This window comes from Gambusia affinis, linkage group LG01 (assembly GCF_019740435.1).
Source record: "Gambusia affinis linkage group LG01, SWU_Gaff_1.0, whole genome shotgun sequence".
NCBI classification, from domain to species: Eukaryota; Metazoa; Chordata; class Actinopteri; order Cyprinodontiformes; family Poeciliidae; genus Gambusia; species Gambusia affinis.
In genome coordinates this window covers 38,449,182-38,718,817 of record NC_057868.1, presented here as the reverse complement: position 1 = coordinate 38,718,817, position 269,636 = coordinate 38,449,182, and the positions used below count along the sequence as shown (strand labels likewise).

General features: G+C 36.3%; 22 protein-coding genes and 1 long non-coding RNA gene across 34 annotated transcripts; 18 read left to right on the top strand and 5 right to left on the bottom strand.

The window, feature by feature from the left end:
* The first annotated feature begins 3,710 nt into the window (after window positions 1–3,710).
* Window positions 3,711–25,558, top strand: LOC122835342 (monocarboxylate transporter 1-like). Of its 3 annotated transcripts, none has more exons than XM_044124341.1 (5): window positions 3,711–3,949; window positions 12,462–12,768; window positions 22,148–22,291; window positions 22,843–23,637; window positions 23,982–25,558. In XM_044124341.1, the coding sequence occupies exons 2-5, from the start codon at window positions 12,552–12,554 to the stop codon at window positions 24,248–24,250; spliced, it is 1,425 nt and encodes a 474-aa protein (XP_043980276.1). In that variant the 5' UTR covers window positions 3,711–3,949; window positions 12,462–12,551; the 3' UTR covers window positions 24,251–25,558. The 3 variants fall into 3 exon arrangements, with proteins under 3 accessions (XP_043980276.1, XP_043980285.1, XP_043980294.1); XM_044124350.1 differs by lacking the exon at window positions 3,711–3,949 and adding an exon at window positions 6,376–6,519; XM_044124359.1 differs by lacking the exon at window positions 3,711–3,949 and adding an exon at window positions 6,540–6,559.
* Window positions 25,559–25,702: 144 nt separating this feature from the next.
* LOC122835353 (vasopressin V2 receptor-like) lies at window positions 25,703–33,537 on the bottom strand. The gene is made up of 7 exons (XM_044124374.1): window positions 33,407–33,537; window positions 30,762–31,044; window positions 30,037–30,282; window positions 29,196–29,342; window positions 28,866–29,130; window positions 28,345–28,530; window positions 25,703–26,817 (listed from the first exon to the last, which is right to left on the bottom strand). Exons 2-7 carry the CDS (start codon window positions 31,029–31,031, stop codon window positions 26,633–26,635), a joined length of 1,299 nt encoding a protein of 432 aa, XP_043980309.1. The 5' UTR covers window positions 31,032–31,044; window positions 33,407–33,537; the 3' UTR covers window positions 25,703–26,632.
* LOC122835356 lies at window positions 30,964–32,851 on the top strand. The gene is made up of 3 exons (XR_006371299.1): window positions 30,964–31,053; window positions 31,292–31,574; window positions 32,505–32,851. It is a non-coding gene; the product is annotated as an uncharacterized LOC122835356 (long non-coding RNA).
* A 3,155-nt stretch (window positions 33,538–36,692) lies between the features above and the next one.
* Window positions 36,693–60,632, top strand: fam120c (family with sequence similarity 120C). Its single transcript, XM_044124329.1, has 17 exons — window positions 36,693–38,233; window positions 41,282–41,528; window positions 41,607–41,689; window positions 43,166–43,294; window positions 44,981–45,083; window positions 45,197–45,270; window positions 45,354–45,628; window positions 46,396–46,558; window positions 47,398–47,481; window positions 48,312–48,483; window positions 49,514–49,763; window positions 50,690–50,804; window positions 51,126–51,335; window positions 52,451–52,685; window positions 53,666–53,801; window positions 53,974–54,037; window positions 54,765–60,632. Exons 1-17 carry the CDS (start codon window positions 37,718–37,720, stop codon window positions 55,002–55,004), a joined length of 3,096 nt encoding a protein of 1,031 aa, XP_043980264.1. The 5' UTR covers window positions 36,693–37,717; the 3' UTR covers window positions 55,005–60,632.
* A 4,194-nt stretch (window positions 60,633–64,826) lies between these two features.
* hsd17b10 (hydroxysteroid (17-beta) dehydrogenase 10) lies at window positions 64,827–69,528 on the top strand. The gene is made up of 6 exons (XM_044124317.1): window positions 64,827–64,945; window positions 66,010–66,174; window positions 67,392–67,556; window positions 67,632–67,760; window positions 67,844–67,952; window positions 69,160–69,528. Exons 1-6 carry the CDS (start codon window positions 64,922–64,924, stop codon window positions 69,348–69,350), a joined length of 783 nt encoding a protein of 260 aa, XP_043980252.1. The 5' UTR covers window positions 64,827–64,921; the 3' UTR covers window positions 69,351–69,528.
* A 4,330-nt stretch (window positions 69,529–73,858) lies between these two features.
* On the bottom strand, window positions 73,859–78,574 carry LOC122835326 (CMRF35-like molecule 1). Its single transcript, XM_044124300.1, has 7 exons — window positions 78,487–78,574; window positions 77,949–78,003; window positions 77,023–77,346; window positions 76,172–76,222; window positions 75,279–75,371; window positions 75,122–75,186; window positions 73,859–75,033 (listed from the first exon to the last, which is right to left on the bottom strand). The coding sequence occupies exons 2-7, from the start codon at window positions 77,980–77,982 to the stop codon at window positions 74,962–74,964; spliced, it is 639 nt and encodes a 212-aa protein (XP_043980235.1). The 5' UTR covers window positions 77,983–78,003; window positions 78,487–78,574; the 3' UTR covers window positions 73,859–74,961.
* Window positions 78,575–81,187: 2,613 nt separating this feature from the next.
* Window positions 81,188–86,332, top strand: LOC122835311. Of its 3 annotated transcripts, none has more exons than XM_044124277.1 (7): window positions 81,188–81,355; window positions 81,910–82,236; window positions 83,739–83,840; window positions 83,913–84,014; window positions 84,787–84,836; window positions 84,922–84,960; window positions 85,647–86,332. In XM_044124277.1, the coding sequence occupies exons 1-7, from the start codon at window positions 81,322–81,324 to the stop codon at window positions 85,827–85,829; spliced, it is 837 nt and encodes a 278-aa protein (XP_043980212.1). In that variant the 5' UTR covers window positions 81,188–81,321; the 3' UTR covers window positions 85,830–86,332. The 3 variants fall into 3 exon arrangements, with proteins under 3 accessions (XP_043980212.1, XP_043980220.1, XP_043980203.1); XM_044124285.1 differs by having other exon boundaries at window positions 81,907–82,236; window positions 84,790–84,836; XM_044124268.1 differs by having other exon boundaries at window positions 81,907–82,236.
* Window positions 86,333–86,989: 657 nt separating this feature from the next.
* On the top strand, window positions 86,990–90,946 carry LOC122835301 (natural cytotoxicity triggering receptor 2-like). Of its 2 annotated transcripts, none has more exons than XM_044124255.1 (5): window positions 86,990–87,035; window positions 87,876–88,202; window positions 88,562–88,633; window positions 90,155–90,256; window positions 90,560–90,946. In XM_044124255.1, exons 1-5 carry the CDS (start codon window positions 86,996–86,998, stop codon window positions 90,637–90,639), a joined length of 621 nt encoding a protein of 206 aa, XP_043980190.1. In that variant the 5' UTR covers window positions 86,990–86,995; the 3' UTR covers window positions 90,640–90,946. The 2 variants fall into 2 exon arrangements, with proteins under 2 accessions (XP_043980190.1, XP_043980184.1); XM_044124249.1 differs by having other exon boundaries at window positions 86,992–87,035; window positions 87,873–88,202.
* Window positions 90,947–94,134: 3,188 nt separating this feature from the next.
* LOC122845211 (CMRF35-like molecule 5) lies at window positions 94,135–96,729 on the top strand. The gene is made up of 5 exons (XM_044141415.1): window positions 94,135–94,282; window positions 95,401–95,721; window positions 95,927–96,022; window positions 96,102–96,203; window positions 96,274–96,729. Exons 1-5 carry the CDS (start codon window positions 94,135–94,137, stop codon window positions 96,324–96,326), a joined length of 720 nt encoding a protein of 239 aa, XP_043997350.1. The 3' UTR covers window positions 96,327–96,729.
* Window positions 96,730–98,466: 1,737 nt separating this feature from the next.
* Window positions 98,467–102,292, top strand: LOC122835291 (the record flags this gene model as incomplete). Its single annotated transcript, XM_044124221.1, has 5 exons — window positions 98,467–98,809; window positions 99,028–99,123; window positions 99,356–99,457; window positions 101,033–101,070; window positions 101,535–102,292. Coding segments are annotated over 5 exons (756 nt in total), but the record flags the coding sequence as incomplete, so codon positions are not given.
* Window positions 102,293–106,398: 4,106 nt separating this feature from the next.
* On the top strand, window positions 106,399–115,319 carry LOC122835274. Its single transcript, XM_044124197.1, has 6 exons — window positions 106,399–106,462; window positions 108,267–108,596; window positions 108,754–108,876; window positions 112,402–112,503; window positions 114,082–114,119; window positions 114,562–115,319. Exons 1-6 carry the CDS (start codon window positions 106,417–106,419, stop codon window positions 114,736–114,738), a joined length of 816 nt encoding a protein of 271 aa, XP_043980132.1. The 5' UTR covers window positions 106,399–106,416; the 3' UTR covers window positions 114,739–115,319.
* A 1,047-nt stretch (window positions 115,320–116,366) lies between these two features.
* LOC122835283 lies at window positions 116,367–122,997 on the top strand. The gene is made up of 5 exons (XM_044124208.1): window positions 116,367–119,495; window positions 121,292–121,621; window positions 121,779–121,901; window positions 122,172–122,273; window positions 122,344–122,997. Exons 1-5 carry the CDS (start codon window positions 119,450–119,452, stop codon window positions 122,457–122,459), a joined length of 717 nt encoding a protein of 238 aa, XP_043980143.1. The 5' UTR covers window positions 116,367–119,449; the 3' UTR covers window positions 122,460–122,997.
* Window positions 122,998–123,836: 839 nt separating this feature from the next.
* Window positions 123,837–126,098, top strand: LOC122835295. Its single transcript, XM_044124235.1, has 5 exons — window positions 123,837–123,876; window positions 124,431–124,763; window positions 124,906–125,052; window positions 125,657–125,758; window positions 125,829–126,098. Exons 1-5 carry the CDS (start codon window positions 123,837–123,839, stop codon window positions 125,879–125,881), a joined length of 675 nt encoding a protein of 224 aa, XP_043980170.1. The 3' UTR covers window positions 125,882–126,098.
* A 2,008-nt stretch (window positions 126,099–128,106) lies between these two features.
* On the top strand, window positions 128,107–130,685 carry LOC122835269. 2 transcript variants are annotated; one of them, XM_044124183.1, is made up of 5 exons: window positions 128,107–128,151; window positions 128,831–129,160; window positions 129,318–129,440; window positions 130,058–130,159; window positions 130,230–130,685. In XM_044124183.1, the coding sequence occupies exons 1-5, from the start codon at window positions 128,112–128,114 to the stop codon at window positions 130,280–130,282; spliced, it is 648 nt and encodes a 215-aa protein (XP_043980118.1). In that variant the 5' UTR covers window positions 128,107–128,111; the 3' UTR covers window positions 130,283–130,685. The 2 variants fall into 2 exon arrangements, with proteins under 2 accessions (XP_043980118.1, XP_043980106.1); XM_044124171.1 differs by having other exon boundaries at window positions 128,108–128,151; window positions 128,828–129,160.
* Window positions 130,686–131,722: 1,037 nt separating this feature from the next.
* LOC122835261 (natural cytotoxicity triggering receptor 2-like) lies at window positions 131,723–134,197 on the top strand. Its single transcript, XM_044124159.1, has 5 exons — window positions 131,723–131,762; window positions 132,317–132,649; window positions 132,792–132,938; window positions 133,549–133,650; window positions 133,721–134,197. Exons 1-5 carry the CDS (start codon window positions 131,723–131,725, stop codon window positions 133,771–133,773), a joined length of 675 nt encoding a protein of 224 aa, XP_043980094.1. The 3' UTR covers window positions 133,774–134,197.
* A 2,194-nt stretch (window positions 134,198–136,391) lies between these two features.
* LOC122835256 lies at window positions 136,392–141,401 on the top strand. The gene is made up of 6 exons (XM_044124145.1): window positions 136,392–136,457; window positions 137,598–137,930; window positions 138,095–138,262; window positions 138,466–138,567; window positions 139,833–139,870; window positions 140,796–141,401. Exons 1-6 carry the CDS (start codon window positions 136,418–136,420, stop codon window positions 140,970–140,972), a joined length of 858 nt encoding a protein of 285 aa, XP_043980080.1. The 5' UTR covers window positions 136,392–136,417; the 3' UTR covers window positions 140,973–141,401.
* Window positions 141,402–142,734: 1,333 nt separating this feature from the next.
* On the top strand, window positions 142,735–147,373 carry LOC122835239. Of its 3 annotated transcripts, none has more exons than XM_044124117.1 (7): window positions 142,735–142,798; window positions 143,607–143,927; window positions 144,508–144,579; window positions 144,796–144,906; window positions 145,510–145,544; window positions 145,643–145,795; window positions 146,182–147,373. In XM_044124117.1, the coding sequence occupies exons 1-7, from the start codon at window positions 142,759–142,761 to the stop codon at window positions 146,371–146,373; spliced, it is 924 nt and encodes a 307-aa protein (XP_043980052.1). In that variant the 5' UTR covers window positions 142,735–142,758; the 3' UTR covers window positions 146,374–147,373. The 3 variants fall into 3 exon arrangements, with proteins under 3 accessions (XP_043980052.1, XP_043980067.1, XP_043980058.1); XM_044124123.1 differs by having other exon boundaries at window positions 142,744–142,798; window positions 143,610–143,927; XM_044124132.1 differs by lacking the exon at window positions 144,508–144,579.
* A 2,787-nt stretch (window positions 147,374–150,160) lies between these two features.
* Window positions 150,161–154,893, top strand: LOC122835231. Its single transcript, XM_044124105.1, has 9 exons — window positions 150,161–150,200; window positions 150,939–151,259; window positions 151,465–151,536; window positions 151,892–151,963; window positions 152,180–152,290; window positions 152,871–152,972; window positions 153,358–153,462; window positions 154,203–154,240; window positions 154,327–154,893. Exons 1-9 carry the CDS (start codon window positions 150,161–150,163, stop codon window positions 154,405–154,407), a joined length of 942 nt encoding a protein of 313 aa, XP_043980040.1. The 3' UTR covers window positions 154,408–154,893.
* A 458-nt stretch (window positions 154,894–155,351) lies between these two features.
* Window positions 155,352–169,203, top strand: LOC122835225. The gene is made up of 7 exons (XM_044124093.1): window positions 155,352–155,508; window positions 164,194–164,526; window positions 164,684–164,869; window positions 165,446–165,547; window positions 167,080–167,117; window positions 167,217–167,372; window positions 168,788–169,203. The coding sequence occupies exons 1-7, from the start codon at window positions 155,469–155,471 to the stop codon at window positions 168,944–168,946; spliced, it is 1,014 nt and encodes a 337-aa protein (XP_043980028.1). The 5' UTR covers window positions 155,352–155,468; the 3' UTR covers window positions 168,947–169,203.
* A 2,063-nt stretch (window positions 169,204–171,266) lies between these two features.
* On the bottom strand, window positions 171,267–210,782 carry cables2b (Cdk5 and Abl enzyme substrate 2b). The gene is made up of 10 exons (XM_044124036.1): window positions 210,148–210,782; window positions 193,597–193,692; window positions 188,362–188,439; window positions 186,432–186,540; window positions 186,185–186,353; window positions 181,499–181,596; window positions 178,712–178,818; window positions 178,511–178,630; window positions 176,652–176,736; window positions 171,267–174,889 (listed from the first exon to the last, which is right to left on the bottom strand). Exons 1-10 carry the CDS (start codon window positions 210,717–210,719, stop codon window positions 174,743–174,745), a joined length of 1,581 nt encoding a protein of 526 aa, XP_043979971.1. The 5' UTR covers window positions 210,720–210,782; the 3' UTR covers window positions 171,267–174,742.
* gdap1l1 (ganglioside induced differentiation associated protein 1-like 1) lies at window positions 210,556–261,462 on the top strand. 3 transcript variants are annotated; one of them, XM_044124057.1, is made up of 7 exons: window positions 210,556–210,644; window positions 214,170–214,284; window positions 251,991–252,183; window positions 257,277–257,450; window positions 258,854–258,948; window positions 259,653–259,767; window positions 259,849–261,321. In XM_044124057.1, exons 3-7 carry the CDS (start codon window positions 252,078–252,080, stop codon window positions 260,190–260,192), a joined length of 834 nt encoding a protein of 277 aa, XP_043979992.1. In that variant the 5' UTR covers window positions 210,556–210,644; window positions 214,170–214,284; window positions 251,991–252,077; the 3' UTR covers window positions 260,193–261,321. The 3 variants fall into 3 exon arrangements, 2 of the variants coding, with proteins under 2 accessions (XP_043979992.1, XP_043979983.1); XM_044124048.1 differs by lacking the exons at window positions 210,556–210,644; window positions 214,170–214,284 and adding an exon at window positions 243,439–243,965 and having other exon boundaries at window positions 259,849–261,462; XR_006371285.1 differs by lacking the exons at window positions 251,991–252,183; window positions 257,277–257,450; window positions 258,854–258,948; window positions 259,653–259,767; window positions 259,849–261,321 and adding an exon at window positions 218,369–218,457.
* Window positions 217,311–241,516, bottom strand: jph2 (junctophilin 2). Its single transcript, XM_044124025.1, has 6 exons — window positions 240,806–241,516; window positions 235,086–235,899; window positions 224,027–224,145; window positions 220,829–221,835; window positions 219,822–219,922; window positions 217,311–218,514 (listed from the first exon to the last, which is right to left on the bottom strand). Exons 1-5 carry the CDS (start codon window positions 241,182–241,184, stop codon window positions 219,842–219,844), a joined length of 2,400 nt encoding a protein of 799 aa, XP_043979960.1. The 5' UTR covers window positions 241,185–241,516; the 3' UTR covers window positions 217,311–218,514; window positions 219,822–219,841.
* Window positions 261,463–266,168: 4,706 nt separating the features above from the next.
* Window positions 266,169–268,473, bottom strand: fitm2 (fat storage inducing transmembrane protein 2). Of its 2 annotated transcripts, none has more exons than XM_044124074.1 (2): window positions 268,253–268,473; window positions 266,169–266,814 (listed from the first exon to the last, which is right to left on the bottom strand). In XM_044124074.1, exons 1-2 carry the CDS (start codon window positions 268,423–268,425, stop codon window positions 266,217–266,219), a joined length of 771 nt encoding a protein of 256 aa, XP_043980009.1. In that variant the 5' UTR covers window positions 268,426–268,473; the 3' UTR covers window positions 266,169–266,216. The 2 variants fall into 2 exon arrangements, with proteins under 2 accessions (XP_043980009.1, XP_043980017.1); XM_044124082.1 differs by lacking the exon at window positions 268,253–268,473 and adding an exon at window positions 268,059–268,150.
* Between the last annotated feature and the right edge of the window lie 1,163 nt (window positions 268,474–269,636).

Below are 269,636 nucleotides of genomic sequence, written 5' to 3'. Positions count from 1 at the left end.
AAATTTTCTGCATAAATTGTCGAAAATATTGAGTTTATGTAATGTAACTACCACCTATAGGTGGCACTGTTTTGCACTTTTTCTGGACTGCTGAGTCAGCCATACGTAAGGTGAAATTAGCAAGGGAAAAAAGGTCAAATTTAGTTCATTCATAGGCGCAAATATTGCAAAATTTCTTGCAAATATTTCTAAATTAGCACAACAAAATTTATGATGTTTTTATTGGAAAAATTACAAAAAAATTGCAAAATTCTAGAGGATTTGATAAATGATAAAATATGTTCATCATTAATCAATTTTAAGAAATATTAAGTACAAAGACTAGCTATATATCAATATTTTAGCAGATTGCTAATTGTTTTTATCAATGGATTTTGCTACAAACCACAACCCAAAAACAGAAGAATATTTATTCTAACTTAAGACTTAAAATAAGGCATACAACGTCAATGTGAGTGTTTAAATATTTTGTTTCCTATTTTTGGATCCTTTCCTTTAAGGAAAAACTAAATTTAATTTGCTGATTCTGCTTTTGCCACCTCTCATGTCTAATTTATCATACATGGAAGTTAAAGATGTGCCAGGTTGTAATTCTCGTCCAAAGTCCAGCAGTTTATCTGTAGAATGCAAATCAGTGACAGTTAGCAAAGAAAGTCTTCCTCTCTTTTAGTCTACAACAATGCAAGAGACGGTACAATTTGCCTAAGCAACTTCCGAGGTAAAAGATGGTTTGGACAATCCATGTTGGGGAACTTTGGATCAGTTGAGGACTAAAGATCCAGCAACCTGTATCCAAAAAATAGAGCAAAAAGGACATCATATAGATACAAAGCTTGACACATTATGAAACACTACAAACCCTCTCCTGTCTTTAGACTCTGGTCTCCTTTCCATGTTATTCCCTCCCTGTATGTTAGGTTGCATTCACACCAGCCTCTAACTGCAGTTCATTTGCCTAGAAGGTTTGGGGAGGTGTGAATGCGTAATCAAACTGTAAAGCAGACCAAAAATACTAACTCTGGTTCGTCTATGAACCTGATTTTGCTGAAGTGAACTCTGGTGCCGACCGAATACGGATGTAAACACCAAGCAGACCAGAGACCGCTCCAAAAACAGGAAGTGGACTAAAACACAGGGCATTCTGGGTAAATACAACCCAAACATATCTAGTGTTAGTGGGAGAAATAGCTCCCACTATTTTAGCAAAAACAAAAGAGAAATCCTACATCTGCTAAAATCAGACACTATTCCATTTTTGTTTACATGTAAGAAAAAAGTTTTATGCAATATCTTCTTAAGCATTTCCTTCAGTGGTTCTTGGTGCAGCGCCACCACAAGGAAGGAAGTGAAGAGGTTGTTGAAGGGTTTGGTTTGGCAATCACAGCAGACCAGCTGAAAATTTCATAAATATTTAGATTTTACTAATTTTGCTTCTAAAAAGCTCAAATAATACTTGACTTACCCCAAAATCCCAGAAGAGTCAGAAAAGAGGCATCACGGATGAAGAGAAAACCAAAGAGTAGACAGAGAAGGAGGAAGTTCAAACCATCTCTATCTAACCAGATGGCCAGACAGAGTGACAAAAGCAAATGATGTGGATTAGCAGTGGTTGGGGTGTTACTGTGGAATATCATCTCTGCTGCCTGGAAATTGAGCTGCTTGCATGTCATTACAGTCATACATCACGTCTTCAGTCAGAGGCTGCTTTAAATTCATTGTAAGACAGACTGCTACTGGAAATCCTTCCTGCCTACCACATTACCATCTACAACGACTTTTTGATGATACTTGAATGATGTGAGTTACAACAACATTTATTTTCCATTTGGGACAAATAAATCAGTTTTGAACTGAACTAAATTGAATTGAACTGACTTGAACTGAGGATTGGATAATGTATGTTTGACTACAAAACAAACCAAAACTCATTGATAAAATATCCACTTTTACTTTTTGTTAAAAAGAAATGTAATAATATATTTGGAAAAAAAAACAGAATTTAAATACAGAGGAACTTTATGCTAACTCGAAGAAAGGTTACTCAAAAATGAAGCTTTCTATCATAATATTAGGCTACAAAATGCAAAATATGCAATAATGAACTGCTGAGTCAGGTATCTGTCCATAAATAGATATGTGAGGATTGCAATCTAAAGAAAGCAGTAAAAAAAGACTTTCATCTCTGAGCTCAGCTCTTTTTTCATCATAATCGATCCATTTCTTGCTGCATCTGGCTGTCAATAGTAAACAAGACACCAGGATACTTGAACTCTTCAGGTTGAAACTGAATCTCATCTCCCACCTAAAAGGGAGTAGTCCATTTTTTCCGGTTAAACAGCATGACTTGAGACTTTCTTAGGAGATACACAGCTAAATGTTGTCTCCTCCTGCCAGAGCACCAGGCATGCAAATCACCCACATTCTGGCTAGTAAAAGGATTTATGATGCAAAGAAAAAAGCCCTGAAGTCATTGTAGAACTCAAAGGTCGCTCACAGGGCCTGCAAAGCTAGTATGGCTGCATGTATATGCATTGTGTTGTTGATTTGCTTTGGATGTGAAGTGTTTTATAATATTACCAAGAATTTTTTATCTAGTTTCTGGTGAAAATATTTTAGTAAACCTGAAATAAGGCAAAACTAATTTATAAGTAACTTTTCAACAAGATACAGGAGCTTGTTCTAAGTCAGTAATTCTTTAATATTAATGAAAAAGTACTAGTTCCACTGGCAGATTATGGTGAAATATATTTGCTAATGTAATTAGTACTTTTTTATCACTAGGAATTATTTACTTAAACCAAACTCCTGTGTGTTGCTAAAAAGTTACTTGTAAGTTAACTTTGTTTTATTTTAGCTGTACTAAGATACAGTGCAAGGAAAGCCTAATGACTATTGATTATTTAATTAAAGCAAGTTAAAACAGAGAAACACTTCAAAGCACTGTAGTAGGGAAATACAAAAACATTTCCATGTAAATAAAAGCCTTCACTATCAGTGTAGGTCTAACCTGAAGGGGGGCAGAGTACACAAAGAAGAGCATCACAAAATATATTTTTACTGTGTTTGTGTGTCAATATGGAGGATAAATAAAAAAATCATGTTTGTATCGGGAGTTGCAAAACAACGCTTAGATTTAAAAATGTGTTTTGAAATATTACTCATGCAAAGTGTGTGTTTTTAATCCTCTTCTCAGTCAGTACTAACAGAACTAATCTGTGTATGGCTGAGGTTGGGCTTTATGGTGTCACCTATATAAAACCCAGAAGTCTAAAGTGGGTATTACAAAAATCTGTTCAGATTAAGCAACACATCTAGGAATTTATGTGGGCCCCACGTTTAGCTATTGTGGTCCATATCAAGCTTATAAAAGCAAATAACAAGAGGTAAATATGTAAGCCACAGACAATCCTATCTCGACCCATTTATGTAAACACTGTCGATATAGAATAGAGATGAGAAATACTCTCCATTGTTCCAAAGTGGGGAAATTCATGTGTACCAGCAGCAAGTTAAAGATGAACTGGATTTTTTTTCTTTACCTCTTAAGAGCATAGGATATATTTTCTACTAGCTGAATCTAACATTAAAGTGTTTATTTTACCTCCAGAGAACAAGCTGTCCATCTTTGACTCTAAAGAACATTGTTATGCACAAATAAGAGGTGAGTGTAATCCAATTAAATGTTAAAACCTCTTGCCATCAGCTACGTGCCGCTCAGGCAGTGCTCCGCCCTCAACGTGCACGTGTGTTCAGTCACCGCGGCTGGCACAGCTTCTTGTACGCATGCGCTAGAGGTAGTTTGTAATGCCATCATCCTCCTCATCCTCTACTGCTGGACTGTTACAGTCTGAGGTCAGTGGTACCCGAAGCTACTATCGGACCGCGGAGAGCAAGGACTCACTGGGAGACGGTGAGCTTCAGCCGGACACCGAGCCGAGGAAACCCTGCGGTAAGTAAACGACTCCCGTTACAGCGTGCTGCCGTGTGGCGCCACACTGAAGCTATTTCTGAATTTTAAAAAATGGTGGATGTTTTCTCTTTATGTTACGAATACATCTTGTTTGTATAAGCGACCGTTAATTAGCCAGGTAGGTTGTGTAGTGATTAGCTTCGCGCGCGGGCACCGCTCCAGTCCACGTTAGCCCCTCCACTGCGGCAGCAGATCACGTCTACCGGCTTCAGAGCGGCGCTCCGTCTCGACGTAACTTCGTTCCCGGTGGCGTGATGCTGCCCGCATGGCGCTATTTTTACATCCACATGTAGATAGAGAGGGTAAGGGGGTCCACTTCACAGCTGAGCATTCGGTCCGGCGCGGTCCTCTTTGAAACCGGCCTGAAGATCCGGCAGGAGGGATTTATGATGCGTTTGAAGGACACGTAGCCTAAAACACAGAAAATGTTAACTCTATAATCTCGCTTTTAGGTTAAAATTAATCTTATTAAAGTTTGTATAAACAATATTTCCCTTGATCGTTTTAAAGAAAACTAAAAATGACAATTTTAAGTATCTGCTTGTGTTTTCAGCAATGAAATTAGAATTTCACGAATGTAGTTTTTAATTTTTAACCTATATAGATGAACAGATTCCCATCAAAAAGCAGTTGAACTATAAGAAAATAAAAATTAGATTTCCCTCTTGGATCATTTTGGAACTCCATTGTGTGGCCCTCCAGCCTCTGTGTGACTAACTTGCATGTGTTTGGTTGATTGCATCTTTTGTTGTCATTGTTTTCCAACCTTTTCATTCACTTCCTAAATTGTGCTTTAAACTCAATGGTACCTTGAAGACCCACCAGTGTAGCTTTTTAGAAGTCCTGCTAACTCTGAGGGGTGTTCCCAAAGTAACAAAATCTCTCTTGGTTCAGATTAAAACCAAATTACTACAGATTTATTATTGCAATTTGAAATGGTTATCAATTTAGGAGCTGTAATGTAAATGTAAATGGACTGAACTTGTATAGCACTTTTCCAGTCATTTTGACCACTCAAAGCGCTTTACGCTAGAGTCACATTCACCCAGTCGCACTCACGAACACACCAATACGCAGAGTATCAGTGTATAAGTTTAGTGCCTTGCCCAGAGGCAAGAGGAAGCTGGAATCGAACCTACAACCTTCTGATCGCAAGACGACTACTCTACCAAAGAGCCACAGTCGCCCAGTTTAACATAATTTAATTTTATATTAAGATTTTCATTCCATTTCTTTTTTTCTTCCCTCCAGGGAGTCTTTTGTGGGCTCTAGTGTCCCTTATATGACAGTAGGCTGACAGGAGAGGAGAGGGGGTAAGACATGAGGCGAATGTCGGCCGGGTCTGGGAATCGAACCCGCGACGGCCGCGTTGAGGACTCAAGGCCTCCAAATGTGGGTTGCGCTATCCCCTACGCCACCACAGCACACCCCTTTCATTCCATTTCTCTACCTTTTCATCAAATTCCTGGTCAAGAAGTGGCAGTTTTAGACCAACTTTACTAGAGGAACCCAGAGTGGGATCTATGTGGGTTTTAAAAAAGCCCCATGTAGAACAGGGCAATGAATGAGTGAGACAAAAAAGATTTTTAATATATTTAGAGAGCCACAGAGCCCTGATCTAGCACATGGAAACCAATTCTATCTCAATATGACTGAACTTAAAAGTCCAACCTCTTAATTTAAAAACTTAATTTTGCCTTTATTTTACCATGAAAATCTAATTGAGATTAAAAATCTCTTTCACAAGAGAATCCTGGCAGCAGCAATTCATCGTAAAATAATTTTTTTAACCATGAGTTGCACCTTAATTTTTCCTAGATGAGTTATGAGAAATTGCTTTTTGTATTATTGCCAGTTCTACAGGGGAGACCGTTTTAGCCCCCATCTAGAGTCACCCATGACTACATGTTCTTACAGTAGGTAACAGGAAATGATTTTAAATCATCAGCTGTTGAAATGCGTTCATGTAAACCAGTCCTTAGGGGCCGTTGTCCTGCAGGGTTTAGATGTGCCACAGGTACAAACACTGGAATGAAATGGCTTAATTACCTCCTCCTTGTGTATATCAGTTCTCCAGAGCTTTGCTAATGACTTAATTATTCTATTAGAGGTGTGGTGCAGCAGAGGCACATCTGAAAGTTTCCTCCAGGACTGGAGTTTGACACCTGTGATGTAAATTGACGCTTGTTTCTAAAAAATGTTAATTCAGGAAAGTTGCAAGAAACACCTCAACTACTGTAATTCAAAGAAAATTTACTAAGTCTAAGCCAAGCTGCATCCATCAACTCCAATCTGATTCAACGTAAAGCCAGTTGCATGTAGTAATCTGTAACGATTTGAGCCTTGGCTTTGATTTCCTCCCTGGCTGCAGCAGTTCTTGTGGTCGTTCCCTAACCGCTTATCTTTCTGCTGCACAGCAGCGCATGAGTTCAACTCGCCAGCTCTGGGAGGTCAGACCTCGGTGGAAAGATCGCATGACGGCCACACGCGCTGAACTCGCAGGGAATCCATTGTCCCAGAACCGGACCAAACCGCTTGTTTATTAATAGGTGTGTAACCAGGACATATTGTCTAATTGTGGAACAGAAAGCGAGTGACTGCTGTGTCATTTTCAGCACCCTTTGGTTTCTGCATGGCTTAAATGTTCCTGAGTGTGTTGGATCCTGAACCTTAACCTTTTGTGAATGTCACGGTGTAAGTTTAAAAAAACCACGCATCCCAATATATAGCCACAGATTTGAATTATTTAAAGCGGGAATACCACTTTGACCTTCATGTGACATTCTGTTGCCCCAAAGCTGTTGCTTCTCCTGGTAATGTGAGTTTTTAAATCTTGAAATTAAAGCAATAGACCTCTTGTATGAAACAGGAAGTACCAAGTATATGAAATCTAGGTTTCTTTTGTGTTGCATCAGTCATATTTTTGCAATCTTAAACTGGATTGACTGCACCCTTCATCTAAAATAATATGCTTTAGGGTACTTTGTGCAATCTTTATTGTTGGATCTAATCTTTATTGTTGTTGCAGTTTGAAAAGATGCATGTTGCCATGCATGATGCAGCCAGTGTCTTAAGTGATAAAATTCATGTTGAAATTGAAATTTCTTGGAAAATCTGCCTTTTGTCTTGCATGTTTGCATCACATGTTCTTCACATGACTGGTTAAATTGATGCATCTGACTTGGTTTCTTGATGTATTTAAATGAGTTCAGCTACACTAATTGAGGTTTGCATGGTTTTAAAACATTAAAATCCAACAGAAGCAGCAGCAGAACAAGTGTATTTTCTTGTGACATTTGAATCTGGTTTAAAACTTGTGCTCACTCATTCCTTGAAGCAATAAAGCTAATTCTACTAGTGGCTTTCTTCCTCGTTTCGTTTGACTGAATGGCTTTGTTCTGTGCTTGAAAAGCTGCAAATAATTTGGAAACTACTTTGAGCTAAATAATTTTAGCAGTATTTTTATGCACAATGGCAAAATTTCTTCTGAAGTCTGGCTGCAGTTTTCATATAAAGAATTTGAGGTAACTTTTGCCTCCCACTCTGGCCTGAATGAAGCATCTGTGACGTCTGAATGAATGCCCTCATTGAGAACTCCTCCAGGATTTGCCCCACTTTTACTGGCACCCACACGCTATCCCGATGCCTATCTGCACTTCACCATGGAGCCGCGGGACCCCCTGGGGGGAACGGCAGCTCAGCTCGAATCCCACTGCGCCAAGGCTGCTTTATGTTAACAGTTGACCAAATTCAGTCTGAACACAGACACTGGAAGATTTACTGTGATTATTGTTATAAAACTAAAGCTGCATTAATTTATAGCTAGTAAATGGCTAAATATGAATGCAAAATAATAATAATTTTTCCTCTAATTCCAGATATTTTCCAAATCGGTCACTAAATATAACTCGTACTTTACATTTGCTGGTGCTGACATTACTAGTTGAAAGCTTTCATACACTGGGACAGGTTATAAACTTTGCTTTTACTTTTCTGGCTGATCGCCGATTATCAATCTTTAAAACACCTGACCTGCTGATTTTGGTCGATACCATTCTTTTTCTTTTCCAAAATGTTGCTAAATATAGCAAGAAAGACGCTGAGTTGGAAACGGTAGTTTGACTATTAACTGCAAATGTGCAGACATGACCTGGTGGGTCAGTCTGTCAGTCAAACCTTTCTTGTTGCAGAGCTGACGAGGAAAGTGGCTGATTTTTAGACCTTTGCTGAGGTAGCTAAGATTGGCTTCACATGTAAGTATCAACAGATCTTGCAAAATTAAGAATATTGGCCGACAGATAAATCGGTGCGCCGCCATTTTGGTTTGTTTAAATGGACCTCTAGCAATTTAAGCCTCAATCACATGCTTTTGTTGTTTATTGCGAAGTTTGCCTGTTTTACACACATTTTACAGATGAAGAAACATGGGTCCATATTCACAAAACCTTTCAGTACACTCCCATAAAAAATTCTGCCAAGCTTTGTTTGGTGATGGACTCAGATCTCATACTTCAGTTACATAAAGACAGCTAAAGTCGGCCTTCCATCACCTGAAGAACATTTCTGGGATTAAAAGACTAATGTCCCAGTTAGATATAGAGGCAGACCTGTGAAGACACTGTTGAAGTCATCAATGTGAGTAAAGATAAATACATGGATGAGTTTCTCTAGGTTTTGCCTTCAGGTCATGGAAGACTGACTTTGTAACTGTCTTTATGTGGCTTTGAAGGTTAATTTCTGAGTCGGTTACAACCCTCAGATTTCGGACCTGATCGCTAGTTTCTTGCTGTAATAACTGACGCTAGATTGTTTTTCTTTAGGTCCAAAGATGATCACTTTAATTTTGTTGTTGAGATGGAAAGTTTCTGCTTCATAAGCCAAATAAACGGTTGCAGCCTTGGTAGAACAGCAGGTCTTTAATTTATTCATTCAGTGATGTATTCCACCTTCATTCGGTTCAAATGGGCGCATGCAAACTTCTGACCAGCACTATAGGTAGGGAAGGGAATGTTCTTAGTGTATTTTGTACAGCAGCAGTCGCCACATTCCTGTCCAATACAGGAAGCCTGAGCTGGGCCTGAGGTTGAGGTCCTTTGCTGGAACACACTCCTGCTTAAGTTAACAGTGAAGTGCAGGAAACCGTTAGAGGGTGGTTGTTTTTGTCAGATGTTGAACTTGGAACAGATGTGTGATCTGCAGAAACCGAACTTGTGTTTTCCCTCTGTAGTTGTAGCCGGACTCTGACCGGGCGGCGTTTACTCGGGTCAACTGGAGCGTTTGCTTTAAGCTCCTCTCTGTGACACAAGCAGACCAACAAGTGAGTTCCAGGTTTACTCGGAAGCCCCTGGATGACGTATTTGCTTCGTTACTTGCACTTCTCAGAGGTCAAAGTGGATCAGAAACCAGCTCTGTTATTTAATTGCACTCAGCATTTTAGAGGGGATCAGTTGCTCTGTTGGACGGGGTCTAGCTTTTGTAACGAGTTATTGACTTACCCTCAAGTGCTCTTAGCAGAGTAAACACACAAACTGATACTCGTAGCTATTATCTGAGGTAATTCTGGGGTTTTATTCAGCTGGTACTGTTGTTTTATGGCTGCCCGAGTAATGCAAACATTTATTTTATTTTTTTTTAGTATTTATGAGGAAGTGGGGTTTCCTTCATGTTTGTGTTTATATCTTGCACTTTTTTTCAGGTTAAATGTGACTTCAGGAGAGTCGGGTGCTCCTTTGTGTTCCTGTACATGATATCGGGTCGGATTATTTTCATGCTTGTCAAACTGAACAGAGGTAGTTTGAATGTGACGTTTCCATTTTGGAAGTTATGACTCGTGTGTCCTTGGTGTCCTGTTTCACTGCATGTGTGTTGTAATGCAAGCCTGCCGCAGAGCTCTTCAGGTGAAATGTAGCACGTGTTTGCGTCCTGCAAACTTCAAGCAGAATGAGGTCAAGTACATGCTTCATCTGTACGTATTTCTACACTTAGTTACCACATTACTTGAAAGTAATATGATGTAATGGATGAGGATGAGTTTGCACCACATCCTGACCAGAACCAAATTGTCAGAATCCCCTCCCCACAATTTATTATTATTATTATTTTTGTTTTTTTGTATTATGCATGCTGCACATAAACTGAACAGGCGTATTATAACTGCGTATTATGAAAAAGTTGCGAATGTCTGAGAAGCTGTTAAACATAGAAATAGTTGCTAAGTTGGTGACGGTGCTTTAATTTCTATTGAACATTTAACACTGTGGCTAGAAAACATTTTAAAAATCCTAAATAAATAAATAAACAAAACAATAGATGAAATGAATGATAAAGCCTCTCTAAGCAAAATTTTCCTTCAAATAAATAGCTAGTTGGGACCAAAGCACCAGACTAAAGACTTTTGTCATCCATTTTTTGGATGAGAGGGAAAAAGACAAACAATAAATCATGCAAATGGAAATTGAGTTTGTTTATAAAATGTCAAGTATAGTATTTCAACTTTCCAAGCTGCATTTTGTTGGGAATATTTTCAATAACCTCCATGGGAAAAAATTATAATTTCGAACAATCTGATAATGGATGCTCTTACTTCCATATTGGCATAAAGATGTGACTGGGTCACTGGGTCCTACTGGTCACATATTTGTGATTCGTTTCTGTCCAGACTGGGAGTAAAACTCCTCCAGGTCTGCAGCCTGGTGTGTCATGATGACACCAGGTCTGTGAATGCCTCACCATCATGGCTGAAACTCTGAGGAAGGAAGGGACTGAAAGCTCAACTGTGTTATGAAACAGAACATGTCCTCTCTGAGGTTACAGCTAATGCTAATGTTTGTTTCTGTGCCTTTTAGACTTCCAGTTCTGTGAAAATGGTTGTTTTCAAGCAGAAATTAGCACATTTGTCATTTTTAAAAAATCTAGGTTCTCTTTGTGGTGAAGATGTAGGAAGCTAAATGGTTGGCTGATGTAAGTGGCGTGTCGTCACACTGAGCTGTCAGCCGGTTGCTCTGCGTAATGATTATCAGAGATCGCTTGTTTACCGCCTGATCTGAGCTAAAAGCCTTGTAGGGAGCTTGACTCCTGGTTGTTAATTAGCTCTCCTTTCAACAGTTTATTCTCCACTGCTGGTTGTAATATATCCAAGTTTAATCTACAGGGAGAGGTTATTTTGGAATATAGAATGCCATGTAAGGTAAATGAGCCAAACAGAAGCAGGGCTGCTGTTCATAAATAGCAGTTGCATGTGACCTAAATAAGGGGGAAAAGGGATATTTTGATGGCAGATGCTCTGGTATTGTGTGTGTGTTCACCCACTGTTACTGTGTGAAGGTTTATTAGGTTAACAAAACTGGCTTTTTTTTTCCTTCTACAACAGAAATGGCTAAAATAAAGCAAACACATTCATATTGTAGACAATAGAATATCAGTGCTAAAATTGGCCTCAGGGTAAATTTTTAGTAATGAATACATGTGTTTTGAGGTGATTTTTCACTTATTCACAAGAAAGAAACATCTAAGTCGTAAATTTAAAGGCATACATTTACAATTTGTAAACTAGGACATTCTCTGCCATGAAGTCAGAAATTAGCTTCTTAAATTTATTTTTTTTAAAACAACCTTAAAGCCTTGTCCAGCTGGATGTTTGGAATATATATATATATGTGTGTGTGTGTGTGTATATATACATGTAAAATATTTTTAAACGACATGGCAGAATAGACACAGTTTCTCCAGAAGAATGAAAAAGGTTCTTTTGATTGGGAGTAATTTGTAGTTTGACATTCTGCTTCATTCTTTGATACAATTGTGCAACAACAGAGTATTTCTAAATCATCCTGCTGAAAATAGTTTTACACTGTTCAAATTTGAAGAATAATCTTATTTGTAAAACTCATACTAAACTACAACTTCACAAGATGCTCAACTTTTCTAATTTGTTTTTGTGAATTTTGTCATTCTCCTAACATTATGGGTTTATTCTGATAATAATCAACCCATCAAGTGTATTTGTATAAAACATTTCAGCAACAAGGCTGTTAAAGTGCTTTACATTGTAAAAACACCAAAATATAAAGTCATATAAACAACCTACCAATTGAGAAACCAATAGCAAACATTACATTTTGTACCATAATCAAAATCATGAATACACATCAGATATGTCAATGTTCCATTTATGGTTCAAAAGCAGCTCTGAACAGGTTGGATTTTGAAAGCCTTGGTTTGAAGGAAGGCTGTTTTTCAGCTGTTTTGCAGTTTTCTGTAAGTTTGTTCCAGATTCTTGGCTTTATTCTCGCATTATTTCAACTTTACTTTCATGTGACTTCATCGAATTGCGATTCTAGTCTTCTCTCATTATGTCTGCAGAAACAAACTTTGTTCAGAGGGATGAGAAAATGTAATAAAACTCATCTTGTTTTACAGCTGACTTGGATAACATATTAAATCAGAATTAAGGAAACATATTAAACCTATGCTTCATTGTTTTTCCACACAGGTGCTGTTTTGAAGCTTGATCCAAGCTCTTCCCCCACCAAGTCGAGTCCATACGCCGTTTAAGTCGTCTGCTTCGTCTCTCTGAGCCATCATGCCTCCAGCAATGGGTGGACCTGTGGGATACACCCCACCTGAAGGGGGTTGGGGCTGGGCCGTGGTAATGGGCGCCTTCATCTGCATCGGCTTCTCCTACGCCTTCCCAAAGTCCATCACAGTCTTCTTCAAGGAGATCGAGGTCATCTTCGACGCCACGCCCAGCCAGGTCTCCTGGATTTCCTCCATCATGCTGGCCGTCATGTACGGCGGAGGTAAGACGTCCAGTTACTCCAACACCAAGAACCCACAGCTTTTCAGTTAATCAGGTTTATCTGTGGAACACATTTCATCAGTATGCCAGTTCAAAGTGCTTTATATCATGAAAACAAACACATCATTTAGTCAACAGCAGTGGAAACCAATAACAGAGACATTGCATGTTATCAAGGGCTATCATCAAAATCATTAATACTCACTAAATGTGTTTGTCAACGTTTCATTGGCTCAAAGGCAACTCCAAACAGGTAGGTTTTTAAAGGCACTCAGTGTTTCGGCTGTTTTGTAGTTTTCTGGGAGTTTGTGCCAGTTTTGTGGTGCATAGCAGCTGAATGCTTCTTCGTGTTTGGTTCTGGGGATGCAGCTCAGAACCAGAAGACCAGAGAGTTCTGGAAGGTTGATACAACAGCAGCAGATCTTCAATGATGCTGAGCTGTTTATAAACTAATAATATTTTAAAGTCAATGGAGCTTACCATTGGCTTTAAAGGGGCCGCGTTTCATTGGCTGATGTCCATTCTACATGGTAGCGCGGCTACCACGTGCGTGGCCGTCTCACAAACACGCTTTCCGTTAGCTAAGCACAGCATAATGGCAGTACTGATACAACTTCTACACCTTGAAGCCTGTTTTCTACACAGTCTTAGCTAAACAGATCAATATGCAATGTGTACTGTATCTGACATACACTAAAGATTTTATTTTAGCAGAAAAAGCTTTGGACTAAACTGTTACTCGTGCCACTCTAGCACAAAGTATGGTGTATCAGGCCTAGACACACTCAAACATTTGCCAACTAACCACAGGAATCACCCACTGATTTCAAAAGTAACCTACAAAACAATGAATGCCCGACTTACCCAGCCTTGCAAGAACAAGAGGCATCAGTAATCTTGTACACAGCTGTATCAATGTAGAGGGTGTGTGGATCTGCCGTTTTCCTCATCGAGCGAAAGCATTTTGATGTGACGTGCACAATGTTGGAGGCATTGCTTGGGTCAAACATCTTGGATCTCATCCAAAAAAGATGACATGAACTTCTTAGTTCCTCTGTCCATTGATATATTGTAAAAATCCGGTAGAAATTATGCACTAATCGAGTCAGAAATACACTGCAGAGAATCAGTCAAAGTGGAAGACTCCAAGTTTACATAGAAACAACGCGCCGCCAGGCTTTGTTTGTGAGACCTGCGGCCACGTGGGATTTTCTAGATTGATTGTGGGTAGAGCTTGGTAGGGTCTGTTCTCTGAGCTACAAGGAGCCAGTGTAGAGTCTTTAGAATTGGGGTGATGTACTCTATCTTCCTGGTTTTAGTCAGAACAGCAGCTGCAGGTTTTTTATTTTTTGTTTTTAGGCGGACCCGTGAAGACTCTTGTTGCAGTAATCACTACGACTACAGATAAACGCATAGACGAGTTTCTCTAGATCTCACTGAAACATTAGTCCTCTAAACCTGGAAGTGATAGAAGGCTGATTTTGTAACTGTCTTTATGTGACTCTGAATGTTCAGGTCTCAGTCCATCACTTTGGACACCCTGTCCCTTAGAAAATGTAGTGGAGGTGGGAGTATTTAAAATTTGTTAGCTACACTGCCTAAAGCACAACATTTTCAAGAAATTCTGGTCTAGTTTCTACACATTTTAAATAAGACAAAAAATAACTTTTTTTAAAACATAGGAGCCTCTTTTTAAGTCAATATTTTTTATATTGATGAAAATATAAAAGGTTATTTCACTTACAAGACATTTTTCCAATGTTATAAGTGAAATAAAAAGAAATGATACTTCTTCAATATTAAGGATTTTTTTTATCCTAAAGCTCCTATTTCTTGCTGATAAGTGACTTAAGTTTTGTCTTCTTTCGAGTGTACAAAGATATTCACACTAGAAACTACAGCAGAGATGCTTTAAGATTCTGTTTTTGTAGTGTATTGGCTAAAATGTGGAATTTCTCACAAGCTGGTTCTAGTATTTTATTTTGATCTGCCAGTAAAACTTGTGGGATATCTCTTAGTACAAGCTTCCCACTGTAGCTGGAATATTTTCATGAAATAACAGTAATATCTTGTCAATCATTCACCTCATTTGGTGAGTGATTAATTGATGAAAGCGACATTAAATATTCAGTCGGTAGGTCTGAGGAATTCCTTTCCTTTAGAAAAAACCCCAACAAAAGACACGTCTTCTGTCTCCTGAACAGTCTCTGGAGTTTCAACAGGAAATTTAATGTTGAATTCATTTCTGGAAGAGAAGTATGGATTTTATGGGGGGAGTAGTAGCAAATAGTTTGTGGTTTTTCAGGAGTAAGACACCAGAATCTGAGCGATCCAATTCCCCACTGTTGGAGCTCAGATGAGATTATCCTAAGGTAGACTCTGAGAAGCCTTATTCGGCAGTAAAATAGGATTACCAGAGTACATCAATTTCTTTTACTGATTTCATAAAACGGCTCTTTTTGTAAAGTATCAGGCGTGACATCTCTGCTTTTTAACCTCCTTATCTTTCTCTCTCCAGTTAAGCGAGACGAAACCATGCTTTATCTCTTCCTTTTTGTTTTCATTCTCGTGGTTGGGTAAGCAGAGGTGTGATCCATGACGATGTAGAAACGTGCGCTCAGGTCTGTTTGCAGGTGGAGTTGCAACACGAAGGCTTGTTTGTTCTGATGTAATCCAGCTAAAGCTTCTGGAGAACGAACACACGGCGAACTAATGACTGACTTATCTCAGGATTTAGTCTGCTTTAACACTGGGAATAAAAAAAACAACAAGGCAATGTAGAGATGTTGGGTTTGTGCAACATTAAACTGAACTGTGTGATCAAACTCTTACAAAATTCAGGTTTTGTACAGGTGCTTGAAATCCTTAAAACCACTGAACTTCATTTAGGTGTTTTCAATGTTTGGAAAGTACTCGATGTCCAAGCTGCACAGTTTTGCTTGATTTAAAAACCTAAATTTGTAAAATGTTTGCAGTTGAATTCGCCTGTAAACATTCATTGTTGCCTAAAACCAAAAAAAAGTTTTCACCACTTCTACTTAGTAGTTTTATTGTAGCCAACTACATGTTACTGCAGTCAAACTTAAAAAAATGAGCTTCTTCAGGACACAGCAACATTTAAACTGATACTCATCACCAACCTGTGCAAAATAACTGCATTTAGTCAAATATTTTCAAAATTATCTAAATTGATTTTATTATGGAAAAAGCAGAAGAGAAAATGATTTAAAAATATAAACTATTTTAAGTGTCCAGGGGTTTCAAACGTCATTAATTGGAATTTATAGTTGTGATTAATCAAACTTTTTACTGATGTAATAAATTCCTGTCTCTTATGGATTCTGTAGGAAATATTTTGTAGCTAATTTTTTTTTTTTTTCCATGGAATAATTGTATTGAATTTCCACTAAAATTAACTGTAATTGTAACTGTTACTCTGCCACCTCATTTATACCTCAAAGTTGAAGATGAGTAATTTTCTCAAACTCAAAGCAGAAATAAATTATTCAATTATTTACCCTGTCAGCTTTCCATACCTTTTGCCTTTTTGTCAATTTTTACTGAAAGGCATAACATTCTGGACTTCATGAGAATCAGGAAATTGATTTCTTTACTGGAGAATTGCTCGTCTGTCCAATAATTTACTTTGATGTAAACATATTTTATAAAAATAAGCTTCTCATGCAGCTGATGTAATCAAAACAGCAGGTTGGATTTCTCTTGTATGTATTTTAGCTACTTATTTTCTGCACATTTGCAATGACGGTTCAATCATGCAGAAGAAAGCCTGATCTAACAAGAAGGGTCTGAATATAATTTTTATCTCCATTTCAGCTGCATTTTATCTCTATTTTGTTCCTTGGCTTTTTTTCCCCTCTCTGAACAGAGTGATCCAGTTCCGGGAGGAATTAGGTTTCCCTTCTCGTCTCCAACACAAAGCGTGTGCTTTCATTATCCACCAGGACTTTCTGGCTCTTTGTGTTTCTTCCTTACTCATCCTGACTCTGCAGAACGCGCAGCCGCCCCGCCTGCAGCACTTTTCATCAAGTTTGAAATTACAAGGCAGAAGAAACGGGGGAGGAGTAAAAGTTGCAAAACAGGATCCAGATGTTGAAGTGTTTAATTTTGAACCTTTTCTTTCCTTGTTACCTAATTGACAGTGACTCCCTGTTACGATCATTAGGATTGCGGAAGGTACATCTGAACAGTACCTAAACTGAATGCGTGTTCTCGCTGTTTGAGTCACACCGCGGTTCATGTGAGGTGCCGCACGTAGACACTCTGACTTCCACAAAGCTTTTAGAAACAGCTTCTCATTCAGGTCGACGTCACAGGCAGCTGAGTCACACTGCGAACAGGATGCTCAACATGTTGGCACACATTTAAGTTCTGCTCTGAATATAAATGGGGATTTTTTTAATGTATGTATATATAGATATATATATTTCTCTCCCGCCCTTTAGCAAAGCATTAACATCTATTATTGTTGTGGGATGGCTATTTAAAACCCCACATTAGGGATTAATAATTCACTGATGGATAAAGTGAAACTCTTCTCTGGAACCTCCAGCAATTTATTTGCTTATGGGAAGTGAAGTCAGCAAGATTGCTGGAGAGGAAAGTGATTGTTACGGTAGCTGTTTTTCGGACTGTGGTATGTTAACCACAGCTATGATGAAGCTCAGTTTGATTTTAAAGGGCAAGTGGATGTGAGATGCATCATAAATTAGAAGTTCAGGCCAAATAATTCATGGTTTAAACACATAAAATGCCTTGGATTTTTGTTCATCTGATTTATGATCTGTGGCTGTGGAAAGTTTATCGTGATGAATTTCTTAGTATAATAGTTCTGATTTATTGTCACAATAAATTCCAAATGTTTAAAACCACAAACTGTCCATACTATTTGGATTGTTCTGACTATCAATACATTTTTAAGTGTGATTAAATGTAATTACTGTGAACAGTTAACAGTATAGCGCATTTCAAAGTGCTATTGTTAAACTCGTAATTGATCACAACAGTATTTTAAAGTCTAATCTTTGAGCAACAGGCAGCTAAGCTAACCTAATATTGGTAATGTAATGAACGTTTTATGCACAAACCTTTTCTTTATTTAATAAATATAAACGGACCGTTTGTCCTTCACATCATCTATTGTTGTACTACTGGACCGCCTCTTCAGACTGCTGTAGTACAGAAATGATGCACATATTCAGGTAAACTGGAGAAAACTGTATTGAACGAGCAGTTTCAATTATCGCTTTTATGTTGATAGAATCACTGCCTTCGGGCTGGTAGCCTTGGCCTGCAGTTAAACTGTTTAATTTTCTTCACTTTCGGTAGCGCTGAAGTCAAAGCTCATTTAATCCGTCCAGTAAAAGAGACTAAGGTGATTAGTCGTTAAGAGCGTTAGTTGGTTCAGGTTTTCCTAAGCTTCCTGGACGTGTTTACAAACAAGCAGGATCTGGAACTATTCCTGTAACTGAAAGATGTTTTGTTTGTGGCTCTGATCAGCAGCAACAGCTCTATTTTTATTTTTGCTTTTCCACCTGAGTGGGAAGCTGACATGAAGGTTAATGATGTCTCATGCGGTCTGCGGCAGGAAATGATTCTGGATGGACAGAGTTTCTGCAGAAGTGCTCAGGATGCAGTAGTTAAATTAAAGGAATATTTCTAATCATAAAGCACACATGCTGTAATAATTTCATTGAATTTGACACCATAAGTGTAAAATCTGTGAAGGGGAAATGCATCATGAAGAAAACCTGATATTTGCTGCCTTTATATTGTTGCTTAAGAAGAGCTCAGTTTCCATTTACATGACTTAGTTTTTCTCTACTCTTTCTTTGTACCAAAATTTTTATAAATCTTCAGTCTGGTGCTTTGGTCTCAACCAGTCCTTTTATTATTATTTTTTTCTTTTTGAGGGACAATTTAAATTTTGTTTCTGTGTTTGGATATTTAAAAAGTCTTCCAGTGTTAAATGTACACTAGAATCTAAAGTTTATTGATCTTTGATAATGTGTTCTTGCACAATGTCGTTACGACTATACTGCTTAAATATTGTCTCAAAACGGCAATATTATCATTTATTGCAATAACTACTGTGACAATTTATTGTTCAGCAGAATTTGTTTACTCATCGGACCAATGCCAAGTAGGATCCCAATTATAAAGTTTGAAATGAACCAAACCGTTTGAAAAATCTGTTCCCCTCCTTGCCTGTGGTGGTGCTGTACCAACGACTGACGGAAACGACTCAAGAAGACATTTGAGTGCATCTTCCTCCTTCATGTAAACAAATGAAGTGCTGTTATATTTTAGGGGTTGTAGTATTTCTTTTTTTGGCAGAAGATCACGAGCCAGTTCTCAGACACTGGTTTGTTTTGGTTGCGTTTACCCAGAATGCTCTACGCTCTTGTCCAGAAGTGAACCAAGACATAGGGTTTTAGGCAGACCAGACTTCACTCTTGTTCTGGTCACGCTTCCCCTAACAAACCAGACCTTTTATACAAACAAACCGAATTTTGATTAAAGCAGACTAAACAAGGCCAGTGTTTAGTTTGGTTTAGTCACCCAAAGTGTTCATCTGTTCTCTTAAAGGCTGAGTGCAGACGCAGTGAGGCCGGTTTACAAGTCATGCAGCTGGTGCAGCTCTTTCATTGGCTCTGCTCCAATCAGCTGCTTCTTTTCTCCTCTTGTATCTCTAGTTTGTAGCTTGTGGGACTGACTCATCACCAGCTGCTGCAGCTCTACCTTCAATGCTTCAGATCAGTTTAAACACTCAACGGAGAAGAGTCTCCTCTCTGTCAGATTGTGGTTTAATAAATAAACCGATGCTACTGCAGCTTGAGAAGCATTGCTGCTATAATTAGAAGCAGAAAGCTAAACATGGTTCGTCTTAATCTATATGTTGACTGGCTTGTTGATTCCTGTGAATGTCGGGTCTTTACTGCGCTCTGCTCCATCTTCCTTTAGAGTGAAGATTAGTTTATGTAACCTCAGGGAAACGTCCCGATTCGAACAAAGAGTGATCCAGATTCTGCTGCGTCCTCTGTAAAGCAGCCATGTGTGCATTCCTGTGACCTCTCCAGTGCGAGTGCAATGCAGAACCAATTCACCCCGACTGTGGCAGCTCTCCAGCACACTCAACCCCGGTGACAGACACAACAGAGGTGAAGCGTTTCTCGGTGGTGGGATATGCACGTATCCTTCCTGCCCCCACTCTGACCTTTCCAGCCTCCTGCCATGTTTCAAGGGCAGAGCCGCCATGTTTTATGAGGGCCAGGGTCCTGCTGGAGCGTATCTGGAACAGCGTCGCTTCTGAGATCATCTCTCATTTTATACTTCCAGCCTTCTCGCTCTGTAAATGGATGTGCAATCCTATTTTTGATAAGTGGGGGAAGGATGTTTGGTAGTGAGCAGCTGCAACACTTGATGCATTAAGTCTGAGCTGATCGAAGAGTGCTGCAGCTCTGGGTTATTTCTATTAACTCATGTTGAAAACCTGAGATAATTGGCTGTGTCCACCTTGAGAGAGGAAAAGGCTCTGATTTCCTGTTGGAAGTTGTACACCTGGTATTTACAGCCACCTGTGAAGTCTTGAAAGCTTCTCAAACATTTAACGCGTATTTTAATAGTTTAGACATCAAATAAACCTCAACATTAATACATGCATACAACAGAAACAGTCTTGGCACCAACCTTTTCAGTCTTGCTCAGTGATTCTGAAAACAACTGAGTAGTCTTCACTCTGTAAGAACTTCCACACAGAAGAGGGTTGCCTGGACTTCTGTTTCCCAACCAGATATCCTTCAGTCAGAAAACGCTGATTCGGGTACCTGCTGATTTCTCTCCATCTCTAAAGTCCAACTTCACAAAGTTTAGACTTGGGGCTGAGAAACTTATCACGATTTAAGTGTTTTGTATCAGTTGATGTCAATAATTGTCAAAATTTATAATTATTGATTTAGTTTTTTGTTTTTAAATATATCCAATACTGTCAAACTGGTGGCTTGACCTTTTCTGTTAATTTTTAAGTAGTTATGAGAACTTTAGAATTGTTGCTAGGTAACCAAAGTGAGTGAGTTAGTGGATTTAACCAGCAGTGATATTGAGCAGCTAAAGCTTTTCTTTTGCCTACATCTCCCATAATGTGGAAGTTCAGTGAATATTCTATATATTGCACATTGATTTTTTTATATTTTTTTTTATTAGATGTATTATATATTGATATTGTTCACGTGTTTTTCACGATATGTTATTGATTGATTTAGCCCTATTAGACTTTTTAGATGCTTCTTTACAACTCGCTCCAAAATCTTAAAGTTTTTTTTAGTTCAGTTTGTCTTGTGCTTTCCTGGTGTTTCTATTTATTTACTTATTTATTTTTGCAGTTTTAAAGAATGGCAGTTTTTATTAAAAAACTAGTAAATGTTGGAGAGAGGCAAATGAAGCTTGGAGCAATCCTCTGGCTGCTTTCCTCTCTCCCAGCATGGCTTTACACAGAGCCACTGATCAGGAACTGAACTTTATTTTACACCCAGCAGAGAATCTCAGCATGGCTCCATCTGGATTCATTGAGATTCCATCACAAAGCTCCAGATGAGAAGATATTTTTCTTTTCTCTGCCAGCTTCACTCTTCCACCCTCCCATGGCCTACCTTCTGTCTCAGTTACGCAGTAATTGTGTTGTTTTTTGCCAACATGGCGCCCTCTGGTGGTGGATTGAGTGATGCACACATTTTCCTCTGTCCTGAGACTGTTGTATAGCAGCCAGATGTTTTTTAGTCATGAAAACTAAATTGTTTTGCATTCCAGGGAATCTGAAATACAAAAAAAGAAATCCTGGGGCTTCATGTATAAAGTGTACACAAAAAATGTGCGGCACCATATTTCATGCCCAAGTCTGCATGTATAAAAATTTAAGTTTGCATAAATATACGTACACGTTTTCCCTGGCGTGAAAATGTGCGGCAGCCACACAAACTTTTTCTGTCACAATATCAAACTACAAAGCATCAAAACTTTCCTAAACCCACTGAAACCTGACGACATTCAGTTATTTAGACCAAGAAGCCTCAAACCCGATGTTTTTGTCATGGTTTTAATATTTTACTGTTTAAACATAAACAATGAAACTGAACCGCATTTATTTTCATACACGCACACAAAATAAAGAAAACAAAAATAAAAAGAGTGCGAAAACCTGACTAGAATGTAAAAATTTCCTCAGTTTTTGTCTTATAAAGATGTAACACAGTGTTCTGTGTGCCGAAATGAATCTATGGGGTAATTTAATTACTTAGTAGTTTATGTAATAACAAGGATGAAGCTGGTTTTCTTTTTGTAATCTCCATTCCTCTTGTCCCACTCAGGTCCAATCAGCAGTATCCTGGTGAACAAATTTGGCAGTCGACCAATCATCATCGTGGGTGGCTGTCTGGCCAGTTCGGGGTTGGTCGCTGCGTCCTTCTGCAACACCGTGGAGCAACTTTACTTCTTCATTGGCATAATAGGAGGTAAGAGTTAAGCTTCATCTCTCATTCCTCTAAACGGCTGCGTTTCCATTAAATAAGAAGTGAAATTAAATCCCATGAACAAGTGTGTTCAAATGATAAGTTAAGATTTGTGGCAGCGACTGATATTAACAATTCATCCATAAGAGGAGATCGGCGTTTTTCTTTGGATCATTGGAGCTACAAGCTTTTACTTTGGAGCAGCTACATATGCAGCGTTTTGCGGAAATTGAAATTTGACGATTTTACAGAAGATTAAACGCGTTTAAATGACAACTTTTTATGAACTGAACGACGCTTTGGTTGAGCTAGCTTGTCCGAAGGAAAAAAACAAACCATGAAGAAGACCGCTCTCTGTCGTCTTCTTTGTTGTTTCCACCAAAAACTTTTTGCTACTTCATCGTAGCCCAAAATCTTCACCAAAAAACTGGATTTTTTTTTTTTTAATTCAGCAAATTTATTTCCATGATTTCGGTTTCTGTAATTCTCTGGTTAACAGAAATGCAGCTACATTTTGCCCCTCGGTTAACCTCCCCTGCATGTCCTCTGCCCAGGGTTGGGACTAGCGTTCAACCTGAATCCTGCTCTCACCATGATCGGGAAGTACTTCTACATCCGCCGGCCCATCGCCAATGGCATCGCCATGGCAGGCAGCCCGGTGTTCCTGTCCACCTTGGCGCCCCTCAACACGTGGCTGTACGACGAGTTCGGATGGAGAGGCAGCTTCCTGATCCTCGGCGGGCTGCTGTTGAACTGCTGCGTGGCCGGATCGCTGATGAGGCCCATCGGACCCAAACCGCAGCCGGCCAAACCGGACGCCGACGCCGGAGTGCCGGCTCAGCCCAAGAAGACGGTCCTGCAGACCATCAACACCTTCATCGACCTGACACTCTTCAAGCACCGCGGCTTCCTGCTCTACCTGATGGGCAACGTTATCATGTTCTTCGGCCTCTTCTCGCCACTCGTCTTCCTCTCCAATTACGCCAAGAGTAAGGAAATCAGCAAGGAGAAGGCCGCCTTGCTGTTGTCCATCATGGCGTTCGTCGACATGTTTGCCCGGCCCTCCATGGGGATGCTGGCCAACACCAAGTGGGTCCGGCCCAAGGTGCAGTATTACTTTGCTGCGTCGGTTCTCTACAACGGCGTGTGTCACGTGTTCGCACCGCTGACGAAAGACTTCTCCGGATTTGTGGTGTACGCCATCTTCTTCGGCTTCGCCTTCGGCTGGCTGAGCGCGGTACTGTTCGAGACGCTGATGGATCTGGTGGGAGCCCAGAGGTTTTCTTCAGCCGTGGGTCTGGTCACCATCGTGGAGTGTGCACCAGTGCTGCTGGGACCGCCGCTAACAAGTAAGTCTTCCACATGCAGCGTGAGCAGCCATACAACCGTTTTATCAGTTACTACTAACGGATTTTAAGTACTAGTACTTCCTAATACTAGTAGATGTTTTCACACCTGAAAGTCCAGTAGACTCAGTTTTGTTGGTCAAAAACGGCAGCATTTGTTACATTTTCAGCTGCTGTGGTTCGCTCTGTTTTTTTTTTTCCTTTTCTTTTCTGTGTATGTTTGAATTTCTGCAAAAACTGGAGAGATCCACACTTTTTAGATTTTCTTTAGATTTTTCTTTCTAAAATGTGAACTTTGTGGTAAGGCCCAGTGAATCAAAAATTAACCTCCCATTTTCTTCCTCCAGGTACTTTCTACAACTACTACCACCATTACGACTACACCTACCTGACCTGCGGCATCATCCTCATCATCTCCAGCATCTTCCTGTTTGTCGGGATGGGCATCAACTACCGCATGCTGGACAAGGAGAAGAAAGAGGAGGAGAGGAAGGAGCGGGAGGAGCCTAAGGAGGAGTGCACCGCCATGTTGGAATCGCCCACGCAACCTAAACCGTGCGACTCGGGCGCCGTCATGATGGCAGACGTTGCCAAGATGGACGAGGACACGGTGTAAAGCTGGCGGGGCAGATGGACTCGACACGTACACACACAGGAGAGCAGCAGTCACAGCCACGCACCACAACCCTGACACCATAGCAACGATTTTTTGCTCGGGTCGTCGTATTTTCTGTGCCTTTTGGAAAAGCTTTTTGAGCACATGTATTTTTATTCTTTTGAAAACACCAGTAGACGGTTAAGAAACAATGATTTACTCTCAGGGTCTGGAGCTGCTGCAAACATCCAGAACGTCACATTTCTCCTTCTAAACCACCCAAACGGAGAACAGACTGACTTGACCCATTTATTTTTACTAACAGTTTGCCTCACCGCCTTCTGCACTTCACTGTACGTGAACAAAAAGCTGGCTTTGTGTGATCGTAAGTACGTTTATTTGATAGCTGCAGTACGGCAGTTTAAAAAGTAGGAGCGATGATGTAGATTACTAACACACGGGGAAATGTGAATTTTAGGTAGGCAGGGTGTTTTTAACCTTTTTAATTCTGACTCTACAGACAAAAGGACAGGACTGCAACCAGCTGACTGTGCTTGTTTATCTTTTTTATGAACTAGAGGGGCTCATCATGCAACATAAGGATGAGGATGAACAATTTCACTGTGGTCCACCTGCAGTATTAACACACGAGTCTGGAGCTGATTGTGGCGCACTGACACTCAAGTCCAGCTTCATCTCGTGCATTATGGCACCTTTTTAGTGATTAGAACACAAAATTCCCTATAAAATTAGATATTTAGCCTTTATTTTTAACAATAATCATGTCTGGAAGTTAGTTTTTAATGTATTTAGTTTGTTTTTTATTGTAACCAGTTTTTATCATCTGGAAACTGAACAAAGTGTCATATCACGTAAATATAGAGGTGAAACTTTGAGGTTGTCTGTTCTGGATGGTTTGAACCCAGAATGAAGGGATTTTTCAATTGGACACGACCAAATGTGGGATGTTGAGCTGTTTCAGCCGTTTCCGGTACTAATGGGAAGGTTTCTTCTTCATCTGCTGTTTAAGTGTGTACACATTCCTCTGCTCTCAACCCACGTTGTTCCTTCAATCACAGCAGACAGAGAAATTATTTTTATAGAAAACGAGACACGGTGAAACCACAGGAATAATGTAACTTCTTTTTCTTTTTTGTTAAACGGTACTGTATTTGGCCACAGCACCTTTTTTTGTGTGTACGTTTCAAGAAGGCGAACAAATACTTGTTACTTTTCTCGACAGTTTATTCTCTTAGTTGCAGTGGGAGTTTCATTGTTTTGTGTGTTTCTGGTTGATCATGAATAAATGGCTTTTATGACTTAAACACACCTGGGTTCTTTTATTTACAAAATGAACAGTTATTAAAATGAGTATCTGTTCCCATTGGGTCTACATATAAACTCAAAGAACAGGTCTGAGTGGATGTTTACATTTGTGCATGTTTTTAAACTGTTTTTTATTTTTAACAATCATACTTGGTCAAATGTTTGACTTTATGCATTTTCATATAGGGTCAAAAGACCCATTCTTTTATCCACTGATTAGCTGAATCTTCTTTTTTACACAAGTTGCAGAGAAATCATTGGGCTACCTAATCTAATCCCTGTTTCTGTGAAAATATTGTGACATTCCACTGTGGGAATCTCACATAAATCAACTTCAAAAATAGAATAGAAACTAGGTTTCATCTTTCCAACAGCTTTGACTTTTCTCTAGGTGGATTTTCAACATTCCACACCTTGTAACATGTCACAAAAACAACTTTGATAAATTCACATAGCAGGGAAAGGCAACCAAAATCTGCTTTTTCTCCCCTTTATGAAAACGCCTCGTTCTGAACGGCCCAATTCCAATCTTTTCATCCACAAAAAAACCCCACATCTTAACTGATTCAGATACTGTCACATTGTTTTCAAAGCATCTGTTATCTGGTCATGTCGCTTATCTGACTTATCTTACTGATATGAGACGGGGATAATTCTGTACCAGAAGGAACCAGATGCGATAAATTATATCTACTGCATCTGGCAAATGTGATTTACCAGATGTAAACAAGGCCTAAAGACTATGAACTTATGAAAGAAGTCTCTGTCAGTAGCTACGTTTCCATTACAAATGTATGCAAGTCTATTTTGCTATTCTGCTAATGTTGAAAAAAACGATTTCTGTGTTTCCATTAGCTTGTTCAGCCAATAATCACGGCAGCAACTGAGTAAACCTACCACTTCCTGTTATCTTCATCGTTTTCGCCAGTAGTAACGTCTAGCAGTTGATCACGTGACAACGGTCTTCATGTGCGCATGCGGGGCGCCGTTGGGGACGTCAACGGTTCTCACACAGAAGACTGATTTAATTCTGTGAGAGGTGATTAACTCGGCCGCTGACTGAGGTGTGTTGGACCGTCAGGAGTTGGAGGTGTGAGTGGCCGTGGAGTCGTTGGGGAAAGAGCCTCGTCGATGCGGATCCTTCCGGCAGAACAGCAGCAGCCGCAGTTCCGGAGAGACGCTGCTGGAAAAGGCGGAGTAGATCCAGGGATTGGTGCAGGAGTTCAGGCTGGCCAGCAGCATCAGCAGCGTGAACGCTGTGTCTGTAAATATAGAACACTCTCGGTACAGTCAAGGATAGTATAGTAAACGGAAAATGAGAAAACATTTTCTTAAATGAAATAAAAAAAAGACAGCAATCCATATAACTGGAACTATATGGTGTGTTTATAAATCTATTAGCGTTTCCTACAGATCAGAAATAGATTTTTCTTTTAGCCGGAACACAAGCAGTTTACGTCAGCTGTAGACAAATTACGGTACTCTTGGTGGCCCTTACGCTGGTCCGCAAAATGGCGATAGTAAAAATTGGGCGAAAACGAGTTAGTTGTTGTTCAACAATAATTGAATACGTTTTTTAAAAATGGTATCTTCTGTTGAATATTCAATACACTACAGGTTCCTAAAGTGTGGCCAGGGGCCCCTTTGTAGCCCCTAAAATTATTTTGTTCGGCTTCCTAACCACAAGTTTAGAATAGTAAAAATTTGGTTAACAAAAATAAAAACTATTGATGACCCAAAACATTTGGTGAAATACCTTTTTCTTTTAATATGTCAACAGTCCCAAGCCCTTTGAACTCTAATGATTTGATGATTTCATTTAATGTTTTTTTGTAGAGCAAGAAAATAAAATAAAAAAACAACTCATGTTTGTATTTTTGATTAAATAATTTTTGTGGCCCACCAGTAGTTTAAATTTGGACATCACTGCATTACCCAATTGATACATGTGTTATCACAATACAATACTTTGACCGTTTTGAGTTTTGCACCTAAAATTAGCCAAAGTATGAAAAACTATTACTATAACTAATAAAACTAAACTAAACAAAACATTTAACCAATAAAAGCTAGCCAACACAAAAATACTACCGTAATTTCCGGACTATAAGCCGCGACTTTTATCTCAGGCTTTCGCTGGAGCAGAAAAGGTAAGCGTGAGACAGCTGGAATATATCTGTAGAGGAAGACTAATGTAACATCGTGCTTTGTGCATGAATAAAATTAGCTTGAACAGACCCTCATCATGGAGAATGCAAGAAGAATTGCATATGATGCAGCTTTCAAGTTAAAAGCAATCGAGCTGGCCGATAAAGAAGGAAACAGAGCTGCTGCACGTAAACTGAAGACTTCCATGGTTTCAGTGCACAGGAAGAAGAGGATGACGGCTCTCCGTGACTTTTAACCGTATAATATTTAAACCAGTCCTGTTAGTGTTGTTTTGCTATATTGCTGCTGTTCAGAAAGAAAAGCTACGGCATATTATTAAAACTTTAAAAACACCTTTTGTGTACCGTCTTTCTTTGTAAATATCTCATGTTTCAATGTAGGCACATGCGGCTTATACACCAGTGTGGCTTATGTATGTACAAAATGTGTTTCTTTTAAAAATGTAGGGGGGTACGGCTTATAATCAGGTGTGCTCTATAGTCCGGAAATTACGGTAATTAAAACTGAATTAGACAAAGTCTCAACAAAACAAAATTAAATGATTGGAGGAAATGATAGCTTTGGAGAAAATCCAAACCAACTTTAATTTGACAGAATTGGGTTGTTTGGGTCTTCCGTACCTCTCTGAGGCGGGTTGGGGTCCCAGGCGGCCCACAGCTGCACGCTGAAAAACGGGGCCCAGCAGATGGAGTAGACCAGAACAATGACCAGGGTCATCTTCACTGTTTTTGACATGGCAGCGGTCACCTCTCCACCCCTGGCCACTGGGGCTTTGTGGGTGGGTGTGGAGCTAACAGCAGGGGGCGCTGTGGGGTCAGACTGCAGAATATCAACACGTCTAACTTCAAGTTGGAATAATATTCCCTTTTGATGATCAAGTATAAAATAAAGACGGAGGATTTTCTCTAATGCAGACAGGGTAAAACTGTATATCAACAAACTTCTGGCTGAAAATTTGATAAACTAGAATTATTATAAATTTGTATCTGTTGATTTAAGATGAAGTAAAAACAAATAAAATTAGTCTTAATTATTCCATTCATTACCACTATACCTGATAGTTGGTACAGAGTTCTTCTCAATCTTTGTCTCATAAACTTCTGACCAAAAATCAATTATAACTGAACTGAAAGTGTCTCACCAGCACGGCAGGTGTTTGTTTGTGAAGACGCGCTGCCGGACCGGACCGGACTCATCTGGAGGGCCGATCCACCATCAGTGGTGTTGGGACTCCCAGGGTCGTAGAAGGTGAGAGGTGAGACGTAAACCGGCAGGTCAGACCTTCCTCCTTCTCCTCTTCCTCCTCTGCTCTGGCTGTCTTGTCTGGACAGAGGAAGAGGAGTGGGGGACAGGCGGCGCTCTGATCTCCTGTACAAACTCTGATGAATCTCCTTGAAGATGCGCACCTGATGGAGGCGACAGAAGAAAAGTCCAGCGGCGATCATTTTTAAACTTCTCATCTCATCTGTACCTGACAAAAAGTGATGACGAGGACGGGGATGATGAAGATGGCCAGGGTCATCCATGTTACGTAGGCCTTGAGGCCCCAGGATTGGGCAAAGTGTCCCCAACATTCATAAACACCTGGCGCCACTTCAGAACGGGAGAAGATGAAAATCTGCAGGGTGAACAGGTGAGTGGACGTTAATGCGGGTTTATTATGCAAAATTCACATTTTGAACATTTTAAAAACACTCTGACGCTTTTGGGCAAGAAGTTAATGTTTTTTGGTGTCTTGTTTCAAAATCCTCCCAACTGTTAAGTCAGAATCAACTGATTCTGCGCCGTTACCGAGCAACCAAAAGAATCTCAGTCCTGTTACCTAGCAACCCAAGCAGAGTTCCAGCATGTTTCGTCAGCTGGTTTTACCGCTGTATAGCCGTTTGAAATTAACCTCAGAGATTTTCTAGAGAAAACAAGAAAATTTCTGAGTTCCAAAAGCAGAAAGTATTTGAAAATCAGAAATTTCCACATTTTTTCTACAAAATTTTTGAGATTAATCAAAAAAATTATTATTTTCTCTTGCAAATTTTTGGATTTTTCTAACTCAGAAATTTCCAGGTTTTTCTAATACACGTAGTATGAAAGAGCTCATTCTGAAAGGAGCTCTTGATAGCCAGAACTGACCAGACTAGAATCTCATTATCTAAGAAAGATTTTGCACAAAAATTGTAATTAAGATAATTAGGTCTGTTCAGTTTCAAAATACTTTAATAATCTCAAAGTGAAAAGAAACATAATAGATCACTTTTAATTAGTAATAAAAATCCTAATATTTTTTTAACTGCTTTATGTCTCATCCTGCTTGCTACCTGTGGAAAGCTGAGCAGCAGGGAGAAACTCCAGGCCAGCAATATGAGCGTGTTCCAGCGCTTTGTTGCACCACTGCGGTGCGCCTGCAGGGGGCAGCAGATCGCATAGTGGCGATCTACGGTCATGGCCACAATCATGTAGGAAGAGGCGAACATCCCCAGAACCTGGAGGTATTTCACCAGGCGGCACAGGAAGTCTGGGCCCGGAAAGCGCCCCCTGGCGTCCCACACCAGCTGAGGCAACACCTGGTGGACGAAAACCGGAGGGAAAAGGATCAGTGGCGATATATTAGCTTGATCTGTACGCTCATACCAAACCCAAATATGTTGAGAGAAAAAAATATCTTGTCTTTTGTTATTTTGTCTATTGATATATTTTAAATATCAGTATAATAAAGGCAGAATTTGTTGCCTCAATTCTTAAAAATTTTCTGTTCACTGTGATTTCTGCATATTGATGTGGATATAAGCAGGTTTTGAGTGGTACACATACTCTTTTTAACTTTTAAAAATGACTAAAGATCTTCATCCATAATAAACCCCAAATATATACAGTACAGACCAAAGGTTTGGACACACCTTCTAATTGAGTTCAATTAGAAGGTGAGTTCAATTAGAAGGTGTGTCCAAACGTTTGGTCTGTACTGTGTATATATATAGATACTTTATTTTTTAATATATAGTCTGAAATGTTCTGTACCCATTAAAAGTCAGCACGCTTTTACCTGGAACAGCGCCACCACCAGGTCAGCCACACACAGGTTCAGCATGAACTGGTGCAGCGGGCTGTGGTTCTGCCTCCGCCGCAGCAGAACCACCAGAACCAGCCCGTTCCCGACCAGCGCCAGCAACAGGATGATAGCCAGAACCACCACCTCAGCCACGGCCAGCAGGGGGTCCCGCTCCAGCTCAGTGAGGTTGGCAGCCGGCGGGGCCTCGGAAACCTCAGACCAGTGTGTTAACCGGTGGGACTCAGTTACCATGGAGACCGGCATAATGGCTGCCGGGCTGAGAGAGGTAAATAAAAACAGAAATGTAGATCCAGTTGAAACACATGAATTCATTTTATTAATTTTCAAAGGTGATGGAGAACAAAAATACAACATTCCATTTATTAGTGTGGCTCTAATACTCCAGCACTGTCAACCAAAGAAGTGACTCTTCTTTGCACATGAAACTTGTTTACTTCCTGTCTCCTTGTTGCATGAATGAGCTCCCAGCAGCCTGACCGTCTTTCTGTGTTTTTGTTTCTCAGACATTTAGAGCCGCACAGCAAACGAGGTGCCAAGTTTACATCCAACAAGATTTTGCTCAGGACAAACACAAAAACATCGGAGCTGCTGGGCAGCAAATGACCGGTGCATGGTGACTGACCACCAACTGTTCTGCAGCCTGTTTAATAACCACACCAGGTCAAAGGTCGCCTCCTGTCACAAAAGGCCTTGTTATTTTCTCTGGCATGAATGGCTGACAACAGATGACAAATGGGAGCCACTGATTGGGATAATTAACACGCAATAATGCAGAGATGGTGAAAGGTAATCTAACTTTAGGTTAAAGCTTCATCTTAAAGCAGTTTTTAAAACATTTATTGTAAATATTTTCTAGTTTTGTAGAAATTTGGTCTTTTTCTCCATGGCTTTTAACCCAATGTGAGTTTATTCTTAGCCATTTTAAATTCTCTCTATTATATTTATAGTTTTTTTGTTTTTCAAGCTGAATAATCTCACTTTAGAAATTTAAAAAAGCTCAACATTTCATTTAAAATCCTGACCTAACGGAGTTTGACGGGAGAAGTTGTCAGTTTAAATTAATTCATGATGTCCTTCAGAACAGAAACATTAAATGATTAATTAAATCATGAAATAATTATATCTAGTTTTTAAAATAAAATCAGGCACATATGATTCATTCTGTAGTTGATAAAATGTTTCTGTGTTTTTTTCCAGCTATAGAAAAATAGTTACACATTTAAATAATTATTTAATAAGTTATTTATTTATTGCAATTTGGCACTCTTTGCTCTCCATATTTATCTGCAAAGAAAAAAAACCCAATAGAAAATAATGCCATTTTTATTTTTTTCAATCAGCATTTTGATTATTCTTGGTTATCAGGTATTTTTTTTTAATTTGTGCGTTTTTTCGTACTCAGAGTGTCTGTCTGTTTGCAAGTTCAGATAATAGAAGATGAAACAACTCAAACATCTTCAGTCAAGCCTCTTCACAACAATGTTAATATGAAAACATGGACACAATATTAATGCATTTCATACGTATTAGGACTAACTAGTTTGAGTTTGGTAATGTTTTTTTAATTTAAGAATAAAAACAGATGGAAACACCTTTAATGAGCCATTAATGAGATTTTCCTTTAAAACCCTCGAAAGAGAAATCAGATCCGACTTTTTTCTTTTAAAAACATAATAATCAGACATTTTAAACAGAACACGTTTTTATTCTCTACAGACCTGCATATGAACTCAAAAACTAACCAGCTCTTGCAAAGTAAGCTCAACATCCCTCAGCTGCAACTCTTGGAAGGTCAAATTTGAACAGATTTATGTCGGAAAAAGGTATCTGCAGGAATTCTGATCGGGATCTGTGGAGGTTTTTCATTCCTGGCTTGCAGAGAAACTCGAGTCGTCGAGCGTGTTTTGGTTTCCCTGCTGAGCCGAATATAGTGTGACAGAAAAGCTGCTGCTGTGAAGCACCATTAACGCATTTCCAAATCAAACTATGAAACTGAAACCATCTTTGCTTTGGACACAGATAATTCAGGACATTCTCTTCCCTCTGCAGCTGAGCAGAATGGATGTGAGGCATTAAAGTGATTTGTTGACATCAGTCAGAAGTCTGGACACCTGCTGTTCTGCAATTCTTCTGTTTAAAAGTCAAGAGGAAAAGAAAAAGTTGATCAATTTGCATCTTTTTCTGCTTCAGTTTTACTTTAATTAATCCGAGTGGCGTTAATGAATCACACTTACACAAGTCTTACACAATCTTATCAAGTCTTTTTGGTCTAGTTTCTGGTGTAAATATCTTAGTAACTTTTCAGCAAGATGTGGAGTTTGTTTTCAGTCAATAATTCCTCAATATTGATGAAAAAGTACTAGTTCTACTGGCAGATAATTTCACTTATAACAAGACATTTTCTAAATTTATAAGTGCATTTAGAATTGTTCATCAGTAATTAAGAAATTATTGACTCAAAACAAGCTGCTATATATTGCTGAAACGTTAGTTTTGTCTTATTTCAAGTGCAGCAAGATATTTACACAAGACACCAGACCAAAAATACTTGGTAAAATTGTGTTTTTGCAGTGAAGCTTAACAGAGTCCCAGATTTAGTTGAGAAGGTTCAGACTTACTGAGCTCTTCCTCAGCGTCCTGTGAAGCGTCTTCAGGAGTCAGGACAACCTGATCTGCTGCTGCTGCTGCTGCTGCTGCACAAAAACGCTGCATCCATGCTGCGCCTGCTGCATGTGTGCGTGCTTTCCATCCCTGGTGACCTCTGCTGCTCACGCTAGCCCCGGCTCCTGTTTTCATCCCCTCCCTCTTCAGCATCCCTCTCTTTCCTCTGCTCTGCCCCCTTCTGCATTCACCAGGAGGAGAAAAGAGGGGCTGTGGAAGTGGGCAGAGCGTCCATGAAAGGACAACTGATATAATTTCCAGCTGATTGTTTAGATTAAGCGCACGCTGCTGTTGGTGCCACTTTGATCCCCCATTAATGCAGAGCAGCAGCAGATCAAAGAGCTTTCATACATGCACAATGAACCGACATGAGTACGTGTCCACTTGCATCACCTGCCGACTGATGCTGCGTTCCAGTTGTACCCTGAGCTGGGAAATTTCTAATTTCCTGTTGCAAAAAAATCAACTGGATCGCCCTGCAAAGTCAGTCAACTGTAACTGCAGTTACGACTTGTAATTCTTCACTCCAGTAGCGCCAAGTCAGGGCAAATGTTGTCTCAAGCACTTTACAAAAAAAAATTAATTTAATTCAATCACATGAACTTTCCAATTGAGCCTGTCGAATGCCAAGCCTGATTTAACAGCATGATGGCATATTGGGCCTATTGTGAATAGAAAATAAAAATAAATAGTAAATTTTTGCCAAAAACCTTAGAAATTTGTAGACAAAAACAGAAAAATGTTTAAACTCCAAAAGTTGAAAATTTGTGAGAAAAAACTCAAAACATTTTAGAGACATTGCAGAAATTTTCTAAAAATATATTTTCAAAAAATTTAAAATTTACAATAAAATACTCAAAAAAATCTGTTTTTTCTAGATTAATCTCAAAATTTCAGATTTTTTTCTATCAAATTTTCAACTTTTCAAATTCAGAAAATTTACATTTTGTCAAGAAAATTTCTGAGATTAATTTGAAAATGTTTATGTTTTCTAGAAATTTTTTTTAGATTAATCTAAAAATGTCTTAGTTTATTGGTGGAAATTTTTTTTTCAATTTACAAAGGGAGTAGTATACTCTCCGGTAACAGTACTCTTAATTATTGTTAAAAAAATTCTGAATTTCTTCCTACAGTTTATTGCAAGTGAGGCCATATTGAAAAGGAAAACCTGCGGTACAGGTTGTAGCTGGGCATAGTGGGAGTTGTTCCCAGTGGGAAATCTGACTTCGGAGGGCGTTCCAGTTGAATTTTCTGACAATTCAGAATTTCCCAGTTCCAACTACGACTGGAAGGCAGTATAAGACTGACTTAATGTTTCAAAATGGCTGCTCCTAGGATGAACACTAGTAAGATTTGGTTGAAACTTTTTTATTATTCAAGTAATAGCGTCTCTTAAATTGAGCTAATTAAAAGTGGAGTTTGCTTATAGAACATAAAGGTTAAATAATGTTTATGGACGTTGGCATTTTGAGTTTCTGCCTTCTTAAAGAGAACGCTGTTACCCAGCTCTGAGTTCCCACTTTCCAAGTAACTAAAACGCAGTAAAACATGAGAGACTGAGGCTTTTGGAGGAGGGAGAAACAGTTTTTCCTTTCTCCCCTTTGCATTCCACCTCTCCCCTCTTTCCTCATCTCTCCAACCGGGCGCTAATCTGTTTTCTTCCACCCGATTACTTCCTCATTTGGAGAAGATTATAATTATTGAGGTCTCAAACAGAAGCAGTGATGCATGCGGCCCTGTTGTTACTGCTCTGTTGTTTCTATGTTGAACCACCAGAAATAAACGGTTGTCAGGTCTAAGAGGTGACTGGGACCAGTGAACTTTGATCAAAGTTAATGCACAGCTGGCCCAAGCCTTTTTGGGGCCCTAAGCAGATTTTAAGTTGGGCCCCTTATACCAACACGTCAACACAAGACGCTTTATCAATCCTAATAAAAACTAGTAGTTTTTAACTAATAATTTATTCTTACACACCAACCTGTACTTATGTGAAAAAGTAATTGTGTGTACTACTAACAGCTGATTGTGGTTTTTGACAACCGTTGCCATCAAGCGTTTGAGATAATTAATAAGTTTTTTATTTCACGATGAAGAAAATTCTCCTTGCAGAATTAATCTAAATCAGCCAAATGTGTGGATTTGAAAGAATAAATGGCATGTTTGGAGTCAGGCCACAGGCACTCAATCTTATCTAAGTTTGGTCTTTTACTAGGCCACTCCAAACTCTCAGAGGTGGTTACTCAGAGGTGGACTTGAACTTAAAGTTGCAGCTGCAAGTCTTAGGAAGCATGTTTACTTTCGCAAGAGTTTTGGGTCATTTTTATCTAACTCAGTCATTTGTGGTCACATGCATGACATTTAACAGTTATTTTGGAACAGTTTGTGGTTAAAAAGTAGAACAAAATAACCATTTATTTTTTTCCCAGTGGAGAAATTTGCATTCCTGCAGATCCATAAAGATGTAAGATTACATGAAAGAAAAAAACTAAACAAAAAAATAAGAGACATTCAAATAGTACACAATCTGTTGCCATTAACAGAAAATATTAATGGCAAAATAAAATACAAGTGGAAAGGACTTGGTGAGTAAAATGTGTAGGCTTGTAGGGTTTAAACTGAAAAGAAAAAAAAAGCTGAGATTTGTTTTTTTGCTACGTGGGCAGTAAGAAGCAGTGCTGATTATATAGTGTAAGAGCAGCTGGGAGGAAACATCCACGTTTGAGAAGCTCTCCTGTGCAGTTACAGTGGAAAATGGCTCAGTGGCCTAGTTTGCAGTTCTTATATTCCTTTAAGGCGCAACACTAAGTACAGCCACAAGGGGACGCCAAATACACGGAATTTTATCACAAAGGGAGGAATAACCATTCTACCTGTTACACCACTCAGTTACGTCTCTCTTATTAAACTAGCAATACATTATCGGCAATTAAGTGAATTCTGTCTTTTTTCTATCTATATATTCTACATAAAACTGTGGTGTTAACTTTTTGATACCTATTTGGCATGAGAAATACTGAAAAATATTTCATTATATTTTTTAAAATATAGCAGAAAGTCAGTTCACATGTGGACCGCCTCGAGAAAAGCCATTCTTCTGATTTATATCTAAGTCAAATTGAAGTCGCTTGCATGCTGGTAGTTGTAGTTTATTCGCGTTTGGGATTAAATCGCAAAGATTCATGATTTGCATTTGTAAACTTCATGTCCCAGAGTCCTTCATGGCAGTGACGACTCCCCGCTCTTCATTCATCCCCCTCCCACTCCACTGGGCCGCGAGGAAGTCGCAAGATGGCTGATGTCGCTTGGAAGTAACGTTCCCCTCCGCAACATGAAGCCGTGAGCGTGGAAGAACGCGAGGGAGGCACCATCGGGCTTTTATTTTTATTTTCTTTTAGTTACTTTTCTTTTAGTTCGTCAAACATCCATTTCATTCCGCGTCGTGTCCGCCCCGGACTCGTCTTCGGGAGTTGACGCGTCAAAATCACGCCGGGGACCCAGCCAGCAGCTAGCGGCTAGCCACCGTTAGCAAATAGAAGCACAGCTAGCCACACTGCTTAGTACTTTGCTTTTTAACTGATACTTTAACTGCCGGCGGGGCATTAAGCTGCGGCTCCACGTGTGCTGACGTTTCCCAGGCGCATAAATGTGGCACAAAAAAATTCAGCTGTCATTAAAAAATAACGAGTTTTAAAATCTGAACACTATGTCCGCGAACTGGCCATCCAGTCTGTGGGTTGCTAACTAATGCGCAGCTCTGCATCCGTTCATGTGGACTAATCAGAGGTATTATCATTTGATCAACATTTCACTGCAACATCCACCACCTCGCTGCATGTACGTTACTCGCTGTCAGTTTGATTCTGGAAGCCGGTTGAAAAGAAGCCAAATTATGGGTGCGGGTAATCTGTTGAACTTTTTGTAGTTGTCGGTGGCAACACTGGCCTTGGCTGGCATCACACCAAAAAAATCCACAGGGATGGACACTAATCTGAGCAGCCACGACCAAAAGTGAGAGGTTAGCATTTGGAAAAAATATATAACAAAAAACACAGGGGTTGTTAATTTAAAACAGTGCGCGGTGATCCCCCCTACACCCAACCTCACCAGCCGGTTGTTTTCCAGTGAACTCAAAGTACAGTTTGTCACTACAGCGGAGACCAGTTAGCATTGCTAGCTGCAGTCTCAACCCACAACACGTTACAAACACGGCGTACAGAACGTACTCAGAAGCCGCTCCCGGCCACACACACCGGCTCAACAACACCGTCATGGGTGTGCAGGGTTTCCAGGAGTATTTAGAGAAGCGGTGCCCCGGGGCGGCGGTTCCCGTGGACCTCCTCAAACTCGCCCGCACCGCGGCCCGCCAGCCCCCTCACCATCATCACCCACACCACCACCCACATCACCCCGGGCCCATGCCTCCCCCGCCCCCGCCTGCCAGGATCCTGATCGACGCTGACTCCAGCCTGCAGCGCCTGTACGGAGGCTACCAGACGGACTGGGTTTGCGGAGGCGAGTGGAACGCCATGCTGGGCTACCTGGCCGCCCTTTCACAGGCCTGTCTGTACCAGGGCGGCCTGGAGCTCGTCGTGGTTTTCAACGGCACTCTGGGGAAGGAGCGCTGGCCCGAGTGGGCGCGGCGAGCTCAGGGCCAGCGGCAGACGGCGCAGCTTATAGTCAACCACGTCGGCAGCAAGGCCACCCCGCCTCCCCGGGCATGGTTCCTGCCCCCGGCTTGCCTCAGCCACTGCGTCCGCCTCGCCATGTTCCGCTTCCGAGTTCGGGTAAGAAAAGAGGAGTGATGGTTGTTGTTTGAACTGGTTTTTGTGGCTTTACTGGCGTCTTTTTGTGGTTCCTTTGTGCGCATCTAGAAGTTCATTCTAAGCAGAGTTGGGTGGCAACTTAGTAAGCCTGTCACAATTAGCACTAAATCAATTAAAACAGCTCAATTTCCATTTGGATGATTTATTGTTTTTCTCTTTCTGGATGGTGTTTTGGCATCAACTTGCCCTATTTTTGAAAGACAGTTTTGTTTTCAGATACTTCAAAATTCATTTTATTTGTTCATTTTGTTTATTTAATCTGGATATTTTAAATGACTTACAGTTCCATTGTTAGATATTTATTACAATTTAAAGTTTATTGATCTTTGAGAATTAGGGGTCCAGTTATTTACTTCATTTTGGGAGATCAGTGATTGGCCAATACTTGGCTGTGAAGCCAAACTTATCTACCTCAGCAAAGGTTAAAAATGATCCACTGTCCTCTTCTGCTCTTATCTTGCTTAAGATTATTGATACGCCACCAGGTGAGATATTGCATGGAGCCCCAGTCAGAGGGAGGTTGACAGTCATATTTAGTTATTTCCATTTTTTGATAATTGCTCCAATACTCAATCGTTTTTCACCGAGCTGTTTGGCATTTGTAGCCCTGTCCAGTCTTTTGAAGGTCTCCAACTTTGTCTCTGGTGTCGTTGGACAGCTCTGTGGTCTTAGCCTTGTTAGTAATTGATGTCTTGCTGATTGTGTGGGGTGGACAGGAGTGTTTATGCGGCTAACAACTTCCAAAAGGTGCTTCTAATTCAGAATAATATGTGGAGTGGAGGTGGACTTTTTATAGGCGAACTAACAGGTTTTTGAGGAACAGAATTGTTGCTGATTGGCAGATGTTCAAATACTTCTTTGCAGGAGTAACACACAAATAAATTATTTAAAAAAATCATACAATGTGATTTCCTGATTATTCTTTTTTTAGATTATGTCTCTCACAGTGAACATGCACATAAGATGAAATGCCAGACCCCTCCATAATTTTTAAGTGGGAGAACTTGCAAAGTTGCAGGCAGGGTGTTCAAATACTTATTTTCCTCACTATAGAATCCCATTCAACCCTGATTATTAAACTACATACATCCAGCACTGAGCTATGTTGTGTTCTTGTTGCTACATTTTTCATTTTGCCAAAGAAGGAAAAACCATTCCCTCTACAAAAATGTGAAAAAAGCAGAGACCTGTGGCCCTATATTATATTATTATACATATATTTGGAAGCTGTATATGTAATTTATTTGTCAAGGACCACAGAAAATATTTTATAAACATGTACTAAATTAATTTGAAAGCTTAAACAAAAATTTTTTTCTATATTCATATGTAAGAACAAAATGACTTATAAAAAAAATCTAAATTTTTGTAAAAGGCTAGTGAGTTCTTCTCATAAATATGGAGATATATACTTAATATATAGTAAATAATATTACGCTTATACAAATATTACATAAAAAAATACAGAATAACCCTAAGAATCACTAAAATCACATTGCTTTTACGAATTATAAAACACTCCTGTAGGTTTTATAAAAGCCACATTCTGACCTAAACAAACTGTTTCACATTAATGTCCCTAACAGTTCATTTCTCCTCATATTTAAGTATTGTGTAGAGTTATCTAAAATATCCTATTTTATTTATAAGATTTTAATATTTCTCTATTTTCAATCTTGTTAGGGACTGTTAATTCATAAGATATCAGCGATTAAGACTCCTGATTAAGCTAAACTAAGACTGCTTGATGGTTTATTAATTACTGGAGTCACATAACCAGTTTTCCTTACAGCGGGCCGAATAGATTATAAATTACTGTAAGTCCAAGGCGTCCCAACAGAGTACAAAATGTCCTCAAGGTGTTATCAAATTATTCAATGGTTGGTACAAAATGTCCTGTGGAAGAAGGCAATCAGAACGACAGTAGTTTAAACTACTGAATGTATATCCTGCTAAAAGTTCAACAAGGTGGATAAATTATAGGTTTGTCATTTGTGATCAAGTGGCAATTAATTCAGTTAAACCCAATAAAAACTAATCAATTTGTTAATGAAATTTCCAAATAATTAAATTTTAACAACTTAATTATGTCCAGCTCTTCCAGATTTGTGATGAAAATATTGGATTTTCATTTTACCTATTAGGTTTAATGGAGATGAGCTGATCAGGCTTTTATTTGAACTTAAATATAAATTTGTATAAACTTTGGCTTTGTTCAACTGTTGAATGTAACAAACTTTCTTAAGAATAAAACAAGATAATTTCAGTGACAAATTTAATTCTTTAAAAGTGTTCGGCACAAGATATTTTTTAAAACCTTTTTATGAAGTAGATCCATAAGCATTCAGCAATTTCTTACTAAAAAAGAAAAAAACCAAAACACGTTAATTCTCCTATTAATGTTCTTTCTTAATTGAAGTTTTTTTTTTCTCTTTTGAAGAAAGTTCTCTTTTTTTTGTTTCCCCACCAGGGGGTCTTTTTGTGGGCTCTAGTGTCCCTTATACCACAGTAGGCTGACAAGAAAGAGGGAATCAGAGGGGGGAAGACATACGGCAAATGTCGTCGGGTCCGGGAATCGAACCCGCGACAGCCGCGTCGAGGACTGAAGGCCTCCAAACGTGGGGCGCGCTACCCTCTACGCCACCGGAGCACGCCCCAAAAGTTCTCATTTTTGTTGCTGTGAATTGACCCAAAGGTTATCTAGACCAACTAACCTGAAAAAACAATTCACCCAAAAAGTTAGAAAAATTTTCGTCTTTTGTTAAGTAATAAAAAGCGCCTCTTTGTGTTGTTAGAATATTGTTTTTAATTCATTGCTGAGCAGATAAAAAGAAATGTTTTAACACTTTAAACTTTGGGATTCCGACCTCTGTTGCAAAAAGTTTGTACATCCCTGCTTTAGTTTGTTTGACAGTGCAGTGTGAAAGCAAAACACACCAGGAGAAAATATAACGTATGTTGAAACTTTTGTCATTTTTTGCCGTTAACTCGTTCAATCTTCACCCTCAGGTTGTACAGACTTTGGAGGACCACCACCAGGAGGTGCTGTCTCTCTACAGGGACTATGGATTTTCTGGCCTGATCGCTCAGGACTCAGAGTTTGCCCTCTGCAATGTGCCCGCCTACTTCTCCTCACACGCTCTTAAACTGAGCTGGAACGGAAAGAACCTGACCACACACCAGTACCTGCTGTCTGAAGCGGCCAGGCAGCTGGGCCTGAAGACACAGCACCTGCCACTGTTCGCTGCTCTGCTGGGTGAGGAGACGCCAGGCAGCCGCCGCCGCAACCCTGGACGTTTTATCTGCCGCTAACTGACCCGCCTTTCTCTTATAGGAAATCATATTCTGCCTGATGAAGACCTGGCTGCCTTCCACTGGAGTCTGCTGGGACCAGAACACCCACTAGCTTCCCTCAAGGTATTTGGACTTAGAAATTTATCGCAATATTTTGTGGTACTTTTGCAATAATGATAAAAAATTACAATAAAAAAAACTACTTCTTATCTAACTGCATGTGCCACAAAAAGAAATATTGTTCTTGAAAAACATTCCTATTTGAAACAGGCCTCCTCAGGATACTTACTTGAGAAACAGTAATTTATATCAAGGCCTGGCACAATGAATTAATAAATCAATTAATCGCTTTCAGGATTTTATTATTTAAAGACAAAATAATTATGGTGTCTTACATCAGTCAGTATTGTGGAACAGATCGCTTAAGGGAATAAAATAGAAATCCTTTCCATTATTTTGAGATTTGCAAAAAGTTTTAAACATTTTTTAAATTTAGACAAAGAAAAGCTAATGCTAAAGCGCTAACTTGAAGCATGTTGATGCCCACCATGTATCGGTGACACAAAATGTGTTAAATCGTCCTCTTTGGGATCAAACATGTTGACGTTATGTGATTACTTGGAACAGACAAAAATTTGCTGAGTTATTCTAACATTAATGATAATTTTGCCTAAACAGTCTTTACCCACTTCAAAATAAGAGCGTGAATATAAATGTCTAACTTCTTGAAGAAGTATTAATAGTCAAAAAACAAAACTTTAACATATGAAGCAACAGAGTAAAAAGGAAAGAACTTGGGCAGAGGTCTTAAGTTTAGTCTGGACAGGAATGTTTTATCTCAGTTGTTTTTTCGGGTCTTTTCTGTCCAGCAGGTTTGACTTGTACTTAAAAATCTTCATTGCATTTTGTGACTTGAGACGGTTGAGGCTACAGCTAACTACCAGCTAGCTAACTAGCATTTTTGCATTTCTAATGGGCGAAGTTCAGATTTATTGCCAGTTGACTGGACGACGGAGATACAGGTCTTAAAATTTAAGTTTGTGAAACTTGCAAAAACCTTGATAGGAGAAGCTTTAGCTAAGTGACCTAAAAGCTTTAAAAACTAGCAAAAGTGATTAGCAAAACTTTAGCTAAGCAATTGGTGGATTAGTGAAGTGTGCTCACCATCGCTTTAAAATGTTTGTTTCTTCTCACTTCAGTTGAAACGGTGCTCAATGTTGACCCTCTGAAAGAATTAGTCAGGGTGGAAATGTTAAATTTACGCATTTCTGCTTGTATCTGACATGATTAGATAGTCTTTTGTTTTACTGTGCATGTTTAATGAATGGGACTGTTACAGAGCCTGAGTTTATGCAGAATTAATGAGTGAGAATGTGAGCGAAGCATGAACCAAAGCGTGGTTAAGAGTCAGCTTATGTGAGAATCAAGTCTAGGATCTTTATTTAGTTTGTTTCAAAAATAACTGTAATTTTGATGTTTTTTTAGTTTTGGATGAACAGAAACTTCATATTGGCCAAATCATCCTCACAACGTCATAAATATGTAAAAGAAGTATTTGAGCGTTTAGTTCTCAGTTTGAACGTTTTGCTGCGGTTTCAGGTGCGAGCCCATCAGCTGGTGCTGCCGCCCTGTGAAGTGGTGATCAAAGCTGTTTCTGAGTACGTCTCCTCCATCAAAGACCTGGGAAACCTCGACACCATCGCCAGAGATGTCTTCAAACAGTCACAGGTGGGTCACGACCTTTGCAGGATTAATGTCTCGTCTTTCTTGAGACTGGATGGAACCCTGCCGCAGTCGCATTACATGTTTTTGCATGAAAAGTAGCTTAGCAGAATAATATGAATTCATGTTTGATCAGTAAGAGATTTTTTCTGTGGACCTGGTGAAACATCAGTACAGAAAAAATCCAAATACTTTATAAGGCTACTCTGACTTATGGGGGTTTCCATCGGCGATCAGTTGGGTGCTTTTCTGCCGCATCACGCTGCGAGATTAAAGTCTGCGTAGGACGATCTGCTAATTCAGTGGCGAATGTTTGCTGCACTGTTCACCAGTGGAAAGTTTTCAGCAGGAAGCAGTTTTAGGCTGAAAAACGTTAAGGAAACCACAAGAACAAAAGCAACACCGGCAGCTCCAGGTGTGCTTTATGGCTTTATGGTTTGATTTTGCAGTAGTAAACCCACACCACACCGGGTAGCTAATTAAAAAAATGTATAATGTTGAACTAACTTAGCCACAGATGCTGAAAGAAATGCTGGAAGATTCATGCAGAACAGATTAACCAAATTCAAAGTGTTCATGGAGCCATTTTATTAAAAATACCAAAAATTTGGTGGTTTTTAGACATTTTTATTAATATTATTTTTACGTGTATTGAAAAGAATTAAACAGAACATCTAACAAAAAAGCCCTGAATATTTTTTGATAATTTATTGTTTCCAACAAAATATTTAGTTTATTCTCAGACTTTGTGCCCCTAAAACTTCAAGTAAATTTTGCTGGATATTTGTTTAAAGCTGCAGTATGCGACTTTTATAAAAATATTTTTTACATATTTGTTAAAAGTGTCACCATTTTATTTGACAGATAATCTGTGAAAAATTCAATCTGCTCCACCTTTTCCCTGAGCTAGTATTGCCATCCGAAGAGCGAGCCTTTAACACCTCAGTAGTTTCCACCCCAGCTGCATCTCACTGGCTGCCTCCATCTCGTGGCCATGAAAGTGCATTAATAGTCAGTTCAAGAGTTTTTGAAGAAGTCTTTGAAATGTTATTGATTTGTTGTCCTAACTGAGCAGGATTACTATTGCAACAACACATCATCAGTAGGGTAAAACTAACCTGTCTCACGGAGAAAGAACTTACAACAGGAAAACCTTTTATACACAACAACATGTGCTAGCTGCAGCGTAGCAGAGAGCAACAAGGAAAATGGAAGCGAAGATGAGCAATGCCACACCGAGGTGATTGACAGCGCTAAGACCCGCCTCCTGTCTCTGATTGGTTGTTTATAGTTAGCACTGGAAGAAGGCAGAGAAGCTTGATATTTATTTTTTAATTTTTTATTTGTCTCTTAACATACTGTCACAACATGGTAACAGTTTCAACAAATACATAAAAAAATTTTTTTTATTAAAATTACATATTCCATCTTTAAAACTAGCTACACTTTTGTGTGCTGAATGTATATAATGAGCAGTTTTACTGGCACTAAAGTCATAATTTTAACCTTCAAAGTCATAGTTAGAAGTATAAAATTATGACTTATTCTTGTAGTTAAGCAGTGTGATTTATTTATTTTTGATACATTAAGACAACAATATAACTGATGTGCATTTGAAAACAATTCAGTGAATATTTATAAGAGAAATGATGAGGGTGAGATTTTCTGTCATATTCTCTGCTCTGTTTTCAGTCACGAATGGAGGACAAGGTGGAGCGATTCAAGAAAGCTGTGGAGTATTTCTCAGCTGCATCCAAACCACGCTCGCCCAACATGGGGCCCTCGCCTTTCATCTGTGAGTAGAAACCGGTTTACAGCAGGACAGATAATCAGTTTAATCTGACTGAATATGCTTTATTTGGAAACCAGCTGGGTTGAAATTTTGTTCCATCTCCTTTCTGTGCTCAGTACCTGGGTTTGGACCTGTTCCATTTGGGGGACCACCTGGCCACATGGGACCCATCCCGCTTGGAAAGAATCAGGTAGATTTCTTTTGTTTTTTTGCTTTGACTACGTCTTTAATTCCCACTCGCTCCTGTAAATAATAATGTCTTCCCAATCCCAGTTTCCGCCGCCGCAGGGTCCAGGGTTTAAGCTGCCGTATCAGAACGCTCCGTACGGACCAGGCTCCGCCCCTCTCTTCCACCCGCCTCAGCAGCCGCCCCAGGACTGCAACGACTCGATAACCAGCAAGATGGGCTTCTCCGATTGGTCGGCGCCGTACGATTCCACGCAGGGCGGCGGCCGCTTGCCCAACCATCACACCGGCACCCAGTCTGGCCCCTCCCCGTCTCCTTCCTCGTCATCAGACGGAGACGAGCCCAACGACAGCAACGCTAAGTAAATACGCTTCTACATTATTTTACAAGCTGAACAGAACAGAAAAATGAAGTGCTTCAGACTCAGACATGCTCAGGCGAACTTCACTCCGTGGAAGTTCATACGCGTAATCAGAGCGGACGGTCAACATAGGACATTTTTTTGTTTGAAACATAAAATGAAAAAACTTAAACACACCAGGCTTTTTTTTTTATTAAAACAAAATGAACATTTGGATAACTAGCTGTTAGGATGTGAGGATGAAGTCAAAAAATGAATAATGAAATATCACATTGTTTTTTTTTTTGTATCTTTTATTTTTCAATTGTTGATTCTCAGTTAAAAACAATTGAAAGAAAGATACACAGATTGAAAATGTTATCTGGTTTCTGATTTTGTGAGATAAAGAACAATTGGGAAGAAAAACAGGAACTCACGTTTTGGAATTGTTAAAATCTGTTCCCAATGTGAGAATTTAAAAATGCTGGTTTCCTTTTTTTCTTTGGAAATGGTGACGTTGCTGGTGTTGTGCGGTGTTTTTGTGTCGCTCTGTAGGGGTAGTAAAAACGTGGTTTTATTAAGTACTGACACAGTGGGGCTGAAAACAAATGTATGCCACACTTTTATGATTCATCATGCTTAATTTTTCTACCACTTCAAAATTATTCACAACTTTGTTGCCGTCTCAAAAAACCCTCATACAGCTCGTTGATGACTGCCAGTAAAATGATTTAAGATCTGGGAAAGTGGAAACTGTGTAAATGTTTCTTAAACTCTCGTCTTCGCAGTCATCTGACAGACAAATCCTCTCGGTGGGAGGATCCGGCTGGAAGAGGGGGGCCGGCCTCCGGAGACGGTTCCCAAGGCAACGGGAGCGGGTCGAACATTCCGTCACTGTTGTCGATGGCGACGCGGAGTCACATGGACATAACCACACCCCCGCTGCCTCAGGTGAGACGCTCAAAAACCGGCTGATGTTACTGGGTGGGAAACACTTAGATTGATTTATTAATTTTAAAAATCGACAGGGTTCCTTGAAAATGCTTGAATTTTAGGCATTTTCAAGATTGGGAAAGTTCTTGATTTCTGTATAAAATCCTTCAGTTTCTTCAAACTGAACAGTTTTGTAATAAATGTTTGATCAAAGCCTAAATTTGGCCAGCGTTATTTATGGTTGAAACTAGAGATAATCGATTCAGGTTTTCAAGGCCAGTGCCGATTATTTTACCATTTTCTTCTGGGCTGATTCTTGAATCCAATGTTGCTTTTTCTTCCTCCATTTACATGATAAAATTACACAATAACAAATGTTAATCAACTTAAAACTGGAGGGAATAAAATGGAAATACAAAATATTGGAGAAAATAAATCAGTGTATGATTTTTTTAAATTTATAAATACAGAATAAATACAGGCTGGTGAATTCCAATTTGAAACCAGATATTTAAAGATATTAAAATCACACGTTATGTTCATGTAAATTAGAGTCACCAGAGTAATTTTTATTAGCTACATACCAGAAAACTTCAATTTTTTAATAAAATTTTGTTTTGGATTTTTCTGTGTAAAAACGTTTCTAATCTTAATATTCTGTAGACTGTAGAACACCATCACAAGACATTTAAAAATAACGGCAATAAATTATATAATAGTTTATTTGCTGTATTTTTATCTCAAACGGTGCTGGAAAAGTTTGAAAACCTACCATGAAAATGCTTAAATTTTACTGGAGGAAAAGCGTACGAACAATGAACTGTTTTTTTCTTCATGCCTGTTGCTTCTTTCTCCAGGTCAGTGCTGATGTTCTTCGTGTAGCCGAACACAGACACAGAAGAGGGCTGATGTACCCCCAGATTTACCACATCTTGACCAAGGTAAATGCTCTCCGACTCACCGCATTGTCTCTAAAACATCTGATTTGTTTTAATGAGCAGAAACTGTTCAAACAGAAGCATCCAGTGAAACCTACGCTTGTTTTTTATCATCTAACTTTCTATTGACCTTCTCCATGTTTGTTTACATGTAAAGTGTAGATGAACAATTCACATTCAACATTATATAAAATAAGATATCTTTGCTTGGGAGCTATTCTTCTAATATTTCTTTTGTCTCATCCAGTTTGTCGGGTTCTTTAATTTTTTCGGTGTATTTGTTTTGAACAAAGCTCTTTTCTCCCCGTTTCCTCCTTTTTGTGTGTGGTGTATCTCATGCGATATGCCAATTTTTCCATGATGTTGATTTCTTTTATTATTCCTATCCATTGTTCATGACAAATGGGCGTCCATCTTTCCCCATTTCATCGTAATAGTTTTCTTACTAACTGTTAACATCACCTTACTCAGATATTTATCCTTTACTTTTCCTTTTCTGATATTGTTGAAATTGCAAAAATTTAAAACCATGATACTCAAAATAATATTGTATCCCAGAATCTTCTTAATAATTTTGTGCACAGTTTTCCTGAACTGAACAATTCTAGGACAGTTCCTTCACTTGTTTCGAACTCGGTTTCCCAGAGTGCTCTTCAGAATAAATAATCATTTCTGAGTATTTTGTCTGTTTTGAGGCAGACGCAGCAAAACCCTTCAGGGCTGTGAAAGTTCAGCTGTAAAGCTTCTGCTGATGCATCCGTTTGGTCGGGTTATTATAACAGAAACGGTTGCTATGGAGATGTTGGGGACTCATGGTTTGTGGTCGTCCCTAGGGAGAGATGAAGATGCCAGTGTGTATAGAGGACGAGTGTAACTCAGAGCTGCCTCCTGCCTCCCTGCTGTTCCGAGCTGCCAGACAGTACGCGTACGGCGTCCTCTTCAGTCTGGCTGAAACGCACCGCCGCCTGGAGAGGCTCGCCCTCCGCAAGAGGACCCCGCTAGAAGGTGAAGAAACAAAGTTTTCCTGACTACAAAGTAGTCTAAAAATATGATCAAGTAGTGCTACAAAGTAAGAGTAGCACTACTTGGTCATATTTTTTGTCACGTAAAAGCAAGACATAGCATTCCAAGAAATTGGTCAACCAAGAGTATAAAAGTATTTATTCAAGTACTGAGTAACTAATAAAATCTGTCATTCATCACACAAAACAGAAATCTCCAAATTAGGGATGGGAATTTATAAGAATTTGTTGATACCAATTCCATTATTGATCTCGATTATTGATTCGATTTTCTTTTCGATTCTCGATCAGTTAGAAAATAAACTCTAATACAAGATATGCACCATGTTGTATTCAATCCAAACACAATTAAAACTGGGTTAAGTAATAAGAGTCCGTCTGTCAAAAGAACATTTTAACATGAAGTGCAATGTTATGCACGTCAACAGTTTTTGTGCTTTTAATATGATAAACGTCTGAAAACACAGATTTATTGAATGACTGTAAATATTAATATGACATTATTCATACAGTTCAGAGCTAACATTAATACAATAACCAGGATGTGGAGTAGTTTAACTGTACCTGAGACATTCACAGCAGGAGACTCTTTGCTGGAGGCTCCACCCCTCGAGTCACCACTGTTGCTAAGCAACTGATCAAACTTTATATTCATTCAAATAGGTTGTATGCTGGGTAGTTAACTATTTGAGGATGTTGGAGGTGTTTGCTCCTTGAATTGTGATTAAAGTTGTGAACATGTTCCCACCCTCCCCATTATTGGCTCTTTATGACAAATATAAACATATTTTTGAGCGCCATCTTGGATATTTTCTAAAGCAAAATACAGTGTGTGTGCATCACACAAATACGTCACACGTTATGGGAACCGATGAGCGGAATCGTGTAGCAAGCGGCTTAACAATTAAAGTAATTGGACTTACCAAGAACCGGTTTTTGATTCCCATCCCTACTCCAAATATAAACCTCCAGAAACTAAACTTCAACTCTCCTTCCTCCTCCCTGCGTTCCAGTTCCTCCCGTCATCGTCAAAGAGTGGAGCAGCGGCAAGGCCAAGTCGGCTCTGACCCCGGAGCTGGTTCCGGCTCTGTGTTTCCGGGAGTGGACCTGCCCCAATCTGCGGCGGCTCTGGCTGGGCCGGGCCAGCGAGGACCGCTCCAGGAGAACCAGAGCCTTCCTGGCGTGCCTGCGCTCTGACTGCCCAGCCCTCCTCAACCCAGCACAAGTCCCTCAGCATCTGCTGCTCATGTGCTGCGTGCTCAGGTAGGAAAATTAAGGCTAAAACTGAGACATTACAGAGAATGTCATGAATTTGACATCACATATCCAGATCTGTCTGTTTCTACTTGATTGTGTCAAACTATTTTTATTTAAACGTGGCTGGTTAATTTCTATGTGGGATAAATTCGGTTTCAATTCCATTTATTTATATAGCACAATTCATAACAAATGTCCCAAAGCGTTTTACAAAAAATAATTTCAGTTCAATCACACACACATTCCAGTTGATCCCAGTTAATAAACTATATGCTCACTTATTCAAAGTAGATTAAAAGGTTTCTATCTAAAAGGAAACCCAGCAAACGTAAGCATGAAAAAACAGGTTTGAAGCCACAGATTTCAGGTTTAGGGGAAGACGCTTCCAGAACCTCTCTCTCCTTTTAGTCGTCAGGCTGGTATGACGCTCAGTCAGCAGGTCCAGATCACAGAACCTCAGTGACCTGCAAAGGATGGAGGGATGGAAAACTCCTTTAATGTAAGATGATGCTGCTCTATTTAAAGCTCCAAGTCCAAAGCAGCTTCTTAAAGTGGACTCTAAATTGACAAGTAGCAAGAGAGACAGAGTGTGTGTATGTTTAATGCATGTTTAAGATTTCTTATTTCTTTCTTTTTTTTTATGAGGGAATAACTAAATAATTATAATTCCATTTTGAGAAAATTAAGTCTGTAATGATTTTATCATGATAAAAAATTTAAAATCTCCATTTTGCGTCAAACAAGTTGTGCTGGATGGAACAAAGTTGTGTCAATCTTGAAGTCCACGGGCCACAAATGGCCCTCAAGCCTCACTTTGGGCACCCTTCAACTAGATAGTATTTATTTTCCTGTTCCTAACATCTGGTTTTGATCCAGCTGTTGGTTTTCTGTTGCTGCTCCATGAAACCGGTTCTGGTTGGTTCTCCTCTCAGGTATATGATGCAGTGGCCCGGCGGACGGATCATCCAGAGACACGAGCTCGATGCCTTCCTGGCCCAGGCCATTTCCAGCCAGCTCTACGAACCCGACCAGCTGCAGGAGCTCAAGGTGACGAGTCGCTTTTTTATTCCCAGTCCGTCATGAAACAGATGAGAAATCAATTTACACTGAAGCGGCTCGACCCGATTGAAAAGAAGCGTGGTTCATTTTGGGCCCCATCATTTACATTGTGGCAGAATGCAAAGGTGAAACTACCCGTTAGCAAACTGTTATAATATTACAGTTTTCTGTGTTTGGTCTGCACTGCAATTAATTAATCAATTTGATCATTAATGTGAAAATATGTTAAAAGATATTGAATATTTATTCAATATCCGCGGCAGCCATGTTTATTCATTTTCTTGTTTTGTTCTCCGTGTCGTCCGTCAGGTGGAGAAGGTGGACGCCCGCGGCGTGCAGCTGGCCGCTCTCTTCATGGCCGGCGTCGACACGGCGTTATTCATCAATGATGTCTGCGGCCAGCCGTTGCCATGGGAACACTGCTGCCCCTGGGGCTTCTTTGACGGCAAACTTTTCCAGAGCAAACTGGCGCGGGCCGCCCGCGACCGGGCTGCCCTGCTGGACATGTGCGAGGGGCAGGTAGGAGACCGTGGCTGGGGGCAATAAACCTTTCTCAGGGGTTTCGGTTTAGTTTATTCACACACTGGAGATAAAGTGCAACACATATGCAGTAGGCCTGAAACAATCAGATTTATCATGAGTTACAAATTAGTGAAATGATTAACTAATTTAGCAATTGATCGATTAACTGGAGTGTACAGACTTTAAAAAATTAAGTCAAAATAATGCAAAGAATGTATAAATTCTGCATTTTAGGTGAAATACCTTCATCTGTAAATATGTGCTACCCACAGCTAGCTTTATTAATCCCTTTGAGATTTTCCCTTAGGGAATTAGTAATATCAGTTTCCTACACAGCACTCATAGGTTTACATCAATTCTTTCTTTATTTATTGGTTTAGTAAAAATGGTCAACAGATCAGGCCTCCACTCTACTGGTTTGATGCTACCTTTGCTAAAGGAATGCCCATTTCTCACAGATGGTTAGCAAAGCAATAAACAGTCGCAACTAGGGCTGAAATGATTGATCGATTATTTAATTAAATAGTTTACTAATTGATTAATTGTTAACTGGAATGTACAGACTTAAAAAAGGATTTTTGTTGAATTCATAGCATATTCACTGAAGTAATTCAACCAAAACTACAAAAAAGTTTAAAGATCTTTGTCTCATATGTTTTACCCAGTTTTAGCTTCACCTGGTTAAAATTTTCCTACTAAGCACCTGGATCTAAATATTAATGATTAATACAAAAATGAATCAATCATTTGATTTCTTAAGTATTCCCTGAAGAAATGCTTTTATTGCATTGTAGGCAATAAGATGCTTATTTCTTATTTAAAAATGAAATTGAATTATTTGATTCTTTCAATTTATTTCTAAAATTGTATTAAAAAAACTTGTTCAATGAAAAAACAATGTGTAAATTATTTTTATCCAATTAATCGTCAGAATAATTGAATGTTAGTAAAGTAATTGTTAGTTGCAGCCAGTTTCACACAGGCACGATTCCAGCTTCCTTTCACCGCTCAGTGGTTTTCCTACTAAAACCAAACGACCGTCTGCAGCTGAGAGCATGTTGAGCTCCATAAACTGTTGCTTCCATCCAGCGTCTCATTGTTCTGCTCTGCAGGAGGAGCTGGTGTCAAAGGTGGAGAAGATGCGGCAGGCGATCCTGGAGGGCATCAACCTCTCTCGTCCTCCTCCCCCTCCGCCTCCTCTGCCGCCTCCTGCCTTCCTGCCCCCCGCCATGGTGCCCCCTTTCTACCCCATGCCTCTCTACCCGCCTCGTCCCATGGGCGGCATGCCCCCTCATCACCCGCACCATCCTCATCACCCCGGCCAGCACAGACCCAGAGCTTTCCCAGGTACGCTCCAGTTCAGCACACATGGTTCTGAATGTACGTGAGCTCAAAATTACAGGTTAAAATGTTAGTTTGTGTGGAAAGAAAGAAAATGCAGCTGATAAAAATGTCAAAAACTAAATGGAGGTTTTCATAAATAACCTGAGCAACAGATATTTACTTTTGCAATAAAATGTAAATATTTGGCATGGCCCTCCCCTAATTAAACCTGAAACAATTAATCTGATTATTCATGATTAATTGATTATTAAAATAAATGTCAACTAATTTAGTAATCAATTAATCGTTAACAGGAGAGGAAACACTTAAATAAAAAGGTAATTTGGTTAAAGAACGTCAGAGCTGTAAGTAACTCAAAAATGTAAAAAAAAAACAACACATTTTGCATTTAAAACATATAACCTTCCTTGTCTATAAAAACGTTCTACCCAGTACTAATCAAGTTGCTGTTTTAGTGTCTTGTTTTTAAAATGAACAAAAAAAAAAAGCATCTTTTGCGGTACAGTTATTAATCAGAACATTTTCAAAGCAGTAATTAAGCGAAAGCTGTACAAAAAAATTTATAAATTTTGCATGCACAATTGTTCACTAAAGGAGTGCTTCTATTGACTTTTAGGCAATAACATGTTTTTTTTTCTTATTTAAAAAAATGTTTGAATTATTTGTTTGCATTTTAATGTCTATTTTTATAAAATAAGTTTTAGTGGTTGAAAGAAGAATCCGAAGAATGTGCCAATTTTTTATTTTTTTTTGGTTCAGTTAATTGCCAGAAGTAAATTACTAAAATAATCCTACAAATACTTCTAACATAGCAACACAAAATTTGTGATTTTGATGGCAAAAAAAATCACAAATTCCTTTGGGGGTCTGCCTGATAGAAACCCAATCTGCTGGCTGATCATCTGCAATGAATTTTATGATATTCTGATGAGATTTGTAGATTTTTATGACCGACTTTGATCAGCGTTTCTTTCTCTCCCCAGGCATTCAGTCCATCCCGCCTCAGGGAGGGAAGCTGGAGATCGCCGGCATGGTTGTGGGCCAGTGGGCTGGAAACAAGCCTCTCCGCGGCAGAGGCGGGTTCAACATGCAGGTGGTCTCGGTGGGAGCCGGAAAAGGGTGAGGTTCACCAGCCATGTATAAACTTCTTAGCTAAGATCAGTTATCCAGTAGTTTGTCATGCACATAAAAACAGTGAGTGTAAGTTCACTTAGTCCAGCTGACAAAGTGGTTGTGTTGAAAAAATGAAAAACTATTTCTTTAAAGATGTGTTTCTGTTTGTTCTGTGCAGGCGGGGTAAAGAGATTCCAGCAAAAGTAAAGGGAGCAAAAAAACCAGCTGCCAACAGATCACAGGTATGACATTAAGATCCCAGAAGAATTCATAAAGTTCATTTTAAGCATTTATTTTCACCAACTTTGTTTGTCTGCAGTTAGAATAAAAATGATCTACTTTACTACAAAAATGTTACGATCATAGTGTACACTCGCTGGTTTCTGCTGCAAAAGATCATTGTGGTGTACACTGGCTGTGTCCAAGCATATTAGTGGAAAAGTTGGTGGAAGGACGACAAGGTGGGAGAGCAAAAGCGCAAAGCAAAAACCAAAGCTTTGAGATTCATGAAGCATGTATGGATTGACAAGACATGACAGGACATTATTAATAACAGTAATAAATAATAATTTTCTGGAAGTTTGTTCTAGATTTGTGGTACATAGAAGCCGAATGTTGCTTCTCCATGTTTGGTTCTGGTTCTGCATCTCCAGAACCAGAAAACCTGAGATTTCTGGAAGGTTGATACAACAGAAAGACTGTGACAAAAACAATTAAAAACAGAAGTAATCTGTAAGGAACCAAAGATATTTCATTGCTGCATGTTTCAATCCTGAATTTATGATATAATAAACTGAAATGGAGCAAAGTATCAAATATAATTTGGTGTTAAACCATTCAGTGATTTAGAAACTAACATTTAGTTTCATAATTTCAATTTAAGCAGTTTTATGGTTACTGGAAGAACAGCCAGTGATATTACTTTTTAATTGGACGTGGTTTTTTTGACCGCCTCCCTGTCCGCCGCAGACGCCCCCACCCAGCAGCCCCACGAAGCCCTCCGAGGAGGCGGGCTCAGCGCCCGAGGTGTCCACTCAGCAGCTGAACGGCAGCTCAGCAGCCTCCGCCATTGGCCAGCCCTTGGAGCTGGCCCAGCCAATCCCGTGTGCCTTAGCCAGCAGAGACAACCAATCAGAGGGGGTGGAAGTGGAGGCCCCCTGTTGCCTTGACGACTGCCCGTCTGACGGAGCGCTACAGAAGGAGGAGTGACGGCGTCCTTCGCCGGGACGCACTGCTCTCAGAGAGTTATGTGTTCGACTGCCTTTCCCCTGTTTTTTGTAGCCCCGCCCCCCAACCTACGTCTCGTTAGCTGTGTGCACAATCGCGCGGAGCAGGAAGTGACGCCTTTTCACTTCCTGCGCCGCATGATAGACTGAAGCAGCTAGTTGTTGCTCCCGTTTTATTTTTACTCATGTGGTTTTAAATCGTTTTATGAAGAAAGGGTTTCTCCATGAGTCCGTAAGCTCCCCAACCCAACCCGTTTCCACTCTTCCGGAAAAATAAAATACACAGAAAAACAGCTCCTGATCGTCGCCGTCTCCCACTCAGAGCTTAAAGCTTCACCGCCCCCCCTCCACCCAGAATCACCACGTCAACATAGTTTCTGATGTAGCGTCTTAAACGGTCTCTGCACACTGATGTCACGTTTGCGGCGGCGGCTAATCAGACGGGGTTTCAGCTAGCTGCTAAGCGCTGTCGCCGCATGTCTTTGTGCTCTGTTGCCATAGCGATTAGGACGATTTTTGTCAGAGATAAATTTTGACTCTTGATTCGTGGCAATGTTTTACCATTTTTCTGTGAAGTGACGCCCCCGAAGCCCTCCTCACTCCCACTACACACACACACACACACAAAGTATTAGCATGTGTGCTAGCTATCCCCCATCCCCTTCTATATAGATTGATTGGTTAATTATCACTGGAGCACTTCATGGTAATAGTGTGCTATCTTACTTTGACCTATGTAGCATAGCCTAATGCTTAGATGTGCTGAGAGAGCCCCCAACCCTAAACCCATGAATTTATGCACCTTAAACCCTAAAGTATGCAAGATCGCCCTCTTCCCCCTTCGTCCTATTTGTCCCAAAGCTTTGATTGTATTAACCCAGCAGAAGCACTTATTGTTGTATTTTAAATAAAGCCCCTGTACGGTTGAATCGACGTTCTGTCAGGGATGTCCCTGCTCCTGAATACATCTTTATGACGCGTAGAAGTACGTTTTTAAAAAGGTAGAGATCTATTTGAGAGACGTCAGAATGTGAACAGAGTGGTTCAGCACTTTGTCTTAAAAAAATAATAATAATTCAACCACACTGGACAGTCCTTTTACCAGGCGAAATGGAAATAAAACTAAACTTTGAGGCACCTTCTTGACTTGAGGCCAAAAAATGAAAAATAAAGTTGTTGTTGCCCAGAAACAGAAGGAAGATGTTGGGAGCTTGAGGGGGGAAGCGGCTGCCAAGCAGAGTTCCCCCCCCAGCACTTCAGTCAAGAACTTTTCAATGAAGCTAAAAGGAGTCATGACTCCTGTAACAAAACCATTTCAGATCACTGAAAGTTTCAATCCAAAGTGTATGTCAGTAAGGTTTGCCGTCTGAGGCGAGCCAAATAAATAAAAATGGGCGCAGTAGCAATTCCTTCCAGGTCCCACCATCCCTCGGCTTGGAGCTGAGTCATTTCAGACCGACAGGAAGCCTCTCGCTGCCCCAAAGTCCTTCCCACAAACGCGACAGAGACTCTGTGGGCTGCATCACGCGACACCCTGAGACCTCGAACACACGGAAACGTTTCGAATTAGAGCACTTAATGTTTGTAGACGATGAAATGTGCCCTCCTGCTCCCCCTACCGACCAGATCCACAAGTACAAGCAAACCCAGAAAGCAGTTGGAGCCGAGAGACGACAGCCAAGAATATTTTTAATCTCTGAACTTCGAAAGATCGACATGGAAAAAAAAAGGCAAGTCAGAATAGAAGCACCTTATTTTCTTACTATTTTACTGACTTGTGCTCGATCGTCGTGTGCCACAAACTGTTACAAAGACGAAGTTCTTTTGAAGGAAAAACACAAACCAACGACCCTGACTGTACGCGTCAATGTAGTCACGTCAGACATCTCCGTTCCCTCCGTTCCAAACTCGACCGTTTATCGGTCGGCGGCAGCGGAGTTACACTGAGCGGCGCTGTCTTTTCACATCTGCTCCAAATGAATCCGGAGGTTCCGGCTCGTCAGAGACGCCGTAGGTGTCCGTAGAGTCAGGTAGCAGCATCAGGGCCTAACTGGACCGCAAAACACAGACACAGAGACTTAGACTAGAGATTAGAGCTCCACTTGCCGAAATACCGAGTCTAGGTTTTCTAGGAGACATAACCGCTTTCAACTTTTGACATTAGTACAGATATTAAGAAGTAAAGATGGCTTTTTTTGTTTTTTTTTTATTTTTCTGTGGCGAGCCAGAGCGTTATCCGTTCCACACGATGCCCTCTTTCGATTCGCTCGCCACGCCACACACTGATATATAAATAAAACACACACTCATTCACCCACACACCACATTCAGACAGGAATCAGTTGCATTCTCTCTGCTTTTGTGCTAACGTTTTAATTTTTTTCGTGCGTGCAGCAGTCGAGTGATCGTCAGTTCGTCGGCGAACCTTTGGTAACTCGTTCTGACTCGAAATATCCCACGCAGACAAGTTTGCACAAAAAAAAAAAACACAAACGAAGAAAACCGCGACACGGTCCATGTGTCGGCTTGGCACGCAACTGAACACACTGACAACACGCAGATACATAGATGTTAAACTATAGTTAGTATGGTTAAAAAAAGAATCAACACAACACATGATGTAGTGTCCCGTTTTTGTCCTCGTCTGTTTTAGTTTGATAGATATTGATCGATGATTTTTTTTCTTCTTCTCTCCTTCTTGTTACTCTAACAGCCCCGCCCTCCTTTCGTTACAACACCTTTTTATTTCTTTTCTCTGCCTCAAACACTCCTCGGCCCTCCGAGGAAGTACATGCATCCTCACACGCATTAAACAACCACAGACACACACACACAGAAAAATATGATACACACAGATTAATCCCTACTTTTCTCTCTCTTTCTCTCTCTCTGCCTCTGTTAGCCCTTTAGAAATCTTTTTATTTTATTTTATTTTCCCCCCTCTTTTCTCTCTTCTCTCTGGGCTGCCCCGCCCTTAATCAACCCGACTAACAGTAAAGGTTATATTAACGTTGATAATCAGTTTCTGTATGTATCTAGCCAGAGTGGAAAGAAAAAAAACCAGAAAAAAAATCAAAACTGTTTTATTCAATTGTGCAAATGTGTTTTTCTTACTATTTTTAATGGTATTACATCTCTCTCTAATCTTAACCTTCTACCATCGCTTCAGTTAGTACTGAAATACGCTTAGCCAACCTAGAGATTTGAACTGTAATGATTGCCATTCTCCTTACCTGTATCTATATGGCATCTTTAGACCACTTCACCGTTTCTTATGTATGTGAGTAAATATTGCCCGCTTCTTCTCGAATTGAAAATCGTCGTCTGCATAATGTTTGATTCTTACGATATCCCTTAAAAAAAAAAGATCTCATATTCAGTCCAAGCTGAACTCTCTGCACCCTTGCACAAAGCAGCAAAACATCTCTTGTGAACATCTGAGAACCAAAGCACGCCTCGCAATGTCCCCCCCTTTTCCTCCCAAACCTGCCCCTCCCCCGCCCGTTGTCTCCCCCAACCTGAACAGTCTGCCCCCGAGCAACGAGTTTCAGATCAATACGATGAGTATATTTAAATATTTTACAGCACGTGTGATTTATCTGACAAGTCTTTGAGGTTTAACAGTGGCGGTGGCAGAGGCGGGCCGGGACCGTGATTGAGCAAACGGATTGCAGTTAAATTCCCTCTCTGTTCAATGACTGAAATTGAGACTTTCTATAGCAACTCAGAGTTGGAAAGACACAAAAAAAATGCCTTTGGTCCTACTGGGAAATTTTCTGTTATTTTTTTTCTGTTTATTCTGCTTTTTCCGTCTCACCTTTTAGCTCTTTGGCTTATTGAAGGTAACAAAGCTGCTGACAGACGACAAATTTTCCTACAAACATATAATGAGACATTTCATACAGTTTTAATATAAATATCAAGAATATTGGCTAAGTTTCACAATTCCTAAATAATTAAACACAGGATTTATTCTTTAGAGAAGAAACTTTGGCTTTGTTTCAATACAAAAGTACTCTGGTATTACAGCACAGGCTCAAAGAAAGCATAATGCGATGTCATTTAGTTTTATTTGAAACTGAAAAACTATTATTTCTATATATTACTATTGTTAAAATAGGTTTTTGGAGGGTTTGATCATAAATTAAAGCAAGAAGGAAAAATGTAGTTGTATTAAAATGCTTATTGCACTGAAAAGGAAACATTAACTATTCAATCAGTTGGACTATCAGCTAATGTTGAGCCTACAGTCAGCTGCTAGAGATACATGCCGCCTGCAGCTGAAGAAACAAATTTATAAAATTATGTTTCTAGTTATCAAAGGAAAACGGGGAAAAACACCTGCAGTGCTCAGCAACAGGTGGGGGATGGTCAGCATTATGTTATTAAAGTTTTACACAATCACAAAAATCTAACTTTCTGCGGCATCTTATTAATTTACAAATTTTTTGAAAGTCTGCTATTTTGTGGCCCTCGAGGTGATTTTTTTTGTGGCCGTTGACCAGAATAAAATAAATCTTAAAAAATAGAACAAACATGGTTTTCCAGTTCAACAATGGAGTTTTAAAGCATTTAAAGAAAATAATCTGAAAAATGTTCAGGGCTTTCAAAAATTATTTAAAATCTTCTAAAGGTGGAAAGGGGAACACGATGTCCTCAGTTTTATGTGGTTTTACTTGAGAGCACAAAGATTTTAGAAAACAAATTATTTGTAACTCCCTTTTCTACACAAATCCGACTTTTATTTTATGAAAATATGAATTTTGTTATTATTGTCCAGGTAAATGGGAAATGTTTTCAAAACAGAAACCTTATTTTAAATTTTAAAAAAACATTTTGTGGCCCTCAAATAATTATCTTGCCCTAACTTTATAAAGCCATGTTGTGTTTTAATAAACTATTCAGTGAGGTGTTTTAGGGAAAATCCACCCTCTGCTCAGTTAAAGCCAGCTTGCCTCTGCAAAGATCTCATCTGTGAGGAGAACTGAAGTGTGAAACGTGTTCTTAGAAAAGAATCAGTATTACTTTGTGTCATACATTCGCTCCGTTTCCTGTCCGGTTCTGGTGAAAAAGTTTGTTTACTGTCCGTCTCTGCGCCGCCACTGTTACCCCCCTCCTGTCAACAGCGGCCCCGCCCCGACCCCTCCGCTACCGTCTCCACTTTCCCAGTCAGGCTGATCGTTTCTCGTCACCTTGGTCAATCTTCAGCAACTTGTGTCCTGATGCATCCGTACCTATAACCACCCAAAACTTACCTGTGCAGCGAAAAAAATAAAATAAAAAAGGGTTCAAATGTATCCATGATATAATTGTTATAGAAATATTATCATCATTATTGCTGTTATAATTATGGTTGGTATAATTTGTCATTGTTAGCATTATGGAAGCACCAGACAGTCTGTGGAAAGAAAGCAAAGAAAGTTTGTTTAAATTTTTTTTTCCTTTTTTTTCTTTTTGTTTCAAAGTTTTATTTGTCTGGCTGTTGGTGGTCTCATCACACAGAGGGAGGGGAGGAAAGGTTCAGGAAGAGACTAAGATGGCAGTCATGTTTGTACTGGTTGGGAAATGACTTACAGTGCTGAAATAAAATTTATTCTTTTAGTAAAAAAAAGACAGTTTGTGTCCAGTGTCTTTTATTTTAGGCCCAAACAGCAAAGCACTGCGAAGGCCTATTGTTTTTATGCTGTTTATTCTTATTTTTATTATTCTGGGGGCTTTATCATATTCAAAAACTCACCAAACTTGGCGGACGTGTCAAGCCTGTTAAAAAAATTCGTATTTTAAGGAAAAATCTCAAAACAAACAACAAAAAAAAACAGCTCAACGGCGCCACCTAGCAATTTTCAAAATACCCTCTGCTATTCCTTTACTTCATCGTAGAGACATGAAATTTGGTACACTTGTAGAGCTCAGCAAGACGCTCAGGATTTATAATTAATGTCATAGGGCAACTATCACAGAAAGTTGGCCATTTTGGCTTGAAGTTCCAATTTTGACCCCGTTTTTTTTCTTCTTACTTTGGACCTATAGATTAATCAAAAGTTTACATACTCAAAATAGAAATTTGTTCTCACTGTGTAACTAATCATTTCTTATTTTAGGTCAGTTAGAATTACTGAAATTATTTCTGTTCGCTAAATACCATAATAGTGAGAGAATGGGATATTTATTGGTCTCTTAAAAATCTCAATTTTAAAGTATTTTTGAATTGAGTTATTTGTATTGTAATCCCATCTATATTTTTAGTCTTTCCTGTCATGTTGCTTTGTGCAGTGAATAGTTACATAGAACTCAAATGTTATGTGTATTTTTGAGTTTTCAACAAATAACTGCCGAAACAAGTAAAAAAACTACAAAAAAATGTAAGTTCGTTAGTGTCACGTGTGTCACGTGGATAGCCCGTGTGACGTATTTCCTGTGGAGATCATCCACTAGACGCCGTTGAGGTGCAGCAAGAGACTTTAGCCTGGCAGGCGCTCTTAAATCACCTGGGCTGACCACAGAGACCTGAGCTAACACCGCTGCTGGATCTTTCGGAACCAAGTAGCGAGGAGTTTGGAGGGACGAAGAGTGGATTTTACGCCCACGGACACCCTCGCACACACGGTGGAGCGCTGTGGGAGTAGGAAGTGTTTGTGTGGGAGGACGGAGGTGACAGTGATCGGTGTTGGGGAAGCTGAGAACCGCCAATTCGAGCTAACGTTAAGCTAACTGGCTGCCACCAACCGGACCTGGTTCGGCGGAAAAACAACCAGAAACAACACCTGCCTATTCGAACGGTGTCACAAAAAGGCCGAGGAGGACTTCTGGTTCTGAAACCGAACCGGATGTATTTACATAATTCCCCGTATTCAGGAACAGTCCAGGTTAGCGAGCTAGCATCACCTGGTTCACAGTTAATGACTTATTAATCAGTACAGCATGTTTTTGTGTTTTTGTGCCTCTAACCGCGGGATTTGACCCGAACGGGACGGGTCCATTGGACTGGGAGTTCTGAGATGAGGTAGTAGTTTGTATAGTTTTAGGATCACACCAGATCTGGGAGATAACTATACAGCCTACTGTCTTTCTCAGGGCGACTCAAACCCACCATCATACGAAGAGACAGCTGGAGCCTACACATCCTGTGTTGTTATGGTAACCAATCCATATTCTGCTGTTTTATTACTAATAAATCTGTGTTTCAGTATATTTACATTACCTTGTTTACATTTTCCCTCGCTGTCAACTTCAGGCTTAGGTTGGTGTAGAAAATAACCCATTTGATTTTATTTATAAACAACAAATATTATCTCTGCTCTAGTTTTTATTGAAGTTGTAATTAGAAATTATTCCGAGATTGAAATTTTCACTAACATGACTGATTTAGATTTATTTTATTTAGAAACAGGCCTATCGCATGAAACAAAAGAAAAAAAAAAGCATAATAAATTAAAACCAATTTAATCTTTTCCGTGTGCATAATTTTCTCTTTTCTCTCTCTACCAAAAACTCTTCACTCTGGTGCTTTGGTTTTAATTAGCAATTTTTTGGAAGAACAATTTCGTTTATGGAGCATTTAATATTCATTTTATTTTTGTTCTGTTTGTTTATTTTTTGGATATTTAAAAAAATGTCTTCCAGTTTTAGTATTAAATAATACAAGTGCATTATTATGCCATTATATTACTTAAAAATGATCTCATTGTTGTTTATCCCAATATCTTCTTGAACAATTTATCATCCAGAAAAAAATGATTGACAGTTCTACTTAAAGATAATTACATAATAGAAATTTTTATGCTTACAGAAGTTGTAGTTTTAATCTGAGAATAAGGAAAATTACCAGATTAAAATGAATATTAAAAATTATTTTCACTAGTATTTCAATACCTTATTAATCCAAAAGAGAAATTAAATGATGCTGTACAACATTTAAATTTCTTTAGTGTTGTTGTAAATGATGATGGCTGTAAGCAGGAATTACAGTTATTAACAGTTATTATGAAAAGGCCTCTAACTGAAGACACAGTTTGTTTATAAACTGATTGAGGGAAAATTCAAACCTCTGATCAGTTGATTTATTATCTTGATGTTATCGATTCGTCTGTTGTTTTGATTTTGACACACTTAACAGTTAATTTAATCTTTTTGTACTAAAAGCTAGAAATTTTTCTTTTTCTGCTCTTTGTGTGTGCTGGTGGTTAACAGTCGGGTTTTTGAAAGCAACAGATTTTTAATGTATTATTTATCTTTAGTCAACATTTTCAGAACCAGAACTTAACATGAGTAGTCAGGATTTATTAGTTCGTTTGCCGCCCGGCTCAGGAACCAGATTCCTGAAAACCTGACGTTAAGACTACTGTTTAAACCTTTACTAAAAGTATTATTTACATCAACTTCCTCTTACAGACAAGCTTATTTTTGGTGCCTCTTCTCTTGCTTGCTTTTACTGCAAAAGTTTTAACGTATTTCATGCCTTTGAATGTATTTTTCCCCGTTTTTTTGTAAATCACCTAAAAAATAAACTGGCTTAATGTTTACTGAAATCAGAATTATGTATTGTCTGTTACTGGAGTGAACCCGGAAGTGTTAGGATGTGTTTTATAGCGGTTCAATTCAGCTGAGCAGTGGTCAGATGGAATAAAATCAGGTCAAAAGTCAGAAGCACGACTCGCTCCTCTGAGCCAACATGGGAGCGCGATTCCTATTGGGCGACGTCACTGCTTTCACGGAGGCGTTCCCGGAAGCTTGTTGTGATTGGTCAGCTTCGAATGACGACAAAGAGGAAATATGTAAGAGTTCTTACTCCGCTCGAAAAATATAACATTTGAAGGATTTTCAACGACAAGTCTATGTTTACATTTTAAATTGGAGCAGATGCGTAAATGTAAGAATCCAAAAATAATTGTGCCTTTTATTTTAAATGTTTTTATATTCGCACAAAATCTGCATTTTGTTATTTTAACTAGGGTACAGCTGCATAAGACTAATTTTAGCTAACTTTATTTTTGGTGCCTCTTCTGTGCCAGACAATACATTTGATTGTATCATCTGAAACACAAATCTGAATATATCAAAGTTAAATTCCTTTTAATAGAACTTTTGTAGTTTATGTGTGTATTTTTGTATTATTGTACCATACTACTGCGACAGACTGGCGACCTGTCCAGGGTGTACCCCGCCTCTCGCCCGGGACGCAGCTGGAGATAGGCACCAGCAACCCTCCCGACCCCATTTAGGGAAGAAGGGTGTAAAGAAAATGGATGGATGGATGGATGTACCATACTATTGCAATGTAATATTTGCTTATTTATATTCTTGGCTTAATCTGTATTGTGTGACCCTATAAATATATACAATTTTACAAATTAAATTTAGTAAAAAATATAGCAGAGAAACCCATTTATGTATTATATGTTTACACACACCACATATCTAATATTTACACTATATTGTCATAAATAATTTATTACAAAGTAAATAAATAGATTTAGTTTATTTTTGTTTTTAATAATAATTTTAATAATTTTTGTAACAGTTTCACAAATGTATAAACATACCAACTGACCATTCTACAAATTACATAACCTGCATTTCCTTTGAAATATTTGTTGAAAAGTTTTGTTAATATTAAACTGATAAAATAGAAAATCTTTTGTCATGTAATAATAAAATAATACAACTGGCATCCTTTAAACGGACGTTTAGCATTTGCTGAAACACAATTTTAGCTTTTACAGATATTTCTAAACGTTTTTCTATTATAATTTAGAAAAATTTTATTCTAAAAATGAAACGCAACCGTTTATTGTATAATACCCATTGAACCAACCCGTTTCAGTGGGATTTTGGGTCCGGAGTGAGCCATCCGCTGATAGACGAGCTTTGATGTGACGCCACTGTGTGTCCGGAGCAAACATGGCGCACATTCGGAGTTTGAAGGTGAGTTCAGAGAAAATAAACACGTCTCTGTTCCGTCCCTGCTGCATTTCTGCTGCTTATATCGAGCAAATGAGACGTTTAAGCTCTAAGCAAGCTTCCGCTGCAATGTTAGCCATTTTTCTCTTCCGGTCAGCTGATTTCCATCTCGTTTAGTAGTTTGATGGTAAATGAGTTCAGCCATCAGTTCTGCACATGCTTCTTTTGCCAACCTACAGACTTTCCCATTAAGTTAAATTTATAGCTTCTTATATTGCCATTTTTTATTAAATGTTTGTTAATAACTTTTAACCAGCTAACTAATCTGTGTGTTTCTATATTACCATGTGATGGAGAATTATTGTTTTACACTCAATTATATAAGATTACTGCTTAAATCCCTACAGATTTCCCATTTTTATCTCAAGCTAGTTATTATTGCTACCTTGAACTCAGTAATTAATATCCAAAAGTACAGAATTTCGTTACTGGCCAGAAATCAGCTCTATAGAAGTAAGTTCCAATCTAATTTTATACATTTTACATCTGTCATCTTAAGTTGTCCTAAATTTAAACAATTAGTCACGATTAATTGATTTTTGAAAAAAAAAAGGTCAACTAATTAAGTAATTGATTAATTGCTAACTGCAGTATAAAGAAAAAAAAGGGCATTTTCTGAAAGAATAACACATTTAGAGTAGTAATTAAGCCAACATTGCACAAAAATTTTGCATCTAAGATAAAAAAACAACTCTGTCTTTAAATATGTTCTACCCAAAACTACTCAACTGGCTTAATTTTAGCTTCATCTGGTTCAAATTCCATAAAAAACAAATCTATTCACTATTCACGTTGCTTCCTTTCTGAGGCATTTTGTTTAAATTTGAGTGAGAAAAAATCAGAATTTTATGGTAAAAATACGATTTACTACTAAGATAAATAGAATAATTTCCTAGGAAAGGCAGATTTCTGGCTCTCCTCCTCCACCAACTTGAGTAATTCTTTTATTTAGTCTTCAAAATGTATTGTTTGTTGGATTTTGTAACAGCTGGCATCAGAGTTACAGTGTTCATGTTGGCGTTGGGCAGGGCATGGTTGGCCTGGTGACCGGCGGGGCGTCCGGTTTGGGTCGGGCCACGGTGGAGCGCCTGCTGCAGAACGGAGCATCCGCTGTCATCGTGGACCTGCCCTCCTCCAATGGACAGGAATTGGCTGGCAGTCTGGGAAACCGCTGCGCCTTTGCGCCTGCAGACGTGAGTCGGAGAAATCTACATCCTGTCAGGCAGAAAATGATCAAAGATGAAATATTTCTGTTAATACTCAAGTACTTCTGAGTTAAACTTATTTTTTAAATGTGATTTCTTAGGTTAGTTTTAATATTTTCCTTTTTTTAAATGAGTAAAAGACAGTGTTATTTACTTATTTTAACAAGAAAAGTGTAAGAATAATCAAATACGCTGGGGAAGTTTGAGTTTTTGATTTTGGATGGAATATTTGGTACATTAATTAAGTAAAGTTGTAATTTCCCCACAGTCCAGTAGGAGGCAGACTTTCTTTTAATTTTTGAACTTGTACTCTTTGCCAAATGGTCTATAGTTCTTAAATGTCTTAAAGTCTGTTATAACTCTAACTCTACTCTGTAATTTTTTTTGATTTATGTAACAGATCAGCACAAAACATTTGCAGTTGAAGTAAAATTATTTATTTTTACTAATAAATCCCAAAAGCTTGGTCTGAATTGGTATTTCATGCCTAAATAAAATCCAAGGGAATAAATTGTGTCCTTATAACAGGTTATTAGTAAATTGTGATAGTAACCTGATGCTGCCGTGTTAAAAGTTGATTTATTTCCTTATTTGTAAAATTGATACCAAAGATGGTCAACATCTCTCATAAAATTTTATTATTTTTTGTATAAGTGTTGTTACAGAATTACTGCTTCATTCTTGTAATATAACAACTTTATTTTGGTAATATTCTGACTTTTTTCACATATTATTTTGCTGTCATATTATTATGTTGTGTTTGTGATATTATTACCTTTGTGTCGTACAACTTCTTGTATTGTTATGAACTTTATTCTTGTATTAATTGAACATTATTCTAGTTAGTATTATTGTATTATTCTGCCTTCATCTTCATAACATTCCTTTTTTGTTTTACAACTTTATTGTCATATTACTACAATTTTATTCTTGTAATTAATTTTTTTTCTTAACCTAGCCATAATACTTCAGCATAAAATACAAATGCATGCCACGTTTCATGTTTTTAATTAGAAAGCTATCTTTCTTTTTCCTTCCACTTCACAATAAAGCTTTAATAAGTGTTTGCCTATTTGTTAAAAGTCTGACAAAACACATTAAATGTGATTTTCTTTAACATGACAAAATGTGTAAAAGTGCGTTAGGTGTGGATACTTTAAGAGCCAGATTTTCTTGTGTTCATGTGCACGTTGGGTCATTCCCAGGTTACGTCCGAGGCAGACATGCTTTTGGCCGTGTCTCTGGCCCGGGAGAAGTTCGGGAAGTTGGACCTGGCAGTCAACTGTGCCGGCATCGCTGTGGCTGTGAAAACGTACAACTTCAAGAAGAACGTCCCTCACAGCCTGGAGGACTTCCAGCATGTCATCAACGTGAGGAGAATAAGAAGACGACCTTCAAACATCTTGTTGGTGAATGTTTTCTGATTCATGCGCGTTCTGCTGCAGGTAAATATCGCAGGAACCTTCAACGTGATCCGCCTCGCCGTGGGGGAGATGGGGAAGAACGAGCCGGACGCAGACGGACACCGAGGCTGCATCATCAACACCGCCAGCGTGGCAGCGTTCGACGGACAGGTGGAGCTTTACATCCGTCACCTGAAGCTACAGAACCGGCTGCTGCTCCGTTTCTCAGGTTTATTGTTTTCTCTCTCTTTGAGATTGGACAAGCAGCGTATTCTGCTTCTAAAGGCGGCATCGTTGGAATGACGCTCCCAATCGCTCGAGATCTGGCGCCGATGGGCATCAGAGTCGTCACAATCGCTCCTGGTTGGTGTTAAAACAACAAATCTGTAAACAGTTTTGAGAGATGTATTCATATTTCAGTAAGAGCTCTAGAGCTTGTCATCTAAGCTCAAAATAATTTTGTCAAATATGTGAGTTTCCATTAAGCGAGTAATTCCAATTTATGCAACTTTATGCATATTGACCATGTTGTTGCGCAAATTGGAATTACAAATATAAATTTGCTTAATGGAAACTTTTGGTAAAACTCACGTTTTTTGATAAAAAGTTTTTTTTTGGATGAGGTATTTTTTCAGCCGTATGGAAATTAATGTAAGAAGAGATAAAGAATCCTGTTGTCTTCTTCATCTTTTCCACTGGAATACTTTAAGTGATCAACATCCGGTTGTTGATCACATGAAAAAACTGTTTCCAATACAGTTCTGAGAAAACACAAATTTAACACAGCTATAAAACCACCTCATCCGTCTGCAAAACTTTTGCGCTGGGAGTTTTTATTTTTTATTCTTTAGAAATTGCCATTATCTTAAGCAGTTTTAATTTTTATAACAATTATACGGTAAATTGAAATGCGATTATTGACTATAAAATTGTACAAATTGGAAAATAAATTTGCTTACATTTTCTAATAAAGTGATGTTTTTTGATAAAATGCTAATGCACTAAGATGATATATTTTTTTTGCATGTAGAAATTTATGTATTTCACAAAACTGCATTAGCATCACGAAAGTCGTGATCAACCACTGGATGTTACTACTGGCAGAAAAGATGAAGAAGAAGCCAAGACATCATCTTCTTCTTCTTACCTTAATTCTGATACCGCTGAAAAACCTCCTCATCCTGGCACAAAAACTTTCTTTCCTTTTAAGCAAATTTATTTTTGTATTTTCAATTTGCTCAATTCTATAATTAATGGAAATACAGCTACTCACCATAAAATTGCAGATTGGAGTTACGAGAATAAACTCATTTAATGGAAACTTTTTTTCTCTAAAGAGGTTTTGTGCGAGTTTAGCGCAATGACTGCAATATGAAGATATTTCATATGTGTTTACATCCATTGCCGCCATCATTTTCAGTGCTATCATGTAAACAAGCTTATTCACATGTGATTTTAATTGCATTTGTTACTTAATGGAAACACTGTAAAGTTCTTTGCTTCTTTACAACGGAAACGTAGCAACAGTTTGATGTGAACCTGATGAATATTTCCTCAATCCGTCCTGCAGGATTGTTCGCCACTCCTCTCCTCGCCAGCCTTCCAGAGAAGGTGCGCTCCTTCCTCTGCCGCCAGGTGCCCTTTCCTTCACGCCTAGGAGACCCCGCTGAGTTTGCCCACTTGGTGACCTCAGTGGCGGAAAACCCGATGATCAACGGGGAGATCATCAGGCTGGACGGAGCCATCCGCATGCAGCCCTGATCAGCTTGTCTGGGTGTGAAACTGTGAACAGCTGCCTTAGTATTTTACTTTGTAGAAAAAAGTGATTATAAACTCTCACTTGAATCTGTGGATCTTTATATTAAATTTTTGTGGGTCTCAAAGTGTTAGAGTGTACTTCATGTTGCATATTACGGAAATAAACATGTGAAATAATTCATTTATCTCAAAAGTTTTCATTAGTGTCCCAAAATTTCTCAAGTGTGAGATTTTTCATGTACATTCAGCTTTTTGTTTCGAGTTGTGCATTAATATTGAATTCAACCTATTGGAAATTTGTTAGGAAAAAGCTCTAAAAGCCGTTAATGAAAAAAAACTTTATAGGTCAGTGTAAAGTTTGTGTTAATTTTGATTAATTACATAATTAGATAGATGTGCATAAAAAAAAGAAGAAAAAAATTGTTAGGAACCTTCTCCGTCAGGTTTACGGGGGATAGTAAATCTGACGGACTCGTTGACAACAGGGACGGGTGATGAAATCGCTTCTCTTGGGCCATTAGTTAGTTTCTGCTTCAAAAAACAAAATGCTTGAACGCTGTTCTAACTAAACTGTTGTGTCCAACTTGTGCTAAAAGGAGTTAGCGTCACCAGGACGGTCAAAGGTGTCAATAATTTTCAGGAGCCCAGGTATTCCGACAGTAAGTTTTGCACCATGGGCCTCACCATGGGCCTCAACACCTGAAGTTTCACAACATCTTAAGTATAAATATCCACATTTGACAAAACATTTCTTAGAAATACTCTACTAAATTATTAAATAGTCCACTGCTAGATTCTAGAAACTTGACACTTAAACTTTACTGATATTTCAAGAAAATCCAAATATAAGAGAGAACAGTGTGATTAGGTTTAATAAACAATTATTTAAATAAATCAACTATATTTAATAATGAAATGAAGATTCCCTGATCAACCATATGAACCTGCTTCATTTCAGAGAGAAAATGTTTGCATGAACTTTACTGCAACTCAGAAAGTTCTATATGACTGTTGTAAAAATCCAAAATGATTCTTATTTGGTTTTATTTTTAGTGCTGGTGGAAATACCATTACTGAAACCACAGCATACAATTACAGCCGGACAGGAGGACCTATTACAAGCACTGATTGTTATGGTTGCCATGGGTGTTAACTTTAATAAATGTCTGTTTTCCACAGTTTTTAAAATAACTTAAATGGGTTAAAAGGATATGGGAACCTGCTTACCTGCATTTAGGTTAAACTTAATCCCTCTGAAAGAAAGGAACAGATTGAATTTTGGAAATACATTACATTTTTATATTAAATGCTCATAAATTTACAATATCCAGTAATATAATGTAACCCACAAGAAAGGTTAATTTAAATTCCCCTGGTAATAATAAATGGCAGATAAATTAGTTTACTTCAATGACTATTACCAATTACCAAGAAAGTTGGGCCAGATCCAAAGGTTCTAAATTACTGGGAGCCCGGATGTGAGTAACAACAGAGTACACAGTGTTTATAAGAAAGAATAGAATTTAATATAATAACAATGGTGGATCCAAACTTTTTAAAGAGAAAATAAAATAAATAAGAGTCTTTTCCAATGTGTCTGTCAAGTCAATATTTCACAGCTAGTGACCAGTCGGGTCACTGTCTACCTTTTCTTTTGATTCCTTTCGATCATGCTCGCAGTCCAAGTTCAGATGAGGATGATCATCGGGTCTCTGGGCAACACAGGCCAAAAATTTAACCATAACATGGCAAAAGTAAATAGCAATCAATAAAGGCATATTTCACAGCTTTTAAAGCTTTTTAGCACTTTTAACCTGTATTTATGAACATATTTATTAACTAATTTTTTTTTTATCTTTGCTACTTTTTAACTCTTAATTTTTACTTGTGTTTTTAACACTGGGTTACAATAAGCAATCATGTTAACAAGCATGGATTGATGAAAGTCAAACACCAGAAAGTAAAAATGAAATTCAGACTTCTATTGTTAAATAAAATTAGTCACTTACTTCAGTGGTGATGCTCAGATGTCAAAGTGCTGCTGCTTTCAGTTAGGGTGTATAAGTAGGGTTCCTGTTCATACATCCTGCGTATCTAAAATGGGCAGCAGTCTTAGGAAGTGACACAAAATGAATCTGAAAGAAAGTTTGCAGCAGCCCTTGAAAAAAAACAAGGTTTTTTTAGGTTAATAAAATTGCTTTGTTCTTTGCCTAAATGTTGAAGTTGGTAGCAGAGTAGATTGGAGGATCCCAGGCTGGAAGTTCCTGGTTTCAAACTCAGCTGCCTCGGTCTTTCTTTGTGAAGTTTCTCTGTGTGAGAACTGGTTTCTACCAGAACATGGTTACTACTGCTGGTAATATCTCTATTTTGGAACCTCTTCTCTTCCTAGGCCATTGCTAGGAAATATAAACTATTATTTCACTGCTTTGTGGACGACATCCAGTTGTATCTCCCACTAAAAGCTTGAAGTATCCAATGGGTTGATATTATCCTAAACTATTGGAGGGATGTCAACACTTAGATGAAGATAAACATTTTGTGTCTAAACAAAAACAAGATCAAAGTCATTTTCTTTGGTAATTCTGACCTGCTGGTGGGATGCAGCAGTGCTGTTTATTTACTTGCTTGTGATTCTGTCAGGAATCTTTGGGTTGACTTTCATGCTCCTGCTGCCTCAGGTTAATAATGGGATTAGCTACCAAAAGCAGATGATACACATTACAATGCCACCGGAATATCCGGGATTAAGGAAAAAACTTCTGAGCAAGATCTAGAGCAGGGGTTATTGTATGTGTATATATCTTTAGTTATATGTGTATGTAACTGGAGAAAACAACATTATGACTGAAAATACAGTTTGTACTGGACCACTGCCAGTACTGCAAGGGTTAACCAACAACAGATCAATTCTTGTCTCTGCACAGGTTTCCAGGAAAGAGAAAGTGAAAGTATGAACTTCAATTTAATGTGTAAAGTCCATCATGCAGTCGTTGGCACATGGATGAAAGTTTATCTTAGCTGGATTTTAGAAATGCATCACCACATTCAAGTTCTTTAAAAGACATTCATTGTTTAGGTTTTAGTAAAACATCAACAGAATCCATAACTACTGTTGACATGTAGAACATGGAGCAACAACTGTTACAAGCTGGGAATATCTTAAGAAAGTTGTTTTGATGTATTTATTTAACGTTTTATTAATTTCATCAGATATATCAATGTTAGCTGTCAATTACTGGAATATAATGTTTGATCTGTTCTAAGTAGGAACATTTAAAAACCAAAGTGCAAAGGAGGGAGAATATTGGAAGAAAAAATGAGTAATTTCTTTAAATGTGAAAAAGTTAACTGTATTTTTAACTAGTTGCAAAGCTGTCGGCTGGTCTGACTTAATGAATTTAACATGTTCTGTGATTTAAGGAAGTTGCTGCAAGTAGTAAATTTATCTGGCCACATGATTGTGCCAAAGTCTGTTCAGAGTCAGAAAACGTTTCTGCTCGGTTTGGCACTGTGATAATCTCATCTCAAATGAGAACAAAACACAGGAGATGAATGTAGATTTCAGAAAACTGTCTTAGAAAAACAGTCTTCAGTCAGAAGCTTCTTCAAATTCACTGTAATACAGACTGCTACAGAAGATCTTTCCTGCCAGCGGTGCTGGATTCAGTTTTGAGATGGGAGGCCGTGTGGAGTGTTTTGTCACTTTGCACGCTCTGTTCTCACTTTCTACGCACCTTTAACCTGTCAGCCGTGCACAGGCTTAATTTTGCCCCACAGTAACATAAATGGGCAGTTTCACAATGATCAGATTTGGAAAAGTTTCTCTGTTTATCAATAGTAAAACGTGTTTTTGTTCTCTTTTGTTTTGTCACCACATAACCTCAATTAATTCACCTAACAATTTTCTAACAAAGATAAAATTTTATTTAATTAGCTAAACTATGACTTTTAAAACTAAATAATAGACAAAGTTTAATTATGCTTCCAGGGTTCACCTGTATCGAATCATCATCAAGCGACAATTAATTAAATAAATTTTTGTCCAAATACTTTATTATGAACGATGATCATTAGTCCAAATCAAATCAAATCAAATTTTATTTGTATAGCACATTTCAGCAGCAAGGCATTTCAAATTGCTTTTACATCATATCAAACACAGAAACACAAAGTCATCAGGTGGGGCGTTCTTGCTTTTGCCTCCATGAAAGGTTTACTGGTTGCACTCCTACTGTGTTATATGGAATAAAAAACCTCTTGGTATTTTTACTCCCACTCACGCTCACAATCACGCAGTTTAAAACGATGTAAACAGCCTTTCATCTGGCTCCCGGCACGAGGCTCCATACAGAACCAACTGCTTTATAAAAGTAAACAAGTCACTTACAAGTCAAAATAAATGTGAAAGAAAAAACCGTAACATTTTATCACAACAGCATCTTCTTATCAACAAGGCCAGACACGTTCATGCAGAAGTTCGTAGGAAATGTGGGAAAGTGAAAGTCTGAACCTCAGGTTTATGTTTGTTTATTGTGATCCACAACAGCATCAACAGCTCAGTGCAGCAGGTATTCTTCCTCAGGTCAGTTTATTAAAAATAAAACACGGATTACATTTACACATAAAAAGTCATATCACAGATGAAGCATTAAAATATTCTATTTTCCATCACTTTTAAAGAAAGACTTTAAGATAAAGGGACAAAAAAATATTTCTCTCTTGTGACAAAAATAAATTATACCTGTGATACTCTTTTATGCAAAGCACAAACATGTACAATAGCATTTCTACATTCATAAATGTGCAAACAGACATATAATACCTTTCGCTATTAGCAATAAATCAATTAGTTGCATAATAAATCAAAATGAGCTCAATAATTTCCATCTGGCTGATTTATCGCTTTTCTTTTCTCTCTTTCTACCAAAAACTGGATCACAAAGTCTTCAGTCTGGTGCCTTGACCTGTTTTTAAGGGGAGTTTTTTCTCTCCACTGTCGCCCCATGCATGCGTCCAGGAAGAGTGAACACTGCAAGTCAGACTCCATACAATCAGTTTCCTTAGATTTCTTTTAAACTAATTTGAACAGTTAACAGAGCTCAGTACTTAATGTTTAATAATTATCAATTGGAATGTATGCCTGACTGAATTGTCATAATGTTCATGTTAAAAAGCATGTTGTAAAACATACAGAGGAGTTTTCAGTTAGACTTTTTTTGTATCTATTTGTATCTGAGGTTTTACAAATGATACAAAACTGAATCACAATTAAAAATCTTTTTTACAGACACACAAATACCTTCTACAAACGTCCAAACATTAATTAGAATTATTTTTGCAGATGAACAAATCTTTATGTCTCAGACATTTCATTTCACTAAGCTACAAAACTTGATTTGTAAGCACAGGATTTTGTGCTTGTAAATAAAGTTTGTAATCTTTCTTTGAGAAAGTTGTTTAGCTTCGGTTTAGCGACACAACTGGATGTAGAGCTGAACCCGTTTGTATTCTCCTCACACCTGATGCCTTTCTGCTGTTTTGGTGAGCAGAACTAGTGCAGAACTTGGGTCTATTAATGAAAACATCTATTTTAATTCCTGGAATGCCGTTAGCCTCAGAGGTTATAGTAAAGTTGTTGTTGAGCGTCGGGTGGAGGCGTCCGGTTAGTAAACTTTGAGGCAGAAAACTGTGAAAGGAAAAGGATAAAATTCAAATTAAGGTCATGAAATAAAAATTAATCTCTAGTTTAATAAAAAACCAGGATGTTGATCCACCTGAGTGCTTCTCCGTCTCCTATTGTTGTTGGTGTTGATGCTTGACTGCCTCCTGCTGGTCGAACCTACACAACACAGCTTCAGATGTCATCATCTTATATTTTTTCCAGTGTTTTCTGTTAAATAAATCCTGAAATGTATTTTAATGTCAGCTTACCATCAGATTCTCTCCTTGTTTTCCATTTGTAGAGGAGCAGCACAGCTGCAGCAAATAATATGGCGACACATAAAGCCAGAGGCAGAACGTAGCCTGAATGAGATGAAGGAAGATCAGCTGGTTCAACACCAGATAAACAGAGGTCAGAGGTCATAATCCTCTATACATGTTTGGGAAATGACAACTCTTTGTTGCAATTAAATTATCTGGTAGAGAGAAATTGTAGTGTCTAATGTGATGTGAAATGTACAGGTTAGGATGGTTCTATAGACTAACATATTCATTCCATTTTATTTTTTCGCATAAAATCATTCTTTGAAAATGAGATTTCAGTTCTGCTTGTTTTGAGCTGTTTCTGGGGCGTCTTGTCACTTTAAATCCAAATAAACTGCTGCTGGCCCCAACTCAACATTTACACCCGCATGTGAAAGTGGCTGCAAACAGATACACCACACAAACCTATATCTTTGAAAAACAGAAGTGGAGCCTCCTGCACAATCAATACAAATACAACAGGTGGTTTCTGGATGGTAAGTCAACAACAAAACACCTGTTTAACATCAGCCATTGTACAGCAGTGAAACCAGCTGACCAAATGTGCTGGAGCTCTGCTTGTGTTGCTAGGTAACGGGCTGGCTTGGCTAGAGTTGCTAGGTAATGGGCTGGGCTAAGGTGATTTGTGACGTTACATTCCTGAGGTTTTTGAAACGGCTCATTTTTCAGACACCAAAAAACCATTAAATTATTGCCAAAAATAATTGGACTGTTTTTAGAAACAGTAGAAACGTAAGTACAAAATGTGTAAAATGTGAATTTTACTTAACAAGGCCCCTTTAAGTGTTAAATGCTGAAGCTAATGCTAAACATAGAGCTTCAGTTCTGCAGGTCATGACCTTTAGAAACGCCTGTCGCCTCCGTCTGCTGCTGTTCCAGCTCCTTCATATCTGTGAGTGAAAACATAGAAGAAAAGGAGTATTTAGTTATGACTAATATACTGAGGCATAAATTAGCAATTTAGTGACAGGTGTTGTGGGTGATCTTTAAAACTGTAGAAAAGAATCAAATAATGATAACATCTGGTGAAAGATAATCATTAAATATTCTTGTTGTAAAATAGAATATCATGAAATTAAAAACACTGAATATTGGAAAAACCTCTCAGATGTTTTTGTTATTTTTCATGAATCTGCAAGGAGAACATTGTTCTTTTTTTTTTTAACTGGTCAAAAAATACTACTGGAGAAAAAACAAACAGGTTTGTAAAAACAAAATCTGAAATTTTGAGATTAATGCCAGAAATATTCTGGGGGAAGAAAGAGGAAATTTCTGTGTTTGAAAAAGTCAAACACTTCTCCATTCTTGTTTCTGTTTATTATCTCCCTAATATGTAAATAAATGACGTGACAACAGCGTCGTTTTTATATTATTCAGAGATGTTTTAAGAGCTGGTTGAGCTCAGTGTATCTCCTGATCCCAGGACAGTAACTCCACTTCAGCAACAACAAAAACTCTAAAATCAATTTATTGTGTAAGTGTTTCACTAAATGATGTTCATTCAACATCAACATTTTGACATTTGATTTCTGTAAGCCATTTAGTCCAACCTGACTGAAGCACTAGATTCCAGTTAAAGTTTCTTTATTGCTAAATAAACTTCATGTTTATGGTTGCACAACTGGAATACATTATTTGTATTATTAACGTTTTCTAATGTTAATAATCCTGAATAAAAAATAAAACTCACCATTTGTGACATTTACGTGAAACTCCTGGCGTGAATCAGTCATGAAACGCCTTTTTAATCCGCACCAGTAGCGCCCGGAGTCGGACTGGACCAGCTGTGAGATGTTCACATACAGAACCGTGGAAGAAGCTGGAAATGTTCCTTCTCTGTATCTGATGCTGTACCGGCCTTTTTCAGCCTCCGTGGCTTCGGTTTCGATGAGAACGTCTCTGTTTTCACACGGATCCCTGCAGACGAACTTCCTTCTTCCAGAGAAAGTAAAGGAGCATTTCGCTGTGATGCTTCCTCCTTCTGTTTGGATCAGTGTTTTCGCACCGCAGAGAGCTGCAGGAAAAACCATCAGTTTAATTTAATGTTTGAACAAGCTGTAGATTTGCTCTGCACACTGCAAAAGACACAAAACCTTACCAAGATTTGAATAGTTTCAACTATAAATACCTTAAAAAATTGACTTACAAGTAACTTTTCTGCAAGTTCAAAGCTTGTTTTAAGTCAATAATTCCTTGATTTTGATTAGAAAAAGTTGATTAGCAGATTATTTCATCCATTTTATAAGTTTAATAATCTGCCACTAATTTTAATCAATATTGCTGAATTACTTATGTAAACAAGCACTTATATCTTGCTGAAAAGCTATTTGTAAGTTAGTTTAGTGTTTTTCCAAGTTTAATAAGAAAGCGGACCAAAAATAATTGGTAACATTTTGTGTTTTTGCAGTGTATCAAATGCTTCTGAATGCATTTGTTTCAAATAATTTACCACTTTTCTGTTCTTACAAAGTCGGAGATTTATCCAAACCAGGAAACTGCTGCACAGTACCAAAACACTCTCAGATTTGTTGTATTTTTATTGAGAAAAATAAAATCCAAGGAAATATGGAATTATAGAGATGCAAAATCCTAAATGTTTTTGGCATCTTTCCTTACCTGAGAGGAAGCAGAAGATGAAAACTTGTTGCATTTTTCTTCAAATGTCTTCAGTCTGCAGAAGAAGGATTTCAACCATTTAGTCACAACCAATCCATAAATTTCTGACCAATCAGGAAGGAGCAGCTAAGCAGTCGAATGTCTCTCCTCCTCCTTCACTGCAGAATCTGACAAACTATTTTGTTTAGTTTCCACTGAAAATACCTTTCAACGCTTAAAATAAGACAAAACTAACAGAAGCGACATATGAGCTGGTTTTCATTCAATAATTCCTTAATATTAATGGAAAAGTACTGGTTCCATTGGCAGATTATTTCACTGATTAAGAAAAATGTCTTGTTAAAATTTAAATAATTTACCATTTGAACTAAAACTTTTTCATAATTATTAAAGAATCATTGACTTAAAACAAGCTCTTATATTTTGCTGAAGTTAGTTTTGCTTTATTTCAAGTGTACTAAGATATTTACACCAGAAACTGGTCTAAAAATAGTTGTTAAGTTTTGCAGTGTGGTGGTTTTATCTGCTTTATACTCACCTGGTTTTCTGATGAAGTTGCTTCCAGATACAGCTGCAGGTTTTTATTTCCTCTCAATAACAGTCAGAGACTCTCGACTTGTTTAAAAACATTTCAGGGATGTTTCTGCTTGTTATATTCGGTGCCTGTCTTCACCACATCCACAATCTGAGGATCAGTTTCTCCACCTGCAGATCTGAAAGTGGATTTAAAGTTCAACTAGTTCACCTTCTGCCTCTGGAGAAGTTTGAATAAAAAACATCTGATAAGACGATGCAAACTGATTCATAAAATGTATTTATCTGCTGATACTTAAAGCCAGATGGGATCAGTGATCCGAATCTGTGGATTTTCTCTTTAATAGTCAGAACAAATGTAAAAAATTTCTTGAAAGCAATTCAAAGTTTTCTATAAAACTCATCCACAAATAAGGTTGCTTGACGCATTTTTTTTTTGGGAAACAGGACAGACATTAAGGTGCATGAATGGTGAGGATTTTACAGAAAGCATCAAAAACTTTAATTTTTAATGTTTATGCATTAAAACCACAAAGCGTTCTTAGTTCCTGACTGAGTTTAGCTCCACTGTGTCACTGAAGGTCATCATTTTTCACTTCCTCTAATTACCTGTCATATTACAGGAAGTTAGAACACAAACTTAAATTGATTATATATATTAATTGTAGTTTATATATACATATGTATATTATATATATATATATATTTTTTTTTTTTCAGGTAACCTAGTTACACTGAAAAAAAAATTGATCCAACAAGAAGAAGAATCTTTCTTTTCATTATTCTAAGGGTTTTAAATATCTTGTATTTCAAGGATTTTCTGGATTATATGTAGTAAAAAATCTCACTAATTTACATTTCTGAAGATTAAATCAGTAAAATTAATAGATTAAAAAGCCCAAAATGTCGATTTATTGATTACTCCCTTCTCCTCACATGGTTGTGTTTCATTTACCAGTTTTATAAATAAAACTACTGTGTGTTTTATTTATTATCAAGCTTGATGCTGAGCAAATGTAATGAACATGTTTTGGATTTGTTTAATGCAAACCCTTTAAATCAACAAGGAACAGGTTCTAGTTTCACTTAAAACATGGGAAAATGTTTTGTTATAAGTGAAATAACCAGTGGAACTATTCTTCATCCAGATTAAGGATTTTTTGACCTAAAACAAGCTATTACATCTTACTGAAATGTTACTTGGAAGTTAGTTTTGTCTTATTTTAAGTGAACACCAGCCTGGTTTTCTAAATCTTATTTGCTAGCACCAGATTGAATCTATCACTGGTTTTAACCAACTCCGGTTGTGTTGGTTTGTCTTCTAATGCAGAGAAATAGTTTAAAGTTAACATGAGTCTAAACAAACTAAACTCAAACTGCTCACTTCTCTTCTACGCCTTTGCTTTAAAAACAAACTTCCTCCTGCTAAAGTTGAACAGTTTCTTTTACGTACCGTTTCTTCAGTATGTGGCAGACATTTATTCAAGGAACTGATGCAACTTGACATGTTGGGGTTTTGCTGCAACATCGGTGAAGAGCAGTTTATCAAGTCTAATTATCCTACCAGTCGTGTTCTTGAACTGTGGGAGGAAATCCCAGAGAAAACTCCTGCATGCCTGGGGAGAACATCTAACTTTGATTCCACAGTTACTGTAAAACAACTTCTGGAAACATTTTTGGCCTCATTGTGTTTTGCTAAAAGTGCAAAACAAAATGAGTGTTAATGGTTTCAGTTGCTGTAACATTTCTCACTTCTAGGCAAAGAAATCGACAAGTGAAACTATTATTCTATTAACTATGCTTAGAATAAACTATTTATTATGTTTCTTTGTGCAGTAAAATGTTGAGTCATGCACTGGATGAGCAGCATTGTTTCTGCACAAAAAAACCAACTTAATTCGACTTACATATTCAGCTGTGGAAAACATTAAGAGTCCACTGCAGTGAAAACCTCCTAGTTATTCCACCAAATATTGATTTCTGAATTAAAACATTAGTATTGTTGTTTCTAGATGAATATGAACTTGTTTTCTTTGCATTATTTGAGGTCTGAAAGCTTCGCATCTTTTTTATTTTGACCTTTTCTCATTTTCTGCAAATAAATACAAAATTTTTGCTTAGAATTTCAGAGACATGATGTCAGTAGTTCATAAAATAAAAGAACAGAGTTTATTTTACTCAAATTTATACTTGTGAAATGTGAAATCAGAAGATTTGATTATTTTAAGTGGTCTCTTATTTTTTTCCAGAGCTCTATATTTAATTAAATTAAATATTAGAACTAGGGACAGTAACCAGAATTATCCAAAAGGTTAGTTTTTAACTGTTGTCCCTGAATAATTAGTAATTTGTAGCTAAAAACAAACAAAAGTTATATAAGCTACATCAAAATGACTTAAATACACAAATTTTGTCAATAAATACAATCAAGACAAACAAAAACAAAGGAAAATACAAAACAATTATTAAAAATAGGATAAAAACATCAAACTAAACTGACTCCATCTAGTTGGTAAAACACAAAATAAAATTTGGTTCAGTCAGAATTATTTAAGCTTTATTACATTTAACTGATTTGTAGAACCAGAGTTTAATTTGCTGGTCTAGTTAAAGTTTCTGATGTTTGTTCACAATACTGACCTTTTAGATATCAGTGACTTTCAGGACTGATTGTTATGTTGTTTCTGTTAACCGAACAGTTCCTGTCGTCAGATTTTAACTCTGCTGAATAAAAACGAGAGAAAAGTAAACTTTGAGTTTAGAGGAAGGAGACGAGACGTTCCTGTTTTTGAAGTGAAGGAGGAAGAGAAGCGAAGTTAGAAACCGGCAGCAGCTCAGGATGAAGGTCACCTTGATCTGCCTCTTCTTCTTCAGTGAGTTTTCTTTATTTAATCTCCTGTTGATTATTTCTGATTACTGATCAATATCTGCATCTGGATCATTTAAATTCTTTATCAGCCTTTGTGTGTCTGATATGTTTCTGTTTTTTTACCCTAAAACTGGTTGGAGTTGGAGATAAAATTTTCTGAACTCGCAGCTTTTTAATACTCAGAGCTGTTAGAAAAAAAGACGCTGGTTAAGTTAGTTAACCTGCAGATTTGTAAATTTATGGTCATTTGAACGTTGAGATGATGAAGAAACATTTTTATTTTGATATTTTTAAAGAGCACCACACATAAATACATTCTTCTTTTTAAGCAAACATCGACAAGCAGTCAAAGACAAAAAGTTTGTTCAGAATAAAAAAGGTTTTCAATAAAAAAAAAAAATTAATTTGAAGGTTAGCTTAACCGGTTTGCTTTCGTCTCTTTGTGAATGAAACGTTTTCCAGTCGTGTTTTTAGCAGTGAAGAGAAGTGAATCTGTGTTCCTTCAGTCTGGTTTGTTAAATACTTTCAGTGACTCTTTGCTGTTGGTCTTTGCAGCAGAACTGCACAATGGAGAACTTGGTTTTGTTCCAGGAAGAACCTACACACAGATGAAGGGAAAAAACATCACAGTTTCATGTTCATTTACCTTCTCTGGGAGGACAATGTACTTCTGTAAGACAGACTGCAGCAGAGAAAACATTCTTGTTGAAACGACTGATTACAGAGCCCAGAGTGGCAGATACATCATTGAATTTAACAGAACTGGTTTTGCATCACATGTTGTTTATGTGAGCATTACGGAGCTGAAAACGTCGGACTCTGGATGGTACAGATGCACTTTGGGCAGGATTCAACACGATGATTTTAAGATTGTTGTCGTCTCTGGTGAGTTTTTCACTGCAATTTACTCCAAATATTAAGAACAAACAGAACCAAAAATTAAATGGTGAAGAAATGTACTTTATTTAAGTTATTGCGCAGAGATCTCGGGCAAAAATAACAAAACTACTACAGCATGTTAACAATAAAACAAAAAAATACCAGTAAGAAAAATCCATAAGGCGAGATATTTATAAAACACTAACTCAGCATTTATACATTTTAAATTATTAAAATTAATTGACATAATGAATCTACAGACAGTTCTAGTTATTTACAAATCCATAAATAAATAATTACTAAAACATATTTAAAAATGGTTCCTAACTAAGTTAAGGAGAAAATCACAGTTTAAAATATGCAAATTCAAAACAACTAGAAAACATTTTTGTGAATCAGAGAATGAAGTCAAACTGAGCAGTAAACTTAGATAATGTCCAAACTGTTCAAATTATCTCTTGAAGATATGATTATTGCTTTATTTAATATATATTATTATTATTATTATTATTATTATTATTATTATTATTATTATTATTATTATTATTATTATTATTATTATTATTACTATTATTATTATTATTATTATTATTATTATTATTATTATTATTATTATTATTATTATTACTATATTATTATTATTACTATATTATTATTATTACTATTATTATTATTACTATTATTATTATTATTATTATTATTATTATTATTATTATTATTATTATTATTATTATTATTATTATTATAGTTTTAATGTTTTGGAAAATAATGATTGTTTATGCACTTTATTTAAAATTAGATACTATACTGAAGGGTTAACTATTAAATAAATGTTTAGTTATTTTATGGATTATAGTAAATGTAAGATTATCGGTAGAAAAGGTTTGGGATTATTGGTAAATATTGGTAAATTAATACTTCCATCCACTCCCTTGATTATGTAACACAAAGTTTGGACCTTATGCTTCATACTTTATTTTTTTGTACATATTCTAAAAACAAATTCACAAACAAACTGTGATTTTTCCCAAAATGCCGAGGTCTCAGTTGAAGTTGGGTGAAAGTCAAGCGTGGAAATATTTAACTCCTCGTTCGTTGAAGCAGCTCAGAAAACATTGGATTTGTTTCCTGTATCTCCATTTGTAACATAAATGATACATAAATGATACATAAGTTTTTCTGGTCTCTATTTTTTATACTTTGATCAATACTTACCCAAAAACCTATTTTATAAAATTTGACTTTCTATTCTGAGATATTTCACTGCAATAGTTCATATTTAGGATTTATTTGGTTGCCCTGCTGAAAATGAAATTGGTCTGTAGTGTGTTTTGCTGACCTTTTTGACATTTTACATACTGTTATGTTTGCTGTCATGTTTGCAAGAACACTTCTGAGATAAAATCATTATGAAAAAAGAGAAACTGCATATTTTTTCCAACAGTAATAAAAATATCAATATATTGCTTATTAATAAAACAGAACTCTAATAATTTATCTCCAATTAGCTTCCCCAACAGCAACATCAACAGGGAGACTGAGCTTCTCTTCTTCTCCTCCTTTCTCCTCTGAAACCACCAAACCCTCCAGCACGTCAGCGCCACCTGCAGGTGCGATACCTGTTCACGTCTGCAGCTTTGCGGAGACGATGAGACTCTGTTAAACTCTAAACGTCCCTGCAGGGGTTCTGCTTTCTGTCGGTGTGGCTCTAACCATCATTATCATCGTTTTGGCTGCAGCGCTTCTGGTTTTCTTCAAATACAGGAAAAACAAGCAGCATAAAGGTGAGTTTCAAGATGCTAACTTCACTTTAGGAGAAAATGTATTTCACTGACTCACTGGAACTACCAGTTTCAGCTGCCCAAACATATGACTATATGTTTAATAAGATTATTGTTATTTACTAAGTCAAGCAATCAACTAATCAGAATTTTTGCTCCTCATTTGCTCTTTGTAACATGACAGAGTGATTTATAATTTGCACTTTGATCCTTCAGCTTGCAGAACCACTTTTTGTTGCAAATCCAGCTGTTAGTGTTTTTGTGGTAAGTCTTCACCAGTCAGAGACAAATGTTTTAGAAATCAGAACCAGTTTTATTGGCCCAGCAGTTTGTGTACAGAATCAAGGACTTTGACTTTGGTTGCACACAGAAGTTGGGATCTGCAGAGATTTTAGCTTCTCTTTTGCTAACTCTAGACATGTAAAAGTCCTGGATGGAGGGAAAATCAGTCCTGATGATTCTCTCTGCAGACCTGATTGCTATTTGTAGTTTGGACTTCCTACTTTTTAGAGAATAGCAGAAGCTCATTCAAAATGAAAATAAAAAACTTCTACACACAAAAGATTTGGCTAAAATCATTAAACTCGACTAGATGTGAATGTATTTGGAGCTAAACTTATCCAGTGTAGCTCTGGGATCATTGCTCTGCTGAAAGGTGAATCTCTGCATCAGTTTTACATAAAATAACAATAAATGACAAAACTCAGCAAGAAAAATGGCGGAGCTCCTCTGACCTCAATGTCTCATAGTATCAAATTATTGTTTTATTGTGCAGCAGGTTCTGCAGAGCCGTCAGTAGGAACAGAGTATGCCACCGTCATAAAGGTGAGTCTGAGTCTGTAAAGAATCTGTTTGGACTTTTTTCACTGTTTGTTGAATCATCTGAAACAAAAGATTTTTTTTCCTGCAGCCCCACAGCGTAAAGAGGGAAACTGAAACCCAAAACACAGTAAGTAAACTCTGAAATTCAAGTATTTAATTCAGTTACATTTGTGAAAGTATTTTTTTTCATGAAAATACAATTATAAATGTAAATATTTGAAGTCAAACATGATATTTTTATTCAGTTTTCATAAAAAAATCAATTTGTTTATTAAGTTAGCATGAAAAAGAAACTTTTATTCATCATTTTTATGCTTTTAGATCGTTAAATTCATCATTCACCTTCTTCTGTGCACCACATTGTCAGTTTCAGGATTTCATCTCTTTATTCACTCATTTTATGACAGCTGGATCTCCTTGTAGTTGTGGTTTTGGTACAGCAGGGGGCGCCCTTTAATGCTTTTCGTCAGATGAACATCATTTATGATTTCCTGATCAAATATTAGAAAATTTTCTCAGAGTGGCTGAAACTATTAGGACAGTCCGTGAGCATCACGGTCTTCCAGAGTTTACTTTAAAGTATTAAAGAAAATAAAAGCCGTGACTAATTGAGCTGTTTTAAATAACTTCATGATTTTATTTTTTTATTTCTTAAAGTTTACATTTCAAAAGCATCGAGTCAAGTTTTAGTTGGTTTATTTAGATTATAAATATTAAATATTTGCTTTGTATTTAGAGAATGACAAATAATCATATTATAAATAAACAAATAAAAATCTTTAAGGTGTAATTTCTGTTCCTCTCATCCTCCAGGTTGAAAGTGACAGCCTCGATTATTCCGAGGTGCATTTTCCCAAACATACCACCAACCTGCACAGCTGCGCCCCCTGTGGTAACCATGGAGACAGCGTCATCTACGCTGAGCCTCGGACAGTCGGAAAACATGGCGGCTGCAGTAAAGAGGATTCAGCTCGGCAACGTTTAGTCACACTGTAGCACAAACCAAAAATAAACAACAATTTAGTTTCATGTCAGTGACGGCGCTGCAAAGCAAAAGGTGAAATAAATCTAATAATTTTTATGTTAAACTTTATCTTTAGGAACTTTAAATCATTAGACTAATTTGATCCTTTAAGTGATTTTGAATAATAAACTGCAGGTTTGTACAGAGAAGGATTTTTATTTAAATCTAACAAGAAGCTGCAGGCCCAGAACTCAACCTAAAGGTTATGAAACTTTACCCAGTTATTTTTGCTAAATGTCAAAAAACCTGTAGAATAATTGAGGAGATTTTTCCAGTTCAGATGGTTTTGATATCTTGTTTTTGTAATCACAAATACGCAATGTAATCATTCTGTTTTTTTGTTTGTTTTTTTTGTTGTTTTTTTTTCAGATTGCTTTAATATGTTTTATGAAAGCTTTGAAATGATTTCATCTTTTATTTTTATTCTTTCATGTGGATTTCTACATGGGAAAGATTTGTAAATACTTTAAACCAACACAAGTTGAATTAATAAACAATATTCTTTGAATTATTAATTTTTTGCTTGATCACTTCTGTGTATTACAAAAAGGTCTCCTTTATTTTACATCAAATAACTTGTTAGATTTAATAACTTTTAACTTTAGCTTCCCATATAAGGGGTTGATTTTGGCTGCTTAAACTTGTTTTCTCTCATAAAGAAGTTCTTCATTAAGTTTAATCAAAGCTCAAAATGCCATAAATATTCAGGATGAATTTCATCAAAGGCAAAAAGGAATAGTTTAGATTTTTGAAGTGGGGTTGATTTTTTTAAAATGAAATGTATGGAAGAGGATTAGGGCCAATAATAATAATAAAAAAACAAACTAACTGAATTCTGACTTGAATTTCATAAATATGAGAAAAATGTCAGGAGTATCTTTTATTCCATTGGCCCTGATCCCCTTTTGAAGAAATGAACATATTTGTGTCTCCTTTATAACTTATGTCTGAAGAGAAAACACAATGTTAGATTTTTAACTCAGTAAAAACAGCAATAATCTCCTACAGAAACTTTAACTCTGCAGTAAAAGTAGTAGTGCCCTCTGGTGTTCAGAGGAGGAACTGCATCCTGCAGAAGTTTCTGGTTTATCAGTGAAGCAGGAAGAGAAACAGAGTTAGAAACCATCAGCAGCTCAGGATGAAGGTCTGTCTCACTCTGATCTGCCTCCTCTTCCTCAGTGAGTACATTTTATGTCATTTTATTTACTTTAGCTTCTATGTAGACAAATAAAAAAAGATTTTGTGGCACTGGTGGCCTTTATTAAACCGTAAATTGACAAGAAAAAGGATAATGAAGTAGGGAGAAGTCATTCAGCAAATGACCACAGACCACAAATCGAACCAACCGATTTCACACAGAGGATTCAGGCTGTCAATCCTTCAGTTCCCTGGAATATAAAAGATTTATTCTACCTTGTTGAAATATTTGGACCCAACCGTTTTAGTTGTTCTATCTATTGCATCCCTTTTTATTTATTTGGTAAACCAATTTTAAATAGAGCTCTATGCTTTGTTGACTTGTTCTCCATTTGATCTGTTACTTTCTGTTCACTTTGTGGTGAAATTTGCTGATGTTTTAAACATCCGGATGTAAAATATGTTTGTTTTCATGCAATAACAGAAAACCTGATAGGAGGCATTTATATGTAGAAACAAAACAAAATAAAACTCACGCTTCCAACTTTCACATGCTCAGAGTCGGTTGCTTTCCAGAAATGTAGGTTTTATAAAACTCAGACTATTAAATAAACAGAGGAAACGGCTGTGAAACTGAAGAGGAAGATCAAGTTCCTCTAAGACACTCAAGTCATCTTTGAAGAGAAAACCTTAAAAAGATGCGTCAGTGCCTTTCTTCAAAACTTTGCAAACTTCCTCAATTGATATTCAGCTGTTTAAGGAAACTAGAAGATTGTTGATCTGGTTTAGTGAGTTTAGCTGAATGAGTTTGAAACACTTTCTTAAGTTGAGATTCATTCTAACGCATCCAGTTAAATTAACTACATTTTTCTCCTCAGCAGCTCTGCAGGATGGAGAAACTGTGGGAATCTATGCAGAAAAGGAAGGAGGAAGCATCAACGTTACATGTGAATTTGATTATTATGGAGATAAAAGGTTTCTCTGTAAGGAAACTTGTGAAGGAGAAAATATTCTCATTGAATCAACTGAAGACAGAGATGAGAACGAAAGATTCAGTATCAGATATGAAAGAAGAAACATTTTTTCATCTGATTTTCTACATGTGAGCATCACAGATCTGAAACCGTCAGACTCAGGACGGTACTGGTGTCGCTCAGATGAAACCTATGATGGAACTCTATACGATGATTTTAATCTTGTGATTGAAGGTGAGTTTTCTGGTTTTATCATTTAGCTCAGATTTTCAGCAGATCAACTTTAAAAGACAAACATGTTCGAACTGCAGACACATCGATCATAAAATGAGAGGAATGTAAATTTATACTCATGATTCTGTTTCAAATCCTCAGAACCAAAATGGACTCTGCACTGCAAAAACATAAAAGTATCTTTACCTAGTTTTTACTCAAATTATTGTAGCACACTTGAAATAAGACAAAAGTGACTTAGAGGTAATCTTAACTCAAGGTTACTAAAAAAGTTGCACAAATTAGACTAAAAATACTTGATAAGATTTTGTGTTTTTGCAGAGTGGGACCTTTAATAAGATCAACTTTTTCTCCATCAGCTTCTATCACAACAACAACAACATCAAGAAGAACAACAGCAACAACAACAGCAGCAGCAGCAACAACTCAGGGTCAGAGTTTCTCTCTTTCTCCATCTGAAACCATCAAACTCTCTAAGAAACCAGTTGCAGCTTCAGGTTCTCCGTCGGTTCATGTTGGTCGATGTTGATGAGACGATTTGGGTCTGTTTAAGTGCATCAGTGACATTCAGAGCTGTTAACGGAAAAACCTATTAGTAATAAATTATAAAACTCATGATTAAATAAACGAAATACAAAAACAAAAGGAGGTAAACCAACATCTGATTCATTTAAATTTCTTGGATTCATTTTAGTTTATTGAAGGACAAAGAGAATATCAGAGCTCCCACAGATTATGGTTTACTGACTCACTGGATGAAAACCCACAAAGACCTTAACCCTCAGTGTGCAACTTAAAAAAAGGAACATTTTGTTCACATTTGTTGAAATTGTCACAGTGTAATATAAAACAGTTCATTAATGAAAGGATTGATTTCCTCCACTACTGAGCTACTATTGCTGTCTGAAGAAATGCAACCAATCAGAGCCAGGAGGCGGGGCTTAGCGCTGACAATCAATGCTAATTGCTGTTACTTGAAAATCATCTTTCTACCATCGTCATCGGTGGCTATGCTAGTTTTAGCATTTATGGCAAAAAAGCTGATTTAGCATTGAGGACGAGGCTGTGAGAGTTATTCATTTATTTTTACTGTAGTTTAGTTTTATTTTGTGACTTTTTTTTTTCTAATTCAGTTAGTTTTAAGTAGTTTTTGGAGTGTTTGCTAGTTTTTATTAGCTATTATTTCTTAACATTGATTAAATATTGCTTAGGTCCAGTTTAGTTTTTATTAGTTATAGTAATAGTTCCAGGTTTTTGAATTCTGGACCTAAAAATTAACTAAAGTATTGTATTGTGATTGTTCACACATCGATTGGGCGATGAATATTTAACAGAAGATACAATTTTAAAATGTATTAATTTATTTCTCCCATGTTTTGCTGTCGCCGTTTTGTGACTGGCGTAAACGCCGCCTGGATGGACAGAATGACGTAATTTTGACATAAATCTTTTGTGAGAAAAGAAAAATCTTTTTCCCATCAACAGATTCATAAACACATAAACAAAAAATATTTTAACTATACTTTCATTATGTTTTAGTTTTATAAATGCATGATTTATAGTTAGTTATGGTTTTCCACCATTAATTACTGTTATTATTTATTTCAGTGAACAAAACTTTTTCTCAGTTTTTGTTAATTTGTTAGTTTTAGTTTAACTGTAATAATCTTGATCCATTTCGGTTCAGATAGCAACGATTGTTTTGTCAATACGTCTCAGCGCATTTTTAAAAAAATGAAACGTCTTTTGCATTTCCAGTGCAAAATCACAACAACACTGTTTCATCTTTGGTTCTTTATGCTGCAAACTTTAGATATCTAATATGTTTTACTAATACTAATATGAGAAATGTGTAGAAATGCTGACATTTAAATGTCAGTTGGATCAGATGCACCACTTTTACCACTTTGTCCTGATCAAACCAAACTGTTTTCTCTTTAACTCCCCTGCAGGTCTGCAGCTTTATTTAGTTCTGTCTTCTGTCGTCAAGATCATCTTGTTATCAACGTCTTTGGTTATTTTCTGCAGAAAGAGGAAGGCCATGAAAAGCAAAGGTAAGAAAAACAGAAACAGTTTATGAGAAACTACATCTGTACTAAAGCTCTCCTGCACCCCACAGGGTTCTTCTTCATTTTCTTCTTCAGAGTTTTATTCATCTAGAGCAAGTGTCTGTAAAAATAAAGACTCAGCAACCAATTTATTTCAAAGTTATTTAAAAACATTAAAATATGTCCCTCATTCAGCTGCATCATTTCTAGAAAACAAAATGTCTCGACACGCTCTGGTCATCAATCAGCTGAGGTTTTCTAGGACTTTACATTTAAAGTCTCTTAATCTCTGATCTAAATGTTTTTCAGATTCTGCTGTGGGAACAGAGAACGACGGCGTCAATCAGGCGTGTCCGAATATTTATGAAACACCACCAGAGTTTCTTTAGTGTTTTAAAAATCAACTCAGAGAGAAGAAACCAGAGAGAACGACAAACAGAAAAAATCATCTAACCAATTATCTTCAAGTTCAACTTAAACTAAAATATTATTTAAATGTTTTCATACTGAAATAATTCAATCTGTGTCAGAATTTGCAAATCAAATGTTGCATTTCTGCTTTCATGAGTTTACATTTGTCATTTATAATAACATTAGAGCTGCAAGTAAAAACATGGTGAACTTTCAGGTTATTTTATACTTTTATCTTTAAATCTGTTTGTATGGAGGGATTTTCTACTTTTTTTTTACACCAATAAATCCTACGTACCCTCTGAAGTTTCTCAGTTATTTTAATCTAATCATGGGTCATAATCTATCAATCAGACTCAGTTGGTTCAGTTATTAGAGATATGATCAATGTGATTAACAGCAAGCAAGAAGGTTTCTGAGTTTGAATCCAAATGTCAAAGAAGATTAACTTAAAAAAATTACAATTTCAGTTAAAGTTATTCAAGCCTCAACATTATGGAGTATTGAAAGCATTTAAGAAACTTTCAACATCAAAAATTCTTTAAAATTTACAATTTATGGAGAACAACCTTTTTACAACTAGTGTGAATTAATTTGCATGTTTTTTTGGGCTATATTGTAGTTGCACTTTTATGCAACAAATCAAACTATTCAACATAATAAATGAATAAAAAAACAAATTGTTTACAAACTATTGAAAATGGCTTGAAAAATAGTTAATTTATTTTGGTGGAACAACCATGTTTGTGTTATGTTGACATTTGTTCCCCTCAATTTCCTCACCAAGGTAATTATCTTTAACTAAAACTAACAATAACAAAAACTGAAACTGAGAAAACTAAAACGGGGAAAAAAAGGGAAAAACTCCAATAAAGTTGCATTGAGGTCAAACTAAACTATAATAAACCCAAAGCTGCTATAACCCTTTTCAGAGTGTATAAATAAGACTTTGTTCAGTAAAGAGGATGTGAAAGCGCTTCACACCAACAGATTCACACACCGGTGTTGGTAACCACTATTGTAGCCAAAGTTGCACCGACACCACCAGTTCATGTAACATGAAGCACTTTGGGTTTTCAGACTTAATAAAGTGTCATAAAAGTACAACAACGCTGATATAAACAACAACAAAAACTGAATCAACCTCTCAAAATGCTGAATGCAGCAGAAAACAAACCTAGCGTTTGTTTTTGTTCCAATAAATGTAAATAAAGTCGTAAGCATAATTTCTCTTTAAGACTGTTGCATATAATGACAGTAATCACGAGTTTATCGAGAATCGATTGTGTTTCTCATCAGCAGCTCCGCAGGATGGAGAAACTGTGAGATCATTCACTGGAAAGGAAGAAGCATAACAGTTATGTGTGAATTTGGCCTCTCTGGAAACAAAACGTTCCTCTGTAAGGATGCTTGTGCAGGAGGAAATATTCTCACTGAAACGACTCAAAGCAGAGATCAGAGAGGCAGATATTGGACTCAATATGAAAAGAGGAGCTCTGTCATCTGAACTTGTTCATGAGGAAATCAATGAGCTGAAACTGTTGGACTGATGACGCTACCTGTGCAGCTCAGGTAAAACTATTCTCACTCAAAGTGTCGACTTTCAACTTGTTGTGACAGAAAGTGAGTTTTCTGCTCAAAGTCTTGAAAATGTTCCTTCATTTCTCCAAAGGGAGGTTATTCTCAGAAAACATCAAGCTATCAACTGAGTTTGAACGATCAGCTCAGATTCCCAACAGATCGACTTTAAAAGATCAACATGTTCAAACTGCATCATGCAGACACACACAAACATCAGGAAGATATTTTCAGTTAAATCAATTAATCGTTTAAAGGCCCCAAAACAACAAGTTCTTCAATGTCCAACTATTATTCTTTCCATTATTCTAGCAATTAATTGATTAATCAGATAAAAAAATTGGCACATTCTGCAGATTTTTTATGTCAGACCTTTTTACACAATATTAGAAATACAAAGATGCAAACATTTTTAAATAAGAAAATAGCAAAAAAAAAAACAACAAACAAACAAACAAACAAACAAACAAAAAAAAAAAACAGCATTAATTTAGATTAACCTTAATTATTTGTAGCAAAGGAAGAAACTGAAGATAGAAAATGCTTTTTACGAATTTGTTGATGTTTTTGGATTAATAACTGATGGCAAAAGGTGTTAAATATGATATTTTTATTGGCAGAATTTGAACCAGATGAAGTTAAAACTGTAATTTGAGGCTTTCTGGGTAAAACAAAGGTAGGTTTTTAATCTTAAATGCAAAATGTTTGTATTTTGTACAGTTTGGTTAAATTACTGCTCTGACTGTTGTCCTTCCAACTAATGGCCATTTTTAGAGGATGTATCCTCCAGTTGCCAATTAATTGATTACTAAATCAGGTGACGATAATTCAAATAATCGATTGATCTCAATTCGATTAATTGTTTCAGCTCTATTTATCAGTGAAGCTCTTTCCTGTCAAAGGAAAAACATGCCAACATTACAGACACAAATGTAATTAAAACAAGAAAAAAATACTTTATAACAATAACTGGATTATCATTTTATCATCTGTGTAACTGATAATTTACAGTAACTGTTTTTAAAGTTTAATATTCCTGTAAATTTCAACATGAAGCAGCTTTAATTTTTCAATATAACTTTAAAAATGAGCTAATCAGTGAATATTTCAGCATGTTGGATGTTTGATGAGACTCAGATCTGGTTTTAATCAGTTAATGTTACAAAGTATTTATGGGTAAAAGAGGCGAGTCGTGTGTTAACATCAATACGACTATTTTTAAAATAAAAAACAACGCTTTTATTTCCTCCTTTTCTCTGGTCGCTATTACAGGTTTCATGTTGAGCTCTATGTGCAGAAAACCAAATATTTAAAATATTGCAGAAGCACAAATTACACTGCAAAACAGAGGATTCAGCTTCTTTTATCTCAGACGTGCAGGGATGCAAACATCTTCCACTTTATCCTGATCAAATCAAGCTGTTCTCTTGTTTTCTCTGTTGCAGGTTTGCAGCTTTATGTGTTTCTTTCTCTGATCACCAACTTCATCTTGTTATCAACACCTTTAGTGATTTTCTGCTGAACGAGGAGAGCCATGAAAAACAACGATGAGAAAACACTGAAATAGCTGCGATGTCTTCATTTTACATATACGTAAAAAACTATACTTAAAACAAAGCTAAGAGTTAAAAAAGAGCTTCTGGCTAAAAATAAAGATTTCGCCACAGATTTACAGAAATGGGAAGTTACGACAGTTCGATGATGTTTCTGTTGTCTCATTTCTGGAGAATATTTCATCAGATCCAAATCTCGCCAACATGCTGAGCATTAATGATCAGGGATTTCTCTCAGATCAGATTGATACTAAACAAGTTTTCTAAGACTTTTCTTCTAGTTCTCGGAAAATTCAGAAGTTCACAGGTATAACAGAAGTGGAGAGTCACTTGAAAAAACACATGCAGCTTTTCGTCTTCAATGACGGCAGCAGAGGGAAGCTGAACCACCAATGCAGAGCCGACTTTGTCAAAGTGCAGCAGAAACTTCCAACAGGCATCAAGATCAACCCTGGAGATCGCTGCTGTTCCTTCGATGGCGATGCTGACCGTATAGTTTATTATTTCACCAAGTCGTGATCAGAACGCTGCTATTGCTCTGAATATTAATAAAATATTAATAAAAACACCTGAGTTTCATCAGAGTTTCTACCTCTTCTTGCTTTTCTTCCTCCTCCAGATCAATCCAGAGGGAGGAAATCAGAGGAAAGACGAAACAAATCATCTGCTGAGGAAATATTTTCAGTTTATTCCTGAACCAAACTTCCTGAAACAATCAGAGTTCAAAGAACCTTTAGATTCATGTTTTCAGAAGAAAGGAGGATTGCATCACAGCGATGCAGAAGTTGCTGGTTTATCAGTGAAGCAGAGTTAGAAACCACCAGCAGCTCAGGATGAAGGTCTGTCTCACTCTGATCTGCCTCCTCTTCCTCAGTGAGTACATTATTTTATTCATATCAGTTTTTCTGCTTTCAGTTCCTCAATGAAAGGATGAATGTTTATCCGACAGGGTTTAACTTGCTGAAAGGTTTGAAGCCGACTGTAGTTTTATCTGTTGGTTTCTGTCATAAAATATCTTGATCAGTAAAAAAAAAAAAAAAGCTTTATTATAAGGATAATTAATTTATTTTCTAAGGTTGTAAAATTTCTCATCTATTTGCCAGTTTGCCATTATTTATGATCCATAAATGCACACTTTTGTTTTTATGTCCAAAGTCAGATTATTTCAGCATAAAACTAGATGCTGAAATGCAGATTTAAATTAATAAAATGTTCAGTTTGTTGATTTAAAAAACTTGCAGCTTTCTACAAAACTTGGGTCAGTCGAAGAAACAGAGGAAGCGACTCTTTGCTTCCTAAATGTAAAGAAGCTTAAAAAAAGAACATAAAGATAAACCACAAAGTCCTCCAACACCAAGTTTTCAACAGAGCTGTAATCTACAGAGCAGAGCGGAAAAATAAAACACTGTATTATATAAATGACGTTAAAGTTTTAGTTTTTCAACCAGCTTTCATTTTCTTATTGGAGATTTAACCAGATGGAAAAACGAAGGAGGTGATGAACTAAACAAACATTATTAGTTAGAAATGTTGTCAGTTTTCAGTTAAATTTATAAAATATATTTTGTCTTGGAGCTGACAGTATTTACTGACTGTTTTTCTTCTCAGCTCTGCAGGATGGAGACGCTCAGAGACGCTTTAGAGGAAAGGAAGGAGAAAAGATCACAGTTGGATGTAAATTTTATTTCTCTGGAATCAAGATGTTCTTCTGTAAGGAAATATGTGAAGGAGAAAATATCCTGATTGAAACGTCTGAAGACACAGCTCAGAAAGGCAGATACAGCACCAGGTTTAAAGCATTGGACACGGGAACATTTGTTCTGAATGTGAGCATAAATGAGCTGAAACGGGCCGACGCAGGACGGTACCGATGTGGTTTGGACAATCCTGGTGTACGATTTGATGATTTTGATCTCATTGTGACTGAAGGTGAGTTTCTCTCCTGAAAATGTTCCTTCATGTTTCTGAAAGTAAACTCTGCTCACTGACAGCTTCTTCTGATCCAAATAACCTCAAACTGGGTTTAAATCTGAGTTCAGATGTTTTTAACGGATTAAATCATCCAACATGTTCAAACTGAGACTCACACAGACAAACATCTTCATTGGTATCATGAATGTTTCATTTCTCACAGCTCCAAAAACTCCAGAACCAAACTGGACCCTGAAGACTTTTCCATCCACATCAGTGACGTCACCTTCTGTAACAACAGCAGAAACAATGAAAGAAGGTTTGTTTTTCTTAAAAGGGTCACATTTTTCACCTTGTCCTGATCAAACCGAGCTGTTCTCTCTCTAACTCTCCTGCAGGTCAGCAGCTTTATCTGATTCTGTCTAATGTCGTCAAGATCGTCTTGTTAGCAACACCTCTGGTGATTTTCTGCTGGAAGAGGAGAACCATGAAAAGTAAAGGTGAGGAAACACAGAATAAGTTGTGTCTGTAAATCAGAAGTTTCATTTCTCTGATCTGAATGTTTTTCAGATTCTGCTGTGGAAACTGAGTACGCAGATGAAATATTTACAATTTATTCCTGAACTGAAACAATCACAGCTCAAAGTTCAGATGAAGAACATTTAGTCTCAAGTTTTCACAATTAAACAATCAGAAATCAAACATATTACACAGTTTCATAGAGAAGCTAAATGTTGAAATAAGTTTTATTACTGAAAATAGTTTCTCTATTCAGTGTTACATAAGTTGTTTGAAAGATGATCTGATTACTGTGCTGTGACCGTTTTAATGTTTATTTTTAACATGTTTTAAATATGCAAATGTTTTTATGTTTATATTTTTGCCTCTTTGGTTTGATTTATTGTGCCCATGTGATATATATTGGTTCTTTATGACGACGTTTCTCTGCTTGTTTCTTTTTCTCTGTTTTAAATTTGCTTTTGAACAAGTTTAGCAATGAAACAAATAAATGTTTTTATTATTATTCAACAGGAATGTTTTTCTGACTGGTTGAAAAAGTTGTCATTTATTTAAAGTGTTTAAATCCATTTATTTTGTGAGGTATTTTTCAGTGTATTGTTTATATAATATTGTATAATATTTTTTATTTATTTCAGACAAACTTTCACCATTAAAACATAATAACAATAAAGACTTTTATGTTTCTAAGTGTGAATACAATACCTTACTATCAAATATACATACATTCACTTATTCGGTGACTGAATGATGAAGAACTTTTATAATCAGACCCTTTTTCATTAATTAATTCACAGCATAAATAGTCTTCCTATTTCTAGTGTCCTTTCCAGAACATTTCTTCCTGTAGATCAACCCAGAGAGAGGAAATCCCAAAGGACAGACGAACAATTCATCTGCAGATGAAATAATTTCTGTTTATTCCTGAATTGATCTAAAAAAACCCCATTTAGTCTCATATTTTCACTAGAAAATGACTGAATGTCAAACATACAGGAATGTTTTCTACACATTATGAAGGAGTTTTGCCACTTGGCTAAAAAATGTTTCTCCATTGAACGAAGATGTTTGAAAGACAATCTAATTACCCTGTTGTAAAGATTTTTTAAAAAATAAACTCCTATAAATAAACAAATATTTTGTATTTTAAGAAATTCAGTTTTAGGACCTTAAATAAAACAAAAGTATCAAATCCAAGTTGGAATAATTTAGATTTGGATGAAACAATGAAACCTACAAACATAAAAAGGATCATTTTTATAACTTAGAACACAAATATATATTTAACATTTCTAATACATATAACTAAATATAATAACCATGTTATAAAACATTATTTAAAATTATCTAAATAATCAGAAACTGTTAATTAAAATTGTTTGGTATAATCAGCAATAATCTCCTACAGAAACTTTAACTCCGCAGTAAAAGTAGTAGTGCCCTCTGGTGTTCAGAGGAGGAACTGCATCCTGCAGAAGTTCCTGGTTTATCAGTGAAGCAGGAAGAGAAACAGAGTTAGAAACCATCAGCAGCTCAGGATGAAGGTCTGTCTCACTCTGATCTGCCTCCTCTTCCTCAGTGAGCACATTATTTTATTCACATCAGTTTTTCTTCTCTCTTTCCTTCATCCTCAGTTTATCTGTGAGGAATAAACTAATTTTTAACTTGAACAGTTTTAAACAGATCTCTGACTTTTCTTCCTGTTTCTTCTGTTGACCAGTTGGTAAAATACTGATATTGTAAAACTCAGAATCTAAACTTTACATGTATACAGGAATGTAGTAATTTATATTAAAATAAAAAAATTTAACTCTCCTCCCATAGAGTTCAGAGTCTGTTGTTTCAGAAAACTGTTGGTTTTATAAAAGTCTTCTAGTCTAAAGAAAAGAGGAAAGAACTGCTTGTTTCAACATTTTTAATACAAATAAAGAGGAACATCAGAGCAGAAGTAACTCAGAGAGCAGCAACACTGAGACACTTTTTAATTAAAGAAAACTGATAAAAATGTTTATTTCTTTCACCAAAACTGTAATTTACAGCCTTTTTCAATGAAGATTATTTATAATAAAACCCAAAACATTATTAATCCAGTTATTTAGAGAATTAAATTTAAAGTTATTCTAAGACATACAAGTTAATTTGTGACTATATTTCCACTGTATTATAATATACAACCAGTTCAGTTAAATTCATACAAATAGTTTTTCTTCAAGCAGCTGAATTTACAGAAACTACTGACTGTTTTTCTCTTCAGCAGCTCTGAAGGATGGAGAAACTGTGGGAACCTTCAGAGGAAAGGAAGGAGGAAACATCACAGTTAGATGTGAATTTGGTTACTCAGGAACCAAAAGGTTCCTCTGTAAGGAAACTTGTGAAGAAAAAAATATTCTCATTGAAACAACTAAAGACAGAGATGAGAGAGGAAGATTCAGCATCAGATATGAAAGAAGAAATATTATTTCATCTGATTTTCTACATGTGAACATCACTGATCTGAAACCATCAGACTCTGGATGGTACGAGTGTCGCTCAGATGAAACCTCTGTTGGAACTCTATATGATGATTTTTATCTTGTTGTGACTGAAGGTGAGTTTTTCTGGGTTAAACTCAGATTTCAGGATATCTGATTTAAAACCCATCATTGTCAAACTGCGACTCATGGAAACACAAATCAATAATAAAACCAGGAAGAATCTAAATTTAACATCAGTGGTTTTGATTCTGTTTAATTCTCACATCCTCAGATTCTTCAAAACCAAAATGGACTCCAAGACCTTTTATAAGATCAACTTTTCTCCCTACAGCTTCAACAACAACAAACAGAACAATTAGAACAACGACAACATCAACTCAGAGTTTCTCTCCTTCTCCATCTGAAACCATCAAAGCTGCAGCTTCAGGTTCTTCATCTGTTCATATTTATTAGACGTTTATGAGACGATTTGGGTTTGATGAAGTCCAAATTTATTTATAAGTGAAACTCAGAGCTGATGAACATTTAAGGTTAATCTACCCATTATTAAAAAAAATCTACATGATTACAAATTTACAAATAATCAAACTATTAAAACATTTATGTTGGAGGTTCTTTGACTCTGAATAAACTGAGATAAACTCTAATCATCCCTGCAGATCCGCTGCTCTATGCGGTTCTGGTTCTGGTCATTCTGATCGTCTTTTTAGCAGCAGCTCTGCTGATTTTCTTCAAGAGGAAAAACTTCAGTCAACAGAAAGGTGAGTCACAGGATGAAGGTAAAATATTACTGAAAACTAACCTATAAATAATTAATACACATCACAAGGTTAGATTTAAAATTTACCATCTACTTAAAAAATATTTACATTCCAACAGTTTTTGTATTTTGTTTTGGAAATTTTTAAATGGTAAATTTTGTCAAATGGGATGTTGAAAAATATTTATATATTAATCTCTTGATCAAACCCTTTTCACAATCACCCAGCAACGTTTTGCAATTTTCCACTGATATCTGATCAATTTATCAGATGAAGGCCAAGTTAAGGATGGAGGAGCTCCTTGCCATCACCCTAATCTTTAGTTCCCTTAAGATTTTAAAACTTTTCTATTACTTCCAGTCAGAAGAAACATTTTGATAAACTTGACTCTTACAGGGATATAAATAATTTTGGGTTTAACTAAATATGATTCATATCTAAAGTAGATTTTATCAAGTTTTGTTTGGGAACATCATTAATATTATTAATTTATAAATTTAAATTAATTCAACTGAATAAAGCTCAATGATAGGGGTGACTTTATCCTGAAATTTATCTATTTTTGTCCTGAAACTTTATTGTTTTAGGAATAATTCACCAATAATTATTGTAACCAATTATTCAGTTGAAGAAAATTTTCTTAGTTTTTTTATTTTACATGCTCACAGATTTTTAGAAACCAGATAAAGTATTAAATATAATCACATAATGCTTAGAATCTTGTGCAGATGTGAAATATTAAATAAACTGTTTGACTGAATCTTATTTCAACATGCTGCTGCATCATTTCTAACCGTGAAACAAGTTTGCTCAACAATATTTCAAAACTTCTGCTGCTCCTTTTCAGAGTTTGGTTGTTACTAACTACATCCACTTGCAAATATTTTGTAATAATGTACTTTTAGGAGTATTTTTACTATGCTGTACTTACTTTTACTTTAGTAATTTTCTTATAAAGTATCTTTACTCTTACTTGAGTAAAAAATTCTGGATTTTCTGAATGAAAAATCAAACATGTTCAGACCAAACATTCCCCAGAGAGACTCACCTGCTGTTTTTGTTAGTTTCATAATTTTTTATTCTTGAATGAATATGAAAAAAAATCTTCTTTTGCCTGATTTGTTTTTACTTACATGAATTATTGTCACTTTCGTCTTTAAAATACCAACATTTTCTCTTAACTTTTTATTTTGGTTTGTCTGATGATGTAATTTTTAAATATTAAATGATTGATAGTTTGATCAGTTACTCAGTACTTGAAAAGACTTTTTACCAACTACTTTTTACTTTAACTTGAGGAAAAATATGTTGACGTAGAGCTACTTAAATACGTTTAGTTTCTCTCCCCACCTTTACTCCTTTTTCTAGCAGAAAAATTAATTAAATCTTAACAATGACACCAAATAAAACAGGATGTTGCAAATACGCAACATGTAAATATGCAGTATTTACATGCATAAAAATTGCATAAGTATGCAATTTTTGCAAATATATTTGCAAAAATTGAAAACAAAAAATATTTTTTTTTCTATTGGAAAATTGATCATCATATTTACTGATTTGCATTTTTTTCAGGTCCACCAGAAGAAACAGAATACGCCAACTTCTCCAAGGTAAGACAGGAAATAAAGAAGGAAGGTTCAGCAATCATAATTAGTATTATTATGTAAAATCTGCTGAATCTAAGTTTTCATTTATTTGGTTAATTAAATCTGAGCAAAGATATTTATCACATGACCAAAAAAATTGCAAAAATTAATTTTACCTCTTTATTTTGCTTCAAACACTTTTTATCTTAATGTAATAAACCAAAATCTAAGCTGTCACAGTTTTTTAAAAATAGATTAAGTCTCCAGTGGTTTAACAAACTAATATAATATAATATAATATAATATAATATAATATAATATAATATAATATAATATAATATAATATAATATAATATAATATAATATAATATAATATAATATAATATAATATAATATAATATATACATTAATATATTTATATTTTGCATGAACGGAAATGATGAAACGTGACGTTGCAAACTGAAATGTTTCTCCTTGTTTCCTTCCAGGCTAAAGATGATGCAGTAGAGTACTCTGAGGTTCATTTCCTGAAAGATGCCTCTACTCCAGCCAACAGCGCCCCCTGTGGTCATGCAGAAAACATCACCTACTCAGAGATTCAGATGAACTCTGCGAACCGCAGCGATGATTCTGCTCTTTACTCCAACATTAGTTTACAGCAGTAGCTCTGCTGTTTTTAAAGCTAAAGGTTTACTGGTTTTATTTTTTTTATAAATGGTAATTGATATTTATATTTAAATACAGAAAAAGTCGAGAAACTGAAATTTGCTTCCAGTAATTTTCTGTATTCAGATTGCAAGAACATAAATCTATAAAAGTAGCAGAAATGGAAATTAACTAAAGTTCTCTTAATATTTATATTTTCTCATTATTTCAGGTTGTATTTAATAATTTAAGTTTAAGATTTCTCATCTTTGTGATGACTTTAATTTTTGTTACTCCAGAAGAACCAAATGTCTGTTTCTGAATGTTAACGTTGTTTAGTAAAACTAAATGCCAACATACAGTGAATTGTTTTACTTCTATTTTCATATAAAATGACATACTTGTGTAAAAATTGACAAAAATGTTTATATCTTTTTAATTTAAAGGTTTCTGATCTCTTATATAAGATTTCAGTGAATAATATTTTATTAAGTAATTCCAATTTCCTCCTTATAGATTTATTGTTTTGCTAACAGAATTTAGAAAGTGAAAAAGTCAACTCATCTCTTACATAATTACTTATGTAAATGAACATCCATAAAGACTCAGTAATTTAACATTTAAAATAAATGTAATGATCTCTATGTTTTTTTAATACAGAATTTTCTGTAATTTTGCTGTGAAACCAAAAATTATTGCAAAACAAATTTTAGTTCCCTTTAAACAGGTTTGGAAAAAACTCATCAAGTGTTTTTAATAAAACAAGATGAACTCTTTGTTTACTAAGTCATTAATTTTGATCATCTATGTGAATTTGTGTGCTTGAAGGTCACTGTGACGGTTTCTGTCTTTAGGCTGCAGCTTTTTTTCATTCCTCAAAAAGTTTTATGTCTGATGGAAACACCAGTTTCTGATTAACACACAAGTTCAGAAGTTAAATAATTTCTGGTTTTAAGAAATCCAGTCTTCTAAGTTAGTAATAAAAAAAAAAGAAGATTTTATTTGCTTAGAAGGAAATAACAGAAATAGTTTAGGACAGTGGTCCCCAACCTTTTTATCATCTTAAACCGGTCAAGGCTAATCTAAGAATGTTCCCAGTGTGGCTTGTGATAATCGTAACCGATCATCCTGCAGTGTGTGGTGTGTTACGTAGAACGTCGGACCGCTCCGATCTAAAATATGGTATATTCAACATCGTCTTGGCCCGATTATCGCAGCCTGTGGGGTTTTCTATGACTGTGAGTGAGAACGCAGCCTGTTGAATGTGACAGGTAGCCAATCAGAAAGCGCGGTGACGTAAAAAAACGGAGGGGAATCCCAAACAGCTGACATGGCAACCGAGAGTCCGGTGGACATCGGGGTGATATTTGGAAACAGCATGAATGTTTATTCAGCATTTTGCACAGGGAATATCAACAGAAAAGATAATGAGAGGAACTGGAGCGAAACTGGTACCACAGATTATGAACCCGGTAACGTTTACGCTATCTGACAAAAACAGGTTATAATAATAAGGCTTCACTCAGTCAGGGGTTGATGCTGACACTAGCTCGCTTAAAATGAGTCCACAAACTATCACCAAACTATCGTCATTTGTGTTTGTCATTTGACACCAAGTCCAAAGTTCTTGTCCACCATGAAGGGTCGTTGGGCTGCACTTTGTCTGGTCCCTCACCTAGGACCTGTCTGCCTTGGGTGACCTTACCAGGGGCATAAAGCCCCAGACAGCAGAGCTCCCAGGATCACTGGGGCACTCAAACCCCTCCACCACGATAAGGAGGCAGACCAAGGGTAGGTTCAAAATAAAAGCATGAATATAAACATGTAACTACTTATTCTTAACAGACTATAACCAACACAGATGTTACATTTCATTCAACTGAAGGTTTACATAATAACAAAGTAAGTTAATGCTTTAGAGTTAATGTGGAAAATTTTATTTAGGGGGATCAAGTCTGCTAAATGTTTTCAAAGTTAGCTTTAGTGCCAAGCTAAAAATTTCCTCAACTAATAACAGATTAGTAGAATTATGGCCACAACTGCTAATTATGACATAAAAGAATTTAAATTTAACTCAGAAGCTCTAGTTTCATTTAGTTGGAGATTTTGAAGAGTCTGTGACTTTTTGCTTAGTGATGGATATTTCATCTTTCAGTACATTGAGTCAGCCAAACCAGACGGAAACTGTGATACTATCACAAGATGATAAACATGTGAAAAAATATGTGTTAAGAAAAACTGTGAAGGTAGAAATGAATTTAGTCCAAGGGAGCAATTAGTTATAGTTTCTATCCCAAAAAAACCTGGTGACTTATTAAAAATGCACCACAGAAGCCCGACCCGACTATCAAACAGGTAACTTTGACCCAACCGGGCTCTGATTTTGGGTCAGAACCTCAGAGGTCCAGCTAATGTTTTGGATTTTCATGTCTCTTCATTCATTGTTTTGCTGCAGCAACATAAAGGGGCTGGTGGTGTTTAATATTCTAAATAAAATATGTTTTGAGTTAAATGGGCCTAAATTATCTCAGCACTTTGAAATAAACAACTTTTCCCAGCTAAAGATCTAAAGTTTAGATGTGCCCTGAAAAACCTCATTATGTCGCAACAAGCTGATAATGTTGCTGAACTTCAATCCAGATTAGCATCACTCAGCTTTCTCACGCCAGCACACAGAGGCTGAACTATATGTACTTGGAAATAATTACAAAATAAGGTAAAAATATTGTTCGTTAGAATGGATAACATTGTATTAGATACTTAAATAGCACATTTTTACAAGAAAAATGTCAGAGACTATTGCCTACTAGTGTAAGCTAAAGTTAATGTTAGTCAAAGTAAAACTCACCTTTGTATCTGTGAATGTATAACGAGGCGTACATCTTAAAAACTTTTCTCCAGCTTACTTGTTGGGGCTTCGGATCGATGTGCATCATTCATTGTTACCTTGGCCAGGCCCTGCAAGCACCGAGTGTAAAATGTCATTTTCAATAAACTGTAAACGACGGAGCCGCTTTTCCCCGAATGCAAAAGCCGACATGCAAAGAGCTCATAACTCCGCTAACGCTAAAGTGCTACACTGATATTGTATTTAGTGGAAGGTAGTGCTAAAGCTCTAATTTAATGAGTTTTTCATCTGATTGTTAGAACGATTTTTGTCCTTTAAAGGTTTTATTTGTCTCATATAATACGTTTTCTCATTTTAACAAGTTTTGTATCTCCTGACTTTTCTCATTTAAATACTTTCTCATCTCGTTAGTACAATTTTTCTCACTTTAATTAGTTTTTTTCATATTTTAGCAAGCATTTCATCTTGTTATTAAATAACTTCTTGTTTTTTAATATTTTAACGAGCATTTCATCTCGGTATTAAGTAACTTCTTGTTTTAATGATATTTTTCACATGTAACATGTTTTCCCATTTAACAAGTTTCTCATCTGGTCATAATGAGTTTTCTTGTTTTAACTATTTTTGTACATCGTTGTATTGAGATCCTAAAGCTATTTCCAAACTCTGGCTGTTAAGCGTTTCCTTAGACTCTCATGTGAGCATTTCTCCCTGATTATCCAAACTGAGATCAATATGGCCGCTGTCCTCTACAAGTAAGATACTGACTGCTCATTGGTACTTAACAGAACTCAGTTTTCATCAGCAGTGTGTGTTTGCGTTGTTCTGAATGTTGTGATGATTATTCTGTGTTTTCTACTCCTCAGTCCAGCCGCCTGGTGGACAGTCGAGGCCTGAGCTGCAGCACACAGAGCCTGAACAGACGGGGATCGCTCGGTGGGACCAGCTAGCACAAACATAACACAAATCATTTAAATAGGAGAAAAACTGATGGATTGTTTGAAAACTGGGCTCAAAATGCTGCTGTGAATCAGCATCAAGAGGATTTCCCACCATGAGTCTCCAAAAGATGGTGGCTGCAACCTGGGGGTCAAAAGTTGAATTTGACTGTAGGAGAGTTATCTTGACTAGCAACAAGCTGATAATGTTGCTGAAGTTTCAATCCAGATTAGCATCACTCAGCTTTCTCACGCCAACACACAGAGGCTGAACATCCAGATTAATGTTTAGATTTCTCTCTCTGCCTCCATGAAGCCTTTCTGCTCTGATGATTAAAAACTTAAATTAAAATGAAATGACAGAAAAATGTTTTAGGAAAAAAAATCTGTTTAAATGTTTCATATTTATAATCTGAAGATGTTCCATCAATCCTCCTGGAGGACAAACTGACCACTTCTCCTTCCTCTGCTTCTTTCTCCTACTGCTCTCCATCCATGAATGTCTGCAGTTTTTGCTGACATTAAGTTTATTTTCTCTCTCTGTTTCTTCTCTTCATAGCAGCTTCACCTGGGCTCATCTCTGTTTAGCTGTGATCCCTTCCTGGAGGGAAGCTGAGCTTCTGCTGCCAACAACATCAGGTTCCCCTTCAGTGGATCACACACCTGGATCCACTCCGGCCACATGCAGAACAAAGACTGAACTAAACACAGGAACAACAGACACTGGTGAAACCTGTGAGTCCCAGTAGGCCCAGTATGAACCCACCTACATTATCAGATCCTAGGAAGGAGGCGTTGTCTCTGAAAGCAGCCAAAGAGCTGAACTGTGACGTTCAGGAAGTGGCAGATAAAGAAGGTTAAAGTAGGAAGTCTTCAGAGTCTGGAGCCTCATCCTGATCACATCAAGAGACGAAGCTTCACTCCTCATCCAGAGGAAACATGGACCAAACAGCTCTGATGCTGCTTCTGTGTCTCTGCAGCTCAGGTAGGACTCCACTTTCACACAAAAACACTAATATTCACCAGAGTTCAAATTAAAAATGATCGACTGATAAACATGTTAAGTTTTACAAACATAAAACTGGAAACGCCCCGCGACAGACTGGCGACCTGTCCAGGGTGACCCCGCCTCTCACCCGGGACACCAGCGACCCTCCCGACCCCGTTAGGGAGGAAGGGTGTTCAGAAAATGGATGGATGGATAAAACTGGAAACTGTTTCTAGTCTCAGATCATAGAGCTGCTGCTACACAGTTAGTGATGTTTATATTGTCTACTTGCTGCTAAGGAGCCAATAAAATCAAGAGTTGTTGGTTTTTGTGTTTTTATGATGTAAAGCACTTTGAACTGCCTTGTTGCTGAAATGTGCTATAAAATAATCGGATTGATTGATTGATAAGGAGAAGCTGCAGAAACTCTGCAGCAGCAGCGCTGAATCTGCGCAGTAAACAGGTGAATTCCCTCGTCTTCCTCTTGGCTCCACAGGCTCCATCACAGAGTTGTCTTGCAGATTTAACTGTTTCCACACATTTTGTTCCTACCAGACACAACCTTCACTTTACTGGGAGAAATTAAATCAATGATCTCTGAGATCTTAGGAAGGAAGTTATTTTCTACCAGCTCATCTGCAGGTTGCACCATGAAGGCGAAGTGGGGAAATATGATTGATTAAAAGTTTCTGTTGGGTTGTCAGTAACAGAACATTTTATGACAGTAGCTGTTTTCCTTAATGAGTCGATGGTTATTATGGTTTCAAAGATAACAGTGAAATAATCAGACAGGGCGACATCAGTTTCTTCAAATGGCCACTTATTTTGGCTGATGCTATTTATTAAATATCAAAACTCAACATCCTAAGTAATAATAATAATCAAACTAAACTCAACTAAAATCTCGTAATATTCAAATTATTCTAATTCTCATTTTGATTTTATTCTTGTAATTTTATAACTTTGCTATTCTCATTATTACTACTTTATTCTCAAAATACTAAGACTTTATTCTTGTGCGAGTTTATCATCATTTTCTGACTTTATTCTCAGTTTTATTTTTTCTAGTGCTGCCCTAATATTCTGTTTTATCAAATGAACCAAACCCTGTCAGAAACTTGTTTCCTCCTCCTCACTTCCTTCTTCCTTTAACGCTCCATATTTAAATAGCGATGTTCGATAGCTGATGCGAGGTTCAGCGATATCGAACCAATTCTGATACAGTTAATGTGAATCCAGATACGTTTAGCGAATCTCAAAGTATTGCACTTTAATAAATCTCAAACAGACTCAAACTGAAAGACAAGTAAAATATTTAAATAACTGAATACTACAATAACAAGTTTGTCAATACCTGCATTTCATTGCATTACTTACATTTTATCTGTAATCTATAATGGTTAAGAAACATAAGATACAAAAAACACCTACATTTCAACATTTTAATCGTGAAATTATTTTCATCCAGTAATTGATGAAGCAGAAGAGCCACATTTACAGATTACTGTGTTTTTGTTTATGGTTTCCAATACCTGAAATACCAGAGGTATCAAAAGTATCAATATTTTGATTTGACAATCAATTTTAAAGCATAAATTTATATTATTGAAGCCACTACTGAAGTAGTCTGGTTACAGAAAACATGCATTAAATTTAAAGTTATTCTAAGACATACAAGTTAATTTGTGACTATATTTCCACTGTATTATAATATACAACCAGTTCAGTTAAATTTATACAAATAATTTTTCTTCAAGCAGCTGAATTTACAGAAACTACTGACTGTTTTTCTCCTCACCAGCTCTGAAGGATGGAGAAACTGTGGGAACCTTCAGAGGAAAGGAAGGAGGAAACATCAACGTTAGATGTGAATTTCGTTACTCAGGAACCAAAAGGTTCCTCTGTAAGAAAACTTGTGAAGGAAAAAACATTGTCATTGAAACAACTAAAGAGAGAGATGTGAGAGGAAGATTCAGCATCAGATATGAAAAAAGAGCAACTTCAAGATCTGATCTTCTACATGTGAACATCACTGATCTGAAACCATCAGACTCTGGACGGTACTGGTGTCGCTCAGATGGAACCTTTGCTGGAACTTTATACGATCATTTTGATCTTGTTGTGACTGAAGGTGAGTTTTCTGAGTTAAACTCAGATTTCAGGATATCTGATTTACAAAGCCATCATTGTCAAACTGCGACTCATGAAAACACAAATCAATAAAAAACCAGGAAGAATCTAAATTTAACCTCAGTGGTTTTGATTCTGTTTCATTCTCACATCCTCAGATTCTTCAAAACCAAAATGGACTCCAAGAACTTTTCTAGGATCAACTTTTCTCCCTACATCAACTCAGAGTTTCTCTCCATCTGAAACCATCAAACTCTCTGAGAAACCAGCTGCAGCTTCAGGTTCTTCATCTCTTCATGTTTATTACATCTTGATGAGACGATTTGGGTTTGATGAAGTCCAAATTTATCAGTGAATCTTAAAAATACTAAAGAAACTACAGAAACTAATGTAACTAAAACTACTTCTGATTCATGTGTTGTTATTGGGTTTGGACCAGGAAACCAGTCGACTCTCACATCACGATGCGTTCAAATTCCTGTGAAATTCATTGTACCAGCCTCTGCACCTTGTCCTGATCAAACCAAGCTGTTCTCTCTCTAACTCTCCTGCAGGTCAGCAGCTTTATCTGATTCTGTCTAATGTCGTCAAGATCGTCTTGTTAGCAACACCTCTGGTGATTTTCTGCTGGAAGAGGAGAACCATGAAAAGTAAAGGTGAGGAAACACAGAATAAGTTGTGTCTGTAAATCAGAAGTTTCATTTCTCTGATCTGAATGTTTTTCAGATTCTGCTGTGGAAACTGAGAACGCAGATGAAATATTTACAGTTTATTCCTGAACTGAAACAATCACAGCTCAAAGTTCAGATGAAGAACATTTAGTCTCAAGTTTTCACAATTAAACAATCAGAAATCAAACATATTACACAGTTTCATAGAGAAGCTAAATGTTGAAATAAGTTTTATTACTGAAAATAGTTTCTCTATTCAGTGTTACATAAGTTGTTTGAAAGATGATCTGATTAATGTGCTGTGACCATTTTAATGTTTATTTTAACATGTTTTAAATATGCAAATGTTTTCATGTTTATATGTTTGCCTCTTTGGTTTGATTTATTGTGCCCATGTGATATATATTGGTTCTTTATGACGACGTTTCTCTGCTTGTTTCTTTTTCTCTGTTTTAAATTTGCTTTTGAACAAGTTTAGCAATGAAACAAATAAAAGTTTTTATTATTATTCAACAGGAATGTTTTTCTGACTGTGGTTGAAAAAGTTGTCATTTATTTAAAGTGTTTACATCAATTTATTTTAGTGAGGTATTTTTCAGTGTATTGTTTATATAATATTGTATAATATTTTTTTTTTTATTTCAGACAAACTTTCACCATTAAAACATAATAACAATAAAGACTTTTATGTTTCTAAGTGTGAATACAATACCTTACTATCAAATATACATACACGTATTCGGTGACTGAATGATGAAGAACTTTTATAATCAGACCCTTTTCCATTCATTAATTCACAGCATAAATAGTCTTCCTATTTCTAGTGTCCTTTCCAGAACATTTCTTCCTGTAGATCAACCCAGAGAGAGGAAATCCCAAAGGACAGACGAACAATTCATCTGCAGATGAAATAATTTCTGTTTATTCCTGAATTGATCTCAAAAAAACCCATTTAGTCTCATATTTTCACTAGAAAATGACTGAATGTCAAACATACAGGAATGTTTTCTACACATTATGAAGGAGTTTTGCCACTTGGCTAAAAAATGTTTCTCCATTGAACGAAGATGTTTGAAAGACAATCTAATTACCCTGTTGTAAAGATTTTTTAAAAAATAAACTCCTATAAATAAACAAATATTTTGTATTTTAAGAAATTCAGTTTTAGGACCTTAAATAAAACAAAAGTATCAAATCCAAGTTGGAATAATTTAGATTTGGATGAAACAATGAAACCTACAAACATAAAAAGGATCATTTTTATAACTTAGAACACAAATATATATTTAACATTTCTAATACATATAACTAAATATAATAACCATGTTATAAAACATTATTTAAAATTATCTAAATAATCAGAAACTGTTAATTAAAATTGTTTGGTATAATCAGCAATAATCTCCTACAGAAACTTTAACTCCGCAGTAAAAGTAGTAGTGCCCTCTGGTGTTCAGAGGAGGAACTGCATCCTGCAGAAGTTCCTGGTTTATCAGAGAAGCAGGAAGAGAAACAGAGTTAGAAACCATCAGCAGCTCAGGATGAAGGTCTGTCTCACTCTGATCTGCCTCCTCTTCCTCAGTGAGTACATTATTTTATTCACATCAGTTTTTCTTCTCTCTTTCCTTCATCCTCAGTTTATCTGTGAGGAATAAACTAATTTTTAACTTGAACCGTTTTAAACAGATCTCTGACTTTTCTTCCTGTTTCTTCTGTTGACCAGTTGGTAAAATACTGATATTGTAAAACTCAGAATCTAAACTTTACATGTATACAGGAATGTAGTAATTTATATTAAAATAAAAAAATTAAACTCTCCTCCCATAGAGTTCAGAGTCTGTTGTTTCAGAAAACTGTTGGTTTTATAAAAGTCTTCTAGTCTAAAGAAAAGAGGAAAGAACTGCTTGTTTCAACATTTTTAATACAAATAAAGAGGAACATCAGAGCAGAAGTAACTCAGAGAGCAGCAACACTGAGACACTTTTTAATTAAAGAAAACTGATAAAAATGTTTATTTCTTTCACCAAAACTGTAATTTACAGCCTTTTTCAATGAAGATTATTTATAATAAAACCCAAAACATTATTAATCCAGTTATTTAGAGAATTAAATTTAAAGTTATTCTAAGACATACAAGTTAATTTGTGACTATATTTCCACTGTATTATAATATACAACCAGTTCAGTTAAATTCATACAAATAGTTTTTCTTCAAGCAGCTGAATTTACAGAAACTACTGACTGTTTTTCTCTTCAGCAGCTCTGAAGGATGGAGAAACTGTGGGAACCTTCAGAGGAAAGGAAGGAGGAAGCATCACAGTTAGATGTGAATTTCGTTACTCAGGAACCAAAAGGTTCCTCTGTAAGGAAACTTGTGAAGGAGAAAATATTCTCATTGAAACAACTAAAGACAGAGATGAGAGAGGAAGATTCAGCATCAGATATGAAGAAAATAGTATTTTGTCATCTGATTTTCTACATGTGAGCATCAGTGATCTGAAACCATCAGACTCTGGACGGTACCGGTGTCGCTTAGATAGAACGTTTGGTAGAACTCTATATGGTGATTTTGATCTTGTTGTGACTGAAGGTGAGTTTTCTGGGTTAAACTCAGATTTTAGGATATTTCATTTATAAAGCCTCATTGTCAAACTGCAATTCATGAAAACACAAATCAATATTTAAACCAGGAAGAATCTAAATTTAACCTCAGTGGTTTTGATTCTGTTTCATTCTCACATCCTCAGATTCTTCAAAACCAAAATGGACTCCAAAACCTTTTATAAGATCAACTTTTCTCCCTACAGCTTCAACAACAACAAACAGAACAATTAGAACAACGACAACATCAACTCAGAGTTTCTCTCCTTCTCCATCTGAAACCATCAAAGCTGCAGCTTCAGGTTCTTCATCTGTTCATGTTTATTAGACGTTTATGAGACGATTTGGGTTTGATGAAGTCCAAATTTATTTATAAGTGAAACTCAGAGCTGATGAACATTTCAGGTTAATCTACCCATTATTAAAAAAAATCTACATGATTACAAATTTACAGATATGTGAACTATTAAAACATTTATGTTGGAGGTTCTTTGACTGTGAATAAACTGAGATAAACTCTAATCATCCCTGCAGATCCGCTGCTCTATGCGGTTCTGGTTCTGGTCGTTCTGATCGTCTTTTTAGCAGCAGCTCTGCTGATTTTCTTCAAGAGGAAAAACTTCAGTCAACAGAAAGGTGAGTTACAGGATGAAGGTAAAATATTACTGAAAACTAACCTATAGAAACATTAATACACATCACAAGGTTAGATTTAAGATTTACCATCTACTTAAAAAATATTTACATTCCAACAGTTTTTGTATTTTGTTTTGGAAATTTTTAAATGGTAAATTTTGTCAAATGGGATGTTGAAAAATATTTATATATTAATCTCTTGATCAAACCCTTTTCACAATCACCCAGCAACGTTTTGCAATTTTCCACAGATATCTGATCAATTTATCAGATGAAGGCCAAGTTAAGGATGGAGGAGCTCCTTGCCATCACCCTAATCTTTAGTTCCCTTAAGATTTTAAAACTTTTCTATTACTTCCAGTCAGAAGAAACATTTTGATAAACTTGACTCTTACAGGGATATAAATAATTTTGGGTTTAACTAAATATGATTCATATCTAAAGTAGATTTTATCAAGTTTTGTTTGGGAACATCATTAATATTATTACTTTATAAATTTAAATTAATTCAACTGAATAAAGCTCAATGATAGGGGTGACTTTATCCTGAAATTTATCTATTTTTGTCCTGAAACTTTATTGTTTTAGGAATAATTCACCAATAATTATTGTAACCAATTATTCAGTTGAAGAAAATTTTCTTAGTTTTTTTATTTTACATGCTCACAGATTTTTAGAAACCAGATAAAGTATTAAATATAATCACATAATGCTTAGAATCTTGTGCAGATGTGAAATATTAAATAAACTGTTTGACTGAATCTTATTTCAACATGCTGCTGCATCATTTCTAACCGTGAAACAAGTTTGCTCAACAATATTTCAAAACTTCTGCTGCTCCTTTTCAGAGTTTGGTTGTTACTAACTACATCCACTTGCAAATATTTTGTAATAATGTACTTTTAGGAGTATTTTTACTATGCTGTACTTACTTTTGCTTTAGTAATTTTCTTGTAAAGTATCTTTACTCTTACTTGAGTAAAAAATTCTGGATTTTCTGAATGAAAAATCAAACATGTTCAGACCAAACATTCCCCAGAGAGACTCACCTGCTGTTTTTGTTGAAGTTTCATAATTTTTTATTCTTGAATGAATATGAAAAAAAATCTTCTTTTGCCTGATTTGTTTTTACTTACATGAATTATTGTCACTTTCGTCTTTAAAATACCAACATTTTCTCTTAACTTTTTATTTTGGTTTGTCTGATGATGTAATTTTTAAATATTAAATGATTGATAATTTGATCAGTTACTCAGTACTTGAGAAGACTTTTTACCAACTACTTTTTACTTTAACTTGAGGAAAAATATGTTGACTTAGAGCTACTTAAATACGTTTAGTTTCTCTCCCCACCTTTACTCCTTTTTCTAGCAGAAAAATTAATTAAATCTTAACAATGACACCAAATAAAACAGGATGTTGCAGATACGCAACATGTAAATATGCAGTATTTACATGCATAAAAATTGCATAAGTATGCAATTTTTGCAAATATATTTGCAAAAATTGAAAACAAAAAATATTTTTTTTTCTATTGGAAAATTGATCATCATATTTACTGATTTGCATTTTTTTCAGGTCCACCAGAAGAAACAGAATACGCCAACTTCTCCAAGGTAAGACAGGAAATAAAGAAGGAAGGTTCAGCAATCATAATTAGTATTATTATGTAAAATCTGCTGAATCTAAGTTTTCATTTATTTGGTTAATTAAATCTGAGCAAAGACATTTATCATATGACCAAAAAAAATTGCAAAAATTAATTTTACCTCTTTATTCGGCTTCAAACACTTTTCATCTTAATGTAATAAACCAAAATCTAAGCTGTCACAGTTTTTTAAAAATAGATTAAGTCTCCAGTGGTTTAACAAATTAATATATTTAATATAATATAATATAATATAATATAATATAATATAATATAATATAATATAATATAATATAATATAATATAATATAATATAATATAATATAATATAATATATTTATATTTTGCATGAACGGAAATGATGAAACGTGACGTTGCAAACTGAAATGTTTCTCCTTGTTTCCTTCCAGGCTAAAGATGATGCAGTAGAGTACTCTGAGGTTCATTTCCTGAAAGATGCCTCTACTCCAGCCAACAGCGCCCCCTGTGGTCGTGCAGAAAACATCACCTACTCAGAGATTCAGATGAACTCTGCGAACCGCAGCGATGATTCTGCTCTTTACTCCAACATTAGTTTACAGCAGTAGCTCTGCTGTTTTTAAAGCTAAAGGTTTACTGGTTTTATTTTTTTTAGAAATGGTAATTGATATTTATATTTAAATACAGAAAAAGTCAAGAAACTGAAATTTGCTTCCAGTAATTTTCTGTTTTCAGATTGAAAGAACATAAATCTATAAAAGTAGCAGAAATGGAAATTAACTAAAGTTCTCTTAATATTTATATTTTCTTATTATTTCAGGTTGTATTTAATAATTTAAGTTTAAGATTTCCCATCTTTGTGTTGACTTTAATTTCTGTTACTCCAGAAGAACCAAATGTCTGTTTCTGAATGTTAACGTTGTTTAGTAAAACTAAATGCCAACATACAGTGAATTGTTTTACTTCTATTTTCATATAAAATGACATACTTGTGTAAAAATTGACAAAAATGTTTATATCTTTTTAATTTAAAGGTTTCTGATCTCTTATATAAGATTTCAGTGAATAATATTTTATTAAGTAATTCCAATTTCCTCCTTATAGATTTATTGTTTTGCTAACAGAATTTAGAAAGTGAAAAAGTCAACTCATCTCTTACATAATTACTTATGTAAATGAATATCCATAAAGACTCAGTAATTTAACATTTTGATAGAAAATAAATGTAATGATCTCTATGTTTTTTTAATACAGAATTTTCTGTAATTTTGCTGTGAAACCAAAAATTATTGCAAAACAAATTTTAGTTCCCTTTAAACAGGTTTGGAAAAAACTCATCAAGTGTTTTTAATAAAACAAGATGAACTCTTTGTTTACTAAGTCATTAATTTTGATCATTTATGTGAAGTTGTTTGCTTGAAGGTCACTGTGACGGTTTCTGTCTTTAGGCTGCAGCTTTTTTTCATTCCTCAAAAAGTTTTATGTCTGATGGAAACACCAGTTTCTGATTAACACACAAGTTCAGAAGTTAAATAATTTCTGGTTTTAAGAAATCCAGTCTTCTAAGTTAGTAGTAAAAAAAAAGAAGACTTTATTTGCTTAGAAGGAAATAACAGAAATAGTTTGGGACAGTGGTCCCCAACCTTTTTATCATCTTGAACCGGTCGAGGCTAATCTAAGAATGTTCCCAGTGTGGCTTGTGATAATCGTAACCGATCATCCTGCAGTGTGTGGTGTGTTACGTAGAACGTCGGACCGCTCCGATCTAAAATATGGTATATTCAACATCGTCTTGGCCCGATTATCGCATCCTGTGGGGTTTTCTATGACTGTGAGTGAGAACGCAGCCTGTTGAATGTGACAGGTGGCCAATCAGAAAGCGTGGTGACGTAAAAAAACGGAGGGGAATCCCAAACAGCTGACATGGCAACCGAGAGTCCGGTGGACATCGGGGTGATATTTGGAAACAGCATGAATGTTTATTCAGCATTTTGCACAGGGAATATCAACAGAAATGGTAATGAGAGGAACTGGAGCGAAACTGGTACCACAGATTATGAACCCGGTAACGTTTCAGCTATCTGACAAAAATAAGTTATAATAATAAGGCTTCACTCAGTCAGGGCTAGATGCTGACACTAGCTCGCTTAAAATGAGTCCACAAACTATCACCAAACTATCGTCATTTGTGTTTGTCATTTGTGACACCAAGTCCAAAGTTCTTGTCTATCATGAAGGGTCGTTGGGCTGCACTTTGTCTGGTCCCTCACCTAGGACCTGTCTGCCTTGGGTGACCTTACCAGGGGCATAAAGCCCCAGACAGCAGAGCTCCCAGGATCACTGGGGCACTCAAACCCCTCCACCACGATAAGGAGGCAGACCAAGGGTAGGTTCAAAATAAAAGCATGAATATAAACATGTAACTACTTATTCTTAACAGACTATAACCAACACAGATGTTACATTTCATTCAACTGAAGGTTTACATAATAACAAAGTAAGTTAATGCTTTAGAGTTAATGTGGAAAATTTTATTTAGGGGGATCAAGTCTGCTAAAGGTTTTCAAAGTTAGCTTTAGTGCCAAGCTAAAAATTTCCTCAACTAAAAACAGATTAGTAGAATTATGGCCACAACTGCTAATTATGACATAAAAGAATTTAAATTTAACTCAGAAGCTATAGTTTCATTTAGTTGGAGATTTTGAAGAGTCTGTGACTTTTTGCTTAGTGATGGATATTTCATCTTTCAGTACATTGAGTCAGCCAAACCAGACGGAAACTGTGATACTATCACAAGATGATAAACATGTGAAAAAATATGTGTTAAGAAAAACTGTGAAGGTAGAAATGAATTTAGTCCAAGGGAGCAATTAGTTATAGTTTCTATCCCAAAAAAACCTGGTGACTTATTAAAAATGCACCACAGAAGCCCGACCCGACTATCAAACAGGTAACTTTGACCCAACCGGGCTCTGATTTTGGGTCAGAACCTCAGAGGTCCAGCTAATGTTTTGGATTTTCATGTCTCTTCATTCATTGTTTTGCTGCAGCAACATAAAGGGGCTGGTAGTGTTTAATATTCTAAATAAAATATGTTTTGAGTTAAATGGGCCTAAATTATCTCAGCACTTTGAAATAAACAACTTTTTCCAGCTGAAGATCTAAAGTTTAGATGTGCCCAGAAAAACCTCATTATGTCGCAACAAAGCTGATAATGTTGCTGAACTTCAATCCAGATTAGCATCACTCAGCTTTCTCACGCCAGCACACAGAGGCTGAACTATATGTACTTGGAAATAATTACAAAATAAGGTAAAAATATTGTTCGTTAGAATGGATAACATTTTTTTAGATACATAAATAGCACATTTTTACAAGAAAAATGTCAGAGACTATTGCCTTTAGCATAAGCTAAAGTTAATGTTAGTCAAAGTAAAACTCACCTTTGTATCTGTGAATGTATAACGAGGCGTACATCTTAAAAACTTTTCTCCAGCTTACTTGTTGGGGCTTCGGATCGATGTGCATCATTCATTGTTACCTTGGCCAGGCCCTGCAAGCACCGAGTGTAAAATGTCATTTTCAATAAACCGTAAACGACGGAGCCGCTTTTCCCCGAATGCAAAAGCCGACATGCAAAGAGCTCATAACTCCGCTAACGCTAAAGTGCTACACTGACATTGTATTTAGTGGAAGGTAGTGGAAGCTCTAATTTAATGAGTTTTTCATCTGATTGTTAGAACGATTTTTGTCCTTTAAAGGTTTTATTTGTCTCATATAATACGTTTTCTCATTTTAACAAGTTTTGTATCTCCTGACTTTTCTCATTTAAATACTTTCTCATCTCGTTAGTACAGTTTTTCTCACTTTAGTGAGTTTTTTTCATATTTTAGCAAGCATTTCATCTTGTTATTAAATAACTTCTTGTTTTTTAATATTTTAACGAGCATTTCATCTCGGTATTAAGTAACTTCTTGTTTTAATGATATTTTTCACATGTAACATGTTTTCCCATTTAACAAGTTTCTCATCTGGTCATAATGAGTTTTCTTGTTTTAACAATTTTTGTACATCGTTGTATTGAGATCCTAAAGCTATTTCCAAACTCTGTCTGTTAAGCGTTTCCTTAGACTCTCATGTGAGCATTTCTCCCTGATTATCCAAACTGAGATCAATATGGCCGCTGTCCTCTACAAGTAAGATACTGACTGCTCATTGGTACTTAACAGAACTCAGTTTCCATCAGCAGTGTGTGTTTGCGTTGTTCTGAATGTTGTGATGATTATTCTGTGTTTTCTGCTCCTCAGTCCAGCCGCCTGGTGGACAGTCGAGGCCTGAGCTGCAGCACACAGAGCCTGAACAGACGGGGATCGCTCGGTGGGACCAGCTAGCACAAAAATAACACAAATCATTTAAATAGGAGAAAAACTGATGGATTGTTTGAAAACTGGGCTCAAAAATGCTGCTGTGAATCAGCATCAGGAGGATTTCCCACCATGAGTCTCCAAAAGATGGTGGCTGCAACCTGGGGGTCAAAAGTTGAATTTGACTGTAGGAGAGTTATCTTGACTAGCAACAAGCTGATAATGTTGCTGAAGTTTCAATCCAGATTAGCATCACTCAGCTTTCTCACGCCAACACACAGAGGCTGAACATCCAGATTAATGTTTAGATTTCTCTCTCTGCCTCCATGAAGCCTTTCTGCTCTGATGATTAAAAACTTAAATTAAAATGAAATGACAGAAAAATGTTTTAGGAAAAAAAATCTGTTTAAATGTTTCATATTTGTAATCTGAAGATGTTCCATCAATCCTCCTGGAGGACAAACTGACCACTTCTCCTTCCTCTGCTTCTTTCTCCCACTGCTCTCCATCCATGAATGTCTGCAGTTTTTGCTGACATTAAGTTTATTTTCTCTCTCTGTTTCTTCTCTTCATAGCAGCTACACCTGGGCTCATCTCTGTTTAGCTGTGACCCCTTCCTGGAGGGAAGCTGAGCTTCTGCTGCCAACAACATCAGGTTCCCCTTCAGTGGATCACACACCTGGATCCACTCCGGCCACATGCAGAACAAAGACTGAACTAAACACAGGAACAACAGACACTGGTGAAACCTGTGAGTCCCAGTAGGCCCAGTATGAACCCATCTTCATTATCGGATCATAGGAAGGAGGCGTTGTCTCTGAAAGCAGCCAAAGAGCTGAACTGTGACGTTCAGGAAGTGGCAGATAAAAAAGGTTAAAGTAGGAAGTCTTCAGAGTCTGGAGCCTCATCCTGATCACATCAAGAGACGAAGCTTCACTCCACATCCAGAGGAAACATGGACCAAACAGCTCTGATGCTGCTTCTGTGTCTCTGCAGCTCAGGTAGGCCTCCACTTTCACACAAAAACACTAATATTCACCAGAGTTCAAATTAAAAATGATCGACTGATAAACATGTTAAGTTTTACAAACATAAAACTGGAAACGCCCTGCGACAGACTGGCGACCTGTCCAGGGTGACCCCGCCTCTCACCCAGGACACCAGCGACCCTCCCGACCCCGTTAGGGAGGAAGGGTGTTCAGAAAATGGATGGATGGATAAAACTGGAAACTGTTTCTAGTCTCAGATCATAGAGCTGCTGCTACACAGTTAGTGATGTTTATATTGTCTACTTGCTGCTAAGGAGCCAATAAAATCAAGAGTTGTTGGTTTTTGTGTTTTTATGATGTAAAGCACTTTGAACTGCCTTGTTGCTGAAATGTGCTATAAAATAATCGGATTGATTGATTGATAAGGAGAAGCTGCAGAAACTCTGCAGCAGCGCTGAATCAGCGCAGTAAACAGGTGAATTCCCTCGTCTTCCTCTTGGCTCCACAGGCTCCATCACAGAGTTGTCTTGCAGATTTAACTGTTTCCACACATTTTGTTCCTACCAGACACAACCTTCACTTTACTGGGAGAAATTAAATCAATGATCTCTGAGATCTTAGGATGGAAGTTATTATCTACCAGCTCATCTGCAGGTTGCGCCATGAAGGCGAAGTGGGGAAATATGATTGATAAAAAGTTTCTGTTGGGTTGTCAGTAACAGAACATTTTATGACAGTAGCTGTTTTCCTTAATGAGTCGATGGTTATTGTGGTTTCAAAGATAACAGTGAAATAATCAGACAGGGCGACATCAGTTTCTTCAAATGGCCACTTATTTTGGCTGATGCTATTTATTAAATATCAAAACTCAACATCCTAAGTAATAATAATAATCAAACTAAACTCAACTAAAATCTCGTAATATTCAAATTATTCTAATTCTCATTTTGATTTTATTCTTGTAATTTTATAACTTTGCTATTCTCATTATTACTACTTTATTCTCATAATACTAAGACTTTATTCTTGTGCGAGTTTATCATCATTTTCTGACTTTATTCTCAGTTTAAATTTTTCTAGTGCTGCCCTAATATTCTGTTTTATCAAATGAACCAAACCCTGTCAGAAACTTGTTCCCTCGTCCTCACTTCCTTCTTCCTTTAACGCTCCATATTTAAATAGTGATGGTCGATAGCTGGTGCGAGGGTCAGCGATATCGAACCAATTCTGATTAATGTGAATCCAGATACGTTTAGCGAATCTCAAAGTATTGCAGTTTAATAAATCTCAAACAGACTAAAATTGAAAGACAAGTAAAATATTTAAATAACTGAATACTACAATAACAAGTTTGTCAATACCTGCATTTCATTTCATTACTTACATTTTATTTGTAATCTATAATGGTTAAGAAACATAAGATACAAAAAACACCTGCATTTCAACATTTTAATCGTGAAATTATTTTCATCCAGTAATTGATGAAGCAGAAGAGCCACATTTACAGATTACTGTGTTTTTATTTATGGTTTCCACTACCTGAAATACCAGAGGTATCAAAAGTATCAATATTTTGATTTGACAATCAATTTTAAAGCATAAATTTATATTATTGAAGGCACTACTGAAGTATTCTGGTTACAGAAAACATGCATTAAATTTAAAGTTATTCTAAGACACACAAGTTAATTTGTGACTATATTTCCACTGTATTATAATATACAACCAGTTCAGTTAAATTTGAACAAATAATTTTTCTTCAAGCAGCTGAATTTACAGAAACTACTGACTGTTTTTCTCCTCACCAGCTCTGAAGGATGGAGAAACTGTGGGAACCTTCAGAGAAGAGGAAGGAGGAAACATCAACGTTAGATGTGAATTTCGTTACTCAGGAACCAAAAGGTTCCTCTGTAAGAAAACTTGTGAAGGAAAAAATATTCTCATTGAAACAACTAAAGAGAGAGATGGGAGAGGAAGATTCAGCATCAGATATGAAAAAAGAGCAACTTCAAGATCTGATCTTCTACATGTGAACATCACTGACCTGAAACCATCAGACTCTGGACGGTACTGGTGTCGCTCAGATGGAACCTTTGCTGGAACTTTATACGATCATTTTGATCTTGTTGTGACTGAAGGTGAGTTTTCTGAGTTAAACTCAGATTTCAGGATATCTGATTTACAAAGCCATCATTGTCAAACTGCGACTCATGAAAACACAAATCAATAAAAAACCAGGAAGAATCTAAATTTAACCTCAGTGGTTTTGATTCTGTTTCATTCTCACATCCTCAGATTCTTCAAAACCAAAATGGACTCCAAGAACTTTTCCAGGATCAACTTTTCTCCCTACATCAACTCAGAGTTTCTCTCCATCTGAAACCATCAAACTCTCTGAGAAACCAGCTGCAGCTTCAGGTTCTTCATCTCTTCATGTTTATTACATCTTGAGACGATTTGGGTTTGATGAAGTCCAACTTTATCAGTGAATCTTAAAAATACTAAAGAAACTACAGAAACTAATGTAACTAAAACTACTTCTGATTCATGTGTTGTTATTGGGTTTGGACCAGGAAACCAGTTGACTCTCACATCACGATGCGTTCAAATTCCTGTGAAATTCATTGTACCAGCCTCTGCACCTTGTCCTGATCAAACCGAGCTGTTCTCTCTCTAACTCTCCTGCAGGTCAGCAGCTTTATCTGATTCTGTCTAATGTCGTCAAGATCGTCTTGTTAGCAACACCTCTGGTGATTTTCTGCTGGAAGAGGAGAACCATGAAAAGTAAAGGTGAGGAAACACAGAATAAGTTGTGTCTGTAAATCAGAAGTTTCATTTCTCTGATCTGAATGTTTTTCAGATTCTGCTGTGGAAACTGAGAACGCAGGTGAAATATTTACAATTTATTCCTTAACTGAAACAATCACAGCTCAAAGTTCAGATGAAGAACATTTAGTCTCAAGTTTTCACAATTAAACAATCAGAAATCAAACATATTACACAGTTTCATAGAGAAGCTAAATGTTGAAATAAGTTTTATTACTGAAAATAGTTTCTCTATTCAGTGTTACATAAGTTGTTTGAAAGATGATCTGATTAATGTGCTGTGACCGTTTTAATGTTTATTTTTAACATGTTTTAAATATGCAAATGTTTTCATGTTCTCCGTTTATATTTTTGCCTCTTTGGTTTGATTTATTGTGCCCATGTGATATATATTGGTTCTTTATGACGACGTTTCTCTGCTTGTTTCTTTTTCTCTGTTTTAAATTTGCTTTTGAACAAGTTTAGCAATGAAACAAATAAATGTTTTTATTATTATTCAACAGGAATGTTTTTCTGACTGTGGTTGAAAAAGTTGTCATTTATTTAAAGTGTTTAAATAAATTTATTTTGTGAGGTATTTTTCAGTGTATTGTTTATATAATATTGTATAATATTTTTTTTTATTTCAGACAAACTTTCACCATTAAAACATAATAACAATAAAGACTTTTATGTTTCTAAGTGTGAATACAATACCTTACTATCAAATATACATACATACACTTATTCGGTGACTGAATGATGAAGAACTTTTATAATCAGACCCTTTTCCATTCATTAATTCACAGCATAAATAGTCTTCCTATTTCTAGTGTCCTTTCCAGAACATTTCTTCCTGTAGATCAACCCAGAGAGAGGAAATCCCAAAGGACAGACGAACAATTCATCTGCAGATGAAATAATTTCTGTTTATTCCTGAATTGATCTCAAAAAACCCCATTTAGTCTCATATTTTCACTAGAAAATGACTGAATGTCAAACATACAGGAATGTTTTCTACACATTATGAAGGAGTTTTGCCACTTGGCTAAAAAAATGTTTCTCCATTGAACGAAGATGTTTGAAAGACAATCTAATTACCCTGTTGTAAAGATTTTTTAAATAAACTCCTATAAATAAACAAATATTTTGTATTTTAAGAAATTCAGTTTTAGGACCTTAAATAAAACAAAAGTATCAAATCCAAGTTGGAATAATTTAGATTTGGATGAAACAATGAAACCTACAAACATAAAAAGGATAATTTTTATAACTTAGAACACAAATGTAGATTTAACATTTCTAATAAATATAACTAAATATAATAACCATGTTATAAAACATTATTTAAAATTATCTAAATAATCAGAAACTGTTAATTAAAATTGTTTGGTATAATCAGCAATAATCTCCTACAGAAACTTTAACTCTGCAGTAAAAGTAGTAGTGCCCTCTGGTGTTCAGAGGAGGAACTGCATCCTGCAGAAGTTCCTGGTTTATCAGTGAAGCAGGAAGAAAAACAGAGTTAGAAACCATCAGCAGCTCAGGATGAAGGTCTGTCTCACTCTGATCTGCCTCCTCTTCCTCAGTGAGTACATTATTTTATTTATATCAGTTTCTCTGCTTTCAGTCCTTCGTTCTTTCAGTTCCTCTCAGTTTATCAAAGACTATTTCAAGATGCTGAACAGATTTAACTTTGACGTCTTTGACTTTTCCTACAATTTTATGTTACTTTCTGTTGATTTGTGGTTAAATAGCTGAATATTTGAAGCACAGAATTTATACTCTGAATATTGTCACTCAAAAATAGAAACAGAGAAATGTATGTGTAAATAAAAAATAAAACTCACACCACACAGAGTTTAGACCGTTGCTTTGGACAACTGTAGGTTTTCTGCAACTCATCTGTTCCGAAAAACAGAGGAAGAAGTTTCATCATTTTGAAATATTTGAATAGGAACATTAGAGCAGAAGTAACTCAAAGTGCATCAACACTGAGTCTTTCCTTAGAGACACAAAACAGAGAATCGAGTTTGAGACACCGGTTTAAATTTAAAGTTATACAACACTCCAAGGTTAATGTATGACTACATGTGATCTATTTTATATTCTACAGAAACTACTGACTGTTTTTCTCCTCAGCAACTCTGCAGGACGGAGAAACTGTGAGAACCTTCAGAGGAAAGGAAGGAGGAAGCATCACAGTTAGATGTGAATTTGATTACTCAGGAACCAAAAGGTTCCTCTGTAAGAAAACATGTGAAGGAAAAAATATTCTCATTGAAACAACTAAAGACAGAGATGAGAGAGGAAGATTCAGCACCAGATATGAAAGAAGAGGTGTTACTAAATCTGATTTTCTACATGTGAGCATCACTGACCTGAAACCATCAGACTCTGGACGGTACCGGTGTCGCTCAGATGAAACCTTTGCTGGAACTTTATACGATCATTTTGATCTTGTTGTGACTGAAGGTGAGTTTTCTGGATTAAACTCAGATTTCAGGATATCTTATTTATAAAGCCTCATTGTCAAACTGCAACTCATGAAAACACAAATCCATAATATAAATTTAACCTCAGTGGTTTTGATTCTGTTTCATTCTCACATCCTCAGATTCTTCAAAACCAAAATCGACTCCAAGAACTTTTCTAGGATCAATTTTTCTCCCTACAGCTTCAACAACAACAAAAACGACATCAACTCAGAGTTTCTCTCCATCTGAAACCATCAAACTCTCTGAGAAACCAGCTGCAGCTTCAGGTTCTTCATCTCTTCATGTTTATTACATCTTGAGACGATTTGGGTTTGATGAAGTCCAAATTTATCAGTGAATCTCAAAGATACTAAAGAAACTACAGAAACTACAGAAACTAATGTAACTAAAACTACTTCTGATTCATGTGTTGTTATTGGGTTTGGACCAGGAAACTAGTCGACTCTCACATTCAGGTTTTATCGAGCATTTTCTCATTTTTGTCTTGTATACGGTAAAGTAAAATCAATTTAATAATCAGTTATGTATTGTGACCATTTTCAATGATTTTAGCTAAAGAATTAAACATTTTTTAAATTCCTGTGAAATTCATTTTACCAGCCTCTGCACTGCTGCAGGTTTGATGTTTTGCTGCAAACTTTAAATATTTCTTATTTTATACAAACACAGATTAATTAAGATAAATACATGAATGAACATTTATCTTCTCTCATCTCAGAGTCAGATTAATGAGCAGGGATGCCGACATCTAAACGTTGTGATTACAAACAGTAACAAAGATGAAGATCATCAGCTGTTTATATCAGAAGAGTCACATTTTTCACCTTGTCCTGATCAAACCGAGCTGTTCTCTCTCTAACTCTCCTGCAGGTCAGCAGCTTTATCTGATTCTGTCTAATGTCGTCAAGATCGTCTTGTTAGCAACACCTCTGGTGATTTTCTGCTGGAAGAGGAGAACCATGAAAAGTAAAGGTGAGGAAACACAGAATAAGTTGTGTCTGTAAATCAGAAGTTTCATTTCTCTGATCTGAATGTTTTTCAGATTCTGCTGTGGAAACTGAGAACGCAGGTGAAATATTTACAATTTATTCCTGAACTGAAACAATCACAGCTCAAAGTTCAGATGAAGAACATTTAAGTTTTCACAATTAAACAATCAGAAATCAAACATATTACACAGTTTCATAGAGAAGCTAAATGTTGAAATATATTGGTTCTTTATGACGACGTTTCTCTGCTTGTTTCTTTTTCTCTGTTTTAAATTTGCTTTTGAACAAGTTTAGCAATGAAACAAATAAATGTTTTTATTATTATTCAACAGGAATGTTTTTCTGACTGGTTGAAAAAGTTGTCATTTATTTAAAGTGTTTAAATAAATTTATTTTAGTGAGGTATTTTTCAGTGTATTGCCTATATACTGATCTTTTAGAGAAATTTTTTTTCATTTTTTTTACATTTCCTATTTAATAAAATATGTTTTCATTCTTATTCTCCCAGTTTTACATCACAATGTTTGGAAAATTTTCTATTTTATCTCTATATTAATAAAAACATTTATATTGCCTTTTTGGTATTATTTATTTCAGCACAACTTCACATGGTGGAATTAGACTTTGACAGATTTTAGAGACAAATTGCACTTTAAATCAGACAAAAGAATATAATCCAAATTGGAATCATTTAGATTTTTATGAAAGAATAAAAACTATAAAAATAACAATTATGATATTTATTACTTATAACACAAATATAGATTTGCATTTCTAAAATATTTACCTAAATATTGCAAACAACCATTTTATAAAACCTTCATTTATAGTGATAAAGTGATAAAAAAGATCTTCAGTTTTCCTTTGAACCTTCAGTTTGGATGTTTAGAGTGTCGTTTCTCTCTCTCTCTCTCGCTCTTTCTCTCTCTCCCTTTTTCTTTCTCTCCCTCTCTCTTTCTCTCTCTCCCTCTCTCTTTCTTTCTCTCTCCCTCTCCCTCTCTCTCTCTCTCTCTCTCTTTCTCTCTCTCCCTCTCTCCTTCTTTCTCTCTCCCTCTCTCTCTCTCTCTCTCTCTCTCTCTCTCCCTCTCTCTTTCTTTCTCTCTCTCTCTCTCTCTCTCTCTCTCTCTCTCTCTACTTCCTCCTCTGAGAGGGGAGATGTGCTACCAGCTCTCCGTCTAACGGTTGTAATGAGTTTCCTCAGTCTGCTGGGATTCATCCTGTCCAGAACTGAAGTAAACTCTGTTTAAATCTGGTCACCAGAAAAGATTCACCTGGTTCCTGACGGCCTCCATCCAGGTGTCCCATCCTTCTTCCCCCTATGAATCAGCCAGACTGAGCAGCTTGCAGTCAGCTAGTTTCACAGAGCTCACCTGTTAACAGTCACTCTTTCTCTTTATTACAACTTGCTCTTGTTACTGAACCAGGTTGGTTTTAGTGACTCAGTGAGTCCCAAGAATGTTGTTTTACATTTGGGCTTCCAGCCACCTATAAAACATTTTGCAGCTCTTCCTCTCCAGAATCAAACATCAGAGAAATTTTACAACCATCAAAGAACTTTTAGGCGACTCATTAACTGAATGTCCACAACATCCTTTAGATTTTCTTTATGCTAAATATTTTAGTAGTAAGGCCTTTTTGCAGGGGTCAGTACAGCTTAATTCAGTAGCAGAAATAATCAAATAAGTAGCCGACGGGTTGGTCCCCATGTGCAGGACAGTCTTGGGCTCTGTGGCCGCGGCTCTTCTTCAGCTGCACAGTTCTTTGTCCATATCGGTCTTGGCTTGAAGCTGCCTGGAGGATCCAACCAAAGGTTTTTCTTTTGCACCACCTTTTATAGGATTATTGGGTAAAAAAGTAGAATTAAAACAAAGTTTACAGGAGACAAAAACAACACACACAACCAGATTGATTTCATGATGTTTAAGTTTACTGTTGGGCCAAAATGTCACTTGTGTGATTAATTTTAGAGGTAACTTTATTTATTGTTACTGTTAAACTAAAACCTCCAGCATGGGGAAGTGGGATGATCTCTGGTTTTCTTGACAAGAGGTGCAGTTAACTAATTAATGTTGTGATGATCTAAAATATTACAATTTTAATCTAATCTAATGTTTATTACATATAAAGTTATTTTATTTACTTAAAACAGTTAGTTTAGTTCTACATGAAAAGCAAACTGTTTCATCTGATCAGCAATAATCTATAGAAACTTTTACTCTGCAGTAAAAGTAGTAGTGCCCCCTGGTGTTCAGAGGATGAACTGCATCATGCAGAAGTTTCTGGTTTATCAGAGAAGCAGGAAGAGAAACAGAGTTAGAAACCATCAGCAGCTCAGGATGAAGGTCTGTCTCACTCTGATCTGCCTCCTCTTCCTCAGTGAGTACATTATTTTATTCATATCAGTTTTTCTTCTCTCTTTCCTTCATTCTCAGTTTATCTGTGAGGAATAAACTAATTTTTAACTTGAACCGTTTTAAACAGATCTCTGACTTTTCTTCCTGTTTCTTCTGTTGACCAGTTGGTAAAATACTGATATTGTAAAACTCAGAATCTAAACTTTACACGTATACAGGAATGTAGTAATTTATATCAAAATAAAAAAATAAAACTCTCCTCCCATAGAGTTCAGACTTTGTTGTTTCAGAAAACTGTTGGTTTTATAAAAGTCTTCTAGTCTAAAGAAAAGAGGAAAGAACTGCTTGTTTCAACATTTTTAATACAAATAAAGAGGAACATCAGAGCAGAAGTAACTCAGAGAGCAGCAACACTGAGACACTTCTTAATTAAAGAAAACTGATAAAAATGTTTATTTCTTTCACCAAAACTGTAATTTACAGCCTTTTTCAATGAAGATTATTTATAATAAAACCCAAAACATTATTAATCCAGTTATTTAGAGAATTAAATTTAAAGTTATTCTAAGACATACAAGTTAATTTGTGACTATATTTCCACTGTATTATAATATACAACCAGTTCAGTTAAATTCATACAAATAGTTTTTCTTCAAGCAGCTGAATTTACAGAAACTACTGACTGTTTTTCTCCTCAGCAGCTCTGCAGGATGGAGAAACTGTGGGAACCTTCAGAGGAAAGGAAGGAGGAAGCATCACAGTTAGATGTGAATTTGGTTATTTTGGAGAGAAAAGGTTCCTCTGTAAGGAAACTTGTGAAGGAGAAAATATTCTCATTGAAACAACTGAAGAGAGAGATGAGAGAGGAAGATTCAGCATCAGATATGAAAAAAGAGCAACTTCAAGATCTGATTTTCTACATGTGAACATCACTGACCTGAAACCATCAGACTCTGGACGGTACTGGTGTCGCTCAGATGGAACCTTTGCTGGAACTTTATACGATCAGTTTGATCTTGTTGTGACTGAAGGTGAGTTTTCTGAGTTAAACTCAGATTTTAGGATATTTCATTTATAAAGCCATCATTGTCAAACTGCGACTCATGAAAACACAAATCAATAAAAAACCAGGAAGAATCTAAATTTAACCTCAGTGGTTTTGATTCTGTTTCATTCTCACATCCTCAGATTCTTCAAAACCAAAATCGACTCCAAGAACTTTTCTAGGATCAACTTTTCTCCCTACATCAACTCAGAGTTTCTCTCCATCTGAAACCATCAAACTCTCTGAGAAACCAGCTGCAGCTTCAGGTTCTTCATCTCTTCATGTTTATTACATCTTGATGAGACGATTTGGGTTTGATGAAGTCCAAATTTATCAGTGAATCTCAAAGATACTAAAGAAACTACAGAAATTACAGAAACTGATGTAACTAAAACTACTTCTGATTCATGTGTTGTTATTGGGTTTGGACCAGGAAACTAGTCGACTCTCACATCACGATGCGTTCAGGTTTTATCGAGCATTTTCTCATTTTTGTCTTGTATACGGTAAAGTAAAATCAATTTAATAATCAGTTATGTATTGTGACCATTTTCAATGATTTTAGCTAAAGAATTAAACATTTTTTTAATTCCTGTGAAATTCATTTTACCAGCCTCTGCACTGCTGCAGGTTTGATGTTTTGCTGCAAACTTTAAATATTTCTTATTTTATACAAACACAGATTAATTAAGATAAATACATGAATGAACATTTATCTTCTCTCATCTCAGAGTCAGATTAATGAGCAGGGATGCCGACATCTAAACGTTGTGATTACAAACAGTAACAAAGATGAAGATCATCAGCTGTTTATATCAGAAGAGTCACATTTTTCACCTTGTCCTGATCAAACCGAGCTGTTCTCTCTCTAACTCTCCTGCAGGTCAGCAGCTTTATCTGATTCTGTCTAATGTCGTCAAGATCGTCTTGTTAGCAACACCTCTGGTGATTTTCTGCTGGAAGAGGAGAACCATGAAAAGTAAAGGTGAGGAAACACAGAATAAGTTGTGTCTGTAAATCAGAAGTTTCATTTCTCTGATCTGAATGTTTTTCAGATTCTGCTGTGGAAACTGAGAACGCAGGTGAAATATTTACAATTTATTCCTGAACTGAAACAATCACAGCTCAAAGTTCAGATGAAGAACATTTAGTCTCAAGTTTTCACAATTAAACAATCAGAAATCAAACATATTACACAGTTTCATAGAGAAGCTAAATGTTGAAATAAGTTTTATTACTGAAAATAGTTCCTCTATTCAGTGTTACATAAGTTGTTTGAAAGATGATCTGATTACTGTGCTGTGACCGTTTTAATGTTTATTTTTAACATGTTTTAAATATGCTAATGTTTTCATGTTTATATGTTTGCCTCTTTGGTTTGATTTATTGTGCCCATGTGATATATATTGGTTCTTTATGACGACGTTTCTCTGCTTGTTTCTTTTTCTCTGTTTTAAATTTGCTTTTGAACAAGTTTAGCAATGAAACAAATAAATGTTTTTATTATTATTCAACAGGAATGTTTTTCTGACTGGTTGAAAAAGTTGTCATTTATTTAAAGTGTTTAAATAAATTTATTTTAGTGAGGTATTTTTCAGTGTATTGTTTATATAATATTGTATATTTTTTTTTTTATTTCAGACAAACTTTCACCATTAAAACATAATAACAATAAAGACTTTTATGTTTCTAAGTGTGAATACAATACCTTACTATCAAATATACATACATACACTTATTCGGTGACTGAATGATGAAGAACTTTTATAATCAGACCCTTTTCCATTCATTAATTCAGAGCATAAATAGTCTTCCTATTTCTAGTGTCCTTTCCAGAACATTTCTTCCTGTAGATCAACCCAGAGAGAGGAAATCCCAAAGGACAGATTTAACAATTCATCTGCAGATGAAATAATTTCTGTTTATTCCTGAATTGATCTCAAAAAACCCCATTTAGTCTCATATTTTCACTAGAAAATGACTGAATGTCAAACATACAGGAATGTTTTCTACACATTATGAAGGAGTTTTGCCACTTGGCTAAAAAAATGTTTCTCCATTGAACGAAGATGTTTGAAAGACAATCTAATTAACCCTGTTGTAAAGATTTTTTTTTTTTTAAATAAACTCCTATAAATAAACAAATATTTTGTATTTTAAGAAATTCAGTTTTAGGACCTTAAATAAAACAAAAGTATCAAATCCAAGTTGGAATAATTTAGATTTGGATGAAACAATGAAACCTACAAACATAAAAAGGATAATTTTTATAACTTAGAACACAAATATAGATTTAACATTTCTAATAAATATAACTAAATATAATAACCATGTTATAAAACATTATTTAAAATTATCTAAATAATCAGAAACTGTTGATTAAAATTGTTTGGTATAATCAGCAATAATCTCCTACAGAAACTTTAACTCTGCAGTAAAAGTAGTAGTGCCCTCTGGTGTTCAGAGGAGGAACTGCATCCTGCAGAAGTTCCTGGTTTATCAGAGAAGCAGGAAGAGAAACAGAGTTAGAAACCATCAGCAGCTCAGGATGAAGGTCTGTCTCACTCTGATCTGCCTCCTCTTCCTCAGTGAGTACATTATTTTATTTATATCAGTTTCTCTGCTTTCAGTCCTTCGTTCTTTCAGTTCCTCTCAGTTTATCAAAGACTATTTCAAGATGCTGAACAGATTTAACTTTGACGTCTTTGACTTTTCCTACAATTTTATGTTACTTTCTGTTGATTTGTGGTTAAATAGCTGAATATTTGAAGCACAGAATTTATACTCTGAATATTGTCACTCAAAAATAGAAACAGAGAAATGTATGTGTAAATAAAAAATAAAACTCACACCACACAGAGTTTAGACCGTTGCTTTGGACAACTGTAGGTTTTCTGCAACTCATTTGTTCCGAAAAACAGAGGAAGAAGTTTCATCATTTTGAAATATTTGAATAGGAACATTAGAGCAGAAGTAACTCAAAGTGCATCAACACTGAGTCTTTCCTTAGAGACACAAAACAGAGAATCGAGTTTGAGACACCGGTTTAAATTTAAAGTTATACAACACTCCAAGGTTAATGTATGACTACATGTGATCTATTTTATATTCTACAGAAACTACTGACTGTTTTTCTCCTCAGCAGCTCTGCAGGATGGAGAAACTGTGAGAACCTTCAGAGGAAAGGAAGGAGGAAACATTAAAGTTAGATGTGAATTTGATTACTCAGGAACCAAAAGGTTCCTCTGTAAGAAAACATGTGAAGGAGAAAATATTCTCATTGAAACAACTAAAGAGAGAGATGAGAGAGGAAGATTCAGCATCAGATATCAAAGAAGAAGTGCTACTAAATCTGATTTTCTACATGTGAGCATCACTGACCTGAAACCATCAGACTCTGGACGGTACCGGTGTCGCTCAGATGAAACCTTTGCTGGAACTTTATACGATCATTTTGATCTTGTTGTGACTGAAGGTGAGTTTTCTGGATTAAACTCAGATTTCAGGATATCTGATTTACAAAGCCTCATTGTCAAACTGCAACTCATGAAAACACAAATCCATAATCTAAATTTAACCTCAGTGGTTTTGATTCTGTTTCATTCTCACATCCTCAGATTCTTCAAAACCAAAATGGACTCCAAGAACTTTTCTAGGATCAATTTTTCTCCCTACAGCTTCAACAACAACAAAAACGACATCAACTCAGAGTTTCTCTCCATCTGAAACCATCAAACTCTCTGAGAAACCAGCTGCAGCTTCAGGTTCTTCATCTCTTCATGTTTATTACATCTTGAGACGATTTGGGTTTGATGAAGTCCAAATTTATCAGTGAATCTCAAAGAAACTACAGAAACTACAGAAATTACAGAAACTGAACTAAAACTACTTCTGATTCATGTGTTGTTATTGGGTTTGGACCAGGAAACCAGTTGATTCTCACATCACGATGCGTTCAGGTTTTATGGAGCATTTTCCCATTTTTGTCTTGTATACGATAAAGTAAAATCAATTTAATAATCAGTTATGTATTGTGACCATTTTCAATGATTTTAGCTAAAGAATTAAACATTTTTTAAATTCCTGTGAAATTCATTGTACCAGCCTCTGCACTGCTGCAGGTTTGATGTTTTGCTGCAAACTTTAAATATTTCTTATTTTATACAAACACAGATTAATTAAGATAAATACATGAATGAACATTTATCTTCTCTCATCTCAGAGTCAGATTAATGAGCAGGGATGCCGACATCTAAACGTTGTGATTACAAACAGTAACAAAGATGAAGATCATCAGCTGTTTATATCAGAAGAGTCACATTTTTCACCTTGTCCTGATCAAACCGAGCTGTTCTCTCTCTAACTCTCCTGCAGGTCAGCAGCTTTATCTGATTCTCTCTAATGTCGTCAAGATCGTCTTGTTAGCAACACCTCTGGTGATTTTCTGCTGGAAGAGGAGAACCATGAAAAGTAAAGGTGAGGAAACACAGAATAAGTTGTGTCTGTAAATCAGAAGTTTCATTTCTCTGATCTGAATGTTTTTCAGATTCTGCTGTGGAAACTGAGAACGCAGATGAAATATTTACAATTTATTCCTGAACTGAAAGAATCACAGCTCAAAGTTCAGATGAAGAACATTGAAGTTTTCACAATTAAACAATCAGAAATCAAACATATTACACAGTTTCATAGAGAAGCTAAATGTTGAAATAAGTTTTATTATTGAAAATAGTTTCTCTATTCAGTGTTACATAAGTTGTTTGAAAGATGATCTGATTAATGTGCTGTGACCGTTTTAATGTTTATTTTTAACATGTTTTAAATATGCAAATGTTTTCATGTTTATATTTTTGCCTCTTTGGTTTGATTTATTGTGCCCATGTGATATATATTGGTTCTTTATGACGACGTTTCTCTGCTTGTTTCTTTTTCTCTGTTTTAAATTTGCTTTTGAACAAGTTTAGCAATGAAACAAATAAAAGTTTTTATTATTATTCAACAGGAATGTTTTTCTGACTGTGGTTGAAAAAGTTGTCATTTATTTAAAGTGTTTAAATCAATTTATTTTGTGAGGTATTTTTCAGTGTATTGCTTATATACTGATCTTTTAGAGAAAATGTTTTTTTTTTTACATTTCCTATTTAATAAAATATGTTTTCATTCTTATACTCCCAGTTTTACATCACAATGTTTGGAAAATGTTCTATTTTATTTCTATATTAATAAAAACCTTTATATTGCCTTTTTGGTATTATTTATTTCAGCACAACTTCACATGGTGGAATTAGACTTTGACAGATTTTAGAGACAAATTGCACTTTAAATCAGACAAAAGAATATAATCCAGATTGGAATCAATTAGATTTTTATGAAAGAATAAAAACTATAAAAATTACAATTGATATTTATTACTTATAACACAAATATAGATTAGAATTTCTAAAATCTTTACCTAAATATTGCAAACAACCATGTTATAAAACCTTCATTTATAGTGATAAAGTGATAAAAAAGATCTTCAGTTTTCCTTTGAACCTTCAGTTTGGATGTTTAGAGTGTCGTTTCTCTCTCTCTCTCTCTCTCTCTCTCTCTCTCTCTCTCTCTCTCTCTACTTCCTCCTCTGAGAGGGGAGATGTGCTACCAGCTCTCCGTCTAACGGCTGTAATGAGTTTCCTCAGTCTGCTGGGATTCATCCTGTCCAGAACTGAAGTAAACTCTGTTTAAAGCTGGTCACCAGAAAAGATTCACCTGGTTCCTGACGGCCTCCATTCAGGTGTCCCATCCTTCTTCCCCCTATGAATCAGCCAGACTGAGCAGCTTGCAGTCAGCTAGTTTCACAGAGCTCACCTGTTAACAGTCGCTCTTTCTCTTTATTACAACTTGCTCTTGTTACTGAACCAGGTTGGTTTTAGTGACTCAGTGAGTCCCAAGAATGTTGTTTTACATTTGGGCTTCCAGCCACCTATAAAACATTTTGCAGCTCTTCCTCTCCAGAATCAAACATCAGAGATATTTTACAATCAAAGAACTTTGAGGCGACTCAATAACTGAATGTCCACAACATCTTTTAGATTTTCTTTATGCTAAATATTTTATTAGTAAGGCCTTTTTGCAGGTGTCAGTACAGCTTAATTCAGTAGCAGAAATAATCAAATAAGTAAAATCAATCATCTAGTCTATCTTTCCCTAACGCTGACACTGAGAACTAAAAAGGAAACCTTTAAGAGAGACGGACAGAGTTTGGCGTTTCGAACCCCAGAACTGGCCTGATGATGAAGAAGGTGTTGCAGCAGTAGGAGGATGTTGATCGATGAAGGCAGGGATCTCTGTAGGCCTGATGATCTTTCGTCTCTGCATGGACGGTGAGGTCACACAGGACTTGGTGCTGGCAGGAAGAGTACTGACTGAGAGCAGCAGGTCTCGGTTCTGAAGCTCCCTTCATCTCGTCTCACAATCTTTCTGGTCCGTTGAGACGTAGACGAGCCGACCTCATGGAAGTTACCTCTAAAATTAATCACACAAGTGACATTTTGGCCCAACAGTAAACTTAAACATCATGAAATCAATCTGGTTGTGTGTGTTGTTTTTGTCTCCTGTAAACTTTGCTTCAATTCTACTTTTTTACCCAATAATCCTATAAAAGGTGGTGCAAAAGAAAAACCTTTAGTTGGATCCTCCAGGCAGCTTCAAGCCAAGACCGATATGGACAAAGAACTGTGCAGCTGAAGAAGAGCCGCGGCCACAGAGCCCAAGACTGTCCTGCACATGGGGACCAACCCGTCGGCCCCGCAACATGTGGCTTCAAATCGCACTTCTGTCATCAGCTGGGTTCAGACCCCAAAGACAAAGATGGAGACAAAGAAGAAGAACTGGTGCCTTCCTTTATTTATTGTTACTGTTAAACTAAAACCTCCAGCATGGGGAAGTGGGATGATCTCTGGTTTTCTTGACAAGAGGCGCAGTTAACTAATTAATGTTGTGATGATCTAAAATATTACAATTTTAATCTAATCTAATGTTTATTACATATAAAGTTATTTTATGTACTTAAAACAGTTAGTTTAGTTCTACATGAAAAGCAAACTGTTTCATCTGATCAGCAATAATCTATAGAAACTTTAACTCTGCAGTAAAAGTAGTAATGCCCTCTGGTGTTCAGAGGAGGAACTGCATCCTGCAGGAGTTTCTGGTTTATCAGAGAAGCAGGAAGAGAAACAGAGTTAGAAACCATCAGCAGCTCAGGATGAAGGTCTGTCTCACTCTGATCTGCCTCCTCTTCCTCAGTGAGTACATTATTTTTAATTTTACCAGTTTTTCTGTTCTCAGTCCTTCTTCCTTTCAGTTCTTCACAGGTTTTTCTTCTTTGTTGAAAGGTTTAAAGCCGATTCAGTTTCTCTAGTTTTCTTTGTTGGTTTCTGTTTTAAAACATGTTGATCAGTTTAAATAGAAATGTTTTTATTCTAGAGTTCATTTAATTATTTTCACTTTGTCAAATCACTCATTTTTTTGTGATTTGACAAATGAATGATGCATGAATGTATCAAAAATAAAGGGGATTATTTTCGCACAAAAGCAGAAAACTAACCACCTACAAGTTTTTGTAATGCAGATATAAATAACCAAAATGTAAAGTTTTATCTTGAGCTCACAATCTGTTGCGATTTGCTACAAAACCTCGAGTAAAAAAAGAAAACAAGAAAAAGACTGTTTTAAAAATGTGATTAAAATATAAATCATATTATCTCTTAGTGTTAAGATACATAAATATTTAGAAAATTCATCAGAATTAATGTTAATTTATTCCCTCATGTTTGGTTAAATTTATGCACTAAAACATTTCTCAGGAGTTTTACAGTGATTTCTGGATGTTTTCTCAATGCCTCTGCAGAATGTTTTTGAACATTTCTTGAGTTTTTTTCCAGTTTCATCTTTTACCTTCTGTTCATTTTGTGGTTAAGTATGCTGATACTAAAACTGAGGATGTAAACTCTGATTTTATTCACACAAAAAATGCCCAAAAAAAGTTGTTCAGATTTATAATTGGATAAACAAAACTTACTTCCCATGGAGTTCATGGTCTGTCAGTTTGGTCACTTGTTGGTTTTCTATAACTCATCTAGTCCAAGAACTACAGGAAACAGCCGTTTGTTTCGTAATTTTAAAAACACCTGAAGAGGAAACTGAGAGCAGAAGTAATCAAACTCTCCTTAGAGACACAAAACAGAGAAAAATGTTTCAGTTTTGATCCAAAGCTTCTCTGAGATTTTACAAATTTCCTCTCTGGAGATTTTTTCAGCCGTTATAAAGAAACCAGAAAATATTTAGAGAATTTATGACAGAAAAAAAGGTTAAATTAACATTTATTCTGTATTCAAACGATATATTTCACAAAGACAGTAACTGATGACTGTTTTTCTTCTCAGCAGCTCTGCAGGATGGAGAAACTGCAGGAACCTTCACAGAAAAGGAAGGAGGAAACATCACAGTTAGATGTGAATTTCGTTACTCAGGAACCAAAAGGTTCCTCTGTAAGGAAACTTGTGAAGGAGAAAATATTCTCATTGAAACAACTAAAGACAGAGATAACAACGGCAGATTCAGCATCAGATATGAAAGAAGAAATATTTTTTCATCTGATTTTCTGTATGTGTGGATCACGGATCTGAAACCATCAGACTCTGGACGGTACCGGTGCCGCTCAGATGAAACCTACGATGGAACTCTATATGATCATTTTGATCTTGTTGTGACTGAAGGTGAGTTTTCTGAATTGAAATTTTAGTTCAAGTTGTCATCAGATCAACTTTAAAAGGCCAACATTTTCAAACTGCAGCTCATGAAGATTCACATCAATCGTAAAATTTAGAAAACTTAAAAATTTTACCTCACTTCCGGTTCTGTTTAATTCTCACATCTTCAGATTCTTCAAAACCAAAATGGACTCCGAGATCTTTTATAGAATCAACGTTTATCCCAGAAACCTCCACAAAAACAACAATAAAAACAACAACAGCAGCAACTCAGAGTCAGAGTTTCTCTCCTTCATCTGAAACCATCAAACTCTCTGAAAAACCAGCTGCAGCTTCAGGTTCTTCATCTCTTCATGTTTATTACATCATCTGGTTTTGTTGAAGTCCAACTTTGTTCATCAGTGAAGCTCAGAGCAGTAACATGAAAATCCCCACAATTCAGCAAGATTACAAGTTTACAAATAATCAAACTATTAAAACATTTATGTTGGAGGTTCTTTGACTCTGAATAAACTGAGATAAACTCTAATCATCCCTGCAGATCCGCTGCTCAATGCGGTTCTGGTTCTGGTCGTCCTGATCGTCTTTTTAGCAGCAGCTCTGCTGATTTTCTTCAAGAGGAAAAACTTCAGTCAACAGAAAGGTGAGTTACAGGATGAAGGTAAAATATTACTGAAAACTAACCTATAAATAATTAATACACATCACAAGGTTAAATTTAAAGTTATTTACTCACCAGCCCAATAAATTAACAGCTATCAGGGGAATCTTTATCAAAACAACCAAATTTCTTTATTTCTTTTGAAGTTTTAACATGAAAATGGACTTTAAAAAGAATTCATGCATTCATATCTTTGCTGATGTTACAGCAATCAATTATTTCTCATAATTTCTCAACAGCTGTTTCAAGTTTCCGCTGATATTTCAGTATTTTTCTTTGTTGATGATCTTCAAGTCTTTGAGGACGGAACGGCTCCTTTCCATCACCCTAATCTTTAGCTTCCTTCAGATTTTTCCAAAACGTTAAAATTACTTTCAGTCTCAAGAAACATGTTGGTCAAATTTAAAGATTACTTTAAAATGAATCTGCCAGGCGTATGAATAATTTTGGGCTCTACTGGTTAGAAACTATCCATATTTAAAGTAAATTTTATCAAGATTTTAATTTAGTAACAAAATCATATTAATAAATATAATACATTGCTGTAACACATTTATTAATATCTATGGTTAAAAAGAACATTTTTACCTGAAAATTTATTTTTTTAAGAATAATTCAAGAAGAGGCTGAAAATTATTCTCCACTTTAAGAAAAATTTTCTTTATTTCATTATTTCAGAAGTTCACATATTTTACCATCTGAATGTGAATGTTGGTATAATCACAGAGTATCTATAATGTTGTGAAAATGTGAAATATGAAATAAACTCAATGCTTCCCTTTCAACACTGAATGTTGCTGCTTCATTAGTGACCCTGATGCAGACAGTCAGTGAGGAAACATCCGTCTGCTGAACGTTTGGACATCATTTCACAAGACATCCTTCAGCTGCTGCTCTATTTTTATTGTGAAATATGAAATATTCTGGAGGAGCAAAGCTCAGATTGGCTAATCAGGAAAACTGGGGCAATTCCTGGTGGGCTAGTCTGAAGTTTGGGTTGATTTTATCTCTATAGGCTTTTTTTGTTTTTGTTTTATAGGGGGTATTTACTTCTTTTTGTATTTATATTCAAAGACTAACTTGAATAAACAAGTTATTAATTCAATTAATTTTGGAATATAATAACTACAATGTTACAAACCAATAAAGTAACTAAATACATTTTCTACTGTACGTTACATGAGATGCTAAAAATGTTTTACATTAGAAAATTTATTGTCATATTTACTGAACTGCATGTTTTTCAGGTTCTTCAGAAGAAACAGAAAACAGCAAAAACTTCCAGGTAACTAATGAAAGTATAAAGGAATAAAGGTGGAAATATTTCAACAGCCTAACAGGAAACTATTGTCTAAAGTCTGAGAAGAAAATTTGAGAAAATCAACTTGTGAAAACAAAAATTATATATATATATATATATATATATATATATATATATATATATATATATATATATATATATATATATATATATATATATATATATATATATATATATATATATATATATATATATATATATATATATATATATATATATATATATATGATGTCACATATATATATATATATATATATATATATATATATATATATATATAGTGTCACAAAATAACAAGTGTAAAATATTGATAGTATTTCAAGACCACTCTCTGCCCCATAATCTGCTTCAGAAGATTTGAATTATAACATAGTAAACTTGACTCAGGCTAATTTAAATTAATAACTGATATTGTGTTCCTAATTATTCATCCATCCATTTTCTGTTCACCCTTGTTCCTAATGGGGTTGGGAGGGTTGCTGGTTCCTCTCCAGCTACGTTCCGGGCGAGAGGCGGGGTCACCCTGGACAGGTCGCCAGTCTGTCGCAGGGCAACACAAAGACATACAAGACACACAACCATTCACACACACAGACTTTAGAGAGACCAATTAACCTGACATTCATGTTTTTGGACTGTGGGAGGAAGCCGGAGAACCCGGAGAGAACCCACCATGCACAGGGAGAACAATCAAACTCCATGCAGAAAGACCCCGTGCCGGGAATCGAACCCAGGACCTTCTTGCTGCAAGGCAACAGCTCTACCAACTGTGCCACTGTGCAGCCTCTACTTCAAATTATTCATTTGACTAAAATATTTTTTTCTGCATGAAGGAAAATGATAATATATGAAGTTGCAAACTGAAATGTTTCTCCTTGTTTCCTTCCAGACTAAAGATGATGCAGTAGAGTACTCTGAGGTTCATTTCCTGAAAGATGCCTCTACTCCAGCCAACAGCGCCCCCTGTGGTCATGCAGAAAACGTCACCTACTCAGAGATTCAGATGAACTCTGCGAACCGCAGCGATGATTCTGCTCTTTACTCCAACATTAGTTTACAGCAGTAGCTCTGCTCTGGTTCTGCTTTACCGTTTTAATTTCTCTTAAAATAATAATCCCGATTTATAAACGAGACACATCACTACAGAAATAGTCCAGAAACTGAAATTCACTTCCAGTAATTTTCTGCTTCCAGGTCTTGACAACATAAATCTCTAAAAGTAACAAAAGAGATGGAAATGATATAGATTTCTTCTTTTTTAAACTTTTACTTAATATTAAAGTAGAAAATATATGATGTGACACATTACATTTATGAAAGGAAAATAAAATTACGGAACTAACAAAGAAAACAAAACAAAACAGAGGGTATTGTGTTGCAAAGAATGAATATTATTAAAGAAATTTCTTTTTTTGGTTTTATTTTTTCTTATTTTTTGTGGTTATATTTAATTTAAATTCAACTTGGACGTGAGCAGACTTTACTTTTTGTTACTCCAGATGAACCAAATGTCTTAATGTTCATGTTGTTGATTAGTAAATTTAAATGTGAACAAACTGATGTGAATTGTTTTACTTCAATTTTATTGTTAAACTATTTTGATATAAACTGAAAAGGCAGACATATTGGTGTAAAATTGATGAGAAAATTATTTAATCTTTAGGTTTCTGAGGTCTTATCTCAGGTTTTATTAAATATATATATATATATATATTTTTGTGGGCTCTAGTGTCCCTTTTTTCATAGTATAGCCTGACAGGAAAGAGGGAAGGAAGACATGCAGCAAATGTCATCGGGTCCAGGAATCGAACCCGCGACGGCCGCATCGAGGACTAAGGGCCTCCAAACGTGGGGCGAGCTAACCTCTACGCCACCGGAGCGCGCTAACCTCTACGCCACCGGAGCGCGCTAACCTCTACGCCACCGGAGCGCGCTAACCTCGCCACGAGCGCTAACCTCACGCCACGGGCGCGCGCTAACCTCACGCCACCGGAGCGCTAACCTCTCGCCACCGGGCCGCTAACCTCGCCACCGAGCGCTAACCTCTACGCCACCGGAGCGCGCTAACCTCTACGCCACCGGAGCGCGCTAACCTCTACGCCACCGGAGCGCGCTAACCTCTACGCCACCGGAGCGCGCTAACCTCTACGCCACCGGAGCGCGCTAACCTCTACGCCACCGGAGCGCGCTAACCTCTACGCCACCGGAGCGCGCTAACCTCTACGCCACCGGAGCCCGCCCCTTTAGTAAATATTTTTAAAAGTAATCACAGCTCCCTTTTTATAGTTTAGGTAAATATATTTAGCCCATCTCTTTATAAGTATATATGTCAAATAATAGCCATAAAGACTCAGTAATTTAAATAATTACATATTTATGTTTTCTAGACATTCTCCACATTGCAGGATTCAAAATGTCCTGTAATTTTGCTGATAAACAAAATTTTTCTGCAGAGTAAACTAGTTTAAGTTACTCATCAAGGTTCATAATAAAACAAGTTGTGTTTTCATCTGTAATCAGTGATGTGATGTTTCCATGGTTACCAGGTTTTAAGTGTTTATCTCTCATTTATACAAAGTTGTTTGTTTGAAACTCGTTGTGATGTTTTCTGTGTTTGTGCTTCAGCTTTTTTACTTCTCATGTTTCAATTTCAACTTCAGTTTCTATTTAAAGCAGAATTTGTGAAATGAAACATTTTGAGTTTTAAGAAGTCCAGTCTTATTCCTTAGCAGTAAAATAAGAGGAGGGGTGCCCTCTGGTGTTCAGAGGAGGAACTGCATCCTGTGGAGAAGTTCCTGGTTTATCAGTGAAGCAGGAAGAGAAGCAGAGTTAGAAACCACCAGCAGCTCAGGATGAAGGTCTGTCTCACTCTGATCTGCCTCCTCTTCCTCAGTGAGTACATTATTTTTATTTATATCAGTTTCTCTGCTTTCAGTCCTTCATCCTTTCACCTTCTCGCTGTTTACCAGGATGAATTTCAACTTGGTTGAAAGGTTTGAAGCCGATTCTGTTTCTCTGTAGTTTCCTCTCCTGCTTCCTGTTGGTTTCTGTGGTAAAAGATGTTGATCTGTTCAAGTATAAATAACATAATTCCAAAGTTAATTTAATTATATTAAGCTTTTCAAATCACTAATATATTTGCAAAATAGCAACTATTCATGTTGCATGAATGCACAGTTTCCTTTCTGGATGCAAAGTAAAATTATTTCACCACAAAAACAGCAAACTAACCATCTAGTAGTTGTTAAAATGTAGATCTAAATAAACAAAATGTTCAGTTTTGTTTTGAGCTCAGAGTTTAAAGCTTTAGAGAACGAGAAAAAAATATATTTGTCAGATTTAAAGAAGTTGAAAAGGAGAATAAACGGAAACAACAAAGTTGTGCAATACCAAAAATTTCATCACAGATGCAGTGATAAAAGTGCAGGACAGAACAGTAATATAAAAATATAAAAACTAAATGATGTTAACTTTTTAGCTTTTAAACCAGCTTTGAGTTGCTGCTGAAGATTTAAGCAGGTGGAACAAAGAAACCAGAAGGTTGATGTGCAACATGAATGTTTGGGAAATTTATTAGAATTAGTTTAAAATGTTGGAACCAATGTTAACTTATTCTCACATCTTCAGTTATATTTATAAAACATATTTTCTCTTCAAGCTGCTGAATATCACAGTAACTACTGACTGTTTATCTTCTCAGGAGCTCTAAAGGATGGAGACGCTGCAGAAACTCATGCAAGAATGGAAGGAGAAAACATCACAGTTGAATGTAAATTTAATTTCTCTGAAAACCCGATCTTCTTCTGTAAGGAAAACTGTGAAGGAGAAAATATTCTGATTGAAACAGCAGAAGACATCGCTCAGAAAGGCAGATACCAGACTTTCTATGAATCATATTATACTTCAGTTGTTCTCCATGTGAGCATCTTGGAGCTGAAACCATCTGATTCAGGACGATACCGATGTGGTTTTGGTAAAGACCGATCTCTAGATCATGAATTTCATCTGGATGTGACTGAAGGTGAGTTTCTCTCCTGAAAATGTTCCTTCATGTTTCTGAAAGTAAACTCTGCTCACTGACAGCTTCTTCTGATCCAAATAACCTCAAACTGGGTTCAAATCTGAGTTCAGATGTTTTTAACGGATTAAATCATCCAACATGTTCAAACTGAGACTCACACAGACAAACATCTTCATTGGTATCATGAATGTTTCATTTCTCACAGCTACAACTTAATCTTCTTCTTCCTCCTCTTCCTCTACAACCATCCAACAGACCACAACATTATCTGAACCCATTGGTAAAGTATCTGCTGAGGATTTTATGATGTTGGTTAATGACAGTTGATGTTTCATGATTTTCTTAAATTGCTGTAAATCAGCAATATTGGCCAAACAGTTATAGTTCTGGATTACTCTAACCAGGTTTAATGTGTGTAATTATGTGGCTCAGAAACAGAAAAAGTAAGGAACCAAAAATATGAATTTGTATTTAAACAGGTGAACAATTTTCACCTATTTTAATACATGTTGAACATTCAAACTGAGACTCACACAGACAAACATCTTCATTGGTATCATGAATGTTTCATTTCTCACAGCTACAACTTCATCTTCTTCCTCCTCTTCCTCTACAACCATCCAACAGACCACAACATTATCTGAACCCATTGGTAAAGTATCTGCTGAGGTTTTTATGATGTTGGTTAATGACAGTTGATGTTTCATAATTTTCTTAAATTGCTGTAAATCAACAATATTGACCAAACAGTTAGAGGCCTCAACATGTCATAGTTCTGGATTACTCTAACCAGGTTTAATGTGTGTAATTATGTGGCTCAGAAACAGAAAAAGTAAAGAACCAAAAATATGAATTTGTATTAAAACAGGTGAAACAAATGTGCTGCTTTATGTGGGTCTGAGTCTGCCCGTCCTGATCGTCTTGTTAGCGACGGCTCTGCTGATTTACTGCCAGAGGAAACGTTTCCATCAACAGAAAGGTGAGTTTTAACAAACTGCTGTTTCCATCTCACTGTTACTTCCTGAAACTAAACACACAGCCTGGTTCATTTATTTGCCCCAAATGTAATTTACCAACAGAATGTAACTTTACCTCCCTTTATTACAATTTTACTAAAGTTATTTTGTCTACATGCTCATAGATTATAAAATCTGCATGAAGTCAATAAGTATAAAAGGTGATCTTGAAAAAACTTGCTTTGTTATAAGGTGTTACATGAAGGCAAAGCTTTTTGTGCAGAGCTCTGTCCACATAAAGCTTCAGGGGAAGTTGCGCAACCTAAAGCAGACAGAAGTTACACTTATTTGTAATTTCATCATTTTGACTCTGTGGTAGGAAAACATTCGTCTGCCAGGCCTCTGCAGAACTTGTTGACATGCTAACGAGGTAATTCAACATTTTCAATGTGTTGAAGCAGAGTTGCATCAAAACACTGCAGGAAGTTGCAAACATTAGCTCAAAGGAATGTTCTTGTGTTAGAATGGCCTAGTCAAAGTCCAGATCTAAATCAAAAAGGGAATCTCTACTAACTCTAAAAATGTTATAATATTGTTTTAAGTCAATTTCTTGTTTTGTTTTTCAGGTCGTCCAAAAGAAACAAATCCCACTGACTTAACGGTAAGTCAAGTTATAAACGTCTCAATCTCTTTCTAATCCTGCAGCAGTCAGTTTGTAGAACCTGCTGCTTGATCCAATTTAAACTCTTGGTTCTGCAGATCAACACAGTTTATGAGGAGATCAGAGAGAACAGAGAGAACAAACCTCCTGCTGGGGAAATATCTTCAGTTTATGTTTACGTCCAACCCAACAAACCAAACGCAGCTGAGAGCAACGAAATATACAGCCTGGCCAGCGAACCGCAGGGTCAAGTAAGTGGAAGGACAGTAATAATAATATTTCATTCAGTTTGAGGTAAAAACACTAAATATAGTTTTACTATCACACAGAGTGGACGAAGTCTTTGTTGTTTCACGGGAAAACATTTAATATTTTTGCTCAAAATCCTGCAAACAAGGAAACTTTCTCAGGTGGATTTAATTCACAAGATGATAATCATTTTTCCCCAGTTGCTTTAACTGACTTACAGAAAATGGGAAGTCATTAAAATGTCCTGCAATACATTGGATGAATTAGCAAGTTAAATGAAAATATTTGCAATTTTGCTTATTTTCTGTCCTAGATGTTGTAGATGCTTCTAGAAGCATTGCAATGTGTAAATGTACAAACTAAAACTTTTCTCTTTGTTTTCTTCCAGGCTAAAGATGGAGAAGCAGAATATTCTGAAGTGCAGTTGGTGAACAATGACACCGGATCCAACAGCGGCCATCTTGGTGTTTCAGATAACGTCACCTACCCAGAACCTCGGTTAGATATGAGCTCTGGTAGCCATGGCAACGGTTCAAATCCTCTTTATTCCACCATTACTTTAGAACAAGAGCTTTGCTGATATGGACTCAGCAACAGAGACGTAACCAACATCAGTCCATATGAGGGTTATTACTCATTAATTACAGCTGGAAACGAGAGACCAGGCCTGAAATCTGGATGTTGTGATGAACTGAACCTTCAAAAACACATAAAGACAGTTACAAAGTCGGTCTTTTATAACTTGAAGAACATTCCCAGGATTAAAGGACTAAAATCCCAGCAGGATCTAAAGAAACTCATCCGTATCCATTTATTACTGCAACCGCTTCCCCACAGGTCTGCCTAAGAAATCAGTCAGATCCAGAACCGCTGCTGCTGCCGTTCAGCTCATGTGATGCTGCAGCTGCAGCTCTGCCAAACAACATGGCTCCTCAATGTTATCAAAATAAACTGATAATTAGATAAAATACAAAACAAGTCAGCTTTAAGTAGAAATGAGTTAAAATGCAAAACAATAGAGGGAAATGGAAGACAAATATTTCATAAATGTTTCCCTTTACAGTGTTTCAGCTCTGGAAGAAGAATAAAAAATAAACTAAATAAAACATTGGAGACTGAAGCATAAACACAGAAAACACATGAGAGAATGAAGGTCAGACAGAATAAAAGCTGATCAACCCAGAGAGAAGAAATCAGAAAAGAGGACAGAAAATAAATCATCTGCTGAACTGAACATCTTCAGTTCATTCCTGAACTAAACTCTGAAACAATCAGAGTTCAAAGTACAGATAAAAAACATTTAGTCTCATGTTTTTGCAAGAAAATGACCAAAAATCAAACTTACAGAAAAGTTTCCTATTAATTATAGAGGAGCTAAATTATTAAATAGGTTTTCCTATTTAAATAATGTTCCTTCATTGAATGTTACTGAAGATATTTGAAAGCTGATCTAATCGCTGTGCTGTAACTGTTTTTATAAAATTGTTTTTATTTATTAGGTTTTTAGCAAAGCAAAAATATGTATACACCTGTTTCATATTTTACATTTTTATTGTTTTATTTTTTTATATTCAACATGTTGGTGGTTAATGAAATGTTTCTGTTTTCTGCTTTTTCTCTATTTAAAAGATTTTGAACAAGATTTGCTGTGGATCAAATAAAATATATATTTTATGATTCAGCAGGAATATTTTTTCAGACTTTGGTTAAACAAACTGTCACGTCTTTAATTTTTAACTAACTCCTCTGTGAAAGCCCCGCCCCCTGATAAATGACACCGAGGGGTTTGAGCCCAACTGCAGTAACACTGTTTGACCACAGAGGGCAGCACTGAGACGGGTTTAGATGTAAACAAATTTAATGTCAAAATATGTACAGAAACGGACAAATAGAACCTTTAAGAACCGATTTAGACAACAATAAAGAAACAAAAGTTTATTTTGTGTTACATGTATTGTCCTCACAGTCTTTATATTGTTTTATATTAGCCAGTTTTAATTCCAAGTATGTATGTATTGCTGTTTTAGATTTTATTTTAAAATGTTTGCATTTATTTGGTATTACTTATTCCAACACAACTTCACAAGTGTGAATTTAGTTATTTTTTCATTTTGTCATGCTTGATGTGACACATTGGACCTTAAATCTCAAAAAAAAGGAAAAAAAAAATCATTTTCTTAAGAGTGAAAACTGTAAACATGTAAAAAGATATTTTTTATAAATCAAAACTGAAAATTTAATTTGTCCATTTCTAAAATCTATACCCGAGAATACTGAACCAACATTTTTCTAAAATTTTACTTATAATAAAATGCAGAAAACTCCTCCTCTGTTTTCCTTTTAAAAATGCAACCAGATGTTTTGTTGGAAAATCTGCTGGCAGGACGATCAGAGAGCATCAGCAGAACTTCACTTCCTGACCTCCAAGATGTTTTTATTAAAGGATGAAGATCCAGGAACCATCAATCTGTCCTGATATGAGGAGTTGTTGCATTTCATAATTTCACTGCTGCTGATCTACAGTCATGAATGTGATGAATAAAATCATTTGTTTGGATGTTTGAAGGTTCACTGTCAACTAATTAATATTCTAAAATATTCTAAATTTAACCCTCATTTTCTAATGTTTGAATATAAAACTATTGTGTTGTTGTTCCATAATAATGGTCTAAATGAGCAGGAACAATATTAATTATAACAATTAATTGATTCCTCCATGGAAAACAAACTGATCTGATGCGGAATAATCTACAGAAACTTTAACTGTACGGTGAAAGTAGTAGAGGCTGCACAGTGGCGCAGTTGGTAGAGCTGTTGCCTTGCAGCAAGAAGGTCCTGGGTTCGATTCCCGGCCCGGGATCTTTCTGCATGGAGTTTGCATGTTCTCCCTGTGCATGGTGGGTTCTCTCCGGGTTCTCCGGCTTCCTCCCACAGTCCAAAAACATGACTGTCAGGTTAATTGGTCTCTCTAAAGTCTGTGTGTGTGTGAATGGTTGTGTGTCCTGTATGTCTCTGTGTTGCCCTGCGACAGACTGGCGACCTGTCCAGGGTGACCCCGCCTCTCGCCCAGAACGTAGCTGGAGAGGAACCAGCAACCCTCCTGACCCCTTTAGGGACAAAGGCTGAACAGAAAATGGATGGATGGATGGATTATGAATTACATTTAAATATCAAGCCACTCTGCAGACTTTTTACCAAATAAGTTTTTATTTTTACTGGAGTTCTTTCCTGGACAACTACTTTTCACTTTTACTTCAGGGAAAATATGTTGAAGTAGTGCTGCCCTTACCCGAGTACATTTTTTAGATACTTTGCCCACCTTGGTAATTGGAGTCCAAAATAATTTACCTCTTGGACAATAAAGTCTAAAGTTTAAAATTTGCCTTTTCTTCCTCCTCCTCAAACGAAATTACCCAACGACCAGAACACCAACTGAACCCAAACGTAAAATATCAGTTCATGTGACAAAAATTTTTTCACGTTGCTGTAAATCAACAATATTAACCAAAGTTTTCAAAAGTCAAAACATTGAAGCTCATCTTTGTGGCCGTCTGTTTCTGTTTCTTTTAATTCAATTCAGGTTTTTTATATAGCACCAATTCACAAGAAACTTTACAAGAAAACTAATTTCCATTCAATTCAAACTACAATTGATTGTAGTTACAAAATACTGCATTAAGCTCAGGTCATTATTCACATTAGCTTGAAAAGTTTTCAGATTGCATCAAGTCACTGACTTGCAGCCTTCATTCCTCCTGGGTGAGCAAATAGCAACAGTAAATAATCGGTTGCACTGTTGTTGATTGTGCAATCACATCCTGAGCATGCACACAGCCACAGTGGGGAGAAGACCTCCCATGTTTGTTAATTAACTTATTTCACTCCTGTAAGGAGTTCTGATCATCTTATATGCATTGGTTATACATCGATTAACTCAATAGATACACCTAATAACTATTTTTTAAAATAACTTAATTATCATCTTATTACAGAATTACATCAGCATGTTGAATGTTTTAGATAGTGTCTTGTGTGATTGATCTGATCAGATCTGATCAGATTGAAGTTGACTATCAGCGTTGAGTCCTTGTGTTTATTTTAGCAACGTTCTTCATAAAGAATGACTTTACGTTTTGTTTCCTGAAACAAAAAGTAAACACTTTAGTTTAAACTTTACAGTCTTAAAAATTTCAGATGTACTTTCTTCCAATGAGTCGTAATTCAAAGGTTCTGACGAAAACTTTCTCTGCAGCAAAAGTAGTAGTGCCCTCTGGTGTTCAGAGGAGGAACTGCATCCTGCAGAGAAGTACCTGGTTTATCAGAGAAGCAGGAAGAGAAACAGAGTTAGAAACCATCAGCAGCTCAGGATGAAGGTCTGTCTCACTCTGATCTGCCTCCTCTTCCTCAGTGAGTACATTATTTTATTTATATCAGTTTCTCTGCGTTCAGTCCTTCATCTCTTCAGTTCCTTTCAGTTTATCAGGAAGAATTTCAACTTGGTTGAAAGATTTGAAGCCGATTCTGTTTCTGTGGTAAAAGATGTTGATCTGTTCAAGTATAAGTAACATAATTCCAAAGTTAATTGAATTATTTTAAGCTTTTCAAATCACTAATATATTTGCAAAGTAGCAACTATCCATGTTGCATGAATGCACAGTTTCCTTTCTGGACGCAAAGTAAAATTATTTCACCACAAAAACAGCAAACTAACCATCTAGTAGTTGTTAAAATGTAGATCTAAATAAACAAAATGTTCAGTTTTGTTTTGAGCTCAGAGTTTGTTGCTTTAGAGAACTAGAAAAATATATTTTTGTCAGATTTAAAGAAGTTGAAAAGGAGAATAAACGGAAACAACAAAGTTATGCAAAACCAAAATTTCATCACAGATGCAGTGATAAAAACTAAATGATGTTAACTTTTTAGCTTTTAAACCAGCTTTGAGTTGCTGTTGAAGATTTAAGCAGGTGGAACAAAGAAACCAGAAGGTTGATGTGCAACATGAATGTTTGGGGAATTTATTAGAATTAGTTTAAAATGTTGGAACCAATGTTAACTTATTCTCACATCTTCAGTTATATTTATAAAACATATTTTCTCTTCAAGCTGCTGAATATCACAGTAACTACTGACTGTTTATCTTCTCAGCAGCTCTAAAGAATGGAGACGCTGCAGAAACTCATGCAAGAATGGAAGGAGAAAACATCATAGTTGAATGTAAATTTAATTTCTCTGAAAACCCGATCTTCTTCTGTAAGGAAAACTGTGAAGGAGAAAATATTCTGATTGAAACATCAGAAGACATCGCTCAGAAAGGCAGATACCAGACTATCTATGAATCATATTATACTTCACCTGTTCTCTATGTGAGCATCTTGGAGCTGAAACCATCTGATTCAGGACGATACCGATGTGGTTTGGGTAAAGACCGATCTCTAGATCATGAATTTCATCTGGATGTGACTGAAGGTGAGTTTCTCTCCTGAAAATGTTCCTTCATGTTTCTGAAAGTAAACTCTGCTCACTGACAGCTTCTTCTGATCCAAATAACCTCAAACTGGGTTTAAATCTGAGTTCAGATGTTTTAAACGGATTAAATCATCCAACATGTTCAAACTGAGACTCACACAGACAAACATCTTCATTGGTATCATGAATGTTTCATTTCTCACAGCTACAACTTCATCTTCCTCCTCCTCTTCCTCTACAACCATCCAACAGACCACAACATTATCTGAACCCATTGGTAAAGTATCTGCTGAGGATTTTATATTGTTGGTTAATGACAGTTGATGATTTTATTAAATCTCTGTAAATCAACAACGTTGACAAAACAGAAGGCAACAATTTATTTTGTTAAAGCAACAGAATTTCAGACATCAACATCTAACTACAATAAATCTGAATTAATCTAACAGAGTTTAAAGTGTGTGGTTCTGTGACCAAAAATATGAATTTGTATTAAAACAGTTGAAATATTTTTGCTGTTTTATGTGGGTCTGAGTCTGGGCCCGTCCTGATTGAATCATCCAACATGTTCAAACTGAGACTCACACAGACAAACATCTTCATTGGTATCATGAATGTTTCATTTCTCACAGCTACAACTTCATCTTCTTCCTCCTCTTCCTCTACAACCATCCAACCGACCACAACATTATCTGAACCCATTGGTAAAGTATCTGCTGAGGATTTTATGATGTTGGTTAATGACAGTTGATGTTTCAAGATTTTCTTAAATTGCTGTAAATCAACAATATTGACCAAACAGTTAGAGGCCTCAACATGTCATAGTTCTGGATTACTCTAACCAGGTTTAATGTGTGTAATTATGTGGCTCAGAAACAGAAAAATAAAGGAACCAAAAATATGAATTTGTATTAAAACAGGTGAAACAAATGTGCTGCTTTATGTGGGTCTGAGTCTGCCCGTCCTGATCGTCTTGTTAGCGACGGCTCTGCTGATTTACTGCCAGAGGAAACGCTTCCATCAACAGAAAGGTGAGTTTTAACAAAATGCTGTTTCCATCTCACACTGTTACTTCCTGAAACTAAACTCACAATTTGGTTCATTTATTTTTCACTAAATGTAATTTTTTGTCGATAATTTACTAAAATATTGTCTCTATTTGTGGTGATTTTACCAGAGCTCCTTTGTCTTTTACATGTTCACAGATTATAAAATCTTCTCAAAATAAGCAGATAAAAATAATTGGGTGTGAGAATATATGCTTTGTTAGGTAAAACTTTCCATGCATCGCGCTGCTCACACAAAAACTTCAGTGGTAAAAAAGGGGAAATTGTGCAAACTTGAACTAGACCATTGATCAACATAACATCATTTAGACTCGGATGTGGGCAGTTAGTGTGAAAACATCAGCCTGTCAAAAGTTTTTACTAAAGAAACTGAAAAATGAACTGCAGACTTTTTTTTAATGTTCCTGGAGTTGCAATTGTTGTAGTGAAGGAACTCATGAAGGAACTGGTTTTAATGTTTTAATTAGTGATGTGATTTCATCTATCAACATTTTCCACCTTGTCCTGATCAAACCAAGTTGTTCTCTCTTTAACTTCCCTGCAGGTTTGCAGCTTTATGTGATTCTGACTCTGATCGCCAAGATCGTCTTGTTATCAACGCCTTTGGTGATTTTCTGCTGGAACAGTAGGGCCATGAATAGCAAAGGTGAGAAAACATAGGAACTGATGTTCTCCATTTGTGAACAACTACATTTATACCAAAACTGTTTTCCATCCTTGTTTTCTCCTTCAATGTTTGTCCAAACCTTAGCAAAAATCAAACAATAATTTTAGTTTTTGTTGGCATTGAACATACTGGAGCAATCAGCAGAGCAGTCAGAGCTGATGGATCCCTAAAGAGAAAGGAGTAAAAATTGAGATTCTGCAACAAATTTACAGAAACAGAACTTTTTTACTAAGATTAAAGTTTAAATTGAATTAACATTTAAATGAAACAAGATAAAGATCATCAGATGTTAGCTCAGAAGATAATAATAATGATAATAATGTCCTGATCAAATCAAGCTGTTCTCTTGTTTTCTCCCCTGCAGGTTTGCAGCTTTATGTGTTTCTGTCTCTGGTCGTCAAGATCGTCTTGTTATCAACACCTTTGGTTATTTTCCACTGGAAGTGGAGAAACGTCTTGATCAATAAAGGTGAACATTGAACATTGAAGTTAGTTTAATGTTTTAGCTGCATCATTTCTGGAAAATATTTCTGTCTGTTGTATCAGAGCCAAATCAACCCGTCATGCTCCGTAGCATCAATCAGCAGCGTTTGGTTCGGCTCAGATCTCTACGAATTGTTGCCTGAATTAATACAGATTTACAACTGGATCGTTACTGCTTCATGAAAATAAATGTGGAGGGAAAAGTTTAAAGGAAAAGAAGGATAGAGAGAATACAAGACAAGTTTCTAGGATTTTGCTTTTCGTTCCTGGAAAGTTGTCAAGTTTTGATTCCCCTCTTGAAAAAATAGTTTCTATGATTAAGTTTTCAACTGGATTTCACTCAATGAAGAGCCTCAGTTTTAGCTGACTCATCTTTATTTATGTTTGGATGGTCACTGCAGTGATTTAGGTGGAAAACCTCAAAAGAAACAGAAATACATCTTAGATTTTCTAAGATTAACAAGATAAATACATTGTGAAGTAATCAAACACGTTTCAACCTCTTTAAACCAATTATATTCCAAAAATATAAAACATAGCAAATATTTTCATTGTAAAATTAAACACTAATAAATAAATCAGCATGTTTATCAAATTTTAATATATTTTCTAGTCAAAACATTTTGTCCAGCATTTATTCTTTTGTCTTTTTTTTCATTTTTATTTCATTTTTTTTCCATATACAATAAACACCAAGTGTTTTTCTTTTTTAACTGACTTTTTCAGATTGTGCTGATGAAACTGAGTATGATGACGTCTGTCAGGCGAGTCTGAATCTTTATGAAACACCTGAGTTTCATTAGTTTTTTAAAAACTCCTCCTCATCATCATCTTCTTTTTCTTCCTGCAGATCAATCCAGAACGGGAGGAAATCAAAGAGGACAGACAGAACAATTCATCTGCTGAGGAAATATCTTCAATTTACTGCTGAACTAAACTCTCTGAAACAATCAGAGGAGAGATGAGCGCTTTACGTTTCATGTTTTCACAAGAAAACTTTTCTATTTGTCTAAAACTTGGTCAAAATATGTTCATGCATTGAATGTTACAGAAGATGTTTAACCAATAACTATATTATATGAGACTCTGCAGAAATATATTTCAGACTTTGGCTAAATAAACTGTCATGTCTTTAAATTGTAACTAACTCACTCCTTGACAAATTTAGAAAAATTGCTGTCCTTTAATTCAACAAAACCTCATGTGTGAGTTTATGTTTTATTTTTATTTTTATTTTATCACGCTGTTGTGACACATTGGACTGATTTCTTAAAGAAGTAAAACCTACAAACATGTAAATTGGATCATTTTTAGAACTTGGTATGCAAACATATTTTACCTGTTTCTAAAACCTGAACCTGAGTATAGAAAACATCCCTGTTATAAAACCTTAATTATAATAAAACGCAGAAAACTCCTCCTCTGTTTTCCTCTTAAAAATGCAACCAGATGTTTTGTTGGAAAATCTGCTGGCAGGACGATCAGAGAGCATCAGCAGAACTTCACTTCCTGACCTCCAAGATGTTTTCATTAAAGGATGAAGATCCAGGAACCATCAGATCTGTCCTGATATGAGGAGTTGTTGCATTTCATCATTTCACTGCTGCTGATCTACAGTCATGAATGTGATGAATAAAATCATCTGTTTGGATGTTTGAAGGTTCACTGTCAACTAATTAATATTCTAAAATATTCAAAATTTAACCCTCATTTCCTAATGTTTGAATATGGAACAATTTTGTTTGCTTTTTATTTGTTATTCTATTAAAATGGTCTAAATAAGCAAAAACCATATGAATTAAAATAATTAATTGATTCCCAGAAGGAAAACAAACTGATCTGATCAGCAATAATCTACAGAAACTTTAACTCCGCAGTAAAAGTAGTAGTGCCCTCTGGTGTTCAGAGGAGGAACTGCATCCTGCAGAGAAGTTCCTGGTTTATCAGAGAAGCAGGAAGAGAAACAGAGTTAGAAACCATCAGCAGCTCAGGATGAAGGTCTGTCTCACTCTGATCTGCCTCCTCTTCCTCAGTGAGTACATTATTTTATTTATATCAGTTTCTCTGCTTCCAGTCCTTCATTCTTTCAGTTCCTCACAGTTTATCACAAAGTTTTCGACTTTGCTGAAAGATTTTAAGTCGACTGTTTCAGTAGTTTTATCTGTTGCATCCAGTTGGCTTCTGTAGTAAAACATGTCGATCAGTTTTAAATATAAATAGCTTCATTCTAAGGATATCTAAATTATGCAAAACTTGTCAAATCATTAATTTATTTACAAATTAGCCAATATTAATGTTGCACAAATGTAGTTTCTTTTCTGTATCCATGGTCAGAATATTTCAGCGCAAAACCAGAAAATTGTAGAAATGCTTAAAAATTAATTTTAAGTAAATTACAGCTCAGAGTTTGTTGCTTTGGTGAATTTAAAACAACTTTATTGCTTTGAGATTTAAAGAAACTATAAAAAGAAGCATAAGCAGAAACTACAAAGTTCTGCAATACCAGAAACTTCATGACAGACGCAGCGATAAAATCTGCAGAACAGAGCTGGACTCCACAAAGATAAAAACGAAGGAGGAACAAAGAAACCAGAAGGTTGTTTAGAAAAATAAACAGTTTGGAGATTTATTAGAAATGTTGGAATCAGAGTAAATTTTTTCTCACATCATCAGTTTAATTTTAAAAAATATTTTATTTTCAAGCTGCCTAATCTGACAGTAATTACTGACTGTTTATCTTCTCAGCAGCTCTGCAGGATGGAGACGCTGAGAGACACTATAGTGAAATGGAAGGAGAAAACATCACAGTTGGATGTGCATTTAGTTTTTCTGGAAGCCCGACGTACTTCTGCAAGGAAAACTGTGAAGGAGAAAATATTCTGATTGAAACAAAAGAAAACAAAGCTCAGAAAGGCAGATACAGCATTGAGTTTGGAAAAAAAGGTTTTACATCAAATATTTTCTATGTGACCATAAAGAAGCTGAAACGGACTGACTCAGGACGGTACCGATGTGGTTTGGGTTCAGTGATACATCGATATGATGATTTTAATCTCATTGTGACTGAAGGTGAGTTTCTCTCCTGAAAATGTTCCTTCATGTTTCTGAAAGTAAACTCTGCTCACTGACAGCTTCTTCTGATCCAAATAACCTCAAACTGGGTTTAAATCTGAGTTCAGATGTTTTAAACGGATTAAATCATCCAACTGAATGGCCTCCATTTAGTGTACAGAGAAACAATCATTTAAGGATTCTGATATATAAATCTCTACTCTTTCTAACCCCAGCATATTTATGCAGTCTTCTACATAAAACTGTCAGTTCTCGTTCTCTACGCTTCAATAACATTGTTCTTCTGCATGTTCCACGCTTTCAAACTGAAAAAGGGAAGCAGGCAATCAGCGTGTTGGCCCCCACAGCGTGTAATCAGTTCCAGTCAGAACTTAAGATGTCGGAAATGATCTCACTGGACTTATTTCGAGCAGTGCTTACAGATAGGCAACAAGATTCCATAAAACAGTGTCATTGTTTTTAAATTGTTTTTATGGTTTTATACGGGGCTGCACAGTGGAACAGTTGGTCTAACCCCAGGACCTTCTTGCTGGAAGGCAACAGCAAGAAGGTCCTGGGTTCGATTCCCGGCCCGGGGTCTTTCTGCATGGAGTTTGCATGTTCTCCCTGTGCATGGTGGGTTCTCTCCGGGTTCTCCAGGTTCCTCCCACAGTCCAAAAACATGACTGTCAGGTTAATTGGTCTCTCTAAATTCTCCCTAGGTGTGAGGGTGTGTGTGAATGGTTGTGTGTCCTGTACGTCTCTGTTGCCCCGTGACAGACTGGCGACCTGTCCAGGGTGACCCCGCCTCTCTCCCGGAACGTAGCTGGAGAGGAACCAGCAACCCTCCTCACCCCATTAGGGACAAGGGTGAACAGAAAATGGATGGATGGATGGTTTTATACTTGTGTATATTTATTACTTGTTTTATCTTGTAACCAGATTATGTATTGAAATTTTTTTTGCCCAGGTCCCTCTTGAAAATGAGATCTAGATCTCAATGGGGTTTACCTGGTTAAATAAAGGAAAATGAATGAAAATGAAAATATTCCAGCTGAGACTCACACAGACAAACATTCATTGGTATCATGAATGTTTCATTTCTCACAGCTACAACTTCATCTTCTTCCTCCTCTTCCTCTACAACCATCCAACAGACCACAACATTATCTGAACCCATTGGTAAAGTATCTGCTGAGGATTTTATGATGTTGGTTAATGACAGTTGATGTTTCATAATTTTCTTAAATTGCTGTAAATCAACAATATTGACCAAACAGTTAGAGGCCTCAACATGTCATAGTTCTGGATTACTCTAACCAGGTTTAATGTGTGTAATTATGTGGCTCAGAAACAGAAAAATAAAGGAACCAAAAATATGAATTTGTATTAAAACAGGTGAAATATTTTCACCTGTTTTAATACATGTTGAACATTCAAACTGAGACTCACACAGACAAACATCTTCATTGGTATCAATAATATGGAAAATATGTCAACTTTAAACTTGGATGTTCTGATTCTGTTTAATTTCTCACAGCTTCAAACACTTTAGTACCAAAATGGATTCTGGAAACTTTCACAGCAACATTTCTATCATCAACTTCAGTAACAACAGCAGCAACATCAACACAGAGGTTGAGTTCCTCTTCATCTACAACCATCCAACAGTTCAGAACATCACCTGAGCTCAAAGGTAAAATATTTGCTCATGTTTTTATGATGTTGGTTAATGAAAGTTAATGATTTTATTACATGTCTGTAAATCAACAACGTTGACAAAACAGAAGGCAACAATTTATTTTGTTAAAGCAACAGAATTTCAGACATCAACATCTAACTACAATAAATCTGAATTAATCTAACAGAGTTTAATGTGTGTGGTTCTGTGACCAAAAATATGAATTTGTATTAAAACAGGTGAAACAAATGTGCTGCTTTATGTGGGTCTGAGTCTGCTCATCCTGATCGTCTTGTTAGCGACGGCTCTGCTGATTTACTGCCAGAGGAAACGTTTCCATCAACAGAAAGGTGAGTTATAAAAAAATGCTGTTTCCATCTCACACTGTTACTTCCTGAAACTAAACTCATAGCCTGGTTCATTTATTTGCCCCAAATGTAATTTACCAACAGAATGTAACTTTACCTCCATTTATTACAATTTTACTAAAGTTATTTTGTCTACATGCTCATAGATTATAAAATCTGCATGAAGTCAATAAGTATAAAAGGTGATCTTGAAAAAACTTGCTTTGTTGTAAGGCGTTACATGAAGGCAAAGCTTTTTGTGCAGAGCTCTGTCCACATAAAGCTTCAGGGGAAGTTGTGCAACCTAAAGCAGACCGAAGTTACACTTATTTATAATTTCATCATTTTGACTCTGTGGTAGGAAAACATTCGTCTGCCAGGCCTCTGCAGAACTTGTTGACATGCTAAGGAGGTAATTCAACATTTTGAATGTGTTGAAGCAGAGTTGCATCAAAACGCTGCAGGAAGTTGCAGACATTAGCTCAAAGGAATGTTCTTGTGTTAGAATGGCCTAGTCAAAGTCCAGATCTAAATCAAAAAGGGAATCTCTACCAACTCTAAAAATTTTATAATGTTGTTTTAAGTCATAATTCCTCGCTTTGTTTTTCAGGTCGTCCAGCAGAAACAAATCCCACTGACGTAATGGTAAAACAGAGTAAAACCGTCTTTCTAATCCTGCAGCAGTCAGTTTGTAAAACCTGCTGCTTGATCCATTTTAAACTCTTGGTTCTTCAGATCAACACAATTTATGAGGAGATCAGAGAGGAGGACAGAGAGAACAAACCTCCTGCTGGGGAAATATCTTCAGTTTACGTCCAACCCAACAAACCAAACGTAGCTGAGAGCAACGAAATATACAGCCTGGCCAGCGAACCGCAGGGTCAAGTAAGTGGAAGGACAGTAATAATAATATTTCATTCAGTTTGAGCTAAAAATACTAAATGTAGTCTTACTATCACACAGAGTGGACGAAGTCTTTGTTTTGTTTGTTGTTTCACGGGAAAACATTTAATATTTTTTCTCAAAATCCTGCAAACCAGGAAACTTTCTCTGCAATGATTCACTAGAGGGACCCAGAAAAATCAGCCACGACACAGGAGTGAGCAGTAAACTGATATTTATTAAAAGGCAGCGTAAACCGGGCACACAGGATCGTCAGCTGCAGCACTGCGAAGGGGGGCGGAGAGGAGAGATTGGTGACCGGAGAAATAGCAACAAAGGGATCAGTTAGTGTGTGTGTGAAGGGAAACACTAACCTGGTTTGGCGATCAATTTCTGTAGTGATCGGCTGAGGAACAAAGAGGAGCGCAGATGCTGCGCTGTCCGCAGAGCTCCGGAGGAAGTGCCTGGGGAGGGAAGCGCTGATGCAGGGCAACGTGTTAACTTTGTGAGGGCAGCAGAAGAACCAAATCCAGATCCGAATCCTAGTCAGACGGGCCGAGGTCATGCACGATCGGGGCAGAGAGCAGAATCCGTGGGAGTGGGCGAGAGCGGAGTTACTACAACAGGCGTGGGTCAAAATCCAGATGGGCGATCAGTAACAGTCCGACAAGGGCGAGGGAAAAGGGGCAGGTCCGAGGAACAAAGCGTGGTAGTAACTATGAGTGTGAGGTAGAAGTGTTGGAAAACTACTTGCTGAAAGCGTTTGATAATCTGGCACCGTGGTTGTGACTGAGAGAAGTTTAATAAGGGAGACAATTAGGAAACAACACAGGTGCGAGGAATAACGGAAATGAGGGACGTGAGTTGGATTGGCTCAAACAGGAAACACAGGGTTCAATGTGAACATCACGTTCTCAGGTAGATTTAATTCACAAGATGATAATCATTTTCCCCCAGTTGCTTTAACTGACCTATAGAAAATGGGAAGCCATTAAAATGTCCTGCAATACATTGGATGGATTAGCAAGTTAAATGAAAATATTAGCAATTTTGCTTCTTTTATGTCAGAAATTTGGTTTTACTTTCTTGTGGCAGAAGCATAATATATATGATAAAGATTTAATTTTTAATTTCACCTGAAAGCATTTTAAATTATCTGTGTTTGTAATAAATATTTTTTTCATCTGGGTTTCACTTTAACTTCTTAAAGTTGTGATATTCATGCACACTTGTAGAAAACAGATCATTTTAAACTTGAAGTTTTATCTGAAAGCCCAACACAAAGTGGTACACAGTTGTGAAGTAGAAAGAAAATTATACATGACTGAAAACATTTTTAAAAAATAAAAAAACACTTGATGTGCAAAAGTATCCAGCCTTGTTGAAACTCCTTTTGCTGCAGATCTTTTTTTTTACCAGCTTTGCACATGTAGTGACTGAAATTTTTGCTAATTCCTCTTTGCAAAACAGATCAAACTCAGTCAGAAAAGATGGAAAGAGTTTATGAATAACGAATGATTAAATAGTAGATTATTCTAAATTCTGCATCTAGAAGCATTCTATTGTATAAATGTACAAACTAAAACTTTTCTCCTTGTTTTCTTCCAGGCTAAAGATGGAGAAGCAGAATATTCTGAAGTGCAGTTGTTGAACGATGACACCGCATCCAACAGCGGCCATCTTGGTGTTTCAGATAACGTCACCTACTCAGAACCACGGTTAGAGATGAGCTCTGGTAGCCATGGCAACGGTTCAAATCCTCTTTATTCCGCCATTACTTTAGAACAAGAGCTTTGCTGATATGGACTCAGCAACAGAGACGTAACCAAAATCAGTCCATATGAGGGTTATTACTCATTTATTACAGCTAGAAACGAGAGACCAGGCCTGAAATCTGGATGTAGTGATGGACTGAACCTTCAAAAACACATAAAGACAGTTACAAAGTTGGTCTTTTATAACCTGAAGAACATTCCCAGGATTAAAGGACTAAAATCCCAGCAGGATCTAAAGAAACTCATCCGTATCCATTTATTACTGCAACCGCGTCCCCACAGGTCTGCCTAAGAAATCAGTCAGATCCAGAACCGCTGCTGCTGCCGTTCAGCTCATGTGATGCTGCAGCTGCAGCTCTGCCAAACAACATGGCTCCTCAATGTTGTCAACACAAACTGATAATTAGGTAAAACACAAAACATGTCAGCTTTAAGTAGAAATGAGTTAAAATGCAAAACAATAGAGGGAAATGGAAGACAAATATTTCATAAATGTTTCCCTTTACAGTGTTTTAGCTCTGGAAGAAGAATAAAAAATAAACTAAATAAAACATTGGAGACTGAAGCATGAACAGAGAAAACACAGGAGAGAATGAAGGTCAGACAGAATAAAAGCTGATCAACCCAGAGAGAAGAAATCAGAAAAGATGACAGAAAATAAATCATCTGCTGAACTGAACATCTTCAGTTCATTCCTGAACTAAACTCTGAAACAATCAGAGTTCAAAGTACAGATAAAAAACATTTAGTCTCATGTTTTGCAAGAAAATGACCAAAAATCAAACTTACAGGAAAGTTTTCTATAAATTATAGAGGAGCTAAATTATTAAATAGGTTTTCCTATTTAAATAATGTTCCTTCATTTGAATGTTACTGAAGATATTTGAAAGCTGATCTAATCGCTGTGCTGTAACTGTTTTTATAAAATTGTTTTCATTTATTAGGTTTTTAGCAAAGCAAAAATATGTATACATGTGTTTCATATTTTACATTTTTATTTTTTATATTCAATATGTTGGTGGTTAATGAAATGTTTCTGTTTTCTGCTTTTTCTCTATTTAAAAGACTTTTGAGCAAGTTTATCTGTGTATCAAATAAAATATATATTTTATGATTCAGCAGGAATATTTTTTCAGACTTTGGTTAAACAAACTGTCACGTCTTTAATTTTTAACTAACTCCTCTGTGAAAGCCCCGCCCCCTGATAAATGACACCGAGGGGTTTGAGCTCAACTGCAGTAACACTGTTTGACCACAGAGGGCAGCACTGAGACGGGTTTAGATGTAAACAAATTTACAGGATAATGTCAAAATATGCACAGAAACGGACAAATAGAACCTTTAAGAACCGATTTAGACAACAATAAAGAAACAGAAGTTTATTTTGTGTTACATGTAATGTCCTCACAGCCTTTATATTGTTTTATATTAGCCAGTTTTAATTCCAAGTGTGTATGCATTGGTGTGTTAGATTTTATTTTGAAATGTTTGCATTTATTTGGTATTATTTATTCCAACACAACTTCACAAGTGTGAATTTAGTTATTTTTCCACTTTGTCATGCTTGATGTGACGCATTGGACACAAAAATCATTTTCTTAAGAGTGAAAACTGTAAACATGTAAAAAGAATATTTTTTATAAATCAAAACTGAAAATTTAATTTGTCCATTTCTAAAATCTACACCCGAGAATACTGAACCAACATTTTTATAAGATTTTACTTATAATGCAGAAATGCAGAAAACTCCTCCTCTGTTTTCCTCTTAAAAATGCCACCAGATGTTTTGTTGGAAAATCTGCTGGCAGGACGATCAGAGAGCATCAGCAGAACTTCACTTCCTGACCTCCAAGATGTTTTCATTAAAGGATGAAGATGCAGGAACCATCAGATCTGTCCTGATATGAGGAGTTGTTGCATTTCATCATTTCACTGCTGCTGATCTACAGTCATGAATGTGATGAATAAAATCATCGGATTGGATGTTTGAACGTTCACTGTCAACTAATTAATATTCGAACATATTCTAATTTTAACCCTCATTTCCTAATGTGTAAATATGGAACAATTTTGTTGGCTTTTTATTTGTTGTTGTTCTATTAAAATGGGCTTAATAAGCAAAAACCATATGAATTAAAATAATTAATTGATTCCCAGATGGAAAACAAACTGATCTGATGCGGAATAATCTACAGAAACTTTAACTCCGCAGTAAAAGTAGTAGTGCCCTCTGGTGTTCAGAGGAGGAACTGCATCCTGCAGAAGTTCCTGGTTTATCAGAGAAGCAGGAAGAAAAGCAGAGTTAGAAACCATCAGCAGCTCAGGATGAAGGTCTGTCTCACTCTGATCTGCCTCTTCCTCCTCAGTGAGTACATTATTTTATTTATATCAGTTTCCTTCATCTTTTCAGTTACTCAGTTTTTTAGGAAGTTTTTTAAACGTGTTGAAAAGTTTTAAACGGAACTCTGTTTAACTTTTCCTCCAGTTTCATCTGTTTCTTTCTCTTTACAAGCTGATCAAATAAACTCAGAATCTAAACGCATATTCACACATACACAGAAATGTAGTAATTTATGTATTATATATAAAATAAACTAATAAAACTTACATCCAATACAAGTCAGAGTTTGTTGTCTTGGAAAAAAGTCATCTAGTTAAAGAAAACGAGGAAACAGCTGCTTGTTTTATAATTTTTAATGTAAATGAAGACAAATAGAGCAGAAAAAACCCATCGAGTGCAGCAACACTGAAACTCTCCTTAAAGACTTAAACAGAGAAAAATGTTTGATTTTATTCTCCAAAGCTTTATTCACAAACTTCTTGTTTTTTTGCATAAACAAACTAGAACGTAAGAAGAAAAAGTAATTTAGAAAATTTAGCTGAGAATCTGGGTTAAATTAACATTTATTATAAAAGTTTAATTTATTTAATTTGTATTATATTCTACAATGACAGAAACTACTGACTGTTTTTCTCCTCAGCAGCTCTGCAGGATGGAGAAACTGTGAGAACCTTCAGAGAAAAGGAAGGAGGAAGCATCACAGTTAGATGTAAATTTGGTTACTATGGAGAGAAAAGGTTCCTCTGTAAGGAAACTTGTGAAGAAGAAAACATTCTCATTGAATCAACTGAAGAGAGAGATGAGAACGAAAGATTCAGCATCAGATATGAAAGAAGACGTCTTTATGAATCTGATTTTCTACATGTGAGCATCACTGATCTGAAACTGTCAGATTCAGGAAGGTACCGGTGTCGCTCAGATACAACGTATGGTGGAATTCGATACGATGATTTTGATCTTGTTGTGACTGAAGGTGAGTTTTCTGAGTTAAACTCAGATTTCAGGATATCTGATTTACAAAGCCATCATTGTCCAACTGCGACTCATGAAAACACAAATCAATAAAAAACCAGGAAGAATCTAAATTTAACCTCAGTGGTTTTGATTCTGTTTCATTCTCACATCCTCAGATTCTTCAAAATCAAAATCGACTCCAAGAACTTTTCTAGGATCAACTTTTCTCCCTACAGCTTCAACAACAACAAAGAGAACAATTAGAACGACAACAAAGAGAACAATTAGAACAACAACATCAACTCAGAGTTTCTCTCCATCTGAAACCATCAAACTCTCTGAGAAACCAGCTGCAGCTTCAGGTTCTTCATCTGTTCATGTTTATTAGACGTTGATTTGATGATCAGAGACTCAGACCTGTTAAAGTAGAAACTAAGAAATAAAGAACCTGTTCTTCAAAACACAGTTAGAACTTTCCAGATAATAAAACAAAAATAATTCTTAATTAATTATAACAGATACTAATTGATTCAAATTTAGTAAAACAATGAAAAATGTCTGGGAGTTTAGTATTGAATTATGTTTAATCAATGGCTGAGAGGCAGAAAGAGCAGAAATTATGAAGCAAAGGGAGGAAAAGAAGAAGCAGAAAGAATCAAGATGTTGGACAGAAAGTGTAAAATTTTTACAGAGCTCTAAGAAATCGTAGTTTACTGGACAGAACAAAACGCTGAATGGATTAAAAACAACAAAAAAACCTGAAGAATCTGATCAGTGAAGCTCATTAAACACATAATGTGTGTAATGTGAATTAAATACACAAAATCCTGTTTTTAATGAGCAGCTTATGATGGAGAAACATTAATGCACAGGGCATGTTTAAGTGGAACATGTTTGTGTCATAAACTAAATAAACTTAACTATTAACATCCCTGCAGATCCGCTGCTCTATGTGGGTCTGAGTCTGGCCGTCCTGGTCGTCTTGTTAGCGACGGCTCTGCTGATTTACTGCCAGAGGAAACGTTTCCATCAACAGAAAGGTGAGTTTTAACAAACACTACCGTTTTTCAACCAGCAAAAAAACCCCAAAAAACCTGTCATACACTGAAACTAGCTATACCTGTCGCCACATGTTGTTCATTAATTGTAATGAACTTCTGCATGTTCACTATAAAATCTTTAAAGTCAAGAAATTTAAACAGTGGACAGGAGAATACCTGCTTTGTTGTCATAAAAGCAACGATTTAATAAAAGTGTTGTTGTTTGTGCTGAGCTGCTCTCATTTGTGGTGCATATGAAGGGGAAATTGTGCAAACTTGAAGCAGATTGATGGTCAACATTTACTGTAACTTCGATATTTTGATGTGGGAAGTTGGTGTGAAAACATTACAAGCTGAGAACTGTCTTTAGAATCGGCCAGTTTGAAATGTTCTTGGACTTGTAATTGTTGGAGTGGAGAAACTGTGGAATGAACTGGTTTTAATGTTTTTGTAATTATTGTGATTTCAGTGATCAACAGCCCAGTGTTGTTTCATTTCTTCTGACAATTATACAGTTTCTGTCTATATAGCTGAACTCTGTTAACACAGAGTGTGTAAAGCTGAATTACTTTAAAATGGATAAATAAGCTTAAGAAAAAGAACTAAATGATTGATAAATCCAAAAAGTACACCAGTATGCCCAAATATCTCTCATGAAAGTAGTTGTGTAGGAATCTCTACAATATAAATGTTTTCATGACCTCATTAGCTGCTCAAAGTGGTTTTGTCTGAACAATATCCACTCATCCTTTGGCTCTGCCTCTTATAGAAATTTGAGAAACGTGCCACTACAAATTCATAGGTTTCAAAAAGGATGTTGGTTCACCGTTTGCTCCGCCTCAAGTCGTCTGCCTCTTCTTGTCACAAACTGTTCGCCTCCTCTTCACATGAACATATTGCGTAATTAGTCTGAATTTTATGGCTGTTTAAGCAGAAAATAATGCTACTCAACTCCTAAAGCATCTGAGGACTGAAGATCCAAACACCTGGTTTACTTTAAAGAAATATTTATGTTAGAATGGCCCAGTTAAAGTACAGATAGGTCAATCAATCAATCAATCAAGTTTATTTGTAAATCACATTTCAGCAGCAAGGCGGTTCAAAGTGCCTTAGATAAAAACACAAAATTATGAAGTTATAGAGAAAACACCCAATGGTCAACAGTTGAACAAACATTACATTTTGGTGATCGCCTTCACCAAAATCAATACTGTTGATCAATGTTTCATTTATTATGGTTCTAAAGCAACTCCATACAGCTGGTGTTTTATTCTTGATATAATGGAATTCAGTGTTTCAGCTGGTTTTCTTTTTTATGGAAGTTTTTTATGACCTCATTAGTCATAAAAAACTGAAACTGAATTTAATAATTACTGTTCCTATACTCTGTCCAAACAATTAGCCACATAAAAATAAGAAAATATTTCAGTCTGCAGGTGTGCAAATCTGGATCCCACAATATTGACTTTATTCGCTACCTACAGTTTTATAATGTTGCTTTAAATCAGATAATTCCTCGTTTTGTTTTTCAGGTCCTCCAGTGAAAATAGATTCTACTGACTTCACAACGGTAAGTCAAGTTAAAAACGTCTCCATCGTCTTTCTAATCCTGCAGCAGTCAGATTGTAGAACCTGCTGCTTGATCCAATTTAAACTCTTGGTTCTGCAGATCAACACAGTTTATGAGGAGATCAGAGAGGAGGACAGAGAGAACAAACCTCCTGCTGGGGAAATATCTTCAGTTTACGTTTACGTCCAACCCAACAAACCAAACGCAGCTGAGAGCAACGAAATATACAGCCTGGCCAGCGAACCGCAGGGTCAAGTAAGTGGGACTCTGGAACGACAGAAATAGTAATAATGATAATAAATTACACTCTGAGACTGGAGGTATTATATTTTCATTCAGTTTGAGCTAAAAATAAAAATTCACACATCTAGTTTTACTATTAGTCTGAGCTCCAAGTGTTTGATTTTATGTTCCATGTCTTCAGATTGTTGTAAAACATTTCAATTTCTCAGGTAGATTTAATTCATAAGATGAGGAACATTTTTAAACATCAGCTTTTTGCCTTCCCTTTAGCTATGGGAAGAAATTCCAATGTACTATGATGCATTGAATAGATTTGCAAGTGAAATGAAAAGATTTGCAAATTAGTTTCCAGTATGTCATAACAAATCGGTTTAATTTTCTTTGGAGCAAGCACAACATCATCTTTGTCAGAATTTTCTTCAGAAAAGATTTAATTTCCTCTAAGCTTTTTAAACCCTCTGTTGTGTCGGCAGTGAATATTTTTTTAATCTGGGTTGAACTTTAACTTCTTAAAGTTATGATATCCATGCAAACTTGCTTAAAAAAAGAACAATTTACCCATCATGTAAGATTTCAATTCCTGCTGCTCCTACATGATTATTCAAATCCTCTGAGAACAGTAAAGGTATTTTACTCTGCTTTGGTCAGCACATCTGAAACGTGTGTGCTCTCTGCAGTTATTAAAAGTACATTTGAATCTATTTATGTGATGGTTACATGATTGAGTGAAAATTTAAGTAAATGTATTTTCCTTCCCCATTTTGCAAAAACCTGCTGGTGAAGTTGTTAAATTTTTACATCTTTGTAGCCATTTAGAAAGTCATAAGTTGGTGTTTTTGTCAGGAATGTTTGAAATAAAATCCAGGAAGCAGAAAGAAACTGTACACAACATATCAGTAATCTTTGCATAAAATCAGCAGGATATACAGCTCAATATTTCATGTCTTGTCACAAACTAATCTTCTCTTAGTAAACTACACTTACAAATAATTTATAGTAGACCACAAATCACCAAGTACTTGAGACACACTATAAAAACTCAGACAAATGCCTGCTTTAATATTTATACCTTACCTACCAAATATACCTTAATATGCATTAATATGCACAGTACAAAACATAAGCAAATCCCAATTAATAGGATGTAATGTAGCATTGTGTGTAGGCATCTCAACTTCCATAGCTGGGTTTTAGACATAATCTGCAGATACACAATTTACTGCAAAAAAACCTTGAGTCATATTCCACAGAACAATCCACAAAAGTACAGAATTTGAGTAGAATCTGCAAATACTGAACTGTATGTACTTAAAATCATACTGACTAAACTTTTTAGTTAATAATTACGTATTTAATTATTTTATATTCTGCTTGTAGAAGCATTCCAATACATAAATGTACAAATTTTTCTCTTTGTTTCGTTCCAGGCTAAAGAGGAAGACATAGAGTATTCTTTAGTACAGCTGCCAAACGTTGCTGCCAAATCGAACGGCGGCCATCTTGCTGATTCAGATGACGTCACCTATTCAGAACCTCGGTTAGCCAAAACCTCTGGTAGCCATGGCAACGGATCACCTTCTCTGTAGTCCACCATTATTTTACAAGACTGGCTTTGCTGTGGATCTGCTGTTTGTTTGTCCTGAGAGAAAACCCAAACTCATTAGCTCCGTGATTAGCTTCAAGCTAACAGTCGCTAAAACTGTAACATTTTCTTATTGTTATGCATAGATTTGGACAATATTTATCATCATTGTTGTACATTTGTAAAATAGGCAAATAAATATTATAATAACTGTAATTTAATTGCACTCTGTAAAATGTATGCATAAAACAACGAAGCAACTTCCAGACACACATATATATATATATATATATATATATATATATATATATATATATATATATATATATATATATATATATATAAATTACTACGTTCCTGTGTATGTGTGAATATGCGTTTACATTCTGAGCTTATTTGATCAGCTTTGTCAAGAGAAAGAAACATGAAACTGGAGAAGTTTCTCTGACAGAGTTAAGTTTAAACAGTTCAAGTTATTTAAATGAATGAGGGCAGAAGTTAAAATCTGTTCTTCATGATGGAAACGCACGAAAGAGGAACTGAAACCATGCTCCTGCACCAACAGCTCAAAAAGTGGTGCAGAAATATCTTTTTAGAAAAGTACAGGAAAGAAGAATAATTTTTATTGGGTATAATTGTACATGCATGTGTGGTGATTGAAATAGGATTACTAATGTAGCCCAGTATAAAACATTATTAATGTTTGGTTTATTAGAAAAGTCTTCACGTTGACGTCAGCTCAGGGGTTTGTGTTTTATCTGATGTGAGTCCGGTAAATAGACAGGATGTGGTTTATAGAAAATGTTTTTTTTTTTTTCAACTTGTCAAGTAACATTCGCATGGTTCCGCTTTTAATCAACCAGCATTTAAAACTACTTCTTATCTCCGTGAACAATAGTTTCTCTTCTGCTTCAGAAGTACGATCTGTAATAATCGTTTCTGATCAAATCAACAAACACAAAACTAACAAATTAAGTATGACTGAAAATAATATATTAGTAAAATTTATGGCTGCAAATAATATTCCCATTATTTGTTCATGGAGACCTGATAGAGCACTGAATCTGTCAAAATGACCTAATTTCCTAAAAAACAAACACTAAAGATGCATTGTTTGACCTTTGACCTACATAATGTTGCAGTTGTTTACGTCACACATGCAAAGGTTTGTCGACATGGATGCAAATATTTCTGTAATCTCATGCATCTGTTTACATGTGAAACAAAGAACTAAAGTTTTACGAGAGAATATGAGCTTAAATTGAAGACCGTTAGTAATATTTAATAAATATGGGTGTTGTTGTTTGTGGTAGTGATTTCCTTTGTGCAGTTTGTTTTGGTGTTTGGCTGTTTTATGTTGAACATGTATAAAATAAAACCTATTTTCACTGAGGATGCATTATTGTGGTCGATATGGAAATAAATAAAATAGCATTATTCATTATAATTGCAGAGAAATTTCATTATTTGAACTTAATCACCTCCTTTTTTAAAAGAATAATCCACTAGAATGTAAAATGCTAATAATTTAGATTTATAGTTTCACTTCAACTGAAAAATGAAAAAAAAAAATGAAGCTCCTAAAAATCTACTGTCCATCAAAAAGAGTTTTGTTAATCATTGTTTTAATAACAGTACTGGGAACATTTCCCATCCTCATTTATTCCATCTATTAAACCAGAGATCAGCCCAAAATGTGGGCTCAAACCTGAACTTTAAAACACATAAAGACAGTTACAAAGTCGGCCTTCTATCACCTGGAGAACATTTACAGAAATAGAGGACTGATGTCTCAGCAAGTCCTAGAGAAACTCATCCATCTGTTTATCTTTAGCTGCATTTATTACTTCAACAGTGTCTTTACAGGTCTGTATAAAAATTAAAAAAAAACAACAACATGCTGCTGCTTGTGTTCTGACTAAAACCAGGAAGATAGAGCACATCCTTCCTCTGGCTTCCTGTGGCTCAGAGAATAGATTTTAAAATAATTTTGTTAGTTTATAAATCACTAATCGGCTGATAACCAATTATTATTAAAGATCTGCTGTTGTTGTTCCAAACCATCCAGGCCTTCTGGTCAGATTTGGTGCTGCAGCGACAAACACCATCTCTACATTAGAGTTCTGTAATTATGACTATAAACAGCAAGAAACGTGGATAAAACTCAGATTCATTGGATTCTCCATCTACACCAACAGTCTTTTTTTTTTTTTTTGTCGATGACTCCATTTTGTAATTGTTCGCTAAAAAATAAAACCCAAAACTGAAAAACAGTATTCTGCTGAGGTGATCAAATCTGAAATAAAAGTGACAATAAAAAGCAGTAAATTTAAATATTTTAATGAAAATAAATTTGACATTAAACATTTGCATTTTCCAACAGTGTATGGTCTCCATGTTTTGCAAAACAAATTAGAAAACCAAACTGTCCTGCAGAGAAAACCGCACTCATTTCCTCTGCAGGTGTTCTCACAGACTGAATAAATGTGTTTCACTGAAACTGGCAGCTGAAAATAACACTGCAACAACTTCCACTCATGTGGTATTGTTGTCGAAATAAACTGGTAATTACATAAAAACAAAAAGAACGTACGTCATCGTAAAGTAGAAATAAGTTAAAATGAAAACAGAAGACAAACACTTGATAAATATTTCCCTTTGCAGTGTTTCAGTGCTGGAAGAAGAGTCAAAAATTAACTAAATACAACAAATGAGGCTGTGGCACAACATGGGAAGGAATTAAGGTCAGCTGAGAGAATAAAAGTTGCAAAAATAAAACTTCTCTAATGTAGAGAGAACGACTGCAGCCTTTATGGCCATATTTAAAGAGATTTTTGGTTCTTTATAACAGAAAATGGTCATTTTTGTTGCCTGAAGTAAAACAAAAGGTTAAAAATAGTGTTTGCTGATCTGATTCGGCAAAATTACCCTTTAAAATTACCCTGAAGTTTTTAGGTTTTTTTTCTTATCAAATACCTTCTGTATGAAGCTCATTTATTGTCCAGTATGTGAGCAGACTGCAGATTATTCAGCACTTTTAGCTGGAGCAGGAAAGGAATCCTGACCATGTTTTTAATTTTTTATTTGCAACCCATGAAAGCACAAAGATGGATGCTAGTAAAACGTATCAGGATCAGGCTAAAAAACAAAAACAAACAGAAATCAGCATGCTGAAACTGATGGTGGAGCTGCAGAAACCTCCAGCCTAGACAAGAAAATGGAAACTTTTGGTCTGTAATGTTTGTCTAGTTTCTAGTGCAAACATCTTAGGAAACATGAAATAAGACAAAACTAACTAAAGTAGCTTTTCAGTAAGATGTAGGATCTTGTTTTAAATTAATAATTTCTTAATATTGATTAAAAAGTACTTGTTACATTGTCAGATTATTTAACTTGTAACAAGATATATTACATGAAAAATCATTTGCCAAGAACTATAAATTATTGACGTAAAACAAACTCGTATATCTTGCTGAAAAGTTACTTATTATTTTATTTTATTCCAAGTGTGCCAAGATATTTGCACAAGAAACTACACAAAAATACTTTGTGTGTTTTTGCAGTGCAGGAAGTGTCTCTCCTGCTCCAACAAACACATTTTCTTTAACACAAAACAGAAAAACACGAGTGGAAGAACATGGATGTCAGTCTAACAACGCAGAATCAGAATCGGAATCATAATCAGAATCAGAATCGGAATCAGAATCAGAGTCAGAATCAGAATCTGGTTGCACTTGGAGTAATTTTCAGCTACGTATATCAGCTCGCACATGATTCTCCTTTATCTGACGGATTATTTGCAATAAATACGTTTCTGTGACAGTTCATTCAAAACATCCAAGGTTACAATAAAGATTTTTCACATGTAGAAAAATATTACTACTTAGTGACAAAATAAAGACTGAGGTGAGGCTAAAAAGGCAAAGTGCAAAAATAACCGAGGCTCAGCAGGAAGTGCCGTGCGGCCGGACTTCCCCCAACATGGCCGCCAAAGGAAGAACGCCCAATTTAGAAGCTCAAGGAGCCGATTTAACGTTGCAGCTTGAAGGAAGAACAACTGCACACAACCTGACAGAAACCTCGGTTTGGATACAGATTCATCCCTTTATGGTACAATAAAAACAATAAATAAAGAGTTCAAGAGTGAGTTCATTATTGCTTTTCTGCTGCTGCTCAGGAACACAAATGTTGGAATTTGTTTAGTGATGATTCGCAGAATGAGGATGTTTGCAGCCACAGAGAGTTTCTTCCCTTAAATGGGACATTTAGCATAATGTTTGTTCCTGTATCACAGTCTTAAAATATCCATTTAACTCACTTAGCAACAGAAACACTACAGATGTTTCCGGACAGCGGACACAAGAGGGCAGCGTTTCTCATGCTGGAAGATGTTCAGAGAGGAATAAACGGTTTCTGATCACAGAGTCTGCCGGTACAGCAGGAGGACAGATTACAGGACAGGAAGACGACTGAATCAGCTCTGCTTTGCATGAAATCGCCACACAAAGGCACTTAAAACATCCAAACTCCACAGCTGGAGCTTCTGACTGCAGCTCAGTGTGAACAGAAAAGTGGATGACACTTTCAGACGCTACCAGAAGCACCTTCAGTCCGTGAATAAACACGATCACAGCACATGGAGGAGACGATGATCCTGAAACTTTCCAGGAAGTCTTTCTAATTATCCTCCGTTGATCTCGCTTCAGAAACAACATCTGGCAGCAGCCGATCAGATTATTTGGAGTGCAATAAAATGATTGTCACATGCTCAGTATTCATGGCGACATGTTTAAACTCTCCTGTTAACCGTTTTAAAAGCTTGAGCTCCTTAATTCTCCTCTTAGTGGTTTGGTGCAGTTTATTTTTTACGTTTGATAAAAGTTGTAATTCAGTAGATTTATGTCTGTATTTAATAAATTAACATTTGAAGTCAATTCAGCGATGTTTTCTGTATCGAATCACTGTCGGCCGATACTAAACTTCAGATATCGGTATCGGAAGTGAAAAATGTGGATCGGTGCATCACTACTAAGAAACAGAAATTATCGTGATAAAAACTCAAATCCTTCTTGGTGCAGAATCTTACAACTGTTCATTTTGTCAACATCTGTCTCACTGCCTGTGTAAGATGAATGTTGAGGAATTTAATCAACTATAAATTTTATTTTTTAATTATCATGATGAAATTTTAAGCCCATTCTTAACACAGTGACATGTTCAAGCATAAATAAACTGAAAAGATGCTCACTAAAACCACTAAATTAATCAACATTGGTCTATACTTACCTTAAGGTAATTATTGCTATTTTATATTTTTTGTTTATTGATTATTGTTAAGATGTTTCAGTGAACTCAGGTACTAGAAAAATTAAGTTAATTTTAAGTTATTTAAATTAATTTAGGGAGAAATTTGTCTTTCTTATCGCTCACAAGAGTTGCTAACATGTCAAAGAAACAGCTTTTTTCAATTTTACAACTGTGTGTAAAAAAGGATCAAACTGGGAGTTTCCTGGTAGGAACTGGATCTAAACTGACTGGTTTATACTGGAGACAGTAATTTCTCAGGCCTCAGTATTTCTGATAAATGGACCTCTGATGATTCGTTTGCTGATGTCACAGTGTGTCTTAACTTTGGTGTTCCCCTCTCAGGTTTTTATTGCGCACCACTCAGAGGACGGTGTGGAAGCCGCCTCTGAGCAAGGCATCATGAGGATCACAGTGTAGGTGGTGGAAGGTGCTGGGAGTCTCCGGGTGGAAGACGGAGCAGCAGACTGCCGCTGTGCCGCTGAGCCAAGCGCCGCTATATCTGCTGCTGCTGCATCAGCCGCCTGTAATGAGGCAACACTTTACTCTCGGGGAGGTACAGCGCCATCTCCAGGGCAACCAGGATGATGAACTCAAACGAAATCAGCTCCTTCCTGCTGATCCTGAAGCGTTCCTCCAGTTTCTGCACAGACAACAAATCTCAATTCAATGGTTCGACTTTTAAGAATCAGTTAAAGTTTAGATAGTTTTTTGTAAATTTCCATTTAATCAGCCTTTAGACTAAATAACAGCAACTGCTGACAATAAGCAGTATTGTTGCTTTTTATCTTTACATGAAAGTGTTATTGCAAATATTTTAATTTATTTACTTAACATCTGCAGCAAATGATTAGTTTAGTAACTGATTATTCTGATGATTAGTCGGATTAGATTTAAGTACTCAAGCCTCTTTTACACAACATTAGAAATACAATGAGAGGCAAAAATAAGCAAATAATTTAAATCAGATCTTAAATAAAACATTTAAAACATTAATTTAAAAAAAACAGACAAAAAATCTAATGTTTTAAATGTTTTTTAAATAAAATATTAGAAGTTTGTCTTTTTGGACCAACCATCTATTTGGAATTTTAAATTTGTTTGGAAAGAAATTCAGTCCTTTATCTTTAATAATTTTCTTTTCCATATATAATTAAACCTATAAAAAGGTAAACTCAATTTCTGTACATTTCCAGTTTCCAATTACTCGATGTCACATGTTTTATTCTCCGTTTTCTTCCAGACATTTAGTAAAAACAAATAAAATCAAAACAAAAAATGTTATAGAAACATTGATATGTAACATTTCAGCAGCAGCAGAAAATTAAGATACTTTTTAGCTTTCTGTTTCAAATTTCTGTGCTTATACCATCAGAGAGGAATTTCGTGTTGTGCTTTTGCAGACAAGTCTTGTGGCTTGTTGAGTAAGGAAAAATTTACAACACACAGAGTTTTAGATATGAGGAAATCATAAAGTGGGGCGAGAAGATAAGAGAAGTTTTGGGTAAAGTTGCATCACTCGGCTCCTCCGAGACGCTTCTCACAGCAACCAGCTGCGAGACGAAAATAACCACAAATTTCTCTAGCTAGAGAATCACAAAGAGTTTATTTTAGCTAAAACCTGTGGAGGGAGAGACAAAAATACAATTTTAGAGTATTTTTCATCTAGTTTCCAGTTAAAACTAGATAAAAACAAAACTAAGTTATAAGAGTTTAAGTAAAAATATTTTTTTTTCCCCTCCAGGGGGTCTTTTTGTGGGCTCTAGTGTCCCTTATATGACAGTAGGCTGACAGGAAAGGGGGAGAGAAAGGGAGGAAGACATGCGGCAAATGTCGCCGGGTTCGGGAATCGAACCCGCGACGGCCGCGTCAAGGAATGAAGGCCTCCAAATGTGGGTCGCGCTATCCCCTACGCCACCACAGCACGCCCCAAAAACATTTCTTAATATTGATAAAAAGAGACTAGTTCCACTTACAATAAAACATTTTTCTCCATGTGAAATAATCTGCTAGTGGTATTTTATCATCAATATAAAAAAATATTTACATAAAACAAGTTTCTATATTTTGTGGAAATGTTAGTTTCCAGTTACTTAATGTGCACTAAGATATTTGCACATAAATGTGTGTACTTTGCAGAGCACTGAGGAAAAGAAGCTGCTCAAGCTGAAGTTTTTAAATTATTCACCGCCAGCTGATGGGTGCCATGAGAGCGAACCGGGTTCAGAGTTCAGATTCTGCAGCTCAGCGATCCAGTCCGATTTTTTCTGCTTGTTCAGGTGGAAGACTGATATAAACACATGAGCAACTTGATCTGACTCGCAGGCAGGAGTCACCGCCATGACAACCTCTTTGTGTGTGTGTGTGTGGGTGTGTGTGTGTGTGTGTGTGTGTGTGTGACTCACATCTATGAGCTGTTTGACCTCATGCTTCTTCAGGTCGCTGCTGATCTTAGCAGCTAAAAGGATGCAGGCAGCTGACACCAACTTCCTGTAAAACAACAACAACATGTCAGGTAGTTGATCAGGCGTCTGCAGGGGCGGCCATGTTGGTTTCTGTCACTTTAAATCATGAATGTACAACTTGATCTTATTGATCAATCATATTGGATGATTTAATCTTTGAAAAATCTGGATGTTTTTTTCCACCAATGCAGTCCTCGGGTTCCCATAGTTCAGAATGATGTCAGCACACCCAGGGCGGCCATCTTGTTTGACAAGCGAGTTTTACAGCTTCTATTTATTTTCACTTTTAAACTCTTCGATGGAACATTAGGGCCAGGCTACGATATCTTTTAAAATATTACAAGACAAAAGTTGCAATATTCGGAGAATAAAGAAGTAATTTCATGAGAACTCCAACATGAAAAATAAAAACATTAAATGAGGAATGTTGAGCATCTTGTGAAGTTAGTTAGTTAAGTTAGTTTTACAGATAAATATGAAAAGACATACTTCATCTTTTAACACATCAGTATCAGAATAGCAGCAGGACTTTGAAATGATTGAGTACACATCTGGTTGAGTCCATTTTGAAGAACAAACCAAACAAACTGAGGTCGTCACGTCAGATCCTGATAACTCTGGAAGATTTTTACCCCCAAATAATGTTGTTGTTTTTTTCCACATAATTTTAAGGGTTTTTTTTCTGGTACAAATGCATCCTTTTCTATCAGTATAATGACTATATTTCAAAGTTAAACAAATATTCTTGTACCCTAGAGAAGAAAGAGAGAAAAAAACAAACCACTGATTAAAATTGAACATTATTCTTAAGTCATTTGATCCCAGCTTTACTCCTTAACATGTCAAAAATCTGCAGAAACCCTCTAATGAACCAAGAAAATCACTAAAACATGCAGGATACCGGCCCTGGAAAACTGATTTATTTACTCTGAATGTTTAGCAGAACATAAATAATTACATTTTTAAAGAGGCTAAAGTTTTGCTCTGGTTTTATAGGGCAACAATTAACACTGCAAATAATGATATCATTTCAGAGATAATCAGTGAGGCACAGCAGGTTATCAGAGATATAATTAATGTAGCAGCTTGTTTTTTAATCCTAATAACAAGTGAACCACAAGAGGGCGCAAGTGTTCCAGCAGAGGAGAGACGAGTAGAGCGCAGAAAAAAGAGATTTTACTCTCACAAAAGTAGCCCTTCTTCAATATGCTTTTACTAAGGTAAAAGTAAAAAGTTTCCATCTGAGAAATTACTGAAGAGTAAAAAAGTATTTGGAAAAAATGGCTACTCAAGTTATGAATAACTGAGCAAATTATCATCAATCATTTAATATTTTAAAAATAACCTCAGATGGGCTTAAATATAAAGTTATGCAGAAATGTTGTTATTTTAAAGATCAAAATGAAACTAATTCATATAAATAACATAATTACAAAATAAAGCAAAGAAAAAATGTCTTAAATCTGTTTCTTCCAATATAAAATGTATAAAAACTGCAGCTGTGTGTTTGTGTCTTGGTCTGTTTTTCATTCAGTGAACCTACACACAGTTGGTAGAGTATCCAGAAATATTTACTCAAATTAAAGCAGCAATACTTCATAATAAAATCACTCACATAAAATTTCAGTGTAGTAAAAATACTCCTAAAAGGGCATTTTCCCAAAAAGTTACTCAAGTAAATGTAACTGAATAAATGTAACTGGATATTACTCAGTTCTGCAGCAGAGTGAGTGGAACAGTGGAGTCCAAAAACATTAATAAACAAAAGGAAGAATACGAAACAAAAGGTTTGAATTTACCTGTTCTGTTTGTTGAGCCGACCCTGCAGCACCAGCTTCTCAAAATACACAAACGCCATGGCAACGGTGACGGGCTGCAGGCCGCAGTCTTCCCCGACGAGCCTCATCTCTCTCTTCAGGCTGGGCAGAACATCCCGGACGGTCAGAGACGATTTACAGGACAAAATCCAAACGTTTAAGTGTTTTATTTCACAGCTTTACCTGCGGATTTTACTGAGGGTGAGCTTGATGTGGGGAAACTTCTCCTTAAAAGTCTCGTTCATGTCTTTCTTCAGATCGGACGGTTTGACGTACTCGATAACGGTCGTCTGAGGAAGAAAGAAAAAAAACATAATGAGGGAAAAAATGCATAAACAGAGGAAAGAGGATCTCTGGATGGAGTGTAAGCAGAGGTATAGAACAGTCAAACAACTGCAAGAGAATGTAAACATTGAGAGGAGTAAATATTTCTCTCATTATACCAGGATTACAAGGATTATTTTACAGGAAAATTGGAAATGACTGTTCACAGAAACATTCAGGACAACGTGGAAATCTCAAACTTCACAAAAATGCTCTCCGTGATGTTGTTTGTTCAGGATTGTATTTCACTTTAGAGAAAGTCATTGTGCTCATTGGCATGATTGAAATGTGAAATATGAATTATGTAATTTGTATTTTTGTTAATTTAATGACAAAATGAGCTCATAAAGCCCAACTAAGATTTATGTAGACTTTTAAAAAGATAGTAGCTGGTTTATAAACAGAGAAACAGGGATTAACTTTATTTTCTGATAAATTGACGTTACAAAAGAGAAAATATAAAATACAGTTTTGCAACTAGATGCTAGTAATAAAGCTGAAAGTATTCAGGGGCCAAATTGTTTTTCCAACTTAAAACAATTTAAGTGGTCAGCAATAAAATAAAGATGCAATATTTTAATGAACAAAGTGGCAACTTTATCCTCTTAATGTGATGCATGTCACAAATGGCACTAATCTTTGAGAACAGGATGTTTTTGCGCCTTTTACATTTACATAAATATACCTGCATATATACGTCTTTTTCTCTAAATGAATTAGGAATACCAGATTTAAGGATAAAGTGTGCTAATGCAGAGAGATGTCATCTATTCACATAAAGCTTCTTGTGAGGGATTTATGAAAAAGATGAATATGAACACATTTGGCTCATTTAAAATATGTCCATTGGTTTAATTAATTAGCTTTATTATGTTTTCTGCTGTGCAGAAATCAATCATTTGATGCAGATGTGAGGCCTGTAGTGAATGCAGAGTGACCATGCAGCCAATGGGGGAAAACAAAGCTTTAATGCAATCAGAACTTGATTTACGGCTCAAAATAAAGATGCGGCTGATGCCTTTATGAACTCTGACTGCAACAAATCAGTTGTTTAAAACTGTGTTTATTCAAACGTCAGTAAAAGTGTAAGATTACGCCATGATGTATCCACAGATTAGGCATAATTTAAAGGTGGTAAAATAATCCCACACATCTTGGGTTGCTCTGAGGTGGATGTCAGAGGAACCCACCTCACATTAATCTTCTCAGAGGAGTTAAGGAGCATGACATTAGCCTGTGTGTGTGTGTGTGTGTGTGTGTGTGTGTCTGTGTTTCCATACATTTAATTCATCTCCAGAGAGGATCAAACTAAGCTGCAGCCTCCAGGATAATTCTACCGACGTAAACGAGGCGAGTTTCTCATGATGGCTCTACATTTTCATCTTTCCTTCAGGTTTTTTTTATTCAATCCACTTTTCAGGATTAGAAAATCCAGGAATCCAGCTGTGTTGTAATTAACTCCAGTATTTATTCCACTTTTAGAAATCAATTTTATGATGCAGCATTGCTATAAAGAGCCATTTGATATTCCTAATTAGGAACTGCAGTAAGCCAGTAAAGAGCTGGAAGTAAAACAGAAACACAGCAGTGAATGTCTGGACTGGACTGGACTGGACTGGTCTGGACTGGTCTGGACTGGACTGGACTGGACTGGACTGGACTGGACTGGACTGGACTGGACTGGACTGGACTGGTCTGGACTGGTCTGGACTGGTCTGGACTGGTCTGGACTGGTACAAGCCCAATATTGTGTCCTATTTTTGGAGATGCAATGATTTTACACTTTATTTTCTAACTAATATTTACATTTAATTTTATGGAAGACACTTTAAAAATCCAAAATATATCAACAAAACAACCAAGACAACAAATAAAATAAATTATGAAGTTTGTGTAAACAAAATTGTTGTTCAGAAAAGGACTAGTTTAGACTGAAGACTTTCATCATCCAGTTTTTGGTGGAAAGAGATTGGTTTATTAATTATTTAAACCAATTAATCATCTGATTAACTGGTTTATTGCTTCTGCTCAACAGTCCAGAAATTACAGTAACTATGTATGAATCAAAGCTTTTAGTCCAGTAAAGTACCTTCAGATAATAGTTATTAGAAATGATGCAACATAAATAAACTGAATTCAATAAATAAGCACAGATAACTCAACTATCTCAACTCAAAAAAAAACAAAACAAACTGGCTGCCAGTGACCCACCAACGAGGTGTTTAGTGATGAGCTGGAGCAAATCTGATACGCAGAGGCTTCAAACCTCAACTTAAAGGGCTTAAAGGATCTGCTGCTGAAGTCTTGGAGCCGCCCGGCAGGTCAGTGCGGCGTTGGCGTCACACTGAGAGCTCAGAGCATGTTAGTCTGAGGTCGGCTCAGAGGCAGAGGCACCACAGCTGCCCCGCCATCAAAGCTCGGATTATCTGAAATATTCCTCTTACTTTGTACACATTCACACAGCCTTTGATAGATTTTTCATAAATTATCAGTGTGCAGAAAGCATCAATCATCTAAAGGTGTCAAGCGTTGGGATGTGGAACGACGAGAGCAATGGATGTTTCCAAAACAAAGAACTAAAAATAAGAATACGCCTCATAAATAACACGGACAGCGTCTGAATGTGGCAGCGGTGTGAATTCCTACCATGTAGGAGGCGAAGATCAGCACCCGTTTATGTTTCCCACAAGGCCACTGGGGGTCACTGAGGAGGTTGGGGTCGTATTCTGACACGTCTTCCACACCTGAACCAAAGCAGAATCAGACACATTCAAAAACAAAGATACTGCTAGTAATTAATCACTTCCTGTTTTCATGGGTCAAGAAAGATGCCACTTTGTTTTCAAAATTGGAAAAACTGGAGAGTCTGTCCTAATCTGCATCAAGGCTGCGATTAATGACTTCTTTAGAAATTAATTATTATGATGAATAATTATTCGGATGAAAAAAATTGGCAAATTCTGCAGATTTTTCATTGAACCACTTAAGCTTTTGTTTTTTTAATACAATATCAGAGACACATTTAAACAAATAATTTATCATTTTTAAAATAAGAACATGTTATTCCCTAGCATTTATTTAGAAAACGTTTAAATCATTTGTAGCAAAGGATGCATCTATAGAAAATACTCATGTCGATTATTTTTTGTATTGAATAATTAATAATTGGATAATAAAGGTGCTTAATAGGAGCTTTTTCTTTTCTTACAGAATCTGAACCAGGTGAAGCTAAAGGCGACACTTGAGGATTTCTGGGAAAAACATTTTTTCAAGGTTTTTATCATCTTAAATGCAAACTTTATATATTTTTTGTACTGTTTTGGTTTAGTTATGGCTCTGAATCCGTTGTTCTTTCATCAATTGAACTTCTCTGATTCTGTATCCTCCAGTTAAAGATTAATCAACTACTAAATAAGTTGACAATTATTTCAATAATCGATTAATCCGATTAATCGTTTCAGCCTTACAGTGCATGGAATTGTAGACTCTCTAATATCCCAAAACATTTTTATTTAAAAATCTAACCTCCTTGTTAGAATAATGAAACCATGTGACCTCTGGGCCTTTTAAAATGATAACGATCCAAAATGTCCGACCAAATCAACAATTAAATTATTCATAAGAGTCAAGTTCACAATTCCTCCAATCCCCAAACCTAAATCCTACAGAAAACCTGCCTGGTTCACCACATTTACAACAAATATGACAGTAATTATGTCATTTCTGAACATTTTTCCAGCTACATATTAAACATACTTAAATTAACAATATTTTAATAATTTTGCAGGTGGAACAACAGAAGAACTGATTTTTTAAACACCTTTCCAGATGGAGGACTCTGCACACAAACTGTTGCTACACCATGAACAACAATAAGATCAATAAACGGCCATTTTGTTTCTGTATTAGCTAAACAATCTTGTTTTTGTATTAACTATATGCTGCTCAACCTGCAGAGAGGTCACATGATGCAGATGTTGGCCGACCTTCTGATGAGCTCGGTTATTGCAGCTGGGCCTCTAAACAGACAGAAACTGAAGACAGAGGGAGGTTCTTAAATGTTCTGGCATCTTTAACTTTATATCAAACTGAGATGTAAGAGGAAGAAATATTACATCACAGGAAAACTAAAAATACCATCCTTACATCAGTGTGCATGCTGACACAAATTAAGAGTTTCCTCAACCCGATCACACACACAGCTGTGTTATATTAAAACTATACTCTCTGTGTGTGTGTGTGTGTTTACAGATAAAGGATGTGACATATGTTTGAGATATACTCTGACCCAAACTCCAGCACAGCTGCTTGGTGTCCCTCCCTCCATCCTGTATTTGTTTTCACTTCCTCCAGTGGCGTCCTTCATCTGTCTTTGTGTTTTTGCCTTCCTGCCCCTCTGGCTTTACTTCCTGGATTCACTTATTATAACTAAAACCATATAATTTACATCTGAAATTAGAGTCATTAAATGTCCTGATGCGTGTTAATCTAGAGATTTTCAAATTTAAAACTAAAATTTCAAAATCAGTGGTCCGCAAATGTTTTCTGGAGAAATGTTTTATGATCTGATGAGACAAATACTGATTTATTTGACCATAAAGTTACTGCAATAAATGACAATATCATTGTTTAAAGACCATTTTCAAGTAATGTAATGTAATAGTAAACACATTCTCAAAGATCAATAACCTTGGACACTGGAAGTGGAAGACATTTTAAATATCCAAAATAGACAAAACAACAGAAACAACATAGAAAATGAATTATTTAATCTCTGTTCTTCAAAAAAATTAGAACCCTCTGCAACCATCAAAGCACCACACTGAAAACTTTTATCACTCAGTTTCTGATAGAAAGAGAGAAACGAGAAAGATGACAAATCATGCAAATGAAAATTATTGAGCTCGTTTTAATTTATCATATGATTAATTGTTTTATTGCAACAGGCCTACATTCTGGACAGGCAGCCAGCCCCTTATGGGGTCTTAAATATCTCAGATAAAACTAATTTTAATACCAAAGTGTACTTGAGTCAACAAAACATGTAGTTTCAAAATGAATAATTAAGAACACACCCTGTAGAATCATCATATCCTTCAGATAGAATCAGTCTGACATCATGAAACAGGGAGAGAAATCTCAAAATCTGACACATTATGTGCAAAAAATCTTGGGAGTTTAAAGCCCAGATAAGAAATAACGTCAGTGACACCTATCAGAATTGAAATGGTTAAAAAGTCAAGTCTAAGACCTCAGTGAACACAGTCAGAGCCGTTCTGCTCAAACGGAGGAAACATGAAACAGCGGTGACCTTTCCCAGGAGAGGTCAGACTCCCGAAGTCCTGACTCATCCTGGAGGTCATGAAACGACCCAGAGCAACATCTGAAGCTCTGCAGGCCTCATTTGTCTCTGATGAGAACATTATTCATAACTTAACAGTAAGAAAGGCAAAAAACAGCATTTATAAGATCTAAGGAAAAAAATGACTGCTGACCAAAAAAAACCAAAAGAAAAACAAAACAAAGATGCGTCTCACATTCTCACATTTGCCAAAAAAAACATCCCAGGACTTTAGGGAAAATCTTCAATGAACTGATGACAAACAGAAGTTTCCATTACATCGAAGGTAAAACAAACAGCATTTCAGGACATAGTACCACAGGCTGATGGTCAAACAGATCCTACTCTTCAAATCTGAGATAACACGCAAACTAAAACCAACTTGGATTATTTACCAGGACAATCCACCTCTAATTCCTCCACATCAACGTAAAACAAACTTCTCCAGCTGCTGTAAATGTTTCAGGTTTGTCACAACTTTTTTCACTAAGAGACAGCTTGATTTGATTTTCTCTTAATAAACAGAGAAAATCTGTTTTGTCTGTTTATAACTTTTTCAGCCTTGCAACACAGTAAATAAACACTAGGGGGCGTTGAGGAGCACAGATGATGTAACAAAAGTCAGGTAATGTTAGCAGGTGATTGAAAACATGATTTGGTACACACACTGTAAGGAGCTGCAGAGAACTCGACAGAAAGAGTAAATATTTTTCTATCAGCAGTAAAGTGAAGAATACATTCATTAGGGGAGAAAATAGAAATTCACCAAAGTCGCTTCAACTGTTCCGCACTAATCTCATCAATAATCAGCTTTGATTTCCAAAGATACTCAGAAATATCTGGGCTGAAAACATGGACTGTGGTCAGACGGAGTAGAAATACTGATTTTCTTTTCCCCAAAAGACAGAAGATAAAAAAAGACACAGTTAGACTGATTTCAGCCACAGGTCCCTGCAGTCGGTCCCTATGCTGGGGTTTCATCGTTTCCTTTGGGAAAACACAAATCCTCTTCTGTGGTTGCAGCATTAATGCAGGTAAACTGGAGTAGCACACACTGCACCAAATCCTTCCATGCATTTTGCAGAAAGACTATAAAAAAAACCCAGAGGTCTTTCAAAATTTGGATAAAAATGGCCCAATTAGAACCAATTAATCTTTTAAATATAACAAATGTAAGTTTTAGACATTTTTTCATTTTCTTAACGGAATAATTGCATCAAATTTCCATAAAAGAAATAAAACAGTAATATTTTTTTTTCTTGTCATAAAGTTGGAAACTATGTGCTTTTTATTTTCTTCCCTTTCCAGCAACATCAGCACAGATGAAAATATATCAATACTGGTTTTGGTAAAGTTTTGTGTTTTTCCAGTATTTTAAAACCTTTAACGAGAAAAACAAATTGTAGTTCCTTAAATATGACAACAAAATTTCTAGAGTAAATATTTATTAAAACAATTCAAGTTGTCTTTTTTTAAAAAGTTGTATAAAACGTGTACAGATTTTTCTTTTCAGCTGGACTGAAGGCAAAAAATGAATAAAGAAAATCACCTTCAGACCTGCTCTGCTGAAATAATGGGAGAAAATCTAGAAAACTTCATACTTTTGGTTCATTAATACCAAAAGTTACAATTTGATTTACAAAGCACTTTAAAACAACACCGTTGGCCAAAGTGCTTACACTAAAACAAATAAAACAAACTAATGAAGAGATTAACTCCATCACCTCAACCTAAACACCAAAAGAAAAAAACATTTAAGGAATATTTAAAATATTGAAAGTGAATTTGTAAAAATAGATCAATAACATCACGTCTCTGAAAGTCAAAGTTAATATAAGATAATAGTTTTTATGTGTTAATTTGCTCTTTAAGAACTTTAATCATCATACAAATAAAATATTCAGAACCCAAAAATCACTGATGATGTTTCAGGATTTGCTCCTAACAACTTGTTTTTGCATTACATTTGCTTTGTTGTGTGCGCTCGTTACCCAGATCCAGTCCCACGGTGCTGCTCAGGCGGCTGGGCGGGTGGCTCCTGCCCGGGATGCTGTGTGTGCTCCTGGACATGGGGATCTGCAGCGTCAGGTTGCTGACGGACGACGGCTTGCCCCTCACCAGAGCGTTGGTGGGATACAGGAACTGGGCGTAAGACACCGACTGACGGGGCAAGAAAGTGGATGAATGGATCTGAAGACAGATGACTTCAGGTTAGAAAAGAAGAGAGGAGAGACTTACCCTCCCATAAGAGTCCAGCTGGAAACCCTCGAGTCCCGGCAGCATCTCCAGGGTGGTGGAAATGTTCCCAGAGGAGTGGCTCCTCCTGGTGTGGTTTAATGTGGGGTCACTAAGCACAAAAAACAGGCAGGGAACTGAAACAAATGCAGCCGACAGCTTAACAGAGTTCCTGTATAGGTACAGACTCAAATTTCTAGATTTCATAATGAAAAAATACTTTTGATTTTCTTTCTTTCTGTAAATACTTTGTGTATAAGGTCCAGGATTTCCCCCAGGAATCTAGATACGCCTGGTGGTAGGGGCATGTGGGCAGTTCACCATTTGCCCCGTCGTGTTTTTGTATTAAAAAATGTTAAGGAAATACAGTTAAATAAAACCCCTCAAATGCCATTATCTTTTTGAAGAATTGTCTGCTGAAGGTTACTGATGTATATAAATCTACCTTAACTCTTTGCTATCACCGTTACTGGTGTCTTCCTTGTTTATTTTGTCTGTTTATGGTCTTCTGAAATTAAATTTACAATAAGAAGCATTCTGATTCTGATTTTAAAAAGTCATTTAAGATAAACAAATGACACTTAGCCTGGTGGTGGAGGGGAGTAAAGCCTGGTGGCCCGCCAGGCTTATAAAACACTGGTGGAAACCCTGAGATGTTTAAATAAACAGTTCTGATTTGTACGGAAGAGCCACTGGAAGTGAAAACGTGCGTTCCCTCATGCCGACTCTCTGTCATTGTATCTATTCCTCCTGCTGACTGCAGACGCCTCTGTGTGCAAATGTTTAGCATATTCATGAAGACAGACGCACTAAATTTATCGATTCTCCTCAGTTTGAAACATTTTTCATGTCGTTTGTAGATCTTGTACATACATGCGGAGACCATTAGAAGATCGGGTTCCAAGACGTAAACACGTATTTCCACCCAATCTGACTGATTCAGTTTGGGTGAAATAGCTTCGCTCAGCAGAGACAAATACGTGACAATTTTATAGCATCTAGCTGCTGGAGACAAACCCCAAATGACTTGCAGCACTCAGAAGGTTTTTTTAATCTCCAAGTCAGTTTGAAAACCATGACCAATGATTGATGCATCTTTGTGGGTCTACCACATCCAATTTCATTAGTAAAAGTGAAAAACTTCAAGGAACGTGACTCATTCTGCCTGGAACTGAGAAACATAAAGTTAGAGTTTCTAAGTTTCAAGACAAGCAGCTAGGAAATGTAAATAGATTGCACATTAGAGCATCTAAAAACAAACGTGGGACGTGTCTGTGCCTGAAAGGTCACAGAAACCACGGCGCTGAATCCTTTCGGTTCCAGATCACGGCCGCAGCTACTTGATAAAATGTGAGGTCTGAGCTCGTTTCCTCTGCGGGAGAAACAGAAAAAAAACAAAAAACAAAAGCGTCTCATCTGCCTCAACCACTGTGTGTGTGTGTTCAAACCATTTCCACATATGCATGTGTGTGTGTGTGTGTGTGTGTGTGTGGGCAGTAGTAAGATTATGATAATTATCAGGTTGTTTTCCTGTTGTTCTGCAGCATCACACCAACGAGACGTGATGGCGTGCAAAAGATATCAACCTGAAACAAAGTGTATGAAGATTAGAATGAAGTTTACGTAACACCTCCTCTGCGTTTGTATCTTGGCGTCTATGTGAGAACTAAGTGGTATCTTTGAGGATGTTTATGTGTGATTATGTCGCCGTGTTTGCGTCAGTCATCAGGGAGATCCAAGGTTAACCCAGATGGGTTTATGTCAGCTTTCCGAACTGCTTCCTCTCTCATTTTCCTTTGTCTTGAAGTAGGAAATGACATCTTCCAGTTTATCTCCTCCTGTGGCCGGCTTTCTTTCTCTTCTTGAACCCTTTGTCCCCGTCCCCAGTCCTTCAGTCTGCTGAGATTGATACTGAATGAAGTGTGTTGATTACCTGAGGTAGAAGCTCTCCCCGTATGGCATGATGGAGAAGGCAGCACACAGAGACCTCTTCGCACAGATGAGCACGATCCTGAAATGCAAAAAAAGCCCAAACCCAAACCGGTTAACATCTGTCCGCTTGGCTCCATTTATAAGAGCAGAACCGAGGCTCGGCTGGGCTGCAGGATCTCCGGGGAGCAGCGGCCGTCGTTATCTCACAAAAACACACACAGACAGTCAACTCTGAAGCACAGCTGCGACTCGAAACAGCTGAGATGAGAAGGAAACACCATGAAGCATCTGAAAACTGAAATAGTATTTATTTATTATTTTACTCATTTTCTGGACATATTTACATGGTAAATTTATCCGTCCATCCATGTTAGTAACTATGGAACCCTGCAACACTTTGGTAATGTAATATTCTAATATTATGAAGAGAAATGTGGCATAAAAATTACTGAGCATGCAATAAACAAAACAATATATAATATGGGGCAAGAACAAAAAATATTGTATCCTAAAAATCTAAACATATTCCAATTATTGTTATTGGCTAATACAACAAATTATTAATTAAAATCCATTATAAACTTATTAAGAGGACAGTAAATATGTTTGATACCTTGAATCTGATCATTTTAATATTTTCTGTTCCAAAGAAAGAGGGGATCCTTTGGGTCAAGTTGAGTTTCAAGCTGTTTCTTTTTTCTTCCACAGTAAAATCTCTTCTGAATATTTACATTTTTTAAAACTATTATCCCAGTTTATACTCACTTCTGATATTTTTTAGGTCCCCTTCACAAAGAGTTAACCTCTTTGTGGGCGTGTGTGTGTGTTTTTAAAGCATCTCCTCCAGAGGTCAAACCCCCGAGGAGCGCCGCTCTGGAGAAACATGTTTACACTCCAACACTCAGGCTCACAATTAAAACAAGTGTGTGAAAACACCAAACATGCTAATCTGTTTTCAATATGAAGCCTTTGGACAGTTTCATATTTACTGACCTTGAGTTTCTCTGAAACAGAGGCCAGTGTCGGAGTGACGCAAAACGATGAGGATGTCCACGAAATTACAAGCAGCCCATTTTAAAACTGCTAAAGCGAAGCAGATGCTACGCTAAAACGCAGCCAGATCAGCTCTGAAGTTAATCAGAACGCTGGCAGAGAGAGCAGCAAATCTGCTAAAGTGGTTACATAAACTGGATTTAACAATATTCACAAATTAAACAGAGATTTAAAAGAAACCTTGGCTAATATGACATGCATGACTTTATGAGATTAGGTCTGACATTGGCGCTATGGAGAAGGGATTAATAAAAAAAAATAAAAGATGCTTTTGTTTTCAGATAGGCTTTTTTATCTCAAAGTGGACCTTCGGCCCGGTCGCCTAGCTTGTCTCTAATGATCAGTGGGAAAGTCAAGAACAGGAAGTCACCAGGCAGAGGAGAGGAAGCAGTGGACCAATCACAACATGGCTGCTGCAGTCAGAACCCAGCTGGGGAGACCCCAAGTTCTAGTTCTAGTTCCTCAAAAACTAAGAAGATTGCTATAAATGGAAATTTGTATCTTTTTTTGTAAGAAGATGTTATCTGTAAAAAAAAAAAAAAAAAAAAAGTTGTTCTAGATAAATAAAAAAAGTTTCCATCTGCATGAACCACCTAAACTTGCATTGAGGTTTGGGGCCACATAAAATCCTTCAGCAGGCCATAAATGGCCCCCGGGCCGCACTTTGGACACCCCTGAAGTACACGTTATTTATTTATTTACGTTTAATTTTAAATTCCATTAGAAATAATTGGGGGTTTTTTATGAATCAGTCTGAATGGATATTAAAACAGAAATAAAAAAACAACTATGGAGTAAATTATACAGATTATCAATAAATATTGCTTTAATATTTCAAGAAAACATTGATTTATTTTGTCAAATAATTTCTAAAACAAGCTGATGTGCAGAAACAGGAACTAAGGTGGCAACAAATCAAGTTGGAGGAAACTGAAAAATGAAATTGTAGAAAAAATAGAAATTTAATAGAGGGATTTTTTTTTTAATCTCCTACATAAAATCAGATCAGGAAGAAACAGAAAATACTGATCTCTCAATTCAACACTGCATTCTGCTGAGCTTTGTTTTTATTCTGGCTCCATTTAAACATTCTGTAACCATTACTCACTAAAGGTTAAAGAGAAGCACAATAAAGAGATAATGGGGATTTTCCGTTTGTCAGACTGAGTTTCTGCATCATGTCTAATAACGAGCTGAACGGGGAAACAATCAAAGAACAACTAGACTGAAAAACAGCCAGAGGAAAACAAGTTTTTGCAACAAATGAAATGTTTTTGCTGACTGGTGCAGGTTTATTAACACTTTTCCCTTTGTCCAAAATATTTGACATAAAGATTCATTTATTTAAGGAAGTTTTGATCCTCAGTTAAGGGCATTTATCATAATATTTATCATATACTGTGATAAATTTCCTAGAAGAATTCTGATTTATCGTTATGATGTTTAATTCCAGTTAATGATAATCATCTTGGCTGAACTACAAACACGTCTCAAAGCTCCCAGCTGGACCTGTTTTTACAACAATCATTTCTCACACTGATAAATTGTCCTCAGCTCTGTTGATGCCCAGGTTTAATTCTTGCTCTCTGCAGGAAGGACCAGAATAGAAGCGAACACTTCAGATTGACAAAGTCCAGGCTTCCCCAGCTTCCTCCTGTTGTCTATGTCAGTGAAAATGAAAGGAAATACAACCTTTATTTGAGTATAGTTAGTATATGATGAAAATACACACCAGGAAATTATCTCCTGCCCCTTAGACAACTCGTTTTCATTTTTTGACACATTTTTATTTTATAATTTATGTCGTAATCTGCTCTAGAAAAGGTTTCCTTGTTCATTACAAGAGAAGGTTAAAAGTGGAGATATTTATTTCCAAACACACCTTTAATGTTTGTTGATGAAAAGCTCCATATTTGTCTCATCAAATTCCATTTAAAGTCAATGGAGATTTAAAAAAAAACAATACAGAAAAAGGTTTTTTCTTGGCATCACTGCCAAATAATTAGACCTGAATAGTAGAGAGAACTGCTAACTGAAAAGTTAGATGTACTAACTCTAAAGCACTAATTATAAATGTTAGTTCCACTAAAGGTAAACATGGTATTTAGAACATGCTAATGCTAAAGTGGTAACTTCAGTCTAAGTTATATCTGCCCATGAAAGACAGCAACCATCAAACACCGATTTAATTCAGACATCACGATTTACATGTTCTATAATGTATTTACATATTTTATATATGTTTATGTCTTGCTTATATGTACCTTGTACTTGTATGTTTCTTGTTTGACATAAAGTTTCAAAGTTTTTCTGAAGTAAAGAACATGAATATGTTGAACAATCGATAACCAAAACTTCAACTCAAATGTAAAACTTTATTCAACTCAAAGTTTTAAAATCAGTCGGGTAAATTATCGATTTAGAATTTATCTAGAAAATGTAAGTTAAGGGAAGCTAAGTGCAGTAAATATTAAAAAATATTAAAAAACAAAAATCCCAGCTCTGCTATTAGCGCATTAGCAGAAGTGTGCTCACCACTGTAAACAGCAGTGATTGATAATTTAGGCTGTAAAGTTTTACAGTTAATTCCTGAAACCAGTGCTGTTAGTTTGTCAGTTAGGGACATTCCATGCATTTCATTATAACCCTTCAAATAATTTTTTTAATGTTTCTTAAACACACCGTCTCAGACAGAAATATTTCAACCTGAGCTGCAATGCTAAAAGCAGCAGTTTGTTTCAGTTTAACTGTACTAAAAAGACTTTTTAACGATATTTTTGTCGTCTCTCCATACAGAGACAGGAAATGACTTTTCTCACAGTGTTTTGATATTCAGGATGGTCTGGTCTGTATGTCTGAGTAACAGTGTTGATTATCCCACGGCTTGCTTATACTCAGCAGGACAGGAAAACAAGAACATGAGCCTGAAGCTGTTTGACAAGCGTCTAATTTACACCTTCACAATAAAAGCCTCAAGGCATGTACCCTGCACTCTGAACATCAAGACTCATTTTTACATTTGAGACATAATAACTGAGATTTTCTAACAGGTTAACTACTAAATCTTGCATCTGTATATTTCCATAAATGCTTCACAGGTTTTCCAAGTGCCAGTCCACTGTCTAAGGACAACAGTGACTCACTGCTGGGAATACGGAGCTCAGCGGGGCTAAAAACAAACGCCAGATGTCCAAGAGCAGATCTGGATTTCTGCCGTTTCAACATAATTTTCTTTAGAGTAGCAGTGAGTGATTAGTCCTGACAATAACACTTTGCATGCACGCTAAATGCTTCCTACTGGTGTTTGCTGCAGCCTTCGTGTCACTTCTGTTTAAGCTGCACAGATATTTAGAGAGCTGGAGTGCCAGGCAGCTGGCCTGACCTTCCTTTCTATTGTTGTTGTTCTTCAGTAACTTCAAACGGTGTGAACAGGAAGGCTCAGCATGCTGCAGCACCTGGACGAACACTTGGCTGCAGCAATGGAACAATGTTGGCTAAAATTAAACTTATACTTTCAAACTTGATCAAGGACAAGGAGAAACATATGAATGTGTATTAGGGCCATTATTAATAGTAAAAAATGAGTACATTTCTGCCAAAACATTTGGAAATTTTGAGATCAATCTAAGAAATTTTCTAGAAAACGTCTGAGTTTCAAAAGCCGAATTGTTTTTACTTTAGAAACGAGACATTTTCTAGAAGATTTATGTGATTAATTTCAAAATGGCTGAAATTGTAGACTTGAAACTCAAAAATTACTCTTATTTTTCTTTTTCTTTTAATAATGGCCCTTATACACTTTCATATGTTTCTCCTTGCCCTTGATCAACTTTGAAAGTTTCAAGTTTTTGAGTTTCTTTACCAATTGATTTACTGTTGAATTGCCTTGTTTTACCTAGAACATTTCTGAGATTAATATAAAAATGTCTGAGTTTCTTCTAGCTAATTTCCACTTTGAAACTCATAAATTTAAAAATTTTCTCTAGAAAATTTCTGAGATGAAAATCAGTTTCTGTGTTTTTTGGTGGATATTTACTCTTTTCTTCTATCTACAGTCGCCCTAGAACAGAAAGGTGAACTGTGACGTACAGAAAAACTGGATCAGACTTTGCTTTTGTACAGGATTTCTATAATCTATAGGTCAAAGGAGCAGAACAACAAGATGTTTCCGTTTGTGTCCCACCTGCTGCCTCTGGTGTCGTACTGCTTCATGTTTTTAATGAAGTGGATCTTCTTTGCTTGTCGAGCTCTCGGAGAACCACCAGAGAGGTTCCGAGTTCTGCAGACAGAAGAAACATAAATATTAATGAGAGGAGTTAAATTGTACTGCAGAAAATCATCCGTACATCCAACCAGAAGCAACTGTAAAACTGCATCTTATTTAACTTTGATTAAACAATGTTAGGAGTAATTACAGCGCAGTAAATATTGACGTTTAAGATGCGGAAACAGAGCTGGTGTGTGTGTGTGTGTGTGTGTGTGTGCTGAAGGTCAGGTTGCGTTGCTCTGTTGACCTTATGGATTTAAAAACGACAGACCTCACCATGAAAGCAGGCCAAGGAGCTCAGCGCGATGACATCACAGCTCTTACATAACACTGACATCAGCATTAGTTTGTCTCGCCCACATGACACCTGCACTTGAGTGCAGCTAGCGTGCAAAATTTCAGGACAACACACAAAACATTTCTATTCCACAGCTCCAACACACTGATGACAACAACAGTCGTCTCAGAAGATTTCTTTATCATCTTAAAATGAACATGTTTTCATATCTGCAGAGATTTTCTCATTTGGTGGCCATTCAGTGACGATGATGGATGATGGATGAAACAGTAAGTTAATTACCTGCCCAGGTAAATGAAATGATAAATCATAGAAGATAAGAGTCGTCATCAGTGGATATGAAAATTTGGGTCAATGTTGATACATGATATTAATATTATAGTGATTGATAGCAGATATTTATCAATATTTATACTTCCCTGCCCTTTCAACACCACAAAAACTGATAACACGACTAACATTGCATCTCTCCTTCAGTTTAACACGACCATTTTCCTCCTCTCCCACTCCTTGAACATGAACACCAACAGTAACAAGATGGACACAAACATTAATTATACATATCAGCCCAGTGTTATTTCTGGTACCAGAACCAATGAGTTAGAAGAAAATAACTAACATCAGCCGATACGGATGTTAATGCTGATATATTGTACATCTCTCTACTAGCAGAGTACAAACAAAATCACTGACAACAATAAATAAGTCAAAAATCTGTAGGAGTAAAAATAAACAAAACAGAACATGTTAAAGGAGCAAAACTTAAGGTTTTATAAATATAAGAGGCATCAGGTGCCACTTCTGTCACCTCTACTGAGGTAAAGGCCTCGTCCTTATGGAAACATTTTCTTGTAAAACAGGAAAGTTTTTCACAATTTTTGCAAAGCTTCTGCATGGAAACGGCGTTTTAGGGCACGCAAAAAAAGTTTTGTTTTTTTTAATATTTCCCTTTCACGTATTCATGTGGACAGCGACAAAAGTATCTTTTGTGAAATGCTGATGCATCAACCCAACCGCTAACCTGACCTCCAATCCCAAACACATCATATGTAACAACATCAATGGTGGATTACTCTGAGAAACTGAGAGCAATGGAGGAACTGCAAAAAGTTTAACTTTGTTGTCAGACATTTTCTTCTTGTGTTTATCACTAATCATGTGGGTTTCTCAGTTGGTTATTGTTTTTATGACTTTATTGTTGTGTTTTTATTACCTAACACACTTTGAACTGAACTATACGAATAAACTAGAGAGACTGAGGCTTTTTCCACATGTCCCAGTCTCCATGTGTAGCAACACCTTACAGGTCGGAGGGAGTAAAAATTATTAATATACAGCCCTGGAACAAATTAAAAGACCACTTGAAAATGTCCGTTTCTCCAATTTTACTTTTTATAGTTATATGTTTGAGTAAAATGAACATTGTTCTTTTATTCTACAAACTATTGACAACATGTCTCCGAACATGTCTTAAGCAAAAATTTAATTTTTATTTGCAGAAAACCAGAAATGGTCAAAATAACAAAAAAGATGCAGCGCTTTCAAACCTAAAATAATGCAAAGAGAAAAAGGTCATATTTATTTAGAAATAGCAATACTACCGTAATCTTTTTACTCAGGAAAAGTTCAGAAATAAATATTGGTGGAATAACCAGGAGGTTTTCAATGGGGTTCTGTGCAGGGATCTCTTTATTTTTTCCAGAGCTACTTTACTTGAAAACAGTCTCAAAACAACAACATAATCATTTATAGCTATAATTACTGGAACAATTTATCATCCAGCAAAATTTGTTATCATGTCAGGCCTACTGGTAAGTTTCCTTTAAAACCAACTCATGCTATTTTTATCATTTTGTCACTTCCAGGTTGTGTGAAGGACCAAAAAAAAAAAAAAGATTCAAGTCATTTTAAATTCATTTTAACACACAAACAGACATAAAAACACACAGCAATAGCAGATTTAAAACCACAAGCCACTGGAGTGAAACACAACGGTTACACAACTGCGAATATGGAGAGACACACACACACACACACACGCCGCCACACACACCGAGGGAGCATCTGTTGCTGTTTTTCTGGGCCTGACCTGCTGATTCCACAGCACATGGGCTTTAAATCACTGTTATCACTGCTGCTCACTGCCTGACTCACTAATACATGTTTATTGGGAGTGTGTCTGTTATTCAGCCAGAACATCTGGGCACCAAGATGTTTCTCATCAGGCATCCTGGATTTAAGACTTCAATGTGACGCTCTACCCTCTGCTGGTCACTCCACCTCCCAGACATGTTATTACAGCACATTCATCTTCCTCAGGGAGAAATATGTGGAAACTCTGTCTCACTGGAAACCCTCTCAATAGTTTTATACTCGTGCAACATCACACTTCATAAAATTAATTTATGACAAAATTATGTCAAATCAGGTTTTAGTTTTACAGCTTTTTTTCTGTTGCTGATATTGCTGCGTCAGGGCAGCCAGTAGCCAGATATTTCTATTCCAATGGTGATTAATAATGAACTGACTCATTTTTTAGATATTTCTATTCCAATGGTGATTAATAATGAACTGACTCATTTTTTTCATTTGTTTTTAGAGCATTTTTGTGGTTAGTTGTGTTACCTTTACCCCACCTGTTGCTGCACTGATGATCAGCTGCCTTCATGAATGAAACTAGGTTTAAAGAAATTCCATTATGGTATACTTTTGCTTTACATTTTGAATACTTTGAAATTTAAGAGACGTGCAGTACGGAGAATAGTGTTGAAGTGCTGCCCCTCCCTCACCTGTTGCTGCACACTGATGATCAGCTGCCTTCATGAATGAAACTAGGTTTAAAGAAATTCCATTATGGTATACTTTTTGCTTTACATTTTGTGTTGATACTGTGAAACGGTTGCATTTCTACTCATGGTTCTTATACAGGTCCAAACTCAGCACATATATAATAAGAACCAAAAGTCAAAATGACTGACCTCAAGTTTGAACCAGGCCGTTTTAAAAATGTAAAGATTTTCCAGAGACGGATGGATAATTTGGGATTGGTGCTCTGGATGAATGAATGAAAGAAAGAATGGATGGATTTTGGTTGGTGCTTCAGATGATTGATTGATGGATGGATGAACGGATGGATGGATGAACGGATGGATGGATGGATGGATGGATGATGAAAGGATGGATGGATGATTTTGGTTGGTGCTTCAGATGATTGATTGATGGATGGATGAACGGATGGATGGATGGATGATGGAAGGATGGATGGATGAACAGATGGATGGATGGATGATGGATGGACGATGGATGGATGAACAGATGGATGGATGGATGAACAGATGGATGGATGAAGAGATGGATGGATGGATGGATGGATGAACGGATGGATGGATGGATGGATGGATGGACGGAGGGATGGATGGATGGATGAACGGATGGATGAACGGATGGATGGATGAACGGATGGATGGATGGATGGATGGATGAACGGATGGATGAACAGATGGATGGATGGATGGATGATGGATGGATGATGGATGGATGAACAGATGGATGGATGGATGGATGGATGGATGGATGAACAGATGGATGGATGAAGAGATGGATGGATGAACAGATGGATGGATGAACGGATGGATGGATGGATGGATGGATGGATGGATGGATGGATGGATGGATGGATGGATGAACGGATGGATGGATGATTTTGGTTGGTGCTTCAGATGATTGATTGATGGATGGATGAACGGATGGATGGATGGATGATGGAAGGATGGATGGATGAACAGATGGATGGATGGATGGATGGATGAACGGACGGACGGATGGATGGATGAACAGATGGATGGATGAACGGATGGGTGGATGAACGGATGGGTGGATGAACGGATGGGTGGATGGATGGATGAACAGATGGATGGATGAAGAGATGGATGGATGAACAGATGGGTGGATGAACAGATGGGTGGATGAACAGATGGGTGGATGTCAAACCTCAGTTCTTTCATAGTTTTTTTACTGGTAGTTTTCAGTGTCTTAGCAGAAACCAAAGAACAGGCGGTTTGAATCCAGATGCTCAATAAATGGCCTGGGAGAAGATGGGAGAAGATTTGCTCATTTTGAGTCCTTCATATAAAAAGGGAACAGGAAGTGGGTCATGGTTCTGACTGCACCCAGCCTTGGTGGAAGCAAACAGGATCCAAGGACGACGAGGGAACAGAAACAGTTTTTTCAAGCAGCCTTATCAAGCAGTGCTGGAAGCAGCAGAATAGACATTACCTCATCACTAAGCTCTCTCACACAATGTAGCATCGAGTTAAACTTTATCATTTAAGGAATGTGCATCAGCTGTAAGATGATAAGAGAAGAGATTCAGCAAATGGAATAAGACCTGGAACTGAAGACATCCTGCTTCACCAGCTGACTCATGCAGCGCCATTAGCATCCAGTTTAACATGTTTGGTTCTCTCTTTTATAGAGAAGGCCGATCTGTCGGGGGTGTAATTACTTTGTTTTCGTCTCCTTTTTTACAGTTTTAAGGCGTTTTCACACATGATAGTCTAGTAGATTGGGAAACAAAATTGTGAAATTTGTTACATTTTCAGCTGGTTCTCTTCCACATTGCACTGTCAAACGAACCAAACTCTTTAGAAAACCTGTTCACCTCCTCACTTTTGGTGGCGCTGCACCAAGAACCACTGAAGGAAATGACACAACAAACCTCGGAGCGCAACTTTCTTCTTCACTAAATGTAAACGAAATGGAGTCGAGTCGGATTTTAGACGTTGTAGGACTTTTCCCACCATTTTTCCCCACTAGCACTATATTCTTGTGTTTGCGTTGGTTGCATTATTTTTATGAATGCTCTGCGCTACTGTCTGCTTCCTGCTTTTGGAGCGGTTTCTGGTCCGCTTGGCGTCCACATACACATTCGAAATTCACCAGAGTTCACTTCAACTGAACTGAGACCTATAGGTGTGTAGGGGGATTAGCATTCGCCGTTTTGGTCCGAATCAGAGTTTAATTGAGTGTTCACACCTCCCAAAACAAACCAGACTTTCTATGCAAATAAACTCAAGTTTTATTAAAGTGGACTAAACAGGAACGATCAGAACATAATCAGAATTATTTTTATAAAAGCTCCAATGTTTACAGAAATGTAGATAATGTGGTCTTCACAGGGCAAAAATAAAAATATCTTCAGTAAAAATATCCTCTCTGATTGTATATTTTCAGCACTATTTAACCAAAATAATCCATTTTAAGAATTTCTAACTTTAGCATTATAACCTCATTCACATGATGGAATATTTTCAGCATGTTCGTGAGAACTATCAGAAAGCAAAATCCTGGAGCATTCCTGGATATTTCCGATGTGTGGGAATGCTCAGATATCAGCAGCTCTTGCCGCTAATCAATAATTATGATGATAGTTATCATAATAATGCTTCTTATTACAGTCATAACATCCCAATCTGTCCAAGTCTGAGAGTTAATTTCACCTTAAATGACTGCAGTGTTTATCCAGTCATTTAATTTTAGCCTGCGCCCAAATAAATACCCATCACTTTCAGAAAATTGCTGAATAGTGGCCAGAGTTGTATTCAGAGCCAGAGTAATGACAGCATTTAACTCAATGCTGGCAGCCGAAAATAAGAATTAGATTTAATGAGGCACAAACCAATCTGCAAACACAATTTCTATCATCCAGCTGCCAGAGCGGTGGGTTCATCATTACAGCAAATGTTAGTCTGTCAGCCAGTCAGATCACAAACACCAGTGCTCTCCCAGTCATTCTAAATCTGTCCCAGTATCTGAGCCGTAGATCTCCAGACTCATTATCACAACATCCCATTTCCATGAGAACCAGCCCGCTTCACGTCTCTGGGATGTTGTGGAAACTTCCCCCTCTGTGGGAATGGAAAAATCCGGTGGGATAACTCCCCTGATGCTCGACATGATGGTGATGGCGACTGTGGTTCACATGAAGAACTTTGTGACTCTGTGTTGACCAACATCCTGACAGGAAGTGACCTTTACTGTACAAAAATGATGATAATCCCTGAATATGGATTAAAAACATCTGGAACACAAACACATAATCTGTATGTTTCTAAGGGAATAATTTATTTTTAGCAAATTTGTGTCTTTATTTCCAATCACAAAAATATGTTGCTCACAAAAAGTTGGCTATTGACAAAAACATGTGTCCAAATTCTGCTTAGCAGTGAATAATTTGTTGGGAAAAACTTAAATGTTTTTAAGCTAAGTTCTCCCTGAGACCTGAAACACTCGCTCTTAAAATTTTAGACTTCTGAAGAAAAATACGACATTTATAAAGAGGTTCAGATGCCTTTCTATGATAAATCCACAGCCAATTAACTAAAACTCACAGAAAACACGTTAAGAGCTGAATAATTGACAAGTCATATCAAAAGCAAACATGTGAGCCAAGTCAGACAGTAAATGATGAGGCTCTGCATGGTTGAGCTGAACTTTAAAAGAAAATTTTTGAAAAGACAAATGAAAGAGGGAAGGCAGGAAGGCAAAATTAAGGGAAATCTGCAGAAAATATGAATTCAGACGACTATCAGTTGATTTTGATGTCGTTATCATCACCTCTCTGTGTGAATCATGCAACACTGATGAAGTGCTGCAGGGATTTTAAATTCAAATCTTAATAAAATGCTTAACAGAAAAGGGAAGGACAGTTTTCAGTACTATGTGAAACTATTTTTCTCATAACTCCAATAAAACAAGATGCCAAAAGTCAACAGTTTAAAGAAACTTTTGAAGATCTAAAGCTGCCAGAGGTATAAATAATGATGGGTTCAGCTAAATATAAATCTACTAATACAGTGGGGTCGTGTTTTTGGGTCTGAGATGATGAATCGGTCTGAGCCACACACTGATTTTATCCAGTTTGAGGGATGTTCTGTCCAGTATCACTAATAATAGCTGCTGTTTTAATAGATTTATAACTTAAAATAAAGCAGCAAAAAGACACCATGAGAGTAAAGAGCTTTTGATAAATGATTTATAATGTTTTATTGAAGTGGGAGGAATGTTTTCTTGTGTTTTCTCATTATACCCTTGCAAGGCTCTTCTCAGTGTATGTTTATAATAAAAACTTCAAATTATAGCTTAATTTGTGACTGAAGAACTTGAATTCAGATCTTTTTAAGTGTAAGTGAGTGTTAGACTGTCTGTCACTGCACAACAAAGAACACATTGAATCATCCAGAAAGTCTAAGAAAAGCTGTAATTTTTTATTGTAAAAATATCAGCTTTGATGCCCCGTTCGTGACAGCCCAAACATATTTTTAGAACTACAGTTTTTACAGCTAAAAACAAGCAGGGAGACATAAAACAGATGTTCTTCACCGAAGGCTGCATCATCATGCTGCCAGTCTGGAGTAGAGCTGAAAAAATAAAGTCAAAATAAAAGCTGAGCCCCAAAGATGATGCCAAACACGTGCAGCTGCCATCCAAATCGTCCGAAGATGATCACTGCTGCTTTCTAATTAGCTGGCAGCCTTTTCTTCCTGCAGCACACCAGCTTAAATCAACACAGACATTTTAATCTGTCTCTGTAAAGCACAGATTACCCATTATGTTAAAGCCCTTCCAATGTAGGGAGCGATATTCTCCCCTCGACAGATTGGTATTTGTTTGAAATGGGGTATGAAATCATATTTTCTACAGTAACGTTTCTCCTCACAGCCTCTCATTCTGGACAAACAACTAACTTTCCACTTCCAAAAGCCATGGCCTCATTTTCCCTTGATGTCGGCTGTGCGTCTCTTTGCACTCTAGAATTAACATTCCCGGGCCATTTTATATTTAACACAATCAAGCCAACAACACAGTGTGCAGTTTAATGTGATGCTTCCATTACATGTCATTTCAGTAACTATGTTTGACTCGGTGTTAAGCTCCGACACCAAAAAGGGCAAAAAGAAAATCACTTGTGATTTTTTTTTCTGGGTCAAGCACTGCAACATGAAAGTGGTTACAGAGTGCATGCAGAAACTGCTGAAGTTGCCCCAGGCTCTTATCTGTTATCCCATTTGCAGATGATGTGATTTTGTTGACATCTTCAAACTAGATGGTGAAGAAGTTCACAGCACAGTAGAGTGACTTTAAGTAACTTGGTGTTGTGTTGCCAGGTTACAAAATGGAGTTGGATATAGAAAGAGAGCTCAAAAAGCTGAAATACTAAGGCATGATGCTATCTGACGCACTATTGTCTGACGTTTGTAAATGCAGGAGCTAAAATTTATTTTTCTCACCGCTGATTGTCTGGAATAAGGATGCTGGCTTCTACAGTAAGGCAGTTTCCACTGTGTGTTTTAATGCACATTTAGGTATTTTTGACGTTTGCAGTGTGTTTTAATGCACATTTAGGTATTTTTGACGTTTGCAGTGTGTTTTAATGCACATTTAGGTATTTTTGACGTTTGCTGTGTGTTTTAATGCACATTTAGGTATTTTTGACGTTTGCAGTGTGTTTTAATGCACATTTAGGTATTTTTGATGTTTGCTGTGTGTTTTAATGCACATTTAGGTATTTTGATGTTTGCAGTGTGTTTTAATGCACATTTAGGTGTTTTTGATGTTTGAACTATTAAAATAGTCACTTAGTAACCTTTTCAGAGGGCTCTCAAGCTTTGGTGGATTTTAGCAGTTGGTGAGCAGAGGCGGTCTCTAACCTCGACAATACTGCAAGTCCTCTGTATTAGCAATTCACTTAGTGATGCATGATATATTGACATTAACATACGTTTTGGCCAGTGTTCATAGTTTTTTCGTATTTAATGGTACCAAATCGATAAAGTGTGTCGATAAACATCGATTGTAATTTCTATTTTGGTGTTTGCATTTCTTGAGGGACAGAGATTGGCCATGGGGCATTTGTTTGGTTATGCGACAGTGATAGTAGATTTCACAGGTTTGTGGGTTGTTGAAAGGGTATTAAAATACATACATCAGTAAATATCAGCCAAAATGGCAATATTAATACAGGATTTCGATGTAACTGGTGTTACCTGCACGTTATGTGGGTGAAAGCTGTGTAAGAAAGGAGTGAAGGTGTTGGAAAGAAAGCATGCCTGTGCTTGTGTGTGAAAGCAGAGAAATGAGGCTTGGCAGTTTTCAAACAGGAACGCAGACCGAGGCGTACAGATGATGTCAGTCAGTTTCTAGCTACCCTACCTTTATCTTATGAACAAAGTAAACATGTGTGTTTTCAGTGAAGTTGTGTCTGACTGAGCAGTCCAGTGTTTAATCTGATAATTTGCCACCAGCAACTAAATGACAGGATGGGAACTCGGGCAATTAGTCACATTTGCTTGAGTATGGATTGTGTAATACTTTGCACTTTAAAAATGGACATGTTATACAATCATTTCAAAAGTATTCTGTTAGAAACATACAAGGAATTAGTTTATAAAAGTAAAATAGTCCATTTGGATTCTGCCAAAACTGCTTAAAAAGACAGTGAGGCAGATGTAACTATACATCCAACTCATAAGATTTACAGAACCTTAACAGTATTTTTTTTTAAATCTAAGAATCCCCATGTAACAGTTTCACCAATCTAAATTTAAAGAATCTGTAACGACAGTAGAATTTAGATTTTCATCTTGTTCTAATGCCACAAATTATAGTGAGAATTTACCTTTTCCAAGTCTTACAATTACAATAAAAGGTACTAAAGATTATAAACTCGTAATTCATCTCTGTTTTTTTTAAATAATGAAATACCTTCACCTCTCATTGTATCAGTTTTGGTTTTTGAGCAAAAGCTGATCAAATGTGGTCCAACTTCCTTAAGAAAAACTTTTGCAGAGTATGAAGTATAATTACTGTGGCCATATTTTCTTAGCGTTTAAAAAAGATTTTTGTCTTGTTTTTAACTGTGTCAAGTTTTTTTTTTCTTCTTAGTAATCAAAAAGTTGTTTAAAGTGGTCTGGGTCCTTTCACCTTTTTTTAGTTATGCTGACTAAAACCCAATGTTTGCATTTTGATGCTGACTTCCTGCAGGCAGGTTATATCAGGATTTTATAATATTTCAAGAATAAACATCCTCAGGTGTCATATAAGTTAATTTTAAGGAAGAAATGTGGAGCAAACCAAAACTCAATATTACTAATTTGACTAAAACATAAAAATAAGTGTAAGGATGACTTAATGCTAAAAAAAAAATAGTTGCGTATTTATCACATGTCTATTCCATTGTACAATGATTCCAAGTTATTATTAATCAAATAGCGCTCCAGTTTTCTGCCACATATGGTTATGGAATATGTGTGATGCAAAAGTTATTAAAATAAACCATCTGACTATTAGTAATTATCTGATTAAAAACTAATTCCTTTATTTATGTCGTTACACTGCGTCATTCTCACCATCCACACTGCTTGCTCTTTTTATTTCCCCTTTTGTGGTGGTAGATATTTGCTGCACTAACCGCCTCCTCGCAATGTTACATATTAGCCAATTATGACTTCACAGTCTGAGGTCATCAGGGGAAACCCAAAATCATTGGTTCCATGGAGAAACAGGTTTGTTTCATCGGTGCAGAGTCAGGTTTACTTCACCGACTGTGAGGTCAGTGAACCGTTCAGGCCTGACTGGATGTCATTACTCATTTAGATCAGGACCTTTAGAGTTCAAATCTGTCCAATACTTTATTTTTTTTCCCCCCCAACAACCACAACACATCTCATTTAAAGGGCAAATGTGATCATATTTTAGTGAAACTAAAGTTTTAAAGTGTGAAACAAAATAACTGGTAACTCAACCTTTGAATTTGAAAGCAGAAATTTTAAAAACATTTCTGACACAAAAAGAGCCTTCAGGTTTCTGATAATGTGTTGTCTGGAACAACAGACTGAAAACAGGAAGACATTGCTTCCTTGACAAACAAAATCTATTTTCTCTCAGGAATGAGAAGCATGTGTGGTAAAACCGTAACAAATAGGCTGAGCTTTGTCCAAACTGGGCGAGAATGATGAAAGCACAAAGGTGAAGAAATCTTCACCAAAAAACGTCAATCTGGTGAAAACACTTCTCAATTCAGGATTAAGAAACAAGCAGAAATCTAGCTCCAAAGGCTGGAGGATGAGGATGGTGACAACAGATCAACTCTAAATAGTCAGATCACCACTGAACCATTGAAATGACTGCGGGGTGTTGTTTGTGAGCATAATGTTTTTCAAATAACTAATCATTGTTTGCAAACTGTTCCATTTTTAGGCACAACAACGTGCTGAGAAAGAGTAATATTTTCTTCTCAGTGTCAGAGCCAAATGAATGACCATTTTTAGAGCCAAACCTCATATTCAAAAAGCGCTAACTGTGGAGGAACTTATAAAGTTAGCGAACTACGGCAAACTGTCTGCAGACATTTTGACTGTCACGTTTCTGCGGTGTAGTTAAACCCTCAAATGTAAAACTTGGATTGATTCCAGGTAGGAAAGTGAGACTTTTGGCTGCTTCCAATCACCACATAGCTAGCCAACAAATAAAACGTATTCGGGTAACGCAGTTGTTAAACAAAAGCCAACGATGCTTGTCAGAATGGAGCAGAAAGTATAACATCTACTGGAATGCTGCTAGAATTTTGTTTCATTTTTACATTTTTTTTGCCAAAAGCAGCAATTTGTTGCTGCTTTTGAGCAGAGCACCAGTCTGTTGCAATGTTTCTCCTCATCTCCTCCTGCTCACTGGATAAATAATCAAATAAATTATTAACTCACATTCAAGGTGGAGACATTGTGTTCTGCACTGAAACCCAATTTTGGTGTTCTGTACATACAGTTAGCATTACTCTGCAATTTTTAGTTGCCAACTTTGTTTTTGATTTCTTCTGCTCATTTTTTTAAGAGAGTAAAATTAATATAATTGTAATAAAATACAAGCCAAACACAACTGGAAAGAAGAAGTTTGAAAATCCTGAATTGTCCTTTAAAAACCGAGTGCAATAAATTGGGGTTCTGAATCTTCCTAGTTTGAGTTATAACCTTTGACCTTTCTTGAATGGATTTTACTTGAGAATCCTCCCAAGGGTGCTGAGGCTGGTGCCCACTTTATCCTTCCACTCAACTTTCTATGAATATGGATGGATGTAGCAGTCTTTTTACACCCAGATTCTTCAGCACTGACATGTTGTGACTTCCCCTGTCGATGTCTGTCTTCTGGACATCCGTCCAATCAGCAGTCTTCCCTCTGATTGTGTCTCCTGCTGAGCCAGACTGACTGTCTAGAGAATCAGGAAACTCTTACAGGTATTCTGAGTGAAGATTAGGGTGAGACACACATGTCAAAGCAAGATAAACTAATACTGCACCAAAAATAAATGAGTGTGAGGAATTTATAAAATAGAAGTTTCACTTTATGAAAAGAGTGAGAATCTTTCCATTTGTACATGGAAATTCTTTCTCCATTGCTTTGTAACCTGTAAATTTAATAAATTAACCTCAGGTTGCTCTTTACACTTGATCACACTCCTCAAAACCTCTCTAAATTATAAAAATGAGAATAGATCCCTGCTATTCAGTGCATCTTGTGTTGGGCGTAGTTGCTATTATACTGTAATGCATAAGAATGTTGACATCTTTGCAGCAACTTCCCTCTTTTCTAATCATACATTTCTGCATAATGACCTTTCATTTTTGTCCACTGGGTTGACAGGATGCATTTGCTTACTTTGATATTAAGTACTTCAGAACCTAATATAACCTTTAAAACTCTGTGCTTCATGTCTCAATGTATTCCATGATATTTGCAAACATGCAGCGACAGAAGGCAAAGGGCCTTTCCTGCAGGACACGATTCAGATGCATGATTATATAATAACTTTAGATAACATGCTAACTGTTTATAGCGAATACAAATGTGATTAAATTTGATGTAAATATTCCATCAATGCAAAAAATATACAAGTCCTACTGGGATTTTAGGCTTTTATGCCGTTTTCTGTTTCTACATGAGAATAATTTTTCAGTTGGTTAACAGAGTGTAAACAAAAGAACAAAATGCATCATGGGAACACAGAGTCACTGTTCACGTTGGAGCTAAGTGCTCCAGACCCCGAGCTGGAATAATTCTGCAAAGTTAGCACACAGAGTTGTTACTGAGAACATGACCGGACATCCTAGACAGAGTCTTATCTGCAAAGCATTCTCAATCAGACGGGAGAAAAATCTTACCAACGCTGCAGGGCAAATTCTTCTGGAGGCCAATTACAGTAAAACGTCGGTCGGAGGGTTTTAAAAGAGAAACCACAAACTGTTGAAATATTTGATCAACATCTCATCGTTGTGAAACAGACTTTTCACCAATCAGCACCTGAATATTAAACCACAGTGCAGCTAATCAGGATTTATGATGAACAATGTTTACAAAGACACTTGCAGAAATGTTTTACCATCTCCAATATAATTTGCAAACTCTGTTTTAAACAGAACTTAATGTTTGTAAATGGTTAAAATTTATATTTTCTTTAGTCTTTTTCCATTATGATAATAATGGAAATCCTTTAATGCTTACCTCAGTTACTAAAATACATATCAGGTTTGGTCACTGTTTATATTTTACATGCATGGAGAGCATTACTACATGGCTCTTGAAAAATAATATCCTAACAAATACTGCACTCCCGCAGTCTTTTTTATGTAATATAGAACACAATCACATTGCCATGACAAGTGTGATACATTTTCACATGCTGGTGTAAACGTTGATTCAGGGGGCGTGGCCAAATTCATCCCATTATCTAAGAAAGATTTTGGGCAAATAATGCAATGAACATGTTTTTTATAGGCCATAGACGTATCCTAACCTGTAAACATTTAAATATAGTTTATAAAAAGTAAACTTTTTGTACACTGCCCCATTTTTTAGCATAAAATAGATGTATGCTTGAATACGCTACGTTTTGCTAAGGGATATTTTTAAACTGAATCAGATTCATTGACAGAGTTTGTGCACACAATCAGGGAATTTGACTTTGTTTCTCATATTAAACAAATACACACTTAAAAAAATTAAAGAGCAAATATGTACATATATGTTCACCTAATCATTTCTCAAGCCTACTATAAATATATAAAAATGCAGCATTTATGTCAATAGGTGAAACACTAATCTGAACTTTATGTTAGCCACATGCTAACCCACAACATGACTATAAACCAGCAGAAGCAGATGATCAAGCCCTGAATCTAAACAACATCAGAGCCTGGAGCATCCACACCAGCAGCCCCGCCGGCTGCATGCAGGCGCGCAAGTTCATCAGCCACACGTGTCAGAGTGTGTGTTCAGTCAGCAGGCTAATAAAGTGTTGAGCCAGCTGGCAGAATCGCTGGCAGGACTTCACACACAGCCTCCCTGTGCACACCGATGCAAAACAGAGCAAGGCTGATACTTGTATCTGATGGACAGCGACTTCGTTCAGGAAGCAGGCAGATTAAACCGTGGAGGTGAGGAGATAAGTGCATTTAAAGTGGGACCCAGCAGGAAGCCAGAACAGTTGACAACATTCATTCCCCCTTTGGGAGCGGCTGCATCTCTCCAACTCATTCACTTCCAAAGCAACCAGCTGGACTGACGGAGGGAATCGAATCAAAGAGATGAAACAACTAGAAATAAAACTATCTACTGACTCTATGTGACTGGAAGGAGTGTTAATTAGAAACATTATTACAGTAACCAGCGAAGTGTGAAGTTATTTTGGTACGGCTAAAAAAACATCCAAGCCTTTTAGGAAAAATTTGAGTTTTTCCAAAATTGCCGTGTTTGCACAAGTTAATGGTTAATGGAAAAGCAGCTATTGATGCACATTAAAAACACCTGAGCATCACTGACTGAGAGACACTTCACCACAATAAACAGTTTGACTTCATACCATCTGTTAGTGGCTTTCAACCGTTCATGGCTGCACTTCCTGACTGCCAAACCAAACAACCAGCACGCTTCTGCAGCTGACCCTGTTTTCAGTGCAAACATCAAATTAAAATCATCCATCCTTCGGTTGTCTATAACCAGTTATCTTTACATGGACCTCAAAGGACTTTTTTAGAGACTTAAGAACATCGTGAAGACCAAGGAACACAGTAGACTAGTCAGGGAGAAAGTTGTAGAGACGCTTAAGGAAGGGTTAGGTTCCCAAACAATATTCCTGTTGATGAACACACTGCACAAATCTGACGTTAAGTAGGGAGCTACCCAAACAATTGCCAGCTATAATTGCAGACAAAGTAGCTTTAGGAAGTATTAAATTTAGGTGTTAGAATTTTTGACATCATTTATCATTTATCACATTAAATTGCAATTATAAAAACGTATTTCTTGTTGCCACAAAAAATTCCAACCGATAATGTTTAGAAAAAAAAAATTGTCCTTACTGTTTGGATTGACAGTTTCTCGCTCCTGTTTCTTCAATGAAAGAATCAATAAATGCCAGTATATTTGACAATAAAGTTGTTTACAGTTTAGTGGTACAAATCACAGTTATTTATGTGACGCCTAAAGAAGCACGTTACAAATGGAAAAAAATTTTCAAGCGCATTTATTGTGTTTATGGCGCTATTAGGCAATAGCCATACAGTCGCCTAAAAAAGATGCAAAAATAAATTCACTTTTATCGTTATCACAATAGTACCACAAAAGTTTACATTGTGATAAAACTTGGAGTCAATATAATCCACCCCTAGTCTAACACTTCAAGTGTATATTTTCTTCCAGATCACTACTATTAAGTACTTTGACCTACATATCAAAACCAGTGAAATGAAGTTTAAATAAAAGGTGAAAGGATATGAATGAATTTGAAAGGCGCAAAACCCAGGAACAAGCTGCTTGATTTTTGTTGTTGTTGTTGTTTTGATTCGATTTGAAATCATCTTAAAACCTTATTCTGAAAAAAACTACTCCATGCACACTTTCCAGCATTTTTGATAGAATGCAGAGGAACAGAAAAGTGGGATTTTAGGCAGGTTACAACATGACATCTCCAAACACAACAGTCTTTTCTTTCTGTGAAGGTCCCGCAGAATCTAGCCAGTTTGACTAGACTGAATGAGGGACTGGTTTAAACCGTTAATGGTCGCTGAAATTACAGCTAAATATATACATTTAAAAAAACACAGCAACGCCGTTTGTCTCACCTGTGCCGAGGTTCGGAGGACACAGAGTTATAGCTCTGGACCGACAGCAGCGTGGAGGACTTCCGCGGTCCCAGCGGAGACGGTAGCAGGCTGTTGTTGGAAGGGGACGGGGAGAGCAGGTTACCGTCCCCCGGTAAGGGGAACGAGCCTCGGCGGCTTCCCAGCAGCACCTCCGTGCTCCCCACATTGTTAAACCCGTTATCGGACGGAAGGACCAGGATTGGCGGTACTGCGAGACCTGCCTTCGATCCGGGACTAAGGACCCCAAAACTGACAGACGGCGACAGGCTGTTCATGTGAGGGGGATCCGTACAGAGACGTCCCGCTGCTGCGGAGCCGGGGTTTGCTTCATCAAACTCGGGTTCTTTGTTGTAGCTTCTTCTAGTCTCCGCTGAATTACTCCGGACTGGCCGACCGTCGAGAGAGATGTTGGTCAGGAACAAAAGAGCTGCTTGCCTTCGGCGGGAGTTCTCCCGGTTCCTCCTGTTGTATTCCCGGTAAGTGACCGTCTTTTTGCCGCTGACTGCGGTTGCAACCACAGCGCCGTGCAGTCCGCAGGCAGCAGCCGCCATGGCTCCTCCGGCCCCACTGAGGAAGCGAAGTGCGGGGAACCGCTAAAGTCTTGCATCTGTCAAATCCCTTTTACCCGGCGCTAGACCGTTTTACGCCTTTCTGCGAGCTGATTGGTCAACCAGGAAAAACGTAATGACGTTTAGAACCAGAGCACGCTGTAAACATTACAAAGATGACCGAGTAAAACAAAGGGATCAAAATATGACCAAAGTAATCAATACTCCTACAATGTTTTTAAATTCAGAGTTGATGCAAAAATGTATAGGAACCTAAAAAAAAAATTATATATATATATATATATATATATATATATATATATATATATATATATATATATATATATATATATATATATATATAAACACTTCTGTTTCAAGGGAAACCTGACCAAGAGGCAGCAACAAATATAACACAATTTTTTTTATTTCCACAAAAGCAGGGTGTAAATTACTATGTAGGAAGATATTTTGGTCATGGAAATTATATATATATATATATATATATATATATATATATATATATATATATATATATATATTTTTTTTTTTTTAAATTGAAAACATTTTTAAGTTATGCCTTCAAATATTCCGAGTAAATTTAAAAGTAGGCTAATTTTTGACACATTACTGCAATTCCAGGCTGTTATATTCATATTCTTTGTGAGACGTCAACAGAAACAGCCTAATTCACTTGTACTTTGGACCAGCTATGTTTCAGTTATTTAACATTAATATCCTGTTTTGTGTTCATGGAAATGAAGATAACTATTATGATCAAAACTTAGCAATGTCAGCATTAGTGTTATGTTTCAGTTATTTAACATTAATATCCTGTTTTGTGTTATTAATATTAAAATGACCAGATTAATACAAAACACTTCAGCAATGTCACACTTTCTGGAGTGTTTGTGCATTCCCAGTGCTCCTCTCTGAAGTTTCAGTACTGCAGTGTCTTCCACACAGCAGTTGCTGCAGTTCTGCATGACAGCAGCTCTGATTGGCTGCTGCCCTCTTGTTAAGAAATCTCAGTGGATTTACTCTGTGCTGATCCCCTGCAGTGACACAGTGCTGGCCTCGGTGAATCTAGCAGGACAGTCATAGTGTCTAGCTACAGTTTACTAGTAGACTGCTAAATATATCCTGCAGGACACACTGTAATCTCTGCCGGCTTGGATTGTGTGTGTAGTCACCCATTGATCCCCTACATCTGTAATGCGTCAGGCGAGTCACCACTTACCTGCCTGCTAAGCTGGAACAACTGTAAGGTAGAAAGCCACCTAAACCAGATTAATATTATAGGACATTCATGTTGTTCATGATTTATTGATTGATAAACCACCACAGTGTTGTAGATACATGTGAAATGTTTTTTTAAAAACAAAACCATTTAATTTAATCATTCTCGGAGTGGCGCTCCATGAAAGAAATGTTCATTCTGATCCAAAGATCACCATCCCCAGTGTCAGGCACAGAGGTGGGAGCATCATGATTCGGGACTGTTTTTCTGCTCAAGGTGCAGAATGACATCACCATGCAGAAATGCCAATAAACACAGCTGTAAAACATTAAACTCCTTAACACCAAGTATTGGTCAGAAGTTTGTCTTCCTACATGAACATAACAACAACAAGGTTCACCAAGGTTCAATCCTAGGACCCCTCTTATTCAATATCTATATGCTCCCACTGGCTCAGGTTATAACAGGAAATAATATTAGCGACCATAACTATGCAGATGACACACAGCTCTACATTACGATGTCACCAGGTGACTCAGAACCCATCCAATCACTGAACAGATGCTTAGAACAGATAAATGTGTGAATGTGCCAAAACTTCCTCCAGCTGAACAAAAGCAAAACTGAAGTTATTATCTTTGGACCTAAAGAGAAACGATCTAGAGTCAGTGCACAGCTTCAGTTATTACAACTAAAAACCAGCGATCAGCCCGAAACCTGGGAGTAGTGATGGACTCTGACCTGAACTTTCAGAGCCACATAAAGACAGTTACAAAGTCGGCCTTCTATCACCTGAAGAACATTTCCAGGATTAAAGGACTAATGTCTCAGCCAGATCTAGAGAAACTCATCCATGCGTTTATCTTCAGTCGTATTGATTATTGTAACGGTGTTTTCACAGGTCTGTCCAACAAATCAATCAAACAGCTGCAGCTGATCCAAAATGCTGCTGCTCACGTTCTCACTAAAACCAGGAAGATAGAGCACATAACACCAGTTTTAAAGTCCCTCCACTGGCTCCCTGTAGCTCAAAGAATAGACTTTAAAATACTGTTGTTGGTTTATAAATCACTGAATGGTTTAGCACCACAATACATTAAAGATTTGCTGCTGTTGTATCAACCTTCTGACTTCTCAGGTTTTCTGGTTCTGGTTCTGCTCTGCACCCCCAGAACCACAACCAAACGAGGAGAAGCGGCATTTAGCATCTATGCACCACAAATCTGGAACAAACTTCCAGAAAAGTGTAAAACAGCTGAAACACTGACTTCCTTTAAATCTCGACTAAAAACCCACTTGTTTAGAGTTGTATTTGAAACATAATCAATTGCAAATTTATTGACGGAATCTGACTTGATGATCTGTTTTTATTGTTGATTCTATGTTGCATTGTGTTTTTGTGTTTGATTTGATGTAAAGCACTTTGAAATGCCTTGCTGCTGAAATGTGCTATACAAATAAAATTTGATTGATTGATTGATTGAACAACAAAAACAACAACAACAAAAACATGTCACCAAAGCAACAAAAGCCTAGCTGGAGAACAATCACATGAGGGTCATGAAATGACTTATTTGTTCTTCAGACCTCAATCCTGAAATTCTTAGAGGGAGCTAAATCTTGAGTTGTCAAGAAAATGGATGGATTTAAAAAGGTTTTGTACCAAATCCCTCCTTAGAACTGCACAAACCTCATAACCAACGAAAAATATCTAAAAGCTGCGATTGCCCCCAAATTTTTCACAAGGTTCTGGGTCATGTTTTATTGGGTGATTAACTGCTTACAGTCGCTCCTCTCTAAAACAAACCATGAGGCAGATGTTTCTAGTCATAATTTTGAAAAAATAAATATCATTAAACAAAAAACAAACATAAATGGGTTAATCTAGTTTACATTTTTGTGATTTTAAAACATGATGCAAACAAACTGTGAAAACATGCAAGGTGTTAGTTTTACTTTTATTTATCTCTGCTTTTGCTTTTTTATCATAACGACTGAATTAATAAACAAGTAAACCATAAAATTTTAGTCTCCATCTGAAACACCACTTTCATTATTTCCATATTAACAAAGACGGATTTAATGGAAGCAGGATTTTGCATTAAATCATTAATGACACTATATTCATCCTTTTTGCACTGTGTGTCACTGCTATTGAAAGGGAAATTACTTTGTTATGACAAATAATTTGTTTCTGTTACATAATTACACAGAGCGAGTGGTGCATCTCGGGTGAAGCTCATGGGTGCTCTGACAGTCCCTGCTGATGTTCACTGATGCTGGCACAGAGCAAAGCCAGGAGGGGAGAAGAGAAGCAGTGCATCATGGGTAGGTCACGATGCAGAACAATGGGTCAATGCAGCATTGGGACTAAAATGCATCGGACTTTCCGTGTATTCAAATCAAAATCAATCTATGCTTTTTATTCATAGCTTTTATCTGAACTGCAGAAACATAGTTTTTCTTTTGTCCTCACCTGCCACCTAGTGGTGACAAATACATATTACATCCTTATCAGACAGCAGTAACACCACACAGTCATCGTTTAAGATTTTCCATGTAAACTGTTTGTACAAGATACACAATTTTATGCCGACTTTATACAAATTTGCATATTTCATAATATTTGGAACATTTTGTAAATGTTTTTGCCGGACAGCAAAATTACAGTGAAGCAAACTCAAAATAAGTTTTGTATTTATAACAACAACAACTATGCAGTTAATGTCTTTTGACAGATGATAAAACACATTTTTGTTCCTTTTTTGTCAATAACAGAGTGTCAATAAACTTTATTTATATTGCTAAGTAGATTTGTTACCTAACAAAAAACTGTTTGTTTTTTTTTAACCCTAACCCCTAAGCAGAAAGTTTAAGGTCAAATTCAAACAAATCAAATATTTTTGGTAAATAAATATGAAGAGCAGCAGGGGAAGATGGAGGAGAGGAATATTGTATTAAATGGGATTATTTAGGGGCTTTTTTCTATCTGAGGGCCACAGATACAGTTGCTTTTGCTGTTTTTTTCTTTTCTTTTTTTAAAATTCAGCTTTTAAATATAAGCTGGATGACTGATATTGCTTGTAGTAAATATTACCTCAAAATGAAGGAGAGGATTCAGCACAAGCTTAATTCCTAACTTTAAGGATACCAATTTAATTTCACCACTGGGTGAAGTAGAGTAAAGCAAATAGATGAGCCTTGCGTCCTTTGGTGGCAAACTGAGGAATTTTTCTGATGCCATGCGTGTTTTTGTTTCTTGTTGCTTAATGAAATTGTTCTGAAATGATTTTTAAAATGTTTGAATTTGATGATAAACTATGTTATACGATTTGTAAGAAGCAGAGACTTTTAAATGCATGAACCTACATGGTCTTCTGCACTGTATCCCTCGTTTAATTTCAAGATTATTCTAGTAGAGTTCCTGTTACCATAAACAGCTTATAGAGTCATTTATCACTTTTAAGTGTAAATCTTAGAGTAGTAAACAAACACTTGAGCAATAATACTCTGTTCCAGAGGTCAGCTTTTGCTCTTCCTGCTACAAAATAAAATTTGTCTAGTGGTAGAAAAATTTGATTGGGTTTTATAAATGTATGTAAAATTAAATGTTTTATTTTAAACCTGTGAGCTGATGAGTTGTTAATTTTGACCACTAGAGGGGAGTGTTGTTGAATAAATGTTTGAATTGCGTTCCTGGTTTCAACAAATCAAACAAAAAGCGATTTAATGTATTTTATGTTTATGGTGAGAAAACTGATAGATATGCGATGAAAGAGGACTCATAAACTCAAACATTTATAAGTTTGAGTGATTTAGAACAGGTCATAATTGTAAATTGAATTCACAATGACACAAAATTTAGATTTAAATTTCAAAATTCTGAGGTCCAATTATTTTCAAACCCATAATTACAGTGTGATATGCAAAGTCTGAATTATTATAGGTATAGTTACATAATTACAAGATTAAAGAGTCATAGTTAAAAATGTCAAGTTTTAGTTGTAAAATAATATTTATACTTATAAGTTTGTCACAAATCTAAGATAAAAAGTTTTCAGTCATGTTTAAGATAAAATGTTATTTAAAAACAATTCTGCGTTAAATAGTTATAATTATGAGTTTTGTTGTAATTCATATAAGATTGAATTTATCTGCTTTGTAGATAATTGAGATTAATAATGAAATGGAAAAAGTCCCATTATGAGTCTGTAAGTCAAAGTAAACTCATAATCATGAGAATAATTTATATTGTGAAATATAAGGTATAAGATGCAATCCATTCTTGAAATTTAAATTACAAATTTCAAATGAATGAAGTTTATAACCCATATTTAAGATATAAAATGTTATAATTATTAGATGCTGTTTTATATTTTAGAGATTTAGTTACAATTGCATTTTTTAAAGACCTAGCTATGAAATAATTGTAATAATAATTAGTTGCAGTCATAGTTCTGGAATAAAAGGTTTTCACTTTCAAACTAAGAACTTTTAAAGTTATTATAATAAAATTAAAAATGTATATTTCTGAGATAAAAAGCCAAAATAATGAGTTTGGATGTGAAGCTTATGAAATCAAATTAATCACACTCATGAAATAATAAGTTTTTCTCTCTTTCATCTTGAAAAAAGATTCAAAAAATTATTTGTTTCAAAACTTAAAGTAGCTTTGAGATAAAATAAAAAGTAATAATAAAATTTTACAAAGTTGGAGCTTAAAAGTAAAAATAAACTCATGATTTTAAGAATAATTTCTAATTGTGAAATAAAAGGTTTAAGTTACAATTCTTTTTGAGATTCAAACTACAAGTTTCAAAACTGAGAAAATTTACAATTTTTAAAGTTTCAAACCCATATTTAGGAGATAAAATATAGTTGTGAGATACAATTTCATAACTATGAGATTAAAATTACAAGTTTTAAGTTGTTGCGATTAAATGGTAGTTGTAATTATGGATTTTCAGTTTATAAGTAATAGCTTTTAAAGTTATTATAATGCAATTAAAAGGGGACAAATTAAAAAATAAGTTTTTGTGTCAGGAATGGTCTTCCATAGAAGACCTGCAGCCTAAAATAAGGTGATATTCAAAGTGGGCCCAGGGATGAACAGAGGGTGTCGCATGCTGGCAGCCAGTTGCTGTTTAAAAATACTTCAAACTGTTTTTACCAGACTGGATTCATCATGTCTGAGTAACATGGTAAAAACAGACCTTCCTGCTTCACTAAAGCAAAAACAAAGCTCAACATTGTCCTGGAAAAAAATGGGTTCTGGTGACACACTTAACTCAGTTCTTCAAAAAGCATTACATTTTCCTGCAGACTCACTTACAAAAACCACCAGAAGAATCATGGGAGATTTTTTTTCTTTATTTTAATGCAAATACTTTTAGGCTTTTTCCTTCATCAGCAACACCATCAAACTTAAAGGCAGATCAGCTTTAGATACTTCTTCTCTGAAAGGCCCCGACCCCCCACACAAAGAAAGAAAATAAGTCTTTTCATCATAAGACATGGAGTTAAGAATCATTCTGGTTTTTTAATCTAACTACAGTGAGGTAAATTAATTTAGGATTTGGGGTGGCTTAATTATTTTAGCTATAAATAAAAGGTAACAGCAGACTTCTGTGTAAGATGAAGAGGCGCACTCCCACAAAATGTACAAAAGTACAGAAAATCACCTCCTGCATACAAACATTTGGCTCTAAATCTGAATGCAACACAGAGGCAGGATGTCAAGAGACATATTGATCACTTTAAAACTCCTCCTGCTGCAGGAATAACAATCCACAGATTCAGCACCCTTCTTAAAATATACAGTGATTGCTTTGGATAAATCTGAATGAAGACTTTATTCCCCTTAGCTAATTAGCAGTGCATGGCTCCACAGGAACAAATGGGACAAAAACGTCAGCAGGGACTCTCAAATATCCTTATTTCTTCCATTTTTTCCTTTCTTAATCTCTTTTTATCTTCTTCTTACACAAAAAAGCAGCAGAATAAAAACTCACACATACAGTAAATCCCTGTAAAAAGAGAACATATGTGTTAGATGACCGACACAAACACACAGCGCACAAGGACGCTGCTGTGTCCGAGCAAATTCAAGGCAAACTGGAGTGAAAGTTCAGTCTGGATGAGTTTTCAACATTACTTCATCTGCAGTTACAAAACACAAACACATGTCGAGGCAGCGTGTGATCTACTGATTCAGTGTTGTGAGGACCACTCGGTGTAAGGCTGATTAGCAGTAGGACAACCCATATTGCAAAATGACAGCAAACCTTGTGACACTCTGTGACAAAGTTGAATTCTGGAGGCCCACCCAGCTCCAAGACTTGCTCTACCATCTAACCACCAACTTTAACAGAACAGTCATATTCAGACGTTTCCGCTCTTCATTGTCCTTCAGTTTTCCCCAAAGCACTGCAGAAGAAGAGCTTCACAGAACCGACGAAGAAGACTCCAGGAGGCTCCCGCCAGCCGTCAGTGGTGTCTCTGATCTCTGGTCCATGAGATGGAGGAGCAACGCCATCACAGTCCAACACCACCTGCAACCTGCAGCAGAAGAACGCAGTTAAACTCAAAGAAGGAATTGTTTGTTGGTTACTAAGCAGATCAGAAGCTGTTTCCAATACAAATGGTGCAAATCTTTCCATTAAATTAGAAATTTATTCAATGCTTGTTTACGTGATAAATCAATAAATATCGTGGAAGTGACAGATATAAACAGTTACATGTGATTACATTCATAACTCAGCCATCATCTCATCATCTATCAGCAATCAGAGGAGACGTCTGCATCTTACTCAGGTGACAAGCTTCCCATATTTGGGAGCGGCTACGTATGCAACATTTTGGGAAAACTGTACTCAGCGAATTTACTGAAGAGCTTTGCATTCAACACAATCGAAAGATGCACAACATTTTATGAACTGTGCAATAATGTGAGAGCTCCGGTGGAAACAGCTTCACATTGTCTGAAAAAAATTAAACCAAACCATCTTCCTCCTACTACTTCCTGTCGTCTTCTTCATCATTTTCGCCAGTAGTCACATGACTCATGATGTGATAAAAGTGTTTACATAGTAGTTTTGGGAAATACATCTATTTCTGTTGAAAAACTACATCATCCTAGTGCAAAAAACTTTTTATAGAAAAACAATTTGCTTAATTAGATGGTTAATGGAAACATAGCCAGAAATTGGTATATAAAATATGCTAGGACAAGTATAGTGCCCTAAGGTCCTGCAGATGTTTTTAGCATTTAATTGACTTGGAGATGCTTGTCAAGAATTGTTTTTTATGGACTAATGCAAACCACCGGGTTATATTTTGTAATTGTCCATCAGGAGTTCCTCCATATATTATGGTGCAAGATGGATTGAGTTGTTCAGACCCCATAAAGCAGGGGTTTCCAAACCTTTGATCTCATCCACTTCCATATTTGGAACTAAATCGGATAATTATCCAATAGTTTTCAAAGTGTCTGCAGTCGGAAGGGTCATGTATTATCCAACTTTTACGATATTAACGAGAAACATGCGTCGTAATTCTGCGCCAGAAAAGCGAGATGTGGTCAGTCTGAATGTAAACAATCGCTGAAAATTATAACTCTGAAAATAGTAGACAGTAATGTTAGGAAATTACAATAAAACAGAGTAGAAATTGTAAATATTAAATGTTATTAAATGTGTTCCAAACTCAATTTTTTCAGCATAATCATGGAGTGTTTGTCAATAAAAACACAACCTCTCCCTTTAAGATTCACAGTTTAATCTGACATTCATTATATATATTCAGTCATTACCAAAATCCTATTTTTTACCCAAATGTCTCCATGGAAACCAGGTTATATTTATTACCTGATGTGGTGGAAAACGTCTCATGACAAAATGTGAACGAAGAGAATGGCCAGGCCGATGTTTAGCAGGATCACCATACACACCATGATGGTGTTTGGGCCCTGGAAAGGAAGGAGAAGAGCAATGATCCCAGTGTATTCACTGAACTCCATATTTCCCCCCCAGTTTTCACGTCATGTCTAATTACTGACTGGCTGATTAGTTGGCCAGAGTATGGTAGACACAGTTGGTAAACAAATCCCTTAATAATTAACGTCAAGAGTTATCCATTAAATGCTACATGTATACTTGCTGGTTTGGTTTTTGGAGATCTTATAAAGCTTTGAACAGAGTCAAATGACTCAGAGTTATGCTAAAATAAAGAATCCCTACAATTAATCTGATATTGAATAGGAGGCAGTTTCTAAGTGCTTACAGATTGCAGAAAAAATACATTTGCTGATTTGATTCCTAATCCTTATGAAAATGGCTGCATCATCAGGTCTAGCTGGGCACTTTGCTCATCAACTTATTTTGCATATTAAGTTAAGAAATAAAGTATTTACACTCGCTTGGGAAAATGGCTGCAAACAGATGTGCAATTATAGAATTGTAGATCTTTGAAAAGCAAAAGTGGAGCTACCTGCACAACCAACAAGCATGCAGTAAGTGGTTTCAACAAAACACTTTTCTTCTCCAGCAGCCATTGTACAGTGCATACAGAGGTAAAACCAGCTGACCAAATGTGCTGGAACTCAGTTTGGGCTGCTAGATAACGGCCTGGGCTTTGTTGGGGTTGCTAGGTAACGGTGCAATGCCAGCTGATTTGTGACATTACATTCAGAAAGTTTTTGAAACTGATCATTTTTCGGACATCTAAAAACTTACTCACAAAAAACAGCTGGGTGTTTTTTAAATCGGTTGAGCTGTTTATAGAAGCAGTAGAGACCCAAATGGAAGTACAAAACAGGCAACAAGTGAAAACTGCATCACAGGCCCCTTATATGTTGGTATCTTCACCATCTCACCTCCAGATCTGAAGACTCTGCCGTTTTTCTCGACACCAGGCTCTTTACGGGTGGCTTGGCAATTATGGCTTTGGGTTCCACCGGCTTTGAAACTGTTTTAGGTTCATGATTAGCAGCAGCTTTTGGAGGTGGAGCAGGACTCGGTTCTCGTTTTGGAGACGGAGACGGACTCGGTTGTCGTTTTGGAGATGGAGACGGACTCAGTTGTCGTTCTGGAGATGGAACAGGACTTGGTTGTCGTTTTGGAGGTGGAGCTGGACTCTGTTGCCGTTTTGGTAATGGTCTTGTCTCTGCTCTGCTGCCCGGTCTGCTTCCCTCCCTGGATGGCCTTTTCTTCTCAGAGGTGGACGGCGGTCGCTCCTGGACAGATGGAGCTCTTTCAGTTTTTACCTCTGGGGCTTTGGGTTCAGGGGTCACAGCTTTGGGAGCCACGCTGGCAGCTGGAAGAGGAGCTTCTTCTTCTTCATCTGGAGAGATGAGGCTATTCATTTCTGGAGCATCAGTGGCTGGAGGGACATCTGCAGGTTTTACCTCGGAGTCAAATTTCTGAAGTGGTTTAATTTCCAAGTCGGAGCCCTGCTCGATCTTGTTACTCAGACGACTCGGGGAGCGTGATGGTTGATGACTGCTGGAAGCCGCTCCCTCCTCAGGTGCAGCTGAGGCAGGTGCAGCAGCTGACGCTGAAGGAGTGGTGGCACGACTACCTGGTGCACTGCTGGGTTTAAGGCCACCCTTAGTGGAACTTCCTTTCATGGATTTGTCTTCATTCCAGCCTCTTGGACCAAGCAGTTTGGGATCCTCCTTGTTGATTATGGCCGGACTCGGGGAGGGAGTTCGGGCCGGGGACGAGCCAGGCATGAGGCTGGCCAGTTCATTCAGAATCGGGCTCTCTGGTGGTGTGGGCAGGGGCTCTTCATCAGCCAGCAGAGGCTCATGTATTTCAGTGTCAGGGTTCTCCTGGTCTTCCACAGCCTCCAGCAAAACCCTCTTCTTTATATACTCAGGGCCTAAAAATTAAAAACAGTCAAATGTTTCAGTTCAATTTATCTACAAATAAAATTAGATCTTAAAAAGAAGGGCAACTCCAGAAATTATCTATTACAAGTGTGTGACCACCTTTTGCATTGCAAATTTCTTTTTTGCACATTACAACACTTTCCCATCCATCCTATCCTTATGCACATCATACACCCCTAATTTTATTAACTTTCACACTTCATATAAATATGAATATAAATTTTTGGTTTTGTTGAATAAATTTATATTTTAGAACTCCAATATAGGGTGTTTCTCCCTTTCTTTGTGACCCTTGAACCATGTCATAATTGGGGGCTCGTCCGGGATTTGAATCCAGGAGCTCGGCAGGTTAGGGCTGGAGGGTTTGTTGAGGGTATCTAGGTTTGAGTATGATAATGTGTAAAACTGACTGTGTATACTATCATTTTAAAGTATTGCAGGTGTTAATTTAGGCATTAATTGATGTGACAATCCTAAACTCTAAAACACATTCTCCTCTGAGCTTTCCCTTGTGACTTGTCTGTTCAGTAGCCACCTCTGATGTTTGTCTTTTGGTTATATATGGGCCAAACAGCCAGGCATTGTGACACTACTGACAACTAATCAAACCTAACAACTGTTAGTTTACTTAAGGACATTGCTTTCTTAATATACTACCAACTTGTCCTGTTATGTTGTAAAAAGTGTAGCCCTAAATCTTCTCCAAACAAATCAGTAAAAATGATATAGAAACAAAATTATTTAAACTTTATGGGCAACAATGTAAGTACCTGAAAGTAATTTAGACTGTTAAAAAAAGTTATTAAAGCAATGTTGCATACTTTACTGACATTAACTCTCTTTATTTATTCATTTGAGTTGAAAATTACTGAAAAGAACAAGTCTTAAAGCCAAAAAGGTTTCCTCTGACCTTTGTAGTTGTTCGTTTGTATTAAAATATGCATCCTTCTATTTTCAGAATTTGTAAGTAACATCAAAAGACTGGATACCTTTTTCTGTCTTTGTCTATTTGTGTCTTACTAAGCTTACTGCTGAAAGAAAAAAGCAGGGGCCTCCGAAGTGGCTCTTAACTTTTGTGTCCATGTGTGTGTCGAAAAGCCTGTGCTGAAACTGATACAATCCCCAGGACTGAATAAGACGATCCTTTTTTTAGACATTCAGTTCTGCTCGCCTTGTGGTGAACCTCAGCAGAGAGATTCAACAGCATGCGCTCTGAGATCAGAGGGCAAAGTATGAAGCAAACTTTGCATATCATAGACGGAGAGTCCCCTAAGAAAGTATTTAATAAGCATATTATTGGTAAAATTTACATTTGCACCAATTTTTCCAGAAGATGTTCTTCATTTAATATAACAAAATGTCTTCACCACCGTCAGTTAGCCTTACGATCTCAAGCACCAGATATATGCATCAGTTATGAGCAAAAAGGACAATTAGAGTCAATCCATAAATAATAGTGAGATGCAGTTTATGTGTCTGACATCAGCAACATAATATCTTGTCAAATATTCAACACCTGCAATGTTTAGTGTTTGCAGTATTGCTCACTGATTTTAGAGTTCAATACATTGTGCAGTTCTAATGTTGTACCATTGGCATAATCAGAGCTGCAAAATATTATCCCAGAACAATATATTGAATTGTTGCTCTACTGTTAAAAATTTAATTAAAAAGTTAAACAGCTTAGTATTCATCTATTAATTAGCATTTTCTTTAGACATGAATGGAGTAAGTATTTACTGCGATATTTTACTTTACTCTGATAAATCTAATAAAGTAAAGTGCAACCCACTGCATTCAGAAATCACTTAATTATGAAGCCAAACAACTAATCAGCGTGTGTGTCTGCAATATTAGTAGAAACCCAAAACACTTCCAGCTGTATCTACCGCAAGAAATGGTTCAAATGGACACATTTGAGGTTAGAAAAAAATCACCATTACAGTTGATTCTGATTACAAATAAGTTACACAAGACTTTATTTAGGGATATCAGAGTAAAGGGGGCTGGACAAAATTAATGCTCAGCACACCGTTCATGCTTCTACCGAATAAAATTACATTGAATTCTTTAGTTGTTACATGACAAGATGCCTTTTTGCAAACCACAGTATGAGGCTTATATTAAGACAAAACATAAAAATCATATTATCCCGTTACTGAGGAGTTGCGGTCCACTGACCTGGCTGATAGAAAGAAGGCGACAGCTCTTTGGCAACCATTCTGGCAATGCTGGACTCGCTGTTGGAGGCCTGGGCGGCCTGTTCAGCGCCGTCTGACTTGCCCTTTGCATGGGATGTCCTGCAGTCAAGAGATGCAACACAAGTCGTGAATCACTGACAAGAACAGTCCATCACACTTCCCTTTTTTAGACTGCGTCAACAGAATGCAATGTTGGCAAATTGTCACATGTAACAGTACTATTTGTTATAATGAACATCATCAATGCACGGCATCGTCTGAGGTCATGAACCAAGAAGTTAATAATATCTATATACATAAATCTGTATGGTTACAGCCAATGGACCTAGATCAGTTTACCCCCAGAGAAAAGGCAGCGGTGTGTAACAAATAAAGTCCAGATTATTGTAGAAAATGTTTAATTAACTCTCAAAAATAAAGCAAAAAAGCAATTTTGATTAACTACACCCAAATACAGACATTCAAGTTATGAAGCAATGACGAAAATGTAAAACTATGTTTAAAACGTACAATGACAGTCTGCTTCAAAAGAGACATTATCATTGTCATAGTTCTGGGATTAAATGAGAACTCCATAACTTTATGTCTTTACAAACTTTAAGTAACGTCAATATGATGTTTTAAATAAATGAAAATCACTAAAAATGTAACAACTAATGCATTAAAAAACAATAATGTCTTGTTATTGGTTTTAGGCTCAGAAAGACCACTGGTTATTGAAGGTCATCAAAACCCTTGAGTTTGTGCAAGACAGCAAATTGTTCATAAAACCAAACTGGATATGTGTTATGAATTCAAAATCAATTGGAAAGCCCCCTGTGGGCCCCTGTTTTACTTTCACTAAACACCCTGTAAACGTGGGGGCTTTCCAATCTGACATCAAAATCTGACATCAAAATCTGACATGCTCACTGCTTATAAAGAGCTTAATGAAAGTTACAAAAATAAACTGTTTATTCACTTTTGATGGTGAGCGTCTCAGATAATCAGTCACACAAAAAGCACAGCACAACTTCTGTTAGGGAATATTTTGTAAAGATGAATGTAGAAAATACAGGGAACTATGTTGTGTTTAGTTAAAACTAAATATGCTGCATTCAATTTGCTTGAGAAGCTGAAACTCCAGATCTTGAAACACCTTTAATCAGTGTCTGGTTACAAGTTAGAAAACCAGAAAGATCTGAAACATAAAGCAAGGCTCAGCAGAGGTTGAACTGGCATTCGTCTAAACCACCTGAATTACACACTAAGATTGTTAGCAAGACTCTGTAGAACCTAAATGCACGAGAAAGTAATTCTGTAATATGATTTAGATGTATTGTAATTCGGACACATTCAAAAGTTGCATGTTGGAATTGACACTCATGCCTTAGACTTAGTGAGTCCTTATTGTAAAATTCAAAAATTGATGTGAGGCATGATCGTTTGGACCTTTGGAAATAAGTAAGTTACCACTGTTCAGACGCTCATTGTTCTGACCCACAGAGACGGATGAGGTGTCGATGCCCACAGACAGATGAGGAAGGGACATTTGGATGCTTAGTATTGATGCATCCTTGCTTGGACACTCAGAGTCATTGATTATTGTTGCTTGGATACTTGGCAAGTGATGAGGTATTGGCACTTAGGCCATTGGAGTCATAATTTAGACACTGCAAGATTCATGATGCATTGTTTCACAGAACCGTGGAGACAGATGAGGAGTTGGGGTTGGAACCCTTAAAGAGAGCATCATTGGTGGGAAGCTCTGGCTCATCATCAGGACTATCAATGATCTTTAAGGCAAAGACTGAAGATGCACTGAAACTCAAATCCTCAGAGTCAGACCGTCAGAAACTGACAAGGTGCTGGCATTTCAGTTAATGATGCATGCTGGTATCCAGCCAATTTTGACCCTGGTAGTTTTGGTTTTTTGTGAAATAGTTTGGTTTCTATGTGCGAAATAAAATATACCTAGGATGGTTGGAAAAATGTATTTTAAAAAATCATTGATTTGTTTAACAGCACTTGGCGTAAATTTCAAAGGGGTGGAGGCCTAACAAATTTGATTTCAACTGCACATTGTGTTAAACTGAATCATCCAAAAACAAACAACAACTCAGGATACTAGATCTTGAAGTAAAATTTCTGAATGGCCCGAAATTTCTAAATGTCTTGGAAATAATGAGGAAAACTTTCATGCAGCTGCAGTTTGTGTGTAAAGGTTCAAAGTTTTCCATCAACAATCTGGAGAGATATTTCTGTCTTTACCAACTGACAGACTTCTCTGATCATCAATGCAGCTGCTGCTGCTGTTTGTCTCATAGTAACTGGGAGAATAACTGAATGTGATTAGTCTGAAGACACTTGGCGTACTGTAACTTAATACCGATCTGAATTTAGCTCCCCGGTCCAGTTTTAGACCCAGTGGAGAAGGTGCTTCCCGGTGGAATAATTAGAAAGTCCCCTGATTGACGTAGGTGATCCCCACCTGTCTGAAAAACCATTGTTTAAACACATTTACACCGGCAAGTGCAAATTAAATCTAAAAATGTTTTAGGTTGTGTTGATTGTCAGTCACTTTAGATGCCAGCAGCTCTTCCTGCTGTTCTTAACAAGGATTTCTCACAATTGTAAAATCACATATTTTGATTTTAGTTAAAGCAAATGCTATAAATGGCCATAAATTACCTATTTTTGCCTGATTACATCTTAATCAACAGCTTACTTTTAGGTTGCGAATTCAGGATTCGAGCATAATTAAAAAAATTTCTCTGGAGAATTGGTAGAGTTTGTTTCCTTGTTTTGAATATGGTCCAGTAATTTTCAGCAGAGTTGAGGTTGTTTTATTCCATAAGTTTTCTAACCTGCTTTAATCATTTAGAAACCAATTTTGATGCAGTCAGAAAACTCAACTGGGTTCAAGTTTCAACCATCTGGATGCTTATTTGAGGTGAAGTTGAAGAATTTGAGGATTTTCTATCTGAAAGCTGAACAGTCCAACATAATGCTAACACCCTCATTATTTACAGGCGGGACAGTGTACATAAATCCTCACCTTCACTCCTCCAAACATTTTTTTTTTTTTCAGCTAAATAGCTTTGAAATTAATAAAGCAGACTAACATTAATCTTTCACAGTAACCACAACCTTGTTTAAGGTCACTGCACTCTGCTTAAAAACTGGAACAGAACCAGGAAACCACCAGGTCAACTAAACCTACTTCTGTATCGAGCAGTCATTGGGTCAGAGGCAGGATACATTCTGGACCAGTAACCAGACACACAGGAGAAGCAACCAAGTGAACACACACACTCACGATTTAGAGAGACAAACTAACCAGAGAGAACCGGAACATACAAACTCCATACAGAAAGACTCCAGGCTGGGATTCAAACTCAGGACTGTCTTGCTGGAAGGCGACAATATTTCCAGGAAACCAACCCAAGTAAATGAACGCTACATTTTCTGTCAAAATCAGTGATCAAATAAAGGGCTTGAATTACAGCAGATCGCTGCTGATGGCAACAAAAACACTTTAGTTACCAAAAATTGCAGATACCTTTCATATGCAGTTAGGTTGGTTGTTCAGTGCCTATAAAACATATTCATCACCTTGAGTTTTACTATTTTTATTGATTTTATAAATCAATCATGTTTAAAGAATCATTTTTTGTTTGTATTTTGACAAAATAATTGTTTAAAAAAAACAAAAAAAACTTTAATATCAAAGTGAAAACTGATTTCTCCAAAAATAATGACAAATAAAAATATTTAACATGGTGTCAACAAAAAGATACTGGTCCAATACTGGTGCTTTACAGCTGAGGCTGGTTGTCTACTGCCTATAAAACTGAATGTTTCACACTTTCTATTGCTTTTACAAATAAATTGTGATCTACAAAAAGGGCTTTTTGACAAAAATAATTACATAAAAACAGTAAAACAAAATAATGATAAATACAATATTGCATAACTATTCTATCCCTTTAAATTGACTGACCTAATTCAACAGAGGTCCAACCAGTTGGTGCTAGCAGAGTCACAATGATTGGATTGAGGATTATCTGAGTCCATTGAACTACAACAGACAATATTTTGTTTAAACTGTAAATTGAATCGGTTCCACCAGCACAAAAACCAACGCTGTGAACTGTTCCCTGCTTAGAGTTTATATAAACTTGCTTCAATATCGGTTAATTTCATGGCCGAATAGTTTTGAAAATTTATTTTCCAGATTGTGCGGCTGCTCTGCCAAATATACTCACAATTATTGCTTTCATGAACCATTTATGCAAACACTTTAATATGAATATATTGAAGTGTCTGTGAAGAATGCCAACTGGAATTATAGATCAACAGGATCAACGTTAATGTGACTCTTAATTCAGCGTGCTGACAGTTTTATTAAAGTAATTAAAATAGACTCATACATTTAAATTATGAATAAAAATGCAGTGGATTAAATCTGACTGAATAAGTTTCTAGCAGCTGATTAATAAAAAGTTCTCAACTCAACATCCACCTGTTAGTTTGATTCTTTGTGATCACAAAGCAACAATCCTGTATTTGGGTTTCCTGATGATAGTAAATGGCTGACATTTAAATTACAGGCTATAAAATCAAATCATGACATTTTATGGAAATTCTTTATAAAGTAAAGAGGCATTTATGGAGTAATGCAGTCTACTGCATGTTAGTAAGTTCTTTGAATGCACATGTGCTTCTTTTACGCATGCAAAAGTACATGAACACTCATCAATGTTCCTGATGGGAACTTTAGCTCCAAGTTTCCAAAAATGTGAGCATGTTTGTGAGAGCAGCTGTCTGAATTTTAGAGGTAGAAAAGCAGGAGATAAATTCAATCCATTCACCATTAAAACGCTCCATAAAGTCTTATTTAAATATGAGCAAACAGAGTTGGCACAGAAGGGAGTTACTTGATCAGCTGAACTATTTTAAATCTCCAGTCTGAGATTTAAAAGTGTTTGACAGACGTACAAACACTGGTTCACACACATTTAGCGTGCACAAATAGTTTTGTGAATTCGCCCCTGTGGATCTTATTTACAGTAATCATTAAGTACTTAATATTTGAAGTGACTTGCCCGAAGGCACACTGACTCTTTGAAGGCTTTCTTTTCAACATATGACGATGTGATCTAGCAGGTATCATGCTCTTTGATGCTGAGATGGTAAGAGATCTCAGACGCTTAATGCACACGGCAGAAAAACAGAATCTTAGCAAGTATTTTTGTCTCATTTCAAGCTCTAATGTTTTAGTTTTGTCTCATTGCAAAAGCCCAAACATGTGAGTAACTTTGTACCTTATTTAGGGTCAACAATTCTTGAATATTGATCAAAAATATTAGTTCCTATGCAAGGTTTTTTCACTTTTCTCAAAAAATGCCTTGTAAAAATAATCTGTAAATCTGTATTAAGGAATTATTTATTTAAAACAAGCTCCTGTATCTTGCTGAAAATTTACTTATAAGTTAGTTTAGTTTTATTTAAAGTGTACTAACATTTTTTCAGTACAAATTAGACCAAAAATATTTGGTAATGTTTGGTATTTTTGCACCAAACATTAGTGAAAATAACTAAGGTTTTCGGTCAGGAAACAACAAAAGTCTTTTTTTGCTGTTTTTACTTTCCGCAGCAGTTATTCTGTCCTAAAACCAGCTGGTGGCGACAGATATTTTCTCAATCTCTGGCATGTGCCACAAGAGCTTTCTGGATGCTACCGTTCAGCTGCACTGCAAAAACACAGTCTGACCAAGTTTCAATCTTAGTGCACTTGAAATGAGACAAAACTAACTGACAAGTAACTTTTCAGCAAGATACATAAGCTTTAAGTCAATAATCCCTAATATTGATGAAAAAGTTACTTGTAAGTAACTTTGATCTTATTTCAAGATATTTGCAATTGAAACTAGATCAAAATACTTGGTAATATTTGGTGTATTTGAAGTGTGTGTGAAGTAAAGTTAAATCCATTTGTTAAAATGAGCTTTCAGCTTTAATTAATACTGTCTCGTTACTTTTTCCTCCTCAACAATAGCTATAATTTCCATGTTGAACATTGTTTACAAATGACGACTGTGCAAACAGCTTGTATCAGCAGAACAGCATGTAATCCAAGCCCGACTACTAAAGCAAGGTGCGGTACATGTATACGCCAACCCTTTATACCGAAGCACTTGCTTATGAGCTGTGTCATATTTTTATCTGCAGAACCATTTGACACCACTGCTGACGCAAGGCGAGCCGGGTCTTTAACCGTCGCCGCCTAGCAGAGCAGCCGAGGCTCTCAGAGGCGGACACACCGGTCAGACCGTCGACAGCAGGTCCCAATCAGGAGAGAGGAACTCTGAGCAAACGCGCAAACAAAAAGAAGAATCACTGCGCTTCTACGCAGAAAAAACAAACGAGTGTGTCTGTGTGCAGGCAGGGAAGATGGGGTCAGACAGCAGCGGGGGGAGGGAGGTAATCAGCTGTTGCATTCCCTTGTGATTGTGATACAGCAAGAGTGTGCCTGTCCATATTTAGTCAGAGGCCCGTCTGTGACCGCACGGCCTCGATGTGCGTCAGTTACCGCCCGTCCTGCCACACAGGCCCAGCTGCCAGCCCCACGCAACCAAAAAAGAGAGAGAGAACAATGTCCAAAGAGTGTCTGAATACCAGCAAACACTTTAACCAACTGGATCTGAAGAGGTCCGGTGTGGCATCCCATGAACCGCCCTACTGCTTGTATTTTTAAACCCTCCACTTCTCTGCCAAAGGATCATAGCAAGAGAAAACCTCTGCCAGGAACAGATGTGTCATCTCTCCACTGCTTATATAATAAAGCTTAATGCTCAGTGCTGCTCACCACTTAGTAACTGTGGTAACAGAAGTACTGTGATATACCGCTGCTTCCCAAACGTTCACACCGCCACAGTAAAGAATTAGTTCTACGGGAGGAAATTTAAGTTAAAGTTTGTTGCATTGTTCTAAAAGTAAATGCAAGAAATTCGAATAAACAAAAAAATCCTATCAAGGATACAATTTAATTATGCATTCAATTTTTACTTATCAGTTAAAATTTTTCAGTTTCACATTGAAGCAATAACAGAGTTTCACCAAAGTTGGAATTTGAAATAGGAAACTGGGAGCTTTCTCACCAAAATCCAATATGGCTGCCTGACATCTAAAACTTACAATAAAAAACAGCAGCTTTTTCTTTTGTGATTATTTCTTATCTCTTCAAATTTTTCACAAAGTCTTTTAATGAACGTAATGCTTGTATTGCTAATAGTAGTTAGCCTGGTCCATATTAACTTCTAGAGTCGAGTCAAAATCGGGTTTTATTTCATTTTCAAACTATTCACTGTTAAGTATCATGTTGTTGTCATGCCATAAAACATTGAAGATTTGGAGGCCATTTAATCTTATCGTGTTGTTTATTCGTTTTCCACTGTCATTTTCTAACAACACATCATCCCCCTGGCAACTGTTGCTATAGCAACAGTGAATGTTCCATTGAGCTTTCCATCTTCAGATTTAAAGTACATAAAGAAAAACAAACTTTAAGCTGTATTAAAAGTATGAAAAATACTACAGCATGATTTGTACTTAAAGAAAGAGAATTTTTCTAAAGTAAATTTCTATATGTTGCTGAAAAGTTACTTGTAAGTCAGTTTTGTCTTAATTAAAGTGTACTGAGATATTTGCACAATAAACTATACACAAAATTACTTGGTTAGATTTTGTGTTTCCACGTGTGTAATCTGAATTTATAAAACCAAGAAATAATCTTCATTTTAAGTTATGAGGTTAATATCTACTAGTATTGAATGAGAAGCGACAAACCATTTTTTTTCCTAATTGGTGCAATCTGGAGATTATCCAATTACGTTAAGATATGACCAAAGGTAGATAGCCAAATCAGTGAATCTATTATTAATGCATGCATTTGATTAAATCTGTTCAAAATTTTGCAGCGGTTTGAACATTGCTGGTTGTTCCCGAAGCCCACCTAGATATTCCGAACTCAGGCCTGCATAAGTCCTCATGTGCATGCTGTAGGTGCGCCCAATGCACAGACATAAACAATAACTCATATTTAGTGGTTATCTGTGCAGTGCGATATTTAGATTTGTGTCTGCAGAAAGTCTGCAGAGCATCAGCGAAGTGTCCGCCTGCTGTAAACACTGAGCTTACTTTGGGTTCTGAAGATGAACGTGGACAGAAATACCAGCACCTTGTACGGTCAGACAAACTGCATGTTGAACAAAACATCACCCTGATTTTTGACCTGGGGGTTTTTTTTGGGAAGAGGTGGAATTAAATGTAACAACCACTACAGTGGATATTTAAAGTTTATTCTTTTCCATCAAAACAACTTCAGGTATAAAATAATGAAACCAAAAGCTACACACTGATGTAAATAATGAAAAGTTTACTACCTTATGTATTTATGTAAGGATCAATTTTTAATTACAGAAGCAGTACTGATGGCCGCTCGATAAGGAGTCCATGCCCAGATCTGACCTATGTGAACTGTAAACTGATCCAGTGAAAACACTCTGGCATTTCTTCAACCACAAGACATTAAAAAGTCGCCATAAAATGCCAGAGTACATTTTGAATCTGGGTTTGGTTTGTTGTTTAACCAACCAACTCCAATGAGTTATTTTAAAAAGAGAGAAATCACCACAACATTTTTCCTCCAGTTAATTAAATTAAATAAGTAACATGTTGCATAATGCACCTAAAGTATCCATATATTTTGAAATGCAGCGTCTTGGCAACCCCTAATCCTCTAAAAATCACCCACCATTATTTAGGAAAATACCCAAACCTGTTGAATTTTCTACACATTTATTAACGGAAACGTCGCTGTATTCATCAGAATTTTATGGAATGGATCTAAATAAATAATTTTTTAAAATATGGTTATTGATAAATACTTAATAAATATGCAATCAAATATTATCATTTGTAAACAAATAATGATAGCAAACTAAGAACAAAAACACTCCATTTAAATAACTCAACTAGCATTATTTTTGGCTTGCTGCTCTTAATGGGACTCTCATGCCTCAAAACCATGTAAGTAACTGATGCAAGAATTTATCTGTGTCAGTGGAGACCGACGGACCAGAGTGAAGCCATTTGTCATCCAGACTGTATTTGAAACAAAAGAAAAACAAAGCATTCAAATGGAAATGATCAAGTTATTTTTAATTTATAATGCGATTTATTGCTGATTGCAACAGCTTTGCTCTGAATCTTGATATTTATTTCTTTAGCTGACAACTATTAGGACTCATTAATGTAATAAAAAACGAGGTCAGTGTCATTTTGGCGGCGATGCTGCCAGTTGCAAAACAGAAGAACATAAAACTTGGTGTTTGTACATCAGAGAGTGAGCATGTCTAAAGAGGTTTCTGTGAGGATACTGGCTTCTTTCATCCAAACCGTCTGTCATGTAAACTGTCTTCAGTCCTCAGGCCTTCTGGGTACTTTTATGTTTGTATTTTCTTTATGGAGAAATTAACGGGCCTGTTACGATATAAACAATTTGCTGGATGAGAAATTGTTCCAGAAGTTTTTGCAATAAATCATAATGTTGTTGTTTTGAGACCTTTTTCAATTAATATATTGGTAATGGCATAATAATGCAGTTTTAAATTCTAATGAACATTTAGCAGTGGAAGTGGAAGACATTTTAAATATCAAAAATCAATAAACAACATCAAATAAAATGAATTCTAAAGTCTCTGCAAATAAAACTGTCCTTCAAAAAAACGGGGTAGTTGGAACCAAAGCACCAGACTGAAGCCTTTTGTGACCCAGTTTTTGGTAAAAAGAGAGAAAAATAGAGAAACATTGAGCTTGTTTTAATTTATCATGTGACTAATTGAAATGCAAATATTTCATCTTATATTTAAATGAGAGGGTGGAGTTTTCTCTGTAGTGGGAAATATGAAAATTAGGTTTACAAAACAAAAGTGTTAACAAATAAAACATCGTTATAAAATAAATAATTAAAAAACTACATAAAACAATCCTGAAATAAGTACATGAATATTGAAATAAAAATAAATACATACATAAAAAATAAACAAGTTAAACTGATTGAAAAAATGAGCTCCCCAAATAAAAATATTTATTTAGTTTTTATTTCATGGAACATTCATTTATTTGATTACAAAAGCTCCAACTGGCAGTTTTGCCTGTGTTCACTGTCTGAAACCAATTAATACATTTTGAAGGATGATTTTATTTAATCTAATCTGTTTTATTTAGGTTTTGGTTCTGCGTGCTTTTTGTCCAATTTATTTATTGGTTTTGGTTGTTTTTTTAATTATTCGTATTATTATTTATTTTTGGATAATTACAATGTTTTCCAGTTCCAGTGACCTACTATGCTTTCCTTAACAGGTTGGATAGGTCTATGGGCTGTACAAAACATCTTCCTTGCATTTTTTGTTTTTACACAAAATCATAAAATAACCAGATTTCAGTGTTCTCAGTTCAGCCAATTTAGGGCCTCTGGTCCCTTTAAATCCTAATAAGCTGCTGTTGGCCACGCCCTCCGACTCAATGTTTACACTCACACATGAAAATGGCTGCAAACGGATGTGCAATTATACAACTATACATCTTTGAAAAGCAGGAGTGGAGCCTCCTGCACAACCAACAAGAATACTTGTTCACTTATCTTTTCCAGCAGCCATTGTACAATGGTAAAACCAGGTGACCAAACGTGCTGGAGCTCTGCTTGAGTGAGTTGCTAGGTAACGGTGCAGCCCACGTCAATGGCTGCTTAACATTCAGTGGGTTTTTGAAACGACTCACTTTCTGCTGCTTTAAGGGTTCTTCAAAAGTTAAGGTTTATTAATAATATTATTGCTTATCGCAACCATTTTTTGGGACAATTTATTGTCCTGCAAAATCATGTATAGTCTTAAATTGTTTAGCTGAATAAATGAATAGCAACCCTTTTTGGACTCATAATACAAGACAAAAAAGTCCATTGACATAAAGTGAACCAGAAACGCGTCAAGTCTTACCTAGAAGCAGCGATCTCTGCTTTCTGTTTGCCAATGGCCGCCGCCCTCTGCGCTCCCTCAACCGCCCGCTCCACCTTCTGCTTGATCTTGGTTCCCTTGAGCTGGATCACCCTCTTCTTCATGGCCTTCACCAGCATGTTGTTCATGTACTTGCCCTCCTCCTTCCCTCCCTCGGCAAAGGTGGTGCAGCCATACCCGTGTCTCTGGTTGTTGAGCCACTCGCCCTCATACTTCAGGCCGCTGGATCTCTCGCTTATCCCGTATCCTGAGCGCTTGTCGTTCTTCCACTCGCCCATGTAAACCTCTGTGGTGGTGGCGTCAATGTCAGCCTCCACCGGGGGGAAGTCCTCCGCTCCGGCCAGGCTCTCGTCCCCACTGATGGTGGAGTTTGTGTCGCTGGCGTTGGAACTCAGAGCGGACTCTGTCCTCAGGAAGCTGATCTTGCTCTTCTGGCTGGACAGCGATGTGCTTGACTCGGATTTCTTCAGCTTACCCAGCAGGGAGCCTCTTCGGAACAGGCCCTTCTTCTTGGGCTTCACAGTGTCCGGATCCACCTGGAGGGTGAGAGCGAAGCCTCCGCGGGATGGTCCCAGCTGGGTAGGGGTGGCGACAGGCGTCTCTTCTCCCGAAGCATTAGTGGTGGTGATGACCGGGACATCCTGCTGTAGAACGGTGCCGTTGCTATGCTCACTGCGAAGTGAAGTTAATGAAGTACGAAGAGGGGAACGCACGACTGCTGCCATGCCATAGGGTACGCTTTGCCGAACACCATAGCCATGGCGCATCCCACCAATGAACTGACCCTGGTAGGTACCTGAAAATGAACCAAAGCATGTAAGACACTTGGAATTTGCTCTATGAAGCAAAAGTATTCCTCAGTCTAGGACAACATGGTAGTACTTATAGGAAAGTCTCCCTTCCTGTGCTTTAAGTAGTAAGAGAAAAGAGTGCAGAGGTTAGAGAATATGTTTAGGGAAGGTACATTCATGCCAAAATCATTCTACAATAATGAAATTTTACTCTGCTCAGTTCTGCTTATTTTTAGCTCTTTTCAGAATTAGATGTTTTAGGGCATCTTGTAATAGAAGGTTTAAACTCGAACGTGAAAATGGCGGAAAACAGAAACAGAATTATACAACAATATATCTTTGAAAAGCAAAAGTGGGACCTCCTGTACAACCAACAAGATTGCACCATGTGGTTTCTAAATGGTAAGTCAACAACAAAGCACGTCTTTTCCAACAGCCATTGTACAGCAGTAAAACCAGCTGACCAAATATGCTGGAGCGCCACTTGGGTTGCTAGGTAACAGACTGGACTTTGCTGCGGGCAGTGCCTGCTGATTTGTGACGTCACATTCCAAAGTTTTTGAAACGGGTCATTTTCCAGACACCACAAAACATGAACTTATTACCAAAAACTGGATGGGTGGTTTTCTGAAGCATTTGAAACCCAAATGGAAGTACAAAAAGATTTTAAAAATGTGAACTTTGCATAATAGAAGCTTTCAATATGATAGATAAGAAATATTTTTGGAATCTGAAACTGATTAAAAAAAAAGAAAATATGATCAGGGACTTCTTGCACTTAATGCATTGTAAGATGCATTAAATTTGGTTAGATTTAATGCATTTAATTAAAGCATTAAGTGCTTTAATTGTAAGTATTTATTGATTACAACTAGCATTGTAAACTGCCAGCAAACAATGTTTGCTAACTGTAAACAATGTTTACAATTGTTTACAATTGTAAACAATTGAATATTTGGCCTGATCCTTGAAGACCAGAGATCCAGAGTCTTAAGAGTCATGAATTTTTTTATTATCTTTGCAGGGTGAATCTTTGCAGCAAACAATGCTGCATACACCAACGACCAACACTCGACAGTCATAGCTGAAACACTGAATGGCAGGGATCTATTTTAAAACAAACTGGAGGGGAAAGGTCGGATAGAGTCCCAACCATGCTATGCATGTGTTGAACATTTTTGGATTGTTTTATATAGATGTGTAATAAATGGACTGAATATATATAACACTTTGCTAGTCAGACTGACAACTCAAAGTACTTCACACTAGAGCCACATTCACCCAATCAAACGTAGAAATGTGCAGATATTTATACTCCAAAACTCATATCAGTAGAAAACTTGGGGTTAAGTGACTTGCCTAAGGGACTCATTAACATGTAGGAGGAAGCTGGAATATTTGAAAAATATTTGTTCAATATGATATTTTCCACAAATTAATTTGTATTGTTAGCATGTTAGCATGCTCTATCTGGGAACCTTGGCCAGCTACTGACAGGTAGTATTAACATGCACAGAGGTGCTAATTTCTGTGACAGCTAAGTTAGCATAGTTGGCTTTTCTTACGATGGAGTTAATGTTTCTAGACCAAAACAAGAAGCACATTTAATTAACTTAGTGGTATGATTAATGGTTATGAAAAGTAAGCTCTGCCAAACTGGTAAAATCTAAATTAGCAAAGCTAGCTTTTCTTAGATTTGCTTAATGTTTCTCTAACAAAACAAGAAGCACATTTAATTGACTTTAGTTAACTTTTATTACAATTTGTCACCAAAATTATTACAATTAATATTTTCTAATGGTTATAAAATGTTAGCTCTGTCCAGCTGGTCAAAGCTAAATTACCAAAGTAAGCTTTATTCAAGGTTGACACAATTGTTAAATTGTTTAAATGCTTTAGCTGTTTCTAAAGCAGGAAGTACATTTCTGATGCCAAAACATCTAGAAATAATCATTTCAATCATTGATTACCCAAAAGACAAGTAAGCAACCAGATTTTACTCAAGTTATAACTGTTGAATGTGGATCCTAGAGATAGCTAGTCCTGTGCCGGTAAGGCCAAAAGGTCACTGAGCGCCTGTGCTATTAATAAATCCTGAGATCTGGTGCTGTCACATCCCCCACCACAGCTTCCAGTGGACGAGGTTGGAACCTGATGAGTCAGGGAAATGCCTTCATTGTACCAGCAGGATCAATATGTTTTTATCTAGCTTTATCCAACAAGATCAAACTATTACTTGGCTATAATATTTTTAATTTTAAGCATGCACATATCTATTAGCTGTGTTCATGAAAAAAATATATTGTTGTGAAGGTGTTATAAACTTTTGGGAAAGTATTCATTATTTAACTTCATGCCGTTATTCATTAGTTAATGTGGATTTCTGAAGGGAAATGTGAACTTAGTAATGATAACAAATTTTCCATTTATTTACCTTCACCAATTCAAAATAAACAATGTGATGTAAAATATGACGCCATGTTGACCTGAACAGCAGCAGGACCGCATTATTTTGCTTATCCATAATAAGCTATATTTGTTTCTATATTTTTTAAAAACAGAATATCTACTTCATCTTGCTTTTGATGTCTTTATAGTAATGAATGAAAGCATTTTGTGAGGTCGACTCCCAACATGCTCAGACTCCTGCTTGACTGACAGCAGCAGGGTGGTGTTTTCTTCCGGTTACACTCACTTCATAAAACATCAGATCATTGGCGATGAACTCGTTCGTACACACTCACTTCCTTCCATGTTTCTAGAAAGAATATTGGTGCAATCAAATGATAAAAAGAATTTGGCTGCTGATTTGATCTGATCTGAATGATATTCATCTTTGGTGAAGATACCTGATACCTGATACCTCTGTAGTGACAAACAGAGTGGTACGTTTTCCTACACTGCCAATCAACTTTTACCATAGAATGAAAGTAAACAATTTTGTTTCTGCAGAAATGAGGCAGTGGAAAGAGTAGTTTCCTCATAATCTGAAGGTTATGGGCTTGATTCCAACTGTCACATGTCGACTGACAAATGAATGCCTAAGTTCACAACTATTGCATATGTTTGAATGTGTGCATCTGTAAGAGTGACTCTGGTTTAAAAGTGCTTTAAGAAACTGTTCAGAACATAACTTACAAAGTGAACCTAATAATTGATCTGTTAAAATTGTTATTAATTTATTGCAAATTAATGTAAAATATCTCTTACATGATGCATATGAGTAGTACAGCAATAGAGAGGAACTTTCTGTAATTTTAAGTTGTAACATATGGTTTTATTCACCGTGACTAAAACCTTTACAACATCATCTTATTTAGACAAAAATGTAAAACAAAAGTTTTTAATTTAATTGCTTTTATTTTTACAGAAAAGCAACAGTTAGTCCTTCTACTGTTAAATGATATAACACTGACTAGTGTGACTATAGTAATGTTATTGATAATCTTTTATTGTTTATTTGATAAACTTGTGCAAAAATAAAAACTAAAGAACTGCTAAATTTGGTAGTTAATTTTAACTTTTATAAATTGTCATTTTGCCTTTACTATAATCTGGTTAATTATCTGGGCTATCTAATTATAACTTCATAAGTTTCTCTACAAATAAACTTTCCTTTAAGGTATTATTGGTCTATATGTGTTTTCTGTGACCAGACATATTTCTTTTCTGTAAACAAGGAAGACAGTACAGGAGTTTTGGTCCAGCCAGCTGACCGGCAGTGTGCAGCAAAACCTGGGAGATTAACATTGCACTTCTAGATTGTACAATGTCAGCTTGTTAAACTGTATAAACAATATGAAGAAAGGGTTTTGGTTTTGAAACTGTAACAGTTTTCAAATTGGAGTATACTTTGATACTAAACACGCCTGTCCTTACTTTTAAAATCTTAAATTAAATATTACTTTTGCACACCTACTTTTTTCTTAAAACATTTTTAAAGAGTCAGTATAGGGTTGTAAAGGCCTAAAGTCTTATGTAATTTGGTATTAGACCTCATGGTAGACACAAAACAAAATACATATAAGTGATATTCCAATACCATGATCGACTGTAGAACAGGAAAATAAAAAAATGTGAAATAACTGTCACTTTGGTTCCAGGTTCAGTAGGAAAACCCAGACTTCAATCTCTCCAACCCTGGTACGCTCCAGCTCATTCCAGGTGGCACCAAACGGTTTCTGGGCCAGAACACTATGTCATTCTTGCTGTGGGTTCTGGTTCTTTACCACATTTATCTATTTTTAGTGAATTCTATTAATTATTACATAGTTATAAATAAACATAACTATTCAGAGTATGTATTTCCAATTTCATTCAAATTATTATATTAATAAATATTAATTAATGATTTATGTACCTATTGATTTGTGTCACTTTAGGCCTTCCATACATTTGGACTGAGACACTTTAAGGGATATTTCATGACTTTCACCTCCATTTGCATCAATCCTGAAACCTGTTCTTGTTCAAAGTATTCTATTAATAAATATTAATAATGGAGTTACTTACATATTTACCTACGTCATGTTTGGCCTTCCATACGTTTAGGGACTTCTGGAAACTTTTAAGGCATATTTCATGATTCTCACCTCCATCTCTGTATGTTTTCGTGCCTTATCCACCCTGAAGCCTGTTATTCTTATTCAAAGTATTCTTATAATAAAGGGCTTATTTACTTATTGTATTATGTCATTACATTTACATTTAGGGACTGATGGACACTTTTATGATAATTTCATTACTTTCACCTATATCTATGTATTTTTCTGTCCGTATCTATCAGTTATTCTTATTCCAACTATTTTATGAATAAGTATTAATTAAGGACTTATTTATTTAAGTCACTTCAGGGCTTCCGTACATTTAAGAAGTTCAGAAAACTTTAAAGTCTTATTTTATGACTCTCACCTCCATCCGCGTATGTTTCCGTCCCGTATCCATCCTGAAGCCCGTTGTTCCAGGTTCCTTCGTACTTGGCTCCGCTGCCCACGCTGACCCGGACCCCGTACCTCCCTTTGAAGCCGTGAGTCCATTCCCCTCGGTAAATCCAGTGTCCTTTGGTTTCCACTCCGAGTCCGTGGCGCTTACCCTGCGACCAGTAGCCTTCGTAGGTGTTCCCGCTGGGCCAGGTGTAGACCCCGACCACCTCGAAGCCGTAGTTCCAGGAGCCCGAGTACTCGCCCTGGCCCTTGGGTCCTGTGCAGATGCCGTGGCCGTGGGCTTTGCCCCCTTCCCAGCCTCCGCAGTAAGCCCCGCCATCATCAAACTCGAAGCGACCTCCACTCATCCCGAAGCGCAAATCGAAAACTGAAAGATGGTTCTGGGTTTTCCCCTTCCTTTTACCTGTCCGAAGTTCCTGACGTCGATTTCACCTGACATGCAGCTGAGAGATGAACTTTATTGGGTTTCTTCTGTTGCGATCTCCATTTGAGTTCTTGTTATTCTAAATCAAGCATAGTTCTTGAAACAACTCATTTTTTTGTGTTGCGGATTTATTAGAGCGAATTGCGAATAAAATGTGGAAGTGAGTGTAGAAAAGCCAGAGATCTTACATGGCTTTCTCAGGTGGCATTTCCCCCCCTGTCCCTGCCACCCAGCTACCTCCTGACAGCCGCCGCGGTTGGACACACTTCAGCAAACCTAACAAGGCGACCAATCCACAAACACACACACCCTTCCAAAAATACAACCCAATCCTTAACTCCGCCGCCTGCAAGGAGCAAAGCCAGAGTCTTGCCCCTTCGGGACTGAAGTCGCCGCATGCCTCTCAGGTCTCTGCTGTCCAACTCCACACTTTTTAAAAACCATTTTGCAGATAAAAAAAGTTGAGCACAAAGATCTCAACATCTGCACATAAATCCAACCATGCGTTCTTCTATACTTATTTGAATCAAGTCAAGTGGGATTTTAATAATGAGACACGTTTATTTTGTTGTACCGGAATTATTTTTGCGCTTTAAAATGCATTAATTACTATTTTTGATCTCTAAGTTCCATTAAAATCAATGTAACATTACACAAGCATTGTTTACCATCCGTGTTTTCTTGAATTTTCGTAAAAACAAAAAAACAAAAACAAAAACAAAAAACCCACCTTACTATAAGTTAATTTCGCCCCCTGCTGGATCTTTAAGAAACTACAGTAAAAGTACAGATAAAATCTCTCAATCTGAATGTTGTGTCTAACTTTTTGGCGCCATGTTGATCACCACTGAGTGAAATAGAGCAGATATTTAACTTTCTGAATCTAACGAAGTGCTTGTGCCTATTTATTTAAGAATATTTAATAAGTTATTGATTTAACTCTTGCTTTCAGTCATAAAAAATGCATTATTGTGTGTTATTTATTTTAAAACATAATCTAAGTCAAATTGAAAAAGCGGCTTGTTTTAATATATATTCAAAGACACTTAGGGAGCTAATTATTAGTAATTTCTTATTAATTAACAGCTGTGTATTGACAGACAACAGCAATGATTGTGGTGACAACATTTCGTAGCGTTCAGAGCATTTAGGTAAGTTAAAAAGTTCTGGAGAAGAAACAATGAAGTGTAGTTGCAGTTTAAAGAAAAACGTTTTAGTACTAAGGAATAAAATGATATTAATAATCAATAATTATGTTATTTGGCTGTGTTGCACCAAGGCATGTTTTTATAAAAAGGAAATGTACTTGGTCAAATGTGCTGGGTCACTTTGACCTGGAAAATCAGGAAGAAATTTAGATTTGGAGAGAGGTGGGAATAACAATTACTAAATGCTTAGCGGCATGTTTTTGTTTCCTGATGGAAGTGCGTTACATTGACCTGCTTCTTGTGTTTTACTAAGAAAAATGTTTCTTTTAATGCAACTAGGATAATGTCCTGTTCACACTAAATGTTTCTGAGCTGAATTCATTGGGATGTTTAATGAATTCATTATCGGATCAGAAATTTTGTTCATGCAAATTGAAACAAGAATTAAATTATTCTACAGTAAAATAAGTAGCTGTTTTAACGTCGTATTGTGAGTGAAAATAAGAGAAATGTGGCTCTTTAACTAGGTGATGGCAGTTTTTTTCTTCCATAATGTTAAATAATTATTTGGTTTAAATTTCAGCATTAAGTTAAAACTCACAATTAATGAAATTAAAAAGACATTGTTAAATCAACGTCATGAACTTTAATTTCTGAGTTAAAACCAAAACAATTTCCTTGTTTTGACTTTCATTTTGAAGTTAACCATCAATGTGACTGTATGATGTGTTTATTATCACGTTTTCAGGTGTTACTGATATTAACTTGACTTATTGATTTCCAAACTATGTATAATTTTTTCCACCTCACAGTCATTGTGCTCGTGTTTAATTTAAAATCCCAGTAAAAACACATGAAAGGTTAAGATGAAACGTGTGGATACTTCTGCTGTTGGTCCAAACCAACATAAAAAGGTTTCGCTGTGTTTATTTTCCACGTCCTTTCAGGAGCCGCATGACCTTCCCCTGACTGCTCCCTTTGCGGGTCTCCACCGCGCATGTTTGTGCGTGCCTCATTGCGTGATGTAATACGGTCCTTCTGATTTATCCGCGTGCAGCAGCATCCTCCTCCTCCTCCTCATCACCATCATCAGCAGCAGCATACTATTACTGAGAGGCAGTTTGCATACGGATTAGTCTGTGCGGGTATTTAGCGGGAGGTGAGGCGGATTTCAGCACCGGAGCTGACTGATGCTGGCGCCGCGTGCTCAGGTGATGCTGCGCTCGAGCTGCTGACATCCTCCCTCCCCCACCCCTCCCACCTCTACCTCTCTCTCTCTCCTTTTCTCTCTCTTTCTCTCCTCCCTCTGCGTGCATCCATCCCCTCCGTCCCTCCTCGCTCCGCTCCTCTCCTCCACACGCACAAAACGCTCTGTCATGGCGTCTTCCAACCATGTTACCCCCACCAACTGTAGCTGGTGGCCCATCTCAGCCATGGATGAGGACGGCAAAGTGGCGGACGGAGAGGAGTGCGAGGAGCCCGCGGCCGAGTCCAAACCCTTCAACAAAGACAGGCTGGTTTTGTACCACTGGACGCAGTCTTTCGCCTCACAGAAGGTAAGACCTGGAGCAGAAAATGAAAATGGAGATGGCTTCACGTCTCTGTGCATGCTGTTTGTTTGCTATATATGACCGAAGCATGTCTGCATCTGGGCTTGTTTACCTCCTCCTGTGTGTGCAACACAGTACCGCCGCAGCGGGATGTTCATTTCCTCGACATGCAGCAGACACAAACGTGTCATCTGTCATGCATGGTGATAGCAGAATGTTTCTCTGTTTTAGTTGATGCAAATGTTGTGCAGAGCTAAAGGCCTTTTCCCTGTGAAGCAGACCATATGGTGCTGTTTTTATGCCTTATTCGAGCCCACCTTTTGATCACCACAGATAATAAATTATTAGTGAACTTCCTTGAATGAGTCTGTGTCATTAAAACCAGCATTTAAGCCAGTCGGCTACACATAATATATACATAACAACAGTATGAAGCCTCCAGAACTGGCCTTTTCAACAGCATCACACATAAAGCAATATTTATTCACTGTATAAATACCGCTGCATTACCTTCAGGGGAAACGTTTGTCCACAGGACGCTAAATTGCTGTTATGAAAATGAGAACAATAAATGCGTTTCTATTAACTATATAAATACGCAATTTGACATTTCAGAAGTAAATTCGCTTTGTGGAAACACCCCAACTTCAAAAACAAAATCTCGTTTTACGATAAAAAGTTTTAGCGCTAGAACATGTGAAATTGGTTTCCGCATTAAAGAAGTCACATGATCAACAACCGGATGTTGCCACTGGCTCAAATCACGAAGAAGAAGAAGACAGGAAGCAGTTGGAGGATGTTTTTATTTATGTGTGAATTTAAGTGCATTAATTATTTAATGTAAACACTGCATTTGTGAAATTGTGTTTTTGTCAACATCAATGAAATATTCAGAAAGTCCATTTGTAATGGAAACACATCTAATGATGTTTTGAAAAAATTCAACTGTCTGCAAATTTTTTTTATCAGAATCAGCTAAGTTTCTGGATGATGTCATTTTCTTCAACTCTGGTGTCAAACTCAAGGCCCAGGGGCCAAATCTGACCCGCAGTAACTATTTATGTGGCCCTCCAGACTATTGAGTGTCATAAATTGAACTTTCAGATGTATTGGGTGCTAGAATGTAATTTTTTTAGTCAAATCAAATCTGTTTTCATTATTGTAGGAACAAATACAATTTTAAGAAGTACTAATCAATCGCAGAGAAATTAGTTTTAGTAATACATTCTGCCCTTTGATAACATTCATGATCCTGATGTGACCTGAAATCAAAATGATTTTGACACTCTGTATAACACATTAAGTAGGGATTTAATTTTTGATGTTTGCAATCTTTTCATTGTGTCCATTTAGCTATTTGTTTTATCTACTATACATTTATTTAACCAGAAAGTTTCTAGAGATTAACGCGTTTTAAGGAGACCTGCCCAACATAAAATACATAAGCAAAATAAAACAGGTGAGACTTAATAAAATACAGAGTAAGGTCCTGTTTAACTGTTTCAGGTCCAAAAGTTTTGTTGTTTTTAAAAAAGAAGAAAAAAAAAAAAAGCTTCAAAGTCTCCCAGAAAAAGCACAGCAACCCCAAAAAGATTTAAATTTTGGGTACTAAAAGAAGAAGTGAACTACAGGAATACAAAAATAAACATCTTCAATGAGTGGAGATGACAAACAATGGGAAAAGAAACCAGATTATGAAGTAAATAGTGATTCATTCTGTACAATGAATTGGTTCTAAAATGCAAAAGCCTTTTATAAATAATGTACCCACAGTTAAGAACATTAAAAATGTAGCCTTTATTTATGAATTAAACCTTTATTTAAAAAAAAATAAAGGCTCAGTTTAGCATTTAGCTTCTTTACAAAATGCTCAATATTCACTTTGAAAGCCAGGCTTTCATCCATCCCAATACCTGAGGCACTTGCAGAACTAATAAGGTTTCCTGCCTAGTTTATAAAAATCTATATTCATCAAAATATCAGAGAAATTTCTAGAAAATGAAATCCATTCAGTTTTCTTCACTTTCAGAACCAACATTAAGCAGTGGGTTGGCCGAAAGTAGCTGGGAAGCCATTCAGAGCCTTGTGAATAAAGTAGAGTATCATCTGCATAGCGGTGCACTGTTATTAAGAAAAGCAGAAAATTAGACAAGACCCAAGAATGTGCCTTGGGGTATTAAAATGTTAAGAAGACTGGAGTGATATTTGTGTGTGAAAACACTGGTATCTGTGAAATGTAGCTTTCAAACATCTAAAAGCGTCAACAATGGTTCCTAATCAACTGGTCCAGCAAAATAGCATTTTGTTATTTATATATATTTTTTTTTTGTAATGCTGTGAATTTAACAAAGTAAAGTTAATCTGAATATGAATTTAATGTTAAGAGAAATTATGATCCACTAATACGTTTCATTATTGTAACTGTGGGATTGAGTTTTCTTGAATCCTGATGCTTTATAATGTAACAAAATATAGATCTGCTCATCACTTTTAGTGAAGTTGGACCTTCTGCTCCGTCGTTTTGGGCTTCCTGTCCTCAATCTGAACCTGATCTTCACACGTGGATTATGCGTTTCTGTCAGAGGTCCTTCAGTACTTTATGTGGGATTATTGCTCGTGTCAGCTGGCCTAGAAATAACCAGCAACTACTTTGATAATGAATAAATCTAATGATCCATTCAATCACAAATGCAAACCGTTTAGGGCTTTTTACGGTGTTAAATATTTGCTAGGTAAAAATAAAATAAACTTCTTGATTTGAATTCCTCTCTTGGGAAAACTGTTTTCATGATTATGGCAGAAAGAGTATTTGCTGTTGTTTTTAAATGGTGCAGAATATTTTACATGTTTGCTGTTCTTAACAGGTACTGAATCCATTAAGCCTGAAATTTTTTTGGCGATGTAATAAAATAATTCATGTTTGGGCTGAAATGTTAAATTGGATTAATCCAGATGAACCAATTGTTGAAATAATGGTCAAATAAAAAGACCATTTGCTCACAGAACAGCACATTCAGAGCTGTAATCAAACCAAAACTGTACAAATATACACATTCTGCATTTACGATAAAATACATTTTCTTGTAAATATGTTCTACCCAAAACTCCTTAGGTGCCGTATTTTAAATTGACCCAGTTCCAAAATACTGCTATAAAGTAGTTTTTGCTACATTTTCATTAATTAGATAAATCAAAATTATGTGGAGTTAAATCAAAATGTTTGAATATTTTTTGAGCTGCAGATTCATCCTTTGCTACAAATGATCACTACGTGAATGCTGCCGTTGCATTTTAGGCAATGAAATGTAAAAAAAAACAAACAAAAACCATTGAATTATTTCATCGTATTTCTAATGTTGTATAAAAATATGTAAATCTAAACAAATCTGCAAAATGTGCCAATTTTGTAGAAGAGGTGAAAAAACAAAATAAAACAAAAAAAGAAACACTGTGATAGAGAAAGGAAAATAAATTAATTAAGTTAAGTATATTATATATTACTTCCAGTTAAATCCAAGTTTTGAAATTTAAATTTGATTAACTCATCTCTGGTCTGCATGTGGACAAAATGACATCTAAACGGGATCATCAGGTTCTGGGTGCTTAAAAAACGTAATATTGATTAATAATGCATAATGCGATTTCACCTAAGAACTTTTAACCTGAGTTTTTTATTGCTGTATATTTCTGTTTCCTGTAATTGCGTTGTGAGAATTAATGGGACTCATCGTTACTGCTTGTTGTTCACCGGTGGATCAAACAGATTCAGGAATGCTCCAGAGTTGGCGGGATAGTTTCCGTTTCTCTGCTCTGCAGCCGAACAGCTGATTCTCAGGCTCTGATCTGATCGGCTCCGGTCTGAGCTGCGGATTGAAACGCTCGTCACTCAGCGGAGGGTAAACATAAAGCTCGCTGTCGTGATTATCGCTTCAATCTTGGAGCTGGAGTGGCTCTCAGATCAGGTGTAAACAGCTTCACAGACTGGCTTCTTCTGCGGCTCCGTGAAAAATAAAAACACACCGGCCTGCACAAATGATTTGTTGTTCACCCACAAAACAAAAATATAGCGTGTTATTTACGGTGGCGTATCGTAGGGCCGTAATAAGAAAAAAAGATAAATAGAATTACGAGAATAAAGTTGTGATATCTCAGAAATGAAGTCGTATGAGAATAAAAGTGAAATAAGATCAAAATAAAATAATAGTATGTTCAGAAAAAAGTCAATCTACAAAAAAAGTTTAAATAATATGAGAATAAAGTTGAAATGCTATAATAGTCATAGTTTTACAAAAACATAAGTTGTTGTATTATGAGAATAAAGTTTAAATATCATGAGAATAGAGTCACTATATTACAAAAATAGACATAGTTTAAATTATGTGACAAAACTGTCACAATATTTTGAGAATAAAATCAGAATAACAAGAATGAAATCATAATGTTATGGTAATAAAAAAGCTGAAATAAGATCAGAATGAAATCTTAACATTTTCAGAAAAGTCATAATTTACAAGAATAAAGTTGTAGGAGAATAAAGTTGAAATAATGTGACAAAAATGTTATAATATTTTGAAAATAAATCATATTAACAAGATAAAGTCATAATGTTATGAGAATTAAGTCGTATGAGAAAAAAGTTGAAATAATGAGAACAAAGTTATAATATAATGAGAATAAAGTAATATTATGACTTTATTTTTGTAATACTATAACTTTATTCTCATACAACTTTATCCTCGTAATATCACAACGTTATTCTCATCATTTTATCATAATTTTTCTGAGTGTAGCTCTAACGCTCAGCCTTTCCCCAGGTTTGACAGCCGCTTCAGGAAACTCCTGAATAATGAGGATCTGTGGTGTTTTCTGCATTCCTGATGCTTCCATCTCTTTTCCTGTGCTGTAATATATGAATATGTCATATTTTCATCTTACTGCGAACACAGCACATATGAAAATGTCAGAGATGGATGCAGCTTGATAACGGCACATTTACAGCTGCAGAGATCGATCGCGCTCCGGTAAGATCAGGACCTGCAGGTCAGAGATTCAGACTCAGCTGTTTCACATGCCAGTATCCCTGAGCTCAATCATGTAAAAGTTAGTTTCTGGTTTTATTTTTTAGTGTCATGATGTAGAAGTGGAAGGGGTTAAAGGTCATTGCAGATGGAAAGATAAGTTCTGCAATTTTTGCTGCTTCATTATTTCTATTCTCTTTCTATTATTGTGCCGTCATCAGATTACAGATTTACCCAACTCCTGACCTTGCTTAAAAAGTTTGCTTTAAAGCAAAGATTTCTGCAGAATATAATTGTCTGACTTCATTTCAGCATGTGAAGCTGTAAAGGAGTCGATCTGAAGTTGATTTTTAAATCTAATAAGCAGACTTCTGAAAAAAAGGACAGATGTTCTCAAAATGTATAATTTGTGTCAGCCATCTGTGTCTCCTATTAGAAATGTGGCTGGCACCAAACTGCAGGAATCTGCTTTGAAGGTTTTTTCACCTAAAACGCTGCAAAACATAAAAATCTAACCAAGTATCTTTCATCTAGTTTCTGGTGCAAATATCTTAGTAAATTTAAAATACAACAAAAATAACTTACAGGTAAATTTTCAGCTAGTTATAGGAGATTACTTTAAGTCAATAATTTCTTAATATTGATTTAAAAAGTTAAAGTTTCCCTTTGAGATTATTTCACTACTTATAAGAAGGAAATAGTTAAACGTGAAATAATAGATACTGCTTTTATATTTTAAGGAATTATTTACTTAAAAAGCTCCTCTATCTTGCTAAAACATTTTTGTAAATCAGTTTGGTCTTATTTCAAGTATAATAAGACATTTCCAATGAAAACTGGACCAAAATTACTTTATTTCCTACAAAATACGACATTTTATAACAACAATAACTCTGAAAAACCTCCTGCAGGTCTGTTATATTTACTCTTAAGGAGCCCAAACTAGATGTTTTAAAAATTATATGCATAACTGGAAGTGTTTGGTTTGATATTAGTAGGCCTATTATGTGTAGTTAAAAATGAGTTCTTCAGTTGCAATAGGATGAAAAGTCGATTTAAACAGAATATTACAGTTTTAACTGAACATGTAAGCAGTTTGTAATCTGTTCCCACCACGTTTAACTGCCAACTCATGGATAAATTGTTTTTTCCTTCTTTTTTCTGCATGTTTCATTTATTAAGGAAAGATTTGAACACACCACCGCTGAGAATTATTGTTTTTTAATAAAAATTATTTCAGAGGTAATGGGAGTGTCCAACTCATGTTTCATTCATTTAGGATCTACATACTATGACATCATTAAACCTTCTTCTTTCGTTGTTGGTTTGAGTAAATCAAGAATATTGAGAAAGTGAGTAAGACACATTTTAACCTCCTCAAAAGCAGGTGCAAATTTTCCCTTGGACTCAATCCAAAGTTTCTTCTAGCTGAAACATTGTACATGAAAATGTTGAATGTAAAAAAAAAATAAATAAATAAATAAATAAAAAAGCTCAGATCGGATCTGTTTCAGGTCAATTTTCTGTAGTTTTAAAGCCAAAACCTTGTCAACTTATGACCTCCATTTGATCTCGTTGAGTTTTTTTCTCATTTAATTATGTTTTTCTAAAAAAAAAAATAATAATAATAATTATTCATTTGTTCCCAATCTGTTTTAATGAAAAAATCGAATAAGAAAGAAAATAATAAAATCTGAATAAGAAAGTCTGACACCGTTGTATTTTTTCACCAGAGACAGTGCTACCTCTCGCTGCACCACACTGAGCCAGAGCTCATATTTTGCCTTCCAAGCATCTGAACATCTTGGCATCATTAGCAGAGAGTGACTAATCCATCATTACATAACAAACTCTTCTTGCAACAGTAACCGTGTTATTTGTGGGCATCCTTATGGGACACCTTAGCGGTATAGAACCTCAACTTGACATTGAAGAACTTATAAATCCTGGATTTAACAATCTCTCTTTTAAGCAAGAAACATCTGACTGCATTCATTCCAACTGTCCAAATCAGTAAATTAATTTAACGTAAAAACATTTTAACAGAGATCAAATTAGACTAAATGACCTGTACTGCAAGCTGAATGTTTTAAAACTAACAAAATTATGCTATTGTTTACATTTGGAAATTTCACGAGTGCACACGATGCCGGAGGGCAGAAAGACGATTTTGTTTTACTTACCATCCGTAGCCGCGCTGCTGCAAAACAGCAAAGAGAAACCTGGAGATGAAGGTATTATTATTTTAGTGCAGTGAACCACAGCAAAGGGGAAAATAATGCAGAAAAAGAATAACTGAAAACCATTCGTATTTTCTTGCTCTCTGTGTCGGCTTCGCTACGCACATGTTGCCATAGTAACTGACTGACAACAGCTCCACTAACATATTGGGCTCCAAAAAAACACTCAAACATTTCCCTCACAAATGAAAACAGAACATTCAGTCCATTAGAGTGTTTTGTTGTCAGGCTTGATGTTTATTTTGTAATTATTAGTAACTGATTGCTGTGATAGATTAGCTACTGCTGCTGTTTGCTAAGCTAACAGAGTTGATTAGATAATTTAAACACCTGATGATCTGTCAGAGTTGGTGTGTAAAATTTGACTTTTTAAAATTTTTATTAACTGAACTGAAAGACACCAAATTCCACAGCACATCTATATTAAGGTTTTCAAAGTCAAGCTAGCATAACTGATCTACTTCCCTCTCCCTCGCTGATCTTTTCTTAATTAAAACTTTTTCCTGACCTTGTTAACTAGTTGTGTAAAGTTGACAATTAGCATCACTGCGTTCCTTTTCTTTTATATATCAGACATTCAATTAAGATTTAGCGAGTTATGTCGACAACTTGACAGCTAAAACCAATAGCAGTCATTGTCGGCGAGCAGCTTTTTGGTGCATGATGTCACTTTGCAGTGTGTCTAAAACAAACAAGCACCCATATATTGTGATTCATCTACACTGACACCCTGTTTGTGTGGAGCTAAGCCACGTGTGTCTGTGTAATTTCAGGTACGTCTAGTGATCCATGAGAAGGGTCTGGTGTGTGATGAGAGGGATGTGAGTTTGCCACTGCAGGAGCACAAAGAGCCCTGGTTCATGAGACTGAACCTGGGGGAGGAGGTTCCCGTCTTCCTCCACGGAGACACCATCATCAGCGACTACAACCAGATTATAGACTACATGGAGAAAAACTTTGTGGGAGGTATGGCACAGGGATTGTAACTAGACCCGCCACAAAAGTTATTGCGATAAACGATAGTATTGTTGTTTTGAGAACATTTTGAAGTAATATAATAATACAGGATCAAAAAACTTTAAATTCTAATGAATATTTAACACTAGAAGTAGAAGACATTTTAAATATCTGAAATAAACTCCCAGTAATCTCTCCTCTACAAAACGGAAAAACTTTAAATATTATCTATTTACAAGATGTGCAAAACGCCCTTCAGATTTATTAGCACCTTGATGATGAAGGTTAAAAAAACTTATGGTGTTTTCACACTTATAGTCCGGTAGACTCTGTTAGAATAGGGATTAAAATTAAAACATTTATTGCATTTTCATTTTGTTTGGTTCTCTTTCACACTGAAATCTGTCAAATGAATCAAACATTTCAAGCAACATGTTCTCCTCCTCACTTGTGGGGGCGCTGCATCAAGATCTACAAAAGAAAATGACATGAAAACCTCTGAACAAGAACGCAACCTTCTTCATCACAAAATGGAAACAAAAATGTTTGAGTTATATAGTCAAACCATAAGCAACTAAGCATCAATAAACTATCTAGATAAAAATATAATTAAACACAAAACGGAATGTATCTAAAAAATAACAAATATATATTGTCTTTGTAATGGTAATATGAAAAATCTTATTTTCCACTTTCTTTGGTTTCTGTAGACAGATTTGTTCTGTCTTTGTTTATGTATATATGTTCAATCTCTGATCCTCTCAAATTACAGTCGCTATCTTTTAAAAAATCTTTTTCTTTGCAATATGAAAATGAATAATTTGGGGCTTGTCTGTGTTAGACAACTATGACATTAACTCAACAGGAGAAGCAATTTATTATTAATAAAAGCTAAACGTCTGATAATTTGCATTAGAAACAGTAATGACTATGCATTTGTTGCTGTCGTTTTTTATCAAAGGATCCCCAGAAGCTGAAAAACCTTCAGTAAAACAGCAGGAAGTTTGTGCATGGTTTCAGTGCACCTGCTGGTTCTGTCCATACCTTGGTCATTTGGACTAACAGGGACAACTGGAAGACATTTCAAGGCCGCCTGTCGTCCTTATATGGACTGTCAGTATGAAGTCACTGCTGCGTCTTTGCTCCAATGTCACCAAAACCGTCTCCGATTATTAGATTACAAAAAAAACTGGAATGTTTCCCAGAGATGAATCTGGAAGTGGTTTCGGAAATAGAAGATTATTTTTTGCATCTTGAAGCTGTTAGTAAATATTGAGACTAAAATAAACAATACTGAAGGTGAAAAGGAGCAACAGCTACTTATACAGGAGATAGGGGCCATTTATCATTCATTAACTTTGTCTTGATGGTGTTGAAGAAAGATATTGTTTTTGTTAAAGGTGACCTGTTATGCTCCCTTGAACAGGTTAGGACAAGTCTTATATGTTTTGTACAAAATCATTTTAGATGTTTTAAGACATCTTGTCACTTTAAATCCATATAAGTTGCTGCTGGCCACTCTACCTAACTCAAAATGGCTGCTAACAATTGCGCAATTATACAAGCGTATATCTTTGAAAAGCAGAAGTGGAGACTCCTGCATTTTTGTTTTTAATTAGATATTAACCCTTTTATGCATAGTGGTCACTACAATGAACAGCAATCTAAAAGCCATTTTCTTGTGCTTCTTGTACATTTTCATGTTATAAAAGCACACAGACCACTGAAGTGGACACTAATGCACCATAAAATACACTACCAACTACTGGCCATCAGTTGCAAATGAAAGAAATTATTTTTGTTAAATCCAATATGGCCGACAGACGAAAAAGCGTGCCAACTGACCCTGTCCCTCCTTCTACTGTAGACGAATCTTGCAGGTAAAAAAAATATTATGACATCAGATAACCCATATAGAACAACACTACTGATGTATTTTTCAAATAACAACTTTGTATTTGGAGAAAATTACAATTGAGCACTTAAAAAAAAAAAATTGGAAAAAATCCTGACAAAGGATCATAATTCATGCATGAAAGTGTTAAAATGGTTGAAATAGTTAGGGTGGTGAGGTATTTTGTTACATCTTTTCACAATGTTTGTAAGATATTGAAGCTGTTCATTTTAATTTTTTAATCTAATTTTGTTTATGCTTTGAGGAATACCTTTATGTCATTTTTGTAAAGTTGGACATCACAAAGAATAATCTCTGCTACGGTGAAGACTAATGAGGATCATCCTTAAATAAACAAATGCAGCAATAGGTTTCTGGATGGCAAGTCAACAACAAAACACCAGTCTTTTCCAGCAGCCATTGTACAGCGCACACTGCAGTAAAACCAGCTGACCAAACATGCTGGAGCTCAGCATGGGTTGCTGAGGGGATGCTAGGTAAAGGCAGAGCACAGCTGGGGTTGCTAGGTAACGGGCAGTAGCTGCTGATTTGTGACGTTACATTCTGGAGGTTTTTGAAACAGCAAATTTTTCAGACATCGAAGAAACATTAACTTATTGCCAAAAAACCAGACTGGGTGGGTTTTCCAAGCTCCTGATAGAAATCCCAATGGAAGTGCAAAAAAGTGCAAAACAATTCAACTTTAAAAAACCTTTTTTTTAAAAATACTTTTTGGATGATTTAGAGATATTGTTACTATAAAAATCAGACTACTTTTTCACTTTGTTAAAATATTGAATACTTAATTTATTGCTGAGCTTTATAAGTAAAACATATATATATATATATTAGCCTGGATTCCACTGCAACAAAACACACAGGAGTTAGTGTATAGTGATGCACAGTAACGCCAGTGTTGGTTTCTCGGCTGAGATGTTATATAACACAGATGGTCTCTATTGAAAGCAGCAGATGACCAGACTTTCTGCTTCCTCTGAAACAAAACGCAGCAGCTGAAACCTCTTTTCCTTCCAGACTCTTACATTTTAAACCAATTCTTCACAACCCCAGCATTTACAGCAAAACCAGAGACATGGATGTCTTTATGTAATCTATAAAGTACTGAAGAAAAAAAACCTTAATGCTGTAAAACCAGACATCCTGCTGGACAAGCTTTTACCCAGAATTCAGTCTGGGATATTTGATTTTCAGGCATGTTTTTTTCTCCACATTCAGATCCCTAATGAGAGCTGCAGCTGGCCTCAGGTGCCTCAGAGAAAATACATATATCATCTCTTTTATCTTTTAAACTACGTTGCACATACAGTGCTGTGAGAAGTATTTCCCCACTTTACGTTCCCTTCCGTTTTTATCCTTCTAATCACCTTTAAAAGTTTCAAATCGTCTAACAAAATTTAACAAGACAAAAATAACTTGATAAAATAGAAAAAGTAGTAATAATAGTAATTGTGATTTCATTTATGAAGAAGCAGAAAAAGCCTCTCATACCAGTCTAGAACTGTGTGGCGATAAAGTCATTAAACAAAACATGTCTGACAACAGGAAGTAGACTAAAACATGTCAAAAAGCAAAATATTATGAACAGATATGATGAAATTCTCACAGATCCATTAAATAAGGAACAAATTGAAAATCACATGTGAATAAGTAATTAAAAAACACGCTGCAGCGTTTTCTTCCTACAACTTCCTGTTGACTTCTTCGTCATTTCCATCAGTAGCAACATCCAGTTGTTGATTTGATTTGTCTTTATTGAATGTAGTGTAATTAAAAAATAAACTAGGTTATATTCAAACACAATAAATTTAAATCAGAAAACAAAAGAACAGTAGTAAAGTATATTTACACGTTCAAAGGACTGGGTAGAAGTATGAACTTATTTTTACACCCTACTCTCTTTCATTTGTTATGTCAACCAATAAATTAGTATTCATGTTAACTTGTTATTTAACAGTTTTTTTGTATTATTTTCTATATCCATCAAATGATTCAGTCGATGGAAACTCAGCTGCTGAGGCTGCAAAAACATTTTAGCCAAATGGTAAAAACAAAAACTGAAGTTTAGCCTCTTCTATCTTACTTATAACACAGTTGGGAAGTTCTTTGTTCTATTGTTGTAATATTTGCATGACAGTGCAGGAGCAGACCTTCAGGTCCACTGCATGGTCTGCACATCTACAGACTGATTACTCAGCGTTCTGGTGCTTTGCCAAGTGCAGCTCTGCTCCCCCTTCTGGGAGCTTCTCCGCCGGCTGAAAGCAGCTGTCTGATCGTTTCTGTTGGGTCAGAGATGCTGTCCCTGAAAATGGCTGGCTGTGATAAACAACGCTGCTGTTCACTCATTAACGATCAATGCTGCATTTCAGCAGCAGCTCACTGTCACTCCTCACAGGTCTGATCGTGTTCTCTGGCTTAAGCTTTCCATCAAAATTTGATGAAAGTGAAACATTTCAGTTTTTGCTTCATCAAACCACAGGATATGTCTCCAAACTTTAAAGTTGTAGTATGTAAATTTCCCCAGAATATATAGTTATTTTTTCATATTTGTTAAAACTGTGAAGTAAAACAATAAAGAACTGCACCACTTCTGGTCAAAAACAACCAATCAGACCCAAGAGGCTGGTCAATGCTAATGCTAATGATGGAGAAATAACATACCTTCATAGAAAAACTGTTTGCCTGCCGTAATCTGTACTTATGCTAACTAGACTCAGCATTTACGACTTGGTATGCTAACCATAGCAGAAAACAAAGGGGAGGTGTAAATGAGCACTGAGGTGATTGACAGCGCTAAGACCCGCCTACTAACTGTGAGTGGTTGTTTCTAGTTAGCACTGGGAAAAGGTAGAGGAGGTAATTTTTTTTCATAGATTGTCTGTTTCATAACATAAAATACTTTTAACAGTGTTTGTACCCCAGTTAACTATTAATTGATTACTAAATTAGTTGATGATTATTTCAATAATCGATTCATTACGATTAATTAATTTAATCATTCCAGCCCTAAATGTATTTTTTGCTTTTTTTTTTGCAGTTCCTAAAAATTGTTTTCTCTGTCCAATAGAGACATTTTGGTAATTTTGCAGACAGTTGCTGAGGAGTTTTGGAAAATATCTCGATTTGTTTTTGGACCCACTGAACGTCAGAAATGCTACCTTCCTGTTGTATTTGTGTCTCCCTCCTACAGAGACGGTGGCTCAGCTGATTCCTGACCCGGACTCGCCTCTCTACGACCGCGTGCAGCAGTACCGCCACCTGCTGGACGGCCTGCCCATGGACGCTTACACACACGGCTGCATCCTCCATCCAGAGCTCACCACAGACTCTATGATCCCAAAGTACGCCACCGCAGAAATACGTAGTAAGTGACGCCAGGCATGAATCTGCATAACTCTGTGGTTCTTACAGGAGGAAAGGAGAAAGTCTGGGTTGTAGAGTTTTAAAATTATTTCAAAACAGCTTTTAATGAATTAAAGTTGTTTTAGTTATGGCTTATGGCTGGACAAAAAATCAATAACAATATATGTTGATTATTGATAAATATATAATTAAAAATTCAGTATATAGAATATTCACCGAACTTTGATCCAGAACCGCCCACTCCTTGGTTACCTAGCAACAAGTTACTGGGCAACAAGCAGTATCAAGTCCCCCCATCCCCAACTTTCGTTACCTAGCAACGACCTGTTGAGTATCTTGCAGTTTCAGGTTTTGCCACCATGCCTCAAAACTGCTTTAAACAAAAGAAACAAACAAGAAAAAAAACACTGGAAAGAAAACAGTGGATGAAAGAGGAAATGCCACTCCACCAGCTTGATAATATTTCAGATATTTAAAACAAAAAACCTAATAAATAATTATTAACATCATCTGATATGAAACACTCATGATTACGTTTTTCAGCCAACTAGTCCAGCCCTACTTATCGTGTGTTTTTTATTTTAAATGCTATGTATTTCATTTATTTTATTATTTTCTTTTAGTTACTTAGCTGCTCTGTTTGTAATTTTGCTTGATTCTTAAAGTGTCTGAGTTTTTAGAAAAGCTCCATATAAATAAAATTTATTTATTATTAATATTATTTCTTTTGTTAAATAAGTGAAACAAGACTAATGATTACTGCAACCCAATTCTTTTTCAAACATAAAAGTATGTTGAATTGTAATTAAACCCCGCCCCCCAAAATGGGCGGAGCCAAGATACACTAAGGGGCGTGGCCAAGTGTGGGGCTGAGCGGACAGGGTAGGACGAACGAAGTCTTGTTGCTTATTTATATACTTTGTGGCTATATTTAGCGACTTTCCAAACCCTATAGTGACTTTTTATGTATATGAAAAATAAAATAAAATTTGCTAGATTTTGACAAAGCTGAAGGAGAATTTAACTGCTTAGACACCATTTGACCAAAGGGGGCAGTACTGAGATGGTTTTAGGCAAAATAATATGGAACTAGACAAATTTACACAAAAATATCCAAATTCAGACAGAAACATAAATATAGAACCCTAAATAACTTATTTAGTTTATCAGCAAATAGAGTGTATTTGTGGGTTTGTTACTTTATTTTTTAAAATAAAGAACTAAATATTAACTGAATATTTGAAAGGGGGCCTTATTTTCATCCAAATGGATAAGAACAAATATCTCCACTGATTATTTATAATGTTTAAGATACCTTAAATGACATTATATATTACCACTTGATAAAATTTTCTCCTGTATTTAATAAAATAATGCAAAAACATTTGATGTGTGTAACTTCAGGACACTTGACTAATGCTGCGACTGAGCTGATGAAACTGGACCATGAAGAACCTCAGCTGACAGAACCTCATTTGTCCAAGCAGAAAAAGCTAATGGTGAGTTTATAACAAACCAAGTCTTCTTCAGTTCAGTTTACTGTCATTTTTAGCCTCCATCTTCAGCAAACACAGAATTTACAAACAGTTCACACTATTAAATCTATGAAATAGAGAGTAGAAAGAGACATTCACATATAAAAACACAATGACAAATACAATAAATGCAGTTTATATTTAGTTTTATTTATTCAGTCCCTGAATGGAGGAATGAAGAGAAGCTTAAATGCAATAAATTAAATTATTCACATCCCTAAAAATGTTCCTATTGAGTTTCACTGCAAAAACATAAAATCTTACCAAGTTTTTTTAGTGTAAATATTTCACTATATTTGAAATAAGACTACGGTAAGTTAGAAGTAACCTTTCAGCAAAAAATGTAGGAGTTTGTTTTCAATCAATAATTCCTTAATATTGATGAAAAATAATAATTTACAACATAGTTTTCACTTTATAAGTGAATAATCTGCCAGATTAACTAGCATTTTTCATCAATATTAAGGAATTACTGACTTAAAATAAGTTCCTGTATCACTAAAAAGCTGTGAGGGAGTTAGTTTTTTTTGTACTACAATATTTGCACATAGAACTAAACAAAAATACTTGGTGAGATTTTATGTTTTTGCAGTGTTTTGGACTGGTCTGTTGTAATAATATAACTACTGCTACAAACATACTAATTAACTCTAATAAATGATTTTCAGGCGAAAATCTTGGACCATGACAATGTGAACTACTTGAAGAAAATCCTGGGGGAGTTAGCCATGGTTCTGGACCAAGTGGAGGCTGAACTTGAGAAAAGAAAACTAGAGTATCAAGGTAGTTTTCAAGTGATAACTCAAAATAAAACAAAAAACAACCTAAAACTGTTGATCTTATTGTTGCTGTTTCACCTCACAGGTCAGAAGTGTGAGTTGTGGCTTTGTGGACCTGAATTTACGCTAGCTGATATCTGCCTTGGAGCCTTGTTGCACAGGCTCAAGTTCTTGGGACTTTCTAGGAAATACTGGGAGGACGGCAGCCGGCCCAACCTGCAGTCCTTTTTCGTGCGTGTCCAAAAACGCTACGCTTTTCGAAAGGTGTTGGGCGACATCCACACGACTCTCCTGTCAGCAGTCCTACCCAACGCCTTCCGAATGGTAAAAAAGAAGCCGCCATCTTTCTTCGGGGCCTCGTTTCTCATGGGCTCCCTGGGTGGGATGGGCTACTTTGCCTACTGGTATTTAAAAAAGAAATACATGTAGTGAATGCCCTCTTGTTGTGTTAAACGTCTGTGTATTTGTGTGATGCTTCAACTTTTCTGTAATGTTTTATGACTGCAGGAAAATATAATGAATCTATATAGAGACCACTATTACTTACCTGGGTACACAAAGAAATATGAAAACATTCCATAGTATAAATTTAATGACAGCACATTTTCTGGTTTTAAAGGCCTTTGTTAACTGTTCATTTCTGAAACTTGCAGCTTTTGTGCATGCAAGATCTCATTTATTTATTTATGATTTATTTTAGTTTTTTGGAGGCATGCATCATTTCCACATTAAAACAGAGACCTGGTTAAAACGGTGAGCATAACCAACTCTTCCATTTTCTTGAGTTTCCAGCTGATAAAATCACTGCATATAAATAAATATGTTCTGAAAAGTGCTGCTCTGCTGGAAACTGCCAGATAAAATGCTACGGAAGGATTTTTTTTTAAATACAGGTTATGTTAGGAGTATGATTTTTAAATAGGAAGAAATTGTTTTCACTAGTTAGCATTAAGACTGGTAAAAGTTTTGATCTTTCTGAAATATATAAGATTTATTATACAAATATCACAGATATCCCTTCAAAAATATTTCAAATTACCACAGTTGTGCGTTGTTAATGATGATGCATCCCGTAGGTACTTTTATTCTTGGACAGAGTAAAGTTAGCCGTTTTCGTATAATAATTTAACTTCCTTATCAGAACAGAATAAAAATAAGAATGATGTCCAGATATCTACAAAAAACAAAAATATTACTGTCCATATTCCACAATTTAAAAAACTATTTAATTTATATGTTGCAAACTCTGGCCACTATGATGCTACAGTTGTTAGCATTAGTTTAGCATGAAAACTAGAAAAATAAACCAGTCTTTCAGAAACCTACAAAGTTGACCAAACTAAATCCATGCAATTCCTGAAATAAAATATCCTAATTTAATGTTTATGACTTACAAAATGAGCTGTGGAGTTATTTCTTCTGAAGTGTTTTTACCAATAGATAAAGAACAGTTAGCTGGTTTTATTTGGTATTTTTCTCCAATGCTAAACTTTGGAGCCAGTAGAAAATAAACATAAATATCTACTTGAAATGATGCAGTTTTAAGAGAAAAAAGTAAATATTTATATCTATCTACAAAATCAGCCAAAGAAATGTTTCTTTGTCAGGATTTAGCCTTTGGACTGGGAGGTTAGCTGCAGTTTCTCGTCTGTCAACAATGCTAACTATTAGACATGTTTCAAAAAAGAAAAAAAAACAACAAGCTAGGAAGAGAACAAAGTATTTATTTTTAATGTTTTTTAAATTGGTGTAAATTTCAAAACAGCCCCACACCTATTAGTTGATAATTGTTTTCCCCACAGAAAGGAGATAGCTACCATTAGCTTAGCATAAAGATCAGAAAAAGAATGTACAAGATCAGTTAATGTTAGCTGTTTTCTACCGTCATTTCTCATCTTACCAATACTAAATTACATAATTTAAACACGAGATATGGTCATAATAATACAATAAAATATTGATATAAATTTTTCAATTTCTGCAAATTTAAAAGTAGCGCCACAGAACAGAGATGATTATTGCTAGTTTAGCATAATGACCACAAAAGAAGAATAAAAACTAGCTTCTCTTTGGCTAAAACTCATAAACTAACCAATCTGAATCTCACTAATTCTCCTTGTAAAAACTTTTCAAATTCTTACACAGAACAATAAATTGGCGTATTTATTGTTTACCTACAAATTCAAAATGAGCTGTGGAGGTGTTAATGATTTCTCAAGTCACCAAAAATAAATATTGGACATATTTTTTAAAACTCATTAATAAAGGCCAAATAATACAGTCGTACACATTATTTTCCAAACTACTGTAACTAAATTTACCGATTATCTTCAAAGTCAAAGTGAGCTCTGAAAATAATTTTTGCTGATTATGTTTTGGGAAAAAAAATTAGCCGCAGCACATTTTTAACCAATATTAAATGTTGGACCTGATTAAAAAAGTTAACATTGTATTTTTTTTTTTGTTGTTGTTCAAACCTCAAAATAAATATTTTACACATTTGTATAAGAAACTAGCAGCGTTAAATGGAGATAAATGGTTTACATATGTTTTTGTTTTATTCAAATCAAGTTTTCTGCTCTTTACAATCACTGTGTAAAACCTGCAAACTGTTTTACTGCAGATTCTTAGTGATTTCCAAAAGGTTTTTGAGTTGTTAAACCAGGTCACATTATTTCCTGCAGTCAAACACTTCCTCTGATTTCTGATCCAGTTTTCAGTTTTTATCTGACGCTAACAGACTGTAGCTTTACTGAGCCTCATAGTGACAACTCTGCTCTCTTCTAACCCACAGAATAGTGATTTTTCCAAAAATATCAACGTAATTACTCTAATGCTAGCTCACAAAATACCACACAGACATCGTTAAATTGGTTTATTTTCAACTGCACAGGCTACACAGCACACGTTGGGTCATTGTCACAAACCTTGGGTGTTTTAAAAGTTACACTTAGCTTTTACAGTTATTGAAATTTAAGTTCTGCATCTGTGGCACCAAATGTTGAATTAGGTTTAGGGTGTGTGTGTGTGTGTGTGTGTGTTTTATTGCATGGGTCCTGTTTAATGTTTAATGCTGTGATGGGGTGGTCACTTTGTGTTGACAAGAGGTAGAATATGCTAACTGTAACATTTAAAGCACCTGCACTGTTCAGTGTCCAAGTGGTCGTCCTCAGCAATACCAAGCAAGTGAAATTACGTTTTATTGCTGCTGTTTGTACGACGCCGTATTTGGGCCAGGAAATGGAAAAAGGAGAAATTTTCCAACAAAGAACTGAGATATTTTGAAATTAATCCAAGGAATTTTTAAGAAAAAAAGTTCAAAAGTTTGAAAATTAAACTTGTTTTTAATCTAAATGTGAAAATTTTAGACTTTTCTATCTCAGAAATATCTTGTTTGATTAAAAGGTTTCTAGAGAAAACAGAGAAATGTTTGAGCTCCAAAAGTCAAAAGTATGTCAGAGAAATTTGTGAGATTAATCAGTAATTATTTTCAAATTTCTTCTTGCAAATTTTAAACAGTTTGAGTTCAAATTTCTTTGTTTTTTTACAGAAAATTTCTCAAATTAATTTCAGGATTTCAGATTTCTCACAAATGTTTTGCTTTTGGAGCTCAGAATTATTTTTTTTCTAGAGCAATTCTTAAGTTTATCTCAAAATTTGTGATTTTTTTCCCCACAATTTTCAATGTTTGGAGCTCAAACATCTCCTTGGTTTTTCTAAAACGTTTATCAAATTCATCTAAAATTTCCTGAATTTTATCTTGCAAGTTTTCAAATTTTGGAGCCCAGAAATCTCCACCTTTTTTTCAGACAATTTCTTAGATTGATCTCAAAATCTCTGAGTTTTTTGGCAGAAATTTACTCTCCTTTTCTTCTGTCTGCTGTTCTGAAAACGCTGTCGTATGTTTGATTTCAACCCCTTTTTGCCGGATGCAATGTGTTTCCAGATAGATTTGTTCTTGTAGAAATTGCTTATCTATCCCAACACACAGACGTTATGAATGAGATGGAGATTGTTTCCCTTTTTGCAAGCCTTGCAAATATTTGTACTTTTCACTTTAAGTTGCAACTTTTTCCGTTTTTTCTAACTCTCCAGACTTCTGTATGAGTGCACTCCCCAACTGTGTTTTGTTTTATGTTTTCATGGACTATTTAGGCACAGAAATGTAAGTTGGGAGTGTAAGTCAGTACGTCTGCATCCATTCAGTCAGGTTGTGGTAACTCAGTGTTTTAGACAAACTGATTTATTTGTATTTTAGAACTGACAGAAAGAAGCTTTTTTAGTTCAAAATGAGTGGCAAATGTGTACAAACTATTGTAAACAAAACTGCCTGCTGACATTTGTCATGTAATATTTTAACACTCAGATTTTTTTGAGTGACTATAAAAACGGGGGATGATGCTGAGGATGGAGACACGTTGTGAAAAGTCATAACCAGCCAGTCATTGTGTTCACTTGACCAACCGTCGTCATTTCAAGCACACGCCGCAGCAGCACTGGTGGTTTTTATCTGCAGTAACGGTTCCTAACGGGTTGAACCTGTTCGGACCAGAAATCCCAGCTGTGGCCATTACACCTCACTATATTGTTTTCATTTTTATTTAATTTTTTTAATGTTCCTATTTGTGTTAATATGCATTTATTTATGGTGCTTTTTATGATGTTTGTTCATAAGCCTTAATTTATTCAGTTGCCATCAACGACAAATAAATAACTGAAAATGGAATCAAAAGAAACTAGTTTTTATTTATTTATTTTTTTAATCTCAATAATTTTCACACCTGGAAACTAGTTACACTAACAGAAGCTTAAAAACAGAAATGTGTACAAGAAATACATTTTGTTCCCTGTTTTCTTTTCTTACACATGAATTTTAAAGAAGACAGATGACAATCGGATACCCAGCACCCTAAAACTTTGTATGTCAACACTTGGTTCCCTCTGAAAAGATAAAAATGTTAAAATTAACTAACTTATTTATGGCAAAGTGTCTGATAATGGCAGCTGTCATACAAATACACAAACAAAAAAATATTTTAACAGGAGGGAGCAGCCATGGACTAACACGGTGATTTCCAAAGCCAAATATTTGAAAAAACAAAATCTGTGATCCTGAAATTATTTAAGAAAATTATCAAAAATATTTAAAGTCCACTAATACCAGATTTTGTTTACTATAATTATTAGGTAAAATTAAAAGAGCATGATCATTTGATGCAAAAATTTATATTTTTTTTTTACTGGATTTGCACTTAAGCATCCAATTTGTTGTCGGAAGTTAAATATTCTGAATATGAAATTGAAAAAACCAATATGGCTGCTGCATCTTTTTCTTCTCTTCTCAGAAAACTTTATTAGTGTTTTTCTTCATGAAGTGCAGACAAATCATTTAAAGTTGATTTGCTTAACTTGAATATCTGATAACATTTCAAACTTTTAGTTTTAGCTTCCCAGAATAAAAACATGCTGCAGCTTTATTAGAAATGCTTTCATTCTCTGTGCTGCAGTTATTTTGTGTTTTAGAAACTAGCAGCCAATGGGATAAACGTGCTGAATGCATGAGGTAAGTACAAATAAATGTAGCAAAAATAAATAACATGCACTTTAAAGAAATACTTTTTTGGACAGCATCATTGTAGACATTTAGAGGCACATATTTTTACTTTTTTTTATTTTTAAGCCAAGTTCTGGGGGAGGTTTAAGTACTTTGTTGCACACATCTTTAAAATGACATTCTATGTTATTAAACTTTAAAAAAATCTGCTAAATTAAATCCTGTTTGTAGGATTATCAAATTAGCTTTCGATATTCAGCATCAGTGGTAAACAACTTCAAATGATGGCACTTTTATAACAAATGCAGAAAAACAGTCGTGTGTGCTACAAATTAAGCAATGCTATATTTAGATAATGTTTTTTTTTATTTAGTCTTCTCAAATATTTTTCCATTCGTTTCATTTTTGGCACATTTTCAAATCATTTCAAAACCAATTCCCCTAAATAAGGTGAATTTAATTTAAAAACCAAGTAAGTGAAAACATGCAGATGTTTCTGACAAAGTGAATTGTTCTTCTTTAACTGCATCTTTATTCAGTACAAACTCTTAACCTCTGACCCCGAGAGTCAACACTTTTGGTAGATTATTTCTCTTATAACATGGGAAAAATGTCATGTTTTAATGAAATAATCTGAAATTGAATGAGAACTTTTTCATAAATATTAAGGAAATATCAACTTAAAACAAGCTCCTGTTTCTTGTAAGTTATTTCCAGTGTAAGTTTGATATTTGTACTAGAAACTGGACCAAAACCCTTGATAAGATTTTGTGCCTTCAAACAAAGCAGCCCTCCTGTCAGGATGCAAAACCTAACACGTCTTCAAGTTTCACATCCAGCTTGGACCCGGATAAAAATAACCTACGGTTTAATGAAGCTTGTAAAATCAGCGGTGTGTCTCAGGCACGCTGCTTTTGTTCTTTCTCGTGGCGCCGCTGCGGCAGGCCCGGTGAGAAAGGCTTCCGGTACCAGTACCGGTACGTCATGTACCACCCCAGCAGTCCGCACCCGGTCCCCAGGAACTTATCCTGCGGGCGGTGAAAGTAAACAGAGGTGCAGGCGAACATCCACACCCACGTCACCACTATCAGGTTCAAGGCCACGTACACAAGGTTGAGCATCGTCCTCCTGTCCACCCTGGCCATCTTCAGAACCCTCATGGCGGACGTTTCCTCCATGATGAGCAGGGAGGAGTAACTGAGGATGAACGAGTGGCCCGAGATGTCGTGGCCCTGCCAGTGGAAGCCGGCCTCCCTACAGGCGGCTTTCGAGGTGAACTTGTTAGCGATGGGATCAGTTTTGCTGTTAAAGCAAGAGCCTGTCAAGTCCTCGATGAAGAGGAAGGTCCTGGTGCAGACGTACCACACGGCTGTTGCTATGGCTAACGCCAGTAGGCGTTTGGACAGGGCGGCGCGGCTCTGGTTGGCGGAGCGGGAGAAGACGTGGTAAGGCGTGAGCAGCAGCAGCGTCCATCCCCAGGAGACTTTGACGAAATACCTGCAAAGCAGAACAAATCACTGAAGTTTACACACGTTTATATTTTTCCCGAACCTTCAGAATCACATCAAGACGATTGCAATGTCCAGAAAACTGCAAAAACAGCCAAAACACTTATTTCTTTTAATCAAAGCTAAAAATGAACCTGTTTAGAGTTGTTTTCGAACCATAATGGACTCGACAAAATGTAATGTTTCGCAGTAGTTTTCACATTTGTTTACTATATGATGTGTTTCTTCTTTCATGATGAACTGGCATGTTGCTGAAATGCTCTATACAAATAAACTTTATTGATTCACTGAAAAAACCGCAACTTTATCCAAATGAAGAATAAAACAGACTAAAATCAGATCTAAAATGTTTACATCTAGACTAAACGCAAGCTTGTTCCACTGGACAGAAAGTGTAACATATTTCACTTGTTTCTGACTAATAAAAGAAATTCATGATAAAAAGATTTACTTGACAAGATTTATTTTACTTAAAGTGCTTCTGAACAACCAAAACTCCTCACTTACATGACTTTATGAGATTTAAGTTTTTCAAAAATCCTTGTAAGTTTGATCAAAAGTTTATTTGAAGAACGCAAAACTTGGAACTACTTTGTATTTAGACTTGAGAATATTTTGTTATTGGATTTCTCATCTTCCAAAGAAAGATGAAAAAGAAAAACTTTTAAAAAAAATTGCTGGACCAGAATAAATTCACAAATTTATACGGAAGAATGAGGATGACAGAAATGTGATGAAACTAGTTAATGCAGTTGTGTATTTGTGTAAATATTGACTAACAGAAAATTAAAAATGCAAAGAGGATTTTAAGTGATTACCTTTATTTTTCATTTAAAGGTACCCACAGTTGTTCACATAATTTTAAAAAAATTATTTTAAGATAAATTATGAGTTGATTTGTTCGGCCTATACAGAATCTGGAACATTAAGCATCAAAAAGAAATGTATTGCCATATATATTTTAACATGGAGAACTTTGTTTTGGCGCTACATAGAAATACAGACAAAATAAATCTAAAGCACAGATAATGTATTGACAAAAATGAAAAAGATTAAGCAAAAGTTCAAATGGGAATGATCTAGAGTATACATCACCAAACCTGGAAAATGCTGAAAAGTCACAACTTTTCAAGACTGTTTCGGGTCCTTGGGTTTCAAAATTCTGCATAAACTAAATCAAAACCAACTCTAGCATAAAATTAGGTGTCTTATCTGAAGTTATTGCGTCGTTACCTTAATAAACTATTTAATCTGTACACAAACTTGGATGTTTTCATGACCTTCGTCCTCCTAGTGACGTTACATCACTAAAAAATAAAGTAAGGAAAAATGACTGTTATAGTCTGTCAGTTTAAACATCCTCGTCACCAGCAGGTGTGGAGTTTTAAACGTATGAATGACGCCATTCTCACACGGACAGGACTTACAAGTTGACGAGGTTCTTGCTGCTGCTGAAATAGGACTGCGGAACCAAGTCCAGTTCCTTCAGAATGGACCCCAGTATAGAAGTGAATAAGAAGAGCCAGGGAAAACCCTTTCTGACCGCCCGTATCCTCCATACTGACACCAACCGCTCTACAATGACATCCATGACCGCCATGTTGACGCCTCTGCTCTGACTGCGTACGTAGGGCCGAAGTCTGACTGACGTCACCGGCAACCCAACCAATCGCGCTTCTCCTTCTTCTTCATAGATTTTCCTGGTAGTTGGCAAACGGCTTTAAAAGTGGATTACCGCCATCTTCTGAGTTAGAGTTTAAATCAGAAAGGAAAACCTATATTCAAGTAAAACGTTCTGGCTTTACAAGAACTGAAAAAAATGTCCTACTTAAAATGTGACTGGAATCGAAACAAAGTAATTCAAGTAATTTAATCTTTACTTTTTGCTCTTAAAACCTATGCAGAAGAGTATGTTGACCTGTCTCTTGCGATCTCACTCACACAGTCCATTGCTTTTCTTTTCTGTTCAGACTTGTATGAACAAACCTAAGTCTTTATCAAATATATTTCCTCTTTCTCCTTGATATTTCTGTCATCTTACACGCCGTTTTCCTGTTCTTTATTCCATTATTCCTGACATGTTCTTAATTTCTTTCTTCACTGCAGATCTTTCTTCTGTTTTGCTGTTAGTAAGATTGGTAGCATAATTTCTCTCTTTGTGGCTTCTTTAGCGTAGTTTTCTGCAAGTTCACAACTCCTACAAGACGAGATCTAAGATAATCTCACTATATTGACAGGTCTGGAAATCTTTGGAATATTATTGATTATAAAAGTTTAAGATGCTTTTACACAGCGTAAAACCAAAATACACATTGCCACCTAGTGTACAGATTTGTACATTACATGGCAGTTCCATTAACAGATGTGCATTTTTTTCTCAAACAGGTAAACATTTGAATAGAACAAAATGGATTAATATTAACAGCAAAATAATAATTTCTATACTGAATGCATAAATTCCGTTTGAATTGTATGAAACTTTGCTTTTAACTCATGTATTATGTATTTAAAGTTATTAACATTTCATCTCAAGAATTATGAAAACAGTTTTGTAATTTTTTATAATTATGACATGCATAAGAAATACTTAATTAATCATTCATTTAGTACCTCTGGGCATTTCAGACCCTCAATAACATAATAGCTCTATATGTGGTAAAATATTTGTTTAAATTGAACCTATAAGCAGAAATACAATAATGTTTTCTTTCTTTATCTTCTTCTGAGTTTATTGTTGCTTGATTATATCATTTTAAAATTCCTCTAAGCAGCACCATCAAATTTGTTTCACATTAATGTTATATTTGTGTT

Bases quoted from the DNA above. Each gene is read 5' to 3' on its own strand.
- LOC122835342 (XM_044124341.1), top strand. From the start codon at position 12,552: ATGCCTCCAGCAATGGGTGGACCTGTGGGATACACCCCACCTGAAGGG. The intron at 22,292-22,842 runs GTAAGAGTTAAG...TCCTCTGCCCAG, and splicing joins CTTCATTGGCATAATAGGAG to GGTTGGGACTAGCGTTCAAC. The intron at 23,638-23,981 runs GTAAGTCTTCCA...TTCTTCCTCCAG, and splicing joins GCTGGGACCGCCGCTAACAA to GTACTTTCTACAACTACTAC.
- LOC122835353 (XM_044124374.1), bottom strand. From the start codon at position 31,031: ATGCCGGTCTCCATGGTAACTGAGTCCCACCGGTTAACACACTGGTCT. The intron at 29,131-29,195 runs GTACAGATGAGA...CGCCTCCATCAG, and splicing joins TCGTCATCACTTTTTGTCAG to GTGCGCATCTTCAAGGAGAT. The intron at 28,531-28,865 runs GTGAGACACTTT...CTGACCCCACAG, and splicing joins AACAAACACCTGCCGTGCTG to CGCCCCCTGCTGTTAGCTCC.
- fam120c (XM_044124329.1), top strand. From the start codon at position 37,718: ATGGGTGTGCAGGGTTTCCAGGAGTATTTAGAGAAGCGGTGCCCCGGG. The intron at 48,484-49,513 runs GTGAAGAAACAA...CCTGCGTTCCAG, and splicing joins CAAGAGGACCCCGCTAGAAG to TTCCTCCCGTCATCGTCAAA. The intron at 53,802-53,973 runs GTGAGGTTCACC...TGTTCTGTGCAG, and splicing joins TCGGTGGGAGCCGGAAAAGG to GCGGGGTAAAGAGATTCCAG.
- hsd17b10 (XM_044124317.1), top strand. From the start codon at position 64,922: ATGGCGCACATTCGGAGTTTGAAG. The intron at 64,946-66,009 runs GTGAGTTCAGAG...GGCGTTGGGCAG, and splicing joins CGCACATTCGGAGTTTGAAG to GGCATGGTTGGCCTGGTGAC. The intron at 67,953-69,159 runs GTTGGTGTTAAA...TCCGTCCTGCAG, and splicing joins AGTCGTCACAATCGCTCCTG to GATTGTTCGCCACTCCTCTC.
- LOC122835326 (XM_044124300.1), bottom strand. From the start codon at position 77,982: ATGCAACAAGTTTTCATCTTCTGCTTCCTCTCAG. The intron at 75,372-76,171 runs GTCATGACCTGC...CATCTCATTCAG, and splicing joins GGCGACAGGCGTTTCTAAAG to GCTACGTTCTGCCTCTGGCT. The intron at 75,034-75,121 runs GTGGATCAACAT...TTCCTTTCACAG, and splicing joins GGAGACGGAGAAGCACTCAG to TTTTCTGCCTCAAAGTTTAC.
- LOC122835311 (XM_044124268.1), top strand. From the start codon at position 81,322: ATGAAGGTCACCTTGATCTGCCTCTTCTTCTTCA. The intron at 82,237-83,738 runs GTGAGTTTTTCA...ATCTCCAATTAG, and splicing joins TAAGATTGTTGTCGTCTCTG to CTTCCCCAACAGCAACATCA. The intron at 84,961-85,646 runs GTAAGTAAACTC...CTCATCCTCCAG, and splicing joins AAACTGAAACCCAAAACACA to GTTGAAAGTGACAGCCTCGA.
- LOC122835301 (XM_044124249.1), top strand. From the start codon at position 86,996: ATGAAGGTCTGTCTCACTCTGATCTGCCTCCTCTTCCTCA. The intron at 87,036-87,872 runs GTGAGTACATTT...TTTTCTCCTCAG, and splicing joins GATCTGCCTCCTCTTCCTCA to CAGCTCTGCAGGATGGAGAA. The intron at 88,203-88,561 runs GTGAGTTTTCTG...TTTCTCCATCAG, and splicing joins TTTTAATCTTGTGATTGAAG to CTTCTATCACAACAACAACA.
- LOC122845211 (XM_044141415.1), top strand. From the start codon at position 94,135: ATGCAGCTTTTCGTCTTCAATGACGGCAGCAGAGGGAAGCTGAACCAC. The intron at 95,722-95,926 runs GTGAGTTTCTCT...CATTTCTCACAG, and splicing joins TGATCTCATTGTGACTGAAG to CTCCAAAAACTCCAGAACCA. The intron at 96,204-96,273 runs GTGAGGAAACAC...AATGTTTTTCAG, and splicing joins GAGAACCATGAAAAGTAAAG to ATTCTGCTGTGGAAACTGAG.
- LOC122835274 (XM_044124197.1), top strand. From the start codon at position 106,417: ATGGACCAAACAGCTCTGATGCTGCTTCTGTGTCTCTGCAGCTCAG. The intron at 112,504-114,081 runs GTGAGTTACAGG...CATTTTTTTCAG, and splicing joins AAACTTCAGTCAACAGAAAG to GTCCACCAGAAGAAACAGAA. The intron at 114,120-114,561 runs GTAAGACAGGAA...GTTTCCTTCCAG, and splicing joins AATACGCCAACTTCTCCAAG to GCTAAAGATGATGCAGTAGA.
- LOC122835283 (XM_044124208.1), top strand. From the start codon at position 119,450: ATGGACCAAACAGCTCTGATGCTGCTTCTGTGTCTCTGCAGCTCAG. The intron at 121,622-121,778 runs GTGAGTTTTCTG...TCACATCCTCAG, and splicing joins TGATCTTGTTGTGACTGAAG to ATTCTTCAAAACCAAAATGG. The intron at 122,274-122,343 runs GTGAGGAAACAC...AATGTTTTTCAG, and splicing joins GAGAACCATGAAAAGTAAAG to ATTCTGCTGTGGAAACTGAG.
- LOC122835295 (XM_044124235.1), top strand. From the start codon at position 123,837: ATGAAGGTCTGTCTCACTCTGATCTGCCTCCTCTTCCTCA. The intron at 125,053-125,656 runs GTTCTTCATCTC...ACTCTCCTGCAG, and splicing joins GAAACCAGCTGCAGCTTCAG to GTCAGCAGCTTTATCTGATT. The intron at 125,759-125,828 runs GTGAGGAAACAC...AATGTTTTTCAG, and splicing joins GAGAACCATGAAAAGTAAAG to ATTCTGCTGTGGAAACTGAG.
- LOC122835269 (XM_044124171.1), top strand. From the start codon at position 128,112: ATGAAGGTCTGTCTCACTCTGATCTGCCTCCTCTTCCTCA. The intron at 128,152-128,827 runs GTGAGTACATTA...TTTTCTCCTCAG, and splicing joins GATCTGCCTCCTCTTCCTCA to CAGCTCTGCAGGATGGAGAA. The intron at 129,441-130,057 runs GTTCTTCATCTC...ACTCTCCTGCAG, and splicing joins GAAACCAGCTGCAGCTTCAG to GTCAGCAGCTTTATCTGATT.
- LOC122835261 (XM_044124159.1), top strand. From the start codon at position 131,723: ATGAAGGTCTGTCTCACTCTGATCTGCCTCCTCTTCCTCA. The intron at 132,650-132,791 runs GTGAGTTTTCTG...TCACATCCTCAG, and splicing joins TGATCTTGTTGTGACTGAAG to ATTCTTCAAAACCAAAATGG. The intron at 132,939-133,548 runs GTTCTTCATCTC...ACTCTCCTGCAG, and splicing joins GAAACCAGCTGCAGCTTCAG to GTCAGCAGCTTTATCTGATT.
- LOC122835256 (XM_044124145.1), top strand. From the start codon at position 136,418: ATGAAGGTCTGTCTCACTCTGATCTGCCTCCTCTTCCTCA. The intron at 136,458-137,597 runs GTGAGTACATTA...TTTTCTTCTCAG, and splicing joins GATCTGCCTCCTCTTCCTCA to CAGCTCTGCAGGATGGAGAA. The intron at 138,263-138,465 runs GTTCTTCATCTC...TCATCCCTGCAG, and splicing joins AAAACCAGCTGCAGCTTCAG to ATCCGCTGCTCAATGCGGTT.
- LOC122835239 (XM_044124117.1), top strand. From the start codon at position 142,759: ATGAAGGTCTGTCTCACTCTGATCTGCCTCCTCTTCCTCA. The intron at 143,928-144,507 runs GTGAGTTTCTCT...CATTTCTCACAG, and splicing joins TCATCTGGATGTGACTGAAG to CTACAACTTCATCTTCTTCC. The intron at 145,545-145,642 runs GTAAGTCAAGTT...TTGGTTCTGCAG, and splicing joins CAAATCCCACTGACTTAACG to ATCAACACAGTTTATGAGGA.
- LOC122835231 (XM_044124105.1), top strand. From the start codon at position 150,161: ATGAAGGTCTGTCTCACTCTGATCTGCCTCCTCTTCCTCA. The intron at 153,463-154,202 runs GTGAACATTGAA...TGACTTTTTCAG, and splicing joins AAACGTCTTGATCAATAAAG to ATTGTGCTGATGAAACTGAG. The intron at 154,241-154,326 runs GCGAGTCTGAAT...TTCTTCCTGCAG, and splicing joins AGTATGATGACGTCTGTCAG to ATCAATCCAGAACGGGAGGA.
- LOC122835225 (XM_044124093.1), top strand. From the start codon at position 155,469: ATGAAGGTCTGTCTCACTCTGATCTGCCTCCTCTTCCTCA. The intron at 155,509-164,193 runs GTGAGTACATTA...TTTTCTCCTCAG, and splicing joins GATCTGCCTCCTCTTCCTCA to CAGCTCTGCAGGATGGAGAA. The intron at 167,118-167,216 runs GTAAGTCAAGTT...TTGGTTCTGCAG, and splicing joins ATTCTACTGACTTCACAACG to ATCAACACAGTTTATGAGGA.
- cables2b (XM_044124036.1), bottom strand. From the start codon at position 210,719: ATGGCGGCTGCTGCCTGCGGACTGCACGGCGCTGTGGTTGCAACCGCA. The intron at 178,631-178,711 runs GTAAAGCTGTGA...TGTTCTGCCCAG, and splicing joins ACCCTCAGTAAAATCCGCAG to CCTGAAGAGAGAGATGAGGC. The intron at 174,890-176,651 runs GTGAGTCACACA...TTGTCTGTGCAG, and splicing joins AGGTCAAACAGCTCATAGAT to AAACTGGAGGAACGCTTCAG.
- jph2 (XM_044124025.1), bottom strand. From the start codon at position 241,184: ATGAGTGGAGGTCGCTTCGAGTTTGATGATGGCGGGGCTTACTGCGGA. The intron at 235,900-240,805 runs GTGAGAGTCATA...GTTCATTTTCAG, and splicing joins GGAAACATACGCGGATGGAG to GTACCTACCAGGGTCAGTTC. The intron at 224,146-235,085 runs GTAAGACTTGAC...TCTTGACTGCAG, and splicing joins GCAGAGATCGCTGCTTCTAG to GACATCCCATGCAAAGGGCA.
- gdap1l1 (XM_044124048.1), top strand. From the start codon at position 243,786: ATGGCGTCTTCCAACCATGTTACCCCCACCAACTGTAGCTGGTGGCCC. The intron at 257,451-258,853 runs GTAAGTGACGCC...GTGTAACTTCAG, and splicing joins CGCCACCGCAGAAATACGTA to GACACTTGACTAATGCTGCG. The intron at 259,768-259,848 runs GTAGTTTTCAAG...TTCACCTCACAG, and splicing joins AAGAAAACTAGAGTATCAAG to GTCAGAAGTGTGAGTTGTGG.
- fitm2 (XM_044124074.1), bottom strand. From the start codon at position 268,425: ATGGCGGTCATGGATGTCATTGTAGAGCGGTTGGTGTCAGTATGGAGG. The intron at 266,815-268,252 runs GTAAGTCCTGTC...TCTGCTTTGCAG, and splicing joins AGCAAGAACCTCGTCAACTT to GTATTTCGTCAAAGTCTCCT.